Source organism: Canis lupus, chromosome 32, assembly GCF_003254725.2.
Source record: "Canis lupus dingo isolate Sandy chromosome 32, ASM325472v2, whole genome shotgun sequence".
Taxonomy (NCBI): domain Eukaryota; kingdom Metazoa; phylum Chordata; class Mammalia; order Carnivora; family Canidae; genus Canis; species Canis lupus.
In genome coordinates, this window is record NC_064274.1 from 37,871,662 (window position 1) to 38,115,091 (window position 243,430).

The following is a 243,430-nucleotide window of genomic DNA, read 5'->3' on the forward strand; positions in this document are numbered from 1 at the left end:
TGGTCTCATGACCCCGAGATCATGAACCTAAACCAAAATCGAGTCCCACATTCAACTACCTGAGCCACCCAGGCACCCCACTTTTGGTATGTTTAAATGGATATTTTAAAAAATTTGTTTGACTTTTCTAATAGTCTCCGTGGCCATTTTGTTCTGCTGAAAGATATCACCTAATATTTAGAAACACAAGTCCAAGGAACTATCTTTTAATGTTATTATTTTGCTAGTTGATTATATTATTTTTCCTTTATTCTAACCACTGATCAACAAGTTTCAGCTCAGAGGCCAAATCTGCTCTTGCCTGTTCTGGAAGTAAAATTTTATTACAGCACAGTTACACCGTCATTTACAGATTATCTGTGGTTGCACTAAGACTGCTGAGTGGTTACCACAGAAAGCTAAGGCCTTGACTTCACAGTTTGCCAAACCCTGCTCTAGATCTTGAAAACCTTGGAAGGCAAGAACCAAGAGTTTGTATCTCTAGTGTTTAATATATTGTAGACAAATGACTGCATATTAAAATTTTCTTAAATGCATCCAAAAATATACATTGAACACACTTTCTTTTATTTATTCATATATCTTTAAAAATATTTATTTATTTATGATAGACATAGAAAGAGAGAGAGAGGCAGAGACACAGGAGGAAGGAGAAGCAGGCTCCATGCCAGGAGCCCCATGTGGGACACGCTCCCTGGGCCAAAGGCAGGCGCTAAACCGCTGAGCCACCCAGGGATCCCCAATCACTTTCTTTTAAATGCCTAAAGGCAATGAAAGATGTTAGTATATTTGCTACATTATTATGTATTATTTAGGTAAAATGGCATGGTTAGTTAAAGAATAATGCCAAAAGGTTTATTTATTTTGGCTGGGAGGAGCAGAGAGCAAGGGAGAAAGAATCTTAAGCAGACTCCACATCCAGTGCAGAGCCTGAGGCTGGCTCCATCTCACAACCATGAGATCATGACCTGAGCTGAAATTAAGAGTCCACTGCTTAACCAGCTGAGCCACCCACATGCACCACCAAAAGGTTTAAGAGTAGAGAGAAGATTCCTAATTGTACCTATTGTTTTATTTTTTTCAGTGATAGACTGTCCGTTTCACTACCTGTGTTGCAAAAAAAAAAAAATTGTATTATTTGTTACAAAGGGAATAAGACAAAGTAAATGCTTCAGTATAAATCAGTCATCCCTACAGATTTTCTTCAAGGTTTATTTATTTATTTTTTAGAAGGAGACAAAGCAGGAGTAAGTGGGCAAGAGGCAGAGGGAGAGAGAGAAATCCTCAAAGGGACTCCACACTGAGCACAGATCCTGACCAGAGGCTCTATCCCAGGACCCTGAGATCATGACCTGAGCCAAAACCAAGAGTCCATCTCTTAACCAACTGAGCCACCAGGCAATGCTACAGATCTTTTAAAAATAGTGTATTTACTGTTTTACTGGACATTTACTTTATCTTTCTGTTGATAGATCCACATGGATCTGTAAATAATTCATGGTACATGCTTTCCTTGAAATTCATCTGAAGACTATCATAATTTATATTTCATATATTTTATAATGTATTATTCAATAAAAATGCCTTCTATGTAGTTTCCCTCAGGAGCAAATAGCCTTTGAAACAGTTACCTTTTTCTCTTCTGTCACAGACAAAAAGTAGCAGTAAGTAGCTCACAGACTCATAAGCCAAAGAAAGGAAATTATTTACCAGCTCACCATTGTTATTAGTTGTCATTGGACCAAAATAATATTAGTGTTGTTATATAGACAGTTGTTACCTGTAGGCTTACACTTTATTATTTTTATATAAAGATTTTTAAAATTTATATATTCATAAAAGACAGAAAGAGAGGCAGAGACATTGACAGAGGGAGAAGCAGGCTCCCAGTGGGGTGCCTGATGCGGAACTGGATCCCAGGATCACAGGATCACTACCTGAACCAAAGGCAGATGCTCAACCACTGAGCCACCCAGGCACCCCCTAGGCTTCCACTTTAAAATCTTATAATACTTATTATTTGTTCCACTAATTTTTAATGATGAATACTGTTAGTCGGTTGTTATCCTGAATTCATTTAGCATCTTGAATATTAAAATCTAGATATCTGTCATTCCGTTAATTCTATGACAAAAGCGTATTTACCATACAATAAGCCAGTCTTGAACAAAAGTGACTTAAAGGGGATCCCTGGGTGGCGCAGCGGTTTGGTGCCTGCCTTTGGCCCAGGGCGCGATCCTGGAGACTCGGGATCGAATCCCACGTCGGGCTCCCGGTGCATGGAGCCTGCTTCTCCCTCTGCCTGTGTCTCTGTCTCTCTCTCTCTCTGTAACTATCATAAATAAATACAAATTAAAAAAAAAGTGACTTAAAACTATGAGACATAGTTATTTTATGACTTTGGGTTGTACCTGGGTAGTATCTATGACTTTTTTACTCATCTCTTGAGGGCTATCGGTAACCCTTAATGATTTATATCCCGGAGTTTCCTCAGCCAAACAATTTTGTAAAGAAACTAAAGGGTTTGTTTTTGAAATGAATGGTTATACTAACTAGAAAGCATGCCTCTTTAACAGGGCTGCAAACAAAGTATCTTGCGTCATTCCAACATCTGGATTTCATTTATTGCTAAAGCAGGATAAGATGGATTTGGAAAGAATGAAGTGAAATCAGTTTTAGTGATCATTATCTTAATTTTAGACTGAAAATTTCCCTGCAAGTCAGGCTCTTCCATGTCTAACTTTGAATGTGCACTTCACAGGAATAAAAGTTGTGGTGACCTAATCCACTCCTATTCTCTCTCTGACTTTAAAAAACTTCTTAATGAAAAATTTTGGAATAAGAGATAACCTTACCTGAAATTTCTGTGCAATGACTCTGTTAATGTTCACATATATATATTTATTTTAATAGCCTGCAGTTGTTAAAAAGCTTTATTCCTCTAAAAGTACAATATACTTACTCTGTATTTTACAGCTTTTCAAATTAATTATCTAAATTTGGGTTAGATTTTTGGATTTTCAAAATTCATTCATAAAAGAGATACATCAGAAAGAATGTTTGAACTATCTAATGTGCACATTAAATTTTCATATAATGATAACATAAGTTTAATTGTCAATCTATGCACATGTTCATGCATGTTTGTGTCTTTCAAAAATCTTTCCTTACATTTTCTTGAAATTCTATAAATATTTGGCAGATGACTTTCTCAAACATGACTAAAGTTTTAATTTTAAGTTCTTTCTCAGTTGCTCTTATATTGAAGATATTAAGCTTAGATTTTAAGGTCTTCAACACATTTAAAGATTTATTTATTTATTTGAGGAGAGAGAGAGAGAGAGAGAGAGAGAGAGAGAGAGAATGCACTAGAGCACACACACATACAAATCTGGGGAAGAGCAGAGGGAGAGAATCTTCAAGCAGACTCTCCACTGAGTATAGAGTCTGACATGGGGCTTGATCTCACGGCCCATAAGATCATGACCTGAGCTGAAACCAAGAGTCAGATGCTTAACTGACTGAGCCACTCTGGTGTCCCTAAAAACTATTTTTAATTAAAGATGGAAAGAAAGATTCATGAAAGAAATTTAAAATTATTGCAGAGAAAGAATTTTTCATGTATGATGGTCCTATTCCAAGTAATCCTAATCATTACTAGTATTAGCACTAAAAGGGAAGAAAAAGATAGTAATAGGAAGAATAGAACTAGAAATATTTTAAAAAGACCTGGAAGTCATATTTCAAATGACAGAAAAACTCCTCCTGGAAGTCAGAGCTCTTGGATGCTGGCCTAATTATCCAGGTTGAAAAAACGGAAAATGGAAGGAAATACTATCCTTAAAATATTTAAGGCCAGATCTGGTCAAGTGCTAAAATACAAAATTCAGGAAAATCCCCAGAATATGTTGTCAGGGCAATGGCCTAAGTGATATCCATGTAACTCTTTCTGTGTTCCATTGATGTGGGAAGAGGGCTCTGGAGCTTGGTTTGCACTCTTACTGATTCCAGGATGACCTTAGGCAATTTACTTGATATGACTGCCAGTGTTCCCTCTCTCCAGAGAGTTTAGAAAATGACACTTACTAGGTGGGGCTTAATGTTTGTATCCACTTCAAAATTCCAAACAGAATATTTTCATGATAGGAAAAGTATCATTGATGAAGGATAGTTGGAAGAAAGGCAGGCAGACACAAGTCCCCCACCCTCACCCCCAGAAGAAACCACCATTACAAGGATTTTACACCACCCTTTCCCACGTGATAGATGACAAAAACCTGACTGGATGATGGGTGCAGGGAGGGTTAATCAGATCAAGACAGCCCATCAAAGCCCCATAAAAACTCCTAGACTTAGAAACTCTGGTGGCAACCCTCTTGGGTCCCCTCCCTTTTCGGGAGCTGTGTATTATCATTTTGCTATCGATCAATGCACTTTGCTTTGCTGCCCACCATTCTTCATCTGGTCTACCTCCCAAGGCTCTATCTGGTTTGCAATGTCATTAGATCTGGATTTGATGCACAGTGGAAGATAGCATAGTCAACCCATCAGCAAATATATACTATTTGAGATTGCTAGGGAATTAGGAGAACAGCAAAGGAATCCCAGTCATGGATGAAACGAGTTGCTCTCTCAGGGGCTCATTTCATAATTCTGTTGAAGGGAGTAATGATATTTCTACTACTTCAGGGTTTTCTGAGAAACATGAAAGACAGTGAATTGGCAAAGTGTCCTGAGTCAAAAAATTAATAAATCACTACTAATTACAATAATAACAAAAAAAAAAACCAAGTGCCTCCTCCTATATTTTAGCACAGTGCAGAATACCAATTTACCTCATCAATTCTTTACAATAGCCTTTTTCCTCACATGAAGAAACTGAGGCATAGGAGCTACAGTAACCCGCTAGTGAAGTGGGAGAGGGGGTGTGCGAGGGTAGAGCCAGGACACAAACCCAGGCCTGTCTAATTCGAAAGAGGTATGAAGAGTAACGAATTCCAGTCAGCTACATATGCTCCTCAGACGCAGTAGTGGCCAACTTTATTTTCTGTTTGCTCGGTTATTGCTGGCTGCCTTGCAAGTGATTAGCAATTTTCCAGGAAATTCCTCACTTTTGTGGGAAGCCTGTTGCACTGATCTGCAATGAAAAGTATTTCCTTCCAAAAACTCTCAGTTAATGCCTCTGTGTTCCCATCCAGAAAGATCCGTCTTAGATAGCAAAGGGAGAAGTTAAAGGGAAGATTCTGAAACAGTTACTATATACCAGGCACTTGTTTAAAAAATAGGTGTTTAAAAACACTTCACTTATTGCTTAGAGCAACTTTGAAAGAGAATACCAGGGTTCAGAAAAGACGAATGATGCACCCAAGGCTGTGCAGAAAATAGCAAAGTGAGAGGTTTGAATTCACATCAAGCCCCTGCTTCTTCCCGCAACCTGTGCTGCCTCTGAAAAGGATACGCTTGCAGTGTATCTTGTTTGGTTAAAATATTTTTATGATTTTATGATGTAAAACAACAGTGGCAACTACCAGCACTGCAACTACATGGAAAAGGGCTCTGTTCAAATATCACCTCCTCCTGAGGAGAAGCTTTCCTCTGAAGTAGTCAGCCTACCTCTATCCACTCCCGCATTTCATTGCTCATCATAGCACTTGCCACCATCTGACAAAACATAGGGTTATTTGTCTTCATTATCTGCCCTGCCTACTGGAATATGAGCTTCTAGAAAGCATAGGCCTTGTCTTGTTAATTTCCATGTCCTTCATGCCTAAAACAGTGACTGAAATAAATAATAAACATTTGTTACATGAATGGATTCTGCCATGTTTTTAAAGCCAGGGTGGACAGCAAGCACATGGCAAGTTGATAACAGAGTATGTTTTAGTCTGGAAAACATTACTTTGATACAAGAAAATGCAGCAATTTGAATCATATTTTTGCTTAATAGGTTAAAAGTGATTCCTAACTTAAACGCACTACCCGTATCTAGAATTTGGCTCCGATATAAAGTTTCACTCAGGGACCCCATGAGCATTATTTATTTTATTTATTAAGCATTTTTAACACTACCATTGCAACTTTTAGGCATTCTGACATTCTAGGTATAAATGTATCTATTTTTAATATTATTAACTTCCAGAAGCCTGAGGGCACAGACATTTTAATTCACTTTACGAAGCTTTGAAGTAAAAGAGGTGGAAAGACCAATGAAGAATGAAAAGATCAAAAGAGGGACAACTAAGCTATGAAAATCTAGAAAGTGTTAGTTTTATCGATTAAAAAAGCCCCAGATAGATTAGTCAACTCCCACAAATATTTCAAAATTCAGATAAGTAGCAATATTTTTATTAATTAACTGACACCCTTCTTTTTTCCCTACATTTCCTGCTTGAATGCTCTTTCATTTCTTCTTTACATGACAGAAATCTCATGATCTCATTTTTTCCATTAACATCTATCATAGTTAATCAATAGTTGTTTTTATGTTCCAAATGTGATGGGTTTATTTTATTTTACTCTGATGCAAAACCAAAGATTTCCACTACAGCACAGAGACCAATATATTATTAAAAGGTCATGAAAAAGTGGTGTGGGACATGCAGGACATGATGTACAAACTGGAGGGTTGGGTCATTTCCTTTGTAATGTGACACTACATTTAAACGTGAGGAACACGTTTAAAATAACACTGCGGAACTCAACTGAAATGTGGCACAAACATGACAACTTCCAGGCCTGCCTTCAAGTACCTCCCGCAGGATGGACTTGCGATCTCTAGACTTCAGTGTGGGGAGGATTACAATTCTTTGGAAGAATAAAAAGTTCACACTTTTGAAATTTCACAGAAGAATTTTAAGGCCAAAACATAGTGGCTTCTCTTCACTTCCAGGGACAAATAGGATGCTTTTCTCAAAACCACATTAAGCTTCTAGTTCAAATCCCAACCCAACTTTGTGACCTCCTGCACTGAAGTTTTTTCTGTTGATTAAAGCTGATAGGGTCAGTTTGATTCCTGGTTGAAGGGTCTGAGTATAACCCAGTCCAATTAGGCTGGCATTATTGACTTTAGCAGTTAGAGAAGTTCTATAATCTAGCTTGTATTTAGCAGCCATGCCAAAACGGGTATTGTTACTGCTGGCTGTCCAAGCAAGGTTTATTGATGTTTCAATCTTCCCATTAACCTTCTGGTAGATAGACCCTCCAAATTCAGCGCCATCATTCACATTAGTGTGCAGCTGGAAGTCTGCAACCTTGTAACCCAGGGCGAAATTATCCTGTGACAGTTTGGATTTGGTTGTGTCAAAATTCATCTGATAGCCAACAAGCCAACCTTCAAAGGATAACACAGCCCAACCATAGATGGTTGGTCCAGAAAAATCTATATCAACATTACTGTCAATATGAAACAACCTCGTTTATAGGAGGCCTTCAATTTTCCACTCTTCTTTCCTGTGTTCGGTACAAATATGGTATCAAGAGTCAGTTTCAACCCTTCAGCCAACTTATTCTCCAAAGAGATTTCTGTTCCAAGAGTATTGTCTGTGTTCCATTTCTGGGTGAAAGTAAGTCCATAGTTACAGACCTTATATTTGGTCTCTAGGTTGCCTGATGCTTTCCCTGTATCAGTGTAAGCATGACCAGAAGTAGAAAATTCTACTCCTACTACAAGACTTGGTTCTCAGATCTATTTTGACCATGCTGAATCCATGTCCTTTATTGAAGAAATCCTTGGCGGCCTTTCCTAGGTCTCAGTAAGTCGGTGTGTTATACATCTCTCCAACCAGAGGGCCTATCTCCACTCCGCCAGGGCAATGCTCAATAGTAGTTTTTATAAGTTATAATAGTATTACATACAACATGAGATTTCAGTGTCATGTGGCTACAGGTATGTGCCCATAAACATACTAATTCTAATAAATTTTATTTTTTATAATAACCATAAAGAATGTACAGTGCATTTGTAATTGTATGTAATGCATTATCTGGCATATTTCCGAAAGGAGGCACCTTTGCATTTGACTAGACACCAATAAGAAAACTAATTCTTCACTAGCAATTTTTATATTTAGCTTTTAGAAGAGTATTCCACAGACTAGTTTGTGATACTGTACACTTCAGCCTATGTTTTCCCCTACTACACAAATATGCACTGTGTCAGCATCTTAGAATGGGATGATACTATGAAAGGACCTCTGGCCTGCCCTTTAATGTTCTCACACCAGGCAAATGGATACAACACATGGTAAGAGTATGCCTGGAAGCTCTTCATTCCTATGCTGGGCAGCTGGCAATAACTTTTCGTGAATGTGATTGTGAACCACGTAAACAGATTTCATGAAACCCAAGCTGAACACATCCTCACCTCATCTTCCCCTTTGCTGGATTCCAAAAAGGCTCATTGGTACTCCACCATCACTTGCAGGGGAAGTTGGAGTGAAAAAGACAATAATCTTAACCAAATTCGGTTGAGGTATTTTACTTTGGCAAATTTTACAATGGCATATGAATGTGTAAACACATTGTTGGTGTTCCTTCCAGAGCCTTGGAAGGGATCCCAGAAGGGAGGGTCCTGAACCTTAGTTTCACTAACTTCATATTAGATTCTCCAATGATGGGTACACATCTCCCACACTTCAGCTCCGCTAACTTTCATCTCTTGTTCGTATTGACAAAGCATATTTTTGCTGTTCTTCTTGCCTTTCAAATCAAATCCTTATCATTTGTGGTGCAGCTCAGAGGGTTTTTTCTGATCTCCTGTGTGTATCGCTCCCATTACTCTCTGCCATACACCCCTGTTCCTCTCTCTCTCTTTTTTTTTAATTTTTTTGATATTTTATTTATTTATGACAGATACAGAGAGAGAGAGAGAGAGGCAGAGACACAGGCAGAGGGAGAAGCAGGCTCCATGCACCGGGAGCCCGATGTGGGATTCGATCCCGGGTCTCCAGGATCACGCCCTGGGCCAAAGGCAGGCGCCAAACCGCTGCACCACCCAGGGATCCCCTGTTCCTCTCTCTTTTTAGCCCCCGTCTCTCTCTCTCTATTTTATGTGCATATTATTGTCTGCCTTTTCTGGTAAAATGTGGGCTCTATGAGAGCAAGAATATTGCTTAGATGCTCACAAAAAATCATTTGAATGAATGAATCAATTAATCAATTAATCAATGAACTATAAGCTTAAATGTATCTTTTTAATTAGCTCAAGAGTATTATTTTACAGTTTTAATAAATTTATTCCAACTCTAACCCCCCATCTCCCTGGATTGACAGAAAAACCAATCTCAAGTATTGTTAAAGCCACTTCCTCCCCAGGGCTTGCAAAGTTGTTGGGATTCAGCAGAGCAGTAGGTCATCACTCATTTGCCTTCACTGGTCACTGAGCCGCCACAGTCTTGGCCAGCAGTCAGGTACCTAACTGCAGCTTCTGTGATATGTGTGTGGCTGGAGAGTGCTGGCAAAGGCTGAGAGCCATGACCCTGTAGCTGTTTCCAACTTGCCCTTATTTCTCTGGCGGCAGCATGGTGGTCAGCATTACTTGAGAGACCCCCAGACTGCCAGACACTCCTAGTTTGGACTAAATCCCTCCCTTGCTTTTCTCAAGGGCACTTTCCTTGCTTTTCTTTTTTTTTTTTAAATTATTTTTTTAATTTTTATTTATTTATGATAGTCACACAGAGAGAAAGAGAGAGAGGCAGAGACACAGGCAGAGGGAGAAGCAGGCTCCACGCACTAGGAGCCCGATGTGGGATTCGATCCCGGGTCTCCAGAATTGCGCCCTGGGCCAAAGGCAGGCGCCAAACCGCTGCGCCACCCAGGGATCCCACTTTGCTTGCTTTTCTCTCCCCTGGGGGCACCTTGCAAAATCATTTCACGGAGTTTAGGCCTTACAAAACTGGGAATTGCTGGTACTATCTTCTGTTCCTGCGCAGCAAAAACCCGAGTTCAGAAAGTTGTAAGGATCTGACTACTTCCTTGGAAGAAGAGGAAGGGGGAAATTTGAAGAATGAACAAAATTATCAAAGTCTCAAAAATGATCTTGTCACATACCTTTTATTTTTTTATTATTTTTTTTAAATTTCAAATTCCTTTTTTTTTTTATTTTTTTATTTTTTTTTTTTATGATAGTCACAGAGAGAGAGAGAGGCAGAGACATAGGCAGAGACATAGGCAGAGGGAGAAGCAGGCTCCATGCACCAGGAGCCTGATGTGGGATTCGATCCCGGGTCTCCAGGATCGCGCCCTGGGCCAAAGGCAGGCGCCAAACCGCTGCGCCACCCAGGGATCCCTTGTCACATACCTTTTAAATATTTTTGTGAAAAATAAATAAATAAATAAATAAATAATATTTTTGCATATTGAGAAGGAAACCAACTGGTACTCTGGCTGTCTGTATGCTTTGCCTCCCTGTTATGGGTTGAAATTTACCCCCCAAATTTATATGTTGACGTCCTACTCTGCAATATCTTGGAATGTGATGGTTTCTGGAGATAAGGTCTTTAAAGGCAGTTAAGTTAGAGTGAGGTCATTAGAGTGGGCCTTAATCCATTATCACTGGTGTCCTTCTAAAAAGGAGGTTAGGAAAGACAGGATAGAGAAAAAATGATGTGAAGGCACTCGGAGAAGACAGGCCAAAAAAATAGGCCTCAAAAAATTCTGCTGACCCTTTGACCTCAGACCTGTAGCCTTCAGAATTGTGAGACAATAAATTTCTCTCTGTCTCTTTTTTAAAGATTTTATTTATTTATGCATGAGAGACACACAGATAGAGGCAGAGACACAGGCAGAGGGAGAAGCAGGCTCCATGCAGGGAGCCCCACACGGGACTTGCTCCCAGGTCTCCAGGATCAGGCCCTGGGCTCAAGGCGGTGCTAAACCGCTAAGCAACCTGGACTGCCCTAAATTTCTCTTTTTAAAGATGCCCTGTCTGTGATACTTTGTAACAGACACCTAGCAAACTAATATACTCCCTCAGGAGGTGAGGCCCTGAGGTTGGGCAAGGCAGGGCCTCTGGGCTTTGTGTAGAAGTAAGCATTGCTGGTGTGGGTCTCCTTAGCTCTGCAAGCCTGGATGATGGGACTTAAAGCCAGCAGCAGCAGCAGTGATAGTTTCTCACCAAACCACATTCAGCCTCAGAGCAAGAGAGAGCACGTTGATGAGCAGGGAAAATCCTGTTAGGACGCTTTGCGAGTGTCTTCTTTCACACTGCCCCTTCTTTCTTGCCCTGGAATGCTGCAGTGCACCATCACCACCTGCTCAGATGGCATTTCACGCACGTGCATTCCAGGAAACAGCACAAATACTCGAGTCATGACAGGCCTAGGTGGGGTCAGCTGACAATGAATTAGTGATTCTCCAATAGTCAGAGAGTTGTGTAACTGGTTAATAAGACTTCACAGATTTTATCCATCATGTTGATTATCTGTATATGTATTTTTTACCACTTAGGATAAAGTTCTGTTATCTGTAATTGATTCCAACCAGCATGTTTGCTCCAAATGTTAAGAATGATCATTTGAAAATATCTTGTTGCCTTTGTCTGGGATATTAATTTCTTTCCACATGCACAATTTTTTTGTCTAATTGTTGTCAGTCCCTTTCTGCAGAAGGAAAAACTAAAACAAAACAATAATGAAATATATTGTCTCAAAGCTCTAAATTTTTACCCTGATTTTGGTAGGTACAATTTAATGATGGTACCAAATAATGATTATAATCCATGGGAAAAAAATGGTTTTGTTTGTTTAAAAATATACATGCTATCATTTAAATCTTATCTTCAATAATTCATTGACATTACCTTACATTTTTCCTTAAAATCATCTTTACTCTTTCTGATGTTTTTTTTTTTTTTAAACTTTTTAAAAATTTATTTATGATAGGCACACAGTGAGAGAGAGAGAGAGACAGAGACACAGGCAGAGGGAGAAGCAGGCTCCATGCACCGGGAGCCTGACGTGGGATTCGATCCTGGATATCCAGGACCGTGCCCTGGGCCAAAGGCAGGCGCCAAACGCTGCGCCACCCAGGGATCCCTGGTGATTCATTTAAATTTAACTCTCATAAATATATTAGCTAACATTTAAGATGCCTGCTAGGTTTCTGGGTTTTTCGTTGTTGTTGTTGTTGTTGTTGTTTTTAAAGGCCTTTGATAAGCACTAAGTTTTGGTGACCCAAAAGGAAGGAAGAGTTAGGTCTCGTATAGATATTGAAATCATAAGGTATTTTTTTAAGATTTCATTTATTTATTTAAGAGAGAGAGGGCAAGAGAGAGGATGAGCAGGGGTTAGGAAGAGGGAGAAGCAGTGTCTTTGCTGAACAGGAAGCCCAATGCTGGGTTTGATCCTAGGACCCTGAGATCATGACCTGAGCTGAAGGCAGATGCTTAACCCACTGAGTTACCCAGGTGCCCCCAAATCATGGTATATTATTACAGTTTTGGTTTTTCTAAATTTCAGATAACTTTACAATAATGTTGTGAGATAATAGAAAGTATATATTAGTCTCTGCCCCTAGTTCCTGGCATACTAGGAGCATCTCTTGTAATGTTTGTCTTTGACCTTTGTTCCTGATATATAACTCCTGAAGTCCTTGTAATTTCCTGGGTGGTGGGATTGTCTTTTGCTCTTATGAGGGGATTTTGGGTGGGCTTCTGGATGACGGCTGCCCATTGGAAAGACCAAGCCATGATTAGAAGCTAAGAATTTTTAGCTCAGTCATCCATTTTCTTGAGAAGAGCTAATGAGCCATCATACTTACATGATGAAGCCTCTATAAAGCTTCCAAGTACAGGGCTTGGAGAGCTTCATTGGTGAACACTTGGAGGTGCTGGGAAAGTGGTATGTCTGGAGAGGGCATGAAACTCTTCATTCTTTCCCATATACCTTGCCTTACCTTCCATCTGGTTGTTCATCTATATCTTTTAATAAACATTAAAATTACAGTTAAATGTATTTCCTTAAGTTCTGTGAGACACTCTAGCATATTAATCAAATTTAAGAAGGGGATCTTTGGAACCTCTGATCTATAGCCGTTTGATCAGAAGCATAGGTGATAACCTGGACTTGCCACTGGTTTCTGAAATGTATTGTGTGTGTTGTTGGGGGGTGGGGAGGGAGACAAGTCTTGTGGGACTAAGCCCTTACCTATAGGATCTGATACTATCTCCAGGTAGATAGTATCAAAATCGCGTTGAATTCTTGGATACTGCCAGTGTTCTGAGAATTCCTGTTGGTGGTGTGAGTGAGGTACACTCTCCACTCTCACTCCCACCTCCACATATTTTTTAGTAAAAGATTGAGTTAGAAAAATAACAAAGGGACACGAGCCAGCATAGGTGGCCAATGTGAAATTACTATAAAATAAGTCATTCCTACAGGAATATTTTTGTTTTATAATGTGGTTTCTCAATTCATGTTAGGCTCAGAAATCTTACTGTGCTGTCAGAATTGGGAAGGATAGTATGGATATTATTTGTGCAATGAATAATCAAGGGAATGAATGGATGGTAGTATAAAACAGAACATCTAATACATTGCTAAATCCTTTAAATGGCATAGAAGTAGAGTTAGTCTAAGAAGATAATTTTTTATTGAAGTATAGTTGGCACACGATATTACATTAGTTGCAGGTGTACAACATAATGATTTGACAAGTATGTATGTTATGCTATGCTCACCACAAATGTAACACCATCAAAGTTCTTCTCTTTTTAAAAAAATTTTTATAAAAATATCTTCATTTATTCATCTGAGAGACAGAGAGAGAAATAGTGAGCAGGAGCTGGGGAGGGGCAGAGAGAGAAGCAGACTTCCAGTTGAGCAGCGACGTGGTAGTGGGGCTCCATCCAGGACCCCAGGATCATGACCTGAGCTGAAGGCAGACATTAAACCAATAAGCCACCCAGGCACCCCTAAAGAAAGTCAATTTCAAAACCACTATAGTTACTTTTTTTTTTCCCTTAAGAAAGTGAATTTTTACTCTTGCCTTAATTCTTAAATCCCTAATAAAATAAAGAGCAGGCTGTGTGCTATTTGACCAGAGCTCTGCTTCCGTTTCACCACTTGTGTCTCAGTTTCACTTTGTTGGGTCTGGGACTTGAATTCACCTTCCTTGCAAGCTACTAAGTTTCATGGATGCTGGAAGAAGATATGGGATTCTTTGGTCAATGACAAAGAACTTTCTTACACAAGGTACGGTAAGCAGCATGAATATCAGCATATTTACAAGTTTATCTTGCCTCAAACTCCATAGGGTTTACAAAATATTACCCAGATGGATGCTACTTACATAGTGGATTTCCGTAACAGCTAAGGTACACTAAGCCTAGTGAACCCATTGCTTTTATTTTATTTTTTTGCAATCAGCTAGCAAACTTGCTTTTTGTCTCACATGGAGATATTACCATATCCATCAAGGTTGCTTGCTACAAACACAACACTGAGAAAATAGCTCGGGAAAAGAAGCATTAGGACCTTGAATTCTGACACATTCGGAAAGACATCTAGGAGCACTAAAGCCCCATGGAAGACTCTCCCAATATACCTTGTGGTGGTTTCACCTTCACATTGGCTTTCCCCATTGGCCGTTATCATTATACACTGAGGGGAACAGTATTGTCCCTGACAGCTACCTGGAAAAGCCTTAAGCTTCCCTGTGGTTGGACCATATATGACTTAATCACTGGGGCTGGGGTAATGTTCTTGATTTAGGCCTAGCTTTTGTATCCATTCCTGAACAAATCTCTGTGTTAAGGGGGAAAGATTACTCTGATTGCCTTAGATCAAGGTAACCATGTTGCTGGGGTGGGAACATCAATTTTACTTAACCTAGTAGTTACTGCCCAATGGGGGGAGGGGGAAAATGTTAGGGAGGCAGTCACTAAATAGTCTACATAGACCTTAAGTGGTATGATTCAAGAATCTTGCTGTATTTCAGATTTTTCCAAGTCAAATGAGGTGAGAAAAAGAAAATAAATGAGAATTCTTTGGCTCTCTTTTTTATACCTTTACTCCGAGAAAACTTATCTAGTTTTTTATTCTACTCATATTAATTGAGCACCAATTAGCAGTCAAGAATTGTATTAGACCTGGGGGTACAATTTTGAATAAATTGGAAACATCTGCTAACCTCACAGGGTTAATCATCTGGTGTGGATTCAGACAATTTAAGAGACCATTCGAATGAGAGAAAGTGCAGGGTGATGGCAGCATATGGAAGGAACACCTGACCTGGACATGGGGGCAGAGGAGGATGGTTAGGAAAGGCTTTCTGGAGAATGTGATATGTAATCTGAGGCCAGAAGGATGGTAGGAATTATCAGGTGATCTGTGTGTGGAAAGGACGGGATTGGTCAGAAGCATGACCTAGGCGATGGAACAGCAAAGCAGGTTAAAGAATCTAAAAGTAGTTCCATGTGTCTGAATCATAAAATTCAAGGTGAGAGATGAGGTCAGAGAAGAAGTGAGGAGTAGGGGCAGAACATATTCTCTATATTAAAGAGTTTTGACTATCCTGAAAGCCCTTGAAGGCTTTAAACAAAGGGGAGAAATAAATATTTCATTTTAGAAATTTCACCTTGGCTGTGAAGTCAAAAATGAATTGAGGGTGGAAACAAAGCTGAGACAGATGAATTAGAAGACCGTTGAAATCAAGGCCAGAGATAGAAGGAATTATACTAGTGGGAATGGAATGAAAGGGGCAGATCTACAGTCTATTTAAAAGTTGGAGCCATACTTCTTAATGAGTAACTGGACACAGGAGATGTGCATTAGGAAGTCTATCAGTCCTGGAAACAGGATAGCAATGATAGGAACCAGCATATTGAATTCAGGCAGGCAAAAGTTCAGATCTCTACAGCTTAGAATCTAAGGCTGAATTAATTACCAGTAAAAGGGAGACACTATGACTAAGTACATAGCATGGTTACTTGTGGATGAATAAAATACTAGGGATCCCTGGGTGGTGGAGCGGTTTGGCGCCTGCCTTTGGCCCAGGGCGCGATCCTGGAGACCCGGGATCGAATCCCACGTCGGGCTCCCGGTGCATGGAGCCTGCTTCTCCCTCTGCCTATGTCTCTGCCTCTCTCTCTCTCTGTGACTATCATAAATAAAAAAATAAATAAAAAAGAAAAAAAATACTATATGTCAAGTTCCTGACACAGAGTAAATCTTCAGTAAATTGAGCAATATTTGAGTCCTTGGTTCTCTGGAGGAGCTGGTTGGAGCAGCTGTTCCTGAAGTACAGCAGATGGGAGTGTGCTGCTGTAAGAAACAATAAACTGGACCTACAATAGTTTAATCAATATGGTTTTTTTTTTTTTTCACAATATGGAGACTGGAGGTGGACAGCTATTGCATTAATTCAACCAGAACTGGAGTCTTTGCAGCTATCTTCAGCTTTATCTCATGGTCACAATATGGCTGCCTTGCCCAGTTCTAGCCTCCAGATTATATTCACATTTAAGTCAGGATTGAGGGGGACCAGGCATAAAATAAAGGGGGGATAAGTTTGTCAATTATCCTGAGATGGGAAACACAGGAAAAGAAGCAGAATTCAGAGGAAAAATAATGAACTTGATTTTGAATATACAGAGTGTTAGGTTTCTGTAATATAGCTACCTAAAAACAGGTATAGTGGGCAGTTGAATATATTGGCCTAGAGTGACATCTGAGCTTGAGGGGGCAGGTTAAATTCTGTGGGGTGAATATGAGAACCCGTTTAAAGGATGTAAGGTGAGAAAAGTAGAGCAGGGCATACCCCTGGAAGAGAACACACACATTTAATGAATGTGTAGAAGCTGAGGGCTGCCAAAGGTGACCGAAGAGTGGCTAGAGAGGCAAGAGGAGATGTCATGTTTGGTATCCTAGAATAGAAGCCTAAGAGAGCAGACAATCTAAGGAGGACACGGTCAATAATCTCAAGTGCTCATAAAGGCAAGGAGGTAGTAAGTGACCTTGCTTAGAGCTTTTCCTATTGTGAGGATAAAAGCTAGAGTGGACTGGGTTGAGAAATACAAAGACAAGTGGAAGGAGAAAGAACACATGTCAATAGTTCTTTTTCTTCTATTCTCAGAGTTCATATTTTAGGATGTTACTTGTAATTTTTTTTTTTTTTTCAAAAAAAGATTTGGGTATTGTCAATTCACCTTTTTGGAGAGAATTAAGCTAGAGATGTGTGTCTCGTCTCATGCCTTTCAAAGAGTCCCTTTGAGCGCCGACTACTCTCATTATGTCATCTTCCTTACTCCAGGGAGAAGGCACAAACAAAACCACTCGACACATTTGACTTCTGGGGAGCAAGATTGTATAAAGGTTTGCTGCAGAGCACGTCCTAGTACTGAAACTGTCTGGAAGACAGTTTTGTCTGGTACCACATGTAACACAAGCTAACTTTCCCAAGCTTTTCTTTATTTAGTATGTTTTAATGTGGATGAATGTCTTGGAAAATAAAAATATGGGAAAATACAAATGTTCCATTTGTACAATTTTTGGTAGATTGCATTCAGATTTAAAACATTAAAATGCTTTGGACCACATGTAAAAGCAACTTGTATTTTGGACCACCCAGACTTGGAACACTGTGATGAAGGACTACAAAAATAAGAAACGTGTAGGTGATATTGTATGTAGTTGGCTATTTTGGTTTAAGAAGTGTTTTTCCTGCTGAGGGAGGAAGAAAATGAAACACTTGTTTAAATTTAAAATACTCCAAATCAGGATCTCTGGGTGGCTCAGTGGTTTAGCACCTGCCTTTTGCCCAGGGTGTGATCTTGGAGTTCCAGGATCGAGTCTCACATCAGGTTCCCTGCATGGAGCCTGCTTCTCTCTCTCTCTCTCTCTCTCTCTCTCTCTCTCGAATAAATAAATAAAATCTTTAAAGAAAATAAAATAAATACTTCAAACCATGCAAGAGACATAGTTAAAAGAATGCAGTTTCCAGGGGGAAATTCTTTTCTTCTCCCCTTCCTCCTCCCTCCCTCCAACTCTAAAATATATAGACCTATCTCATAGTTCAAAAAAGTACTTTTCAGAGTAGGAGGTTTTCTAAAAACAAAAACAAATGTTTTGCTTTCTTTTATTTCCTCTTCTTATGGGATTAGACAGTAAAGGCGGAGAAAAATAATTTCGCCCTCTTGGACTTTTGTCTATTTCAATCACCAATGGGGTCACTCTCAAAATATTTATTTGAGAAAATCAAATTGTCTGGTAGTGGAGTTGTCAGAGCTCATATTCTAGGATGTCACTCACTCTCGCAGCCTAGAGATTAAAACCTTCTCGTGGTCTCTACTATTCATAGGATTTTTTAAAAGATTTTATTTATTTATTTACGAGAGACACGGAGAGAGAGGCAGATGGATAGAGGCAGAGACGCAGGCAGAGGGAGAAGCAGGCTCCATGCAGGGAGCTTGACGTGGGACTCGATCCCCGGTCTCCAGGATCACGCCCCGGGCTGAAGGCGGCGCTAAACCGCTGAGCCACCAGGGCTGCCCTATTCATAGGATTTTTTAAAAATGATTTTATTTATTTATTCACGAGAGACACGAGAGAGAGAGAGAGAGAGAGAGAGAGAGAGAGAGAGAGAGAGGCAGAGACATAGGCAGAGGGAGAGGGAGAGGGAGAAGCAGGCTCCATGCAGGGAGCCCGAGGCGGGTCTCCATCCCTGGTCTCTATCCTGGAGCTCTGTCCCGGGTCTCGATCCCAAGTCTCCAGGATCCCGGGTCTCCAGGATCCCGGGTCTCCAGGATCACACCCCGGGCCAAAGGCAGGCGCTAAACCGCTGAGCCACCCAGGGATCCCCTATTCATAGGATTATTAAACGGAAGTTTTCCGATCGTTCTTTCCCTTAAGAGCGGGCAGGAAATGAGTGAGCGCCGGAGAGCTCTGCTTTCCCCGCCCCCCCTCGCCCCCAGAGAGGACCTTCCCGCGGCGAGGCTCCCTCCCTTGCCTGCCGTGGGCCGAGCGAAGGCCCGTGACGCGCCAGTGGGCTGTGCCCGCGGTGCTCGCAGCGCCCCTGCCTCCCGGGGCCCGGCCAGCGGCGGCCGCAGCGGCGGCTCGGGCTCCCTGCGCCCAGTGCTGCTCCTGGCCAGGCGCCTGCAGCTCAGGACACATCTCAGCTGCGCCCCGGGCCAAGCCTCGTCTGTCTTTTCAAGCTCTGCATGCCACCCAACTGAGAGAGAGAATGGGCACGGGGGATTTTATCTGCATTTCCATGACCGGAGGGGCGCCCTGGGGGTTCAGACTGCAAGGTGGCAAGGAGCAGCAGCAGCCCTTACAAGTGGCCAAGGTAGGACCACCGAAGAGGTGCTGTCGCCGCTGCGTGCTGCGAAGGAGTGAGAGCAACCTGTTGATGGTTTTTTTCAAGTTCTGATTCAGGAGTTTAAATATTAGTTTGAGTTTGGCGCTGATGTTAAATTTTCCTAGGATGCGGGTTTGTTCGTGTTTCGAAAAAACTTTGGAGTAGCATATAGCATCTATGTAATTAACCAGTAATTGAAAGTGGGGGGGGGGGGGGGGAAGAGTGCCGTATTTATCAGCTGAAGAAAAAAAACAAAAAAACAAAAAAAAGCCTAGTTAATTCAGCTCCTCTGACACCCAGCAAGACACTTGGGAAGTTTCTTCTAGGCAGTTTTAGAATTTGCAGTTGAGTTATTGTTTCGTGTTACTTTACTTGGTTCTGGGAGAAGATAAATGCCTAACCTATTGACTTGGCTTTTGGGGACTTGTAGAAAGCGTTGGTAGTGATATTTACAGTGCAACATTTATTGAAAGGCCAGTTTTGGACGATACTTTTAAATACTCTATGAAAAGGTCAGAAAATCTATTTGAAAGAATATTCTTTCAAGGATTTGACAAATAAATGCAAAAATCTATTCCATTCCATCATGCTTACTCATCTAGCTAAGTGCTCAAAATAAAATTCAAAGACACTAGAAATATAATGTAAGTAACTTATAGGAAACTTTGAAATGCATCTAATAACAATTTTAAATGTTTTAGATGTTCCCATCCTATTGCTTGTTTCTTGCTACCAGTTTTCTGGAGGGGATATGATATTGTCTAAATTGGAAGTCAGCTAAAATAAATGTTAAAATGCATGAAATTTAAGAAGCATTTTACCTGATTTAAGTACTAAATTGTAGTATTGTATAAAAGAACATGTTTGATTAATTTCCACTATATATATATAAAATTGATCTAGATTCTTAGGAAATATGTGGACTACTGGCCTTTGTAGTTATTCTTTCTCTTGGCCTTTTTTTTTTTTTTTTTAATGTTCACTGTGAGGAAAGGAATTTCTATGAAATTTTCTGCTCCTGGGCTTCCATCGCAAAATCCTTTCACAATGCAATGGTGGAATCCTGCCACCTAGTGAAAATTTCAAACATCAAGAATGAAGCATAAAACAGAAGGTGAAAAGCAGAATTTTTAGAACTGGAAAGTTTCTCAGAGACCTCCAGTTCAACTTGCGGATTTTAGATAAGGAAAGAGCCCAGAGAGTTTAAGTAACTTTCCTCTGCTTCCAACTAGCAGTAATTGAAGAATCTGGAAAGATGGTTTCATTGTGTTGCTGTGGGAGTCGATGGCAGGAAACATCAGATGAAACAGGGATACCTAATTTGGAGTGTGCAGAATTCATGAGACTGAACTGGATTTGTTCTGGGTCTGGAATAGCAGTTGGCTGGCTCCAGTTACTGAGATTTGGGTTCTAATTCCAGCTCTGATCTAACTTGTAGCCCGGCCGGAGACAAATCTCTCACCCTTCCTGAGTCATCTGTTGTGAGGTGGTGTGTGTGTGTGTGTGTGTGTGTGTAGAGGGAGAAAGGAAAATTTTTTGAGTGAGGTAGGAAAAGAGGAAGTAAAGAGGAAGTTGTACTCTTCCCTCAGTGAGATTCTCTATTGCTCTAGTATTTTACTGTTCTAATAGCACAACTTAGAATCTCTTGCCTACCAGTTAAATTGTAGAGACAAAGGTGGCTGGGTGCTGTTTTTCTCTATTAGTTCTTCTGTGGCCAGATCTTAAGAATAGGGTGGGTATTGGGTTTCTCCAACGTCCTCAATGTGTTTATTGCAAAGCAGAACTATTATACGGTGATTCTTTTTGAAGAACTAAGGCAAATTGCTAGTGAAGGGTGCTTGGGACCATTTCTCTGCTGATGACATCTCTATCAACAGGATTCAGAGAGGTTTATGATGTGTGTGTGTCAAAAATTCAATCTTGCTCTTCCGCCAAGTCAACTTTCCTAAAATGCCCTGGAAACATATTTGTGATTTTTTAAAAAAATTATTAAAGTATTTGGATGTTTGTTTTAATTTTCTAGTTTGTGATAGTATGAGTAATTGTTTATTCTAAAATATCATTATGAAAGCATCTGGATGTTTGCCTTAATCCTTGTGTGTGTGTGTGTGTGTGTGTGTGAGAGAGAGAGAGCGAGAGAGAGAGAGAGAGAGAGAGAGAGAGAGGAGACTGCAGTGTGCAGTCTAGTTTTTTCCTTTGTGTTAAAGGTGACTAGAGAGCCTTCTAAAGAAAATAAAATTTCTGAGTTAGCATGGCAATGCCTACTTTTGCTGGTCTATTTTTTCTCCTTAATTCAAACTTATACTTAATTTCTTAGACTAGCATTATTTGTTCTAGAAAATCCTTGGAACAAAGTGCTTGTCACTTTCTATGTTATCAAGGTCATGTCCTCAGTGGGATCACTGTTTTTTATTTAAAACTTCAAGTCAACTTGATTCTAGTAATGGTCGCTCAGCTCAATGAAGTGAACGTTGCATGGCATAGATTTCCTCCTTTTCCATGGTGATACTTATGAGGGCTAAGTTGCCTCCAAGAAGCAGGATGGGAGAGGAACAGGGCAGGAAGGCTGGGCAAAGATGGTTGCTAGCAAACACAGTGCTCGCAGTTTTGAAGACCATGCAGACGATAAATTTGGGAATTAAAGAAAAAATATATTAGCAAAGAAAAGGAAATATCAGACAGTGCTTGACAGGCCTCTTAAAATGGGAAGGGTACAAAGCAGTTCTATAGATAACAACAGTTTGACTTGTTATAAAGTATCTGATGTTCAGATTTTTCATGGTTCTGTATCGAATGAAAATTGATCAAGCTGAATTAGTGAAAAAAAAAAACCCTAGTCTAATGTTATTAACAATGATTAGAAGTTGAGTAGCTTTATAATTCCCGGTAAATAGCCTTCTAGTGACACATTTATCAATTTTGAGAGATGTTCACACATTTTTAGTATTTGGCTGGCTGATTGAACTGTAGGCAAACTCAAACTTTTAAGGATCACTAATAGAAGCATTAGTAATCAAGCTTTTCATTGACATTGATGCTCAAGGACATAAAATTCAGCTTTGTTTTCAAGATTAAATTGAATTTTTAAGAGGCTCAAATAATAACAGTTGCCTGGTTTTTAAGTGTTTGTATATCTTTTAATTTATGCTCTAAATACATGTGATAGAAAGCAAGCATTCTAATACAGTTATAGGACAATATTCTGTAAAGTATATTTTCAGGAGATCATTCATAGAAACATTTACTGAGACATTTTCAACATGAAACTTCATTGTTGTATACAGATATTCTTAGAAAAACTATTAGCATTTTACTTTACAAAACTCTTTTTTTTAAAAAAAAGTTTTTATTTATTCATGAGAGATAGAGAGAGGCAGAGACATAGGCAGAGGGAGAAGCAGACCCCACGCAGGGAGCCCGATGTGGGACTCGATCCCAGGACTCTAGGATCACGCCCTGGGCGAAAGGCAGGCGCTAAACTGCTGAGCCACCCAGGGATTTCCAACAAAACTCTTTTTTGGAACATATACTTACATGGCCATGTCTCTGGACATGCTCTTGACAGATCACTTTGGAAAATCTTCATATAAAGAAGTGAGGAGAAATTTTTGTTTTACAAACAAATATTATGAACAATTCAGAAATAACTCACATTTTGAAAATAATGAACAGAGAAATATTTCCATTGTATCCTTTATATGTTTGAATGTTTAGAACTTTAAGCTTTCTTCAAAACATATAGTTATTATTCTCTTATTAAACTTCTCTTCTTTTTTCTTTTTTAGAGAGGGAAAGAGGAAGAGGTAGGGTGGAGAAGGGGCAGAGGGAGAGAGAATCTCAAGCAGGCTCCATGCCCAGTGTGGAACCCAATGCAGGGCTCGATCTCACTACTCTGAGATCATAACCTGAGCCTAAATGAAGAGTTGGTCGTTTAACCTATTGAGCTACCCAGGTGCCCCTAAATTTCGATTCAAAGTTTCAAAGAATTTTTATTAAAATTGAGGTGACAAATTGTAATCATCTATTTTATGAGGCAGAAGAGGATTTAATGATTCTGTATGCCCTCTGTTTAAAACTTTAAATAAAGGTATGTTATTTAGGTAAAGTACAATCAAATAACATAATCTTATCCATTAGTGCCATCAGTGAGGTCTCTGAAATGTTTCAAATAAAATAATTCTGGAAACATAGCTATTTCTAAAGGGAAAAGAAATACTTTAATGCGTTTGGATATGTGTATTTGAGGATAAGTGCTCCTTACTACATATGGAAAGTTAGTAACATCTTTGTTAGACAACATGACTGATAATTTTTTATTGAGTTTTTGAGTGCTTTCTAGAAATTCTAAAATCAAATATGCTTATACAAGTCCAGTGCACACTGTGTAAATCTATTAAGCATATGTTGTTTAAAATCTTTGTTTTGAAATTGTGTGTTTTAAGACAGATCACTGTTTGTTGAAAGACAATCAGCTGAGATAATGACTATGCCATAAACTTCACCATTATTGGAACATGACATGTATGTAGTGGACATTTATCAAGCTCTTTTCAGGAAAATTTTTTTTTGCAGTATTTTCTTTGCAGGTATTTTTCTCTCCAAATGACCCCCAAAACTTAAGAAGTAGTTTGAAAAATATCTTCATTTTAGAGATGAAGAAATTCAGGCCCAGAAAGGCTAAGTTACTTGCCAAATGTTACGCTGTAAGAAATGGTGGGATTTGATTGCAAATTTGACTTCTACTTCTGAATTGGTAGAAACAGGTGCCTGAGAGAATAAAGGTAGGCTTATAAAAAACAAACCTTATAAAAAAAATAGTGTGCTCTTCATCCAAATGTGATTTATTTAGCCAAGGCATCCCCCCGGTATCAAGATTTATAAACACTCTGAAGGCAATTTTAATGTGTGGTGAGGATTCAGAACCAGTGCTATAGAAAGTTGAGGCCAGATATGTCACCACAGGGATTCCTAAAGGGTGACATGGTATGGTCTAACACTTCCTCACTGTCCTTTTCCCAGCTGATATAAGAGGAGGACCAGAGAGACACATAAACTGTCTGAGTCTTTAGCATTGTGATAAAGTTATCATTAGTAATGGGAGAGTTTTCCCTTTCTGAAGCCATGGTCTATGGAATGCCAGGAGGCAAAGAGGTGCTGGGAAGCTTAAAAATGATCATTGTAAAGATTGAAGGTGCCTGAAAGAGGGGCATCTGGCAATATATTCCCTAGCAGGATGTCTTCTTTGTCAGTAGAATTCTGGCCTACCAGGCAGCCTGGGTGGCTCAGTGGTTTAGCACCGCCTACAGCCCAGGGCGTGATCCTGGAGACTCGGGATTGAGTCCCACATCAGGCTCTCTGCATGGAGCCTGTTTCTCCCTCTGCCTGTGTCTCTGCTTCTCTTTCTGTGTCCCTTGTGAATAATAAATAAATAAAATTTAAAAAAAATTGTGGCCTACCTAGTACCTATGTGAATGGTGGGATGAGAGTAAGGAAGGGTGGGTGTGGGGAATAAAATTGAACAAAGGTACAAGAGGAGGGAGAGAAAAAGACAGAGATGAGATGGATAGAAAGAATGAGAGAGAACGAGTAGGAACTTAACTGTTTGGTAAGGCAAGGATCCTTGCATCTCCCAGGGGTGAATGACTGTCACAGAAAGTGGTAGGATTTGAACTACCTTGCCAGTACCTGACCCAGATAGGCAACTCTTAGCTAGGGACCAGAAGGTGCCAGCTGGCCTCCTAAGGAACTATTGGGGAGCTTGGAAGGGAGCTGGGCAGGAGCCCTGTTTCCCACGGTAGAGAACTGTGCTGTGGTAAAGCTCTCTAGGGCTCCTTGAAGAAACCACACAAGCACCCTAGCATCTGGACGCTAGCCCCAGAGAGGACAGAGATGACCACTCAGTGTTAACCAAAGAAGTGGGACAACCAGAAAGAGAGAAATGTCACTTCATTCAGTTATGACTATATCTACCAGCCCACTCCTTCTTCAGTCTTCCTGCCTTCCACCTGAGAGAAGCTAGAGGGAGGTAGGGAAAGACCAGACAACACCCACCTCTCGGTGCCAAGCCCTGGAGCCTCTCGGGCTGCTTAGGGAGAGAGCCCAGAGATAGACATTAGATTGAAGCCGTAATTGGACTAGACTATTTTAATACCCAAAAGCCAATGGAAATGCATGGGATCTGACCAAAGTATTATTAAGGGAGGGATTAGGGTTTATCATACTTGAAAGCAGTTGCTGGAAGAAATGAAAAATTCATGTTTATAACTGAATGAGTTATAAAAAACACCTAAAAAACACCAGTTCCATCAGGTTCATGTTATCAAGCACACGTATTTGATATATGTTAGCTTGAAAACTTGCCACCAACTCCTATAACTTCCAGAGATGATCACGTCAAAGCTATTTTATCTAGGTTGAATGAATGCAAATCTGACTTTGGGCAAAAGAAGAAATGTAAGCTACTTCTTTTTTCTTTTCTTTCTCTTTTGTGGAGTGTGAATCAGCACTTTAATAACCTGGTGTGCGTTTTGCTATTAGGTAGGTACATACTTTCAGTTAGTCTAAAAAAGTGTTTCTTGGGATCCCTGGGTGGCACAGCGGTTTAGCGCCTGCCTTTGGCCCAGGGCGCGATCCTGGAGACCCGGGATCGAATCCCACGTCGGGCTTCCGGTGCATGGAGCCTGCTTCTCCCTCTGCCTATGTCTCTGCTTCTCTCTCTCTCTGTGTGACTATCATAAACAAATAAATTTAAAAAATAAAAAATAAATAAAATAAAAAATAAAAAAGTGTTTCTTGAACATTACTGTCAGGGTCCAGAGCTCTCAATTTAAATATAAGTATTCTGAACTTTTACTGGATATTAATCTAGGGTAACTGTTGTTTTTTAAAGAAAGTCCTATTGCAAATTCCAAAAGGTATGTAATATCATTGTGACCTACATATTATACCTAATTGAATAATATTTGTATATTTCTAATAGTAGTGGTTTCCAAAATAATTTAATCTCCCTCCATCAGTTAATAAGTTTCCAAGAATATAAGCTAAGTTATATATTTAGCTAAAAATACTTTACATGTGTATATCTTATAATCGTAGTATATTAACATATGTTATCTCATTTAATACCAGTTGAGTAGACAGTTTAATTAATTACTCTCAGTTTATTGATGAAAAAAAAACTGATTCTGAAAAAAAATTATTTGCAAAAATTTATATAAGGGAATCCAAAATCAAATATAATTCTTTCTCCTGTGGCAGGGGCATCATACTACTCTCTGCTTCAGTTTGGATAAAGAGAACAGGCTATCATATAGTAATGCTGAAAACTGCCATAACTGTGATTTAGAGTTTGTATGAAATAGCATGTTACCATCTAAGATTTAACTCTTAAAAACATTTATTTTTTATTTTTTTTAAGATTTTATTTATTTATTCATGAGAGACACAGAGAGAGAGAGCGAGGCAGAGACACAGGCAGAGGGAGAAGCAGACTCCATGCAGGGAGCCTGACGTGGGACTTGATACCCTGACTCCAGGATCACGCCCTGGGCTGGAGGCAGGCGCTAAACCGCTGAACCACCCAAGGATCCCCTCTTAAAAACATTTGTAACAATTTCTTCTTTTAAATGTGTGGGAAATATCAGAAAGGGAGACAGAACGTAAAGACTGCTAACTCTGGGAAACGAACTAGGGGTGGTAGAAGGGGAGGAGGGCGGGGGGTGGGAGTGAATGGGTGACGGGCACTGGGTGTTATTCTGTATGTTAGTAAATTGAACACCAATAAAAAATAAATTTAAAAAAAAACAAAAAAAAACACAATTTCTTCTTTTAATGGGCTTGAGGAAAAGGATTATGGGAAATGCATCTCCAAGGTCATGTGCAAAGAGAGACAAGATTGGAAAGTGAACCAATTTACTTGTAGCTAAACTTAAAAAATACATGGATTCCAAGATTTGTGTTGTCTCTATTCTACTAGATGCATGATGAAAGACATGAGACTTTTATAAAAGGAAATGGAGAATGCCTACATAGCTTCATTAAACAATCCTTAAGAGTGGGGCACCTAGGTGGCTCTGTTGTGTGGGCCTCTGACTCTTGGTTTCTGTTGAGGTCATGAGCTCATGGGTCGTGGGGTGGAGCCCTGCATCTGGCTCTGCACCCAGTGGGGAATCTGCTTGAAGATTCTCTCCCTCTGCCCCTCCCCACCATTCTTTTGCATGCTTGTGTGCTCACAAACACACTCTTTCTTTGTCTTTTGAGTAAATAAATAAATAAATCTTAAAAAACAAACAAAAACCAGGGATGCCTGGGTGGCTCAGTGGTTGACCATCTGCCTTTGGCTCAGGACGTGGTCCTGGGGTCCCGGGATCGAGTCCCACATCGGGCTCCCCACAGGGAGCCTGCTTCTCCCTCTGCCTGTGTCTCTGCCTCTCTCTGTGTGTCTCTCATGAATAAATAAATAAAACCTTTAAAAAAAATTTAAAAAGCCAGTCCTTAAGAGTGAAGAACATCATGATGTTAAAAGCCTTATATGAGAACAAAGTATTAGTTATTTCATTGTTTGACCACCTCAATGAGAACATATTTATAGTATTGAATGACCTTAGGCATTTTATTTTTTTAAATTCTTTTTTATTATTAAAAAGTAGAGTTGGCCAGGTTCTCAGCAAATTGTCTTCAATGTCTTTGTGAAATCCATTGGTATGTGACAGATCACTGGCAATAGTAGGTCCACTTTGGTGTTATGATGGTCTGTTTGTAGTTTTCTTAACTTGCTTTTAAATGTGGTGTGTTTCAGATAAATATATTGAAAAACACTCTGGATTTGGCATTTGAAACATTGTGCAAAAGTGCTTGTCTCTTGATTATCCAACAAATAGTATTCTTAACCTTGATTTTGGGTTTTTATAATCCTGCTCATCCATGTTTGGCTTTTCTGCTTTTATTTGGAAGCAGTTTGGGTCTTGGATTGGTAAAACGATTGAGTGGATGAGCTTTCCTGAAAAGAATTACAGGTTTATTCTCTAATTATGCCTATGCAATACTCCTTCCTTTACTACTCTTCCTTCGTTCTCTTTACCAAAATTTTCCTGGCTTGAATTTCACCATTTTAGGATACAGATGATTTTTTTCCCTAAGAAATTTTTAAAAAGATTTATTTATTCATGAGAGACACAGAGAGGCAGAAACAGAAGTAGGGAGAGAAGCAGGCCCCCTGTGGGGAGCCTAATGTGGGACTCCATCCCAGGACCCCGAGATCATGCCCTGAGCCTGATGCTCAACCACTGAGCCACCCAGGTGCCCCCTAAGAAAAGTATAATAACAGCCGATGAGTGTTATTTTCCCCAAACATCTTACTGATGAAATAGTATTTTCTGGAGATAATTTTCTTTTCTTTTTTTTTTTTTTTTAAAGATTTTTATTTTATTATTCATGAGAGACACAGAAAGAGAGAGAGAGAGAGGCAGAGACACAGGCAGAGGGAGAAGCAGGCTCCATGGAAGGAGCCCGATGTGAGACTCGATCCTGGGTCTCCAGGATCATGCCCTGGGCCGAAGGCAGGCGCTAAACTGCTGAGCCACCCAGGGATCTCCCTGGAGATAATTTTCTTTAAGAAATTCCTATATAATGTTTCCTGAATGTAAGCACTTCTTTAACAACTTTTTAAATATGATGTGAAAATTCTGTGAGGTTATCATTGTTTGAGATCCCCATTACAGTCAGAAAGAGGTTAAATGACTTCCCCAGGTCACAGAGGTAGTTAGGGTTAGACCTGGATTTGGCTCCAGGATTTGTACTCTACACACACAACTCTTGTGGGTCTGGTGTATTTTATTCATTTTCACAAAGGGGTATAAAGTCAGTGAATTTAGATGGTAACTGGGTACTGACTTTCTACCTCCTGCATGGCTCTTGGTCTGTTTCCTGTTCTGTATGCCTTCACTTAGGACTTCAGCCCAGGCCCTTTCTCTTTGTCTTTCAGATAACTATAAGCCTTTTAACTGTCTCCCTGCTTTGGGTTTCACATTCCTCAGATTTGTGCTACAGAGAGCTGCCAGAGAGATTTTTCTAAATCACCTGTTATATCACTGCTTAAAATACTTCAAAGTCTCCCCCATCATAGTCATCAAAAGAGCCATTAACATTGAAGAAATCTTATTATGTACAGACAATTGAGCACTTTATGAATTATATTGTACACAGTAGCTTTACCTCCTTTTTTTTTTTTTCTGCAAATAAGGGAACTGAGAGTTAGAGAAGTTAACTAACTAACTAACTAAATAAATAAAAAGAACACACAGCTGGTAAATGGTAGTAGGTCCAGGACCAAGGCCAGTTTGATGCCAAAGCCCATGCTCTGAGCTGCTCCCCGCAACCAGGGCTTGTTCACTGGCTTATGACTCCACTGTGGCACCCATAACCCTCCATGATCTGGTCCCTGCCATACTGTCCAGCCCCATCACCTGGAACTCTCTTAAATGAGCACTTAGCCATTTGAAAATAGGACAGTTGGGATCCCCGGGTGGCGCAGTGGTTTGGCGCCCGCCTTTGGCCCGGGGCGTGATCCTGGAGACCCTGGATCGACTCCCACGTCGGGCTCCCGGTGCATGGAGCCTGCTTCTCCCTCTGCCTGTGTCTCTGCCTCTCTCTCTCTCTCTCTCTGTGTGACTATCATAAAAAAAAAAAAAAAAAAAAAAAAGAAAATAGGACAGTTTTCTCAAAACACTCTGCCTTTCTAGCTATTAAGATTCATTCCTGCTGTGTGCCCCCCTTCCTCTGGCACCTACCCTAACACACTTGGGAGAAATTTTACTCACTCTGGACAACTGTGTTCAAAGTCCGTTCTCTGGGAGATCTGAGTCAATTTTCTGGTCAGAGGGAAGTAACCATTTGCTCAGCTGTGTTCCCTTTATCACACACAGGTTTCACTGCATGCCCTTGTACACTTTGCTACCTCTGGCTATAATTTTTGTACACATGTTTATTTCTTCCATTACACCAGTCATATCCAAAATGTTTTGATTGGGCCTCCTTAAGTAAAACAGTTTTAAGTGTAGTCCATTTATATATACATCATATACATTTGAATGGTGTGTGTGTGTGTGTGTGTATATATATATATAGGATATAGAAATGAGATACATATACATATATGTAATACTGCGCTAATATTTTGTGTACTAAATACAATATATCAAAAAAATTTTAAGAATAAAAAATATTGCTGATTTTATCTTTGTTTTAAACTAATACTTTTTTTTTTTACTTTGACAGCACAAAAAAGCTTCTCATTCTCACTGACCAGAAGTTTCTTTTTTCAGTGAGACTTACGTGATTAATAGACCCTATGATTCCAAAAATCCGAGTTTGACCCCATGTGGTATATATAATTCAGAGGTCTAGTGAAATTTTAATTCATTTCAATACTTGAATCTAAAGACTGTCATGGATGAAAAAGAGAACCTCTTAACATAGGTAGATCCATATTGAGGAAATAAAACACAAACTAGAAATTATTTTTCATTTTCAACTGATAATGCAAATGTTTTGTTGTAATTTGAGGAGTAGATTTCTATCTTCCTTAATAACCACATTTTGTCCTTACAAACTAATAAAAATAGGCTACATTTTCATATTTTAGTGTTAAAATCTCACTGATACTTTTTACTTGAAAGATTGAAAACCTGTTAGAAATTCTTTTTTTCAGGGCACCTCAGTGGCTCAGTCCAGTTAAGAATCTGTCATGATCCCCGGGTCCCAGGATTAAACCAGCTTCTCTCTCTCCCTCTGCCTGCCATTCCCCTGCTTGGGCTTGCACATACATGTACTCTGTCAAATAAATAAAATCTTTAAAAAAAAAGGAAATTCTTTTTTTTTTCTAGTTAGGTGTGTAGATAAGACATTTAATTAATTTATTTATTTTTAAAGATTTATTTATTTACTTATGATAGACAGAGAGAGAGAGAGAGAGGCAGAGACACAGGAGGAGGGAGAAGCAGGCTCCACGCCAGGAGCCCAATGCCGGACTCGATCCCGGGACTCTAGGATCGCGCCCTGGGCCAAAGGCAGGTGCTAAACCGCTGAGCCACTCAGGGATCCCCTAGATAAGACATTTTAAAGAATAACACACAAATAGTTCTCAACTAGAAAAATTACATCATTATAGAAACATCTTCAGTAACTCTTCAAAATCTTTGTTTCATCAATTTCTTCTTTTGAAAAGTTGCTTTCAAAGCAATTTATTGTAGGGGACGTATTGTATTTATTATTCTAAAACATAGGCCAGGTAACCGATGACTAAGAGCTACTTATTCCAAAAAAAGTCAATAAATTTGGAATATTAATTTATCTGCTAAATAAAACTGTGAAACATTCTTAGATTCTACAACTCTTATAAAGATTTGCAAGAGATACCATTGAACCTCAGAGATAGAAATTTCTATGATATAAAAATTTTCCTGGTCACTTCCTATATAACTGCAACATGTTTTAAAGATCCTAGTATATTTTAAATATGAGCTTTTATAAAATTAATCATACTGATGACATCTGTAGCACTTTTGCACTGTCTTCAATTTATTTTGTTATACAAATTTGCCTTCAAATTATGCACTGAATGATTTTTATGGAAGGCACCTCCATAACCATACCCTAGAATCTTTTCTTGGGTAAGATTATGTTAAAGCAGCTGCTTTCTCAATAGTGTTATGTACATTTTTCTCCATAAATGCTGACTTTTAAAAAATTAAATAACTCATTTACCTTTGAGAACTTATCTCTATGATCTTCCTATTAGTTCTCCAAAGGAATAGTTCTTCATCTATGAAAATATCAAAGTAGAATCTTGAAAATACTGTAGGTTGGGACATACCAACAACATGTTCTTTTATTAAATTTTACAACAAACTTCCCCCAGCATGTAGTTTGTTCTAATATTGTTTCTACCAATTTCTTGGGGGGTTTTTTGCATCTTAAATAATATTTTCAACGATATTTGCTAACAAAAAATACATTTTAGTTTGTTGCCAAGTGTACTATTTTAGCCATTTTTTTTATTGCATCCATGAAGAATTTTCTGAACATTATCATTTGCTTTAAATTGTGTAGTTTTAAACTGAGTTGCCTGACTTTAACCATTGTTGGGAAAACAACTCTAGAATTTTTTTGTGTTCTGGATGTGTTATTAAATATCTTAACTGACCACTACTTCACTCTAACACTGGCTAACATTGATACTGGAGAGCTTGGTTCTTGTCTCATGGAGTCGAAGAGTGAATCCCCGCAGACAACAGGGAGTGAGCAAAGTGATAGAAATTTATTAACCAGACATCCAGAGAAAACCCTCAAAAGTGAGAAAGGTCAGGACAGGGTTGTCACTGAGGGCTTTTATGGTTTGTCTTTTACAGGAAACTGACCAGGGAACTTGGTAAATTTCTTGTCAATATCAGGGTGGATATTTAGAACAAACATGGTGGACTTGTAACTATCATAATAACAAACAAGATGTTTTTGTAGATATCATGAGCCCAAACAAGGTGTTCCCTTCTCTCCGGTTAATACCTCCTCCATAACATTTCTCCACATCTGAGATTTCTGTGAGCCTAGTCAAGTGGTCCATGGCCTTGAGATTCTTGTGCCTTCTTGGTTTGAGCAGGGACTATTCATCACACCTTAATGACATATTTCTTTGTGGTCTGGTGAGTTCCTGCGATTACTTAGTAGCCATTAAAGAAGGATACACCTAACATTTTGGAGCTAGGGAACCAGGTTTATTTTTTCTGTTTTCTTGGGATGGGTAGGAGCCTGACTCTGGGGCCTTTCCCTTATCTTTCCCTGCCTAGCCCTGCCTGCCCCTAACTCGTTCCTACCTCAATATGATCTGCACAATATAGTAAAGCTCCTTTCTAACAACAGTGAATATAAATTAATATTCCAAATAGTCTTCTTGGTAATTTGGGATATTTTATCTACCTGTCATATGATTAGGCAATAATGATTTTTAATCTCACAAAATGGCTGATGAAGAGTTTCTGTAGGATTATAGAGAAGGGTTAACTCTGCCATATTCTTGTTCTCTTGTACTTGAAATGTAAATCTTACCTTTATTTAATAGCTTCCTTTCAGGAATATTTTAAAACTTGTGTCATTTTGTGGGAGTTAAAATTGGGTAATATCAAGGAAATTAATCAAGCACTGTAAAACATTATATATTATAATATGCTGAGAGAGAACGAACATGTAAGGAACCATCGTTCCTTTCTGCCATGTTGGGAGGTCCCCCGTTCAGTGGGGTCACCTCAAATATTATATGAAACTCATAACTGCTTGGACTAGACGACCAGGGCACCTATGTTAGCTGTTATGCTAATGTAGATTAAACATTAGTTGGTACTCATTTCCTTCTCATTTCTGAGATGAAAATAAATGTCCATAGATGTTTCAGCTGCCTTGGCAGCTACGTGCAGTTATGTCCAGGCACTGTGCCCTACAAGTATGAAAAAGGGCCCTGGAACAGAAGCATCCTTGGCAAGTTCATGGAACCTTAAAGATGCCAGTATAGCTGGCACATATTTCCATTAGAAATTGCTATAGAAGGCCTCCTGTCTTAACAGTGATAAAAGTGAAAAACCCTCTCTCCTGGGAACCCGGAGCATGTGGTTATTTTCCCATCATTAAATGATTAACATACTGGTCCTACTAGGACAACTTTGAACTGTCCTCTTCATATGTCCTCCTTATCCATTTCAGCTTTTCATAATGCAACAGCCTACTGACCAGTGTCTAGAACACTTTATTTAAATGAATAAATTGCCACTGCCTCTCATGTGGAAGTTTAGTTAGAAATTATATGAAACGAATCTTTCTCTTCCTCTGAAATTGATCCTCCCAGGGAGAGAAGAATAATTTAAGGAGTGTTAAGGAGAATTTGATACATGGAGCCTGTTTATTTTGACCTCGATGTCAAACCTAGGATAAAGAAAAGTTTTGTATTTTCTAGTGTGTCTTAATTTCATTTCTCCTTCAAAAAAGAGATATTCTTTTTTTTTTAAATCTTTTTTTTAAATTTTTATTTATTTATGATAGTCACAGAGAGAGAGAGAGAGAGAGAGAGGGGCAGAGACAGAAGCAGGCTCCATGCACCGGGAGCCTGATGTGGGATTCGATCCCGGGTCTCCAGGATCGCGCCCTGGGCCAAAGGCAGGCGCTAAACCGCTGCGCCACCCAGGGATCCCAAAAAAGAGATATCCTTATTTAGATATTGTTTGGGAACTGACCTTTGAACGGACAAAAGCATTTTAATGCTGCCATTTCTGTGTAACTTTAAACACATTTTTCTGAGCCTCATTTTCCTTATTTGTAAAATGGGGTGCTATGTAATGAAATTTCTGTTTTTGTAGATAAAAGGTGTCACCAGTTTGACAGGTGAATCTGAGACCCAAAGAACTGGTTAATAATGTATCTTACCAAACTGTAGATATTGTGTATTCAGATATCACATAGTAATCATGCAGTAAAGGAGTCTCTCCTCATCATCATTGTTCTAACTAGAGGAAGAAGTAATTGTCTTCTACGCAAGTTTACTTTTTCTTCAGAAGTTAAGAAAGCACTAAACCAAACCTTTGGTTTATACAAATGGAAGTGAAGAGCATGAAAGGCAAATAGAACAAGATGTGATACTTCTTTCACCCAGTGTCAATATTTATTTTTGATAAAATGCAACAGTTTGCAAAATGTTTGCAGTATCAATGATTAACCACAATTTCTTTGTTATGCAGTTTAATTAGTTTAAGGCAAATGGATCCTAAAATTATACATTATACAAGGCCAAATAAAATGATTGTCTTGCTTAAATATAGTACAGATTTTTAAAAAAGATTTTATTTATTTATTTTAGATAAATAACATGAGTGGGGGAAGGAGCAGAGTTAGTCTTCAAGCAGACTGCCTGCTGAACACAGAGCCTAAGGCAGGACTCGAACTCACAACCTTTATTAATCAAGCACTATAATTAAAATCATCATCATCATTATTATTCATTATTATTATCATGACCTGAGCCTAAACCAAGAGTTGGTCACCCAAATGACTGAGCCACCCAGATGTGCCCAGATTTTTTTTTAAGGAAAGTACCTGAAGCTATAAAGAATTAATAGCATATAATTGTGTTGAGCTCTGTTTAGAGTGAGTGGACTCTGACTCTTTCAGGCATATTAATCTCTGTGCTTCAGTTTCCCCATTTGTGAAGTGAGGATAGTGTTAGGACCGATCTCTAAGGATTATTTTCAGGGTTAGAAATTATAAATATAAGTCACTTAACACAGAGGAAACATGAAGTGGTTTTAAAAAAAATTACTAGTATCACCTCTTGTGGTTATTTAATTTATTTAACCAACTTTTGTGAAATTGAAGGAATATTTGCTGTCTTCTACACAATACCTTTTAAAATCTGGATCTCAATGTCATTGGAAGGGCCCCTGCAGTCCTTGGGATCCCTCCCTGTGGGATGGCATTTAATGGTTTCAGAATGTGGCCTCACACTCCCTGAGTAAGAAGCCATGCCCCTTTCCTTGGAAACAGCATATGGAAATCATCACAAAGAAAAGGAATCATTTCAAGTGCTTTGAAAATATAAAAGAAAATAAATTGTCCCTGGTAAGTAAATATAGGACACTGATCTCTGAGTAGTTAGGAGAACTCAGTGCCAGGGCCTTTGGCGAAGGCTAATGAGTACTTCATTCCCTCCCCCAACGACACCCCCGCACTCTTCTCTTCCAAATTAGAAGTTATTACTATATAAGGCTGCTTTTTCTAAGTAAATGATAATACATTAAGCTCTTGGTGTTTTTAGCTTTCCAAACAGTGATGAGTTATTTTCATCAGTCAAGATCAAATGAAAATGAAAAACAAAATTTGTGAAAGGCTCAGGCCTTGGGAGTCAGATATTACCCTGGAACTCACCTTCATTTTATTTCTTTTGTGAGAAACACAACATTTTCCATTGGATGGCGCTTAGCATGACTGATATTAGGTTGAATTGTGTAAATATTATATTACGTTTATTGGCTGCTGCAGGGAGTCCAAATGCAGTGACCCATTTTGGGTCTCCAGTCTCCTGGCTGCTTGCCTGCCAGATGGGGAAATGTTGATCAGAAGAGATTTCATCCTGAGGCAGAGCTGCTATCAGGAATGGAAGCGCATCATTGTGTGCTTCCTCTATGCCCAGATCACCCTGGAGCTTCATGCTGAGTTACCAGGGTTCCTTCAGGGCTGAGGGGAGACACAAATTCAATTAAAGATCCCATTATGATATTTATTCCATTTTGTTCTTTATTACCTTCACTAGTCTGAGCCTCTGCTTCTTTCTTATTTGAGAAAGTAAATTCCTTCTTCTCTATCTTCACTGCCTCCATTCTCCTAATTCTCACTCTTTATCTAGTTCTTTTTATGCGTCTCTTACCCCACAGAGTTTTCTAAGCAAATTAAGACATCAAATCTGATGTTGCTTTATCTGCAGAAGAAAGAGGAGAGATACCGTGTGTGTGTGTGTGTGTGTGTGTGTGTGTGTGTGTATGAGAGAGAGAAAGAGAGAGAGAGAAAATACAAGAAATTCTGCTAAGTCTCTCTTAACTGATTTTCATGGAAGGTAATAACATACTGGATTTTTTGATTCAGGCATGAGATGAACAGCAATGGAGGATTATTTTGTCTTTATAAGCATTTTCCGGGAGTGTGTTTTCAGTGGTTCAGCACTTCACTCCTAGAAACACCTTTTTAAGTTTTTTAAAGGCTTTTCACCTCCTTTCACTATTTCTGTTCTAAGCTGCTTGCTTCTTCCTGTGAGGCTGTTCTCATTTTCTCCCAACATGACATGTTTGTTCTTCCCTCGGTCCTCTGTAATTTTGCCCATGACCTTTCCTGAAATAGAATGTTCTTCTATTTGTTTCTCCCAGGCACCTAGTAGGTATACAATAAAGACTGTTACTTTTTAGCTGGTTAATACTGACTCCTCTTTGTAATTGACCAAGTGACAACATTGCATTCAGTCAAAAATAAATACATACTTGTTTGGAGAATTTTATAACTTCATCAGAACCTTTAAGGATGAAAACATGAGTTGAAGTTCACATCTGCATCAAAGCCAAGTGGGAACCTGAAGACAGTTATGCTTCGGGATTGAAGATAAGGTTGGAGGGCTGGGACAGAGATGGGGACAGAGGACAGCAGGGACTGGGGTGGCAGGGATTAGGGTCTGTAGCACAGCATGAAACAAGGAGATATTTGCTTTAGGTATTTACAATACTTCTAGACTGGAACTCTTACTCAGGCCCTAGGTGTCCCGGAGCCAAGGTGGCAAAGAGTGTTGTCAGTGTGTGATATACCTTCATATTTTGCACTTAAACAAGAAAATATTATTTTTGGTATGGACATTTCTAATTAGCATTTCTAGTTAAAAAGTTTGCATTTTTCCATACTTCTATTGGCACCTTGCTCTTTGAAAGCAAGACCATAGCTATTGGGATCTTCTAAAATAGTGCTCTTTGAGCATCTGCCTTTGGCTCAGGGTGTGATCCTGGGGTCCTGGGATGGAGTCCCACATTGGGCTCCTGGCGGGGAGCCTGCTTCTCCCTCTTCCTATGTCTCTGCCTGTCTCTCATGAATAAATAAAATCTTTAAAAAATAAATAAAATAGTGCTCTTCAAGGTGGATGATATACATGTATATTATACATATGTGTCATTAGATACTTAGGGCACACTTATATACTTATTGAAGTGTTGTTGAATAAATAAATGAATGACTCGATGTACATCTGTTATTCTTTAGTGGGAGAATGCAAACCACTATAAAGCCTGATCTCACCGAAACTTTACCTGATGCTTTTTTAAATGTGCAATTTATTTAAAGGGTAATTAGAATAATAATATATGTTTTATATGTGTGCGATCATATTTTTATTTGATATTATGTAGTAACAAGGCACCAATCCAAAGGGTGCAGTGAAAAGCCTGAACTGAACTGAGAACTGGGAAGCCTGAATTCTATGCATGGTTCTGATGTGACTTTGCTCTGTGACCTTTAAGTGTGGTGTCATTAAAATTATCTGACTCTCAATTTCTCTATTTATAAAAGGAAAGATTTAGGATAGATGATTTTAAGGTCTCTTTCAGCTAGGGTCTATTTTATTTTATTTTTATTATTATTTTTTAAGATTTTTTTTATTTGACAGAGTGAGTGCATAAGCAGGGGGAACCAGGACAGGGAGAAGCAGATTCCCTACTAGATGGGGAGCCTGAGGTAGGGGCTTGATCTCAGGGGCATGATCTCTGGGATCATGACCTGAGCCAAAGGCAGACATCTAACTGACTGAGCCACCCAGGCACCCATTAGCGAGCATCTATTTTAAATCAAGAAGATAATAGGTGCAAGAAAATGTCCATAAATAGTCGCATTTTCTCTGTTAGCTTGAAAAATAAAGTAGTAATTTTTGGGAAGAGCAATTCTTTCTTTTTTTAAAGATTTATTTATTTATTTGAGAGAGAGAGTGGGGGGAGGGGCTGCAAAAGAGGAAGAGAGAATCTCCAGCAGGCTTCCCAGTGAGCAAGGAGCCCGATGCAGGACTTGATCCCAGGACCCTGAGATCATAACCTGAGCCAAAGTCAAGAGTCTGATGCTTAACCTACTGAGCCAGCCAGGCTCTCTGAAAGGGAAAATCTTTATACAGCATTTTATGTTAATTTGATTTGCCTTTCTCCAACTTATAATTTAAACATATTTGTTTTAAAAAAAACACAAAAATTATCAAAAAGGTATCAATTTAATGTATTCTTTCACAAGATTTTCTTTTTCTATGCTTAAAATTGTATTGAGTGAATTACCACTGCATTTTCTTATGCTTCTTTTTTCAGTAGACACTCAATTCTTTTTCTTTATATTTTTCTAAATAATGAGAGAGTTCCCTAGCATATGCTAATGTAACCAGTATATTTTAAAAATACCATTAAGAATTTGTGGATTTAAACACAGTTGATGTTTTTAAAAATCTAACTTCTCTACTCAGACCCTGGATGTGACATAATTCATAACTTTTAAGTTTTGTTCTCCTTACCTTACTAGAAATTCCAAAGAGACAATGGGTGTGGACCATCTCATCCAGTAAAACCACTCGTTCTGATCTAGCTGTTCACTTCTGTGAGGTATTCTAGTTAGATGGAGAAGAGGGAATGTATTTGATATTCCTCATCTATTCCTTAAACCTCTCTCACTAGGAAAAAATGTCTCAAAAAAGAAAAGGAGAGTTTTTAACATATTGGCCTTGATTAGTTTAGTTCCCCATCTTAAAGTGCTAGATTCTTTTTTTTTTTAAGATTTTATTTATTCATTCATGATACACATAGAGAGAGAGAGAAAGAGAGAGAGAGAGGCAGAAACACAGGCAGGGGGAGAAGCGGGCTCCATGCAGGGAGCCCGATGCGGGATTCGATCCTGAAACTCCAGGATCGTGCCCTGGGCCAAAGGTAGGCGCCAAACCGCTGAGCCACCCAGGGATCCCCCTAAAGTGCTAGATTCTTAATCAGATCGTGTCTCTATCCCACAAGTGGATTGCTCAGAGTTTATGGCTTTTTTTAAAAAAAGGAAAATAGCTAGAATTGAAAACGGTTTTTATTTTTGGATTATGAAAGATGACACATTGTTCTTATAAGAACGATTCAAACATTACAGAAAAGGATAAAAATAAAGTAAAAATCATACAGCCCAGAAATGATACATTATTAACATTTCTTTTTTTTAAACATTTTGTTTATTTATTTGAAAGAGAGAGGACAAGCAGTGGGAGCAGAAGGCAGAGGGAGAGAAAAGGCAGACACTTAATTGACTAAGCCACCCAGGCACCCCACAATATTAACATTTCAGTGAAGAATTATTTAGACCCCTCTTCCAGCACATGTGCTAACTTACAGTCACACTTACATTCAATTCTATGTGAAATGAATGGTACTAAATGAAGTCCTTATCAAGTAACGCTGCACAAATACCATGTTGTGTCAATGAATACTGATGTATATCATAATTTTTAATGGCTGCATGCTGTTGCATTGTATGGACTCACCACTGTTTATATAACCCATCCCCTCTTGAACATGTAAGTTTTTTCTAAATTTTCAACATTAAAATTAGTACTGAGATGAATACTTTTGTCTTTATAAAATATATTTGTGTACTGGTCTGATCATTTCTGCAGAATAAATCCCTAAAAGTAAAATCACATGTCTGAGGGCATGCTATATTCTTTGGTGAAAATGAAGACTATCTGAATAAAGATATAAAGAGAAGTTTTCTTATGCGTATGTTATGCATTATTAACACTGGCAAGTATAATTGTTTTTAGCTGATAAAATAAGTAAATATAAAAAGTCAAATAATCTATGTAACATACTTTGATCTCTAAACATTTAAAAATATTGGTTCTGATTTGTAACTTTATTTATCTAAAGATTTTAATTTATTTATTCATGAGACACACACACACAGAGAGAGAGAGAGGCAGAGACAGAAGCAGAGGGAGAAGCAGACTCCACGCAGGGAGCCCGATGTGGGACTGGATCCCCAGTCTCCAGGATCAGGCACTGGGCTGAAGGCAGTGCTAAACCGCTGAGCCACCCGGGCTGCCCTATTTGTAACTTTAAAAAAATGTCTTGGAAGAAGAATTCTTGAGAGGAAAAAAAATTCCAACTTTTTTCAGTTCTATTAAATTTCCAGATTGTTTCAGGATGAAAAATTTAGGGATCCCTGGGTGGCGCAGCGGTTTGGTTGCCTGCCTTTGGCCCAGGGCGCGATCCTGGAGACCCAGGATCGAATCCCATGTCAGGCTCCCGGTGCATGGAGCCTGCTTCTCCCTCTGCCTATGTCTCTGCCTCTCTCTCTCTCTGTGTGTGTGTGACTATCATAAATAAATAAAAATTAAAAAAAAAAATAAAAAAAAAAAAGGATGAAAAATTTGCAGAAAGTTTAGTGTCTTAAAAGTAATGGGCAAAAGGTATTAATTCCTGTATCAATGATACCTCAGTAAGGCTATTTAAAAGATACACATAAAAAAGAAGAAGAATAAGAACAAGGGGCACCTGGGTGGCTCAGTGGTTGAGCGTAGGCCTTTGGCTCAGATTGTGGGATTCAGTATTACATCAGGCTCCGGCAGGGATCCCTCTTCTCCCTCTGCCTAGGTCTCTGCCTCTCTCTCTCTGTGTCTCTCATGATAAATAAATAACATATGTAAAGAAGGGGGGGGGGAGAAGGGATTGAAAACAAAAGAACTTATTGGAAACACATACCACTATACCAGTAGCCACCACCCCCACTCACCATTCTCATTGAAGGGCACTTAGTAATACAGTATTCTTCTAAGCAAAGCCCAAGGTGGCTTTTCTCTAAAGACACTGAAATAATATGTGGAGAACATGAAGGAATTTTGTGTGGATAATAGTACCCCAGAATGAAGCCCTTCTCATTCTGGCACAGGGAGAAATGGGTTGTGGTCTGAAGTCGGATACCATACTCTTCCCCACACCACACAGAGCTCCTAGTAAAAAAAACGTACAAATGAGAGGCCACCCAAGGATCACCAAGAATATGGAGAGCATCGGCAAGATGGAAGGGAAAGACCAAAATATACAAATGGAAAATATGACTCTAGAGGAAACAGACAATTTAAGGAATAGAAACTTAAAAAAAAAAAAAAAGGCAAGATGCCTAATATAATCAACAAGATTCAACAAGATTTATGACCATAAAACAAGAAGGATGATTTAAATGGGTAAATTAAATACAAATAACATGAAGGAATAGAAAATATGGAAAGCAAAGTTGAGAAAGTTTCCAGAATACAGTTAAAAAGACAAAAACATATATAGAAACCATCCAGAAGATGCAGTATCTAATAGAAGCCCCAAAAGAAGAGAACAGAGAAACTAGACGGGAGAAATTATCAAGTAAATACCGGAAGACACTTTCTTAGAGCTGGAGGGCTTGAGTTTCAGATCGAAATTGTCTACCTGCAGGCACACCAAGATCCCATGCCTGTACAGTCTCTTGAAAATAAAGAGAATATTCTACATGCTTCCATGCTTCCAGAAGGACAAAAGTAAATTCATCCATGAAGTATGGGAATGAGAAAGAAAGGATATTTCTCATAATTGACCAGAAAACACAAAACAAAGCAAACCAGCATACATTTTGAAAGAATGTATAGAAATAAAGTAGTTATACACTTAAAAAACCCACAATATTAACGCCTAGGGAATCAGGGTTTACAGCTTTTCATAGTATTATCAAGAGAAGATAATCAGATAAATCAGATTGAAAAAAAACACAACTATTCTAGGGGCACCTGGGTGGCTCAGTGGGTTAAGCATCTCACTGTTGATCTCAGTTCAGGTCATGATCTCAGGGTCATAAGTTTGAGCCCATTGTTGGCTCTGCACGGGGCATGGAGCCCATTTAAGATTCTCTCTCCCCGTCTTTCTCTCCCTCTGCCCCGCCTCTCCCCTCTCTCCCAACCTGTCCTAAAGAAATAACTAAACTCCATTGCTCCTTATTAAAGCACAGGGACCGGACCTGTGGACAGAAAGAGCTGTGGCCATTGCTGCCTGCTACTTCTGCTGCTCTGGGATTATGAGGAGCAAGTGATTATGTACCTTGGAGTTGGGAGAATTAAAGATAAGAGAAGTTCCAAAAGGATGATATTTCTCTTTTGAGAGATGAAAATAAGTTGTATTCATGATAAGGCCACATATAAAAAAAGTATTGCAAAAAATGTCATTGTATTGTTTTCCTAAAGTTACAGTGTCAGTTTCAAGAGAAAGATTTCCTTACGGGAAACACCATCATCGAAATTTAGATCTTACAATTATTTTTTTTTTTACAATTATTTTTTTAACAAAAGATTTTCTCTATTTATTTTGAGAGAGGGAGGGAGAGCACAGAGAATGTGTGGGAAAAGCAGGCTCCCCAGTGAGCAGGGAGCCCAATGGAGGGCTCCATCCCAGGACTCTGGGATCGTGACCTGAGCTGAGGCAGATGCTTAACTGACTGAGCCATTCAGGTGCCCCTAGAATTATTTTTTTTTGTTTTAATTTACAAAAGTATTGCAAAACCTCTGTTTGGTTTTTAATATAGCTTATATAATTTCATCTTAATACAATTTAAAGGTTTCTAATATGGGTGGTTCTTAGAAAAAGCTGATTTATTTAGTAGAAGATCAAGCCTGTGTAGTATAAAGTGTGGAGCAATGACCATCTCTGGTCCTCTGTTAAATTTTCTGGCTCAGCAGAGGATCCCCTAGGCAGGCCCAGCAACCTGGCTAGGAGTACAGGTCCAAATGACTGGGTGCTGAGAGATGAGAGTGTGGCTCCTGTGTACTCTCAAACATCCTTTAGATCTTAACAAAAAAGTACCAATGATTGTAAATTCACTCTGGGGAAACATAATATGGAAGATAAATCTCCTTTCATGGAAACATTGAAAGAACAGGAACTTATATACATGTGGACCATCTATTCCTTCTACATGTTTAGTTTAATTACTTTCTTTCTTTCTTTTTTGGCCCTTAGCTTAATTTTGTGGTGGTAGCAGAGTGGTTCTGAGGCAGCCCAAGCTAAAAATATGCTGGTGGGGGGCTTGACTTATAGGAATTGACGTGTTTGGGTGTGTGGGAAGGGAGGAGAGTTTGTGGGAAATGGCGAAGCTTGTTCCTCAGCCTTGCTGGAGGACAACCTTTCATTCCAGTAGAGAGAGATTAGATGCAAGCGATAGAAACTGAATTCTGTGAAACTGAGGGCCAGAGTCTGCCAGAGTCCAGATGATGATGTGTGACACAGCCCTGTGGAGGGGGATGTTCTGGCATTTTTTCTCATGTGTGGTGAGGTTTGGGTAGAAGGAGGGAATGACAAGGGCTGAAGACATTGTAGTTTATTTCCTTGAGAGCTTTGCAGCTTTGTGCACAGGAACCACAACTCTTCTAGCAGAAAGGCAGCCTTGTCATGGAGGCTTCCGGAAAGAGTGGTTGATAGGGGTGGCCATGGATGGATTGAGGGCCATACCCATCTGTGGGAAGGCGGGAGCAGAAGGATGTGAGTGAACTCTACGTAAGCATGGAGCTGAAGCTAGCAAACTTCCGATTATTAGTGTCCCCAGGGGCATTGTGATTACACTTACGGACAGAATATGGACAGCCTGGATTCACAGCTCTGACTCTTTCCAGAAGTTAGCATCCACATACCAAAAGCTATCTGTAAACTAAAATAATTACAAATGAGATGACACAGCAATTGCACAATGGCATTTATAGATCACTCACAGTGTGTTCTTGGTCTCTTCCATGTGTTGAAAACAGATGAACTGAACATGATCCCCCCCTTTTTTTTTTCCATTTTCAGAGTCTGTGTTCTGCAGTGACCCCCAAATCATTAATCTAGCTAAAGGATTGAAGGTTCACCAGTCCCTTCTGTGTTGCTGCTTTTAATCTTAGATTCTGTCTTTGCAGCAACACATGTTGCTGTTTCTCACTCTTGTTTTAGCTCTGAAGGTGGCTCCAGGTACAGAGAGAAACCCTGACATTGTAACCTCAACCACTTGGCTTCCTTTGAACCCGTTCCTCCTTGGGATGGGATGGCGCTATGAAAAAGGATGTCAGTGAAGAAGGCAGACTGGATCACTCAACTTTTCCTTTTCTGTGCTAGGACTTTGTTTTGCCCTCTGTCCCTTCATTTGCTCTTGACCTTGCAGAACATGCCTATACTGGTATCTAAAAGAGGAGCATTGCACTGGGGATTTCCAGTCTCACAGCATTCAAAATCAATCTTCATGAACACAGACGCTTAGAAATGACTTGTTGAATTTGGTGTATGTTCATGGGATTATGGGAAATATGGTGTTTTTATGAATTGCCAGGTTCAACTAATCAATAAGATAGAGAGGAAAACTGAGGCACCAGTCTCCAAAAAAGGGCAGAGTGCCTTCAGGGACTAAGTGGCTTTAGGGGACTTTAACCAACTACCTGTAAACATTTCATAAAACAGCTACATTCTTTAAAGCTTAGTGTGTGGGTGGATGCTTGGGGTTGGGGGAGACTCCCGTCTAATAGTTTAAGATGAACACAGCACCAGAACAAATCTTTCTAATTTTATGCAGCCATTTCCCCCCTAATAATCTTTTAAAGTTTAGTTCAGTCCAGTTGTTTTAGTGCATCCTTCCAAATAAAATATGAGTACTTTGTTTTCTAAGACTGTGGGTACCTTATATTGTCAATGTCTGTACATTTGGTGTTTGAATATGTACCGTTAATTTATTTGATTTTTCACAAGTATGTGATTTCCACCAGCCTCCTCCCCCTGCCCCCTGCAAATGCTAAGTCTCTTAAAGGCAGAAAGTGTATTTTACATTTCTTTTCTCTCGTAGTTCCTTACATATAAAAAACCCTCAATAAATATACAAAATGTTTAGTCTGGATTTTTCTATCCATCTTCTGTCCCTTCATTCCTTTATTGCTGGGTAGCACTTTTACTGTCATATGAATAAAGTAAAGATAAGAAAATATTTTGATTTAAGAAACCAATGGTTAAGGCAGCCCCGGTGGCTCCGCGGTTTAGTGCCACCTTCAGCCCGGGGCGTGATCCTGGAGACCTGGGATTCAGTCCCATGTTGGACTCCCTGCATGGAGCCTGCTTCTCCCTGTGCCTGTGTCCATACCTCTCTCTCTCTCTCTCTGTATTTCTCATAAATTAATAAAATCTTAGAAAAAAGAAACTAATGGTTATGTGGGTGAGATTTTTAAGCAAATTTATCTTTGAATTATTGAGATTCAAATCATTTTATGCTATCCTGGGTTCCAGCATCATGGATAATTGGTAATTGCATGTGTTATACCGGCATGAACTTTCTTGGATATCCATTAATATGGATCAGTCACATAGACTTCTCTTCTCCTCTCTTATAGACTCCAGATGTATGTCTGAGATTAATTCAATCTTTGTTTTTCCCCCTTCACCATTTGTTTTTCTATTGAATGTAGTCACCTTTCAAGCAGCTGGAGTGGAAATATCAACATGTTCTCGGATGCTTAATCCCCTTTGTTCTTTCTTTTATTGTTTTATTTTCTTCATGCATGCATAAAAGTTTTTTGGCATGCTCCTCTGATAACATTAAAAACTCTACACTCTTTATAGTTTGCATGAAATTTCTGTGTCAAAGCCAAAAGAGAACTTTTTGCATGAGAGGTCATAACAAAGGTCTTGCCATTTCACTATCATGAGAAGAGTTAAGAAATACTAACATTTAGAAGCTCTTTAGATCGTTAATTCTGAGAGTTGAGATGAGACATATACTAAAAATCATTTTGTTTACAAGTCTCATTTTTATCCAGAGATCTTTTATCTCCCTTTATAATAGATGTATATACAATGAGAACACAGACTTATTTTATAAAGAGAAATTTCCTTTGAGGCACAGACATGAATTAACAGGTTACCAATTGATGAGTTTACGCTTATGTGCAAAATAAGATTGATTGCAGAATGACAACAACTGAAAAATATGGAAAGTATTAATGGGATCATAAAACCTTAGAGTTGAAAGAGACCCCTCTTTTGGTACAACTTGCCTCTAGATGGAGGACTTCTTTTTACAACACCACTGGTATATGAAAACCAGCCTTTTAGGGGATCCCTGGATGGCTCAGCGGTTTAGCGCCTGCCTTTGGCCCAGGGCACGATCCTGGAGTCCCAGGATCGAGTTCCACATCAGGCTCCCAGCATGGAGCCTGCTTCTCCCTCCTCCTGTGTCTCTGCCTCTCTCTCTCATAAATAAATAAATCTTAAAAAAAGCCAGCCTTTTATAAAATAGTTCTGATAATGGGACCCAGTGAAATCTAAATTATTGTTGGTCACCATTACTCAAAGAAAATTTTTCTTTATATTTAGATGAAATCTTCTTCCTTATAACTCTTGTTCATTGATTCAAACTCTGTCTTACATGCAATATAAAATGAGCCGACTACTTCCTATGACAGCTGTTCAAATAAAGTCTTCCAGAAATGTCAATTATTCCTTCCCTGTAATTTATCCTTGCAATGGAAGACATCCACCTCAAAGCTTTAGCTGTACCACGGTTTTATTTAGTTGGCTGCCCACTATTAATTAACACCAACATTCAGCAGTTATAAAATAATCTCAGACATCATTACTAAAGAAAATGTTGAGCTAAGTGCATGGTTATTATTTATGTTGATAGCTTCAACTTCATAGTAAGGATTTTTTTCATGTAATTTTATTTATTATTGCATGCATAATCATTATTAGGGTTGGCTATTTCAGGGTAAAATCAACCATACTTCCCAGATTTATGGATTCCATCTAATTTTTAGCTTCTGCTATTCATTTTAATTTAACAAGCATTTTCACCACTGGCTTTATTAAAAGTTCTATTCTGATGTGTTTATCCAATACCAAGAAGCATTTCTCCATATCTCAGCAGACACTGGATTGTCCTACGGATTTGAGTCAATTCTGATTCTATCTAGCTGGGGATGGCATTAGATCCCACGGGCTGGGGGTTAATTCCTACAAGACTGCCACCTCTTCAGGCTCCAGTCACATATCCAGATTCTTTTCTTTTTTCTTTTTTTAATAAAGTTTTCTTTCTGTCTTTCTTTTTTTTTAAGATTTTATTTATTCATGAGAGACACAGAGAGAGAGAGGCAGAGACATAGGCAGAGGGAGAAGCAGGCTCCATGCAGGGAACCCGATGTGGGACTTGATCCCAGGACTCCAGGATCATGCCCTGGGCTGAAGGCAGATGCTCAACTACTGAGCCACCCAGGTGTCCCTCCAGATTATTTTCTGTGCTTCTGACCAACTGGCTGTAAATTGGAGCCTCCCAAGACCCCCTCCTTGGGTTGGATTAATTTGCAGGGAAGCTTACAGAACTCAGAGAAACATTTACCTTATACTTGACAGTTTGTTATAAAAGATATTATAAAGGATAGAGATGAACAGCGAGATGAAGAGGTACATAAGATGAAGTCAAGAAGGGTCCTCAGTGCAGGAGCTTCTGTCCCCATGCACCAAACTGGGGTGCACCACTTGGCAAGTGGATGCATTCACCAACCTGGAAGCTTATCAGATCTTGTTGTTCATGTGTTTTTGTAAAGCTTAATCTGCAGTGCCCTCTTCTTATTCCCAGAAGTTGATGGATGAGGTTGAAAGCTGCAGCTCTCAAATCACTTGGTCTTTCTGGTGACCACCCCATCCTGAGGCTATCCAGGGATGCCACCCTAAGTCACTTCATTAAATAAACTCAGGTGTGCTCACAAAGGCTCCTTATGAGTAACTAAAAACATTCCTATCACTCAGGAAATTCCAAGTGTTTAGGAGCTGCATGCCAGGTAGCAAGGACAAAGACTAACTATATTTCTGATTGTACCACAACTATGCTCGATTCTGAGGTGAATAAGACATTGTCCTTGCTCTCAAGAAACTTAAACTTCCACGGGAGAGGCAGATTTACAATTATTATACAACATGACAAGGCTTTCAAGAGAAATATATAAAATAAAAATCATGAATAACCTAATTCTGTATGGTAGCATCAGGGAGCACTACAGAGGAGTCACAGTTCAAACTGGACCCTGTATTGGACAAAGCCATTCCAGGCCTAGGGAGCCTGGCGTTGGTTCAACCAGGACACAAGAGCCATTAAGAGCAAGGCATGTTCAGTGAACCAAGGAGCTGCGACACCAGAACTGAGATATTGTTCAGTTTTGGTACTGCAGTGATCTTTTTTATGAGTAGGATAAATCTTCGTGAATTGTATAATACACAATGCAATCAGATAGGATTTGAAATGTTCCTCTTTGATGCCCAAGCCTTTTTTTATTACTTTGTTTTCTTTGCCCATGTGTAAAGGCTCTTCCTCTGATAACAGAGGAACAGGAATGGCACGTTCCTCTGATAACATTCGAAAAGTCTATACCCATTTAACATAGTATGCCTGAAGTCCTTGGTCACCATCAACAGAAAACTCTTCGTGAGGAAGCCTGTAATGAAAATCTTGCCACCTCACCATCATGGAAAGAGTTAAAAGATACTAAATTTAGAATCTCTTAGGTTTGTTATCTCAGAAGTTGAGAAGACCCAGGGATTAAATCACTGTCTTCCTTTCAACTCATGATCTTATTTCTCACAAACACTCAAATTCTCATTAAATATTTTTAAACAGGGGCATGGTAAGCTCTGGTGTGTGCTCAGCAAGATGACCCAATGGCAGTGTGGAGGTGATTATTGACAGAGGAGCTGGAAGGAGGGAGAACAGTGAGGCGGGATTACAATACTCCAGTAATGGATAATGAGACTAGATTGGGCTAAAGCACTGGGATGGAAAAGAAGCAGCAAATTAGAAAGATTCAGATGTCGATGGCAAGAATAGGGGAAGAGTGGACAACAGTTTGGAGGATGGATGAGATATTTATTGAAATGTGTAGGGATGAGATCCCTGGGTGGCGCAGCGGTTTGGCGCCTGCCTTTGGCCCAGGGCGCGATCCTGGAGACCCGGGATCGAATCCCACATCGGGCTCCCGGTGCATGGAGCCTGCTTCTCCCTCTGCCTGTGTCTCTGCCTCTCTCTCTCTCTCTCTGTGACTATCATGAATAAATAAATAAAATCTTTAAAAAAAAAATGAAATGTGTAGGAGGAACAGTTATGGGGAAAAAAACGAATTGAATTTTAAATAAATTGAATTGAGTTCTCTATGGGACACACAGAAGGATCTGTATAATGAAGAGCTAAGAGAATCGGTCTGGGCTCAGGAGAGTGGCCAATGCTAGAGGAAATCTGGGGTTAATTGTTGAACCAGATGAAGCAAGAAGCAGAGGAAAGAAACATGGAAAAACTAATATATAAAGTGTGGACAAAGAAAGAGGAGACAATAAGAGAAGTTAAAAGAGGTCTCTGGAGAGATAGAGATAAGAAGGGAGGATATTTCAAGGAATGGGTTATCAGTGACAAGTATTTCAGAGCTCAAGGAAGAGGACTGTAAGACCATACATACCTTTGACCCTGTGAGGTTTTGGTGATAGCCTCTCACTAGAATGGTGGGGATGGAAGCCACACTGAGGTTGGCCTGGGGTGCGAATGGGAATTAGAGCACATGCAGATAGGAGCATAGACAATGTAAAGTTTGGCAGTGAAGGAAAGATGGCAAATAGGATGTGAGTGGTGAGAAAATAGGAGGAGTGAAGATGCCATCTCTTCCAGGGAAAAGATGGTTCAGAAAAGTGTTTTTCAGAACACTGGAAGGAGAAAAGGAGAAAAAGAGTGCAAGTAAGACAAAGTAGTTACTCTTATAGCAAAATCAGAGGGGCTGGGAAGGAGTAAATCCATTGAACTTAGTGCCAAATATGTTGATGTTTTATATATTTCATTTTGACAGTTGGAAGTGTTTTTTTATGTAATGAGAAATATTAAATGTTTTTTTAAAGATTATTTATCTATTTATTCATGAGAGAGAGAGAGAGAGAGAGGCAGAGACACGGGCAGAGGGAGAAGCAGGCTCCATGCAGGGAGCCGGACAGACGTGGGACTCGATCCGGAGTCTCCAGGATCAGGTCCTGGGCTGAAGGCAGCGCTAAACCGCTGAGCCACCCGGGCTGCCCAGAAATATTAAATGCTAAAAAGTACTATTAAAAAAAGAAAAACAAACTTTTTTTTCACAACGGGTTTGCCGCCAGAACACAGGTGTCTTGAAAACCACACTAAACCTAAACCAAAATGGGAATGGAAAAGACTCACTTCAACATCGTCAACGTTGGACACGTAGATTCGGGCAAGGATACCACTACTGGCCATCTGATCTACAAATGTGGTGGAATCAACAAAAGAACTATCAAAAAATTTGAGAAGGAGGCTGCTGAGATGGGAAAAGGCTCCTTCAAGTATGCCTGGGTCTTGGATAAACTGAAAGCTGAATGTGAACGTGGTATCACCGTTGATAATCTCCCTGTGGAAATTCGAGACCAGCAAGTATTATGTGACCATCACTGATGCCCCAGGACAAAGACACTTTATCAAAAACATGATTACAGGCACATCTCAGGCTGACTGTGCTGTCCTGACTGTTGCTGCTGGTGTTGGTGAATTTGAAGCAGGTTATCTCCAAGAACGAGCAGACCCGTGAGCATGCCCTTCTGGCTTACACACTGGGTGTAAAACAACTAAATGATGGTGTTAACAAAATGGATTTCACTGAGCCACCCTACAGCCAGAAGAGATACGAGGGAATCATTAAGGAAGTCAGCACCTACATTAAGAAGATTAGCTACAACCCCGACACAGTAGCATTTGTGCCAATTTCTGGTTGAAATGGTGACAACATGCTGGAGCCAAGAGCTAACATGCCTTGGTTCAAGGGATGGGAAGTCACCTGTAAAGATGGGAAAGCCAGTGGAACCACACTGCTTGGAGCTCTGGATTGCAGTCTGCCACCAACTCGTCCAGCTGATAAGCCCTGTGTCTGCCTCTCCAGGACGCCTACAAAATTGGTGGTATTGGTACTGTCCCAGTGGGCCAAGGGGAGACTGGAGCTTGTAAGCCTGGCATGGGGGTCACCTTTGCTCCAGTCAGTGTTACAACTGAAGTAAAGTCTGTTGAAATGCACCATGAAGCTTTGAGTGAGGCTCTTCCTGGGGACAGTGTGGGCTTCAATGTCAAGAACCTACCTGTCAAAGATGTTCGTTGTGGCAATGTGGCTGGTGACAGCAAAAATGATCCACCAATAGAAGCAGCTGGCTTCATGGCTCAGGTGATTATCCTGAACCATCCAGGCCAAATCAGTGCTGGATATGTACCTAGGCTGTATTGTCACACAGCTCACATGGCTTGCAAGTTTGCTGAGCTGAAGGAGAAGACAGATCGTCGTTCTGGAAAAAAGCTGGAAGATGGTCCCAAGTCCTTGAAATCTGGGGATGCTGCCGTTGTTGATATGGTTCCTGGCAAACCTATGTGTGTTGAGAGCTTCTCTGACTGTCCTCCTCTGGGCCATTTGCTGTTTGTGACATGAGATAGACGGTTGCTGTGGGTATCATCAAAGCAGTGGACAAGAAGGCCTCTGGAGCTGGCAAAGTCACCAAGTATACCCAGAAAGCTCAGAAGGCTAAATGAACATTATCCCCAATACCTGCCACCCAGTCTTTTTTTTTTTTTTTAAGATTTTATTTATTCATGAGAGATACACACAGAGAGAGAGAGAGAGAGAGAGAGGCAGAGACACAGGCAGAGGGAGAAGGAGGCTCCATGCAGGGAGCCTGATATGGGACTCGATCCCGGGACTCCAGGATCACGCTCTGGGCCAAAAGCAGGCGCTAAACCCATGAGCCACCCGGGCTGCCCTACCACCCCCTATCTTAATCAGTGGTGGAAGAATGGTCTGTTTGTGTCAATTGGCCTTTGAAGTTTAATAGTAAAAGACTGGTTAATGATAACAATGCGTCGTAAAACCTTCAGAAGGAAAGGGGAAGGTTTTTTTTTTTTATTTCTTCTTTATTTTTTTATAAATTTATTTTTATTGGTGTTCAATTTGCCAACATACAGGATAACACCCAGTGCTCATCCCGTCAAGTGCCCCCCTCAGTGTCCGTCACCCAGTCACCCCCACCCCCCGCCCACCTCCCCTTCCACCATCCCTAGTTCATTCCCCAAAGTTAGGAGTCTCTCATGTTCTTTCTCCCTTTCTGATATTTCCCACTCATATTTTCGGAAAGGAGAAGGCTTTGTGGACCATTTGTTTTTTTGTGCGTGTGTGGCAGTTTTAAGTTATTAGTTTTTAAAATCAGTACTTTTTAATGGAAACAACTTTGACCAAAAATCTGTCAGAATTTTGAGACCCATTAAAACAAAAGTTTAATGAGAAAAAAAAAATAAAAACAAGCAAGGTCATTATCTGAAAGCTTTCCAAAGCATTCGAGTCATGGACTGTGAATTAATTAATTAATTAATTAATTAATTAATTAAAATTAAACTTCTTTTTATACTTTGGACAACATGAACCCATAATTGTAATCATTATGCCCCTTGGTTCATAGCATACTTCTTTTTTTAAAAAAAGATTTTATTTATTTATTCATGAGAACACACAGAGAGGATTGAGAGAGAGAGGGGCAGAGACACAGGCAGAGGGAGAAGCAGGCTCTATGCAGGGAGCCTGACGTGGGACTCGATTCCGGGTCTCCAGGATCACGACCTGGGCTGAAGGCGGCGCTAAACCGCTGAGCCACCCAGGCTGCCCATTAAGTTATTTTTAATAATATCATAAGCACATGTAATCCCCCTCACTCTCTAAACAAAAACTAAAACAATACCTTAACAGCTAACATTATGTTCCCCCACAAATCACTCTGCCTCTCCCTGCTTCAAGTTACTGTCATCCTGAATCCCATATTCATCATTACATATCTTTCTTTTTATATGGTTTTACTGAATATTTATGCGTACTTAAGAAGTAAGTATTTTTACTTTAATTGTTTTAACTCTAATAAAAGGATATCATGTTTTATGTAGTCTTTGGAGACTTTTTTTCACTTAAGACTCTGTCGCTAGGATATACTCATATAGCTACAATTCTGGCTCATTTGTTTTGTCTGATGTATAATTTCATTGTGTGACTAACCCCATAGTTCACTCACCATTTTTTTGTCCATGGGCATGTAGATTGCCCCAAGGTTTTGCTATTGTGAGTATTGCTAATAGAACACATCTCCTGTTGCATATGGGCAAGGCCTTTCTTTTGTTATCCATCCAGGAGGGGAATTGCTGGGTTGTATTTATGAATGATCAGGTTTAGGAAATGCCAAACTCTTTTTCAAATGATGCATGATTTTACAATTTCATCAGCAATGTATAAGGCATCCTGTGGCTACACATCTTCTCCAACCTTTGATATGATCAGAGTTTCTAACTTCGTTGTTCTGGTTGTAAAATGGTATCTTATTGTGGTCTAGATTTGTATTGCTTTGATCATCGGGCAAATTGAGTTTATGTTTATTGTCTATATGTGTTTTCTCTTATGCAAATTGCCTGTTCATATCTTTAGAATATTTTTATTAGGTTATTTGTGTTCTTCATATTGACTAGTACAGGTACTTTACGCTTTCTACATATCAAACCTTGTCAGTTGTATGTATAGTGAGTGACCTCCAATTGGATAACCTGTCTTTTCATGTTATTTAAGGTTTCTTCTGATGAATAAAAATTTTAATGTAATCAAACATATTTTTTTTCTTTTATACTTCATGTTTTTTGGGTCTTGTTAGAGAAACCTTTTACCTATGCCATAGTCTAAGAAATATACACTCATTTTCTATAAGATCTTAGGTTTTTATTTTATTTATTTATTTATTTAAAGATTTTTATTTATTTATTCATGAGAGATAGAGAGAGAGAGGCAGAGACATCGGCAGATGGAGAAGCAGGCTCCCTACAGGGAGCCTGATGTGGAACTCTATCCCAGGACCCCAGGATCACCACCTGAGCCAAGGCAGATGCTAAACCACTGAGCCACCCAAGTGCCCCAGACCTTAGGTTTTTAAACTATTATTTTAAATATTTTTTCAAGGTGTTTTACTTGATATTTTAATTAATCAATTAATTAATTAAAATTATTAAATAATTAATAATTTCATCAAGTAATTGTTTAATTATTTAATTAATTTGAGAGAGAGCACAAGCACAGGGGTGGGGGGGCATGGGGAGGGGCAGAGGGAGAGGGCAAAAGAGAATCTTAAGCCGGCTCCATGCCCAGCTTGGAGCCTGATATGGGGCTTGATCACCTGACCCTGCAATCATGACTTGAGCCGAAGTCAAGAGTCAGATGCCTCACCTTAATCAACTGAACCACCCCGCCAAGTATGTTTTTTAAATAAACTTTTTCTTAGATAATGCTGTCCTTTACATTACAGATCAATTTTGTTGATTTTACAAATTTGATTTTAATCATTTTGGAGATTAAAAGTAATTTGGTTAAAAACAAACAAAAAAACTCCCTTAGATTCAGAGAATTCAACCATTATAATTCCCCAACTGAATAATGGTATCAGGATTTTGTGACTTAGTAGATGGGAATCAAGGGTTTTAATTTTTGAATTCTTTTCAGCTGTAACTATGTTGATCAGCTAAGGGTAGAAAGAATTTAGTAAAAAAAAATCCCAGTTTTATACTATGTAGATATGTGTATCTACATGTAGATGTTATAAGTCCCTTATTATGTATGACTTCCAGGTGGCAACACTAATAAAATATTTCAATCTGTAGGAATAATTTTGTGCTACTGGATAAACATTAATTACTTGTGCTTTTATTTTTTTTTATTTAAAAAAAAATTTTTTTTTTAAATTTTTATTTATTTATGATAGTCACACAGAGAGAAAGAGAGAGAGGCAGAGACACAGGCAGAGGGAGAAGCAGGCTCCACGCACCAGGAGCCCGATGTGGGATTCGATCCCGGGTCTCCAGGATCGCGCCCTGGGCCAAAGGCAGGCGCCAAACCACGGCGCCACCCAGGGATCCCTACTTGTGCTTTTAAAAGAAGAATTTCATTATGCCGGGAGTTATTTCTAGTCCATTCTAAGACACAGACAAAAAAAGATTAGTGTTAGAAATATTTTGGTATAATGTAAGGAGGATAAAGCAATTGCAAAATTTTGGAAAAATAGCTAAATACCCAGCCACCATATACTAAAGTTTAAATTCTCTCACTTCAAATTCAGAGTGAGAAGAGTTACAGAGAAGTCCAAACTGAAGCGACAGTTTTCCCCTCAAATTGTTGAGTTTGTTAAAGAGGAAATTAGTTGAATGATGCCTGCTACATGAAGCCTTTTTTTAAAAAAAAATTATTCATTTATTTGAGAGAGAGAGCATGAGTGGTGGTGTTGAGGGGGCAGAGACAGAGGGAGAGGGAGAAGCAGATTCCCCGCTCAGCAGGAAGCCCTATATGGGGCTGGCTCCCAGGACCCCGCATCATGGCTTGAGCCAAAGGCAGACCCTTAACTGACTGAGCCACCCATGTGCCCTTATAAACCTTCTTTAAACATCTTTCCCGTTTAGCTTTCTATGCAAACTCCTCACAATACAAATTCCCTTGTAAATTTCCTAGAAACTGCAGGTTCTCTTTTTTCACTCTTAAAAACAAATTTCTTTAACAAAATAGCCAAAATATAATTCCAAACTGTGACCAGGTGTCTTAATGTTTGCAGAAACAAAACTGTCCTTTTATTTTACCATTTCATGTATGTCCAGGTGCATATGTTTATATAATGTGTTTATATAATACATTATGGTATAGGAAAAGCATTAAACAAACCTACAGATGTATTTGGCTGGGTGGCTCCTCCAATAGGTAATGTATTTTATAGTATTCTCATTTTCAGTTGTTGAGACTATGTTCAAATAGAAACAGAAAGAGGTTTATCTCTAGAAACAGGTTTGATTTCCTTAAAAGGCAGTTGTTTCTTTTTTCCTTTGCTTCTCTGGAGAATTGGCCACAAACTGGGAATAGTTACCCTATGACTCATTTGCAGAGCAGTGCTACAGCATATAGAGTTCAGATAAAATTATAATGAAACAGACCCTAATTAGACTGTGCGGAACAAGAGAGTAATTTTCAAAAGGAAATCTTAGGAATTGCATTTTCTTAAATCTACTTTGTAGATAATATATGGTGTTCCTTTTTTTTTTTTTCAGTTACTTAATCTAAACATTGGAATAAAATTTTCATTTGCCTTTTTAACTCAGTATATCTAGTTTTTGTGTTTGACAAAAGACATGACACATATTAGGTAGTAATAATTCTTAAGTATTTCAGAGATAATGCAATGACTATTTTAGATTTCCAAACCCATCAAATTACATAAAAAAAAATAATTGTACCAACCAGACTGCCCAGGCCAAGATTATGGCTGTTATAAAATTAAATATACATTTAAGAATTCTATAGCAGTATCAAACAGCAGCAACCAGTTTTAGTAGTGTTTCCAATGTAATATACTCTTAAAATGCAGAGATACTACCTTACTAATTGCACAAAGTGAGATCTTTAAAAATACTCAATATTTATGAAAAAAAGATATGTTATTGAACCCTTGCACTAAATGAAGGAGAGCAAATATAAGGCACAAACATTACAGGAAGAGCTATCATTATACTCATTTTTCAGGGCCTCAACTGGATCTCCCTGTCCCTCAAGCTTGTGCCTTACCAGCCATTTGCAGTTGATTAGAGTTGGACTGTGAGCCAAAACCTCTTTGCAATAACCATACTTGGCCCTTTCCCCCTCTTATTTTGGCTATTTTTATGTACCAAAGTTGACTCAATTAAAAGAGAAGAATGTGGGGCACTTGTGTAGCATAGTCAGTTAAGCACCTGAATCTGGATCTCAGCTCAGGTCTTGATCTCAGGGTCATGAGTTCAGATCTCATGCTGGGCTCTATGCTGGGTGTGGAGACTACTTAAAAAAAAAAAGAGGGGGATCCCTGGGTGGCGCAGCGGTTTGGCGCCTGCCTTTGGCCCAGGGCGCGATCCTGGAGACCCGGGATCGAGTCCCACGTCGGGCTCCCGGTGCGTGGAGCCTGCTTCTCCCTCTGCCTGTGTCTCTGCCTCTCTCTCTCTCTGTGTGACTATCATAAATAAATAAAAATTTAAAAAAAAAAAAAAAAAGAGGGAGGAGGACAGGAAAATGTATTAATCTAAATGCCAGTTTTTAAAGCTGTTTTGATACGTTTATCCATGTCAGTAAACATCAATTAAGGGCTTACCATCAATCAGACTAGGTCCTAGGAACACAAAGATGAATATTTTAAGGTTCATTTCTTCAGAAGGCTTGCACTATAGTAGTGACAGTCAAATATGTGATGCAATCAGTGATAAGATTTGTAAGCATTGTTGAAGGCGGTATAGGGAACAGTGGAAGCTGTCCTCAAGGAAGGGGGATAGAGATGATCAAAACATTAGAAGATGGAATATACACGCTTCGGCTTGAAATATAAGATGGGATGTACCAGGATGGAGCTGAGGGTCACACAAAGTGTTCTAAGAACAGCCTTGAGTCATAAACCAGCATGTCCTGTTAAGAGCCTCTGAGTGCAGGAGCCGATTACAACCAGGGCTTTGGGATGTAACCAATTCTGTGGGGCAGGCTGAGGGCAGAGATCAGCAGACAAAAGATATAGTTGGGAAATTAGGCAGGAGGCACAACATGGAGGGGCTTGTGGCCCAGAAAGGCAATTGGAATCCCATTAAAAACATCTTCTGCATTTAAGAAATAATATGATCAACCCATGGAGAGAGGTTGGATGAGAGACTGAAGGCCGGTGGAGCAGTTAGAAGATTATTGTCCTAGTAAGGGGCAAGATGGAAGATGAGGGAGAGAGAAAAGTGGGGATGCATATCACAGATCAAAATAATTTGATTCCGTCAGATAAGGTGATTGAAGGGATGTGGAAAACAGTGAAGAAGAAAGGAATTTGAGATGACTTGGGTGATTGAGCAAATGTTAGCAGAATCCTTGGAGACAGTAACTGTAGGAGAAGGAACAGGTATACAAGAAAGATAATGAGTTTACTTTTATGCATTTGAAATGTGAGGTTCCTGGAAGCCGTCCACCGTGCCTTGTCAGCAATTGTCTATAAGGATCCGGAGCTCAGGAGAAGGAGAAGGATTTGGAATTCATCTGTGTACAGTTGATGGTTGAAGTCATTGGAGTGGGTGAGATCACCCATGTCATGAAAAACAACTTTTATCTAAGTGATCCAGCTTCGCACATATTAAAGTAGGTGCAGCAATACTTGGCACCTACAGTGGGCACATCACCAGGTACTTGTTCTGTCTTGGACCATGGGCCCTAAAAAACAAAATAATCCACCATGGAACAAAGCAATCACTTCCTTAGGCATTCTCTCTCAAAACTGGGAAGTAATTTAAGTATCAAAAAAAAAGAAAAAACGTCCTTGTAGTATTAGTGTCATATAGTAAGAAATATGTATTTCATATTCCAACTTCATTCAGATTGCATACTGGAACAATTTTGCTGAGGGTGAAATAAATCTTAAATGAGCATTTTCATAATACACATATGAAACCATTTCTTTTTTGGACACCAATCTAATCATGAAATAACCAGGCAGAGTGTGGGCAAATTGGCCTGATCAAGAATAACCTCTTCTAGCCAGGGAAGATTGTTATTAAGAACCACCTCAGTTCCTTACTTCAACTTTAAATGTTGGGTTTTTGTAAGGCTTCATGGTCAGCCCCCTGCTTCCCACTCTGTGCACTAGCCCTTGCATATTATGCCATTCCGGGGGTTCTGCTTTTGTCGTCATGTTTCTGATGCCCACATCTTTGTCTCTAGCCCAGATCTTACCTTCATATCTGTCCTCTACACAGCTGCCAGGCTGATGTATTAAACACATATGGCCCATGTCACTTTTTTCAGATGGAAACTCTTCCCTTCCAGGCTAAAGCCAAAGCTCTTCAATTTGGGAAGATAGATTCTTTGTTAATGATGCTCTAATGCTCTAGCCTTATCTTTTTTTTTTTTTAACTACTTGAGCTTTAAACTCTAGATTGCTAGAGTTGCTTATAGTTATTTTTCATATGATTGATTTATTGATTGATTTATAATATACTTCTTTTGCCATCTTGTCTTCATTCTTTTTTTTTTTTTAAGATTTTGTTTATTTATTCATGAGAGACACACACAGAGAGAGAGGCAGAGACATAGGTAGAGGGAGAAGTAGGCTCCATGCAGGAAGCCCAATGTGGGACTTGATCCCAGGACTCCAGGATCATGCCCTGAGCCAAAGGCAGATACTCAACTGCTGAGCCACCCAGGCATCCCTTGTCTTCATTCTTGCTTCTCTCTCAATATGCATTTCTCTGCCCTCCTCCTGGCTAACTTCTGTCACCTTCCCAGCATAGCCTGTCTTGGCCCTGAACTAATTACCTCATCTCAGTGTTTTCATAATACTCTATCCATATATCTTTGACACTTAACATAGTGTTTCAAAACTATCTGTTTCTACGGCTTTTTCCCTTACTACCCTGAGAGCACCTAGAGGGTAGGGACTGTATCCTACTCATCTCATATGCTTGGTCTTTACCATATGCTTATGGAATGGTTAGATAAATGAGGAAGGAGTGAAGGTCAAAGTCAAATTCACATGGAAGATGTATCTTTGTATTTCAGTGTAATTTCTTAGCCACTAACTAATTCCAGTTAACTATGTATAGATGTGTTTACTGTCAAATGGTTTTTGTCCCCAGTTCTAATAATTGGATCCTAATTCGATATTGCCTAAAGTACACATACCTCTGTCTTATGGGCAAGGTTGTTTCATTCTCTCACGAAATCTTTTAGTTTTAGAGAAGAAAGATTGGCTTCCTGTTCCAAGGCCTATACGTACATGACACCTTCTGGAAGTAAAAACATGCTATATTTGTGGTGCTCCTTACTTTACCTTCTAAAGAATTCCCTGAAGAAACTCCAAACCTTACTGACAGGATGGTCAGTAGATTTTGCTCTTAACTCTTTTTGATGTACAGATTCATGGGACACACATATTTTCTAACTGGATTTTCTCTTGGAACCTACATGTTCATACATAGAGACACATACTGTATTTATCCATTTATGAAACCAAAGACGGTTAACAGCCATTTCCCTGTACATTAACTCCTGGAATTTAAAAATTTCTGTCAGTTGTGAATATAAGACTATTATAATAGGATAGAAACCCATAAAAAAAAAAAGGATAGAAACCCATATTGCTGTCTTACATTTTAAATTTCAGGGAAAGGTGTCCTGTAGGAGTCACAGTATATTTAGGGATCTCAGACAGCTAGAATTTTTTTTTTTTTTTTTTTTTTTTTTACCAGAGCTATCATCCATTTAGTGTAGTTTAGCCATAGTTGGACTGGCTGGTTTTATCCATGGATATATCTTTAGTTATACACCTGTGCTAATAATAGCACAAAGTTAATCTTTTAAATAAAACAAGAAATTCCCTGGATATATAATAAAGGAACTGTGATGTCCAGGTTCCTTGTATATATTTTGGGGAAAATTTTTTCTCTGCCATACTTGCAGTGTGGTGGCTGTTTTAGAATATTGGTGTTTTAGCTAAATTTAACATGTCATAGTTTGAGAACCCAAATATTGACCTTGGAGGTTGCTTCCTAGCTCTAAGTACAGACAGGATGGCTAGCTGAACTATATCGCCTCTTCCAGAACACAGGTGCAGACTGTTGTGTGCTCCCCAGGAAATGCCTGCAAATGGCATCCTGTTGGAGAGAATGCTGCCTCTTAACATCACTGTCAATTTTGTGCTCCTCTGTAACACAGTTGCTTCTTCTTAGCTTCTTGAACATCTCCTAATGGAAAAATCCTTGCATGAAGAAGGGTAGACTCCTCAACAGGCTGCCTAAAATAACAATGACAACAAAACTGAGTTCCTGTGGCAACAAGTTTTTCCAGAAAGTCTTAAGGGGATTTTTATACTAAGTTTCAATTAATGCTGATCTCAGCTGGAATAATCTGCACTTTTATGTTGTTTATGTTTGAATACACATGTAGTTGACAGAAGCTGTCTAGATACATCAGATTTTACACATCTGTCAGTAAATCAGCAAGTTAAATGTGAGAGGTAGTACCCAGGGGCTTTGTGTGGGTGTGTAGCATTCCCCAGTGGATTAAGGACCAACGGATCATGCAAAGCTAGAGACATAATCAAAACCATCCCTTTTGGTACGGGTATACCTGTACTCCAGGATGATGCAGGGCTGCAGGAAATCTTTGCCCATTCTTCTTCTTCTTCTCCTCCTCCTCCTCCTCCCCCCTCGTCCTCCTCCTTTTCTTCTTCCTTCTCCTCCTCCTTTTTTGGCCCATTCTTCTTGACTGAGAATTGGCAGAGGAGGATCTTGTGGCATGACTAATGAGAAATATAAAATCTTTTAATTTGGCACTGCTTTTTGGTGCTATCATTTAGGATGGAACAAAGCCATGAACATTCTGAATTGATCATTAAGAGAGGAAAAATAGGGTTGCGATGTGTGATTATATTCCTCTGCCCAGGTAGGGGCATAGGGAACTGGTCCCCTGAAAGCTCATGTGACAATTTTCCAACTTTGATGTTACAAAATTCCAAGACATTTAAAAAAAATGTCTAAGAAGTGCCAAGCTTTTTGCTAGGTACTGGGAAAAGAAAGATAAATTAGGCACAGATCCTGCCTCCAAAATGTAGACAGTCCAGCAGGGGAGAAGCCAGTAGATTTTTACCAGGCAGGTGAGGAAAAATGCAATTGGAGCAGATGGAACAATATTTTCAGTGGCAAGGAGGCATGGCACGGTGTGCTGTGTTTCCAACCATGTGAATGGAAAACAGAGCTGGGGATTATAGGAGGTGAACTGGAGAGGTAGGCAGGGGCCAGATTAGGAAAGCTTTTGTAAACTGTTATATGGATCTCGGGTTTTGTCCTGTGAATGTGTTAACAGGGAGCTATTAGCAAGAGTGACATTTACTCACGTAATTCTTGGATTCTCAGGAAGAGGGAAAAGTCTTTTCCTTTTTGATACATGTCTGGAGCTGCCGGGATGCTATTGCAGCTATGGAATATGTTGAGGACGTGAGCTGTGTCAGCTGCGGTGCGTTAAGGAGAATGGGACCTGGTTAAGAAATGTTTAGGTAATGCAGGGGAAAGGTTTTGATGATCAGTTGGAAGAAGGAGGAAAGAATAATAAGGGTGATTAAAGGAATATTTCTTTCTACCTTGATTAAATGGTGCTGCCAAGCCTGTGCAACGACGTAGGCAATCCTTACGGCCAGCCTGCGGTTTGGTCTCCAAAGTCTCTAGCAGTCAAAGCAAAGAGACACAGTCAAAGAGCCACATTAGCAAAAGGTGTAATAAGACAAAAACAGTAGAGTGCTTTAAGGTCTAAAGTGTAATAAATGTAAATTATTACTATTGTAAGTAAATATGCTTTTGGCTGTGGAGGAGTTAGGATTCTCTCTCAGCTCTCCTAAGTCTGGCAGAGATCCCTGTGACTCCACAGAGTGAGGTGCTCCCTGCTTCCCCAGGTCCTGGCTCAGCTAGCAGATGCTGAACAGCACTGGGCTCTCTTTCCACCCCCGCCGGGGACTATCCCTGTTCATGGGTGGAGGCATCCTTGGGGGTACACTATCAGTCCTCCATCACATTTGCTTTCTCTGGAGTCTTTTCGCTTCAGCAAAAACCAAAACCTGTGTTCTCACATGCAAATGAACTCCTCTTGGTTCTGTCTCATTAGTTTGCCTGACATTCCTAATCTTACCTGGACCTTAGCACCTGCTGGGTGCAGAAGCTAGATGAAATTCTGCCATGGACATTTTCTGCTTTAAAAAAAAAAAACTGAAATTGGACATTATTCAGATATTTGCTCTCATTTTCCTAACTCATAGTGACTAAGAGATTCTCTTGATTTTATATAATTAACAAGACATAAAATGTTGTGAGGCACCTGGGTGGCTCAGTCGGTTAAGTGTCTGCCTTCGGCTCAGGTCATGATCCCCAGGGTCCTGGGAAGGAGCCCTGCATTGGGATCCCTGCTCAAAGATGAGCCTGCTTCTCCCTCTCCTTCTGCCTATCTCTCCCCCTGCTCATGCTCTCTCTCCCTCTCTCTGTCAAATAAATAAAATCTTTTAAAAAAAAAGGGACATAAAACGTTGGAATGAAGAAGGTCCATGAAGAGTACCCTGACCAGCGCTATCCTTTTGCAGATGAAGAAAATGAGGCACATGAAAGGAAAGTGAATTGTGAGTTATACTTAGCTGTACAACCAGGTAGTGTCTGGACCAAGTCTAGACTCAAGCACACTCCTCTCAGACATTACCACGCTGTTTCCAAGAACTTTTTTGAAATTGCATTGGGTGAGAAAGAGAGGGAGAGGGAGAGTGAAAGAGGGGGAGAGGAAAGAACAAGTGAGATGGAAGAAGGGAAGGAAAAGATGTGTGTCTCTTAGGTTTAAAACATTGGCCATCTCTGCTAGGCTGGAAAAGTAGAATTTTCAAATTCTGCTTTGAAAAGTAGAATTTTAATTGTATACTCTGGTAGTGTAGCTTTAAGATAGTATTATATTATGCCTCTTGTGAATGTAGGAACTTGTACCTGCTTTATGATATGTTCTGGTGACCCTGTTGAACCAGAATTGCTTTTAATAATGCTATTCTAGAGCTAGCTCTCTTCCTAAAAATGATTGAGGAATTACAACTGTAACAAAACTTTTGGAAATGATGGATGTTTATTGTCCTGTAGCTGAATGCAGAGTTTGTGAAGGCTGTTGCTGCTCTTGGTACTTAGTAGTTATTATTGGCTTTATGTGTATATTCTATTGGTATAATTTGAATTTTTGGAAACTAGCTGTGCTATCATTCTTGGGGGAAAAAAAGCATTCTGCTTGTATATGCTGTACTGGTATTGCATATAAATTGGTCAAGAGACTGTGTCAATCTAGAAATATTAAACTTCTCCCACACTTTCACCTTTATAACATTCTGTATTAAATATGTACATGGGTTGATTGCAGACATGAATAAAGTATTCTCTTTAAAAAAGCATTTGTGAATACTTCTTGCACTACATCCTGGGAGGAGGGTGTCTGCAGGATGCTTGAGATCTGAGAGGCCTCCCATGACGGGAGGTTTGCTAGGCAACCAGAGAGAGCTTTCAAATCAGCTTAAATATTCCTGCCTGGCCCACTGCCACCCTCTAGAAAGGCAAGTAGGCGCCATAAATTAGAACTGACCATAATGGCTGACATGTTACCCTTTAAGAAGTGTTGGTATTTTATGGCAAGAGGTTTGTTTGTACAAAACTAATCAGTCCATGTAGGGGTTTATTAGCTAATTGTCAGGATCAAAACTTATAAAAAGCATTTGGAAAACAGTCCTCTGTGATTACACTGTAGGAAAAAACCCTTATGATGAAGTCAGAAGTGTTGATCTTTGAGAAGGCTTGCCAACCTGCATATAAATTTGTGTGGGAAGAAATACATTTAAAATATGTCCTTCTATAGTAAACTTAAAAAAGCTTCTCCAAGCAAGAAAAAAACAGATGGCATAGGTCTTATTAGGTCATAACTGATACTCTGAGACTTGAAAATCCAGACCAGTTCCAACAACATCCAAATGTTTGCAGTGACATTTCTTTAGAAAGATCAGACATTACTCAAAAAGTCTCTGATCATCACAAAGATAGGTTTTCTAAAAAATCTCCTTTATTTGTTCCTTTATATTAATAAATGTCTGTTGGAGGGGATTAACCCATTTATTAGGGCGAAACGAAATGCTTAAACTTAATTACCCTGGAATACCGTAAGACAAAGTTTGACATGTTGTATTTTTATATTTATATACTTACATATAAATACATGGTAAGATGTAAAGCAACTTTTAAAATGCTGGGTAATGAATTGTTTCTTGTTCGTGAACTAAGCCGCATTCCACAGAAATGTGCTCTTCTCCTACACTGTACCTGAGGCCCTTACCTGATAATAGCCTTTAACATGTTGTCGTAAACACACCTGGGTAATTAACAGTTTTCATAGAAGATTGTAAGCTCTGTGAGGGAAGAACCATGTCTGTTTTATTCATTGTCTCTTTGCCAGAACTTTGGGAAGGAAGGAAGGAAGAAAGGAAGCAAAGAAGGAAGAGAGAAAGAAAGAGTGAAGGATGGAAGGAGAAGAAGAAGGAGAAAGGAAAAGAAGAGGAAGGGAGAGCAGAAACAAAGTTAACTGAGGGGCTCCTGGGTGGTTCAGTTGATTAAGTAACTGATTCTTGAATTTGGCTCAGGTCATGATCTCAGAGTCCTGGGATGGAGCGTCAAGTCTGTTTATCCCTCTCCCTCTGCTCCTCTGCCCTTACCAAATCAATCAATCAATCAATCAGTCAATCAATCTTAAAAAAATAAAGCTAGCTGAGTGGCTATTTACTATTCACAATAAAAACAAGGAACCGGCTAGTTCTTTGGACCTTTAAAAAATTCAGATGAATGTTTTCAGGTTTGCAACGGAAACTGAGTAGTTTATATCTCTAATTTATATCAACATAAAGAATTCAGTACGTCCTTTGAGAAAATCAGGTACCCTCTAAAAGTTTTAAAAATCAAGGGATTTCTAATCTTGTTTTTGCTAGTTATACAGAAAAAAAAAAGAAATACATTGGTTGTGTTTTCCCAAGTAGTGGAGAGCTGGCTTTTAATTTTTAATTAAATAATTTGTACTTTGTTTCTTCTTCAGTTAAATCCTACCCCTTACTTTAGCCAAATCTAATATCTTCTAATCCTCATTTTTTGTTGTTGTTGTTTACACAGAGTCCTTCAGTGATCTCCCAAGAACCTACAATATTGAAATAACTTTCACTAGGTTAACTATGATGGAAAGGTCCTAAAAGTACATGTATACTTTGTATAATAAAAATAATGTAGTGATTATTGTAACTGGTAGCTAGATTGATAGGGAGTAAGTCAAATTCCATTAATTGGAACCCTCAACCAAATGATTTATCATGGATACATATATTTTGTTTCTGATTTATTTATTTTCTACATTCTGCATTTAAAATAAAAGGCAAAGAACTAAGAAAAACAAGTGGATAGTATTAATTTAGTAAAGAAAAACTACATCTTCAATATTATATTGTTGGAATAGATATTTATGATGATAATCCTTTAGATTAGCATTCATAGTCACCCTATCAGATTGTAACTAAGAACTTACAGAGAACCTGTTATATGTATAACATTTCAGTAGGTACTCAACCAGAAGTATACATGTGTGAACAACTTAACATTTGTTAAGCATGTGTTATGTACCAGGTACAATGCTAAAGCTTTGTCTCTATTGATTCATTTAATCCACACACGTGTCCTATGAGGAAAATAATATTCTTTTATTTTTTTTTCCCAATTTTACACATTCAGAAAGTAATAAATCAAGTAACTTGGAAAAGATTGCACAGCTAGAATTTTAACACAGATTTAATCCTGGATTTTTCATCTGCTCTGGTTATCTTATTTTAGAACCTTCTTACCAACTTCCCCATTACTTCCTTTCCACCCCCAGTCTTAAGCTATGTTGTGCATACTTCTGTTATCACATTTATTTATTTGTTTTTTTAAAGATAGATTTATTTATTTATTTATTTATTTATTTATTTATTTATTTGAGAGAGAGAGCACATGAAGCGGAAGAGCAGAGGGGGAGAGAGAATTCCAAGCAGACTCCCCACTGAGCCCAGGGCCTGACACAGGGCTAGATCCCAGGACTCCAAGATCACAACCTGAGCCAAAAATCAAGAGTTGGAGGCTCAACCAACTGAGCCATTCAGGTGCCCTGTTACCACATTTATTATGTATTGTGTAGGCACAGTTTGCAGCTTTAAATCTTTGTCTTTCTCATTGGACACAAATTACTTGAAGTCATGGTATAGGACTTTTGCATATTGATAGCAAAGGGCCTAGTATAGTGCCTGCCATCAAATAAGAATTTAATAAATATTTGCCAAGAAATGAGTGGTTGTATTTGGGTTTATCACCTTCATTAGATTATGACTACCTCAAGGATAAAGAAGTAGCTGACTTATAAATTCCTTGCCCATGGTGATGACTCAAATGAATATTTACTGAGTTAAATTAAGGGTTAAAATGAGTGCAAAATAATTTGTATTAACTAAGATATGAGAATACTATCACATCTTTTGCAGATTTTCATAAGGGTAGATATAACACTTTATAGGGCCTTCCAATATAGAAAGAAGGTTGTTGTATTCTTGGAATAAACTTGAGAAATTAGAAACTCATAAGTGAGGAAAATTGACCATCAAAGAGTTTGTCTTTCTGCATTTACAGAGCTGTAAATGGCAGAGCTGGGATAAAAATATAGGTCTTCTGAGCACTAATTTGACTCCTTGCCATGATATTAAAATATTTCACAGCTGACATTTCAATTTATGAGCACACTTAATACCCCCCATATCCAGGGTCATTAGGCTAATCTTATTTTTTACTATTTATTGAACACTACAAAATGGTAGCCTCCATTGTGAAAATTTTATACATCCATCTTATACTCTGAAGAAGTTTGACTCCCCGTAAAAGGAGAAAAGAAAAAAAGCAATTCTATATGAAGTGAATCCATACCACCTCTTTTCTCTGTGATCTAAACTGGACAAAGATCTGTGCTCTGCTGCACAGATCCAGAAATAGCCCAGAGTAAGCGAGGCACAGAAAATTATGTAAGCAAATTAGTGGGATGGCAGATTCTCCAGAACTAGCTCTATGCTGAATCTATTACTGCCTACTGGTATACAGTGAATCTCTTTCCATTCCTGTGGCTTAGTGAATCTTTGGTTGAGATTGCCAGTGTATGCATGCCTCGGGCTTTTATGGAATGCCTAATATAGGGCCAGTCTTACACATCATTTAAAAACTCAGCAAATCTTTGTTTATTTTTTGGGTGAGAACTCCTTACTACATCAGTCATTAATTTGAATTTATTGGGTTACAGGGACGTTTTCCCCCCCTTGAATTCAGCACATCACTGCTCCACACGTCTACAGGTTTGAAAACCATTCTGTTTCTATTACGCATTTTGGAAGGTCAATCTAGCACAGTGAAGCAGAAGTATGTGCCAGGGGCTATAAATCATTTGATTTTGTGGTTATCCACAGCCTTGTAATCTTTTCCCCCTGCAGGTTATCTTTTTTTCTGACCAAAATGGTTTCTAAGCGGACATCTAATAATATGCTTACAACTACTTATAAGAGTTTTCACTTCAAAGATCTCAGGATGTTCAAAAATAGATGAGAATGTTTTCTTTGTCATACCTGTATTTTCAGATAGAGGCAGCATGACCCCACAGGGGATAAGGGAGCATTTAGAGTGGAATTCAAAGAAGGTCCTGGTTTCAGAGAAGAAATGCTCTGAAAAGCTTCTCATTCTTGCTGTCAAAAATATAGAGCCAAGAGTTTTGAGCTTGTAAATATACTTGTTTATATGTGATGGGTTATTGTTAATAAAATAAAATATTTTTTCCTATGACAGTGAGCATTTTTGAGTAATTTATCTCTTACTGATTGTAAAATTTAAATTCTTTTGGATGATTCTTGCTTACTATAGCCAACAATACCTAGATTTCAAGCACTATAGATAATCAATTATTTTATCCTGGTTAAATAAGAAACCTTCGTGGGAACTGGGCACAGAACCTATTTAAGGTTATTATTTGTCACAAAATAGTGTTTTCTGTGTGAATATTAGGTTGAGAGGTAAGAACTTCTTTTCTGCAATTTAGAACCAGAAATGTTAAATGACCCTTGTTAATAGACAAGTGCTTGACAGTTCATAGGGATCATCATATCAGAACAAGAACCCATCTTTCTGGAGTGTTTCTTACAAATTTTCCAAGAATTCTGTTGGGTGGTCTCTGCAACATTTCACATTTCATCTGGCTGTAGGAGTCTTGTCCATGAACAGCAATAATGTGAAGAAATGTACTGTAACATGTTCCATCCTGAAAATCCACAATTTTATTTTTAAGCCAGAACTTGCTAAAATCCCTTTTTCTAAGAGGAACTTGCTAAAATCCTTTTTCTAAGAGGAGAACTGAGTAAAAGGACATAAAAATAATTTTTAGGGAAAAGAAACCGGATAAAATGTTTTATCTCGGCACTGGAAAAAAAAAAGTTTTGAATTTTCTTGAGTTCTTTGAATTTAACTGAAAAGAAAGTCTTACTTGCCTTTAGTAATATGCTGGCAAAGCAATGTTTCAGAGGTTCCCAAAGCTGGAATCTGTGAGATTCAATAAAAGAAGAACAAGGTAGAACCTTCAAATAGTGTTACTCAGGGTAGCACATCCTAGAATTTTTGTTGCAATGCTTCACAGAAGAAATGAAAATATTTTGATTGGATTTTGGGTGAACAGATAAGCTGTTCCTGGCCAGAAACTACTGATGTGTGATCTTGGTCTACCCGGAGCCTTACCTAACTCTCCTGAGGACTGGAAAAAAAATCAATATCTCAACACACTAATAGGCCATAAGCCAGCAGGCAAAATTGATGCTAGTATTTGGCTTCAGTGGAAGTCTGTGATTTTCACTTTTTATTTTGAAATTTACATCCAGGCATAGATAAGCAAAGACTGGGGGTTTGAACCTAGTTGGAGATAATCTGCTGATGTGGGTCAAAAGTCATTCTATAGAATCAAAATAAGAAATACGGAGAAACAGCATGCACAATAGTTGATGGTTTTCACAGTTTTAGGGTTGAGAAGTTAACAAAACTTTAAGCAAATTAAGAAATCATTTAAGCATTTAATATAGTCAACTCACAAAATCATTAACACTGTAAGATTTATAAATTGATTGTAACTGCTTTTTTTTTTTTCATTGCCCTGCATGGGGGAAGAAGAATTAAGTTTACACACGTGGAGTGAGAAGTTTTCTTAAAACTGCTTAAACCTGTTTTATTTTATTTTTTTAAAAGATTTTACCCATTTATTCATGAGACAGAGAGAGAGAGAGAGAGAGAGAGAGAGGCAGAGACACAGGCAGAGGGAGAAGCAGGCTTCATGCAGGGAGCCTGACGTGGGACTTGATCCCAGGTTTCCAGGATCAGGCCCTGTGCTGAAGGCAGGCGCTAAACCGCTGAGCCACCCTGGCTGCCCAAACCTGTTTTAAATGCTTAGTAATTTTGTAGTTGAAATCTTAATATGCTTTGTTCTGAAGGAGTTACTGAGACCCAAATGGAGATTTTTATGATTCTCAGGGATCAGTTTAGAGAAACCTCTTGGTTGCTAAGTGGATCTCTGGATGTAAAATGTAGCTGGGTTCTTTTTCACTTTCTTTCTGAGAACAAGTTACTTTAGGCATATTTGGATAAGAATGAGAAGTTAGGAATCCTCTGTTTACATGTGTGGAAAACACTCTCAAACTGCTTAGGGGACTTCTTTGGTTCACGTAATTGAAAAGTCCTTTGGGAGAACTGGCTTTAGGCATGGCTTGATAGGCTGGTGTCCATGACATGACAGGTCCAGGTCTTTGCTTGGTGTCTTTGTTCACCTCATTCCTGTGTGATCCTGAGGTATCTACCAGTTATTATAGGCTTCCCTATCTCTATTCCCTATAGTGGTAATAAAGCATATCTGTCCCAGCATTCCTGGATGGATGAAGAAATCAGATTGGATGAAGTCACATGGTCACCCCTTACCCAATCATTATGGTCAGAGAAATGGAATGTACTAATTACTTAGTCTAGTTTCAAACCCTCCTCCCCTACAATTTCCAACATGATGCCAGTGAACTGCACAAATCATCATATGGAGATGTATGACTGTTAGAATTATCTTTAAGAAGAATGGATGCTAGGGGCAATCATTACATGGTGAATTTTGGAACTAGAAGGAGACTTTAGAATCTTCAGCCAAGTGCCTTTTTGACTGATCAAACCTTACAAAACATTAATATAAAATGGTCACTTAGTCTCTGTGGGTACCACTTATGACAGTGAGCCACCATAGCCTGTTTGATTTTTGAACAGTTGTATTGGGAAAGACTTTCTTTACATTGAGCAAAAAGTTGCTTCCCCTTGTCCTTCTTTCTGTGGACCCTTGTTTTGCCATCTGTGGCCACAAAAAGTAAATTCTTCTTCCACAATGCAAGCTTTCTAGTATGTATTAAAAAGTTAAGATAGTCATCCTTATTCTTTCTGCCCCAGGCTCAACATCCCCATTCTCTCATCTGTTATTGATATTGAAAGCCTTAAAGCACTCTCACTCTTTTGGCCTCTCTTCTTTGTTTGAGTTCTGGCCGATTAATTCAAAACTCAGACACGCAGTTCCACGTACTGACATAAAGACTCCCAGTGTGGCCGTTGGAAAGTGTTTCATTACTGAAAAGGAGACTAAGTCTCTTTAAACGATTTTTTAAAAAATGATTTTATTTATTTTATTTATTTATGAGAGAAAGAGAGAGAGAGAAAGAGAGAGAGTGAGCATGGGAAGGGCAGAGGGAGTAGCAGACTCCACGCTGAGCAGGACACCTGATACCATACTGGGCTTGATCCCAGGACCCTGGGAACATGACTTGAGTCAAACGCTGACACTTAACTGACTGAGCCACCCAGGTGCCCTAAGGAGGCTAAATCTCATAAAGAATTACTTTAACAGCAGTCTATAGAAGAAGCCAGTCTCAGACTGATTAGCTAAAATAAATTATCTGCAGCTAGAATATGTGTAGAATATATGTTTGGGAACATGATTTCTCAAATCTCTAACCATTAAAACGTTGGGCTTAATTACTGATTTTTTTTGGTTGGAGGCTTGGTATTTAATTTGTAAAATATTATGAATTATTAGTATTTTAATAAGTGTCTAATATATTTAGTATATAATATCTACAATATAATACATACACTATTTTGTTTTTTAAAAATCTTTTTATTTTGTCTTATAAAAATTAACGAGAAAGTATTATATCAAGATGCTTGGTCAGATTCTGTTTGTCATGAGACAACTCTCAGTTCTCTTCTTAATGTATATGTTCTCCAGCAGAGTGACAACCTCCCGGGATCCACAACATGAAGCACTTGAGTATTATGAAAAATATACACTGATATTAACTCTGAAAAGGACTAGTCTCCATCAGACCCAGGAGAAGTGGGAGGGGGTTAAGCATTGATTAAGGAAAGCCTCTGATGAAGTGTTGTCATGCCTCCCCCTTCATCTAGTCTGCCACCAGCTCCTAATCTACTTGTATAGTACACGGTAGGCACATTCTCTCTCTTCCAGCCTCCCTGCCACCGCTAGTCCAAGCATCTTTCCAGCCACTTGGGACTCCTGCAATGGCCTCCAGTCTGGTCTCTTCCCATCCTCCAGTCTGTTGTCCACACTGTAGCCAGAGAAATTTAAAATGCAGATAGGATCATGCCTCTCTTTATTCATAGAAAAGTCTTCAGTTGCTTTTCATTGTACTTAGGATGATAGAAAATCCGTCTCAGGCCTGTGAGGCTCTGCCAACTTGTCCAAGCCCATTTCTCTTTATTCTCTTGAGTGTTCAATACAGTCCAGATATACTTATTTTCTTTTAGTTCCATTACTAAAATAAACTCGTTTCTGCCTCAGGGCCTTTGCATATGCCCTCAGTGCTGCTTGAAACACTCCCCATTGCATTGCCTGTCTACCTCCTACTAATCATTGACTCTCACCCTGGTTTTCCTTAACTCTCCATTTTTTTCCTGACAGCCCAAAGTCAGATCCTGTGTTTTATTTTCTAACTGTATCCTCTGCCTTTCCTTCAGAGCACTTATGTGTGTACTGTTGAGTTTTTGAAGTCCACCTCAGTCAGTAGACCACTCCTTGCAGGAGGAGTGGGTTGGCTCACCACTGGATCTCCAGAGTGTCATTGAGGTACATAAATTTGAATCCTTGTGCCCTCACTTGGCAGCTATATCTTAAATACTCTGCATCAGTTTCTTCACCTGTATGATAGAAAATATAGTAATATTTTTTACAGGATTACTGCAAGAATCAAATTACAAATTCCATGTAAAATGCTGTATGGAGTGCCTGGCATATAATAGGAGTTCAAACTATATTGGTTATTAGTATGATATTGCTTTGAGGATATGTTTACTTATTGTAGACAAAAGCCATGGGGAAATTATTTCAGTTCCTTGAATAATTCTAAAAAGTCTCTAGAAAAGCTATTGTTATACCAGTTAGAATAGCACTAAAAATGTCTTTAACCAGTAGCTTCACTGTTCTGCTTTTTATAATTGTCAAATATTTCAACTTAGCAAAGCTAATACATAATGTGACTTGTTTCAGAGGTTGTCTTAAAATATGTTGAGTTTTTTAATGTGCAGATTATAATATAAATACTTATTTTCAGATGCTTTGAAAAAGTAATCCACTGTTATGTTTTATTTTTCCATTGAGATTTCTTAGTTTAGCAGATTTTTTTAAAAGAATTTATTTATTTATTTATTTATTTATTTATTTATTTATTTATTTGGCAAAATGTCAACCAGACTCTGTGCTGAGCTCAGAGCCCAGTGCAGGGCTCAGTGTCACGACCCTGAGATCATGACCTGAGATCATGACCTGAGCCAAAATTAAGAGTTAGACACTTAACCACCTGAGAGACCCAGGCACCCCAGTTTAGCAGGTTTCAAACACATGGCAAACTGGTTGGGCTTCTTGACATAGATGCTTTGTTTTTATAAACTTCAACTTTTGGATAATAATGGTAGTTATTTCTTTGTTCTTTCTTTCTCTTCATAATGGGATTTTCATGGAGGAGCCTTTTATACCTTTGGTACGATCTGTAGAGTAAAAATACTGCTTTGTGTAAAAGGATTATGACAGTGTATAGATTTTCACTGTCAGACACCTTCCTTTGGGTAAATATTTATATGAAATGAGGCACAGAATTTAAAATAGCTCTAAAGAAGCTGCATACTCTCCTTGACAACAACAACAACAAAAAAGTTTGTGTATTAGCAGTGGTTTAACAGTGTCTGGCATAGAGAAATAAAGACAAAAATATACTTTGGTCCTGTAATATTTATAGCATTGCCAGTTTAACCATTGTGCCCTATTTAGGAATATTTTTTGAGTGAGCTTTATTTTAATGTCCAAGAATACAGTCATAGTTGGTGGTGGGGTAGCTCAGCCTTGCAAAAGGCAACAGAATACACTTCTGTGTTCTTCCATGAAGAACAGAGAGAGAACTCATGTTATAGAAATCTTAAATTCTTGTATATCCTGACATAGAAGACATTGGTAACAATGGGACAGCCACTTGGAAATGTTGTATTATGCTTAATATGCTTTTGTAATAAACATTGTCTTCATGAGTTTATAAATGAGAAAGACAAGAAATTCCATTCTGTAATTCTGAGTAATGCATACCCACATATGGCAGCAACTTGTTTATAGGGCAGTCCCATTGTTAGAGAATGAGCTGCTCCACATAATGTGCATATTCCAGATAACTGGAAGCTCAGCTAAAATGCGTAATCGCTTTACTTCTTGACTCTTTCTAACATTTATATAACCTTTGCCTTAAAAGCAAAAAACTAAAAATAATTTCCATTGTATTATGAATCTGTCAAAAATGTACACCTATGTTCTTGACTTACTCAGTTTTACCTGTCATAATTCAACCTCCTTGGAGACTCAATGTTCGCACACGAGCATCACTTTCTGATTTATATTGTGTTAAAATTTGTGAACGTGTTGGCACTTATACCGAAGGGCACTAGACTGCCACATACAAAACTTTTTAGCTTCTTTTCTCTCACTTTTAAGCTGTCACTTTTATTTTTTTACTTTTATTTTTTAAAGATTTTATTTATTTATTTATTTATTTATTTATTTATTTATTTATTTGAGAAAGAGAGCACAAGCAGTGGAGAGGAGGAAGCAGGCTACCCCTGGAGTGTGACACAACCTGAGCTGAAGGGCTGACACTTAACCCACCGGAGTCACACAGGTGCTCCACTCTGCCACTTTTTTAAAAAATATTTTATTTCTTTATTCATGAGAGACACACAGAGAGAGGCAGAAACATAGGAAGAAGGAGAAGCAGGCTCCCTGTGGGGAGCCTAGTGTGGAACTTGATCCCAGGACCCTGGGATCACACCCTGAGCCAAAGGCAGATGCTCAACCACTGAGCCACCCGAACACCCTGCCAGTCTGCCACTTTGAAGTGCTCTGTCAGTGTATGTGAGTATGTAGGCTTCTAGTTCCATCTCCTCTCCGTTTTTAATCACCTATAGGTTAGAAAATGTATTAGAATTATTTCCAAAATAAGAGTAAATTGGCTTCAAGTGATTACCTAAGGACGATCCCATGCATCAAGCATGAGAACTTAGTTTTCTTCTTTTATTCAACAAAGACAAATTGAATGCCTACTCTGTGTCATTATTGGCCTGGGGACATGATGGTGAGAACGGTCTCTGCCATCAGGGAGACGTGCATCTGCCGAGACCTACACTGTAACTGAGGAGGGACCCTTATGCCTACCTGGGTTGAGTCAGAGGAAGCACCACAAAAGAGGCAATGCTTGAAGGTGAGTTTTCAATGAAGAATCTTGACAGAATAGTTTTTCAGATGAATAAGTTAGTGATGATGGGGTGAAGATGGAAGATTGAGAATTCCAGGCAAAAGTTTGCTCTCCTGCTTCTCCGATCATTCTATCTCAGTCTCCCCTGATGGTTCTTCTTCTTCCTGTTGGTTAATGTGGATATTTTTCTGGCTTCCAACTGAACTCTTCTTTCTTTCAGCTCACGCTTCCTGCATCATTCATAGCTGCCACTTCTATTTCTTAGAGATGACTTTCAGTTGTTCAGATATGAATTTTAAATGTTCTATCTCTAGAGCATCATCTCTCCTATCTTTCCAGACCTCCCCCAAATCTGATTCTCCCCTTGGGTTCTTTATCTCAGTGAAACAGAGTAGGCATTCAATTTGTCTTTGTTGAATAAAAGAAGAAAACTAAGTTCTCATGCTTGATGCATGGGATCGTCCTTAGGTAATCACTTGAAGCCAATTTACTCTTATTTTGGAAATAATTCTAATACATTTTCTTTTTTTTTTCCTAATACATTTTCTAACCTATAGGTGATTAAAAACGGAGAGGAGATGGAACTAGAAGCATACATACTCACATACACTGACAGAGCACTTCAAAGTGGCAGACTGGCAGGGTGTCCGGGTGGCTCAGTGGTTGAGCATCTGCCTTAGCCAGAAACCTTGACTTCCTCCTCTTCCTTTCTTTCAGTTCAGCAGCGCTGCTCAGTTCTTCATCTTGAACATCTTTTTATAAACTCTTGTTCATTCCCAGTCACCAATTTCATTGAGGACACTATCAATATTTTCCTACATTGCTTTAAAAACCTACTAACTTTCCCCACTAAGACCTGTTCCCCCACAATGCAGCCAAATGGATCTCCCTAATAAAACAGATAAAATCCTGTTATTCATGTGATTTAAGTATTTATTGATTTCTAGCGCCTTCAGGATGAACCACTGAGTGGATCTGCCTTTCTACTCTCCTGCTATACGTTGTCACTCATGGCCCTTTATACATTCTTTTCTCTTCTCATGAAATGTATTCCCCGTGTATTCACCTAAGTCTAATCCTTCCTCAGGGAAGCTTTTCTGGTCCCCTTGACTGAAGTAGGATACCCTTTCTCTGTGCTGTCTCAGTTATTGTTCCTGTGGGGTTTTAATTTTTAGAGGTGACTGGGTGGCACCATGGAGAGGCTAATGCCATTAAAAGAAGATTCTTATTTCTTACATTTCCAGGGAGGAAGGGACATGCCACAACATGCATAGCCACATGGGGAAGCACTCTTATTGGTCAGGATGCAAAAAACACTGAGGAGCAGGCATAGGTCACAGCCTTCTTTGTGTTTTGCTTGGAAAAAAACATGCAAAAGGTTTAGGATTGCAAGATAGCAAGATTAGGCCAGCAGACCAAACAGTTTAGGATTGGTTAGTTTGAATTATTCCAGTGGGTTTTGGGGCATAAGGGTTGTCCTCATTTTCTGATTGATTTAGGGTGGGAGAAATCTTGGCTTGTAGGGTGAGGGTTAGTTACAGGAGGTCGTTTCCAACTCAGGGTAGGTTGGCTTGCATATGAAAGGAATGCTGTCAGGCATGCTGTTGGTCATTTTAGGATTTAACTAGCTCTTGGAGGGGCAGTCTTGTCTCCAGCCAGCAAACCCCTTCCCCCACCAAAATATCAGAACATTATAAAATATAGAAAATAAAAACATGGCTAATACACTACCCTATCACCTGTTGTGGCATAGTGTGTATTTCACAATGTTATTTACATCTCCCTTACTCGCTCATTGTAGCTTTCTTGAGAGCAGGTGTCCTGTCTGACTTGTTCACCCGTGTAACAACCCTAGTGCCCAGTGTGGTGTCTCACTTGGTAGATGTTCAGTAAATATTAGTGAAATGAAAAAATGAATGGACACCTTTCTGCCTGGTGTATGTGGTTAGTGTTTCACTGGGAAAGCACAGCATTTGTTTTTCTAAGTATAGATGTTGTCATATTAATTAATTGAGTAAAATACATTTTCATTGGGTTTAAACGTGAAGGTCTTTTTCCTTACAAACTAAGTAAGGTTTAATCTGGCTCAGCATAAAGTGTATTACTTAAAATTCCATAGAAACAATAATACATCAGGCGCCTTGGGATCAAGTCTTACATCAGGCTCCCCACAGGGAGTCTGCTTGTCCCTCTGCCTATGTCTCTGTCTCTGCCTCTCTCTCTGTGTATCTCATGAATAAATAAATAAATTCTTAAAAAAAGGAAACAATATATCTTTATGTTCCTTGTGGAGCATAAAGCTGATGGCTCCCTACTAGGGGTGATTTTGCCCTAGAGGGGGACATTTGACAATGTGTGGAGATTTTTTTTTAAGATTATTTATTTATTTATTCACGGGAGGCGGAGACACAGGCAGAGGGAAAAGCAGGCTCCATGCAGGGAGCCCAATGTGGGACTCGATCCCTGCACTCCAGGATCACGCCCTGAGCCAAAGGCAGACAATCAACCACTGACCCACCCAGGCGTCCCGAGTGGAGATGTTTTTGGTTGTCACAACTAGCATCTAGTCTATAGAGGCCACAGATACTGCTAAACCTACTACGATAAACAGGATGGCCCCCACCACAAACAATGATCCAATCTAAAACGTCAGTAGTGCTAATGTTGAAAAACCTCCTTCTGTTAGAGGATGATGCGTTTGACAAGTCTACCTAAAGGGACTTCACACAACCAATCCTGTCCCCTGATTCTCCCATGAAGCAACTGCAAGTTAGTTGCCCTATATCTTAGAGGTAAATACAGCAGCCCTGAGGGGAAGAGTAATTTTTAGAGGAGGACACATAGCAAGATTCCAGTGAGGGGCTCATTTTTTGAGCGGATACCATGAAAGGAAACCTACCTAGATCGAGATGTAACACGACAACATTGAGGTCTGGGCTAAAGATGAGCGCTAAAGTCACAGGCTTTTTAGCTGATGTGACTTTAAGTTAACCCGAGTGACTTGGTGGAGAAGGAACAATCACATAGAGCTTATAACTCCAAAATTGCTCTCTTTTAAAATTGGAGTCGTCTTCTCAACACAACGTGCTGCCATTGATTGAAGCAATGCTGTCAGAGCTCATGTCAACATCAGGAGTTGAATACATTGCCCTCTAAGGCAGGAGTTTGGTTTTAGGGGAAAAAATGAAGTTATTCGGAACTGTATATGGCAAATAAGGGAAATAATCCATGTTCCTAATGCCATGTTCATAAAAATTGAGGATGGGCAGTAAATTAAATAAATCTGACTCTAAAGGCAATTTTGAAAGGAGTTTAGAAATGTCTTGAGCCAAGTCAACATTGCCGGAGTTACGTTTGCAGGAGAAATGCTCAACATTGAGATGTGAGTGTTAGCAAAGCATTACTTGGGAGTCATGTAGTTGGCAATGCCATAAACATGTGGAAGTAGCACCAAGTTTGTGTACAACCTAATTTCTGATGGAGTAATAATGCTTAGGACAGATCTTATTGTATTTTTTAATATGTTAAAGTGTAAACTGTGACACCACATTTCAATATTGGAATTCCTACTACAGGCAAGGAAGTATTTATCTTTAAGCTTTTTCCCTCCGATGTTCGCTTTACTTTGACCATCTAGGCCTGATTTAGAAAGCTTTTCTGTGTCAAATCAAGGGCATGTTTAGGGTACTTGAGGATAGATTGGTGCTGTCATGGAAGAACTATTGAAATTACAAGTCATCTCCTAGTACTGATGTGTTCCAGTTGCCTCAGACTATCCCAATTTTAAACCAAAGGTCCTGCTTCCTAGGAAACCCATAAGTCCTGGGCAAATCAAGACAGTTACCCACTCCCAGCTTTTTAGCTAACGCCTCCATTCTTTTTGGGCTATTTACAGTGAAAAAGAAACATTGACCCTTCATCGTAAACAAAGGACAGGACAGGACACATACTCTTGGGAGTAGCATAGCAACTTGACTCAAACAGCAACATATCTTAGCTGAAAGTAGGTTGGGCTAGTCACTAACTTTTATGCTGATTCAAACTTGACAATAGTTAAGTCCTACTTTATAGTGATAGCTAAGGCCATGTTTTACCAACCATAATAATAACAATGACAAGGATAGTAATACAAGTGTATAAGTTTTATCCATCCTGCTTACCATATTATTATTCTTGAGTAGAGAAATTTTGACAACTTATGTCCTTGGACAAGGAAATAATTGGCTTATTTAGGCCTTTGAAGCCTTTGTAAGTAGACCAAATAGTTATTTATGATGCCTGAAAAATAAATTATGAGGGAGTTTGAGTTAACATCAAAAACTGTACATCATCGAGGAGGGATTTAGGGCACTACAGATAAGAGAGAGAGCACTGAAGTCAGGAGGAACTGTGTTTGAGTCCTGCCTTACCATTTACTGGTGTATAAATTTGATTAATTGCTTTAAATCTCAGCTTCTTCTTTATTTTTAAGATTTTATTTATTTAACAGAGAGAGAGAGAGTGAGAGAGAGAGAGAGAGAGAGAGAGAGCACAAGCAAAGGGAGCAGGAAAGGGAGAAGCAGACTCCTTGCTGAGCAAGGAGCCCAATGTGGGGCTTGATCCCAGGACCCCGAGATCATGACCCAAGCAGAAGGTAGATGCCCAGCCCAGGCACCCCTAAACCTCAGCTTCTTCATAAAACAAGCAATAGACACAATTTAGGTACCAGTCTCCTGGAATTGCTATTTATTAAATGATAATGAATATATAATACTTAATGCTCTGTCCAGCACAGAGTAAGGATTCAAGAAATATAAGCCATTATTATTTGCCCCTACCAGAATTTTTGATAGTAGTGTATTCTGACTATATTTTAAAGCCATATTGTCCTTTAATTTCGTATTTCCTCTCCATTTCTCTTTTGCAGAAGGATCATGTTTTTAAAATATACAAAGAGCACAGAGAATTCTGACACAAGATGTTTTAGTATGTATCAATCTAGGTTCCAAAATCAGTGTAGTGTTACCAAAGGAGAATATTGATAGAAACAAATCATCCACCATAAAAGTCTTTGCAATTGTCCCCAAAACAAGATGGGTTAAAGAAAAAAAAGAAATTCTAAAACTAAAACTGCACAATTAAAAAAAAAAAGACTTGAATTAATAACATTGGAAACAGATTTGAACTACTCTCAAATATACCTTGCAATGACTTTATATATATATATCTTTAGCTTCTCTTGCAAAGTAGTTAGTATACATCGAAACATATGTTACTTGGGACAAGAAAGTAAGATGTGTTATTCATATCTATTAGCTAAAGATACTAGAAACTAAGACATGATATTCCAAGGTAGTTGCTACACAGGTTTGTTTTTGTTTGTTTTTGTTTTTGTTTTGTTTTGAGAGAGGGAGAGGGAGAGCAAGAGAGAGAGAGCGAAAGAGAGAGAGGACAGAGGGAAGGGGCAGAGGGAGAGAGATAAGCAGACTCCCCACCGAGCAGGGAGCCCCAACTCTGGGCTAGATTCCAGGACCCTGGGATCATCACCTGAGCTGAAGGCAGGCATTTAACTGACTGAGCCACCCAGGCACCCCACTACACAGGTTTTAAAAAGCAAGATGATATGCCTCAAATTCTCCTATTTAGCTATCTTCCAAAATGCCATGATAGACTGAATTGAGAATTAGAGTGTTACATAAAATGGAATCAAAATAGTCAACAATTTCTCTCTCCCAAGTTTCTTATAGCTGGTTTGAAAGCAGCTATTTGACTGAAGAGCATAACACTTTCTTAAAAAACACTGATCAGAAGATATCTGGAGAAAGCAAGATGTGTCTGTTGTCGGTCATTGTAGATAAAGGCAGTTTGAGATCATGTGGTCATCTACCAAGATAATCAGAGGCAGAGACTGAAAGAAAAGGAAAAGGGAAGGCTAGGCACACAAAGCAGCTTCCATGCAGAAAGTTCCCCACATAAAATACTGTAAGTAGATCCAGATGTATAACCCTAAAAATATGTGTTCTGCTGTTGTGTATATGGGTTTTATTTTCTGTGTGAGATCTGACATTAGAAAGAAAGATAATACATCAGGCAAAGATAACACTTTCTTGCCAAATGAGGATACAAGATGTGCTGTTCGGTAAACTCCAATGCTATTTGGAAAACAGCTGACAGATGATTAGGAGAGGTCACTGAGTTTCTCATTCTTTTTGTGATCCAGTGTTAGAAAATTGCCAGCCAAAAAAGAAGAGAATAGCTGTCAAAGGATGTTACAGTCTGGCAATCAGATCCTGACTTAGGCTCTGCCTTCCTAATGAACCCTATATATCATTGCTCACTCTCCGTTGCATTCTAACTACAAAATTAAAGTATAATCGGTTATTCCTTTTATGTTCTTTAAATTTTATTAAAAATTTCTACAATACATTTTATGCCTTCATTTATGTTGTTGAAGATTGTAAAATTCTAGAAAGTTATACTAAAGTGTGTTGGTGTCATAATTTCTCTCTAATGTTGCAAATCCATTATGAAATAATTTAGCACGTTCTCTTTTCTAAATCACTTATATAAAGTATAAAGAAAATTCTATTAGTATTTCAAGAATAAAATCAATAAAATGCTTTTATCTTTCTGTAAAAATCAGAAATCCACTTAGGCTAGGACTTTTGGGTCAAGTACTTTGAGTTGATCGATTTTGTACTGAGTTGATTGTCTAGCTCTTGCATAGCTAAAAATCCTGAACAAATAGCCTTCTTCATCTCTCTGTTCTATGAGGATGAAATTTTTTTTTTTTTTTTTTTTTTTTTGCTATCTAAAACCTGGGGTTTCAGGTTTTTAAAAAAATCACATTCTTACTAGGCTTCCAGTTGGTTTAATTAATCTTTAAGCAGACTGACTTAATTCTACTAACTTCAGAGTCTCTGGCGATAAACTTCTCCATCATCTCTGTATTATCTCTTTTACAGCCAGAGGGGGAAATGGTTTACATCAGGCACTCAGGCACAACGTATATTTGAACAATAAGGTCACAAGCCGAGTTATATTACCTTTTATGGGCAATGAGACATGTAATGTGTTGCAGCCTTCTCTTTTAAGCTACATAGCAAATCTGACACAGCACTTTGTTTTTATGCCTGGATTCCCATACGATCTTCGTTTCTAAGCACGTTCACGTCAACAACCTGAGCCTTATTTAAAGCAGCATTTCCTCTTGAAGTATAGAGGAGGAAGATGGCTTTCCATTCCTCAGTCCTCCTCCGTTTGATTAAAGCCACCTGAAATAAGTTTATTGTCTCACATTCTGCTTTTTATCCTCTGTGGCCTTCTGCTCTCTCTGCCCTGTGAGAACGGAATCTGTGTTCTTTTAAGTCCCAGCCCCGAAGAAATAATCATCACACTTTTGCTTTAGGATTTATTCTTGTGTTACAGGGCAGTTTTGAACTATGTATAAAATTAAAACAACAATGAAAACAACTTAAGGGGATGGAACAGTTTAATTCTAGCATGTGGGATGTTTTAAGTTCTAGTAGGAAGTACTTCCATATTATTGTATTTATATAACTTTAGAAGGACAGTGTAGGTGGTGGAATTGGCATGATTTAAATAATACCAAGAGATGGGATACCATTATCATCGTAGTCTAAACTGCTTTTTGTTTAATGTCACTCTAGCTTTAGGGATCTGACTAATGTTTGGTATTTTCAGCAAAACATAAGGAATTTTACATATCTGTAATGGTCCAAAAGGAAAGTTGTTTGACTAGTTAACCCTATAAGCAAAAAAAAAAACAAAAACAAAAAAACACCTCAATTTCTCCCCTCCCTCTCTGTAGAGTTTGTTTAAAGAGAGGTTCAGAGTGGTCAGTTTAGACCTCTGTCTGGTTTAATGTAACCAATTGTGGTTTATGAAAATAGAACTTTTAAAGTCAGCTGATTGCACTAATCTATCCAGGTTGTTAAGATTCTTATTTATAAGAATTAATAACAAATTAATTAAGTATAGAATAAAAATTAGTAATAGGAATGAAAAGTAAATTCTCTTGAGAAGAAAAGAAGTGGTTAGGGCGGTCCCTGGGTGGCACAGTTGGTTAAGCATCCAACTCTTGATTTAGGCCGTGGTCATGATCTCAGGGTCCAGAAGTCCAGCCTCAAGTCTGGCTCTGTACTCAGTGGGAAGTCTGCTTGTCCCTCTCCCTCTGTGCCTCCTCTCCCACCCCCCAGCTTGCTGTCTCTCTCTCTCAAATAAGTAAATAAATCTTAAAAAAAAAAAAAAAGAAAAAGAAATGATTGGGTCATAAAGTACTTGATTGCCAGGTTTTACCACAGTGATTCTCAAACTCCAGAGTGTGTTGCAGTGACCTGGAAGGCTTGTTAAACCACACTGTCCCCACACCCCCCAAATTTCTAACTCAGGAGGTATGGGGTAAGGTCTGATAATTGGCATTTCTAATGAATTCTAAGGTCTACACTTTGAAAACTACTGTTCTACCAAAATAGGCCCTCCTGGGATCAGAGGGCAAACAGTGCTCTCCTGCCAGTATTCTTAGGCCCAGGTAACATCCCTGTGCTGACCCCAAAATGAAAAAGGGGGGTTTTCTTCTTTCAATGCCATGTTCATGGAATTGTGACCATTGCTCACTTTCTCTTCTTATTCTAGAAGTATTTTCTCCACTACATCCATCTTCTGACTGTACATGGGGAATCCATACAAATATACAAGTTTTCTTTTTATTACAGCGTGAAGGACTTGATACATGGAAATTTATTTATTTATTTATTTATAAAGATTTTATTTATTTATTCATGAGAGACAGAGAAAGAGAGAGTCAGAGACACAGGCAGAAGGAGAAGCAGGCTCCATGCAGGGAGCCCAATGTCATCGGACTCAATCCTAGGACTCCAGGATCATGCCCTGGGCTGAAGGCACACTCTGAACTGCTGAGCCACCAGGCATTCTCATATGGAAATTTATAATCAAGTTAAATTGTAAACATACTATGTCATTTGGTTTGTCATTACTCCAGTTCAACGCATGGAGTAAGCACTTAGACTTGTCCTCTTTTTGAGGATCTTTTTTTATCCAACCCCCTGGAAAGTTTTAAATAACAACGCCTGGGTCCCATCTCAGACAAATGACATAAAAATCGCTCAGTGGGGACTTGGTAACTAAAAGCCTTTGGGATGGTTCTCATGTGCCGCCAGGGTTCAGAACCAGTGGCAACCCTGAACATATATCCTCACTGGTTATCAGTGGGGTGATACCCCCTCACAGGGGAGAAAATTAGTTCTTGGAGTGGGGCTAAAATATACCTTAGGTATTATAATGATTTATGGACCCCCAAAGGGTCATAGTACAACACAGGTATATAGTAGATCTGTAATACTAGCATTTCATGGGAATGGGGGCAAAATAGGAAAAAAAGATTCTTTAGGAAGTGACTATGAGAAAAGGTTGAGAAATACTGCCCTAACCCTGAAAGACTGCTGTAAGTTTTTGGTAAGGTGTCTTCCTTCTAAAATGCAACACGAGGGACGCCTGAGGGGCTCAGTGGTTGAACTAAGGGACTCAGTGGTTGAACATCTGCCTTCGGCTCAGGTCATGGTCTCAGGTCCTGGGATGGAGTCCCTCATCGGGCTCCCCATGGGAGCCTGCCTCTCCCTCTGCAGATGTCTCTGCCTTTCTGTGTCTCTCAGGAATAAATAAATTTAAGAAAAGCAACACGAAGGGTGCCTGGGTAGCTCAGTCAGTTAAGTGGCTGCTTTTGTCTCAGGTCATGATCCCAAGGTTCTGCTTCTCCATCTCTCTGCTTGTTCTCTCTCAAATAAATAAATACAAATCTTAAAAAAAACAAACAGTAAAATGCAACATGAGTCTAGTTGAGTGCTCTTGCAGACACAGTGGTAGGGAAAAAATTTATTTTAAATACTATTACATGTTGGCCATCTAGTGAGATACTTTTACATGTATTATTGAGTTAATCCTCATTACCTTGTATTTTTCCTTTAGAATATACATCAAAATTATATTAAGTTTGCTTGATTCTGGCTTCATTCCATTTTCAAAATATTTTATAATGAAAATAATTACTGCCTTCATGTGAGGCTTACTGAAAAGTTCCATCTGAAGCTGTGAGGCAACCAGGCGGCTTCAGATTGTTTTCACTCTAAACCGTTATCAAATGCATTTAATCAATTTTGGGAAACATAGCATTCCATTAAAAGAAATTGCAAAAGCAAACAACCTTCAAACCCTTGTTTCAATAGTATTATTTTTCTAAAGAAGTCTAGAAAATTATCATTTCATTAATTTGTAATACTACAGTTTTCAGAGTATAACTTGCTATAAAATAGGCAAATGTATTAAAATTATGGTTGCAATGCTCTTTTGCTATTTGCAAGGGTACAAGATTGTTTTAAAAGGTACCCAGGATTTCCTTATACAAGATTATTTTTTTTTTAAAAGGTACCCAGGATTAGTGTGGCCAACTAATCAGGAGACAATCACCATTAAAAAGATAGTTTGTGGGATCCCTGGGTGGCGCAGCGGTTTGGCGCCTGCCTTTGGCCCAGGGCGCGATCCTGGAGACCCGGAATCGAATCCCACGTCGGGCTCCCGGTGCATGGAGCCTGCTTCTCCCTCTGCTTGTGTCTCTGCCTCTCTCTCTCTCTCTGTGTGTGACTATCATAAATAAATAAATAAAAAAAATTAAAAAAAAAAAAGATAGTTTGTTACAGTTCCTAAGAGGAGGGGCCACACCAAGCCATGAAGGGCCACAGTGGAAGAACCAGGGTTGGTTAGGAGGCAGAAGGAGAGAGGGGAGGGTGTGGGCAAAAGCCTTTAGTGTGGTTTTCCAGGTAGGGAATGGGCATGGGAAGGTGAACAGTTTTAGGGTTGGATAGTTTGAATAATATGTGTGCTGTGGGCTATGGTGATGGGGGAAGGAGGAATAGTCCCTATTGTCTGGTGCTTGGCCTTGAGATAATTAGAGCAAAGGAATATTTCTTCCTGGAGTGCCAGACAGAGGAGGAAAAGGGGTTTTGAACTCTAGATTGGTTGGTTTGGACATCAAAGGTGTGCTCAAAGGCAAAGCAAGTTGTTTACTATCTCTGGGAATTAGCTAACCTGGGGAAAGCAGCCTCTGCTAGTGGTAAAACCTCAGATGTCAGAGCATCAAGAATACAGAAAATTTAAAAATATAGTTAATGTAGTTAAGTATAGTTAATACAAAGTTGTGTCCCCAAAAGTCAGGGCTGTAAACTAGCTTGGTTGTGAAAAAGGAGGAAGATACTTGAATATTGTAAAAGGAATATAACCAGACACTATTAAGTCTTCTGGTCTATTTCTGTACAGGAGAAAGTTTTAAGCAAGTATAAAGACATTCGAAGCTTTTCTGATATTGTATACATAAATAAAGAACCACTTGTCCTGACCAATGAGACTGTTGGCCGGAGGAGTTGATTGACATTATGGCCTGGATAATCCTGTGGCCCATTTTATTCTCTGTGTGTTTAGCTCGTGCAGACACAGTGTGTACTGAGGGAGGTTCAGAGCAGATACTCTCTGTGACGTAGGAATACGTAAAGAGACAGCAAGTTTGCTGGGACCCAACTGTGAAAATCTGTGGCTTCAGAATAGGGCCAGGACTTTCATTATTGCCGTAATGATTACCTTTATTGCTCAACAGAAAGAAAGCAGCATTATGACCTGAAAAGAAACTCTGCTATGTGATAAAGTAGACGAGGGCTGAAATTCTAAGTCAGCTCTTCACTAGCTGCATAACCTTGAGCTACAGATGTTACTTCTAGGACTTAGGGTTTTTTCCTTACAAAATGCAAATTGTATCTATTCTTGAGATTGGAAACAACCGAGAAACAAAAAATAGGAAACAGATGAAGATTCAAATATAAACTTAAAAAAACAAACTAAACTAAAGTGAATTTGAGGATGTATGGCCATAACGAGCTCCTTTAATATTTCACCCCAGGATTCAACTTCCTTGCCCAGTCTCAGGCAAAGCTGGAGAGAGCCCATTTTTTTCAAACTTCTCACAAGGATTAGCTGAGAATGCATCCTGAGTAAGGGATCTTGAGAGTAGGAAGAACCAGAGGGGGCTGACTTCATCTAGACTAGCTCGGTACCTCTTCCCAGTCTCAACAAATAGGAAGGGCGCTCATCCCCCTGATCCAAGAGCCAGTGAAGAGGGATGAAAGAGGAAATCGTAGGTCCCCACCTCCCTGCCCTGGAAAAAGTACAAGTAGGAACTGGAAATCCCCCTTCAGTATTTCAAGGATTATTAAGATAGATAACAGATTAAATATACAAGATGCCTAGCCAGAAAGTAAACATTTTAAATGGAAAGAGGTAGATAAATTCATCAAGACTTCACTTACCACACGTATGTATGATTCCTTCTCCTGATAGTGAAATTCAGTGAAATGGCTGTCCTTTGTGTCTTTATTTTTTTACTTATACAATTTCCAAGAGTAAATATTTTAATTTATGAAAAAAGGGGATGTACTGTCTGAATCCACTTTACCTGTAATTATGTATTCTGAATTACCTGATTGATTTTATATATGAATTCCATTCCAGTAAGACTGCAGATTGGTGAAAATGTTAGAAAAAATGTAATAGCAATCTGTAAACATGAGTTTTAAATCATACCATTCAGTTGTTCTTGTTGGTATTTTAATTAATCACATTGGATGATAGATATTTAATTCATCTTTCCACATTAGCACATTCTTCATGAATATATATATATATACCAGTCATCAGCAAATGAGAACTTGGTATTTTTCAACGATGCTACTAAAATATACTATTAGTGCTTTATCTATCAGGCCTTGTGCCAGGTGCTTTATAAAGCTTTATTCCTAATTGTTTACCAACTGTAGCAGGAATTATTATTATCCCAATTCGATAATGGAGAAAACTGAAGTTCAGAGAGATTGAATAATCTTCCCAAAATTATACAGATTGAAGGTTGTAAAGTCAGAATTCTAACTCAGAATTCAGCAAAGCCCACATTCTTCTCTTTAAATATGTCCCCTGGGAAGAATCTCATGTGAAAAGAAAGAAAACAATGTTGTGGTTCCATTAGCATTACCAGCAGAAGTGACCTTCGAACTTTACTTAGTGGAAGTGTAATGAGAGATAGGAAGACAGCCTTTTTTAACCCTCACATATTATTTTAAACAGATTATTCAAAAAAAATAATAAATCAATAAAAAATAAACAGATTATTAATTTTCCGCTAAAATGTTTGGTTTATTATCCAAACTGTGTTGAGAGTTTAGGGTAATATGAAGCAGGTTTTTTTTTTTTTTTTTCATTCTAATTTGAAGCTTTAAATGGGCACACCGTTGGTTTAAGGCTCTGTAATATCTTGTACTTCCCTCTTACGGCTTCATCACACTTGGACAGGATAGGTGCTCATTAAACATTCACAGGCCATTTCAATGTGCTAACAATTAAAGGCAGAAGGTTCTTCGAAATGATTGGTGGAAGTATGAACTTCAGGTAGGAAAAAGGAGAGACACTGCAGGACCCAGCCTTTCTCTAACTACAGCATTCTTCTTGAAAATTAAAAATTGGTCGTAAATGTACACATCATGAGGCTTTAACACTTTGTACCATATAGAATATGTTGTTATAGTTTCATAATTTGTATGTGTAACTGCAAAACCACTGTACTTATTATAGATTCCTAGGAATTAATATATACTACCAAGGATCACCAAAGTGAAGATCATAAGCAAGCATGAGACTGAGTGCTGATGAGGTCCATAGAGGATCAGGGAAGGTTATCTCCTTTGGTCCTCTCCAGTGAATCTTCCTCTAACAAAGCTGGACCCCTCTGGACTTGGTGAGGAATGGATCAGAGTGTAAAAAGATAGAGCAGAATCCCTGTCACTGGCCTCCTTTCCCCCTCTGTCTTCCCAGAATGCAGGATTCCTACCAGGTGCTCATCCCTCCTGAAATGTAGCCCACATCTGTCTACACAGTGACTGCTCATCTCTCTTCAGATCCTGTACCTACCTTCTCTTTAGCGTTACCTACCAACTACATATGCTCTTTTCACACAGGTTTCACTTGCTAATAAAATCACAGTTTTATTTCCATTTTTAAAAATATGTAAATATATGGATTTCCACATAATTGTATCTTATAGTCTATACATATCTTTAAAAGAAAAAAAAGATGTTTTAAAAACTGATACTTTGCCTACAGATGCCTTAAATGTCTTCATTATTCAACAGTGAAGCCTTTTCCCCAGTTTTTTTTTCCTCTATTTTTTTTTAACTTTAGACTTTAAACTTAAACATTATTCATGAGGAAAGTCCTAGGCCTTATTTCCAAACTAAACACAAATTATAATACAATTTGTATTATAATTTTATATAGACTCATCATTGCCATGTGGGGAATGTGTATGTCTTAAATGTGAAAGTATATTCAACTAAAAATGGGCATTACTATGCTAATGAAAGTCTTGTCTGAAACTAAGTGTGTAGCCCATCTCTCTGTCCTAGAAGAAAACTTACGTGTAGTCAGGAAGAGAAGAATGAGCACCTGAAGCAAACCTAGGCATAAATCTGAGCTAGAGGGGAACATATCTATATTCTTGAAATAGAATATATCTATATTTCTATATTCCCCAGATTAATTGGTTAGTTGATCAACTGTCCTTTTATATATATATATATTATATGTGAGATATATGTATATATATATATCAATATTGTGTATGGATATATCTTTATCTATGTATATCTCTCTATATATCTATTTCTATATACCGGGACATATGCAAGGAGAAATAACAATTCCAAAGTACATACTATGTGCCAGGCATTGTCTAAGCACCTTACATATATTAATATGTAAAATATATTACATATATTTAACCCTCACAATAAGTCTATGAAAGAAGTATGATATTGTTCTCAGTTTTACAGATGAGGAAACTGATGCATAGGCAAATACGTTGCCCAAGATCACACAGGTAGGAAGTGATGACTTGAACCCAAACAGTCTGGCTCTAGTCCTCATGTTCTTATCATCAGGCCAAACTGCTTCCATCTTCAGAGAAGGTATAGCATAATGGGAAGTTTAGATATTCACATATGAAATGTTAAATGCCTCAATTCCACCATACAGAGCGTCCCACAACCATGTGCATTTAGATGATGCATGAGTCCTGAGGCAGTGGTAGCTGCAGATTGACAGTGTCTGTTTCCCATCTATCTTACTGTGAACTGAGATAACCAGGGAAGCTTCTTAGGAAGGCAAGAATTGAATTGGGCCTTCTTCAGTGGAGGAATTGGATGAGAGAAGCAGAGAACATGAAAGCATTCTAAGGGGGGAGAAAGGACTTGAGCCGAGTTCAGAGATAAAAATCTACAAAGCGTTATATATAGAGGAGCAGTAGGAAGACCAGTCTGCCCAACAGGGTCAAGTAGACAAAGATAGGAGATGTATTTAGAAAGTCTGCTTAAATCCAGATGTTACAAAGATGTGACTATCATGCAAAGCATTTGAGCTTCATTTCATAGATAGAGTTACCTTAAGAGGTCAAGATCAAGAATGGAAAAAAGAAAAAAAAAACGGTTTGAGAAATATTAATCTGGCAACCATGTGGAAGAGGAATAGATGGGATAACAAAAGGGAAGCAGGGCCTTACTTGGAAATTTGTATATTTTTTAAAGGTGAGGATCTGTAATTCAATAGATTTTGTTGTTGTTCTTAAGCTTTTATTTATATACTCATGAAAGACACAGAGAGGCAGAGACATAAACAGAGGGAGAAGCAGGCTCCCTGCAGGAGCCCGACGCCAGACTTGATCCCCAGGATCCCCAGGACCCCGAGCCAAAGGCAGACACTCAACCACTGAGCCACCAAGGCACCCAGGATGTTTCTGATTTAAAGTTGTTTTTTTTTTTTTAATTTTTATTTATTTATGATAGTCACAGAGAGAGAGAGAGAGAGAAGCAGGCAGAGACACAGGCAGAGGGAGAAGCAGGCTCCATGCACCGGGAGCCCAACGTGGGACTCGATCCCGGGTCTCCAGGATCACACCCTGGGCCAAAGGCAGGCGCCAAACCACTGCGCCACCCAGGGATACCAGATGCTTCTGATTTAAAAGGCTCTTGAGAGTTAGTGAAGAGAAGGAGAAAGTAGGCTGGTGTCCATCAACACACCCCTCCCATGAAATCGGGCCAGGTTTCATATCTCTCTGGCCTTTGGTCTGTATGACCAAGTATGTAAGAGTGTGTGCTTGGGGATCAGATCTGCATTCAAACCCCAGCTCCTCCATCTATCAGAATTATGATTTGGAAAGCCATTTAATCCCTTTCATCATCTGTAGAGACTGAAGTAATAACCCTATATCAAAGATGGTTGTTAAATGCTCTGTTCATGTGACACACTATTTATTTTATTTTATTTTATTTTATTTTATTTTATTTTATTATTTTATTTTATTTTATTATTTTATTTTATTTTATTTTATTTATTTTATTTTATTTATTTATTTATTTTATTTTATTTTTTATTTTATTTTATTTTATTTTATTTTATTTATTTTATTTTATTTTATTTTATTTTTTTATTTTATTTTATTTTATTTTATTTTTTATTTTATTTTATTTTATTTTATTTTATTTTATTTATTTTATTTTATTTTATTTTATTTTATTTTATTTTATTTTATTTTATTTATTATTTTATTATTTGAGAGAGCACGAAGGGGAGGAGCAGAGGGAGAGAGGCAGAAAGAATCCTAATCAGGCTCTACACTCAGCTTGATCTCACCAGCCTGCGATCATGACCTGAGCCGAAATCAAGACTAGGATGCTTAACCGACTCAGCCACACAGGCGCCCCCATGTGACACACTAAATACATGATAGCTATTCTATTAATTAAGGACGTCTAATGGAAAGAATGGTGCTTATCATAGTTGATGATGAGGCCTAAGGAGTGTCAGAAAGTCTCAATCCAGATTCTTTTACTACGTAATAAAATGGCTTACATCTTTGAATCTTTTTAAAGCCCTTCCATACCCATTAACCCATGTTATTTTCACAACAGACCTGTGAATGAGTCAGTGAGTTTGTTATTGCTCCTATTTTGCAGATGGGAAGGACCGCCAGAAATGGGCAAAGACTTGTTTCAATCACAAACGAGGTCACAGAGCCTGAACTGGAACCCAGGGCTGTTCACTCCTGTCAGAGCCTGATGGGAAAAAGCCTGCTGCCTCTTTTCTTGTGGAAAAACACTTCCACTTATGTAGTGAACACAATGCAGAAATGAGCTAATTCTCTAGTCACATCAAAGAGCTGCTTGTTGAACTTTGGACTTTTGGCAAGTCGTGCATCCTTTCTCAGCCTCTGCAGTTCTTTGACATTCATTCTGCTTTAACTTTTAGTTTTGAAGGCACTTTGAAATTTACTCTTAGCATTCTTGAATAGTAGGCATTGTTTTTTATTTTTTTCATGTCTCAGAAAAGTGTGTGGTATATTCCCATTAGTCCACATTACCCATCCAAATAGTCAAATCAGAATGTTGGTTTGAAAACATGTGGTGTGTGTAAGGGGTGGGGGGTGCATGTTAGTTAACATGAGGAAAGTGCAAGCGAAATTCATCTCCAGGATTTTGAGATATGTCATATTACTTTGAATCCTCTGATTTTAAATAGAAAATATGCCTTTCTTTGACTTTGTACACCAAGTTAATTAATTGATGGGTCCGTTATTTAATAAAATTTTATACTTGCTTGGGAGGCATAAGGTCCTACACAATAAGTTGCAATCTTAGGTAACTTTGTTTACCTCTTAGGACCTTGTGGCAGGTAGGAGAGGGGGTGGGGAATGGAGGAGAGAGGGTCAAAAAGTATAAGACTGTGAGATCAGGATCCCAAACAGCTCTGCTCTGCAACTTGCCCACAGTTGCACAAGTGGAGGGAAACTATAGAAAATTCTTCACACCTAGTCTGGCAATCTTCAACCATCTCAGATAGACTGCTTCAGTCATCATTTCTCTTCTACAAGCAAGACGACTGTGTTAGAAGAAAAGTTGAAATTCTCCCTCAAATTGCTCCCCCTTGAATTTTTGAGGGTTAAATCCTAGAATGCTCTACCAGCCGCCAAGGGTTTTCCATACGGGGGAAAAATGACCAGTGTTTCTGCATTCCAAGGTCAGATTACATTCAATTTTGATTTAAAAGACATGTTTCCCCAAGGCACCAATTTTTATGTTACAGGACAGATGACATTTTGATCCTACACAATATATATCTATTCAAAGGATTTTAGGATATGTTTGTTCATCAGTAAGTAATGCTGAGATGTATTGACTATAAGGTTATTGGTAATACAGAATCTCTTGTTTTTATGAAAAGACAAGGAGTATATTTTCCCTGGAATGAGGAATTAATTGCAGCATCGAGTTGTATATCCCATCCCCACCCACATCAAAGCATCAAAGGAAAGCAGCTCCCTCAAATCATCACTCTCCATCCTTTTCACTTCATGGACCAATCATGGAGATTTGAATCCTAAATTTAACCTTGGAAGTTTGTTGCAAATTCCAAAGAATTTCCTAAATAGGTTTCAATATTAGTGCTTTGTGGGCTTGGGAATGAAGAATTAAAGGAAGAATGATAATTATAGTTACAATAAAAATTTGTCACACAATGAAACAGGTTTTATCTCTCTCTCTCTCTCTCTCTCTGTCTCTCTCTCTGCCTGTCTCTCTGTCTCTCTTTATCTCTCTCTCCATATGCTCATCTAAAGCAATAAAAGTGTGGATGATTACTCCTGAGTTTTTCCAATAATCTCAAGGCAGTTTAATGGCATGGACAATGGGCTTTTTGAGAAGATCACTATAAACATTCATTTCAATTCAAGGAGCATCTTTTAAACTTACTCTGGGACAAATCTGGTACAAAGAAAGAAATGAGGTGTAGAAGAAACATGACCCACAGGCCCTCTCTGGTTTGACTGCTCTGCTGCCCTAGCCATTCTTTCCTAGCTTCTCCTCCTCTACCAACTTCTCATATGTGGGGGTCTCTAAGGCTTTATACTTGGGAGTGTCCTCCTTGAAGAAATCTTTTGTCTTCTTTCTCTCCACTCTTACCCTCTATGTAGTGGGCTGAATGGTGGTCCCCGAAGAGATATGTTCACTCTCTAATTTCCAGAACTTAGTGAATGTTACCTTATTTGGGAAAAGAGGTCTTTGCAGATGTAATTATGGTAAGGAATTTGAAATGAAGAGATCATGCTGAATCATTCAAGTAGAACTTAAATCTAATGATAACTGTCCCTGTAAGAGACACACAGGGGATGGGTGTCTGGGTGGCTCAGCCTGTTAAACATCTACCTTCAGCTCGGGTCATGATCTCAGGGTCCTGGGATCGAGCCCCATGTCATATTTCCTGCTCAGGAGGGAGTCTGCTTCTCTGGCCTTCTCCACTGCTTGGCTCTCTCTCTCTCTCTCTTTCTCTCCCTCAAATAAATAAATAAAATCTTTAAATAAATTAAAAAAAAAAAGACAGGGGAGATTTGACAGACAAAAAGAGGAGGAGGCAATTGTGACCAAAGAGGTAGAGCTTGGACTGATATGTTCACACAAGGTCACAAGTCAAGGATTGCTGCCAGCTGCCAGAAGCTAGAAGAGCAAAAAATGCATTCTCTCCTAGAGTCTCCAGAGGGAGTGCAGCCTCTACAGACACCTTGATTTTGAGCTTCTGGTCTCCAGACTGTGAGAGAATAAATTTCTATTGTATTAAGGCACCAGTTTGTAGTCTTTTGTTACAGCAGCCACAGGAAACTAATACACTAGGTGATCCCATCTATTCTCTCATCTTCATATTCCATCTATAGATTTAAATTTTCAAACCTGACTTCTCCTCAGAGTGCCACACCCAACATACCTCTGCCTACTTACTGGATGTCTGCGCTGGGTATATCAAGAGATATCTCAAACTTAACATAGCTAAGGGAAATTATTGATTTCTAACCTTTTCACTCCAAATCTACTTCCAAGTTTTCCCCTCAATAATTGGCACTGCTGTCAGGTTTAGGGCTAGTTCCAACTACTTCATGGCTCTAGCAAAGAACCTAAGCATCATGCTTGATTCTTTTCTTCTTCTCAATACTTGCCACTTAATTCCTAGATGAATTATTCTTGGCCACTACCTTAGTCCATAATCTCTGACTCAAATTTCTGTTATAGCCTTCCAATTCTCTCTGCCTCTACCCTTGTCTCTTCCATTAAGGCCGGCATAAACTTCCTGCAGTGTAACTCAGGTCTTATTACTCTCTACCTACGATGTTTTAATAGCTTTCTGTTACAGTTAAAGTAATATCCAGATTTCTTCCCTTGGTCCACAACAATGGTTCTCAACTGGAGGCTTTTTTGCTTCCAATTTGGTAATTTCCAGAGATATTTTTGGTTGTTACTAGGAAGAGCCTACTGGCACTTAGTGGGTAGAGCCCAGGAATGCTGCTAAACATCCTGTACTACACAGAACAGTTCCCCATAGTAAAGAATTTTCTGGCCCTAAATGTCAATGCTGCCCAGGTTGAGAAATCTTAGCCTACAGGGCCACATGAGCTGATTGATACGTGCCTTCTGTTGTCTCATTTCCTTCAACTCTTCCACAAACATGCCAAGCTTGTCCACATTTCAGAGCCTTTGCATATACTTTGGGTTGGAACATGTTTTCCTAGTTCTTTGCATCTCTGTATCTTCATTATTCAGATATGAACTCAAATATTACCTCCTCAGAGAAGCATTCCCCATCTCAAGTGGCCTCCATCATCCTACCCCCAGTTGCTCTGTCACATTAACCTATTTTTACCTTCTGTATTGCTCTTATTGGTACTTTAACTTTTTTTTTTTTTTTTTTTTATTGGTGTTCAATTTACTAACATACAGAATAACCCCCAGTGCCCGTCACCCATTCACTCCCACCCGGTACTTTAACTTAATTACATTGGTGTTGGTCTCCTGTTGGCTTCTTTGCACTAAGATTTAAGGTCCTTTAAAGGTCTTCCAAGCTCTTTGCTATCTGCACCTACAGTAGTACATGGCACAGAATAAGAGCTCAGTGCATAATTGTCAAATCATACAAATTATGTAATTGAGGATAATTAAATAACTCATACGATGTTTGGTGCCAAAAGTGATGCAGTGAATCACCAGGAAGGCGGATTTATTTCTAGCCCTAGTTAGTTTCTAGTATATGGCTCTGGGTGTTACCTCCATCAAAGATTTAACTCCGATGACAGGCTGAGTGGTTGGGATGTTAAGCCTACCTTGTTTGTAGAAAAGATGTAATTTTACCTTTGACTCTGTTGTTCTGAAGATGAAAACAGGCTGTCAGGTAGTAGATGACTGATAACCACTTGTTAATATAGTTGTGGATTTTGAAGCATCTGCGTAGAGGTAACAGATGAATCCCTGTGAGCAGAGAAGTCCCCTGAGGGATTGCTTTTGGAGAGAAGAAACAAGAATTTGCTCTGAAAGAATCTACTGTTAGGAACAGAGAAGAAAGAAGAGCTGTCAAAGGAAATAGAGAAAACTTGTTAGAAAAGTAATAGGAAAGTAAGACAACACAAAGTCTCTGAAGCCCCAAGTCATGGAGTGATAGAGGACAGTCAGTTTAGAAAAGAAGCATTGCTAACCTACCTAGAAGCAGATTCTCAGCTCCTTCTTGGACCTCTCTCAGCTTCAGCCTGTTTCCAGCTTTCACCATCAGTTTCAGCCCAGAGGTCCTACAGGTTATTCTCCTCCGGCCCCCAGGGCATTCAGCAGTGGTCCTACATAAGCACACCTGGTGCCCACATCAGTTCCTCCACTTCCTTTCAGGTGGGCAGCCGCACCAGTCTGGTACATGTACCAGATCAAGAACGGGGAGCTGCAGATATTGGCTAGGAAGCTCAGGGAGGACTTCCATTGCATGAAGAGAGATTTCTGAGATGAACCGGAACCTCAGCCCACTCCAGGCTGAGATCGGGGGGTGGGTGGGTGGGGGCTCAAAGGCCAGAGGGCTTCCTTGGAGGCTGCCATAGCTGATGCTGAGCAGGGTGGGGAGCTGGCAGTTAAGGATGCCAATGCAAACTGGCCAAGCTGGAGACCACCCTGCAGTGAGCCAAGCAAGGTATGGCGCAGCAGCTGTACAAGTACCAGGAGCTTAGGGCAGCCCAGGTGGCTCAGCGGTTTAGCGCCGCCCTCAGCCCAGGGTGTGATTCTGGGGACCCTGGATTGAGTCCCACATCGGGCTCCCTGCATGGAGCCTGCTTCTCCCTCTGTGTCTCTGCCTCTCTCTCTCTCCCTCTCTGTGTCTCTCATGAATAAATTAAAAAAAAAATGTAAAAAAAAAAAAAAGTACCAGGAGCTTATGAACGTCAAGCTGGCTGTGGACATTGAGATTGCCACCTACTGAAAGCTGTTGGAGGGTGAGAAGAGCCTGCTAGAGTCTGGGATGCAGAACATGAGGACCATATTAAGACCAGTGGCTACTCAGGGGGGCTGAGCTGGGCCTAATGAAGCCTCACCAGTCCTGGCCTCAGCTATGGCCTGAGCTCCTTCCAGACCAGTTTTAGCTGGCCAGGGGCTCCAGTTCCTTCATCTGTGTCAACTCTAACAAGGCTGTGGTTGTGAAGAACATCGAGACCGTGATGGGAAGCTGGTGTCTGAGTGGTCTGATGGTCCAAGTGAACAACCGCTGTGGTCCCTCGCAGCCTCCCCCATCCTGTCGCTACCATAGAGCCTTGGGGGAAGGAGCTGTGCCAGGGAGCATCGGGAACAGGAGACCCACCTAAAGTTTGGTCCAGGTCCTCAGCCTACCTTCTGGGGAGTCTACTGCCCTTGATACCCCCTCTTGCTGATGCCCCCAACTAAAAGCCAATTCAAGTGTCTTTTCCCAAATAAAGCTTTAGATGGCTCAGCCAATTTCTCCCACCCACACACTAATAAAAAAATAAATGAAAGAAGCATTGCTAATGCGTTTTTGGACTTTGTGCCTTTGTGCTGGGGGTACATGTTCCTTCCACTAATCAGCTAATAGCTAAAAAAATTTTGGCAAAGCAAAAATAAATTTAGCTATAAAGAAGTGCCTACAAACAGAAAAGGTAATGAAAATATTCAGTTCTTACTTTGCAAAAATGTTAACCCTGCAATGAATTTCCTGTAATCCCAAAGGGTTTAGGGGTAGTCCTGAGACCACTAATTTTTCTGTTATCTATTTTACTTATTAGGGAAAAGCCTGATAATTTCTAATAGCTTCAAAGTGTTGGGAAATGGAATTTATTCTGTTCCCTTTCACCCTGTGTTGAGTGGTTGAGAAATCATAGAGGGAGATTGGCAAAATTAAGAATTGGCAAAAGCTCCCATCTGCCCCAAACTAATCCAGTCCTGTTTCCATGTTTGGAAATGGTTTTTTGAGCCACGCTTTGTTGGCAGGTCATATCTTTGCAGGATGACAGGCACTTTTCTTTCTACCACCCACTAGCCATGATCCTGGCCTTGGGGAATGCAAACCATCTCTCATGTCCAGAATCTGAGGGCAAATAAACCGAGGACCAACTGAAATTGTGGGTGCAGCCATCGTGTAAGAACTAACTGCATTGCAGCCACACATCAAAGAGTGCCTTATAGAGGTGTATTTTGTCCTATCACATGAGAGAAGTGAAGGAGAGGACATATTTGAAACACGGGTGGAAAATGAGAGGTAAACATATCTGAGAATGAACTCAATTACTACATTTTATTCTAAGAAAGAAAAACTTGTCTGATACTTGCAGGAGGCATCCTGGGCAGATATCTATCCCATTCGATCATTACAATGAGTTTGCAGATAGTACTTTCTATCCTACTTCAGCATGTTTTCATCTAGGAAAAACTAAACTCTAATCCTGTCTTCAATTTCAGAGGAGGATTAGTTCAGTTTGAGGGCATATTGATCCAGGCCAACAGACTCAGAAGTCATTTTGCCTGACTTGCTGATCTATATTATCGTAACTGCTATTTAAACATTTAACATATCTTTAACAATAAGAGAAACTTGAGACATTGAGATTTTCATGTATTTAGACCTGGTCCCAACAATTATTTTTAAGTTTTTTATCTTTAACTTTTTAAAAGAACATTAGATTTTACTTCTGTCGATTAATCAAAAACAGGGAAATGAGGATCAACTGGCTTTTAAAAATTAGTATTATTAAATGTTAAGATTCATTCCATTGTCTGTAAAACCTTCATTGTAAGGGTGTCTCTCCTAATCTTCTGACCTCACGACTTGAATTAAGTTTTTTGCATAAAGTCCTGGGAAACCTGTTATCATCAGTTCAGTATTGGCTGTAGGCAAATCCGGGAGCTCAGAGGCCAGAGCTGTCCTAGGTACATCCTGTCCTTACAATGTGAATATTTCTAATCAAGTACTGGCCAGACAATACTTGGCTTTCACTGAGATGGGATTGCAGCCTAGTAGAAGGTGCATGGCCTTTGCAAAAGAGGAGGATTATCTTATGAAGACCAGCCACCAGGCTTTTGGCGCCACTCAGCCTAATTCTAGAACATGGAGCAGATGCCAAGGGAGTTTTTAGAGGGTAAGAGATAATCAGAGATAAAGGAAAAAAAAAAAACATGGCCTAAGGAACACTTCAAGTTTTATATATTAGGGTTGTATTCTCTGTCTCTTCTATTCCTGTCTACCCTCCTTCTTCTTTCCCATTGGATTCTTTCATCAATCGTAGGTAGTTCTTAATGAAGATCTGTGGTAAAGCCATTCATCTATTCATTCAACAAATGGCATCACAGAAAAGAAAAATAACCTTTATGGCATGATGTATAATGTGTCCCAGGTATTAGCTGGGCCCTCTTGGCCACTTGAGACTTGGCAATGATGAGCCACACAAAGCTCTCATTTCATGTCTCTTTGAAGGCCAAAGCATGTCCCTAAGATTCCTGTTGCATTTGCAGTCAGCTTTGCTCTGATTTCCTGCTTTCTGATGTTCTCTGCATCTTGCAGCTGTTCTTTTATTTCCCTTCTGACATTAACCCAAGGTTGGGACTCAACTCCCTTCTCTTCTGTTCCCTCCCACGCCCGGGTGGGCCTCTCCTCCTCCCACACAAAGCAATCATGAAAACAAGGTTACTATACTGACACTATGTTTCAGAACTTGAACTGAGAGTTTTGGGGTCATGAGACAGCACAGCAATAAACTTCAAACCACATAGAGCACATTCCCGTTATGGGTCTATCTGGTACCCGTCACCAGGGCTTTCTCAGGGTCTGCTTCAGTTCACAGAGCACTCAGCTGTTCTCCTGTCTTCTCTTCTGCCTCCTGATTTCATCATGCCATCCCTCCTGCATTGTAGTCTGCCTCTCTCCCAAACTCCATGTCTGGGATGTTTTTGCTCTCCATTGTCCAGAGTAAGCCTTTCCTTGTCATGCACTCCAAAACTCAAGTGCGGACTCATCTTACTCATACCAAAATCCTTCTTGGTAATGCTCAGGCAATGAGCCTTTCATGTTCTAGAATCTACTTTCTATTCTCCACATAGAAGGCAGTTGTGGCTGCATACTGTTTTCACCTCTCCTTTATCTGTATCAAATCATTTATACGTGCATTCAGCCATATTCGCTGGAGGGATCCCTGGGTGGCGCAGCAGTTTGGCGCCTGCCTTTGGCCCAGGGCGCGATCCTGGAGACCCAGGATCGAGTCCCACGTCGGGCTCCCGGTGCATGGAGCCTGCTTCTCCCTCTGCCTGTGTCTCTGCCTCTGTGTGTGTGTGTGTGACTATCATAAATAAATAAAAATTTAAAAAGAAAAAAAAAACAATATTTGCTGGATAGCCACTGTGTATCGGGTACCACTCTGGGTGCCGAGAATAAGACTGTGTACGAGTTGGACACAGATCCTGTCCTCATGGATTTACATTCCAGGAAGAATGTACAGGGTGCTAGGAAGAAATAACAAGGCCCCATCCTCATTCTGGGATGGGATTGCACATCATGGAGAGCTGAGTCTGCCAGGACAAGCAGGATTGGTCTAGGTCACTCAGAGGATAGCATTTCAGACAGAGGGACTCAATGACAAAAGTTGGCTATGAAGTTCTCCATTGTTCATTCAAGCTACTGGAATGAAAAGGGAAGCAGAATTTGTGGTTTATTTCCATCATCTCTCCCTCCAGCTCCCACACCTCAATACTCAAGCAGTAGTTTTTGGGCAGAGTTGAGATATGAGCTCTCTAGAGAGGAAGACAAGGCACAGTCTCCCACCCTTTTCAGTTTAGAGTCAAAGGTATGAGGGTCTAATATGAATTGTTTTTTTCTTTCCCAGAGTCTGAGCCCTGGAGCACAACTCTCTCCTCCCTCAGGTCGATCCCAGGGAAGCAGCTTCTCAGCAATCTTGTCCTGGAGAATGGGAGTCAGGGTATGGCTGGAGGGTGTGGTCATGCTCATAGAGAGCCTCAGGATTTGGGATTGGGTCCCTGGGCTGTTGTCAGTTCTTATGGAGCATTCATACAAAACTAAAGAACAAAGGAAAACAAAAGGACTGTGCCACTTCTCATGGGAGGATGACACCCACAGCCAGGTGCAGGCCTAGAGAAGGGGAGGGTCCCCTCCACCAGTTTCCCTTGTTGAGGGTACAGCCTGAACAAAGGGTGATCCGCTTTGTCCCGGGATGTACAGATTGTATAAATGTAGTTTGAATAGATGGATGAGGTTCTCATAGTACCTGAATCTACTGATGGCCGCAGGTTGCAGGTCTTTCCTCACAAGGCTCTGAGTGATTGGCTACTTAAATGGCAGTGTTTAAGGAACTGTATGTACATCACAATAGGTACATTTTTTTCCCTTCTTCTTATCCAAGTATTTAAAAATAATGGTAATAATGGTTAACCTTTGTTTTTAATTAAAAGAAAAAATTTTTAAGGACTTTATTTATTCATGAGAGACAGGGAGCGAGGCAGAGACAAAGGCAGAGAGAGAAGCAGGTAGGGAGCTCAATATGGGACCTCAGTCCAGGACCCCGGGATCACGACCTGAGCCAAAAGCAGATGCTCAATCACTGAGCCACCCAGGTGCCCTATAATGGTTAACCTTTATTGAGTGTACTTGACGTGTTCCAGGCACTGCACTAAGTAGTTTATAGAAGATAACTCAGTGAGTTCTTACAACAACTCTATAATTTACATATCATTATTCCCACTTAATATTTGAGAACACAGAGGCTTAGGTGGTTGAACTCAGCTAGTATGTGGGTTTTAACTTAGAGCCCATTTTAACTCTCACTCTATACTACCTGTTATCTTTTCCCCCTCTGCTCTCCTCTTTTCTCTCTCCTCCCTCTCTCTCTCTTGCCCAATGGGAAAGAAACCTTGCAGAGGAGCCATGTAAATAAGGTATTCATTGAGCTTCCTGATATTTCTACAACTGATCTCTTAGTTCCGACAGTCCCTGAGACAGGGCTTTCCTTTGTTGTTTGGGGTATGCCTAAGAGCCCTGGAATCTGAAAATTCTGGCTTCAGGTTTTCAAACTAGCAGGTCAAGCCTAGAGCCTAATCCTTGCTGGCTGGTAACACGTGTCAGTACACAAGAAAACAAGCTCCACTTGGCCCTTGACAAGACGATCTGTGGCTTTTCTAGCCAGCCCAGCTGAAGGCACAATGGAGAAGCCCCTATCCATGGTCATTTCTAGATTATGCCATCTGGGGAAAAGAGATACAGAAGAGTACCTGATAGTTTCTCTACAAAGAGGCTTCATGTTTTCCTTGTTTGTGGCACACCTTGGGATAATTCCCTTAGGTATTGGCCATCTCCTCAAAAATATCAGAAGATACACAACCATTTTAACCATGGTGTAACCGTGAAGATACACAACCATTTTAATGGTTTGTAGTTAAAAATCGGAGCCACAATAGTGATACTCCCCTTGACTTGGTTTTGAAAAACCTTTATCATCTAAAAAAATGTTGCATCTACTTGAAATATAGACCTAATCATGTACCTTTAAGCTTTGTTAAAAATTGTGACAATAATGAGTGCTAATCCAGAAAATGTCTAATTTTGGTGAAAACTGGACAATATCCAATATATAAACTTCCAAATAAGATAACCTAGTGTTCTTGGTTAATGGTTTCCAAAGATTTTTCAAACATTTCCTTGTTTGGCTTTGGAGGAATTTGCTCTGGGATTTCAGCTTGGCCCTTGACTTGCTGAAGGACTACAGACTTAGAGCAAGCAGGCTGAGAAGCCAAGTAGCTTGAAAATGAAAGTAAGAGGTCCTGGGCCAGAGGCTTAGTGTGTGTTCTTTAAAGAAGGAAGAACTCTTGCAGGGTCAGAGGAATGTCACTGGCAGCCCTGGAACTTGCTAACGCCAATCAGACATCATGTGCTCCAGACAGATCAGCAAAATCCGGAGGCAAAATGTTTCACTGTGACTGTTACAGCAGCGTCCTGGCTTCGCTGAGATGTCTTCTCTCCCAGAGTTGTTATTTTACCATTAGCCATTTAACCATTTCCCCTGATGTTGACATACCCAACTCAGCAGGGAAAGCAAGTGGCAGATCTTCCAGACTGACGCCCAGGCTTTGGAAGGTTACAGCTAAGAAAGCATCCATAGCTAATTCCAGTCACATTGAGTAGAATTTCGAACCATGATACGGTGCTGGGGCATGCCAAGTAGGGGGACAGATATGCATGCACTGGCTGAGGTTCAAAGAATAGTGTCTTCTCAGTTGGGGCTGGGCTCAGGGAGTAACAGGGTCTTATTTTTGAAAATCATGAAATACATTTTAATTTAAATGGGTAACTGACTGGGTTCATTTTCTCCTCACCTCTTGAGAACTTTTGCAGAAACAAGAACTTTTGCAGAGACAAGAGTGATGGTGAACACTTGAGTTTTTCGAGTGAGGTTTCCAAAGACCTTTGAACCCTGAGAAATGCCTCAGACGTCCTAAGTCAAACTATACAATATAATGAAATACATGTGGCAAAATAAATAAACTTTAAAGTGAGAGGAGCAAGAAGACCTCTCTTCTGATACCTTAGCCTCATCCAGTTGAGAGACTCTGATAACGTTTCCATGATCGTCAGTTGACTTTCAGGGCCCCTTGAAGCTCTTAAAGTCTCTGCTAATATAAGCACAGCACTCTGTCTGATAGGTTACTGCAGTTTTATTGCCTCCTAAATCCATGTAGGCAGATTTTAGATCAAGGTCACAATGTTGTATTATCCTCTAAAACATTTTTCTGTTATATTCAAGTGAACTCTGAGTCCCTGAAATGCTAGGTAGGTATTTCATTGTACATGTAAATGTTTTCTATGGCTTCAGTAACACATCTGAGGCTAAAAATGTATTGTCTTTCAAACGACTTACATGTAGGGTGTTTAAAATGGAAAATGCAGTTATAAGGAAATACAATATTTCTCTCCAGATTGTAATAAAAGGTTTATATGATCAATTAGCAGTGCTTTCACTGCCCTCTGCTGCCTTTAAAGAGAACAGAGGATTTGGAAAGCTTAGTCCTACATTTGATTGGGGAAGGCCAACTTTTCGTTTTATGGTCATTGTTATTAAAGCTCACTAGTATATTCCAAGTCTAACACTATCTGACTTGGAAAAACTCAACAATGAAGTGACCAATGACCCAAAACCATATAAGCTCCGTGTTCTTGTGAGTCAGGATTTTCTGTGGTTTTAAGTTATGAGTGTTTTTTCTACAATATCACATATATATATATATGGAAATAGCTATTTATTTAAAAGTTGATTACAAAGGTTTTCTTTAATACATGTTATTTGTTTAAGATATTTATTTTTAAGTAATCTCTACATCCAATGTAAGTGTCGAACCCACAACCTGGAGATGAAGCATCACATGCTCCACCGACTGAGCCAGCCAGGCACCACAGTACCTATTATTTTTTAAAACATGAAAAATTAATAGAAATAGCAACAACACTGATCTGAGATGAGAACCTTGCTTCTTTAAAAAGTGGAATGAAGGGACGCCTGGGTGGCTCAGTGGTTGAGTGTCTGCCTTTGGCTCAGGTCGTGATCCCAAAGTCCTAGGATCAAGTTCCACATTGGGCTCCCTGCAGGGAGCCTGCTTTTCCCTCTACCCTGTCTCTGCATCTCTCTCTGGATCTCTCATGCATAAATAAAAATCTTTAAAAAAAAAAAAAGTGAAATGAAGCTTAATAGAATTGCTTTGTGAGAATAGTCTAATGTTTGCATTTCAATACTGGTTGCTTAGCATAAGGAAAAGATTTAATGCTTTCATAGTTTGAATTATAGCTTCATCTACTTGTAATTAACATTAAGTGCCATGTCTGTCTATGCTCTAGGGCTTCTGTTTAATAATAATAGTGAAAAGTAATAACATACTCATGAGCATTCCAGGAGATATGCTTGTTATTTCTATTCATTATTGACCTAGCAAAATCTTTACCTGAAATCTATTTTAGTCCTGAAGTATAAGCTAGAAACAGATTTTATTCTCTTTAACCATGTGTCAAATGCCTATTATGTATCAGGCACAAACTTATAGATGGATGTAAACTGCATTTCTGATCTAAGATGCTCATAATTGAGTGGGTACAAAATATAAATAAACGGGTCTTATGGAGAAATTTCCAGAGGTGAGGGGGAGGGGAAAAAACAGAAATTTCCAAAGGTCATCTTCCCATTTGTGCCAATCAAGAGCCCCAGAAGTCTGATTGTTTTTGATCAGGATCTAAGACACAGTCACTAGTGACTAATTCTACTTGTAATACTCAGTACTCACTAAGAAAAACCGAAATGGGTTTTACAAATCTTTCTCTCTCTTTTTCTCTCTCTCTCTTTCTCACTTTTTTTTTTTTTTTACTATATACCTTTTAATAACTTGATACCTTCCTTGGACAAAATGTATCTACCCTAAACATCCCATTTCCTCTCCAATCACAAATGTGTTTGTAAACAACAGAAAGATAAATACGCTTCCAAGTTCAGATAACCTTTATTTTATCTTGATAACTCTGAAAGGATTGTAATAGAAACCTGGTTCTGCTATATCCAATTACTGCCAAAACGGAGAGCTATTGACCCAACACTCCAGAACCAAAGTGGGTTTTTTTTTTTTTTTTTTTTTTTTTTGTGGATAATTCTGACTTTTAACTGGCTAGGAGTTAATAATCCTCTTTAGCAAGTTAGTTTATTTGGTTCCCAAGAGTATGTTTTGAAAACATAAAGAATACACAAAGGGCTTTGCTTAAGTCCTCAAATACCACATAAGGAATGCATGGGAAATGACTGCTCAAAGTTAAATGCTTTGATAAAGCTTTTCATTTTGCTATGGTTAAGGTAGGCATTTAGTTATACTTGCTTCAAAATTTTTCTAGGATTAAATTGTTGAAATCATACTGTATGTGTGCCACTGGGACTTTTATCATCTTTCCACATATACGAGACTTGAATGGAAGCCTTAAGCTTCTTGAGAACCTTAGCCAAGCCCAACCTGTCTTCTGTGGTCACCTCCATGAGGAAGCAGAATAGCCTTCTTTTGGGACAACTTCTTTTAATCTCCTCCATCCTATGGTCAATATGGTTCTTCAACTAGTTGTATCACAATAACACAGGGAGTGTAATGTCCAATTACTGTCCTTCAATATTTACCAAAAACGTGGTTGATGAGAACCTGTCCACACCAAGAAATATTTTAAGAAAAAGTTCCACATAAATTGTTTATTATTTAATAAGCATGTTGTGAAACTTTAGTAGGCAACAATCATCCTCCTCTTCCTCTTTTAACTGCAGAACCAATTAAAAACTAAACCAGAGTGAGAAACATGGAGCTAAAAAAATCAGCTTTATTATTGGTAGGCTTGACTTGGAGAGGATGGTGTGACCTGTGACCACATCTGTCTTCCTACATGTTCCCTTCTTCGTGGAAGCATTTGCATGTGCAGAGAACACCTTTACCTAGAATTGTAGGTGCTTTGTAACTCCTTGTTAATACATGAATGAATAAACCAATCAATCACAAAGGTTACTTCTGCTTTTTTCTCAGAGGAATATCAATATAAATCCTAGAGTACAGGAAATCTTTTCATTTGTTTGACCCCCGTGACCATTTGCCTCTTTGGACCTGCCCAGCTGCTCTCAGAGGTGACCAAAAGTGGGAGTGGCTTTCGGACTGAGCACTTTCTGTTGCCAGTGAAAGGTCCCATCAGCACTTTTTCCTCTTTCTCTTCCCCCTTCATCTTAAAATACAACATGTTGTTCTCTGACGTGAGGATGAATATGTTTGATTTCAGAGATTTGCTCAGTGCCTTAGGCCAGCTGTTGGGGCTCAAGTAGGATTAACTTAAAGACCAGTTGCTGTTTAACAACTTATTCTAGTCAATCAACAGATCTTTATTATGTGCCTTTTATGCAGAAAGCAAAGAAAAAAGTAGAACAAACCCATGACTCTTAAGAATGGGGAGCCAGATCCTGCTGATGGTTATGCGATGCCAATGTTTTTAAGACAGCAGAGGAGTGATATGCCTACGTCAAAGGCCCCAAATGTGCTAGGCTCAGAGTAACAGTCACACATCCCACCTTCCTCAGGTTTTAACTTCAAATTATTAATTTTACTCACGGTAAAGGTGGACTGGACAATGTGGCTTGGACTTGAGGCTAGCACTTCCTTTTAGGGAATTAACATTTATTAAGGTTGTTTGGCTTCTGGTGACAAGCCAACCTGACTCACCCATTCACAGACAAGAAAGCTGGCAAGAACAGGCCCTCACTGGGCCTACCTGGGTAAAGTTTAACTGTTTCCTAGATTTAGAAGCACAAGTGAGCCCACTGCCCATGAGTACAGCCAGTGTAAGACAGTAAGAGAAAGGATTGGTTGTCACGAACTTTTCCATTCAACAACCATAGTATTTGGAAGAATCATGGCTCAATGGTGTTCAGCTCTCCACTACTCAAATTAGTTATTTCTCCCATGGGAGAAGTGACAGGAGACCTCTAGAAGTTATATTGTCCCATCTGTGAGAGGAATGGAATTTCCCCTTTGTGGAGACAGTACGAAAAGGGAAATGATGGTCTCCACCAACACTGAATTACTCTACAGGTATACCCTCACAGTGCAGTCCTGGTGATCTTCATAGTGCTCTGCAAATTATCCTAAACACCACTTCAGGTTACATGTAGAACTCTATTTCATCTCTGTAGAAACTCTGAGCAGGAGTTATCCTGGCTTCTTCTGATGGAGACCCTCATCCAAACCTGAAAGAAAGAAGATAGAATAATATTTACCATACATACAAAAAGAAATCTGAGCCTGTAAGCAAAATCTGTACCCTTATGGTTCCCATTTGGGAAAATAGAATATTTCATATATTTTTTTCTTTCTACCTCCCCCGCCTTCCAAAATGTAGGAGCTTATTTGCCCAAAGTAACCCACAAGGAAGCCTAGCAAATCTGTTGCGTATGAGCTGACTCCAATTTCTTTCTGTAATTTCTAACAGTCTTCTCCTACGATTGTTGTTAGTTTGAAAGGGTGTCATAAGTGAAAACATTTTGCCTATTACCTAACAGTTAAAGTTACATGTCTCTGGGTTTGAATCCTGGCTCTCCCCTGAACTAGCTCTGTGACCTTGGGCAAGCCACTACAATCTGTCTGAAGCTGAGTTGATTTTTCATCACAGGGTGAGTGCTTGCTAATTTTAGTGCCTTTCCTTTGAGTATTAGCAAAGAATTAGAGACAGAATCAGAATATATATTTTATAAGCTGTCCATACCCACCGGCCTCCTGCTCTGTCTCCGAACTCACACCATTTCTTTGCAGGCAGCAAATGTGGAAAAATCTGAACGTTGGAATGAAACAGCCATGGGCTTGGATTTCTGTTATATCATTTATTAGCTGTGTGACTGTGGATAAATCAACTAAAGGTTCTCATTTTCTTACTGTGCTAAAAATGTTAATCATGATGAGGAAAGAGACCTATATTCAGACTCCCATCTTAAAGCAGAGAATGATAGTACACACATCAAATACCAGCTTTTATTCCTGTACTCTAGAAAGTGGTTTATATATTATATGGGGTCTTTATCTCTTCAGTGACTGGTTCACTTGTAAGGCATACCTGTGCACTAAATTTGTACACAAGCACACACACACATAAGCTCACACAGAAGTCATCTTCCCTTCAGAGTGGTGTCGATTTCTTTGAGAAAGCCACAGCCCAGTGCTGGTGATAACTGGCAATTTCTATTATGGTGATGAGTGAGGATGGGTTAATCCCTGTGCCTGTCAGGTTTGGCCAACTACTCCCCAAATTTCCCTTCATCAAATGTAAATATGTGTCCTGCCAAGTACTTTCCATTTATTTTGTAAGCCTCATGTTTTTCATTGGAAATTCAACCCATGTGTGCTGAGTTATTTACTGAACTCAGAATACAATTGGGCAAATGCCAGTTCATATCCAAAAGTTCCCTCCCCACAAAAAAAAACCACCATAAAGATTCACATTTTTTTTCTTCCTTTTACTTTTTGTTTTAATCTGGATCATAACTAAAAGAAGCCTAGTTTGGTTTGAAGTTACATAAAAGCTATATGGGCTATACCAGTCAGCAGTCTCTGAACGCACATGCTAAAAAGAACCACATCGAAATGAGCAATCTGCAGTGCCTCAGAACATCTTGTTAAAAGTGTAAATTCCGTATTGACTTGTTTTAGGATTCCTTTCTTCACCAAAGAGGAAACTGGTTCTTAATGTTTCCATTTTATAGGTGAGGACACTAACAGGCAATGACTTGCTTATCATGGTCAGATGATAGAAATTTGGAAAGGAGAGTTAAGAATAAGAAACACAACTGAGGGTTAAATTATTGCATTTGATTTAAGAAAAGAGGCATGTGGGCACCTCTCATGGGAGAGTACATTTTAACACCCAGAGGGAATCAGTGCTTGAGTGGCAGGTGCAGTTTTTCTCAGTGGGAAGAGATAAGAAGTGCTCGCACAGGCATAATATCATGAGTTCTCATGCACTAGAAATACCATGTGTAGGTAGAGAGGTGGATTTTTTTTTTTTAGAGATAAGTTATACAACAGATTTTCTTATTTATGCATATTTAGTCCATCTGTAACTCCCTTGCCTGTTCTTGGCCACCAGCCTAGAAGAGGCCCAGACCCAGAATATTGTGTAAAACTGTGGGATTTTTGACAAATTAGGTTTTAATTCCCTTACGGTTCCCTCATCCACATTTATGACTTCCACTCCTAAATTGATGTGCTTAGCCCTAATCTCTCATTTACCTTCTAGTTTCATTTTATTTTTTTAATGATTATTTATTTATTTATTTATTTATTTATTTATTTATTTATAGAGACACAGAGACAGAGAGAGGCAGAGACACAGGCTGAGGGAGAAGCAGGCTCCATGCAGGGAGCCCGACGTGGGACTCGATCCTGGGTCTCCAGAATCACACCCCAGGCTGCAGGCGGTGCTAAACCGCTGCGCCACCGGGGCTGCCCTCTAGTTTCATTTTAATGATTCAACTGATTTTAGCACATCCCTCTGCTTGGAAACTTGCTAGCAATACTCTCATATATCATCAGTGTTATTAATGAAATGTCTTGGAAAGAGAGCTTGGGCTTTATTTTTATTTCCCAATATTTGATGCCCCCTCCTAGATTCCCTTGCTTCTACCAATAACATCACCATAATTACCAATTTGCAGTCATTCTTAATCTTCACTTCCCTGTAAATCTGGTCTCTTTCCTAGTTTATAGTTTTTGCTTCCAGTTGTGTCTCTTATCTCTTTCCTGTGGGCTGTGACAGATAAAGTCTAATCCAGGCTCTCATCACTTCCTGTTTGCATGACTTTAATGGTTTCCTTTTCTATCTTCAGTCTTCTCCTCTCTAGTCCATCCTGCACATGGACTAATCTCTCTGAGAAGGCTTGAGAATCAATAATAATGTCTCATCGCTACTGGATCATATCCAGTGTCTCATCCTGGCATGTAAACTGTTTTTAACATGGCTCCACCCTACTAATCCCTCTTTACTGTCAATGACCTGTCACACACACCTTCCTATCCTAGTTAGGTCAGCTCTGCACCTCACCAGAACACATTGCTTTTTCCCACCCCTTCTCTGCTGTGCTTACGTTATGGCTCACACACAGCCCATTTACGTGGCTAATGGAGCTGGACAAAGACTTGCACATGGAATGATAAACCATTTCGGAGTCAGATTACCAAATCTGGCTAGTACTAGCACTAGAGGGAGGACAAGTCTAACAAATAGAATAGGGACAAGTATAGGAACAGAAAATTTGGGGCAGTCTGGGCGAGTAGTTCCTCTGAGAAAAAGCCAAACTTCAAGAGTGGGAATAGGCTAGTATATGGATGACAGAGATGAAGGATCCAGCACAGCCATTCTGAGAAATCTAGACATACAAACAGCATCTGGAATATCCCCTCACAAGTGGCAGTGGAGTCCAATAATTCTTGATGAAACTCAGGAGTATGACTTCCATCCCTGGGAGGACGAGGAGATATGACAAGAACAAGAAAAGACTCCCATCCTAGAAGAGCTGGGTTATCATGCAATTTATCAAGGGTAAGATTAAATCACAAAGAGTAAGACAAGCAGAAATGCAGTGACAGGGTTTGTTCCCTAGAATAATATAGAAGCTTGTGAAAACTGGGTCACCCAATCAGCGCCAGTCATCATCACGTGACCCAGTCCCATACCCCAAAAAACACAGGGCTAAAAGTTTGCATTCCAGAGGCTGGGAAATTACCATACTAAAAGCCTTTGGACTTGAATTGTATCCTCCTGACACTGTATGCTTATGTCCAAGGTCTTTAATTTTTGTGAACCTTGATTTCTTCATGTATAATAATGAGGAAACTCATAAATATTTTATAGATATGCTGTGATGATTAAATAAAGTGCCGGCTATGGCAGTGCCATTTAATAATAGCCTCGGTGCTCTCTGCCAGACTTCTGAAACCTCTCCTGCCTGAGAAAAAGATTGACCTCGTGGCTGAGGTGGTGCTAAGCCTGTGGGTGGGAACCAGCCATTCCACTGATGGCAGAGGAGAGTCCAGAGGCAAGAAATCACGCATGGCCTGACTCCTCTCTGGGATACCTTCTTTCATCCCTCTTCTTTCTTCCCTCCTCATGCCTCCATCCTCTTAATCTCTACCAATCCTGAACATGAGTCACTCTCAAAAAAACTGCACCTCTTCTGTGAAGCACCAAGTCTGTTCTAGGAATCTCTCCATTCTTTTGACCCCTTTTGAACTGGAATTTTGCTAATTACTTGACCATGTATAATATTAGCAATCCAAGTTTTGACTTCTTTCAAGTAATCCCTAAAGTTCATAGCATTGTCATTTGTAATGTTGCAAAGATATAACTTCCACAGAAGTTCTGCAAAACCAGCCGAGTGAGTGAACCCCACAAATTGGCCTCCATCATAGTCCAACATAATTTTGATGATACCAATTTGTTATTGCATGAATGTTTTGTGAGGGAATTATATCCTATTTTGGAACTTGAGGATTGAGAATCTTCTAAGTTCTCTGGATGAATCCCTTGATAATATCAATGGCCTACAATATTATGATTTATTGATTTAATTGCCTCTTGTTCTTTAGCCAGATTTCTTTAACCAAATTTCAAGCCTCTCTGTGATTGAGGCAAGTCTCTTCTTTCTCTTGGTTATCCCTAAATGTAGCCTAAAGTTGCTTTCATAGTGAGCACTCAACCTGCAGTTGGTGATTAATTCAATGACTACATCTTGTTATCATTCTGTGTAATTTTTGGAATAATATAATCATTTACTTCAATTGTCTAGTTTCATCTAAGATAAAATATAACATTTTCACTTGCATAATAGAAAGAGAAGTAGAACACAAAGTAGTTGAGTCTAATACTCAAGTTTTTGGTAAGAAAAGCATGACAAGCCATTTGCAGGGAGATTTTGGCTACCCATATTTCTTATCACCAGGAATCAGGGTAATTTATATTATCTTTTTCTGTCTGTGTACTAGATATCTGTCTTCCAGTGGATTTTCCATTTGGAAAATGAAATGGAAAAATACTCCGCTTCATTTACATAGTAATGATTAGTAGTATCCAATCACATCTCCCTGCTTCCAGATTTTTATTATTACTTCTTTTTTTGTTTTCATTTTTTTAAATTTTTATTTATTTATGATAGCCACAGAGAGAGAGAGAGAGAGGCAGAGACACAGGCAGAGGGAGAAGCAGGCTCCATGCACCGGGAGCCCAACATGGGATTCAATCTCGGGTCTCCAGGATTGCGCCCTGGGCCAAAGGCAGGCGCCAAACTGCTGCACCACCCAGGGATCCCCTGTTTTCATTTTTTTTTTAATGTTCTTTACTTTGGAATACCATGCCAGGACTTTCTGGCCAATTGTAGGTACAAATATACCTGCGTGTGTCACACAAATTACTTCTAACATCACACACACATGTATTTGTTGGAAAGTGGCTATAACCTTTTTATGTGTAGGACTCTAACCTTTTCCCTTTTGTCCAATATATTTTATTTAACCTCTGTAGTGGCCTTGAATTGAATTCCATTTTTCAATTACCCCACACCCCCGCCGCCCCACTGACCCACCATTTATAATGCCATCACTCTGGCTCATACCTTTATCATTTTACAGCTAGACTAAACTGATAGTCTTCTAGAGGCATTCTTGGATTGTCACTTTCCCTTTTCAATCATTCTGTACAGGGCACCTGGGTGGTTCAGTGTGTGATTTTCTGCCTTTGACTCAGGTCATGATCTCAGGGTCCTGGGATCAAATTCCACATCAGACTCCCTGCAAGGAGCCTGCTTCTCCCTCTATGTCTTTGCTTCTCTCTCTGTGTCTCTCATGAATAAATAAATAAAATCTTCAAAAATAATAATAAATTAAAAAAACATTCTGTACATTGTTTCCATGCTTACAACCCAATAACATCTCTCATCCCCTTAGCACAAGATACAAATACCTCTATAATATAATCCCGACCTTCCTGTCTAGACTTGCTTTCTATTTCTCCCCTTCCCTCCCACTCTATCTGCACCCTTCCATGCTCCCAGTATACCTTGAACATTGGCTAGGCTTTCCTACTGATCTTTGCTCATGCCCTTCCTGCCTGCCATGTTCTTTTCCCATCTCTACCTACAAATTTTATTTTAAAGATTTTATCTATTTATTCATGAAAGTCAGAGAGAGAGAGAGAGGCAGAGACACAGGCAGAGGAAGAAGCAGGCTTCCATGCAGGAAGCCCAATGTGGGACTCGATCCCAGAACCCAGGGATCATGCCCTGAGCCAAAGGCAGACACTTAACCGTTGAGCCACCCAGGCGTCCCACTACCTACAAAATATTATGTGTGCTTCCAGGCTCAGATCAAATGCAATCTACTTCATAAACCCTTTCCCGAGCACATTACCTAAAATCCTACCCTCAGCTTTGTATCAGAAGCATATATTACTACCCTATATTCCTAGTAGTGACTATATACTGCCTTATTTTGTAGTTGCACACACACAACTTTTTACTAGGCTATATGCAAGGACTATGCCTGGTCCATCTTTGTATTTCCATATTATTTAGTTCAATGCCTTTCCTATAATATTTGTTCACTGGATGAATATTCTTTCACTATATCAATACCACGTTTGTAGCACAACAATGAGGTGTCAACAGAGGCATCAATGGAGGGGATTACAAATCAGACCTCCGAAATTCATACAACTACAAACTATAGTTTCGGCAGTTACTTTCATAAATTACAATCTCTTGATAAATATACCAAGAAATATGAAACCATCAACAGGAAAGACTTTTTCTTCTGCAGTCATTCAGCATACTTGAACTACAACATTGTATATCCCATGATTCTAATTCCTTGTCTGTATCCCATGTTATGGAGAGAAGGGACTAGAGCCCGGTTCTCACTCATCTGCACTTGTATCATCCTGACTTAAACACTATAGAGGAAAAAACGCTCTTTGTGTTTGAGAAATAAAGTTGTACACGTTTTATATTGTATCTTGTTTTTAAGTGACTTAAGAAGAGAATTTCCTAGATGGAAGTGAATTATATTAATTTTATTAACGATGGCTGCTACTAATAATGATACATATCCTCTTGTACAATGTAGTTGAAACTTTTCCTCTATTTTCTAGAAATCTTGATTTCTCAACTTTTTATTATTATATATTTTTCTTTGTAATATATATTCTTGAGGCACACATTCTACTTTTCCCAGACCATTCCTGAGCCATGACCATTTTCTGGCTGGCCTCCCTGGCAGGGTCTAACCCTAATTACACAGACCCCCACTCCTAGAACTGTCTGGTGTTTGCTTGGTAACTTCTACCTAGTTCCTTCCTTGGCGAGCATCCTCCAAGGAGCTGTGGGACCACAGTGGTTCACACTCCTTCCTTCTCTCCTCTTCCAACATATACACGTGAATCATTTCAGAGTCAGATTGGACTCATTTTATCGGAAAGTGTTTGGATTCAGAGCCGTATGTGATTTCACTTAAGATTAAAAAAAAGACACAAGAAATAACAAGTGTTGGTGAGGATGTGGAGAAAAAGGAACTGTTGTGAGCTGTTGGCAGAATGTGGATGGGTGCAACCACTGTGGAAAACAGTATGGAGTTTCCTCAAAAAATTAAAAATAGAATTACTATGTGATCCAGTAATTCCACTGCTGGGTATTTACCCAGAGAAAATAAAACACTAACTTGGAAAGATATAAGCACCCTTGCGTCTATTGCAGCATTATTTACAATAGACAAGACATGGTGGTGACCCAGGTGTCCGTTGATAGATGAATAAAGAAGATGTAGAGATACAAGGGAAAATTACTCAGCCGTAGAAAGAATAAAATCTTGCCATCTGCAAAAAAAGAGATGGACTGGAGGGTATAATGCTAAGTGAAATAAGTCAGTTCGAGGGACACCTGAGTGGTTCAGTTGAGCACCTGCCTGTGGCTCAGGGCGTGATCCCAGATTCGCGGACTTGAGTCCCATATCAGGCTCCTTGCAGGGAGCCTGCTTCTCCTCCTTCTGCCTATGTCTCTGCCTCTCTTTCTGTGTCTCTCATGAATAAATAAATAAAATCTTAAAAAAAGAAAAAGTCAGAAGGACAAATACCATATGATTTCACTCATATGCGAAATTTAGGAAACATAACAAATACAAAAAATAAAAAAACAGACTCTTAAATATAGAGAACAAACTGGTGGTTGCCAGAGGTGAGGTGAGGAGATGAGTGAAATAGATAAGCGGGATTAAGAGTACTTACCTTGGGGCATCTGACTGGCCCAGTCAGAAGAACATGGGACTCGATCTTAGGGTCATGAATTCCAACCCTACAGTGGTTGTAGAGATTACTAAAAAAATTAATTAATTAAAAAAAGAGTACACATACCATGATGAGCACTGAGAAATGTATAGAAGTGTTGAATCATGGGGTATCTGGTTGGCTCAGTCAGTTAAGTGTCTGCCTTTGGCTCAGGTCATGATCCCAGTGTTGTAGGATGGAGCCCCATGTGAGGATCCCTGCTCAGCAGGGAGTCTGCTTCTGCTTCTCCCTCTGACCCTCCTCCCCTCCTTGTGCTCTATCACTCTCTCTCTCTCAAATAAATAAATAAAAGCTTTTGTTTTTTCAAAATTTTATTTATTTATTCATGAGAGGCACAGAGAGAGAGGCAGAGACACAGGCAGAGGGAGAAGCAGGCTCCCCACAAGGAGCCCGATATGGGACTCAATCCCAGATCCCGGTATCTATCATACCCTGAGCCAAAGGCAGATGCTCAACCACTGAGCCACCCAGGTGTCCCAAATAAAAGCTTTCAAAAAAATAAAGAAATGTTGAATCTTTATATTACACCTGAAGCTAATACAACACTATGTAAATTATATTTCAATATTTTTTTTAAAAGATTCACTAAGGAAGAAAAAGAACTTTATCAGCAAGTGTCACCATGACCATTTTGAGTATCTTTCCCCATCACAATATAGTTTAGCTGGAACGGAAAGATGTATAGACCACCTAATCCATTGGTTTTCAAAGTCTGATTTATAAAATGGATCATAGTGAGCCTTGTTGGGTAAAGAGGGAGGGAAGAAGGGGCCCTGTGCCTGGTGATAGCCCGTGAGGCATACATTCTCCACATACCAGTCTGTAAACCACTAATTTGAACTAAATGTCACAGCTTGCAGATGAAGAAACTGAGCCCAGAAAGGTTAAGTGACTCGGTCAAGGTCATGTAACGAGTTTGTTGCAGAGTTGATTCTAGATCCCAACTTACTGAGCACAAAGTCCTTTCCAGGGCTTTTCCCACAGATAACTGCTAAATAAAGAGTTCATTTCTGCTCAGTGGACTAGCACAGTTCATCTCTATGCCCAAGAGCAGCGTATGAGAACTAGTGTTTTCCTTGTTACAAATCCTTTCTTATTGAAAGAGATTCACTATTCACTGAAATCACCCAAAGTACCAGAAACAGTGTGACAAACCCGAAGGGACAGCACATTGTACATTTTTAGCTGGCCCATCTGTTCCATGATGGGCTTTCTAGCTGAGTAGCCTAAAGCCCTGCAACCGACCTGCTTCATAAGCTCAGCTCAGAACAGCCCAGCAAACCCTGAGTCAACTGGTCACATCGATGGGTGGTCTCCTTTCTCCATCAGCAATCTGGGAAGCTAACCCTATGCATTAGAGGGCCTCGATGGTGGCTAATTAGGGCAGGGCCCCCTCGGAGCTATCATTATAGGCCATCCACATCAAGACCATCCTCCACAGCCTTCCTTGTGATTAATGTAATCACAGTAATTACTGGTCTCCCTTTTGAGGTCTTGGCCACAAGAGCAAGAGTTTTCTCTGAGTACATTGTTTCCAAACAACTGTAAGTCCTTAGTTGTGGAAGATGATGTCAGGAGTTCTGATGAGGGGGTTTCTCTAGAGCAGCTGAGGATTGGCCCCAAAGGCGTAAAGGAGTCAATTCAGTTTATATCCCACAGCCACGTCTCCACGGCCACATGCATGCAACCAGTTACTCTATGATTAACAAAAACAAGCTTGTGGCTGTTGTATTGTACTTTCTACTCCTATAACATTTAGAGGACTAGGGAGACACAAAACCTTCCTTTTCTTTCATGTCTCCCAGACTTGGCGCATAATTGTCATTTTTTTCTTTTCTCTTCTTTCTTTGTCAGGAGTTAATGCTTTAGTCAAAACAGGTCAGATTGGAATTTCCATCCAGAAAAAAAATTGTTGATTATTCTCTAGCTAGACCACTTGAGGGCAGCATAGCCTTAGGAGCACATTTTTTGACCAACTACTATGTAAAGAGGAAATAGGTATTGTGACTTTCATATACACATTACTGTCATTCAGGGATTAAACCATAAATAATGAGAAAATACTTCTTGAAAGTCATACTAAATTTAAGGATGAAGGAATACATGTCTAATTTTAAACGTACTTATATTGTTTTCTTATACAACATAATTGCTTGAGGCAGACACTATATAAACCATTCATGTGAAAAAGAGATTTGAAACAGTGTTCTCCTGTTGGTGGGAATGCAAACTGTTGCAGCCACTGTGGAAAACAGCATGGAGGTTCCTCAAAAAGTTAAAATTGAATTACTTTCAGATCCAGCAAATGCATTACTGGGTATTTACCCCAAGAATACAAGAACACTAATTCAAGGGGATACATTCACCCCTATGCTGATAGAAGCAATATTTACAATAGCCAAGATACGGAAGCACCCCAAATGTCCATCAATTGTTGAATGGCTAAAGAAGAAGTGGTGTCTATATATATTGGAATATTATCCAGCCGTAAAAAAGAATGAAATCTTGCCATTTGCAGCTACATGGATAGAGCTACAAAGTATAATGCTAAGTGAAATAAATGAGTCAGAGAAAGACAAATACAATATGGTTTCACGCATATGTGGAATTTAAGAAACAGACAAGCAAAGGTGAAAAAATAAGAGAGAGAAGCAAATCAGGAAACAGACTCTTAATTATAGAAAACAGATTGATGGTTACCAGAGGGGAGGTGGGCGGCGGGATGTGTTAAATAAGTGATGGGGATTAAGGAATGCCCTTGTGAAGAGCATGGGTGATCTACACCTGAAACTAATATAACACTGCATGTTAACCACATTTAAGATAAACTTTAAAATATATAATTAAAAAATAAAATGAAATGAAACTGAGTGCTCTCAAAAAAGGGTCCCAAACAGTTAAAAAAAAAAAAAAAAAAAAAAAGGCTAAGCTAAAATATACTGCACAGTTGACCTGGGAACAAAATCCTGGATATGTTTACAGGTCCTTATGTTCCTCTTGGAGACATGGTTTTTCACAACTAACATGTTCCTATTACTACTTCTTTTAACCTAAACAGGAGAGCTACCTCTCTGTCTTTATTCTGTATTTTGGGAGTCAGTCCAGGATGGCAAGAGAAGATAAACAGAGGAGGTTTAGGGGAAAAGAGAAGTAGGCATTGCACTCTGTCCTTGGAGAATCACGGGTAGTGATCTGTAGGGAAAAGCCTACATTAACCCAAATCACAGGGAGGTGTGCCACTTATCTCTGACCCCTGTCCAATATGTTGTTTGTAAATACCTTTTGGTAGTTTTCACATGATGTTAATTAACAACTTGCACTTGATCAGCCTGAGATATTTTTGTTTTCTTTCCAGGTATCACTACATAAGCAACCTAAATAACAGAGACAGATAACTGACTCCCAGAAACCTATCTGGAAGTCACTCTGCATCCCTCCCTCTGCTTCTCTTTATGAGTCGTAGAAAGAACATGACAGTTCTTGAATACATTTCCCAGATTATCGGAGGAAGCCAAATTCTTCACATGGTGTATGGGTTTGTTCATTTTTTAAGATCATGATTGTGGTGAAGAACTAGAGGAAAGCTCTGGAAGATAATGGAAGCGACTCATGAGAGGCATCTTTAGCCCAATGTCAGTTGGACCTTCAGTGCCCTTGAAAATCCTTTCTTTCATCGTAAGTCCATATACTATCATATTTCTGTCTGTATTTTTTTGGCAAACATCCAAAACCAAACTCATTCTCCCTCAAGTATGGAGGTGGCCTCAGCTACTTTGCTGAGATGGCCAAGGTGATTAGGTGTAAACTCGCTTGTTTCCCTCCCTTCACTTCAGTTTTTCTCTTTCAAGCTCTTCCAGGATCTTGTTCAATTGGGTATCTCCCTAATTCCACTTTTTTTCTCCCACACTTGAGGAAAAAGTTCTTTCTCCATCTCATTCACCTTTCCAGCTCCCATCCGTCCTCCCTCCATCTGAGGCAGGTTTCTTGAAAGAAAGGTCTAGACAGGGCCACCACATTCTCACCTCCCTTTACATTCTCCCTTGCATTATTCCACCCTGCTCCCACTCTTCACAAACCACCCTTTAAAGCTCACTAGTAATCTTCTCATTGCCACGTGGTCAGTGATTTCTCCTCAGCTCTTCTCTTTACGACATCACAGGTGTAGCACCGTGGTGGTGGCATTGACAAATTCTACCCTCGCTTCTCTCCTTGAAATTCTTTCTTCCCTTGGATTCAGGAACACCCATACTAATTATCTGGCTACTTCTCTTCAATCCCTGTTGGCCCCACTTCTCCTTTCCCCTTACAGGTAGGGATTTTCAGTACTCATCCCCTCAATTTTCTGTGCCCTCTTTTTTTTTTTTTAAGATTTTATTTATTTATTCATGAGAGACACAGAGAAAAAGAGAGGCAGAGACACAGGCAGAGGGAGAAGCAGGCTCCATACAGGGAGCCTGACGTGGGACTCGATCCTGGGTCTCCAGGATCACGCCCTGGGCTGAAGGCAGCACTAAACTGCTGAGCCACCCGGGCTGCCCTCTTCTGTGCCCTCTTCCTGAGCTCATCTACTCCTACAGCTCTAACTACCCCTTCTTTGCCCTTGACTTCCCAGCAGGCATTTCTCTTCTAAGCTATATGCCTCACCTTCCAAAAGAATATTTGCTATGTCCACTTTTATGTCCTGTATCTCACTTTGCTCACAGCCTCCCCATCTGTCTGTCCCAAACTAATTCTCCCACCTTACTGTCCAATCATGTCTCAAGACAAAATTTTGGTCATCCTCCACTTCTGTGCCATTTGTAAATTGATTAGACATGGGACATAAAAGATTGTGAAATGCTTTTTTCAGACTCTCCCTTGTATTCACCATGAGAGTGCTCCATTTCAAGACTTCATGACCTGGGCTTCAGAAACGATCACCAAGTTGGTGTCTCTGTCATTAATCTCTCTCATCCTTATTCCAGCCCAATCAATATTTGGCCATTAGCTAGTTTCCAAGTCTCCCCAATACAAAAGAAACTAGTAATATTAGTTGCTTCCAAAACAAACGGCTGGGAGACAAGTGTGGAAGGGATGGGAAATTCACACTTACATACCATCTTGTTCCTTTAAAATTCTGTGCTCTGAATATATTAGCTATTAAAAATAATGTTTAGGGGCACCTGGGTGGCTCAGTCGGTTAGGCCACCGACTTTTGGTCTCAGTTTAGGTCTTGATCTCAGGGTTGTGAATTAAACTCTGAGTTGGGATCTATGCCAAGCATGGAGCTTACGTAAAAAAAAATAAAGCAAAAATAAGTTAAACATTAAGTATTGCCAATTAAGTTTAGAAAAATAAACAAAACGTTTTGTTTCAGTTACTCTTCTGTTCAAAATCCTACATGGGTTGACTTCAAAACAAAGTCAAATTTCAGGCCATCGTTGAAAGCTTCCTTAGATTTGACCACACCCATCCTTCTAATCTGCTCTTCCTCTTTGCTGTCTCTACTGCACAGGCCAGCCATGTGCCATTACTCTGGATTTTGAGGCTTCCGTTCTCTTGTTTAAGCCATCCCCTCTGCCTGAGGTGCCCGGCTTCATACCAGGTGCAGTCCTACCTTCCTTCCAGCTTCACCTCATATGTCACCAATTCCGAAGTGTTTTTCCAGACTCTTGCATTTAAAACCATTCCTTCTCTTCTGTAGATTTCCCGGAGCAATTGGTCCTATCCGAGTCACCCTATGCCTGTGACTGTTGGTATCTTTGTCTGTTTTTACACCCCTAGTTGAAGGCTGTTCACATGATGAGTTCTCAGTAAATGGCTTCTGAATGTCATTGGCCCCAGGACACTGAGAAATCCAAAATTAGAACTGTTTGGATAGGGGGCTCTTTGTATCTCCACTGATGTTTGGCATTGCCATCAGGAAGTACAGAGGTAGATGATTCCCTCTCAGGTTGGTGCTTCTGCAGTTCTGGTCCTAGACCACCTGCCACGGGAGCACCTGGAGTGCTCACCAAAATATAAATTCCCAGGCTCCAACTGAGGCCTGCTGGTTCTGAGTCTCTGGGAGTAGGGCTTAGCAATCTGTAATCGAAGCAAGCCTCTCAGGTGATCCTCACATACTCCCGGTTTTGAGAGCGTTTGTTGTCATTGGATAGAGCAGGATTTAGGGGGAAGGTTTGAGCAGAGAGAACCGCTGAGGTTTCTTCAGCACCATTCTGCTTGAATGCTCAGTTTCCTCGGTCTCTGCCAGCCCTTCAAACTGTGGCCCAGCCTGCTCCGCATACCTGGCTGTGCCTCTTGCTCCTGGATCGAGGCTTGCCCTCTGTATCTCCTTTCAAGAGGCTGACAGCTGAGCTGTCAAGCTCTGATTCCTTGCAGAAGCTGGTGCTGGCACCTCACGATTGAGTGCCTCAGACTTCAACAATAATCTCGTCTTTTTTCACTCTTCTCTTTTTTCCTGTAACTGCTGTGGGCAAGTGATTATCTCTGTGTTGTAGACATGGGGATTCTGAGGCAGGAAAATGTTGAGACTTGCCTAAGCCTCTGACATATTAATAGAGTTAATGTCAAAAGCCCTGTCATCCAATTTGGCATTCCCAGTGGCCATTTTGTCAATCAGTAAGTCAATCAGTTAATCAACAAGTATTTGCTAAATGCCAAATAGACATCCAGAAGTGTCTTGTTTAACAACTGCTGGCTGGCACAGAACCTGGTTCAGTGACCTTATATTATCCCTGTGTACCGTGCTGTCCACGGTTTGCTGCCTTTATGATCATGCCAGGTTGCTGAGCTATATTTCACATCAGTACCACCATTTATTACATAATTCTGTAGTCCTTAATGAAGTTAAGAAGAGTAAGGTAGGCCAGCTCCTCCAACGTGACCAACTACTTGGCAATCTCAGCTTGATGTTATACCTCTGACAATATTTGGTTTTCCTTGGATTTCCATTGAATTAAAAGTAGAAATTCTGCAGACAAGCATGTGACTCTGTGAAAGAAATCTTTTTCCTTTCTCCTTCTAATCCACATACACTCAAAAACCTCCATCCTCAGCATCGATGGCCTTCATTTTCACAATCTGAAATCCTTTTATATGTGAAAATTATCCACCCCCATGGCCCCCAATTCTATATCCCTTCCTAAAACCAATATGCAGAAAGAATACGTTATGCTACAGGCTACATTTACTAACACTTACAAGTATTTTCATTAATTTTCTAACAGTCACAATAGAAACCATAACTGTGTGTGTACAAACCCACTTTGCTCTTTTTGGCCAGCTTACTGTTTTTTACAAACCGAAGATAGCAAAGTAAGTTCTGCTATGTGTTTGAAAATGCCAACTCAAAGTAGGATATCTATGCCCAGGGTCCCCTAGGTTAGCACACATTCTGCTAGGTCATTCTGGGTGCTGCAAATCAAAATTCAGCTATCACAGACTACTTGGAGGGAACCAGTATCTGAAACAAACTCCCATGGACAAGATCTGAACATTTTTGGCGTTCTTTCTTTCTTAGATTTCATGGTTTTAAAGGTAGCCCCAAAACTTGACCCTGATTTCAGTTAGCATTGATAGCACCAAAGGTATCTATGGGGAGCATTGCTGGCCCATCCCAGGTTTGAGAGGTGATAATGGGCACCTGTGGCTCTTTCTGCTATCTCTAGTTTGTAAGTGGGCTGGATTTAGAACTAATCCAAATCACCTTGGGTGGCAGGGAGCATGGTCCTTTGCTGAGAGGGATTCGGGCCAGTAATTTTACCTCCACATTGTTTGACATTCTATTTCAGGCTTAATGTTGTAACATGTTCTTCCTTTTTCCATCTCATGTAGCCATTAAATAAATGCCCTGGCTGGATCAGAGGAACCAGGAAATAGAATGTTACGCAGTGAGCTATTGATATTGCCCCCTAAAGCTTCCAACAACTTCCCCTATCAACATCTCTGACAGGGCCAGAAAATTCCAGTGGATTTCTTTTGTCCATTCATGTGTATTACAAATGTGTTATATGTCTCACTCAATAAAGTTACTACAGTTTTGCTGAATTATATATACCAAGACAAAGTCTTCTTTAGGTATCTTGTTATCCTTATCATTGTTCTAGGTGAAATTACAAATAAATAATACCTATAATGAGTTGATCATAGATATCCAAATGGACACGGGGGGAAAAGTCGATTGGATGGATCAAGTTCACAGAACAAGTTAATAAAGGTAGGACAGACCAAGAACGAAGGCCTAATAATTTTCTTCTAGGCCCTTAATAAAATATATTTTCTCTTGTAACATAGACTGCCTCACACAAATAATATCAAAGAAAAATTGAATAATTTTCATCCTTTGGGATTTCACTTTGATTTAAAGTCAATGTGGCTTTAATTATTTTTAATTTTACTTCCTTCACTTATTAAAATATCTAATATGCACCAGACTTGCTGCTTCTTTTACTTAATCCTGATGCACCTAAGAGTAGAAAAGAATTATATTGTGGTTTAAATATCCCAGCATTGCTATCACTGTGTTTAATTTTTATTTTTAAAATACCCATTTTAAGTCTCTCACTCCACATCTGGGTGTTTTACATGATTTTTCTATATTCTTCACAATGATGTATTAAGTACATATTATCATTGTGACTCTACAGAAAAGGAAAATGATTGCACAAAAGTTATGTAATTTGAATTAATGAGCTCAGTGCCTGACTTGTAACCATTTCTCAGTCAATATTAGTATTTTTCCTAAGGTCACACAGCTACTACGTGGAAGAATGTGAATTCAAAATCAAATATAACAGAATGCTTTTGACACTATCCACACACTGTCTCAATTTTCATAGTTGATTTTATGAAAAAAGTGACTTTACTCTTATATATTTGACCAGCTAGAGCAAATATTGCATAAACTATATTTATCCGTCAACATCTCTACCTTTAATTTATGTGCATGTACACCTGAATGTCTTCTTGTCTTATTCTGTTTTGGTTTTGTGTTTAGGTTTTTATGCTGTATTGTACACTGTCATGCATTTAAAGAAACTTTTAGACTTAAGAGTGAAGCTTCCCCCCAACCCCCCGGGAATGGGAAGAAGGTATTAATCAAGAGGCATATAAATGTGAAATGAAACAGTCCTGCTCCAAGGGAGAGCATGGAACTTCCCTAAAAGCAGAGGTTCCTAGCACAGCCTTATACAGCAGGTTGAGTGACACCTCATTCTAAAAATAGGGCTTGCTTGGACACTATGAGGTGGGACACTTGGATTCTGTTTTATTTCGAACTGACATTTTAGAAAGGACATCCCACATTTCTTTTAGAAGAACTCCAGTGATAGTTATTCTATGAGTTATTCTGAAGAAAGTCTATAAGAATTTGGACTTGTATTTATAAATTAATAAGTGGCCATAGCTTTCATTTTGAGAGAAGAAAAGGATTTCGGTTTACATTATAATGAAGAGTTCCAGATCAGACCTCCAGCCTCTATCCCTGCAAGCACAGATATTAGAGCTACAGGAACCTCACATCTGGCTCTGCCTGGGCTCTGGTCAGGCTTCTCTGCAAAAGTCAATAGCTAAGGAGCCTCAATAGGCAACATATACCCCTTCTCTCTCTTTCTTTCTCCCCCCCTTACTTTCCCCTTTCTCTTCTATTTTTTAAAGATCTTTCTTTCTCAAAGTCTGATCTCTTTGGTCCTAAGTCTCCGAACTTTGACAGAAGGCTCAACTTGGATTAAAAATTCTCTAGAAGAGCACGCAAGTGGTGTTGCTGATGAGCAGCAGGTCTTGCAGTTAGTTCCCTTTCTTGATTAAAAAAAAAGTGGGGGGAGGTTGGGATCCCTGGGTGGCTCAGTAGCTAAGCGTCTGCCTTCGGCTCAGGGTATGATCCTGCAGTCCCAGGATCGAGTCCCACATCGGGTTCCCTACATGGAGGCTGCTTCTCCCTCTGCCTATGTCTCTGCCTCTCTCTCTCTGTGTCTCTCATGAATAAACGAATCTTAAAAAAGAGAGAGAGAAAAAAAGGGGGGGGAGGTGCATGGGTGGCGCAATAAGCTAGGTGGCCAACTTTTGGTTTTGGCTCAGGTCTGATCTCAGGGTCGTGAAATGGAGCCCAATGTCTAGCTCTGTGCTCAGTACTGAGTCTGCTTCAGAATCTCTCCCTCTGTTGCTCCTACTTGTGCTCTCTCTCTCATAAATAAATAAATAAATAAATAAATAAATAAATAAAAAAAATAAGAATAAGATGGTCCCACAAAAAGGCAGTCATTGAATTAGCCAGAACTAGACTTTGGAAATGCCTGTGAAGTCCCAGAACCAGTGATCTTACCTGCATAATTTTATGTTTACACACAGAGGAGTGGATTAGGAAAGGCATTTCAGCCTGGTCTCAGCTGAATCACTGGCTGTGTTAGCTTGGTGTTCTCACCAGAAGCCTCTGAAAATACTTGAGAACATCAGATCCTGGGTCATGATTATGCCTCTGAGACTCTGTGCCCGTGGCTGGGGAGGAGATTGTCAGCCTCTAGGGGAGTGAACAGCATTGTAGAGATTTCTGGAGTGCAACTGAGAGTAGCTAAGACTTTGGCAAGCTTAAGACCGAGAGCCAGGTCCTCAAACTGTGACTTAAATTGGCATATGACTCTAAACTTGTTTGTATCATTCTCTAATTGTTTTATGGGTGCTCATATGTCCCTCACAAGCCTGAAAGCATCAGAAGACAGAGACATTGCTATTTTTGATTTCCCACAAGATTCTTCCAGAGTCATGGGCTCACCTTGTTGATTGACAGTCACTGGTAGCAGTGACTTCAGCTGCAAATAAAGAAAAACAGTTATGTTCCAAGTGATAGAAGAATGTGTCATGTAGTCATGCCTCTGTGGTAGTGGGTTGATCACCAAGATGGAAATACCCTATGAGGCAGAAATAGGTGAATGGTACTAAGTATCTGGGAATCTTGTGGCAGAGACAGAAGAAGCAGGTGGTTGGGTTAAGGGTTACGTATTTGGAGGTCACCTGACTTGTTTTCAGGCAGGGACCTGAGCACCCTAGCCGAAGCTCTCCAGGGAGTGCATGGTCATTACCAACAGTCCTCGAGAGCAAGCCTTGAGGCCTTGAGGCTCCAAAGTCACTGTCCATCAATGGACAGGCCCACATCATTCATTCATATATTCTTTAATTCTGATGTTAAATATTGTGTGGCAGGCATCATGCTCAGTGCTAGGAACACAAAGATCAATGAATGTATGTGGTCCCTGTGTCCAGAGGTGAGACTAACTATAAACTGATACATTATGATCTAAGCTTAATACCATATGATAGTTTGATTTAATGAAAACGAGTTTTATAGAATAAGGAAATGGAGCTAGCTTGGGATACAGGCTTTGCCACCTATTATTCACTGTATGACTTGGATATTTTGAGCCTATTTCCTCATCTATAATTTGGAAAGTACTATCTCTTAGGATTGTTCAAAGAATAAAATGAGAAACACATAAATAACAGCAGCACAACGCATATGGCAGACCATCAGAAAACATTTGATTCCATGCTATGTAACAGCAGAACATGCAGTATGATGGAGGCTCAGAGGCAGGAGCCAATGGCTGCTTGAAAAAGGGTGTGGAGACTCCATCTAGGAAATAACACTTTTTGTTTGATCCTGAAGAGTAACTAATCCCTAGTTCAATCATTTAATCAGCACATGTTTATAGAGCATTATTATGTGCCAAATATTATGCCAGATGTTGGGAGCACAGTGGTGTACAAAACAGACGTGATGCTGGACCTCGTATTGCTTACCTGGTGGAGGAGGAGACAGAACAAAACCAAACAAATGGATATGCCAAGAATAAACATGGCAGTGGAGATTGGGAACTGTGACTCTCAAATGTATTCGGTCTTCTGGCAAGAGCACCAAGCTATCATAGACTACAATTCAGCCCAGACCAGGCTGAGATGCCTTTCTTAATAAACTCTTGTGTATTAAACGTGAAATCATGCAGGTAAGATCACTGGTTCCAGGGCTTTAAATTTCATATCCAACATCCACATCTGGCTGATTCAGTGACTCCTTTTTTGGGTGAAAACCTTATTATTATTATTTTTTAATCAAAGATGGAGACTGCATGACCTGCTGTTCATCATCAATGCCACTAAGTGTTCTTCTAGAGAAGTCTTAAACTTGAGCCTTCTGTCAGAGCTTGGAGACCCTTAAGACTGATGTGCTTAGACTTTAGGAGAGAGACAAAAAATAGAAAAGAAAGGGAGTAGAGGGACGCCTGGGTGGCTCAAGGGTTGAGCATCTGCCTTTGGCTCAGGGCGTGATCCCGGGGTCTGGGATCGAGTCCCAGGTCGGGCTCCCTGCGAGGAGCCTGCTTCTCTCTCTGCCTATGTCTCTACCTCTTTCTCTGTGTTTCTCATAAATAAATAAATAAAATCTTAAAAAAAAAAGAAAGGGAGTAGAGAGAGAGAGAGAAAAAGAGAGAGAGAAATGCATGTTGCGTATTGAGACTTCTTAGCCACGGACATTTGCGTTGACCAGATGGTGCTTGGGCAGAGCCACATGTGAAGCTCATGGAGCTTTAACATCTGTGCTTATTAGGAAAAGGGATGGTAGGACATCTGGCCTGATATCAGCCAAGAACCAAAGGATGAGAAGGACCAAACCATGTAAAGAGTGAAAGGAAGAACATTCTAAGCAGAAATAGCATGTTTCATTGCTCTAAAGCAGGGAAGGGCTGGGATGAGCAAGTGAAAGAAGAATAGAATGAAAAAGGGAAAAGATAGCATTCAGGAGATTTCACGAAAGATTCAGGAGAGCTCACACGTAAAAAGACATAGAGTCATGAAAGAGTCTGGCATGTTGTAACAATCTGGTGAACTTGTTGTGGCTGTGCTCCAGGCTGGAGAAAGGAAGGGAGGGAGAGAAAAAGGTGGCAGGGGGTAGAGTAGGAAGGTAGATGGGAGCAATTGTACAGGATCTTGCTTGTGTGATATAAAGATACTCAGATCTAGTTCTGCTCATAAGCAAGACTACACATATTTTTATGAGGGATTGTGGATGCAGGACTTGATTGTGGAGAAGGGATTCAAAGCAAAGAGATTGGAAAGGCAGCAGTCAGATGGCAGGCTGCTAAAACAGTCTGAGGCCGGACTAAAGTTAGGTAGTGGTGGGGAGGACAGATTTAAGAGACCATACTGAGGTAGAAGCAACAGCATATGATGAGATACGGAGTGAGGGCACGGAAGAGTTGGGATAACCATGAGGTTTCCAGTTTGGGAGCCACACATTCTATTAGCCATCTGAGTGACAGTGTCACACATACCATGTAGCTTCTGGAAAACTCCCTTGTATGTTCGTGAGAATGAAAAGGGCAAAAAATGCCTTATCACTATGAGATAGTCTTGACTCACAGAACCTCTGAAAGGGTATCAGGGACCCCTCAGGGTCCTTGAACCATATTTTGAGACCTGCTATTTTATGCAGTTCCTTGGGATTCCTTACCCCATCCCTGAGCTCTCTTCATGACCTTCCCATCACCAACAACCTCATAAATGCATGTGATCTGCAGTTATTTGCACTTGGGGTTGCTCTGACCTTTTCAGTTTGGAACTCTGGGCCTCGGGAAACAACCCTTGCCTAAACTTCCAAGCCTGTCTTGAAGCCCTCCCACTCATGGTGCCTTCTTGACTATCTTCCAAGTTTTGGATCCCTACTTCTCTACATGGGATGACCTTAGCTTTTCTTGTTGCTCAGATATGAGGCATCATCTGTTTGAGAAGGAGCTCTCATTCTGACAATAGAAAGAGCATTTTCTGCTCTGGACCCTGGGCAGGTGGTCAGACAAGGCTAGGTTCATCTTCTTAAGAACGCAACTGAAAGCAGAGGAGAGCTGAGAGTTAATGGGAAGCCCATGTTAGACCTTGAATAGGAAAGCAACAAAAGAGAAATATTTATTAACCCATTTGACACTGATTTGAAGAATTCATTAAAAGAGGAAGAGAGGGATCCCTGGGTGGCGCAGTGGTTTGGCGCCTGCCTTTGGCCCAGGGCGCGATCCTGGAGACCCGGGATCGAATCCCACATCGGGCTCCCGGTGCATGGAGCCTGCTTCTCCCTCTGCCTGTGTCTCTGCCTCTCTCTCTCTCTCTCTGTGACTATCATAAATAAAAAAAAAAAAAAAAGAGGAAGAGACTAAAACGGCCAAATGTGGTGTGTGTGTGTGTGTGTGTGTGTGTGTGCTCTTTTTTTAAAGGAAAAAGTACTTTATAATGTGGAATTGAAATAGCAAACCTGATAGTGTGTGGGATTTGCCATGGTAGAGAAATGCAATTTTAGTGGATTGACATTTATTTGGAAATCTTTTCCTTTAGACAAAATTACCTTGTTTTATGACCCTTCCTTGATTTTGTCTGGTTTAAAATTCAGAGAAAAAAACCTATTCCATTGGATCAAATTGTCAAATGCAGCTTGTTAACATGTCTGCATGAATTTCTAAGTTCTTTTAACAACTCACCATCCATCCTCTTGCTGAATACTTGTGCATGAGCCAGCAAACTCCCTCCCTCCTCCATTTTGCTCTACAAGCACAATTCTCTTAGCATACAAAACTCTTAGCTTATAGACTCTCATGACACAGGTTTTTCCTTGCATAACCTACAGCTTAGTAAGGTGTCTCTAGAAGTGTATTTGAGAATCTGTTTAACTATTCTGAGATTCTTTTCTCTCTTCCCACACTTTTCCTCCATTATGTATATATTTTTGCACTTGAAATATTATTCTGGATTTTCCAATGTAAGAGTCTCAAATGAATGTTTGATTATATTCAGATGGGTTGAAAATGTATTCCATTAACTAATTTAATCCCTGGAGTTACAGTGTTGGAAGCATAGAGTGATTTAATGCTTTGCTTAGTCTTAGAACCCATCAAGTTGGGAGAGACTTGGGCCATAGCCTGACTGGCTGATCTGTAGATCTGTGCATTGTCCTTGGACTAATTAATGGTCTTTGTTATTCTTGTTGAACATTTGGTTCTTCTAGGAGGCCTCTGGCTCAGTCACTGCCATTATATTAGGCAACATTCTGACAAGTAGTCTTATTCCTACAGAGAATCTACTCTTTCTCTGGAGCTGGGTGTCCTCAGACCACTGTGCCCTGCTGGTGATGTTTGAACTGCCCAGGGGATGAGGCATATAGCAAAAAATACACCAATTTTAGCAGAAAACACTGACATCAGTGACAGCTGGAGCACCACAAAATCTATAAACATACTTGTTACTCATCTGCTGTGCCTGTTGGGCAAGCCAGGTATGTGGCCCACTTGAACATCTTGTAGAGGAGAGCTTTCCTAGGCAGTCCTCATGATGGAATCTGAGATGAGAAGAATCAAATGAGCTTGGCATTCAGAGCATTAAGTGGGTCATTAGTTTAGCCCTGATTTGAAAGAGAAGACCTACCACCTAAATGGAATTTAAAGCATTGAGGGAAGGAATGACAATTGGGATTAGATGGTTCAATGTTGATTCAAGATATGGACTGGGGGATTAGAAGAGTTTGCGTGTTAGCTGGTTTCCGAGGGCTTCTTGAAGGCTATTTAAGAGGTTCTGCATCCAGCATCTTCTCATCTAGAAAAAAGGCAGTGTTTTATGAAAGGCAAAGCTAATTACAATGCAAATTTAGATCACATGACCATAAGCTTGGCAGGAAATGGCATGTAATTAACATTAACATGTTGGAAATCTAAAGTTACAGATGCCAGGGATTGCAGAGCAAGATGTCCTCTGTTTATGGTTTTTGGTAATTTATCTTATTTAATTTGTCTTTTGTTTTTGTATCCAAAAGCCTGCCCGTACAAGAATGAGATTATCTGGTGGGGAAATGTGATAAACCTAGACCTTATGATTAAATTTTCTTGGACTTTAACCAAATAACTGTAGATCTCTGTTTGCTAAATATTTTTTATTTGCCATTTTTTATCATTAATTAATAAAAGTGCACACAAATGAATGTGTCCTCATGATGTATTCAGTCTCTTCTTTTAGTCTCCTTAAAGGTAAGAGCAAGATTTACTTCCAGTGCAATTGTTTCCAGTGTCTCAGTGCCATGAACACTCATCTCTGCTAGCTCATTATCCAAATGCCCATGATTGTTTTAGCTTTTGATGCAGGATGGCCCCAGCCGATAGCTCTCATCTGTGGAGTTCTTAACTATATGTCTTAGTAATGAGCCAAAGCCATTTCTTCAAAAGATAAAACTCAGACCAGTTAGTGTGTTAGGTATTTGAAGAAAAATATATATCCCAATTTGGAATTCTACATTGAGCTCCAAACCCAACATATGTAATAATCCCAGCAGCTACTATTGACTGTTTGTTGTATACCTAGTACTGTGATGAACATTTTATATATATTATGTATGTCAGTCATCTCTCTCAACAATCATGGCTACGACAGGCATATTATTCCCATTTTAAGGGTGAGAAAACTGAAGTTCAATAATTAAATAACTTGCTCAAAGTCACTTGCAATTAGTAAGTGAAGGAGGAGTTACTTGAACCCACGTTTGGGTGCTTCCATAGGCCCTGCTTTTGAGTGACAGTAGAATGTGTGACCAGAACCTCTGACTCTGAAGCCAGACTAGGTTTCAGTCTTTGCTCTGCCACTTGGTAACTGCTGACTCTGAGTCCTGAGCCAAATAACTGATTCTCCCTGAACCTCAGTTTTCTCATTTGTAAAGTGAGGATGATAGTAATACCCATCTCACAGTGTTGTTTTGAGGGTTAAATGTGTTCATATACCAAAAACAGAACAGAACTTGAAACACAGAAGTATTATATAGTGTACGCTGTTCACATCTAGTGTACGCATTACTGTACCTGTAGTCATGATGGCCTCCACACACCTCAAATTCAATAAGACCCAAACACACTCATCATATCATTTCCCTTAAACTTGCTTCCCTGGTTTGGCTGAGCAACTGTCATCCTCAGGTTTCCAAGCTAGAAAACTTTATAGTCAACTAGTATTTCATTACTGATATAAATCAGTTCCTAATTTCTATCAAATCCATCTTGTGGGGCAGCCTGGGTGGCTTGGCAGTTTAGCGTGGCCTTCAGCCCAGGGCCTGATCCTGGAGACCCAGGATCAAGTCCCAGGTCAGGCTTCCTGCATGGAGCCTGCTTCTCCCTCCCCCTCTCCCTCTGTCTCTCTCTGTCTCTGCCTCTCTCTCTCTCTCTCTCTCTCTCTCTGTGTCTCTCATGAATAAATAAATAAAATCTTAAAAAAAATTCATCTTGTGAATACATTGTAAGTATATCCCATCCTTCCCATTTCTGTATGAGTCACTGCCTCATCATTTATTGTCTAGACCTTTGCTGTCCAATATGGTAGCCCCCAGCTACACGTGACTATTTAACACTTGCATCATGGCTAATTTGACTTGTGATGCCCTACAAGTATAAAATACACAAGAGATTTCAAAGACTTAGAATGAAAAAATAATGTAAACTATCTCATTAACGACTTTTTATATTGCTTACATATTGAAAGAAAAATATTTTGGATGTATTGGAATAAGTATTTTGGATATATAGATTTTGTTTATTTGAGAGAGAGAGCTCCAGTGAGTGAGCCCAAGTGGAAGTGGGAGAGTAGGGGCAGAGGGAGAGGAAGAAGCAACTCCCTGCTCTGCTGGGCTTGATCCCAGAACCCTAGGATCACGACCAAAGCCAAAGACAGATGTTTAACCAACTGAGCCACCAGGCACCCTAAATATATATATTTAAATTAATTTTGCGTGTTTCTTTTTATGTTTTTAATATGGCTACTAGAAAATTTAAAATTATACATATAGCTTACATTTGTTGTTCACATTATGTTTGTACTGACTAGTGCTAGTCTGGATGTTTCCAAATTCCTTCATTTATCTGTCTTTCTATCTATCTAGTCATCTATATATCTAATCCTACATTTTTTGTCTTACCTCTCTCTATTCCCTTGTCCATAGTAGTATTAAATATATCTTCCTGAACACAGATCTGATCCAGTCTCTTTTTGTAATTAAAAGCCTTTGCTAGCTTTGGTGATCACCTCCAGTGGAAAATCCAAACTCATCTGGGGCATACACCAACTTTTTATCCTCTCTCCACCTGGTCAGCCACACATCTTATATAACTCTCTTCTTTGCACTTCACATTTTGGCAATGCTAAACTGTGTTTTGGTTCCCAGGTCATTTCATAATTTTTTGCCTTTGCATATGTTTTCCCCTTGGTTTTTCTTTCTGGTTTTCTTGGTGAAGTTTTATTTATTTTCCAAAATCTATCTCAGACAACACCTTCTCTGGGGGGCCACCCAACAATACTCTTTTCCAATACTCTTGTTCTTTATAAATATTTTTATTATCACCTTTCCACATATATAACTTGTTTTTATATCTGTCATTCCCTACCAACCTGAGTATAGAGGACATGACAGTATTTTACTCATTTCTGTTTTGTCATTAAAAAAACAGTGACTGAATTAAATAAATAAATAAATACATAAATAAAATAAAACAACGTACTATCAAAAGGAGAGATACACTTTTTAAAAAGATTTTACTTATTTATTTGAGAAAGAGACAGAGATAGCAACAAAGAGCATGAGCCAGGGAGGAGAGGGAGAGGGAGAAGCAGGCTCCCTGCTGGGAAGCAGGGAGCCCAATGTGGGGCTTGATCCCAGGGCCCCAAGATCATGACCTGAGTCCAAGGCAGATGCTTAACCAACTGAGCCACCCCGGTGCCCCAACATACACTTTTGTAAGATAAACATAACACAAGGCATAAACTGTGCCCTAAGACAGAGATCAATAAATATCTATTTGTGAGATGAGGAGAAGTCCATTCATTGTGACTGAAATTGGAAAGAAGCTATGATGAGGTAGGGCAGTTTGATTGACTGGCTGAGGAAAAATCTCTGCAAGGTGGCCCAGTCCAGGACCTGATCCTCAGTTAGACAGATTCTATAGCAATCTCTTCATTGTTGAGGCAGTAACCCAATGTGGGGTACTAATTCATGCTACCTAAGACAAAGGAGACTCAGGATAAGCTGGGATTCTGATTTCTTCCTTTAAAGAGAGGGAAAAAACATAATGACCAGAAGACTGAATATTTGCATCTTCTGGCCAGTGCCTGTCTTCCCTTAGAAACCAAATGATTGTGTAAATCTGGAATTTGTGAGTGTGGAATGAGAACAAAGTGTGTAAGTTGAACGATTAGATGGTGGGTGCCTGCTGTCTCCATGGTTGGAAAGCACCTGGTATTGCACACAGCAAGCCGGTGTCTGGATACTTTCTCTTCTGGGCAGTACTTTTATGGGCACTGCTTTGTCCCTACCCATTCTCATTTCTATTTCTGGACAACTCATTCAGAAAGACACATTCTTTCCTTTGATATGGTAATACCTTCCATTAGGCTGCTCTGGACTATGCTAAGTCCATTTATCTAAAGTTACTTTGAAAATTCCTGTTCTCATCTGTTACTGTTGACCTCAGCATTAACTTTCATATACAACCAGCCCCCTTTCCTTATTTCCAAGATCTTAGACCTCCCTGATTCCTGCCACAGTGCATTTGCTGGGGATTGCGGGTGGGGGTGGGGGTGGGTGGCACTGAGGAAGAATAGGAAAGAAAGCTTCCTGGAGGAGATGGTATTAGGATTCTGGAGACCAGTGGGGGTGGGGGATTGGCATGGAGCTAGGAAAGCCCAGAGTTCTGGATTGAGAGTCATGTAGGACTTGGTTAATAATTGTCCTTGCTTGCTAATCACATTTTTCTAATGTATATAGCAGTTAATTGGGGAAAATTACAAGCCCTTGAACTTGGCCCTGAATATACATATTTGCTTCACTGGCTTGGTCATATTCTAAACTCTGCTGCCTTCATGCTGTCCAAAAGTATGGAGGAGGTAGGTTGCTGACACATGAAGCATTAACTGTACTGTAATGACTACTAAGTAGCAAAGCACCTTTTAAAGGCAAAATAGTTCCTTTCTTGTGAACCAACAAAGGAGAATGATGTTATCTTGTATATTTAGACATTATCCTATGTATTTGCAAATGAGAAAACTGTTCAAGAAGATTTTTAGAAATTGTAATTCTTCCTTCTTAGTCTCCAGAAGACTTCTAACCTCTCTGGTCTTCATTGTTCTCTGTGTAGGAAGCAGAGGCCAGGTTGTGTTAATTTCTTCAATCTCTCACAACTCTACAACTCTGAGAGTTTGTGAAGTATTATTCCAACAAGTGAGTGAAAGCCGGAGATTTTAAACTTTTTCTTTCCTCCATCCATCCTTCCCGCCTTTTCTTTCTGTCTTATAGCAGGGTATGAAGAGGACAGATCCTGGTTGAAATGACCTGGTTCTTGAAATACCAGCCATTCCCTGAAGGTGTGATCTTAGGCAAGCCACTTCACATTTCAGGGACTTCGTTTTCTCTTCTGCAAAATGGAATTAATTAATACTCCTTGCCTCTCAGGGTTGTCGTGAGGATTAGAGATGGTGTGTGCATAGCAAACAGTTTAGCTGTGCTTCTTGTTATTACTAATTGACCATGTCAAATGATAGGAGGTTAAAACAAGGTTCCTGTTTTCATGAAGATGTAATTTAGGAGTGCAGATGCTATGTTTTCTGATAATTAAAATATAAGTTACAAACTGCCACAAGAGAAATTCAAAGTGGTTTCTAATGAGTTCATAGACTGCAAATATTTCTGTCTGGAGGGCAAAGAGGAGAATCAAGGGAAGAACTTTCAGGTAGAGCAGCTATTTGATCTGGACTCTGAAGGGGAAATCAGATTTCAAGACAGGATGGACATGCTGGGAAATACAGGGTGGATTCCAAACACAGAGAAGACTTTTCTTTTAATCTACTATTCTCTGAAAGGTTTGCACTGTTGCCTGACATTTGTAAAAGGTTTTGAAGTAAAGATGTTAAATACCAACATGTTCTGGCCCAAGAAGTTATTTTTCCTCTGGAGGATTTGGCAAAGGAAAAGTTAAAGAGCTTTGGAGAATGGCAAGTTAAATAGGAATTTCAGAATATGGGTCTGTTTGGGGAAAAGCAAGACTCCTTTAATAAGCAAATGGAAATGCACTGGCTGCAGGTCACAAGAGAGCTGCCAGTTATCACTCCATCAATCTTTCCTTCCAGGTAGCAATGTTTGGTGACTTAATGAGGTGATAAGGAGAAAGAAACTGACACATGCAGAGGCGGAGTCTAGAAAGGGATGTCAGAGAAGGTCATTCTCATTTGAACCTTTCTTTGCTTTTGATGTCAAAGACATCCCTGGGGAGAACCCCAGAGTTAGGGTTAATACTGAGTAATCTCCATTCTGCCTCTGCCATGTTCAAGAAGAGGAAGACTTCTTGATGACTGCTGTATAAAATAGGAGACTGCAGAAGACACACACACATACACACACGCACACACACAGGTAATGCAACACCCAGGGATCACCACCCTGGATTAATAAAATAGCACGAGCTCATAGTTGTTCACATTACACAAGGTTCCTTTCTCGGCACTGTGGTGTGCTGCTGAAATGCTGTTTAAAAATTTGTGCTGCTGCCTTCATACCATGGCCATATTTTGGAGCCTATGACTTCATCACCATCAGAGTTGCCAGGGCTGGATTCCAGGAGAAAGGGGAAGGGAGGTAGACAGGAGGGACAGGAAGCAAAGATAGGCAGGTTGAAGGAATTAAAACATTTAATTCCACTTTTTGGAATTCAGTTCTACCATTTGCACAGAGGGTCTGTGTGTTGTTCTTTCTCCTTCCATCCTTCTCTCCTTCCTTCCTTCTTTTTCAACTTCTGCTCAGACATAAGTCAAGAAAATTTCAGTGCCAAATTTCTTCAATCATTTACTGGGGACAAGTCTTTTAGGTCTAGGGTTTCATATGAGTGGAGCGAAGTGGAATGTTATTTGAGCTCTCCATTATAGAATTTGTATCACACACTGGTTTTCTTTCTACCCTCACACTTTCCTCTCAAGAGGTCAAAAATCAATCCAATTCTGCATCTACTATTTGTTTTCTCCTTGACCCTGTGCCCAACAGGGGGTGTCACTAACATGTATCCTATGGCATCCCTTGAAGTTGTAAAGCATCCTGGGCCTCCAGGCCTTCAACACACAGCTAAAGGAAGAATGAATCAATTGACCAGAAAAAAAGGAAAGCTGTTTTTCACTTCAATATCTTATATAGAGCATAGTCTTTTATATAACACACACACATTTATACATTTACATATACACTCCTATTTTAATACTGGCTTATAGGTTAAGAACAGATATTGGAGGAAGGCACAAGATGAGGTGAGCACTGGGTATTATACTATATGTTCGCAAATTGAAATTAAATTAAAAAAATATATTGGGATAAAAACAGCACTTTAATATTTTCCTTAACTACATATGCGGTGTTCACTGACGAATTAGACAAGAATTAGGCTAATTTTCATGGTTTAAAAACCCAAATTATTTAATATTCTATTGTAGAATCTTGAATAAATCAAAACAACTTTTATATATACAAAGTTAGATTCCCAGGTACTCAAATCCAGTATACCTGGTAACCAGAATACTAAAAATTCAAAACTTTGGGGAAGAAAATAATGATGTTTTTTAAATTTAGTTTTTATTCTTTATCAGAGTTGCATGCACCTGAAGAACAAAATAGCTCTAGAAAAGAAAACTTGTGATAGAAAACCACACAGCTCTGGATTTCCCAAAAGCGACTTTTTTACCTTTGGCCGTTTTTCTTCTTATTTGAAACTACACACTTATTTGTGTTCTTTCCTTCTCTCTCTTTCTCTCTTCCTTCCTTTCTTCCTTCTTCCTTCCTTCTTTCTTTCCTCTGTCCCTTCTCCTTCCCTCCCTCCCTTCTCCTTTCTTTCTTCCTCTCTCCTTTCTTTCTTCCTCTCTCTCCTTTCTTTCTTCCTCTCTTCCTCTCTTCCTTTCTTTCTTTTCTTTTTTTTCTTTTCTTTTTTTTCTTTTCCTTTTTTCTTTTCTTTTCTTTTCTTTTCTTTTCTTTTCTTTTCTTTTCTTTTCTTTTCTTTTCTTTTCTTTCTTTCCTCTTTTTCTTTCTGTTGTAAACATTACCCATTGGTTTATCAAGATGGAAGGTGAAGATCTATATAGTGCTGCCACCCCTCCCTATTCCTGGCCTCAAGCTCACATAATTCCCCTTTGCTCCTAGTCTACCCTTCCATTATAATCATATCATATTTTGTTTGAATCAATATTCAATGCTTAGATTATAAAGCTAAGCCTTATAATATGCTATGAGTACTTTTTCCTTTCTTGCCCCAATTTTTTCTTGTTAGAATTAACAGCTGTCTTTCTTTTTTAGTATTCTAAGTATTTGTCATTAATTTGTCCCCAAACTCTGCCCATCTGTTTAAATAATCCTTCTACTCTTTTAAATCACATCAGGAACTCTATCAATATCATCTATTTTGTATGCTAGAGTCTTCTGACCTGCTCTAATTTGGACCAGTAACTCTCTTTGCGAGGTGCATGTCTGTTTCCTGGAATCTTTCTTTGTGATCATCTTAGGGGGTCCTCTTTTTTTTTTTAATTTTTTAAATTTAAATTCAATTTGCCAACATATAATGTAGCACCCAGTGCTCAATCCATCAAGCACCCTTCTTAATGCCCATCACCCAGTTACTCCATCCCCCCACCCATCTCTCCTTCCGCAACCCTTTGATTGGAGTTAGGAGTCTCTCATGGTTTGTCTCCCTCTCTGATTTTTCCTAAGGAGTCCTCTTTCTCTCTCTTGAGCTGATCACTACTTCCTAGATCCCACGTCTCCTTTGTTGGTTTTCTTCCTCATTTATATGGCACCCTTCTCCAATTGCTTCTAAAAAAGGGTGATAAGAGCTAAATTTTGTGAGATCTAGAATATTTGATAGCATTTTTATTCTGTTCTTATACTTAATTCATAATTTCTCTAGGAATAAACATTCTAAGCTGGAAAGACCTTCTCAGAATTCTCAAGGTACTATAGTCTGTGCTTGAGCCTCAGTATTGCTAGTAAGAAGTCCAAAGCAATTCTAAAACCAAACCAAACCAAACCAAACCAAACCAACAAAACCAAAGCAGTTCTGATTTTTGATCCTTTACGTATATAACTTTTTCTCCTGGAAACTTATAAGATTTTTTTTTTGCAAAATTCATGGTGATGTGCCTTGGTTTGTGTGTATTTTATTCTAGTGTATGGGTCCTTTAATTTGGGGAAGTTTTCTTGAATTATTTATTTGATAATTTTTGTTTGTTTCCTCACCCTGAAATTTCTATTATTCAGACACTAGCCTATTTGCATCCATTCTCGAATTTTTTAAGCTTTTTCCTTTTATTCTCATCTCTTTGTCTTGATATTTAAACCTATTAGGTTCTAGGAGATTCTAAAAAAATTCTTCAACATTATCTTCCAAATTCTCTGTTGAGCTATTCACTCCTGCTGAGATATTTTTAATCTCTGAGAGTCTTTCTCATTCTTTTCTATATCCTTCCATTTCTGTTTCATGAATTTCATATCACTCTGAAGATATTAGTGATTATTTGTGTGTGTGTGTGTGTTTTCCTTTCCTGGCAGTCTTTATGTTTGCTCTTTGCTTATTTTGGTCTGACTTTTATAATAGAAGCTTTCCTTTATATTAAAAGAGATTTCCTTGGGTATCTGCTTACTGTAGAGTGATCAAACTGGAACATTTCTTGGTAATGTCCTAATATGTCTATTTTATTGATTAGCTAATCAGAATCTTTCAATCTCCTTCCCAAAAGGTATAAAGTCCAGATGCCAGAGTTCTGGGAGCCCAGACAGAAGAGGGCTTGTGGCAGGGTTGGGGGGCCTTCTCACTATCCAGTAGTTACTCTTTCACTTAAGTCCTTTTCCATATGGCACCTTCAACTGTGCCTGTTGTCCTGTAGGATTAATAAAGGACATTTGCGTGGATGGGGGGGAATTAAGAAATAGTATGGGGGAGGGGTGTTCTAATGTCTTCTTCATCTTCCTGTTTTCATCCTACCCTCATCCTTACTTCAAGAAGGAGCTATTATTCCCACAAATTCCTGAGTCTTTCGGGAATTCTACAGAGTAAATTGTGTTGCTTCTTAGCTTTCTCCCTTCCTGACCTAAGAGTCAGCATTCTCAGGTCTGCTTGTTTGTAGAAACTGCTAAAAATTACCTGTTTTTTTTTTTTTTTTTTTGATAACTGAGGAAAGTTTTAAAATGGCAAATAAATATCTACCTTTAGAAAACTATTGGGCAAAAAGCATTGCTGAGAACAACTAAATAATTGCTTCAAAAGAGCATTAATGGGCAGCCCAGGTGGCTCAACGGTTTAGCGCCGCCTTCAGCCCAGGGTGTGATCCTGGAGACCCGGGATCGAGTCCCACGTCAGGCTCTCTGCATGGAGCCTGTTTCTCCCTCTGCCTGTGTCTCTCATGAATAAATAAATAAAATCTTAAAAAAAAAAAAAAAAGATCATTAACACCAAGAGTCTTAGGAGCACATATCTAAATTGGAGCATTCAGCAACTATGACTACTATATTCTGCAAAGAAAATAAATGGTTTGATAGTAAAAAGAAAATGCATTGGCTCAAGGTATGTCCATGGAGAGAAGTTAGGGTGTCCTCTGAGTTTTAGCCAGAGGCACTGGGGTACCAAAAAGGCAAAGATGTCTTAGCAAGAAGAAGCCGTGAGCAAGAGAAAGGGGTAGCAACAACCCACCCAGGCCACACTCACTCTCACATCATCAGCAATAAACAATACAAAACTTCCCAAAGAGGATTTACCCCAAAGATATAGATGCAATGAAATGCCGGGACACCTGCGCCCCGATGTTTCTAGCAGCAATGTCCACAATAGCCAAACTGTGGAAGGAGCCTCGGTGTCCATCGAAAGATGAATGGATAAAGAAGATGTGGTTTATGTATACAATGGAATATTACTCAGACATTAGAAAAGACAAATACCCACCATTTGCTTCAACGTGGATGGACCTGGAGGGTATTATGCTGAGTGAAGTAAGTCAATCGGAGAAGGACAAACAGTGTATGTTCTCATTCATTTGGGGAATATAAATAATAGTGAAAGGGAATATAAGGGAAGGGAGAAGAAATGTGTGGGAAATATCAGAAAGGGAGACAGAACATAAAGACTTCTAATTCTGGGAAACGAACTAGGGGTGGTGGAAGGGGAGGAGGGCGGGGGCTGGGGGTGAGTGGGTGACGGGCACTGAGGGGGACACTTGACGGGATGAGCACTGGGTGTTATTCTGTATGTTGGTAAATTGAACACCAATAAAAAATTATTGTATTAAAAAAAAAAACTTCCCAAAGATAAGCCTGACACCTTTCTTATACTTTACAATATATGAAGGCAAAAGGAGATTTTGATGAAGAACTTATTCAAGATAGAGTGTTCATCGAAATGGAAGCACAGCTAACACTCTTAGGAACAGAAGATCTGGGGATCCCTGGGTGGCTCAGCGGTTTAGAGCCTGCCTTCGGCCCAGGGTGTGATCCTGGAGACCTGGGATCGATTCCCACGTCAGGCTCCCTGCATGGAGCCTGCTTCTCCCTCTGCCTATGTCTCTGCCTCTCTCTCTCTCTATCTCTGTGTGTGTATCTCTCATGAATAAATAAAATCTTAAAGAAAAAAAAAGAAGATCTTATGCTAGAATACAAATTATCCAGTAAATTTGCAGTAATTTGCAATAATTAATTCAAACATCAAAGAAACTTCTCAATGTAGGAGTGTCAATCTATATTTCTCCTAATCATACTCTTTCCCATTTTGATATGGATTTCAAATTTTTTAACACTGATATTGGGAAACAGAACACCTGGTTGATACACTTAAATGCTAACATCAGCTCATACATGTCAAATATAAGTGTGCTAATAAAGGAATCTGTGAGATATAGAACCAGATACAAGAAACCATTCTTTACATCCTTGAAAATGACAAGTGAAATGAGTCCATCAACTATAATTATAGTCCATAAAGAATTTGTAAGACATCATTATTAGAGAGAGAGACGACAGGGAAGGACAAGCAAATAAATAAAACAAAGTACATAGAGATGCTTAACACATATTTGTTGTTGGATTACATCAGTTCTTATGGGGTTAGGTGCCCCTCTCACTGTGAATCCTGGTAATTTTCTGTGGTTATCGGGAATGTCATAAAACCAGCCTTTTATGATGGAAGTACAATCATCAAGTTTTTCCTGATCTCCGGGGCTAGCCTGGAAAGCAATCCTGGAACATACATGCTGCTGGAGACACTCAGTAGTTGGTAGATGAATGAATGCCTTCGGGAGTGACGTGAAGTGAGCTGTGGAAACTTGTAAGCATATTGGTCTAATTTTCACCGATTTTTTAATTTCTCTGTAAAACAGCAAACTATAAATGAAAGAAACTATGTCTTAGCAAATATAAATGAGATTAAACACTGACAGAGATTATGTTGTGGTATTGTGAATGATAGGTACCAAACCATTCATTTGGAAAAAAATTGAAAAGATTTGATATTTTCCTGGAAATCTAAATTGATTCATAGGAAGAGGAGAAAACTCAGTATTTCATAAATGTTGTTTTGCAATTTGTAAATTAAAGTCTTTGTCTCAAAAAATTAGTATGGTTTATTTTTTCCTTTAAATTGTAATTCATATAGGCTGTGATACAGCTTGCTTAAATCGTCTCAAATGTTTCTATACCAAACTTTAATTCATTAAATTACTTTAATATATTTATCTGCCATTTGACTATTCCATTTCCTCCAAATATCATGCACAACTAATTTAATTAATGTGGAGACAATTTTTCCTATAAAACAAGCACTTGGTAATTGCATTTCTTTGCTTCAGATTGATGTAATAATAGAGAGGAAATTGAAATTTTATCATATTTAGTTTCAAATGAAAATCAACAATAAATGGAAATTCATTGTCTTTAGCATGTTAGATTTTGTGACCAGCTAAAAAACAAACATTATAGGTAAGGTAAATAAGAATTTGAACGTGTCGTCATATTTGCATTGTACCTTTAGCCCAAGTATTGTCAAACAGTACTTGGGCCTTTATTTTTGTATGGCTGGAGGCTACACAGGTTTTTTGAAGAACTAGTTATTTGCCTGCATGATCTCCGTAGAGATAAAATTTAGGTAACAGTGCTTCCATATAAGCAGTCTTTAGCAGTGCTCTGGCTCACATTATATTTACCACTTCTAAACCAGACAATCTTGTTTTGGAACATCTTTGTTTTCAGAGTAATAAAAGTTGTATAATTAAAATAAAAGAATATGCCAAAAATATCTGAAAATAAGTGATCATAAACTCATCTTCTAGTCTTCTTGAAAAGTATGGTTATTTGAAGCTTAATAGAGTCAATGAGATAGTCCTTGAAAGAAAGTTACTCAATATAGAACTATTTGTCACACACACACACACACACACACACACATAAACACACGCACACCCACACAGAGAAATGATTGGCCCAAAAATATCTCTCTACAGCATTTTATAGAAAATAACACCAGGGACGCCTGGGTGGCTCAGGGGTTGAGCGTCTGCCTTCGGCTCAGGGTGTGATCTCGGGATCCGGGATCGAGTCCCACATCGGGCTCCCTGCGAGGAGCTTGCTTCTCCCTCTGCCTGTGTCTCTGCTTCTCTCTCTCTCTCTGTGTCTTTCATGAATAAATGAATAAATCTTTTTTAAAAAAAAAAAGAAAGAAAGAAAGAAAATAACACCAGCTTCAGGGGCCCCTGGGAAGCTTGTTAAAAATGTAGGTACACATCCCAACCTCTGAGATTTGGTTTCCTTGGAGGATAGGGAATAAAAACTGGGTTTTTGCATTTTGAAAGTCCTGCCCAGAGATCTGATGTTCACCAAAGGTTATAAACCACTATCCTAGAAGGCCATCACTGGTTGATGAGCCTTTAGCATGTCACAAACCCTAATGAATATATGAATCATGGAGGATCTTGTTAAATGCAGTTGATCCATCTGGGGTGGGGGCAGGGATTCTATGGTTCTTACAAGTTCTAGGGTGATTCCAAGGCTTTGAATAGCAAAGATGGAATCTTTATGGCCCTTTTGTAGGCTGGAGCTAACAGGCATTTGATTTGAAGTACTCTGCAAGATACTGTAGTATTAATTAGAGGCTGTATCATACTGCGGAAGGATAGTCCTACAACAGCACTCACCAAGCACTCACTGTGTACTAGGTTCTGTGTCTGTGCATCTCAGGCCTTCCTTGCAGCCTCCTCAAGAGGCTAACATTTATTTGTCCTTTAGGAAACCCTACCTCCTCCAAGAATCCTTGCTGGTGCTGCCCTGCTATGTGCTCCCGTTGCATACTGTGTGGACTTGAATGATAGCAGTTACACTTATCTACTAATTTATTTATCTTAGCACATAAAGATTTTTTTTAAATATGTACTTCCTTTAGAGAAGGAGTGTGAAGAGAGGGCTGAGAGGCAGAGGGAGAGAATCTTCAGGCAGACTCCCCACCAAGCGCAGAGCTGAAGCAGGGCCCCATCCCATTACCCATGAGTTCCTAACCTGAGCTGAAACCAACAGTCAGACACTTAACCCACTGAGCCACCCAGGCGCCCATAGAACATAAAGCTGTCGAGGGCAGTACTCATTACTGTGCTTCAGAACCCAGGACACTGTCAGCCACATAAAAGACAATCAGTAAATATGTAGCAAAATTACCTACTTAACTAATTAATCAAATGAGATAACAGAAGCAAAACTTCAAGTTCTAACTCCATTTTCTTACAGAAACTCAAGAAAGACCTCTGACTAGGTGAAGAGAGGATAGCTGAGGGCTCTTGCCTTTCCCTGCAAGGCTCTCCTTGGCTGGCTCTGGCCCAAGAGTTTTTGGCAAGATGATGACATTCATGTGGGCTCTCCTCAATCAGAAATAAATAGGAGAGGTATTAGTCAATCACAGCAGGGGGCATGACTGGTATTAAAATGCACCAACAGAACCTTAGGTGGACCCACAGGGCACTTGGCATGACCCTAATTTCCCTTCTTGAAGTACGCGATTTGGAAGGCACTGCCCCAGCCCCGCTGCGCTCCCGCGGACCTGCCAGGGCTGACGCAGCGGATCTGAACTGCCCGGGCACCTGCCACCTGCAGCATTGCCTCAGCTCGGGCACCTCGTGCCGCCTCCGCTCAGGTGCTTATCTCCACAAATTGCAACCAAGCCCAGACTTTGGAAAGGTTTAGGTTTTACTGATTGCCTTGTGACTTTACCTCTTCTGGGGCCAGAGGGATGATGGTGAAATGGAGTGATTGGCAGGAGCAGCTGCAGAACTGCTTTGGGGAGTCGTGGTGTGACCATTGCCTCTGCTGCAGAAAACTTCGCTCTCTCTGATGTGCAGTGTTCAATGGGATCAATTCATTCCACAAACACACCGAGAATTCCCTACTCATCCCATGAGACCCTTGTTGTAATCTCTTATCTGAAAGAGACTGTAAAGAAAATAAATACAAAGTAGGTTTGGGAGTGGCTATTGGCCCTAGAACTGAAGGGAAATGAGACAGACTTTGGAAATTCAGTTTTCTCCCGTTGTCACTTATTCTGCATCCTTACTGTGTGCAAGACGTATTTTGGGTGGTAAACAACGCAGAGATCTTTGTATTGCAATCACAGTGCTCACTGAATTTGAACCAGCCACTAGTTTGGAAACTGGATGGGGGCTGTTTGCATTGCAATCTTGACATTCCAGCCCAGTGAAGATTTTCTCCTTCTCATTGTCTACTCCCAGGCTGTAGACTTTTAATCTCCAGAACTGGGCGGAACAATGAGCTTCTTTATTTCCCTAGGTCATCGGAGTTGCCTTTAGTGGGAATTGATGGTTTCAGGTGTGCTCTCTCAGTGCAAGGTTTTCAAAAGGCATCCCTCCCTAGTTTATGTCAACCTTTTCTTCCCTGGGCTGTTTGCCCATGCATTACCTTTGATGGAGTTTCCTTCTGTCCAGCTCAGATATCCAGAATGCTTATCACATACGTCTGTCCCTTTGGATCAGTAGTTCTCAAAGTGTGGTCCACAGACCTCCAGGGCCTGTCTCTGAGATGCTTTCAGGGGATCCATGAGTTCAAATGATTTGCATAATAATACCAAGATTGTTGCTTGTCTTTTTCAGTGTGTTGACATTTGCACAGATGACAAAAGCAAGGCTGGATGAAGTCACATGCACCTTAGCATTTGGGGCAATGACTCCTACCTGTACTAGGCATCATTGTATTCCTCACTGTCACCATGTGATTTAAGAAACAAGATTCTGGCTTCATACGAGGATATTCTTGATAAGGCAGTAAAAGCTTGCATTTAAAAAAAAAACAGGGGGGCAGCCTGGGTGGCTCGGCGGTTTAGCGCCGCCTTCAGCCCAGGGCATGATCCTAGAGACCCAGGATGGAGTCCCACGTCAGGCTCTCTGCATGGAGCCTGCTTCTTCCTCTGCCTGTGTCTCTGTCTCTGTCTCTGTCTCTCCTCTCTGTGTTTCTCATGAATAAATAAATAAAATCTTTAAAAAAATTAAAATAAAATATTTTATTTATTATTTTTTTTATTTTTATTTTTTAGAGTGAGTTGGGGGAGAGGAAGAGGGAGAGGTAGAGAGAACCCCAGCAGACTCCATACTGAGAGCAGAGCCGGACATGGGGCTGAATCTCAAGACCCTGAGATCATGACCCGAGCTGAAATCAGGAGTTGGACTCTTCATGGAATTAGCCACCCAGATCCCCCAAAGCTTGCATTTTATTAAATCTGGAGCTCACATTTTTAAAAAATAAAAAAATATTCTGTGAGACAAAATGAAAATACACATAAAGTACTTTGAATACTGAAGAACATTTGTCTTAAGGAGGCATTTTGGCAGTCCTTTCCACTGCATGCTCTTCTAGCCATTTTTTTTCACGGAATACCATTTTTACTTTAAAGAATGACTGATAGACACACTGTGGTTAATCAGACTGAGTATTCAGTAGACACCTTCCAAAAAATGAGCAATATGAACCTGTCACTTCAAGGAAAACACTGCCAGTATTTTAACTTTCAAGAGAAAATTAAGTTTCACCTGCCACTGTGAATTTCACAGCTTCTCAGTACTTAAAAACTTCCAAATGATTGCAGAAGCATATATGAGAATCCAGCTGTCTTCTATTAAGCTCAGAGAATAAAAAGATTTACAGAAATGGAAAACAATGTCACTATTCTCATTAAATTATCCTACCATCAAAAAAATGCTTATTTTTCGTAAAAACATATGATGTATGTTTACATACCAGTTACTGTATTTTATGATCAATGAACAAAATTTATAAATGTCTCACTCTTTATTTCTAATATGGCAAGTATCAATAGAACCCCTAAGGACAAAGTATTTTTAAAGTTTGCCATCATTTATAAGATTGTAAATGGGTCCTAAGACCACAGGTTTGAGAATTGTTGCTCTAGGCCACACACTTTTAAACACTGATAATGGGCTAAATGAAACTCCAGTTAACCAAAGCTCTGGAGGTGATCATTTAAGCTGGCCGTTCCTTTGAAAGGGCACAGTCCTCCGTTAACTTCACCAGGCCTCAGCATCAGTTAGTTTGCTCCTTTTTGCAACCAGACGGCTCAGCATCTCCTGTGGCTGGGGTGGTGACAAGTATTCCACTTATGTGAAGACAGTATTGGCATTGTCTTTTACCCATTTTCTTACTAAAGGAAATGTTCGGTGCAATGAATTCAACTTTCCTGGATTAAAACTATACAAAACATTTATAAATTTGTGCTATTGACAGCTCTTTAGTTAAAATCTCTTCAAAAATTTTGCATGATTCTTTCCAAAGCGGAAGCACCATGATGTATCTTATATGTATGCATGTGTATATGCACGTATGTGTGTACTGCAGTTCAACAGAGCCTCAAATTAGCAATATGCAGGGGATTTCCTCAATCTCATGTAAGGAAAATGATTTCCTGACATCCTAAATGCTTTGTCACATGATTTAGTTGCTTAATTAAGGTATGATCTCCAGTTTGCTACTAGAGCAAAATAATAGAATTTATATATTTAAAAAAATCTGTACCCTTATTGTGTAGAGGACATTTTTCATGTTACGTCTACCTTCTTTATAGTTTTATGTGTGAGCAACCTGAAGAAAAAGCTGTTTTGTCTAGTTTAGTCAAATATAGTAAAACTTCAGATGGCTATAGAGCTGTGCAAAAACAACATTCCAGACAGGTGGATTATCTGGATATGTGAGACATAGTCAGTGTCTAAAGCTAAACCATTTCAGTAAACACATCAGTACAAGAAAAGTTTTTAGGACCTCCAATTATGAACTCTAAGCCAGTACCTAATGTGGCAATGAATTAGAGCCAATTATACCTTTAAATAGCAAACTTTTTGTTTTACCTATTTGGGATGGTACTGTCTAAAAGGTATTACATGTTTTTCTGCATCTAATCAATCTAATAAATAAGATTTAAACATTTTAAATGACTTGAGATCATTATTATTAATGCGCATTCTTCTACTCAAACACAAGAGAGGCATCAAGTCCCATTGAGCATGTGAGATTTTTTTACCCCTTCATTAAATGATTCCATATTCTGAGTCTTTTTCTTTTTTTAGACTTTCATGTGTTTTTAAATTGTGGCTTTTACCTTCTGGCTTTTGCACTATATTAACTATAATGTCTTTATACAGGATGCATGTTCATCTCTCCATTTCTAATTTTCTGTAGACCCCAATTAAAAAAAACTTACTAGAATTGTATAAAATTGAGCAAATAGGATGAGAAACGACCAGACACTTACAGTGATGCACATAGGTCTTAGTGAGCTTTATTTAAACTGTATTTGACCACTCAAAAGACTATTGAGCTTACTTATAGGTTCTTTAGATGACTGACTAAATTTGTATTGTGTGAGGTATTGCAACATAATAATTTGTTAATAGTTGTGTGTACAGTTTAAAAGATAATAAACATAAAAAGATATTTGAAAATAGTAAATTCTAGTTCGGCTGTCTTTTCTGAGTAATTCTGATTCTACTGATTGCATATTTATTTAGTCTTAGATTTCACATATGCTTTTTTAATGAGTGCTTTAAAAACTATTTTTAAAAAATATTCTGTATAAAGGCTTATAGGAAGAATGTTCCTTATAGGTCAAAGGTCTTTATGCAGTCTTTCACATTTAATCCAATAAAAAAGTGGACAGGGACATGTCCACTTAGGCTCTGGTCCATCAGTGTTTTCCTGAAAGAGCTAGGATGTTTACATTCTTAGGAAGAAAAGAAGAGCAGAGAATACCATTCCATATTTGTACTTGTTGGTTTTCTAGCATCATGGTGGCTGTTTAATAACAGCCCAAAGCAGTTATATTGCAGCATCATTTCTGCCTGTGAAATCACATTGGTATGCAGATTCTGAAGTATGCAGCCCCATGGATTAGGGCTCTCATTCCTGTCAAAGACATTTATTTACTCCGGGAATCTTTCCAAGGTTGCTACCAGGAATGCTTTTTACTTTTATGGAGACTTGGTCCCTAAGGGTAAAGACAGTAGTCCAAAAGGAAAACTTTTTACCCAGTATCTGTACATATATTCATGACCAGATTAGCAAAGTTCATAGCCTTCAAACCCAAACTCAACATAAGAAAAGGCTATTGAACTTGAATTGAGGTAGTGAATATAGAATAACTGAAAAATCCTAGAGTCTGTTTGTATTTGCACTCTTGACCTGATCAGAATATACAGTTTGAAATTTTCGCTATTTAGACATTTTGTAACTTGAATGCCTTATACCATTCTTTTGCCAATTCTTTAATGGAGAAAAGCCTCCTATCTTTTTAGGAATCAACTACTGTCCTTTTGGAACATTTGTCTAAGATAACTGTGCATGGTAATAATCATCTCCCTTTTTTCCTTACAAATTCTTCACAAAACTCTTATTTCTCTTATACTGATTTCCTAGGATGTACTCTATAATGGCTTTTCTGAGCCTCCTTCATTGTCCTCAAGTTTTCATGCCCCCTGCCTGTTCTTCCTCCTTTATTCTTAGCAGATGGTGACCTCATACAATTTATCTAGTACATGTTTCTGCATTGTCTTTCCTGTCCTATCGGACTCTGTATCCATCTTTTTTTCTTCGTATCTGTATTTGACTAGTCACCCCTCCCCTCTTACCTTCTTCTGTGTTTGCCCTTAATTTTATCATTCTGTATCAGTTCTGGGTTCATTTGCAGAAAATAGAAACCTCTCTAGTTATTTTACTTAGAAAGGAATTCAGTGAGTACTTGTAGAATTGTCGAAAGGTCTGGAAAGGCAGGCTTTTGGCAAGGCCTCCAGGAATGACTTTGAACAACTCTGCAGAACTGACTTCCCAAGGGATTGGCAACATTTGCCACAATAGGGAAGCAGGGGAGTCGGGAGCCATGGGGCCCAGCACTGGGTCTGTTTACACACCTTAGCTATGATCTGGGATTAAGAAGCAGCCAGCTGAACTGTTGTATCCAGAGTAAAATCATTTCCCATATCTACACCAGGAAAATGGATGCCTCAGTCAGGCATCTCTCTCCTCTGAACTCAAATGCAAGTGTTCTTGCAGCTACACTTGTTGGGTTAGAACTACATCACCCCCAGAGCCCTGGCTGAAGGAGAGTCTGGGAAATATAGTTACCTTCTCAGCCTCTGTGACGTTCAAGGCACACACAAATGAGCTTGGGACACAGGTTGAGCCATCCATCCAATGCTACCACTACTGTCTTCTCCAACGACTTTTGATTTACTCAGTTATTAGTTATATTTCTTATTTATTTACCATATTCTAGGTACTTTCCTTAAGTTTTTTTTTTTTTTTCATTTAACTGTTTGAATTTTTGCACTAATTTCCAGGATGCCTTTCGCTTCCCACAATAAAGATTTTCCTGGGGGTTCTTATTACTTTTATTCCATTGTATTCTGGTCCTTGTTTTCTTTTCTTTTCTTTTCTTTTTTTTTTTTTTTAGATTTTATTTATTTATGAGAGACACAAAGAGGCAGAAACATAGGCAGAGGGAGAAGCAGGAGCCCCATGGAGAGTCTGATGTGGAACTTGATCCCAGGAGCTTGGGATCATCACTTGAGCCAAAGACAGACACTCAACCACTGAGCCACCCAGGTACCCCTGGTTCTTGTTTTCTTTTGCCCCGTTATCCTGAAACTATATTGCTATTTACTATTGATTTCCAGAAATATTGTACCACTGCAAACATGAATTACCAACAACTTGTGAACTCATCTTTGGTACTAGGACACTCACCACCAAAGATGGAGGTTGGAGTTCAGAATCTGGATTCTTTTAAAGAATCCCTTTGATGGGCAGCCCTGGTGGCGCAGCGGTTTAGCGCTGCATGCAGCCCGGGGTGTGATCCTGGAGATCCGGGATCGAGTCCTGCATGGGGCTCCCTGCATTGAGCCTGCTTGTCCCTCTGCCTGTATCTCTGCCTCTCTCTCTCTCTCTCTCAATAAATAAATAAATAAAATCTTAAAAAAAAAAGAATCCCTTTGAAAGTAGGATGATTTCCTTATTTCTAAAACTTCATCTATCATCATCACTCCTCTTGCTGTGTCTCCTAATGACCATGCTGACCATTTCTCTGGTCAAGTGAGGAATACAGACCCACCTACGGCTTCAGTGTGAGAGCCAGCTGGGATGAGGGGATGCTTAGTAAGTCTAGTCTTAGAGGTTTGAGGGAAGTTTCGTTGAAGGCCTGTGGTGGAAAACTGAGGAAAGGCTGGAGCTTCAGAAAGAGCTGCTAGATCATAGACTACTTTCCAATTTCCGTAAAAATGTTTGAATTTTGTTTAAAAATTTTTTAGAAAGATTTAATCTATTTATTCACAAGAGACACAGAGAAAGAGGCAGAAACACAAGCAGAGGGAGAAAAGCAGGCTTCCTGCGAGAAGCCTGATGTGGTGCTCCATCCCAGGACCCCGGGATCATGCCCTGAGCCAAAGGCAGATGCTCAACCACTGAGCCACCCAGGTGGCCCAAAATGTTCTAATTTCTAAAATTTTACTTATCTGAGATCATGTCGCTCATCCTCTTAGTTCTCTCCAGGTCCCTGAGACTTCATGGTTATGGACTGAGAATAGCCCACATGTGATACGTTAGATTTATGCTAATTTTCTCTTTCTGTTCCATATATTTTAATACATAGAGTAGTGGAATCTAAGGAAGAGATGGTCTTGGTTCTGCCACTTACGGTGACATGTTCCAAGAGGGATTGTCAATGAGTTATACATGAAAATGCAACCCATGAGGTAAGATTTAGTCTCATGGACAGCAAGCTGACCATTTACACAACACAAAATAGTTTAACTACAAGGTTCTATGAGAATTCATATCTGATACCTACTGTCTAGTCAGTTCTGGAAGACTTGGAAATGAAGTGATAATAAAAGAATAGAAAAGGAGCTTTTTGTATCTTGCCGGGGAATTATTAACTCCTAAAACCAAATTAGCAGAGCTGAAACTCTTCTCAGATTTATTCTTTGAAATGAAAATAATGTTGTTGAATTTCCCAGAGAAGCTCTAACTTGCTATGTTCACTTGATTGTAGTAAAATAAATCTTTCCTGACATGGATCAAGAAGCAGTAAGCAAAAAATACAGTATTTGGTAAATATTTACATTATCAGTATCTTTTAGTTCTGTGGTTTGATTAAACTGAGAGACACTAATGGGAAATGCAGTATTTTATGGATAGAAACTCCTTATCTGTCTAATGTATTAGATGTAGAATGAAGTCTCTAGGGGAATGTTCTTGAGAAAAAAAGCATACATTGCATGCTGATATAGGTAGGTATGTTGGGTCAAATCACAGTTTGCAAAAGATAATTATAGTCAAGTGTGAATTTTTGACATATTGGGTCATAATATTGATTATTTTCCAATCTTTAAAGAACACCTTATATATAGCTCTTAAAATAAAAAGATGAAAAAAAGAAAACCAAATGAAAGCCTTTCCCAGCTCATGGACTGGCTGGGCAGGTTTTTATTTCCTCCCTGACTTTCTTTATGGCCTATGCTAATTGTTGCTACACTCCTCTCTCTCCTTAAGATTCATGGTAGAGGTGCCTGGGTAGCACAGTCAATGAAGCATCCAACTCTTGTTTTCAGCTCAGGTCTGATCTCAGGGTTGTGGGATTAAGCCCTGTGTGGGGCTCTGCACTCACCTCGGAGTCTGCTTGGGTTTCTCTCTCCCTCTCCCTCTGCCCCTTCCCTGTCTCAAATAAATAAAATCTTTTTTTAAAAAAAAGATTTATGGTAGAGAATTCAAACTATTAACTACAGAGGCAATGTGTATAATGGTTAAAAACACATGCTCTGAAGTCAGATTCCTTGAGTTCAAATTCTTTTTCTCGCTGTGTGATTTTAGGCAAAATACCTAATTTCCTGAGTCACTGTTTTCTTATCCATAAAATGAAAGTAATGGCAGTCCTTCTGAACATTCACAAGTGGAAGTGTGTTTGTACTTTTCACTGAGATTTTGTAGGGATAAATGGTGTAAGCATGTAGAGGGCTTAGCATGGAAGTGTTCAAGGAAGATAAGCCACCAGTATTTAAATATTTGGGTTGTTATTTCTGCTAGAAAACAACAAATAGGCTTGATTTCTTCTTCCACCTTTCATTTATGAAATGTGTACTTAGGAAAAGACAGATACAACATTTAGCTTTAGATGATAACGGGTTAATGCCAAATATAGGCATAAAAACTGAAAATAAATTTAGATGTTTTCAAACATCTTATAGACAAAGTACCATTTTATAGCTTTTCTTTTTATTTGGCATATTCATTTCGTGGGTGTAGATGTATGGGAAGCCAACTCATTTTTATCTATTTGCCCCTTCTTGCGCACCTCTAGGAGCTATATGTGCGACATGGAACCTAATACATGTTACTTCTAATTTCTTTAACAATCTAGAGAAATAAAATTCATTAGCTCTATTTTACACTTTAGAAAACTAAAGCCCAAAAGTGCAATATGATTTATCTAAGTTCAGTCATTTAGTAACCATTGGAGCCACAAAATTGAAACCCTTCTTCCTTTAGAGTTGGTGCTCTCTCCCACAATGTATTTTATGATTCTAGGACTAATGGCGTAAGAAGACTGCTTGATAAATTCACTGATATTCAGCATTGTCAGTGCTAATGATCTGCATATCCAGACTTACTACTGGCAGTGTATTTCATGTTCACAAATAAGAATATTTTCAGGAGTTAGAAGTTTTGCTCACATACATAATAATAGACAAATATATGCATTCCAAAATACCTGATTACACACAATGTAAGGTAAGGATCTTTTGTACACTAATAAATGGTGTAATGGTGTAATATTGGTGAAATTGGTGATTGCAAAGGATATGTTTGGGCATAATAGACATTGTCATACCATCTTTGTTTGGGTAGTCCTATTAAAAATGGAGAATGAGTAGTCCTTGCCACAAAAACATTTGTGGCAAGGAAAGTATCACCATATTTAACATGGTTCTTCAGGAAAATATTTCTTGCTGTTCAGACAAATGTAATAGGTCAGTGAAACACAATCGCAGGAGTTGATTCTGAATGTTGACCTCAGGATGCATGCTCCGAAGGAATGCCAACTACTCCTCCAATAATGCTTTGCTTATTTGGATACCATTAAAAGCTCCACTTGACAAGCATAATGATGGACTGCACTTTTCCTGTCAAGCAATACATGTTTGCGTGATAGACAGCTCTGATTTATTTTTCTTCCAAGGTCCAATTTTTCATCTTGCTCTGCAAATCCATGAAGTTGCTTAAAATTCACACAACTTATTGCTGATAAAGGGAAACCCTCTCTTTCCATCCCTGAGATTGAGCCTTGAGTGGTTCAGGTATAATGATACATCTATCTTACAAACATATCTCTTTGGTCCTCCAAAGGATGAATTTCCTATCTATGTTTCAGTACATCTGACTCAATTGAATGAATGGGCCTATGCTTCAAAAAATACTCTATTATCCACCTCATCTTATTTTATAAAAAATAAATAAATAAATTGAAATGATTGAAGTGTGAACAAACAGGTTTTTGTTGGATATTGTTTTATCCTTGATTTATTAGCAATTCTCTTGAGATTTTTTAAATTTTAACTATTTCATGCAAGACAAAACAAAATAAATACATTTGGCAGTTAAATAGATATGTCTCAAAATTGGGGGCATATTCTCTTTCTTGTTGCTTTTGTTGCTTCCTTATAGCCTTGGAAATATTTTGCAATAAACTAGTGTGTTCTTCCAAAACAAATAAAAGTGAGATGGTTCTGTCAGAAAAGGGTAAACCACTGTAGATTATAATTTATGACAAAGGACAGACCCTCCCAGAACAAAACTAACTGAATCACTTCAAACTTCAATAGTGTGTCATCCTTTTGGCACTTAAACGTATTCTTTTACTTTCAAGAGTGCCACTTAAAATGTAAATGCACCTGGAGGTACAAACTTAAACCTGTATTAGTCAACATGTCAGTCATTGATTAGGGGGCACCTATTGACGATAAGCTGACTTAGGTTTCATGCCCAATCAGAAATGAGCTTGGCTATGAAAACATTCTTCAGGAAGTATTGCTTACCAGGCTTTGATCTCTCTGGAATCAGAATCTTGATTTTAATAGTCAGAAAGGGGTCATCTTGGTGGAAAATATCTAGAATAGTATTTAAAGTGTTGTTAAGGGGATCCTTGGGTGGCTCAGTGGTTTGGCATCTGCCTTCGGCCCAGGGCGCAATCCTGGAGTCCTGGGATCAGTCCTGTGCTGGGCTCCTGGCATGGAGCCTGCTTCTCCCTCTGCCTGTGTCTCTGCCTCTCTCTCTCTCTTTCTCTCTATGTCTATCATGAATAAATAAATAAATAAATAAATAAATAATCTTTAAAAAAAAAGTGTTAAGTTCAGGTTGTATGACATGTTACATGTTCGTTGAGAACTATTAAACTGACATTGTAAAATGAAATCTAAACACAACAGTATCACTTGGGTTCCCAGCAGGAAATAGGTGGCATGCTCAAAGGAGTAATTAAAGATAATGTAATGCAGGGATTGAAGTCAGGTTTAAGTGAACCGACAAATGATAATGAAGCACCCGGAGATAAAAAGCAGGAAACTATTATTACCGTTTGGCCTGAAGATGCAAGAAGATGGTACATGTTATTGAAATAGAACAAAAGCTAAGGCGGGGGAGAGGGGCCGACAGACAGGAGCTGTGATTCTCTAGATGGAGAAACAGAGCCATTGCCACACTGGGACCCAGCACATTCGGTAAGGAGAACATCTATGTACCCTATCCCTCATTGCTCTTGCTCTTTGATCTCTAGTTGAGGCTTTCTGTTGACCTGATCCAATCAGGGGCAGCCTACAGGGGAGCTCAGCCAGTAGTCTCTAGAGGCCAGTCCCCCATTGGCACAGCGCAGCACAGAGGAAGGTGGAGAATGAACCTGGAAGGACAGAGGGAGAATAATTAGCATGACATTTTATCATAATCAGAATCATATGGGATATAAACCTCCAATTATTCCTCACTAAGGAGCTGGTGGGAGCTCTCTACCATTATTCTACTTCTTTGAATTTCTCTTTTCTGGGTTCTGAAAGTTCTCTTTGAGTTTTTTTGTTTTGTTTTGTTTTTAAGATTTTATTTATTTAATCATGAAAGACACAGAGGTGGGGGGGCGGGTGGGGAAGCAGGCTCCATGCAGGGAGCCTGACATGGGACTCGATCCGGGGTCTCCAGGATCACGCCCTGGGCCGAGGGCAACACTAAACCGCTGAGCCATCAGGGGTGCCCTCTTTGAGGTTTTTATTCAGTTTTTTTGCTGGTGTCATTCTGTACAAGAATACAATGCAATCGATATAGCAAGGATTTTTTATTATTTGCAAAATCATCTTTTTTTTCTTTCTTTTTTGCTAAACATTGCTTAGTACTAAGACTTGAATAGTTGATTTCAATAAAGGGTTTTTCTCTTTGACATAATTCTTAATATCCTGGCTGCCTAATTTCCCCATTATGCAGGGATGGCTTTCATTAGTTGATTTAGCTGTACAGCTCTCTCCTTAACCGTCCTGCCCTCCACCTCCTGCTTATAGTCAGTATTCCACTCAGCTCAGCAATGGGAAAGGCTTTTAAAATTTTTTTGAATGTGAGAGGTCACTCTGACTGGGGTCAGATCTTGAAATGTGAGTTATTTTTAATGTAACCTCAATTATTTTAACATGTCTGCCTTCATTCTTCTCTATTCTTTATTTCTTTTATTCCAGTTCCTTTACTATAGATTTTCTTTCCTTTTACATTTACATGCAGCACTATGAATTAAATGTTGAGGGATCCCTGGGTGGCGCAGCGGTTTGGCGCCTGCCTTTGGCCCAGGGCGCGATCCTGGAGACCCGGGATCGAATCCCACGTCGGGCTCCCGGTGCATGGAGCCTGCTTCTCCCTCTGCCTGTGTCTCTGCCTCTCTCTCTCCCTCTGTGACTATCATACATAAATAAAAATTAAAAAAAAATTTAAAAAATAAATGTTGACATGATGGTACATAATACATTGTGTTTGAGGTGGTCTTCTAGGTCAACAGATGGATTAAAAACCAGAACTGATTTTATAGTTTGCAGATCTATGTACCTCCCAAATAAATGTTTTCAGAGATGGTGGCAAGAGTTTTGTTTTGTTTTGTTTTTGTTTTCTTTACAAGTTATATGATTCTAACTATAGCTTTCTTTTTCACTCTATTCAGATCCGAAGCCAGAGCAAAGCTTCTGGGTCTGGCCTCTGTGAGGGGGATGAAGTGGTTTCTATCAATGGCAACCCTTGTGCGGACCTCACCTACCCCCAAGTCATCAAGCTCATGGAAAGCATAACAGACTCTCTCCAAATGCTTATCAAAAGGTACAAAAGATTTGTTGGAATATATATTTTCTCTTAAAGTTAGATGGGAATGACTATAGCTTTTATTAAATATATAATTTGTCATTTTTGGGGAAATTGGGGTGCTTTGTAGTAGATAAGTATAGTTAAACAGAAAAACCACCATGTTTGAAAATAGGCAATTAATTTTCTGGTTAATTGGGAATTAACTTGAAAATCTTTGTGTCATGAACTTTGTCGAAAATCTTAGGTATTTTAGAGTAGTATTTTCCTTAGAAAGCTTGTATGTTGTACATAATTTAATACTTCTAGGTCAAGATTTTGTGGTGGGTCAGGACCATTAAATTATAATTCCAGATTCACTGATGAATTAAAAATGTTTAACTTAGCTTTAGAGAACAAACTGATGGTTACCAGAAGGGTGGTGGTGGTAAGAAAGGGGGAGATAGGTGATAGAGATTAAGGAATGTACTTGTCATGATGAGCACCAGGTATTGTATGGAAATGTCGAATCACTATTTTGTACACCTGAAACTAATATTACACTGTATGTGAACTCTACTGGAATTAAAATAAAAAAAATAACAGCAGTCAATTCCATAAAAAAATGTTTAGGTCTTAAACTGTTACACTGTACAATAATTTTTTATAGAAAGAGAATGCCGAGGAGAAGGAAAAGAACAACAAAACCCAGAAACAGCTCAATTTCTGCTTCTCAGTACCTCCAGTAAAACCATTTGGGAGTGGACAAGAGCAGATGGTTAGAAAAAAGTTTTGGACTAGTAATGGAAATCACTTGTTAATTTGCTCTCCCCAAATACCACCTCTCCACCTAATTGCTTAAAAATGGAGTGGTAAACTTTAAACATCCAAACAAACAAAAAAACAATAAGGGCAATCACAAAAAAAAAAACAAAAAAACTACAGCATCAACATTTTCATGGTGTGCAAATCACAGTACTGTACACAGATCCATACTGACTTTGCAAGTGAGGCTCTGACCATGACATTGTAATGAATCCAGAAAGGAAAGTTTTGGCTTCCTGGAGAGTAGCCTTCAGGCAGATGCCAGAGGACAATCTCACACAGGATTGAAAGCCCTCCAATTTTGTCTTAACTCTGCAAAAACCCGACGTGCAGCATCACCCCTCTGATAATCATTCACTATTGGTTCCGTTTCTATACACATATAACATACTGTGGTATGGACATAATCTTATGAAAATAAAAGAAATGTAGCACTATTCCTAGAATCTCCCATCTAAATATTTACCCATCAAGCCAATGCTTAAGCCTTTAGGATCCTATTTAATTATAAAGCTGCCATTTGCTTTTAAAAGAAAACTAACAGGGGTCTTGCCAAGTGTGGACACAGTGTTTGCCATTATCAGGCATAAATCTCTGAGGTATTTGAGGACCTCCATCTTTGTAAAGGCTTAAACACATCCCAAATAGGGGAAAACTTTTTTTCTAATTTATTCCCTTTTTAGTGTCTTCACTCTTTTAATGAGGCCAATTTCTTTGGAACATATTTGTGGTCTGGGACATTCCCTGCTAGTTCTTGTTTTGATTACAATGACTATCACTGGGAAAATCCTTAGTGATTTAAAGCAGAGCCTTAGGTACATATTTACTTTCAGAAATAAATGAACTAGTTCTCTGCTACTTTTAATAACTGGAATTTTGATTAATATTATTTTCTCTTAAGTATTTTGACTTCTGCAAAATAAGTAATTAATTGATGAGATTCAAATGCAATCTCAAATTAAAATCAGCCCAAAGGCAATCATCATCATCATCATCATGACCATTCTGAGTATCTGAACATTGTACCTATGTAGACTGAGAGAAAATGAGCATTGTAAGGTACAAATCTTTAACCTTTAGTGCTTTTATGGTTTTTATTCGTGTATATTCATTCTACTTCTACTACTAGTAAATGTTAACATTTTTCTGACCCAATTATCTGTATTATACTCTCTAAGACTGGAATAAATTCAAATGACTCTCTTCTCAGCTTCATAATTGATTGCTAACATAATTCAAAGTGATTTAATCTACTTCCATCCGAGGCCTTCTTAAATTAAAACTCTCTGACCTTTTGGTACCATCAAATTTAGTTGCATAGAGTATATTAATCATTTCCTATATAAGAAAGATTTAATTTGCTATCATCGTGTTTTTAAAATGCTTTATTATCATTTTTTAATTACCAGGAAGCTTTACAGATCATTTCCTTAGAGAAAGTTACATTTCATTTGACTATTAATTTTTTATTGTTTTGCTTAGTTTTGCTTTATTAAATGCCATCAAAAGCAAAGTTAGCAATGATTTTGAACGTTAGTCAGAAATTATGTCAGATAGATTCTAAAGTATATTCCTTTGGGTAGCCCCTTGAGTAGGAGTTCTCTTCCTTCAAATGATGATCTGGCATTAATCGGGGTGTGTGGGATCCCTGGGTGGCGCAGCGGTTTGGCGCCTGCCTTTGGCCCAGGGCGCGATCCTGAAGACCCGGGATCGAATCCCACATCGGGCTCCCTGCGTGGAGCCTGCTTCTCCCTCTGCCTATGTCTCTGCCTCTCTCTCTGTGTGACTATCATGAATAAATAAATAAAATCTTAAAAAAAAAAAAAAATCGGGGTGTGTGGGCAGCCCCAGTGGCTCAGTGGTTTAGCGCCGCCTTCAGCCCAGGGTGTGATCCTGGAGACCCGGAACCGAGTCCCACCTTCGGCTCCCTGCAAGGAGCCTGCTTCTCCCTCTGCCTGTGTCTCTGCCTCTTTCTCTCTCTGTGTCTGTCATGAATAAATAAATAAAATCTTAAAAAAAAAATCAGGTGCGTTTTGAGGAAGGAGGAAAGGGGCAGAGATAGACACTGCTGCTTTTTTAAAAAAACTTACAAATGTGAGACATGATGGCATCTCCTACAGCTGTTCTGTGAGTGATGCCTCTCTTCGAAAAGCAGTTCGAGTTTAAATTAGAGTTTTAGCAAGAAGTCGTTTGACTCTTAAACTGACATTGCTTCTTGCAAACCCAGATTTGCAAAACCAGCTGGGAATGGTTAAGGTCAAAAGCAAAGGATGGTGGTGGTGAGCAGAGCTGGGCTTCTTAGCTGAAAGAAAAAGAACAGTTTGACTTCAGAGATCCTGTAAGGAAGTGCTCTGACAGACAGGTTCAAATAGGAGAAGGGGAGACATCCCTGATTATAAATACTCCATGACTCAATGATTCATTGCAGCATGGAAAGGATTTCTCTTTACACAAGAGTACTGGGCTGGGGTCCACTTATTACAAAACACATGCTCACTGGAGCTTGAAAAACAGCTTCTATTTCGTTCCTTTCAAGAAAGCACAGCTTCTAAAAGGATTACTTGAATTATCTGTATATTAATATTTCTCTGAAGCTGCTGAATATGTTTACGTGACATTATAATGTTCAGACATAAACTTAGTAAGACATTGAAATGCTTTGTCATATTAGAACAAACATGGTTATTTGAAAGCACCCAAGTAATTTCAGATAAAGGACATCTGTGTAGCTCTAACCTGTGCTTTTGAAAAATAAAAGCTGAATTTAGGATGGATGTAGGTTCCACAATCTTTTGTTAAGGATTTTTGCTTTGATTTAAAGAAAAGTTTATTTGGAAGATATTTAAATAATAATATAAACATGTTGCCAACTTCTGCTTTCAAATATGTTGCAGTTGGCATTTAAGGAGGAAATATTTTGACTGTATCATGTATCATAAAAGTGTCAGGAAGTTCTTTGGCAGGTGTAATGCTCTGATTTAACCATCTGGACTGATTCTTCTGTGTGCAGACCATCCAGTGGAGTAAGTGAGACTTCCGTCTCTGAAACTGAAAACAAAACCCCTGAGCATCTCACCCATGAAGGGCATGTGGAAAGTACCACCCTGCAGATTCGGCCGGCGGCAAAGAGCCAGCACAGAGAAGTCTACGTTGCCTCGGTCAGGAGTGGGGCTCCTCGAGCTGAGGACCAAGGGAGTGGTCCTGGTTTTTCTGGGAGCATAAAAGAAGCAACAGGCCTGAGCTACCATGTGGCCCCCCAAATGCCTGACTCCCAAAGAGGACGCTTAGCAGAGGAGATTATCTTAAGGGAGAAAGCAGAAGTTAGGCAGCCAGGCCCTGTGGTTGAGCTACAACTCTCCCTTTCACAAGAGAGACACAAGGTCACGAATGTCCCCGTGGTGGCTCTCCTGGGGTCTGAAAAATCCAAGTCTCCTGAGCCAGATCCTCATGTACAACACGACGGGATTGTCCACATAAATTCAGTCCCCACTGCTGAGAAAGGGGAGCCTTCTCTGAGGTCCAGCAAGATAATCCAGATCTCCAGTGGCAAAGAGTTAAAAGTGATCCAGGGAAGTGAAGCGGGAGACACTGGGCTGCCCCGAGTGGAAGTGATACTCGACTGCTTGGAGAGGCAGCCGACGGGAGGGTGCAGGCTTCAGGCAGGAAAGGGGTGTGTGGATTCCCGGGTGGAAGGAGGGCAGTCCGAAGCACCTCCTTCTCTGGTATCCTTTGCAGTCTCATCAGAAGGCACAGAGCAGGGAGAGGATCCACGCTCAGAAAGGGATCACAGCAGACCTCACAAGCACAGAGCGCGCCACGCACGTAAGTCCTGCCTGGGCCGCTACCGGGCTATTGGAAGGGGCCTGGGATCTCAGGGCGTTTTGCTGCTGCTGCACTCACACGGACTTTTTTTTTTTTTTTTCTTTTCTTTTTAAAGATTTCTTTGGTGTCTGTCTCCCTGTGGTTTAAAAAAATTTTTTTTTTTAATTAATGGACAGAATAACAAATGTGAAATCGTGGAGAACACCCATTTCTGAAATGAAGGCAGTAAGTTTGCAGCTTGTTGTAGATGTAAATATATTTAAGGCATTTTCTTGTATCCCCAAAGGCACAGGAGCTGTTAAAGAAAAATCATATTATTAATGTGTCTCTTTGACTTGTCTCAGAATGTTGTAATATTGCAGGTAAAATAGCAGAGGGGAGTATTTGAAGTCATGTGGACTCTGCGTCTAAATGTCAAAAACTGTTGAGTCTGCTGCGAGAGGTGTCTTGAAAATACAGGCTCCACCGCTAATATTAAAAGCAGATCCTCATTTTGAAAAAATATCATTGTGCAGCTTGATGATGCTTGCAGAAGTGAGTTTGACAGACAAGGACATGTGGAATACTGAGCAGTTACATGATCCTCTCCGTTTTAGATGTCTTCACTCGACTGCAAAGCATTTCTTCTACCTTCTAGACACAGAAGTCAGTCTCCTGGGCCCTGTGGAGGCATTTAAATGTCCCCAAACGTAAAATATATTTAAATTCAAGGCCGTTTGCGGTGTTTTGTTTTACCCAGGGGAGTGATTACAGAAAGGAGAATGAAGATAAGAATATCAGTTAGGTTTATGATTTTTCTTTTCTTTTCTCTCTGTCTTTTTTTTCCTTTTTTTAAAACAAATTTTAGAATTTCATTCGAGGAGATAAAGGCTGATTGGCAAAGGCACTTGAATGTATGAATGATACACAACGGTGATGAAGTCAGTTATTCAGAGTGCTGTACTAAATCTTCTATCCTCTCATTATTCCCTTCAAAGCATATTTTTAGCATAACCATTTGTAGCTTTATTGGCAAGTGCTGTTAATCATCCTTATACTTGAAGCATCTGTATGCATCTTCACATTTATAGCATATTAAACAAGTGTATTAAGGCAGCATTCACATACTTTACATATTGGCAGTGAAGTTAGCAACAACTGTGACCGTCAATTTAATACTAAGTTGTATAACCCTGGTCAAAAAAAAGGAGTTACACTTAGTAATGATCACACTTTTTACTATTTTCTTGAAATAAAATTTGATTGCCAGGGAATATCTGTTACTTTGTTATAAAACTAATTCACTCTGATTCTGTTTTATTTTTTTTTTAAATCATGAAGTCTGACTTTGTTCCAGTGACAAAAAAACTAATTTTCAATCATGAAATATTCAGAAAGTTTTTCTGAAATTTCCATTTAACTATTTTGAAGAATTCAAAACTTGCTGGTGAATCATGCTCAGAGTCATTAAATACATGGTGACAATTAAATGATGCTATAAACCAGTTTGCCACCAATTCGTTGTTTATACCAATCATGATAAAATTAGGAATCTAAATATAAATGTGTGTTACTTTGAAACTGTCAAACTCTCATTTTAAATGACTTAATTTCTGCATCAGCTTTTACCCACAGTTAAGAGGGTCACTAGTCACATAATTTTTAAATTTCCCCCAAGACTGACACATTCTTGCTGCAACTAAAATGTCGTCATATTTCCAAAGAGCAATACATTTCAAACAAATTTATCGTGACAACTTTGTAGCTTAAATTTCTTGCATGTATTGACAATGATCCCATGTTCTGAATTATTAGCAATTATTGATTCAGTGCCTTCAATTGTTATTCATTCAGTTTTTTAAATTTATATTAACCCAGTCACCATGAATGCAAGGACTTTAGGGAGACGTGAAATAAAAAAGAAAGAAGGAGAAGAAAGTTTAAATATTTAAATTCATTACATTGAAACACTTAAGTAAATAAGTTTCTTGCTCCCCTGCCCCCCCACCTCCACTGTTTAAAAATGCTTGGAAACAGTTTTATATTGCCATTTTATTTTTTAGATATGGAAGTACAAGGTATTTCTTAAGTAGTTTTTCAGAAAATACTATGTCCTTAAATTGTTTCCTTTTTAGTTTTGATTACATCCTATCGACTGACATTTAGTAGCCAGTGTTTACTGTTAAAATATAAAGATCCATATGCTACCTACATCCTAATCACGATAGGTAAGATGTATAGCAAGCGAAACAGACCATTGGGTAGAGTTATATATGTCCCTGTCTATCATCACGGAAGTATACATTTTAAAAGAAATAAGAAAGAGAAAGGAGATAGATTGCTTTAAAATTCAGTGGCCACGTGTAAGCGTGTTGTTTTCCATATTCACTTTCCTCCGGGAAGGTTGATTTCTGGGTTGCTAGGAGGTCTTCTCGGAATTCATCAACTCAGTGTAATTTTTGTGCTTTCCCTAGGGCTCAGGAGGAGTGAAAGCCTATCAGAAAAGCAGGTGAAAGAAGCAAAGTCTAAATGCAAAAGCATTGCCCTCCTTCTGACGGACGCCCCCAACCCCAACTCCAAGGGGGTGTTGATGTTTAAGAAGCGCCGCAGGCGGGCCAAGAAGTACACCCTGGTCAGCTACGGCACCGGTGAGCTTGAGCGCCAGGCCCACGAGGAGGAGGAGGAGGAGGAGGAGGAGGGTGACAAAGAGGAGCCTTGCGACACAGCACTTCTGGGCACGAGTGAATCGGAGGTGGAGGAAGAGTTACCGTCCGACGTCGACGACGGAGCGCAGGTTGTGAGCTTTGACTGGGATTCGGGGCTGGTGGACATCGAAAAGAAGCAGAACAGAGGGGACGCGATGGAGATGCTGCCGGACACCACGGGCAAGGGCGCCCTCATGTTTGCCAAGAGGAGGGAGCGAATGGATCAGATCGCGGCCCAGAAGGAGGAGGAGAGGGTGGGGGCGATGCCGGGCAGGGAGCCGGGTGCTGCGCAGACCCACGGCCTGGGGGCCGCGGCTTCTTACCAGAGGAAGGAGGCAGAGTCTGCAGGAACGCAGAGCTCGGTGAGCAGGAGCTACGTCGAGGTGAGCCGCGGCCTGGGCCAGCTGCCCCAGCAGAACGGCTTCAGGCCGGGGCCCGAGGCAGCGGAGGCCCAGAGGACGGGCCCGCGGAACAGAACGGCGCAGCCCTTCCCGGGGCCGGGGAGCCAGCCTGCAACGCCCCTGTCCCCGCCGCGGAGCGCGGGCAGCCCGCCGGCCGACCTCCCGGCGCCGCCGCCCTACTCCGCAGTCACGCCGCCGCCCGAAGGCTTCTGCGCGCCCCAGCCGCCCCCGTGGCCCCAGCCCGCCGCGTGGCCCCAGGCGGCCTTCTACGACTGCTCGGAGCGCATCGCGTCCCGGGACGAGAGGATCGCCGTGCCGGCCAAAAGGACCGGGATCCTGCAGGAGGCCAAAAGGCGAAGCACGACGAAACCCATGTTCACCTTCAAAGAGCCCAAGGTGAGCCCCAACCCCGAACTCTTGTCACTTCTTCAGAATTCGGAGGGCAAGAAGGGAACTGGGGCTGGGGGCGATTCGGGGCCCGAGGAAGACTACCTCAGTTTAGGGGCAGAGGCTTGCAATTTCCTGCAGGGCTCCTCCGCCAAGCAAAAGACCCCACCGCCCGTGGCTCCCAAGCCTGCCGTCAGGTCCTCGCCCTCCGCCCAGCCGGTAACTCCGGCGTCTCCAGTCTGGTCCCCAGGAGTGGCCCCGACCCTCCCTCCTGCCTTCCCCGCGTCCGGCCCCGCCCAGGGCACCGTCGTCTCCTCCATCAAAATAGCCCAGCCTTCGTCGGCCCCCGGCCGGCCCGCGAGCGCGCTCACCCCGGCTGGTCCCTTCAGGGGGCCGCACGCCGCAGTGGCCGCGCCCGGCTGCACACCTAAGGCCCCGGCCCCGGCCCCGGCCCCGGCCCCGGCCCCCGCGCCCACAGTGAACGCTGCGCACGCTGCGGCGGGAGCGGCCCGTGAGCTTCCAGCAATGAGCGGGAAAGGAGCCCAGCTCTTCGCTAAAAGGCAGTCCAGGATGGAGAAGTACGTGGTGGATTCAGACACGGTGCAGGCCCACGCCGCTCGGGCCCAGTCTCCCACCCCGTCCTTGCCGGCCGGTTGGAAGTACTCCTCCAACGTCCGAGCGCCTCCTCCCGTGGCCTACAATCCTATCCACTCCCCCTCCTATCCTCTGGCGGCCCTCAAGTCTCAGCCATCAGCCCCACAGGCCTCCAAGACAAGCAAGAAGAAGGGCAAGAAACCCCTCAATGCTCTGGACGTCATGAAACACCAGCCGTATCAGCTCAACGCATCCTTGTTCACTTTCCAACCCCCAGATGCAAAGGACGGCCTCCTGCAAAAGTCATCCGCCAGGGTCGGTTCGGTGCCAGCCACGAAGCAAGCGCTCCCTCCCCGGCCCGTGAATGCTGGCTCGCCCACTACCGCGCAGGCCTCCTCTGTGTACTCGGTACCAGCCTATAGCTCCCAGCCTTCCTACTTTGCAGAGGCCGCCTCACCAGTCAGGGCATCCCCAGTGCCCGTGGGCATTCCCACCTCTCCAAAGCAAGAGTCAGCCTCTACATCGTATTTTGTGGCACCGAGGCCGAAGTTCTCAGCCAAGAAAAGTGGTGTCCCAGTTCAGGTGTGGAAACCATCTATTGCGGAAGAGTAATCTTGTAGCCGAAGCTGAGAGTCTGCTTTGCTTGAAACAGATTGTTTGCAGTGTTACTTGAGTCCCCGAGAATGCCTAGCAAAGTCCTCAATTCACTTAATTTCAAATGTCACTTCCCAATCTGGGTCCAAGGAGCGTAGTATTTTTAACGAGTCAAACATCTATAGAACTCAGATTGACTTAAAACATATTTATCTTCTTTGCACACTTAAGAAATATGGGAGCACCCCAAAATAGACATGTGCCACTATGTTAAGTAAGCAGGATACTTAGGATTTATGCTTTAGTCACGAGAAAGACAGTGATCAGTGTTATCAAACATTGCACACAGCCTTGATGCAGCGTAATAGCTGTGTTCCTCTGGCGAAAAGGTTCAAATGTAGTGAAAATATAACCTGTATTGACTGAGATTTCCTTTTTAGGTAGTGCTTTATCTCTATTCCTAGTGTTAAGGGATAAGAACTTTATTGAGGACAGGGATCAGCTCTGGTCTGTCAACCTCAGCCACCTGTTTGATATTGCAGACAAGGTACTCTGAGGATTGTTGAAATGTTCATAGTTTAGTAAGAAGGGTAAGGAAGAGGGTGTCAGTAATTACTGAGCACTTATTATGTGTCAGGTTCTTCGCCAGATATTTCCTATGTATTAACTCATTTCGGAAGACTTCTCTCAAGTAAATGAGAGAGGGCAAGAAGGATAATTATAGAGAACGATTTCCATCTTCTCTTCCCAGTTACTTAAGAAACTAAGGGAGTGTATCTCCAGTTGCCCATGAAAGTGTAAGCTTCTGTTCCTCAGCTGAGACAAGTGGTAGAGGGCGGATAAAGGAATAACACAAAGAAGGGTGAGCAGGCTGCAGATAAAGGTACACATGACTGTTCTGTTCCCTTGGGAAAGCACGCGGTTGAGGCATGAAGGGTTGCTGGCTACAGGGGCTGATTGTGAAGCACGAGGAACCCCATGTGTGTGGAGGCCGTAGGGTGAGAACACACAATTCTTAGCATCATTTCCGAGTGACCTCACAGATTTTTTTTTCCTTGTGTTTGTTTTGCTTTCTGACTACTGCTTCTCCCACTGTTCCTTGCAATTCTATTCTCGCATCTTCACTTTGTAATTTATATTTGATGGACCAGGAGGATTCAGGCAAGGTTACCTTTTAAATTTGGATTGGTCACACACCATGCCGTCATCCAGCTGGCTATGAAGTTAATAATGTTACTGACAGTAAACCTGAAGACCTTTCTCAAATCTATTTTAAGTCCAAGTCTGACCAACCACGGAAAATATTCAACACGAATTAACGTAGAGAACCACAGAGCATTTTTGACAGCTCCAAGGAAAACCACCTACTCAATATAGGAGATATGTTTAGAGACCTCTTACAAAAACTTGCCTGCTCTGAGGGTACATGGTACCATTTTTATCCTCTGAAAATGTCTGTATTCCTGTTCTTTTACTGCTGTCACTGTCAACCTGCTATATTTTTCATTATCCTATTAAAATATCACTTTCTTCTTTATCTGTTTAATGTACATATGTTTAAAAATAATCTTCTCTGTATGGGCTACTCTGACCTAAGCCAATACTCTGGATTTCTCTTCTATTGCCCCCGAAATATCTGAGTTTCCTCTTGTGAGAGTATTCATTTCTCTGTATATAGTAAAAATTCAAGCTCTACGTTGTAAAACTCCAAGACAGAACACACAAAAATAATTAAGTCAGCTACAGGACAATGGGGTGGTTCTTCTGCCTTTTTTTTTTTTTTTTTAATGGAAAATCTTCCACTGCCTCTGGTGGCAGTTTACCTAGAGGTTATAACCACAGGATGTAGCTCAGTCTTCCATTTGCCTTTTTTGGGAAATCAATTAGGAAGATTAATACAGGGTGAATGAAAAAGCAATCTATCCATTATTTAACACCATTGTTTGTATTACTTGTTCCCTTGCAAAGGAAGTCCGTTAAATGCTGTGCATTGCGCATTCTTTTCTAATAGGACAACCAAAAAAGGCTTCTTAAGGTGAAGCAGGAAAGGAGATCATTTTTATAACTTTGCATTCTTGACATAGCATTTAAAGAATAGTATGAAGTAGAGGAAAGATAATGGAACACAAAACAGTTAATTTGAGATCACCAGTTCAGATGTAGCCTGGGATGGTAATGACCCACAAGTATTCCCAGTTGTCCACTGGTTTGTGGTATGTAGGAATGAGAAGTGTTTTCAGTCCATTTCCTGTAGGACAGGTGGCAATCTTAGCAGAGCCACTATTTGGAGTTGATGACTAAACACCCCACTAGCATAACTGGGAGTGTCATAGGGTTCCCAAAAAGCTTCTAAGAAACATGCTAGGCATGCAATCAAAGTTTCCACAACTTTGACTGGGAACTGGAAGCATAGGTCTCATCTTGAATTATACGGTTCTACGTTATGGAGGAGGGGTGGGAATCCTCCCAAACTATTATCTGTGACAGAGTGTGACCACTTATGAGGATAGGGGAGTGGGAGGAAAAAGAACTGAGCTGGCCCCCTGGAGTAAGAGGGATTCCCTTTGCCTCTTCTCCTCAACCAGAGAGCCTCCTGGGAACTTGCATGCAGAATAAGCTATATGTACCATGTTTCAGGTTGGAGTTACGGGAATGATGTCAGTGTGGGAGGTGCGAGCCTTAGAACCCATGAGCTCAGCTTCCTGCCCACTGGGCACCCTTTGCAATCTGGGTGTGTTTGGCTTTGTTGTGGTAGCAGATGTTTGGTTGGTTGTGGGGTAGGAGGAGGCAGATTTTGTTTAGTTTTTAGCACCTTGCCATTTCCTCTGTCCTTTGTGAGCTTAATTTCTAGGCAGAGCACCTGTGAAGTCAGGTTTTCGTCATCAACACCATAGCAATGACCATTTACTGAGTGCCTATGTTCTGTTTGGTGCCTTATGGACCTTATCCCAAGGAATCCACTGCACGGTTCATGGGCACTGGACTATAAAATAAAATAGTCACAGTCATCACTGACTTGCTGGGGGATCTCATGCAATTTTCTCCCATGAATTTCCCCTTCACAGTGTCTCAAACCTCTCTTCCTGGACCGTTGTGCTGTAATGAGTACGCACAACACTAGATATCCTAGAAAGGGAGGCATATGTAAATCTATATACAGCATATTCCTCTCAGTCTTGTAGGAGAGTAGATTGACTCACAGAACTGGCAAGATTGGGAATCTGAGCATTGCCACTTGAGTCTTAAAACGTTTACGATTTTATTTCTAGTATTTCAATAAGAAACACATTCTGTTTAGAGAGAGAGGAAGAATCACACTGCTTCTGCATTTTGACTATTCCTTGGCAGTACAAAGCATAAGCTTTTAGGAATGTGTTTTTATAAGACACATTTGGGTTGTCATTCGGGAGCATGTAAATGTTTGTACTTCAAAATATATGTAGCACGATTGTTAATGATAACATGTATCTCACTTAATCTGCACCAGAAGCAACTCATTTAACTACAGGAACCCCAATCCGAGTTTCAAAGAGTTCTTTCAAGAAAGCTGGGGTTCTTTAATTCTAGATGGAAATGGACTTTAATTCTTTCAAGAAATGGGTTTCTTCATAGGGCAGCTGCATATCATCACACAGCCTAAATTCTAGCCTGGCAGCAAAAGTCACATCTGAGGTGTCAAAAACAAATGATCTACATTTAAAGGGTGTGGACTGGCAAACATGGGACCATTGTCCTATTTACAGGTCCTAGGTTAAAGAACTTTGAAGGTCGTTTTGCTGCTGACAGGCATATCAAACCCTGGAACTCCGTGGCACTGTCACAGGCAAGCCTCTTAAGAGCCGAGGAAGACATGGCTAGTAGCGTCCGAGTGTGGAATTAACCTTTCAGACAAAAGCCCTCGCCATGTATCCTTTCATCCAGTTATAAAGTTGAGAAGCTGCAAGCACCCGTATCCTAAGGGTGAGTTCCTGAAATCCGCTGCTGTTTTATGAGTCACAACCGGCCTGGCAGGAAGGGTATTTGAAGTCATAGTTATCAAAAAGAAGTGATTGTTTTCTGAAAAGCTAAATGCTTAAAATGCTTCCAGAGGGAAGCAGGGGGCAGCACGCTCCTTCCCTCCTAAAATCAGTGTTGTTGAGTTTGTTTTAAAGATTGCCTAAAGCTCATGAGAAAAATATATAAATTCTAAGAACCAACATTATATTCCCAGGCACACTGACCCTCACTGGTCTCATGTCCCCTTATCACTGGACTCTGGGGGACACAAAGATTCATGTAACACTTCAGTGCTACCAAGTTCGTCAACAAGTATTCTGGGAAAAAGCAGAATTGAATTCTTCTCTAGACTTCCCACCAGGGTTGGCCAAAGGCCATAAAGCAAACTAGCAAATTCCCACAGGACCCAGACACCAGACAAAATCACGAAAGAGGCCAGTCTCCGTTTCTCCCTCTATGGTTTAAGAAGAAAAAAAAAAGTACGAAAATTGTAGTCTATCCCATAGGATAGAGCAACAGGCCAATAAAAATTAGTCTTCTGGAAGAGCCCCCAAACTAGACCTATTCTTTCCTTAACATTATCAGGTACGGTCAGTTTCTTAGATTTTTAAAAAGTTAATGGATTTCTATGGTATGTGTGTTTGTACACTAAATTACCATTTGGCACTTGGAAATCACAGAGCTCACTACTCAGAGACAATTGGATGAAGAAAAAATTTAATTTGAAAACTTCAAATCCTGTCAGACATTTCTCAGATTCCTGATTTTATACCAAGTTTGATAGCTAATTAAGTGTATCTCAAGTATAAAGGAAGCTAGGTTTATACAGGGTCCTATAGTCTAAACAATTTTTTGTTATTGATACATAGAATTTATTTTACCTATTTACCTCATTCTTGACATGTTTATCTAAATTATGTATGCTTTATGACTCGTGAAATATACATTCAGGGTCCCTAATAAAAATAGTCCTAAGGACCTACTTTCCAGCCTACCTTTCTTCCTCTACCTGATAATGATAATAATACTCAAAATACTAATAACATTTATATGTGCCACAGAGGAATCCTGCTTTCACAGCCTCTACTTCTTGAGCAACTTGATAACTGTTAATAGTCTGTTTATGGAACAACAAAACAAAACAAAAAATAAGGGACTCCCACTAGCTCTAAGTTGAAAAGAAGGGTACAATCAAGGAATAAACCGAGAAAGTTTTTCTTCTTGGGAGGAAATATCAAACAGCAGAGTGTTTTGTTCTTCAGAAGACATTTTAGAAGTCAGGGAATCTTTGGTATCTTTCCTTGGTGGATTAATCTGTTTTTAAGACCACCCAAAGGCCCTGAGTCAAGTATTACAGCCCCAAATAGGATTACATGGATGGGATGGAAGCTGTGGCAGCTTTTCAAACAACCTTGTGAGACCCGGGGAAAAGACAGGAGGTGGGCGGGGGGTTCATGTATCACATTTCTACCGTGTGCCAAGAACTGTGTTAAAATCCTTCCGTAAGTTATAACAATAGCTAATATTAACTGAGCACAAATTTTGGGCCCTGATTTATGCCAAGTATCTCTCATAGAGTATCTTTTTTTCTTTTATTGAGAGGTAATCGACACATAACATTATGTTAGTTTCAGGTGTACAACATAAGGATTTGATACTTGTATTTATTGTGAAATGATAACCACGATAAGCGTAGTTCACATCTATCACTGCACAGTTACACATTTTTTTCTTGTGATGAGAATTTTTAAGATCCACTCCTAGAAACTTTCAAATATACAGTATATCATTATTAACTATAGTCACCATGCTGACCATCATAGTCTCAAGACTCTTAAAACTGGAAGTTTGTACCTTTTGACTACCTTCACCCATTTCAACCACACCCCCTCCATTCCCACTGGTGATCACCACTGATTATCTCTTTAATCGGTAGTCCTTAGGAAATAGCTACTATCATTATCCCCAATTTATAGATGATAGTTTGGATTCAGAGGCACAAAGAGCGAAAAAAACTTGCCCAAGATCACACAGTGTTAATTAGTGGACTCTGGATTCAACGTGGACTTGGACTCCTAACCAATTATACTATCATTTCATTTACTTCTCAGAATGATGCTGAAAGGAAGATATTATTCCCAATTTACAGCTGAGGTGTCTGAGGCTCAAGAGAGGCTAAACAACTTGTTGGGCAATCAGGAAGCTTATAAGTAGTTGACTAGGTTTAGAACTGGACATTTGTCTGACATCCAAGCCTGGACCCTCTCTTCAGTACCACATGGTTTCCACAGTCTCATGTGGCACCAGAATACCACTCCCGAGACCTGTTAATTGTGTGTTCCCCAAACTATTTAGCAAGAGCCTACTCTGTATAGGCTTTGTAGGTGACTTTGACCATGCTGAATGACATTAGAAAGGACCCCCTTGGGCAGCCCCTGTGGCTTAGTGGTTAAGTGCCGCCTTCAGCCCGGGGTGTGATCCTGGAGCCGGGATCGAGTCCCACGTCCGGCTCCCTGCATGGAGCCTGCTTCTCCCTCTGCCTGTGTCTCTGCCTCTCTCTCTCTGTCTCCTTGTCTCTCATGAATAAATAAAATCTTAAAAAAAAAAAGGACCCCCTTACTTTCATAAGATTGGTCATAAAATCAGATGCTTAACATGCTTTGTTAGTATGTTGGAAGTGAAAAACAGTCTCTGAGAAAGAAGCATCTGTTTGATAAGTAAAAAAAGGTGGATTTGACAGTGTTTTTGTACTAGTTACCCAGATTCTCTTATTTTCTTATTTCAGGATGAATGGGTGATATCTGTGGGCTGAGACTAGGGAGGAATGTAACTTAAAATAAAGCAAAATTAAAGTCTCTACATAAAAGGAAGTGTCACCCTAGGCTTTGTGCCATTCTGACTAAATGTAATTCAGGGAACGTTCTTATTAAATAGTGAAACAGCACCCAGCTTGGCTTGCTACTAAACCAATAATAGCTTGAGACATTTCAACAAGAAAAATTTTAAATAGAATAATGATGAGAGAGTCACAAGCTTTCTGTGTTTCAAACGAGAATCTAAAAAATAGTTGTCGGGGATCCCTGGGTGGCGCAGCGGTTTGGCGCCTGCCTTTGGCCCAGGGCGCGATCCTGGAGACCCGGGATCGAATCCCACGTCGGGCTCCCGGTGCATGGAGCCTGCTTCTCCCTCTGCCTGTGTCTCTGCCTCTCTCTCTCTCACTGTGTGCCTATCATAAATAAAATTTAAAAAAATTAAAAAATATATAAAAAAATAAAAATAAAAAATAGTTGTCACTGGAATCTTAGAATTCCATGAAGTCCTCTTGGCATGTCTCTCCTGGACATGCATGGGGCAGCAAAACTTTCCTGCCACAGTGTCCTCAGTGGAGGATTTCTCAACAGTTATTTCCGCAAAGTCTTCCCAGCAAAGACATTTTCTACACCTTTGTTTTTTCCAGTTTTTTTTCTTCAGCTATGTCTCATTGTTATTTTGAAAACATCTCCCAAGGAACTAGTGTGATGGATTCTAAACATGGGTTCGAACATTCCCATCACTAATTTCAAGGAGAGAAGATGTGAACTTCTAAGTTAATTGCAAAAACCCCCTCATTATATTTGCAGGGCTTCGCTGCCTTAATTTTAAAAATCATAGAGCCACTAATGTGATAATTATGAGGGCTTACTATGTGCTAGATGCCACTCTAGATACTTAACGAATGTTGACTCTTTTAGTCATCACAATAAAGTAGATATTATGATCAACCCATTTTATAGATGAGAAACTGAGGTGAGGAAAAGTTAAGGAACTTGTCTAAGGAGGGGGGGATAAAGCTCAAGTTCTGACAGTCAAGCACCAGAGCGATTCACTGATCACAAGGCTATATTAGCCCTCTTGATCACAAGACAAAGATCACAGATGAAAGGAAGTGTCCATCAGAGGGATAAGCTTTACCTGTCTCAGAAATAACTCAAAAGTTACTTTAAGTCTTCTAAATCAAAGTAAGAAATATTTAAAAATCTTAAGAGTTTGATAGCCCCAAATGATAGACACTTTTAAGCAGGTACAAGGGGAGAAGAAAAGCTGTAGTTGTATTTCTGTCAGCATATTTGCTTATAACTCAATACATGGAAGGGGGGAGCCCAACATTTTGCTAGTTACCATTGAACAGATTTGCACTAGACCAAACTCCTCAAGCACCCCCTTCGAGCCAACTAGGATCACATATTATTGCTAGAGCTGTGCTAATTTACAGGTAAATTAAGAGGAAAAAAAAGAATAGTAATGAGAAATTTCTCAAAATTTAAAAACAATAATGCAGAAAAAGATGCCCCCCACTTTTTTTAAGATTTATTTATTCATTTATGATAGACATAGAGAGGGAGAGAGAGAGAGAGGCAGAGGGAGAAGCAGGCTCCATGCCGGGAGCCTGACGTGGGACTCGATCCCGGGACTCCAGGATCGCGCCCTGGGCCAAAGGCAGGCGCTAAACCGCTGAGCCACCCAGGGATCCCCCCCTGCCTAGTTTTTAAATTTAAAAAGTCGTGGTTTGATTTAGGCGTTGCAAAAGGTAACCATTTCTTAAATGAAATTCACCTATGATTGGGTGAGACAAGGCACGACGGCCCCAGGCGTACAAAGGCACATTTTGAAGTGGGTAAGTGTGGATACAGGACCAGTTGCCTACAGCTGCATCTCGGGCCCGCCTCTGACTCCTTGGGAGATTCTAGGCAGATGCTTCTGCCTTTTTGAGCCTCAGTGCCCCTCCCTCTGACATGAAGACAATAATGGGTGTATATCATAGGTTGTGCAGATTAAATGAATCCATAGTGTTAGGCGTATAGACCGGCACCTGGCACAGTGAAAGCATTCAACATGTGTTAGCTACTCGTGTTAGTGCAAAGGCCACTTAACAAACAACAGCTACTATTTCAAAATCTTCCAAGGAGGAAAACACGCACACACACACACAACCATTAGAGTGGTTCTTTTGGTTTTTGTTTTTTGTGTTAATGTGAATCCCAGTTTTAGGGATCTAACACAACTAAAATTAAAAAAGCAGAAGCAGTGTCTGTATAAATCTCCCATTGACAAAAGCAATCTTTTCTCAAGAGGCTTATCCTGAAAAGTCATTTTTCTCTTCTATTTTCTTCTTACTGAGCTTTTATATGTCAGTGTTCCTCTCTATTCAGCCTGTTGGAAATTTTTTTTCTTCTTTGTCTTCATCTATTGTCCTAGCATTGTTAAAATGGTATATAAAATGAGACCAGGATTCAACAAGATGGGACAATTTTTTTTTTTTTTTTTAAAGAAACCGTAACATCAGCTTTGAGACTCCACTATAAGGGACTTCATTCTATTCAAAGTATCCATGTTGGATAAAAAGCCAGTGTGGTGCACTTAGCAATATAAAGAGAATTCTTAAGGGGGAGGATGCTTGTAAATATATATTCTCAAATTTGGGTCTCTGGTCTCCTGAGAAAGGTTCTGGTAGGATCGTTGAAGCTTAAGTAGGCCTGTCTTACGGAAAGTGGAACAGCTGGCCAGCCGATTCCCGAGGCCACCCCAATTCAGGCCTGCAACATTTGGGGCTCTGACATAACCTGGCTGACCTTGGAAGGCGCTGCAGACAGCTGTTCTTATCCCTCCTCCCCAACACTGTCCCAGGACAAAGGGTCAGCAACCTGGCCTTTTTAGAGTAATTGATCCCCTTGCCTGAGAAGCATGAGCAGTTTCCAAAAACAGAGTGAACCCTTTCTCTGAACAGAGCAAACTCCCAGTTCACAGAGCAAGTGATGAAAAACAATTCTCAGAAGTTGAGTGACAGCTGGAGGGAGGAACCTAGAATTCCAGCTGCCTTTCAAACCCAGGGAATATTCGTGGGTTTTCTGGTGTGCCTCTAGAATCTGAGTCAGAAGTGGAAGTCAGAACTAAGCTTGAAGGGGGGAAGAAATCAAAACAAGCTGGGATGCTGAAAATTTTATCTGAATCCCAAATCACTTTTGTTTCATACCCATTTAAATTGATTTAGTTCTGTTTTCCTTTTATGCCATTTAATTACATTTTTTTTCTTGTAAAGTAAAAAATGACTTTCTTGAATTACATACCCCTTACTTCTGTTTTCTCCTAACATATCCCAGATGGGTAAAGAAATATTCACAAAACCATCCTCTAGAGCCAAAGATCACCAAAGAATAGGCTGGATTAATATAAATAAACTGCTAAGTGTCATGCCAATCCTTCCATAATTAGGTTTTGTTTTTCCTTATATCACACTCAAGAGTATATTGATAGTCTGGCCCACTGGGCACCTTGTTAATGTTTATCAGATGGTGCCAATTATAATTCTTCATAAAAGGCAAATAAGCTAACTGGATTTTGAATTCTACATTATGAGACACCTAGTGAAATGTTACAGCTCAGAGTGGGCACTATCATTGAAATAAAAAACAAAGCAAAACACATCACTTAGAATTTTTTATTTTAATTTTACACTTCAGTTTACCAACTAATAAGATTTATTTTATATACAGCACTTTAGTTTTAGCCAATCATTGCCTTCAGAGTGTTCTAACACACAGTTTTCCAACTTTTGCTCCCAGACAGAAATTAAGACCTCCCCACCTTCTCTCTCCACCCCCCACCTCTCCTCACCCCAACCCCACTGTGGAAATTCTGATTTAGTAGGTCTGGGTGGGGCCCAGAAATTTGTTCTTGTAACATACACTCCAGGTTTTCTGAAGCTAATGGTTGTGAACCACACTTTGAAAAACACTTTTCTAACACACAAAGCACTTAGGTCAACCTTATTCTTTAAAACCTGTAAAGTTTTCCAGTGTACCCAGTCAGACACGGCCAGACTTGTAAACTGCGCCTGCTTTCAACTGTCGGTGCTTTGTCTCAAGCGAGGAGGTATTGAAGCGAGGATCCTGCGGGCTTCATCTCAAAGGTCCAGCAGGTGGCAGCAAACCCTCTTCCCGCTGGGCAGGTGCGCTTTGCAGCCAGCCCTTGGAAAACTTGCGAATAATTTGCTCTAAACATGCTTTTTATTTTTTTAAATAGAAGAATAAAGAGGGCTTTCAGATGAGATTTTATCTGACTCCCTGCTTCTAATCAAGGCTGAGAGTAAATATTTCTAGGAATAGAATGATACAATTTTATCATCTAGAGAAAGGACTGTACAAAGTTCCTTGGCTATTTTTTTTTATCTCTGGGGAAAGGGATTGATTGTGTGACATCCCTTGGCTGTAGGGCAGTAGAGTCTGTTATCTCCCATCAAAAATGTTCTTACTAATAACTAACTTAAATCTCTCTGGCAGTAATGAAAACATTTTTTTTTTTTTTTTTTTTTTTTTTTTTTATTTTTTTATTTTTTTTTTTTATTGGTGTTCAATTTACTAACATACAGAATAACACCCAGTGCCCGTCACCCATTCACTCCCACCCCCCGCCCTCCTCCCCTTCCACCACCCCTAGTTCGTTTCCCAGAGTTAGCAGTCTTTATGTTCTGTCTCCCTTTCTGATATTTCCCACACATTTCTTCTCCCTTCCCTTATTTTCCCTTTCACTATTATTTATATTCCCCAAATGAATGAGAACATATAATGTTTGTCCTTCTCCGACTGACTTACTTCACTCAGCATAATACCCTCCAGTTCCATCCACGTTGAAGCAAATGGTGGGTATTTGTCATTTCTAATAGCTGAGTAATATTCCATTGTATACATAAACCACATCTTCTTTATCCATTCATCTTTCGTTGGACACCGAGGCTCCTTCCACAGTTTGGCTATCGTGGCCATTGCTGCTAGAAACATCGGGGTGCAGGTGTCCCAGCGTTTCATTGCATTTGTATCTTTGGGGTAAATCCCCAACAGTGCAATTGCTGGGTCGTAGGGTGAAAACATTTTTATTTTGGGATCTAGGCTAAAGGAGATTTTTGGAGCACTTTGAATGCTAATTAGTCTTTAAAAAATAAAACAAATATGATTGTAAAATTTTCAAAACCAAAACAATATATATATCCATGTACTTTAAAGACCACAGGGGAAGATCCCAATGTTTTTGCTAAGCCTCTCCGTTTTGATGATCAGATGGTGTGGTTGATTGACAAAATGCAAAATCAATCAGAGGCTGCTTAACTACTAGGAGATTGTACAGAACAAAGGGACTAGTAGACCCACTGAGTAGCAGCTTTGATCCCAACAAGACTATTGTTTTCAGATCTTTGATGCACTACAGTTTATTTCTAAAACGAAAAAGGATGGTGACCTCTGGAAGTTCCGTAATATGAGATGGATGTTTGTATATTTACCAGTGGGAGCAGAAGAGACCAACAAGATGTAGGAGAGCTGAATAGTTGAGGAATTTATGGTGTGGAAAGAGTAAATGTGTCTATTGATGAAACAGAAAAGTTACAGTAATGGACACAATACAAGAAAGTAAGTTTCAGTTTAACTTAAAACTTCAAAATCTTGTGGGGGAAGAGATGGGGAAGGAATTCATATTTGTATTGGACATATAAAATGTGTTAAGAGCTTTAATACACATACTTAATTTAGTTCTCAAAACAACCTTATTTGGAGGAAAATTATAATTTTTTAATTGATAAGAAAACTGGAGCTCAGAGAGGTTAAGAAAATCGCCCAAAGGCGCACAGCCAGTCTTAAGGCAGCAGACCCACCAGCTGATTCCAAGTTTATCTGTTTACATAACCTGTGCTTGTCCCACTACAATGCCTATCAGGTGTGTGTTGTAAAAGGAACTCCTGAATCACACTGAAGCTTGATTGTAGATCTCAAATCCCTTCCACCTCTGAGATTTTATAATTTACTATATAAATATCTTCTAAAATAGCGTGTTTTTAGGTTTTGTGAGTATTTTGACGTCATTCAATACTTTTTAAAAAGCAAGGTCAGTTTAATACCTGACAAGACAAAATTCGTTTTCCTTATCCCTTTAATTCTGAGATAACACATCTTAAAATTAAATACATCATTTTTCTGAGAAAAAGCAAGCTTAGTCGAGAATAATTTTTTTTTCTTCGAGCCATGACTAGAATGATTTGCTTCGGTTCTAGTGTCTGTAATGTGTAATTATAATTCCTCCTGACTGTTCTTGAAATATACATAGATCCTTCCTGAGAAGGGGGAGCACTGCGAAGCGCAGAGGGACCACCTCTGAGGTCCATGAGGCACCCTGAAGTAATGTGAGAAACAGCTGGCAATGCTGGCAAGCAGAATTTCCAGTACCCTTTGCTTATCGTTTCACCTGCATCATGAGATCTCTGTCCTTTGCTGTTAAAATACACATGTTCCATTGTACAAAATTATGTCAATTGTACTGTACATTCATACAGAAAGCAATCTTTTATAAAAAAGAACCAGTTAGTATTTATCTTCTTTGCTTTCACTGTTCAACCTCTGTTTTGTTATCCTCTTGCTTTGTTTTCTTAACTTTCTATAACATTCTACCTAGCGCTGCCAACCATGGTCAAACTCAAAACCCTGTCTTATGAATGGTGCATAAATGTTTAATCATTACTGTATCATGTTGGGGATGCACTGCATTGTCAGAATTCATCTGGTCTCATGTAGACTTCATTTTTTGCAAAAAGAAAAAAGTACTGATCTAGACTGAACTTTATTTAGCAACTCATAACATCAAAGTCACATTTCACCTGGGAATAACTGACCTACAGTGATAAATTGTAGGCAATCGCCCCCCCCTCCTTTGTCCCTACCTCCTTCAGGCTCTCTCAATGAAAGAATTTGGAAATAACTTTTCTCCCAGCTAAAGCATACACAAAAGCCCTACCCTAGGTCATACCCATGTATGATTCCAGATGGTCAATGACTGCTGATCTACTATATATATATTTTAAGATTTTATTTATTTATTCATGAGAGACATAGAGAGGCAGAGACATAGGCAGAGGGAGAAGCAGGTTAGGATCCTTCGGGATCATGCCCTGAGCCAAATGCAGACACTCAACCACTGAGCCACCTGGACATCACTCTACTAATTTTATATATATATTAAATATATAGATTTAATTTGTTTATTCATGAGAGACACAGGCAGAGGGAGAAACAGGCTCCATGCAGGGAGCCTGATGCCAGGACCCCAGGATCATGCCCTGAGTCAAAGGCAGATGTTCAACCGCTGAGCCACCCAGGCATCCCTAATTATACTTTAAAAGGAACTTACCTGTTTAAGTCCTATCTCAGACTTACCAATTCGGAGATGGGCAAGGTTAAAAACAAGGATGGAACTGAAAAGTCTGCACACCACTATCAGAAAGTGTCTCAAAATATTTAAGAAATCAATCAAAACAAATTTGAGAGGAACTTTTTGATGGGTGTAACTTAGGAATCTTTTTACAAATAGATAAACTCTAGACATTCCTTTATCCATCCCTTCCCCAGCATTTTTTTATTTTTTGTTTGTTTTAATGGCTAGTTGCTGTAGTTGCTTAAGAACTTCAGACATACATATTACTGGAGGGTCCCTTCTCTCAATCTCAAATGTGTATTTATTAGGGCCTAGATATTTTAGTACCACCAGAAGAATTTATTTTTTATCTCAGGCTAAGCCTATACATCCAATGTGGCTTAGAGGGCTGATGAAGTGTTTGTAGCTAGTCCATGAGGCTTTGTTTATTCACCTATGTATCTGCATGAATCAATACTGAAAGAGGAAAAAGTTGTTTGGTAATTGATAGTCAAAACTCCCTAACATTAAATCAATATGAAGGTGAACCTTGGAATGAAGAGTAGTCAGGGGTATGATAAAGAATGAGGTCCTTTGAATAAATGTGTGGCCTACATAGCAAAATTTGCTATAGTATTTTCAATATTATGTCTAATTACATAATACAGTTTTGTGAGAACATTAAGAAAGCTACAGCAGGGGCACCTGGGTGCCTCAAACAGTTAGGTGGCTGACTTCAGCTCAGGTCCTGAGATCCAGGCCCGTGTTGGGCTCCCTGCTCAGCCGGGAAGCCTGCTTCTCCCTCTGCCCCCTCTCTCCACTCAAGCACTCTCTCACACCCTCTCTCATTTTTTTTTTTTTTTACCCTCTCTCATTTAAAGAAAAAAAAGAAAGAAAGCTATAGCAATAGGAAAAGCTCTAATAACAGCTAATAAGTGGCCTTTTACCTATTCCAGAAAAACAATCATTCATTTGAAAACCCCGCTTACTTTATGGCATTCCTGTGTCTATAAAATGAAATGACATACACGAAATTGCTATATAAATCCCTCAGACAAGAAAGATATCATGAAATAAAACTTAACCACTTGCACCAGAGAGATGTGGTAAGGCAACGAAGCAAAATTTTTCCTATTCTGTGCTTACGAAAATAAGTTGTTGGTTATTTCCTGGATGAAGAGTTGTATTTTTTAATTCCTAATTTTAAACATCACTTTGGAGCCATGTTTTTGATGAAGGAAACATAAATATGATTTGGCAGTAAATCTTAAATTTCCCGGGAACAGTAGGTTAAACATTTTCCCCAGGGACCAGGAAATGAATCAAAGGATCTATTTCATAAGCTTAGAAATGTAATGGACAGAAAAACAGTTACAAAGATCAAGTAAGTAATTTTTCTCACACTGAATTTTCCACATCCTTGTGAAATAATATTGTCACGGGTTGTATAGTTGTTGCTATGTCTTTGTCATTATCGTTAACCAGCTTTGGTTTGTCAGTTTTTTAATGTAATTAGGAGTTGTGGTAGGATAATGGCTTAAAACCATGCCCTAGAGAAACTTGGAGAATGTCACCATGTAAAGGGCCTGATCAAGGTTGTTACAAGCTATGCACACATTTCTTAAGAATTTTTCTTAAACTATTAACGTAAAATTTTCCTCTGAGAAAGTCAAAGCCATTCTACTTGGGAAATGAGTTTGCTTAAGGGATATCAGCTCTATCAAATAGCAAGCACATAATCTCTAAAATATATTTAAAAAATCATCTCTTAACCCCACTTTTTTTCCCAGGGAAAAGTACACATTCATGGTGAGTGACTTCCTTTTTGTGGATAAGGGAGGGAGAGGATGGTTACCTGGATTTGTTTTAGGAAAAGTATCCAGGGTATAGTGGACAGCTAAAGCTGTATTCAGATAATTAAACACATTTTAAGTAGGCTTTATAGCGTATTAATTTTATACTAATAATGATGATGACTGTCTTTTATTAAGTGCTTACTATATGACAGACACTGACAGTTTTCTTTAGAAAAATCTTCCACAAAATCAACAATTCATTTATTTCAGACAGGATCATCAGCCTTTGTTTATTGTGAAAATTCCGTTGTTTTTTTCTCTATAGGAACCGATGAAACTTGAACGTTTGATATATTATTCATTTTTTTTCTATGGTGGGAATGCATATTACTTTTACTGTTTAAATCTTCTGGGAAGAGAGAACTTCTCTTCAGAAAATATTTTGAAATGTGTTTAAAAGCTTTTATGTTCAAGCCTTAAAATTAGGCTTTATAAAAACATATTTAAGACTTTTCCCCGGGATCCCTGGGTGGCTCAGCGGTTTGGCACCTGCCTTCAGCCCAGGGCCTGATCCTGGAGACCCGGGATCGAGTCTCACATCGGGGGAGCCTGCTTCTCCCTCTGCCTGTGTCTCTGCCTCTCTCTCTCTCTCATTCTCTGTCTCTTATGAATAAATACATAAAATCTTAAAAAAAAAAAAAGACTTTTCCTCAACAAAAAATTAAAGTGGCAATTCTAACTTTTTAAATAGAACACAGTATACTAATAGGAGTATTTTCACTCTAATTTTTAGAATGGTATACTTCTTTTTTGAGGATAAAGGAAGATGAGAGGGTAAAACATTGCTTTGCAGTTTCTTTTCACTAATAGATTCATTACCTTAGGGATGCCTGGGTGGCTCAGCGGGTTAGCGCCTGCCTTCAGCCTAGGGTGTGATCCTGGAGACCTGAGATCAAGTCCCGCATTGGGCTCCGTGCAAGGAGCCTGCTTCTCCCTCTGCCTGTGTCTCTGCCTCTCTCTCTCTCTCTCCGTGTCTCTCATGAATAAATGGATGAAATCTTAAAAAAAAAAGATTCAATGCCTTAGAATTATTTAGATACAGGCAGCCCGGTGGCTCAGTGGCTTAGCACCACCTTCAGTCCCTGGTGTGGTCCTGGAGACCCGGAATCGAGTCCCACATCAGGCTCCCTGCATGGAATGGAGCCTGCTTCTCTCTCTGCCTGTGTCTCTGCCTCTCTCTCTCTCTCTGTGTATGTCTCTCATGAATAAATAACAAAGTTTAAAAAAAAGAATTATTTAGATACAGTTTTATTATCTATAACTTTATTTTTTAAATCTCCCTATGCAGATGGATACCAGCTATGCAACCTAGGGTAAATTACCTAATTTTTATGTCTCAGCTGCCTTATTTGCAAGATTGGGATTATCGGGTTGTTGAGAGGATTAGATGAGTAAATAGAAAGCCTTACTTGGCCCTGTGATTCGTACATAGTAAAAATTCTATACATTTTAGTTCTTGCTATCATTGCTCTAAGATGAAAGGGTCCACAGCAGCATAAGCACAGAATCCTCTTCAACATGAGTCTTCATGACCTTAGATTGAACGTGGTCATCTTTATCTATTTATTTGTTTTATAACAGAGGGTCGTGAAAGATCAAGAAGTCTGTATTTTGGCCCACCCAGAGTTAGCGGAGAGGTGAGGTCAGTGCACGCTTGTGGCCCGCTCTGCTGCCCGGGAGACGCAGTGGCTGGCACGGCGGTATCTGAGGCTGTGGTGCTAATGCCACTTCAAAAGCAAGGCTCCTGGCTATTTTTACCCCGAGTGGGCAGCCTGCCCATGCAGTTGCCTCTTGAACAAAAGGTTCTGCCAGGACTCCAACACCTTCTAAGACCTCACAGTCTCTTCTCACAAAAACAAGAATCACCACCATCTGTTGTGCTGTGCGGCACTCGATATCTAAACAAGATCTCTCCTATACCCCTAATCTTGAAACTCTAGCCAGATTATTGCCATGTTACAACCAAGGAAAGGATGGTTGGCGAGATCGAAGCATAACAGGAGGCAACCACAGGGCTCCCAGGTCAGTGTGACACCCAAGTATCCAACTTTCCATTCTTCCCAATATCATGCTTGCTTCCGTTGTCATTTGTGACCCTTACCCTTTCTCATAAAAGAATTTCCTTCAGACAAAACTTTCAAAACATGCATTGTTTTAGAACCCAAATTTAATCTAAAAGTTCATCTAAAGTGAATAAAGATGAATAGTCAGTGGCAGAGCCAAGTTGAGAAGCACTTGTTCTAACTTTTTAAATAGCCACAAGTTGGTACCTCTTTTTCCGATGTCTAAGTATATTTAATTCATTTATGGAACTATCTGAGCAATGTATTATTACTTGGCTACTTTTCTGTTCAATAATATGACTTATTGTTAGTCCTTATCCCCTGCACTATTCTTGATGAGCAGCATAATGCTGCAGATTTCCATCTAAAGAAATGGACCTTCTCCTCCATTTTGTAGATAAGAAAGGGCTACAGTGGAATTTCCGAAAACTCCACTGGTGAAGAAAATATAAGATTCACTTTAGGAAAGCAGACTCCAGGAAATATGAGATAGAGACTGTTTTATTAAGAGACTACAACAAAATGACCTTAAAACATTCCCTATTTCTTGACGTCAAGCTTGATGGTATGTTGATCACCCCAAAGGAGCATTTATCCTGCATTTAAAGATCTCTAGATAGAGGAATTCTACATCCCCAGGAGAAATATCTTTCCTGTTAATCTGCTTCCCTATAGGGAAAATTAATCCGAGACACATGAAAATGGGAGTTCCCTTAAGAGATTGATGGTAGAAAATGTCATTTCCTATACCTGCTAGCAGTCTCATGATAAATGGTAAATCAACTTTCAGCTTTTCCTTCTGTAATTGCCTTTTTTTTTTAAGTTTTATTTATTTATTTGAGAGAGAGAGAGAGTGAGCAGTGACGAAGGGCAGAGGAAGAGGGAGAAAGAATCCCAAGCAGATCCCACACTGAGTGTGGAGCCCAGTGTGGTGCTCCGACTCAGGACCCTGAGATCAGACCTGAGCCAAAACCAGAGTCAGACTCTTTTTTTTTTTTTAATTTTTTATTTATGATAGTCACAGAGAGAGAGAGAATGAGAGAGAGAGAGAGAGAGAGAGAGAGAGAGGCAGAGACACAGGCAGAGGGAGAAGCAGGCTCCATGCACCGGGAGCCCGACGTGGGATTCGATCCCGGGTCTCCAGGATCGCGCCCTGGGCCAAAGGCAGGCGCCAAACCGCTGCGCCACCCAGGGATCCCACAGAGTCAGACTATTAATGGACTGCACCCAGGCACCCTTTCCTTCCATGATTCTAACTAATCCCAATGTCTATTATCTTTTACTTGTTAGGTCTTTCTTATTTTTTTTTTAACTGTTACAAGTATATTTTAGGCTCTCTTTAGGATTCATGTATGAAATTCTAGGACTTCTCTCATCTGGGGAGTCAAAACAGCTTAAAACCCTCACACTTGCCCTGACCTAAATACAAATGATTTTACTTGCATGTTAAAATCTTCTACCTGTTTAGAAAAACTTGTTTGTGAATATTGATTCATCCTCTTTGTTTTGACAAACATGGCTTGCTGTGCATATTGGGTGGTGGGGATGAGTCTATTTGCATGAGTCCCTCACCACATGTAACTGTTGTGAGAAGGGCTATATCTTGAGGCATGACCAAACATTTTGGTGAAGCTAACCAAGTTTTCTGGTTTTAGCAGTCTGATATAGATATCACTAATTCATCCAACAAACATTTATTAAGCATTTAGTAAATTGTTTTAGGTCTAGGTATGTCTTAGTAAATAAAACAGGATGAAACAGTAACGCTTAACTCTTACATGAGCTACATTCTAGTGGTAAGAAGTACATAAACAAAATAATTAAATATAACATTTATTGTGTAAGTAGACATAAGCCTAAAGGGAAAAATAAAACAGGGAAGGGGATAGGGAATTTTGAAAAAGAAAGAGAGACAGAGAGACAGACAGACAATAGACAAACAGTGATCATATGCTATTTGAGTAAGGCCTGAAGGAAACAAAACAGGAGTCATGCTGGTATCTGGAGTACTGTGTTCCATGCAGAATGATTAGCAAGTGTGAAGGTCCTGAGGCATAAGTGTATCTGTGTTTTCAAAAAACATCAGAGGCCAGTGTGGCTACATCCAAGTGAGAGGGAGAGAGCAGGAAGAGATGAAATCAGAGATTAAGGAGAGGTGGGGTGGGCAGATTTTATATGGCCCTGTGGGTGTAGGAGTTTAGGAAAGGACTTTGATTTTCCTTTTTTGAAATGAGAAGCCATGACAAAATTTTAAACAGAGGACTAAGTGACATAATCTGACTTAAGTTTTAACAGGGTAATTTTGGCTGCCATTTGATAATAGACTAGAGAAGCAAGAGTGGAACCAGGGAAACCAATTAGGGGACCATAGCAATAATCCAGGTAAAATTATGATGCTGTAGTTTAGGATGGTACCAACAGAGGCATGAGAAATGGTTGCAGACTGGATGTATTTTAAAATCAGTGCTGACAGATCAGATGTAGAGTTTAAGAGACAAAGTACCATCAACAATGACTCTCAGGATTTTGGCCTGAGCAGATGGGAAGCTGGCAACCCCCTGGTGCTATCTTCCACTATGTGTCTCTTCACAGCTCCTTGCTTTTCAGAAATTCTTATGAATGACTTAAAAGGCAAATGAAATGTCATTTATTTCTGTTTGCCTCTGTTGGGAATCTGCTTATGATAAAGTATATGTTTGTGATGAATATTTACTGATCGTGTGTTTAAGAGAGAAAGTTGAAGGCGTTGAAATAACATTTGTCAGTTATTTCAGATACTTCCTCTACTATGGCATAGTTAAGTAGGAATTCAGGTAAGAGAAGGTTTTTAGCTTACAAGCTTTATGGAATGAAATAGTTCAAACTGGGCAGCCCTGATGGCCTAGCGGGTTAGCGCCACCTGCAGCTGGGGTATGATCCTGGAGACCTGGGATAGAGTCCCACGTCGGGCTCCCTGCATGGAGCCTGCTTAGGGCTCCCTCTGCCTGTGTCTCTGCCTCTCTCTCTCTCTCTTTCTCTCTCTCTCTGTCATGAATAAATAAATAAAATCTTAAAAAAAAAAAAGAAAGAAATAGTTCAAACATCAAAATATGTCCTATTAAACGTCTTTGGCCTCTAGAGCTATTTGCATTGCTTTAGAATTCACTTCATTGTTTGTAAGCCTCAGACAACACTTCCTTTTTTAAAGGTCAAGTGTTTCCTACCAGTTAAATTGATTATCAGACGGCTTAATAAGGAAGCTAAACTAAGCTGCTTCATTAACTGTTTTATGTGGATAAATCAGCATTGAACTGACATGAAAAGTTGGTCATGGTAAACTGAGAAAGGCCTTCAGCTCCTCCAAGCTTTTCAGCTGACCGGTGTGTGTCTCACCTTCATATAAAGGGAGCGCATTTAATGTGAGGTATTCCCTAGATGCCAGCTACCTATTCTTGTGACAAATGGTAAGATGGCTACAGTAATTAATCCAAACTTGATTGACATTTAAGTGATTCTTTCCAAAATTTCTAAGATCTCATTTCATTTAGCTTGCTTGGATTTGAATCTTTTTAATTTTTTTAATTTTTATTTATTTTTATTTTTTAAGATTTTATTTATTCTTGAGAGACACACACAGAGAGAGAGAGAGAGAGAGAGAGAGGCAGAGACATAGGCAGAGGCAGAAGCAGGCTCCATGTAGGGAGCCCGACGCGGGACTCGATCCCAGGACTCCAGGATCAGGCCCTGGGCCAAAGGCAGGCGCTAAACTGCTAAGCCACCCAGGGATCCCCTAAATCTTTTTTAAAGAGACGTTTTCTCAAAATTATTTCATTGCAAGTACAGTATAATATTTGACTAAGAACTCTGGTTTGAAACTGCGTGGGTCTAGTTTCCCCACTCCAGCACTTTCTAGCTTTCTACCCTTGGGGAAGTTAGTTAGTTATCATTACTTACCTTCCTTAAGTCTCCTCATCCTTGTCCATGTCCTTGTCCTTGATAATAGAGATAATAATAAGGCCTACTTCATGGGTTTGTTCTGAGGATTATATGAAATACTCTATGTAAGGCAATTAGGCCACCTTTTGGCACACAGTATGAGCTGTTAGTGTTGGCTATAATTAAAGGTAGAGGTAGGAAAATGCCTCCTCTGTGTTTAGCCTTTAGTGGGAATATTTCACACCAGGTGATTTGTGAGTTCAGTGGGAATCTTTGCAGCCTTTGCTGTAGGCATTGTATTTGACTGACTAAAGAGTAGCATGCACTTTCCTGTATTGAGCACTTAAGGGACACATACTCTAAATACACACAGACTGAATGTTCTACATGCAACATTAGCTATGCCATCTGCCAGATGACAAGACCTCTCAGTCAGTTTGAATGATGTTTTCGTTGGTTTGCTTTTGGTGTTTATATTTATGTATATACATCTACTTAAGAAGATCAAGATAGGGGTACGCGGGTGGCTCAGTCAGTTGAGTGTCTGCCTTTGGCTCAGATCATGATCTTGGGATCCTGGGATTTATTGGGCCCCCTGCTCAGCGGGAGTCTGCTTTTCCCTCTCTTTCTGCCTGCCACTCTGCCTGCTTGTGCACTCGCTCTCTCACAAAGTTAAAGATACTATATCTGCATTTGCCTTACCTAACAAACTGGAAGAAGAGGATGCAGAAACCTTGAAAAAAATGACCACCATAGATGTTATTTCTCCTTAGTTTGAAAATGAAGGATAGAAACAGCATGGTGAAGATTTCCAAAGAGGGTGGAAGCAGTTGGGAATATGTGAAGAAAAGGCTGTATGGAAGTGGAAGCAGATGATTTTATGTTACTAGGATCACTGGGGTAAAAGTTATGAGAGGCAACATTTGGTTCGATGTAAAGAGGAAGTTCTCAACCATTAAAGCCCAAGGATTGGCCAAGGTGCCCTGAAAACAAGTGAACCCCTTTCTCTAGAATGGGGCTCTTCTAGAGAGCAAGGCCTGAATGAGGTGTAAGGTTTCAACTCTTAAGACGATTCCAATTTCTTGAAATTAATCAATAGAACTTTTTTTTCATTTTATTTTTAGCCTATATTTCATTTTTAAAAGAAAAATAAGAAAAAGACTCTAGTGTTCTACTGAAAATGGTAATGTTATATGACAGGATATTAAAGTGAAAGTTCCCCTGAGGCCCTCAGATAGCAGAGATATTAAATGCGAAAGTCTGATTTCAGAGGGAAACTACAGCCTCGGCAAAGAACACAGCAGGGAGCCATTCCTGTTGGAACCCCTCAGTCAGGTCCAGATTATTAAAAGGGATCAGAGTACAACAAGGAGAGAGGATTTCTTTCTTTCTTTCTTTCTTTTTTTAAGATTTTATTTATTTATTCATGAGAGACACACACACAGAGAGAGAGAGAGGCAGAGACACAGGCAGAGAGAGAAGCAGGCTCCGTGCAGGGAGCCCAATGTGGGACTTGATCCCAGGACCCTAGGATCACGCCCTGGGCCGAAGGCAGGCGCTAAACCACTGAGCAACCCAGGGATCCCCAGGAGAGAGGATTTCTTGAGGAAGAATTCTGGTAGCCATAGATCATGGGGAGTGGGCTTGAAGTAGGTGGATTAGAGGGAGTCCTACCGCCTCACCTCCACTCCTGTTAGAGAAGAGTTTCAAAGTAGCTTTTTAGAGAGGCACCTGGCTGGCTCAGTAGGTTAAGCATCCAACTCTTGATACTGGCTCAGGCTGTGATCTCAAGGTTGTGAGACTGAGCCTCGCGTCAGGCTCTGTGCTAGGCATAGAATCTGCTTAACTCTCCCTCTCCTTCTGCCCCTCCCCCCATTTGTTCTCTCTAAAAAATAAAAAAAATTCTTTTTAAAAAGTCACTTCTTAGAGAGCCTGATATGAGATATCTGCATGAGGATGGACAGGAGGGCATTGAGGATTGGGGACTGACACTCCCAAGAGATCTGGAAGGTGAGACATGGACTGACACATTGTTTGGACAAAAAAAAAACAGGAAATCTGTTTCTGTACTCCCAAAGGCAAATGATGTGTGTTCCCCATGGACCACAGCAGGCCAGGAGCAAAGGAGGGCTGGAGGTCTCAAGGCCTCTTCAAAAGGACCCATAGCTTCAGCTTCCCAGGGGTGCAGAACGAGTCACAAGTTACCTGTTAGAATAGGGATGGCTTGGCATGAATTGAGGACTATAAGCAAAATGTCCCCTGTGCCAGGAATCTTTAAAGATCCCATGAAAGTTTCTTTATCTGGGCCTACTTGGCTCTTGAGAGTGAAAAGCCAGAATACAATGTTACCACAGCAAGTAAAAATTCCCTTCAGCTCTTTGTCTCTTCTCCATCCTTATACTCTGAGTCCAGGGAACAAGAAATCCCAGTTAGCAAGCTGAGGGAGGAGAGAAAAGAAAACATGAAGAGGCCAATCACAATGCCTTCTGTGAAGGAAGAGGATCTTCCTGAAACAGGTCCCAGGGAGAAGAGATTTAACTCTAAATTGAGATTAGAGTTTTGTTACTGCAAGGGATGGGATATTCTATTTTGGAATAAACTAGTTTGGGTAACTTAGAGTGGCCACAGGACTATTCCGAAAGAAAGCAGAGTACCACAGGACCTGTTAAGTTTTCATCCAGTGACAGTGGAAAACTTCTTTCATTAAAAAAAGTTAAAGCGTGACAGGAGACAAGAAGAAAGAAGCAATTTGATGATGCGTCATATATAATGCTAATTTAACATACTGGCTACAGTTAAGTGCTCACATATCAAAAATTAAAATTCCTCAGATAATAATAACAACCCACGGTGGAAACAAAAACCAAGGATCTAACCTATGTTATGCTAGGGTTCTTCCATCAGACGTTCAAGCTCCAAAATAGAAGAAACAACTGTTATTTCCAGGTCCCTTTTGTCATTTCCGGCTTGGGGTATATCACATGGCTTCTGTTAGCCCACCAGGCAGAGAACAGCATGAGCCTTGGGACAGAGACTAACAGAAGGAAACACACCAAAGAACAAGATGAGAAAATTGCTTTGGGGAAATACGTTAAAATTAGGGGTTTGGGAGGAGGCAGGGACTAGAAACCTGCAATATTTTGGGCATAAACAGAAACAACAACGTACCTAAGAACTCTTTAGTTAGACCACAGTTGCAGCTCTCATCTATGGCAGTTTGTAAGTTTATGTTCTATTGTTAGCTCTCAAAGGAATATGAAGACATGGTTGGCTATCTCAGGACAGCAACAGTCATTTTGTTCATTCAGGTGATTGCTCTCTTCCTCCAACAACCAGTCCTGCTGCTATATTTGGTATATTTGTATTCTCCAGGAGATGCTTTTTAACTTTGATGCTATTTAAAATTGTTCCTCAGAGAGCCTTCACTCACTCTTGCAATATCATACTTCAAAGTTCTACTTTTTTGCTCACATATTCAACTGATTAACATTGATGCCTTGGTGGAAAAAAAATCACTGATCTCTTTGTAATTAGAATATCATTCGACAGTGCTTTTAGGCTAACTTCTGTTAAGTTTCTGTTCTTCTGAAGATTTTCAAGCTAAGAAGTGGGGGAGGAAAAAATTGGAAAATAAAATTTCCACTTTCATCCAGTGTTTTGGAAGCCCTATCACTGAAGTGGATGTGTCCACATTCTACTTAATTCTTCCAAATATATTGCTAATTATTTCTTTTTCCAGTTATGAGCCAGTGATGTTAATCACCTGTGTGTGTATTCTGGATCACTTCCTGTATTTCTGTAGAATCTTAGATGCCTTTATTAACATCTCTTCAAGTCTCTGATGTTTTAAAGCCCTGACTAAAAGAGGCCCTTGAGGTGCTATAACTGATCAAAGAGATATCATAAAGCAGATATTATTGGAATTTGAAAACTGTCCAAAGATTCTATAGGCCAATGTGTCCTCTCTCTTCCATTAGTAAGGACAAAAGGGAGACATAGACATATACTATGGGAGACAAGAGCTGAATATTTCTTTATCATATTGTATGTTAATACTTCTCACAGTTTAGAAAATCCCCTATTGATCCTGTCAAAATACGTAAAGAGTCTCTAAAGTGATCTTCCATGATTGAATAACTTGCCACTGCAAAGCCAACAACAGTACTCTTATATGTTTCTGGAGGGCAAGGACTTCATTTAAATCATCTTTGCATTTCCAGACTCATAGATAATCCTGGGAAATATTAGGTGTTCAATAAAATTCTTGTTGAATGAATGAAACCAATGCATGAGTCATGTGAAATGGAAATCAAGTCCAAAATGGTAACTCAAATTAGGCTTTTCTCCCCTCCCTGATTATATAGTCCAGAGAACTTATTATTAGATATAGATTAGGATAAAGAGATTAATGAAAACAAGATTTGTTAGGATCCAACCATTATTAGTGAAATTTTAATGATAAAAAAGAGAGAGGCAAGATTCAGTATATTGACCCCTTTATTCTTGATATGCAAACCCAGAATGAACCATCTACCTTTTTTGTAGGTCTAATGGAAAAAACAAACAAACCATACCATTTGAATGTAAGATAGTTTTGTCAAATCCAGGTATTGGTATTCACTTTAAATTTAAGGACTGGGCCGCCCCGGTGGCTCAGCGGTTTAGCGCCTGCCTTCAGTCCAGGGTGTGATCCTGGAGTCCCAGGATCGAGTCCCATGTTGGGCTCCCTGCATGGAGCCTACTTCTCTCTCTGCCTGTGTCTCTGCCTCTCTCTCTCTCTCTCTCTCTGTGTCTCTCATGAATAAATAAATAAAATCTTAAAAAAAAAAATTTAAGGACTGAGTTAAGAAAGAAAAGCTGTGGAAACAGTTTATGAAATTTAGATGCATTTTTAAGCATGAGGATGCTTTCTATTCCAGAAACACACAATGTTACAATACTTTCAAAGTTGACTCATTTCCCTTAGGTGTACATTTGCTACTTTCTGCCAGAAGCTTGTCCATGAGAGTTCATGCAGATGGGACTGTGTGAGGACTTAACGTAGATAACTAGTCTTTAGGGTTCCTAGAAACACAGGGGGGCAAAAAAAAGAGAGAATACAAGAGCTTTCAATAAATTATATTTCTGCACACTGACAAACCAAACATTCAACATACACAGGGGAATGTTGCAGGGACACAAACTCTCAAGCAAGGAATGTTACCCACATAGAAAGAAGCAAAACACAAATGAAACAAGTAGCAGCAGTATTTCTCTGAGACATAGGCAATATCCCATGCTTAGGAAATGGAAATCCACAGGATCTTCAGCAACGTATAAATAGATTTTGAGAAGAAAAAAATCATCCACTCCATCAGATCAGTAACATTAAATACATCATCTAAGTAGCTCTTGTTTTTGTGTGTGTATGTGGGGGGTGGGGGGTTGATTTATTTGGTGGACCAAAATAAGATAACAGATTGGAAGTCTCTTGGGAAAGGTAAAGAGTCCAGTAGCTCATGGTCTGTTTCTGGGGGTAGTCAAATATGTTTTGTTTATTTTGTACCAGGAAAACAGGACCTGAATGAGCACAGGCTGTGTATATAGATATGATTATGTGGAGGGCAGATAAGTAAGGGTGGCTCCCCGTCATAACAGAGTCCCTGCAGTGGTGGTTGTGCTTAAGAGAGATGGTAGCGATTAGAACTATGGGTTCAGAGATGGAGAGCAATAAGAAACCAAGTCCCAGGCCAGAGCTAATAATACACAAGGCAGAGGCAGCCTGTCTTGGCTTTAGGGCTAAGTATTTTGGGGGTCTGATTTTGTGTTCAGTAATGTTGCAAAGATTACTTTGGAATAACAGTTAATCAGCACAAACCAAAATGAATGAGTTATACTAACATTTTCATTGTTTCTAGCAGATTGGACACTCCCTTTCTCTTCCTGGAAGACCAGTCCCACCCACCATCTCCACAGCATCTCCTTGGGTATACCAGCCTGCTTATAACCACTCCAGCAAATCAACTGATGAGCTAGAGAAAGCAAACAAGAGACTAACTCCTTGGGAAGCAGCAGCAAAGTCTCCTCTTGGTCTAGTGGATGATGCCTTTAAGCCCAGAAACATCCAGGAGTCCATTGTGGCAAATGTGGTCTCAGCAGCCAAGAGGAAGGTACTTCCAGGACGCTCAGAGGATTGGAATGAGAGACTGTCCTATGTTCCTCAAGCCCAAAAGGCCAATGTGAGCTCATTTGCAAGGCAAGAGTATAATGTTGCATCCTCATTTAATAATAATATGTCTACCAACTACCAGTACGGTTCACAGTTGCCATATGTATATTATAGGCAGCCTTCCAGAAATGATTCTGAAATAATGTCCATGGAAACTAGATCTGATTATTGTCTTTCAATAGCTGATTGCAACTACAACCCACACCCAAGGGGATGGAGACGCCAGACATGAATATTAGAAAAACTGATCATGTGCCATGTATAATAGTAATTTTTGAAATGTTCCTTTGTAGAATGCTTCACTTTTCCAGTAGATTTTGATTCACTTTTGGTCTTGGCTTGTTCTCAGAAGTCATTTATTTGAGTTTCTGTGTGTGTGTGTGTGTGTGTGTGTGTGTATGCATGTGAGAGTGATCTCTTCCTTGTCTGCTCATGACAGAGAATTTCTTTGAGGAACAAATTCATTTTCTACATTGATGTGCTGGCACTTATATCTAATTCATAATCTTAATTCCATTTATTCCATTAATATGTGGTAGTCTAGGCAACTAAACACTGCTCATTTAAAGTGATATTAAGTATTTTCTTCTAAGTGTCTTAGTCCAGGAAGGAATTAATGAAACATGATGTACTAATTGTCATTAGCAGTAACGGCAAGGAATATAACGTTGGAGAATTTTTCAGTGGAGCAAGCCATTGAATGATAATTATATAAAAAAGGATTTCCTTGGTGTTATTTTAAGCATTTCTCTGAAACAGTATCAAAAAACCAATGAAATTCAGTCTTTTAGAACTGAAATATTGGTGTTCTCAGAATGAAAGAAATATTTGACAGAAGATAATTATACAGTTCAGAAGGATTTTTGAGGCAAATTGTGTCATGTATGGGGAATAGAAAGATTTAGGTATAGAATTTATTTTTAATCCATTTAAAGCCAGCAGCCTGAGACAGAAATAGATTCTGGGTTCAGGTATTCTCATTTGTCAATTGAGAAGATCAGATTATTTAATCTCTTACATCCTTAATAACCCTGATATTCTGAGATTCTCTCATTGGTAGAATGGCCTTTGGTGTATTATTCATTTTTTGTTGCTCATCATATAAACATAGGATTAATTTAGGAGTGGGTTAGATCATCAGTGTCACTACCTATGTAATTAAAGGTCCAAAAGGAATTGTTGGGGGACAGGTTTTGTGCTATGTGTTATGTGGAGTGAGGGTTGATGGGAAGGAAAAAAAAACTGTTCATGGATTTAAGGAAGTGGTAGATGGATGTGTCTGTTATTATGCAACCGTAGGTCATGACCATTTATTTAGTTACAGAAAACAAAGCCATCATTAGGATGTTCAAAGGAAGCTGAACAGCTGCTTGGTCAATTTCATGACCCATGCCTTGTTAGCAGGACCATGAGACAATCAAACACCTGCTCCTTGCTGCCATACCCACAAAGTATTCAGTACAAGGAAATTCAAAGCATCTAACGTCATAGAATTGACAGCATTTTAAAATAAAAAAAAAATTTTAGGTACTGAAAACTTTCTTAGATTTTTAAATGTGATTGTTTTGCCTTGTTTTGCTCTTTAACTCCTGAATTTATCATTATAATGGTGTCTTTCACAGGATAAAGTTTAAAAAGAAAAAAATTCCAGGGTCAAAGTGATCCCTTATCTTGGAAGTAGAATATAAAAAATCTGAAGAGGTGATAGTAAGTTCTATTATTGATGGACCCAATCAGATACTGGTTTAGTTAAAAAGAAAAGAAAAAATGCATACTGCTAAAGCTATATTGTTAAGTTCCCTTAAACTTATATGCTGTCAGTTCTCTCAAATTATAAAACATAATTATTGATGACTCCTAAGACTTTCTATGAAATCTTCAAAAATAATGCCTGGTATATTTATCAGTATGTCAGCAAATTCTCAACAATCCCCTACATAAAAGTCTTATTTGCTTCAAACTTGATGATATTGGCTGAATCATTCTAGATGTCTGCATCTTAAAATAAGGATCATCTGGCAGAGAAGACTGCCTGACAGGATCAGATCCTATTTTGTTGCTTTCTTTTATAAATGCTAGAAGTGATTTCCATTACTCCGAGGATTTAATATACTCCAACTCCAGAAATTGACATTTATTGTATTAGTCACTAAAACTTTCACTGGACCCAAAATGAAAACGCAGACATTTTAAACTTAAACATTATTGTAATAAAATAGCCATCCCCATCTTCGGATGTACTAGATCAAAATTATCTTTGTGTGAAGCTATCTGAGTTTATTCTAGATGTCAAGGGAAAGACAATACATGGCAGGAAAGTTGTACGTGTTTCACTCACAAAGAAATGAACATCTGATATTTTTATTAGAAACTGATATTTTAAGGAGTCATATATTGAAGATAGAATTCTGAAGAAGCAGAAATGCCAATGTCAAATCATCACAGAATGTATTGTGGAAATTGAATCGCCAGTTTATTTAAAAACGAGTAAAGTTAGATTGCTTGGATTCAAGCTAGTGTTTGAGACAGGAGACCTGCCACGCTGATATCCAATTCCTATGGGTAAGAATACCTTATATCTATAAGATAAAAACAGCATTTTTAAAAGAGCTGTTGCTTGTAAATATATATACCACATTTGTTTTTTTTTTTTTATACCACATTTGTTAAGACATTTTTCTACCGTAGCAATCACGTAGGTAGACAGAGGTCCTTTTTTTTTTAACCACAGATTAAAAAGCATGCCCTAAAATGTTACAGTATGCCAATTATAGAGACACTAATTTGTCACCTTTCCTACATCTGGAGTTTAAATATCACATCATTGCATGTGTATGAACTGTCTGCTATTAAATGATTTAAATTTTGTTTAGTATTTTTAGTTTTATAGATGCACAGATTTGAGTCCATTTATTTCTGAGTATGTCTCTTATGTTTTGGCACCATCATTCACATTGCAAAGGGTCACCCTATTAGGGCTCAAGCATATATACGTATTAATGAATTGAAACTTTGGATGAAAAATTGTAGCAGATAGGCTCAGTTATTATAATTAGAGATGCATTACAGAAATGTTTATTTTTTTCAGAGAAAGTAGATTTTCACATTTGATTTCTATTCAAAGTAGAAGTATCTACACTGTCCACACTTTTCTATTAAAAATGACTATGTTCCCCTGCCAGTTAGATTGACATTTCCAACTGTGTTTATCCCAAAAGACTGTATTTGAAATGCATACTGAATATCAAAACTACATTAGTAATAAAAAAGACTTGAAAATAAACTTAAAGAGTGTTTTAATTTTTCCTTATAAAACATGATTTTGAATTAATTTTCACTCCAAAAAACTGGGATTTGACATAATCTAAATCTGAAAGTTGATATATATCATGATATACATTATATTCTTACTTATATACAGTGCATTGTTAATCTTATCTACTGCATATTTTTGAATTTTAGTTTCTATATTAGCTTCGAGATACATCAAAAGAATTTGATGCTGATTGCAAAATTTTAACTGTAACACTTAAAAACTTTAGAAAACCTTACCTAAAAATATGGGTCAATTTGACATGTAAGTTAAAAGTTTGGGGTTCAAACATAATATTATTCTTTATTAATTCTTTCCTTCATAGTATGTTGAAAATTACTCTTAAGTATAAGAATAGCCAATGGTATATGACTTGATAACATGTTGGTTGGGTTTCTGAAGCTGCTCTGGACTCACTCAGAGAATCTATCATGTTTGTTTGTCATTCCAGAAATGACTTTGGCTCTTCCTAGATGAGATTAAAACTATCAACTGGAACATGAGCTCCCTGGTCAATTGGTATCATACCAATATCATACCACAGCTTTCTGACTTTTTTTCTTTTTTTTTTTTTTTTTGTAAATTCTGAATAGAATGGCTGTTTTTGGCATTCTGATAAATATATTTTAGGGACACCGGGTGGTTGAGCGTCTGCCTTCCGCTCAGGTCGTGATCCCAGAGTCCTGGGATCAGAGCTCTGCCTATGTCTCTGCCTCTCTCTCTGTGTCTCATGAATAAATTAATAAAGTCTTAAAAAAAATTTTTTTAAAGGGCCAGCACTGGAAACATACTTCAAAAATGAAGACTCTTTTAAAGATTAAAATGACCTAAGACTAGTAACACTATATTGTCTTAAGATGCTAATACCATAGAAAAATCCCCTTTTCTCTGAAGAATGCCTAATGCTTAGTAGATCATGAATTTCAAAACATACTTAGGAAGTAGGTAATGTCATTTCCACGTAGAGCCAAGAGACAGCCTGAGGCAAGGCCAGTTCAGTTCCCTGGCTCTTTATTGAGCTGCTTCAAAACTAGCCAGTTTCCCCAGTCTATTTACTACCAAAAGTATTTAGTACCAACTACTCCCTTTTCCTCAGTGGTTCTGGAAAACAACACAATTTGTGACTTCTCAAATGTAATAGGACAGTATTTTCCACGAAGGGGCATTTCATTATTTACAGCCTAATAAATTGTGACAGTTTATATTTCTAGGAAGGATCTGGCAATCTCTCTACAAAAATCAAGTAATTACAAAAGGGCATTTAAAGAGGAAATGCCTCCAGTAAATCTTGCTGTGGTATTTTTTCTCTCTGAAGTTGTGAAGATTTGCTATATTATAACTTCTTTCTCCTTGACTTTTCTATCTCCAGTCTTCATGAATTCTGTCCTCTGCTCCCATCTTGCCCAAGAGGAAAAAGCTTCATTTAACTCTTCAAGGATTTCAAAATTTATATATATATATATATTTTTTTTTTGGTCAAGTTTTTATTTAAATTCTAGTTAGCTAATATGTGGTTTCAGAGGTAGACTTTAGTGATTCGTCACTTGCATATAACATCCAATGCTCATCACATCAACATTTATATTTCTTTTTTTATTTTATTTTATTATTTTATTATTTTTTAAAGATTTATTTATTTATTCATTCAGAGAGAGCGAAGAGAGAGGCAGAGACACAGGCAGAGGGAGAAGCAGGCTCCATGCAGGAAGCCCGACGTGGGACTGGATCCTGGATCTCCAGGATCACACCCCGAGCTGCAGGCGGCGCTAAACCGCTGCGCCACCGGGGCTGCCCTATATTTCTTTTTTTAAAAAAATATTTTTTTTCTTTTTTCTTTGAGAGAAAGAGACTGAGCAGGACAGAGAGGAGGGGGGCACAGAGGGAGAGAAAGAAGCAGGCTCCCCACTGAGCAGGGAGCTTGAAGCAGGGTTCCATCCCAGAACCCTGCCATCAGACCTGAGCCAAATGCAGATACTTAACCGACTGAGCCATCCATCCAGCCCAAGATTTGCATTTCTTACTTGAGAGTCTGGAAAAACTTTATAAAGAATGACTATCTTACCAAGATGATTTGAGTATGTGTGAGGTTTGCCCCCAAATTACCAAATAAATTATAATAGAGTATACTGTAGGGACCAAGGGCAGGCCACCCCCCATGATGGGCCACTTTGGCATGAAGATTATTTTGAGTTAAACGTAATCAAACCCCAGCAGATTCAGAAAAAAGCTATTTACCTTCCCTCTCGATTGCCTACAAAGAATTCAGATGGATGACCCACTCCAGGAAGAGATTAATCACCACAGGTAACTACATTATAATATGAACTAGGGGTGGTAAACAAGGAGGAATTTAGCAAAATCTGTTTGTTAAAACTCCTCTCTATGTCCCATTGTTTCTTTGTGGCCCAGTGAACATTTATTTACCAAACATTTACTCTTTTTCATCTTCCTGTGAATTTCATTCCTTCCTTTCAAAATCCCCAACCCCTGGGGCTATATGAGAAGGACAGAAGGACATAATCCTTCATTTAACCTGTCTTTAGAATTTCAGGCCTGTGTGGATATTTCATATGAATGGAATTAAATTTGATTTTCTCCTGCAAATATGTCTCATGTCATTTTGAGTCTTAGCACAACTAGAAGGACTTTGAAAGGCAGAGAAAATTTCTTCCCTCCTGATAATGTAGATAAAGGCAAAATCGTTTTTAAACCCACATTGCCCTTGAAGAACTCTGTCTCCATTACTATGAACATTCAGATGTATAGATAGGATTCTCCTTAGCCTTTCTTCAACACTACCTTTTCTAGAAAAAATCATTTATTTAGACAATTGAGCTACAGATGTATTCTGCAGGGATATTTTTTCACAAAATACAGTGCATGTGTTAGAAAGTAAAAAGCCATCCTTAAACTAAGGAAAGGACACTGCACTGCCCCTATTCCCACTTCTATGGAGCAACCATTTTCAGAGCAGTCTAGAAAACCAAACCAGAAGTCAGCAGAAACTTTGCAGCTCCTGGGATTAATCCTTGACCTATCAGGACTAAGCTCATTTCAAAAGATTGCCTTGGTTGTTTTTCCTGTTGATCTATATGTTATTCATACCACAGCTATCTGCTAGACTAGTACACAGGACAGAGAAGGATACTATTTTAAAAATAAATAAATAAAGGGGAGAGGGTTGCATATATTCCCATAACTTATTTGGGCTTTTATGCGAGGTTAAATGCCTCTTTGTCCTTGAATTTAGATGATCTCAAAAAAAAAAAAAAAAAAAAAAGAATTTAGATGATCTCTCTCTGGTTCCTGTCTACAATAACTACAGCCCTGATCATTAGCAATATAAAATGCCTATTATTTATTGAAGTTGATAATTACTAGAGAGCTGAGAAGAGTAAAAAAGAACATTGATTTTGTGATAGAACAGCTAAACTTCAATGTTCAGCTAAGCCCTAGCATGAACTTGAAAAAGAAAATAACCAAAAAAGAGGGTAGATGTTTCATGTCTTGTAGTGTTCTCCAGTGGTGTTATCTGAAAATCATTTCTCATGGAGACTCAACTGGTTCTTCTATAATATGTTTGAATAAGCAAAGTATCTGGGTTTCTCATATTGCATAAAAAGGAAGACATTACAAAGGAAATAAGAATTTACTGTTCAAGGTCTAAAATGCTATCATGGGACAGCCCGGGTGGCTCTGGGGTTTAGTGCCACCTTCAGCCCAGGGCATGATCTTGGAGACCCAGGATCGAGTCCCATGTTGGGCTCCCTGCCTGGAGCCTGCTTCTCCCTCTGCCTGTGTCTCTGCCTCTCTCTCTCTCTCTCTCTCTCTCTCTCTGTGTGTGTGTGTGTGTGTCTATCATGAAAAAATAAATAAAATCTTAAAAAAATAAAATAAAATGCTATCATGTAGAAAAAAATCAGAAATAGGAACAAATTCTATATATATTTTGCCTGAGGAACTTTCAAAAGAATTTGTTACACATTTTTATTTCTCTAGTACCCTGCTATAAAATTATTCTTTTTTATTTTTATTTTTAAAAAAAATTTTTTTTTAATTTTTATTTATTTATGATAGTCACAGAGACAGAGAGAGAGAGAGAGGCAGAGACACAGGCAGAGGGAGAAGCAGTCTCCATGCACCGGGAGCCCGACGTGGGACTCGATCCCGGGTCTCCAGGATCGCGCCCTGGGCCAAAGGCAGGCGCCAAACCGCTGCGCCACCCAGGGATCCCAAAATTATTCTTTTTTAAATAAAATTATTCTTAAAACAAAGCACATTAGAAGAGGTCCATTCCAAAATCAAAAAAAGGATATATGTGTGAATTTTAGCTGTGAGTATGAAACAAATATTTTTACTACCATGAAGACACTGATATTTAAAACATGTACATTGCATTCATTTTAAGAAATGTCCCTTTAGGGGGCGCCGGCTGGCTCAGTCAGCTAAGTATCATCTGACTCTGGCTCAGGTCATGGTCTTTGGGTCCTGGAATTGAGCACTGCATCTGGCTCCCCACTCAGCCTGGAGTCGGCTTGTCCATCTCCCCCTGCCCCTCCCCCTGTTCATGCTCTCGCACTCTCTCTCAAATAAATAAAATCTTTTTTTTTTTTAAGAGAAACCTCCCTTCAGGCATTAAATTACCCATTTTCCCTTAGTTATTATTATTTGAAGTTATCAATGACAACATTGGGGCCTTCATGAAGACATCAGAATTAGCAGGTAATACTTGTTCTTTTTTTTTTTTTTAAGATTTTATTTATTCATGAGAGACACAGAGAAGGAGGCAGAGACATAGACGAGGGAGAAGCAGGCTCCCTGAGGGGAGCACGATGTAGGACTTGATCCCAGAACTCTGGTATCAAGACCTGAGCCAAAGGCGTAGACACTCAACCACTGAGCTACCCTGGCATCCCATGTAATACTTGTTCTGATTTTTAATTTCTCTGACAAAGGGAAACATTAAATTTTATCAGCATGAGCAGCCAGTAGGTTTAATTAACATGAAATGGTATTTCTGTTCCTGCCCTGGACTTTTTTTCTTGGCACAATGAATATATTTAGAATTAGATTTAAAGTGACAGCAAACTCAAATCCTCTCCCCAAGTAGAAAGCTAATATAAATAGGGTCACCACAGTCTATAGTTATAGACTCTCTACAGTTTAAGAATAAAGCCCGAGAATGGAGATTGATATGTCTCAATCAGCAGACCTTTAGTAATTCTTCTAGAATGTACTACTTTTGACAGGGGCTCACAAGGCCCTTCTACTGGCAGCTCCAGAAACTACTGTCAAGAGGAGATGGATTCTTTCATTTATCGAATGATCAGCAGTCCTTTACCTTTTATCACTGTGCCATACCCAATGTTTGCTGCAGGATATATTAATGAATAAAATGTGGCCTCTGTTGCCGGGGAACAAAAATAATTCAACCTTAAGTGTGGAGGGTCCTCACAAAAGGCTTTCTGGAAGAATTTATGGCAGAGTTGAATCTTAAGGCTGAGTAGGGGTAACTGGTAGAGATGAGTACAGCCAAGAGCGAGGCCATTACAGACAGAGGAGTGTACTCCAGGCAGTTCTGTGTTATTCCTGGATAATAAGGTGAGAATCAGAAAGCAGTGGGTTTTATCCTACAGGGAAGGTTCAACTTTTTTTGGTAAAAAGCCATTTAGTAAATACCTTAGGCTTGCAGAACCATGTGATTTCAACTCTGCTCTGCAAAAGCAGCCATGGCCAGTATGAAACAAATGAACATGGCTTAATAAAATGTTATTTATGGACATTGTAACTGGACTTTCATATAATTTTCACAAGTCATGAAATCTTCTTAAAATATTTTTTTCGAGTAGTTAAAAATGGACAAGCTATTTGTAAATTCACTGTCTGTACAAAAATAAGTGTTAGGCCAAATTTAGCTCCTTGGCTGTAGTTTGCTGATTCCTTCTGTAGGGCAACAATGGGGCACTATTAAAGGATTTTAAACAAGGAACTGGCATGATCTAGCCTTATTGTAGGAAGTTTATTCTGGCAGCACTGTCGAAGATAGATTTGAGAGGGTGGCACAAGGGGAAAGGAGGACACAGAGCTGTCCATTCTTCCTGTGTGAAAAGGCAGGCACCGTTTGCCTTCTAGAACACTGTGTAATAAATCATCAACCCTAAATCACCCCAAAGTGTCCCTTCCTTCCCTCATTACTACCTGTTTCTCTCTTTGTCACTGTGCCTCCTCCTATCCCCAACCCAAGCACACATTGTGATTGCCAGCTGGCTTCCTCTTTTAAATTGTCCCAACAGAGCAGAGAACAGGGAACTGTATCAAAAGAATCACTCCCAGCAATCCATTTCCCTAACTTCTGGGAAGATGGTGATGGCCGAGCGAGTGCTAGAATGACCCAACCTTCCTGCAAGCCATCAATATGTGTTACAGATGTGGTCACAATCTTTGCAACAGTTGTTTTCTTATTGACAGAAATAAGTTTTTTTCTTTTCTTTTCTTTTTTTTTTTTTTTTTTGCATCTGACAGATGTAGGGATGCCATATCATAAAACTAAACCAATTAGCTTCTTTTCCTGTATCATGATTGAAGACTTTGTCTTTTGCTAAATAGTCTGTATTTCAAAGCATTTCAAATTAAACATGCCACAAAAATGCTTTGAAGCAAAAGATTATTTTCAAGAGATTAAGAACTAAAATGGGAATATTTTAGGGAGTTTTTCAAAATTCACTGTTCTGTGAAAGAGAGGTATATGCAGAACAACCTCCAAAGGTCAAAAGAGTCACAGGACTGAAGAAAAAGACTGGCAAATCCAACTTGACAGGAAATGGTTTATGAAGGGCATTTATGGAGGAAGTATGCCTTGGGTGGCTGGCTGCAAGACCAGTAGATCTCCATAATCCTGGTAGAGCTCAGCAAACCCAGCTCCCATCAAATCTGCTTTTAGAGCCCCAGAGGCTGGGGAGTCTGTGCTGGTGGACCATGTGGGAGGAGTTATCTGAGGAGAACTGTGTGTCATAATCACATCTCCAGAGCACACTGAAGACGTTATGCCTCAAGGATATACTTAAGGGTGTGGTTAAACAAAAATGTGTGTGTGTGTGTGTGTGTGTGTGTGTGTTGGTAGGAGAGGAGGACTGTGCTCAAGGCTTCAGGTCATCAGGTAGTCATCATGGCAGATTTGTCCAACATGGCATCAGTCATTCACAGACTATTAAAATTAGAAGAGGACCTAGTGATTGTGTAATAAAATACAGGAAGGATTTTAAAAAAACAAAATAAGCTCCAGGTTCTCTTTCCTTCAATGTCGTGTTCTTTCTTCAAAGAACTGATTACAGAGCTTTTTTAACCCAACATCGGCTAGATTTAAGATGGCACTGTTATCCTACTTTTGGTATAATGCCATTTCCAAACATTAATGTTGCTCTATTATTAATTTCATTTTAAGCTCTTAAGGCACTTAATGTTTATAGACCTGAGCAAATGTTATGTAGTTCTAGACATGGGCCATGTCAACATCCCCCCTCCTTCCTGTTTTACAGACAGAGATGATGTCATTGGCAATTGATGGAACAGCTTTATGTAGCACTATGTCATTATCTCCATTCTGAAATCCTTCCAAAATGTAGAAACATAGAGTGAAGAAGAACACAGTAGTGGAAGATGTATAATAATGTGTACTTCTAAAAGAGTAAAACAGAAAAAGCCAGAGTTGTCTACAATAATAACCCATTCTAACTAAAGCAGCTATGTAATCTGGAAATTGCCAAGCTATTATATACCCACACAAATAGTTCAAGCTCAAGCAAGATGTGAAAATCTTTCAACAGAATGATATGTGAAAAGTTACGACACACAGAAATTTGTAAGAATTTCATGATTGTTGATTTTCAAAATCAGAAAATATCTTAGAGTGTCATAAAAACCAGACAATTCTAAAAAAATAAAAATTAAACACCAGACAATTCTGCTACATTATCTTCTGACCTACTGTGACTTCATCATATATGTCACTCTAAATGAAGCTTCCTAAATATGGCAAGCTGAATATCTGCATGGGAGACCTAATGGTTGCTAATCTACTTTCATAGAATCATCACAAATCTTATTTACATAAGCAAGGAAAAATTTAAGTAGTGATTTATTTGAAATAATTTACTTGAATTGTTATTCTCATTTACTGCACTTATCCAACCACTCATCAGGAATGTATCATGTACTTTTTAGGTATTAAGCATTCTACTAGTCATAAGAATGATGCTGATGATGATGACGACAAAGATGATAGTGATGATGGTGATGACAGCCACTTTTCATAGGCACTCACGATGTACCAAAACCTATACTAAATACTTCGACTTTATTGTCTCATTTAATCTTATCTTTTGGCAGTTGGTATTGTTATTATCCCCATTTTACAGATGAAGAGACAGAGACACAGAATGCATAAATAACTGACAGTCACACCACTAGAAAGTAGTAGATCAGTGATGTGAATTGAATTATTCCAGGGATGCCTGCGTGGCTCAGCGGTTGAGCATCTGCCTTTGGCTCAGGGCGTGATCCTGGGATCAGGGATCATGTCCCACATCTGGCTCCCTGTGAGGAGCCTGCTTCTTCCTCTGCTTGTGTCTCTGCCTCTCTCTATCTCTCGTGAATAAATAAATAAATCTTTAAAAAAAAGAATTGGGGCAGCCCTGGTGGCCCAGTGGTTTAGCGCCGCCTTCAGCCTGGGGTGTGATCCTGGACACCCTGGATCAAGTCCCATGTCAGGCTTCCTGCACGGAACCTGCTTCTCCCTCTGCCTGTGTCTCTGCCTCTCTCTGTGTGTGTGTCTGTCATGAATAAATAAAGTTTAAAAAAAATAAAAAAAAATAAAAAAAATAAAAAAAGAATTGTTGTATAGTCCATTCTTTTTTTTTTTAAGATTTATTTATTTATTTATGAAAGAGATACAGAGAGAGAGAGAGAGAGAGAGAGAGAGAGAGAGGCAGAGACACAGGCAGAGGGAGAAGCAGGCTCCGTGCAGGGAGCCGGACGTGGGACTCGATCCCGGGTCTCCAGGATCAGGCCCTGGGCTGAAGGCGGCGCCAAATTGCTGAGCCACCAGGGCAGCCCTCCTCAGTCCATTCTATATGCTTGTCTATATGCACATGATAAAAAGATGTAGATGGCATGGTATCTCCATGTTTGGGAAACTAGGCAGATAAACCTATGACAAAAGAAACATTCTAAGGCATATATGGGATCATAATGCTGAAAGTGATTGTAGAGATTATCTAGTCAAAACTCTCAGTTTATAGAAAGGAAACTGAGACCTACCCAGAACAAAATGGCCAAGGTCACCCAGTGGAGTACAGAAGTACTTGGCTCCTGTGCCACTCACCAAGTTCAGGTCCTCATCACCTGTCACCTGAACTATTAAAATAGCATCAGACCATGTCTCTCTGTCTCCAGTTCCATCTTTTTTTCTATCCCAATCATATTTCTAAAAATCACATCTGTTAATGTTGAATTACTTAAACTCTTCAAAAAATGCTTTTCTTGGGGCATGTGGGTGGCTCAGCAGTTGAGCACCTGCCTTCAGCTTGGGGCATAATCCCAGGTCTGGGGGTCGAGTCCCGCAGGAGCCTGCTTCTCCCTCTGCCTATGTCTCCGCTTCTTTCTCCATGTCTCTCATGAATAAATAAAATCTTTTTAAAAAATGTTTTTCTCTTCCTTTTTCCTGAAGGCCTGCCCCCTGTCTTATCAAGCACCAATCTATCCTTCCATTCCACTTCCCACCACTGTTCCAGCTGCTCTACAGACAATTCATTCCCACAATCCTGCTGTTCATATTCTTTTCCTTATGTATCTGAGCATGCTCTTCCCTTTGTCTAAAATACCCTTCTTTCCTAGCCTATCGACTTGTTCATTCTTTAAGAATTAGCTCAGATATCACTCACTTAAGCATTTAATTCTCCAAATTACCACTCACTCCCTCTCCCTTGCATTTCCATAATACTTCCCTTATACTCAAAGTTAGAGATGATGACTTTTTCACCTTTTCATCTAATACCTAGTGCATTTAAAAATGAGGGACAGGGATTGAAGAAGGTCAAGGATAAAAGCAGGAAGACCAGCTAGCTAGCAAGCTCTTACAAAGTGCAGGCAAACTGTGGTTAAAGTGGAGTCACTAGAGATGGGAAAAAAACACAGACAGAATATAATTCTATTTGGAAGATAGACTCACCAGATCTTGGAAACTTCTTGAATGTGGGCAGTAAAAAAAAGGGAGGTGTTACAGTTTATTTTTAGATTTTATGGTTTGAACCATTACATGGATGGCATTATGTTTTACTGAGATGAAGAAGACTCAAGTGAGAAATTTAGGAGGGAAAATTAAAAATATGTCCATATTTGGACTTACTGAATTAAGTATGGACATTTTAAGCTTTACTGTGGAAAACTGTTCATAAAGTAAAAGAGCCACCAGATAACAATAATAATAGCTACAAATCATTGGGATTGCTCAACATGTGCCAGATTTGGTTTACATATGAAGTCATATAGTCTCCACAATCACCCTATAAGGAAGTTACTACTGTGACTTCCATTTTATAGACAAGGAAAGTAAGGTATGGAATGGTCAAGTTACCTCCCCGAGATCTCACGTTTGTCAGTGGAAGATTAGGATTCAAATGCAGGCAGTCTGACTCCAGATCCTGGCCTTTTTATTCTTGGCATCCAAAAAACTAATGACCCAGTGCCAGGATTCCTGAATAAATTATTTCTGGATAAAACCAACTTATTTCTGAATAAAACCAACAGGAAGCAAACACAACTCTCCACATACTACATGGCAAGATTTACTAAACACTGATTTTAAGAAATGACAGTCCTGTTGCTGGCGCCAAATAACTTTTATCGTGGACACCCTTATAGAAATGGCATCATGTAGAAGGACCAAGTAGGGATCAACAATGACTTCTCCCAGGGGGATTAACTGGATTCGCCATCTAGCTCTCTTGCCTGGAGGCAATTGCGGGCAGACACCCACTTACATCCACAGTTATTGCTTGAGAAACTGTTTACTGACCATCTGTAATGAGTCAGACCAACTGAAACTATTTACTGACCATCTATAACGTAACTGACATGGAATAAGCATGTGCTAGACTATACACACTCACTTCACAGAGCTTCTGACTAGAGAGGGAGACAAAAAATTCATCGGTCAGTCCATCTACCCATTGAAATAGCTGTGATATGGGCAGGAGGACCCAATACTCTGGAGAAATTATATTTGAGCATAGACCTGAAAAGGGAGGGAGGATTAAACCGAAAGCAGCTCAAAATTTCTTAGCCAGAGAAGAGAAGAAGCTAGCAGAGCACTTTGGAAATTACATAGGAGCATTTGTGCCATTCGACACAGGGAGGAGTTTTCCAGAACTTCCAAACACAGCAAATACAGGAATGGCCTTTGCCTGCTGTAAACATCAGTGCTCCGTCCCAGGCCACCTGCTCTTCTCTCTCTAGGGTCCTCGCCTGGTAATACAGTTGACAACCACCTGAATCATTCCCACATACACTGTGGCGATGGATGATCCATATTCAAGTCTAACTTGAATGATCTCATTGGCTCCATCCTTGAGTCTATTTACTCATTAGATTTCACCACTTGAGTGATTCCAGAACACCACTGATGGAATGCTTGCAGAAGAGACTTCACCCTCTTCCCACTCAGTGCCCACTTCCTCTCCACACTCCCTGGTGCCACCAGCCACCCATCCGACTGCTAAGGACAGGACTGGACACATTGTCCTGGTTTTTCTCCTCACCTGAACCCTCATTCAACATATAGATCATCAAACTGTGAGTCCCCTCTTCATAGTGTTTCTCATTATCTGCCTCGCCCTCCTGCAGGCCTGTCGCTGTGCCTGCTCAGAGGGTTATACTTGCACCTTATGACCTTATACTAAGATGACTGCAGTGAGGTCCTAAGGTCTTGCTGCCTACATCCTCAATCTGTTTTTCATTCAAGTGCCAAAATAATAGTACAAAAACGTACATGGAGTTATTGCCTTTCAAGCCATTAATGGCCCCTGTGGTTTACAGGCTAAAGTCCAAACTCCTGTGCATCCCTCTGGTATTTCCCATTTTCTTGCCTTTAAAGCTTCCGTCTTGCTAACAGCCCTTCTTGCCCTCTCTCCTCCGCCTGTACCAAAGCATTCACAGTTCCTTCGACTCCTTATGTGGTTTCAAACCTCCACGCTCTGGCTCACACTGCTTTCCGCTTGAAATGCCTTTCAACACCATCCCCACACCTTTATTCATCTTTCTAGTCTCCATTCACAGACTGACCTGTCTCTGAAGCTTTTTGTGATAGCTGTGCCTCTGCCCCAGATAGAACTGACTTTCTCCTTCTTTAAGTTCTCACTGCTTCCAGGGCAGACCATTTCAACAACACTTTTGTCGTGGTGATCCCATTGGTGCGGCACAAGGTCTGCCGGATGGTTTCCTAGGCACAAACACGATTCTTTGACCAATACTTACTATCCACCCTAAGTAGTGCTGTGGCCAAATGCTAGAGAAGTGGAAAAAGCAAATAAAACAATCTTTTGCCTTCACGATCTATTTGTGGTCATAAAATGAAACCTTTCAGAATTGAAAGCTCTCCCAGAATTTAGCCTGAAGCTAACAGAATTTTAGCTAGTTTAATGTAGTATAAGGGACCTGATTTAGAGAGGCCTCTTTTAAAGTCCTGCGCTAATTTTATTTTTTTAAATTTCAGGTCATTTGTTCTTCAAGGGGGTCTTCACATCGTATGCATTGCAGGCCCCACACAATCTGCGGCCATCCCTGGCTCCAGGACTTGGACCATTATCTGTGGTCAGGAATTTTTGTAAACAAAGCTTAAAGAAAAATCAATAGTGATTGGGGAGGGTTGACGGGCGGTGGCACAGGTTTGTTTCCTCTTGGGCTGGCTCTGAGTGTTGAGTGGGAGTGACTCAAAGCCTCCTCTTGCGAGTCCCTTGGAGTAAAGCAGGAGGGTGATCAGCCTCTGAAAGAGTCTCCTATAGTCTCCCTCCTCTCCTGTCACCCAGAACCCTAAAAGAGGAGTGACTTAGAAAACAAGGAAAGAAAAAGGTAACACTTCAAGAATAGCAGAATACTGGGGCACCTGGGTTGCTCACTGGTTGAGCGTCTCCCTTTGGTTCAGGTTGTGATCCTGGGATTCTGTGATCAATCGAGTCCCACATTGGGCTCCCTGCAGGGAGCCTGCTTCTCCCTCTGCCTGTGTCTCTGCCTTTCTCTCTGTGTCTCTCATGAATAAATAAATAAATAAATAAATAATAAAAGAATAGCAGAATATCATGGTTCTGAGCTACCAACTGAAAATGTATCACTGCAGCTTACTCAATGACACCAGGTTCATAGGGATCCTGTGCCATGGCTGCAGTTTCACAGTAAAACATGTTTGTTGTGGTTGGGAAGTGAGGAGAAGAGGGAGTTAGAGGCAAGAGAAAAAGAGAAGAACATGTGACAAAGGCAAGGAACATGACTAATGCGTTCCATTCTTCCTTGTGTCACGTGTGGCTTCCCTGAGCATGGAGAAAGGAATAATGGGTGGGGACCCGTCATACACATTCCTTCTCCCAACCCCACCCCTCCTTCAGCATTTCCTTCAGAAGCAAGTCAGGCCCTGGCACAATAGCTCCATGTGACAATAGGGAGAAAAAGTAATACATGGACTGGTAGTTGGGGGTGGGGGATCTGAGTCCTGTTCCTGGTGTAGCTTGAGCAGGATTCAAATTCCGAGGCCCAAGCACAGAGAAGAGTATCCTGTCACCACTGCTCTCATTCTGTAATTCATATAACATTTAAGTGTTTTTAAATGACACATAGCTTATGCTGAAATTATGATAACTGTTTTTCTATATTTTGTCATCTTTACATACTGGACATGCTGAGTCCAGCCAGACTTTCTCCCTCCCCCACCCCCATATGTGTTGGTTTTGCCTATTCTAACTCCATTCTGGTCCCTACCGATGGTGGGACTTTGGGAGAGTCCCTTACCACTCTGGGTCTGGTTACCCATCTGTAAGGTTGGTATGTCATGTTCCTTTAATTCCAGAATCTATTAGAATTCTCTTTAATCTTTCAAAACAAAACAATTTAAAATACTTCTGGTCTGGCTTGTGTGTTCTAATGACTTGTACAGGGTAGAGAATTCTGGTCTGGATGAAAGAGGACATCCTGTATATGCAGTGATACATCTGATTTTACTCATTCTACGAATATTTACTGGATACCTACCATTTAATAGCTGCTGAGTGTACAGTGATGAGCAAAGTAGATAATTCCTTGCATTGTCTAGTTGACTTCCATAGCAGTGGAGCCTGGGATCAGCACAGGTGTCTGGTTTCCAGAACCCACCTCCTAATTACAGTCTAGAACGGTGGTGAGGAACATGACTGCAGTCACATGTCCTGGGCTCAAATCCCAGTTCTGTCACTTTCTTGCTTGGTGACCTTGAGCAAGTTTCTTAACCTCTCTGTCCTGCTATCTCCTATCTTTAAAACCAGGTTCACAATAGCAAGTCCACATGCCCACAATGTATCTCCTGAAATATCTAGGTCATTGGCATGCCTCTCATGACAGACCTTGTGCAGCTGCTCAGGAGCAGAGATGGTGGGCTCAGAGAGACTGCTGCAAGCCTGCTCTACAGCCCATGCCTAGACTTTGGCCAAAGTGGGAAGGAGATTCTCTCCCCAGTTTGTGTCTTACTCTGGCATCTGGGTTAAGCCACATTACCCTAATGTCATTTGGAGTTTTTAGAGGAAAAGCCTTTTTAATTTTTATTCAAGGCTTATTCTATCTTCCCCACCCTCTCCGCTCTGGTTGAAAAACTATCCTTGGGGGCTTAAATTAGGAGATCATGTGTAATGTAACCTGGATTTCATCTGTTCCCTCATCCTTCTCTTTGAGTTCCCCAACCTCCGCCTCCACCAAAAAAAGTAATGAATCTACTTCATAAAAATTATTGCTGAGAACTGTGGACTTTTTATAAGATTTTATGGAAAATAAAAAAAAAAAGGAAGAGGTCATTAATAGCACATACTCTACAGTTGACCACTTGAAAATTCCTCATAGGAATTTTCTATTTTTCTTCTCCAGAGTCCCCTTTCCTGCCAGGTTACTAGCAAAGGTGTCCCTTCCAACAGGGACCGGCCTCGTTGCACCACACTTCAATTACCAGTACCCTCCCTCCTTAGAAGGTGGGGGGTAAGGGTGGGGGTTAAAAACACCAACAAGCTATAACTCTGATGGAGATAAAATGCTGGATAACAGGTTATATTTTCTTCTCATCTTATCCTCCAAGCAACCGTACTGTTTGCAACTCAAAGTTGTGCCAAGTGCACTTAATTTTCACCATTGTCCTTCAAGTTTCAAACTTTTGGGATCATTCTTTCTTACCTCCCTGCAACCCCAACAACCCTGCAACTCCACAGCCCAAACAACTCTGCTGCCTACATTCCTACAATAGCACCCCAACTTGACTTTACTTATCACTCAGCATAATTCATTTAAATTTCTTATTTTGCATGTCCTCTAGTAGAATATAAGTTCTGTGAAAGCAGGGATCAGGGCTGCTGCATCCCCAGTACCCCACACAGTTCTTGACCCAAACTAGGAGCTCAATTTGTATTTGTCGAATTATGGAATGAATGAACAACATAGACTTTAGTATTAGTGATCCTCGTTATAAAGTAATACATGTCATGGCCTTCGTGATCAATCTCAAATGTTGGAAAACTGTGCTTTTATAATGTTCATTTAGGTCATGGTTAACTTCAGAACTCTCTTCTTCCCAGTAACTCTGACAGGGATCCATAAAAAATGCCAATATGAATTTATTTCCTTTTTCACTGACTCTTTTCTTTCTCTTGTCCCTTCTAGCCATAAAGCAAAACTCCCCTATCTACATGCTCTGGAGGCAAATGGACATGGGTTTGAAACCTCCTTTGACCACTTACTAGCTTTATGGTCTTGAAAAATTAATGTCTTTCAGTTTCATTTTTCTTACTATATGATGAAGATATCTATATCCACATCGTCAGACTGTCAGAGAATTAAGGCATACAACTAAGGTCTCCTGATTCATGACAGAGCTTTGGTAAATATGAAACCTATTAAACCTCTCTATTCACTGCTTTCGGTAACTCCATTATTACTCTACCCCGGAAACTCAAAAGCCTCAAAATGCTCATCGCTTGATTTTTCTGTGCCTTTTGCAATTTGCAATTTGTGATTCTCTGCTGCCCCATCTCTCACTCCAACATCCCCCGTCCCCAGAGCTGCGTGTAAGACTTTTTTTAAACTTAGCATTTCACTGTGATACATTTAGGTATAGGTATCATTTTATATATCTTACTTGGGCTTCTTTAGTTTTCCTGATATCTCTTATTAGGTCTCAATCATTATATTTTCAGAAAACACTGCTGTTGGGACAGTTGGACATTCTCCGTCTTCTCCTTCTGGGATGGTGACTAGATTTATTTTGGATTAAGGCTGCTTTTCTTTTATCCTCTGCTTTTTAACCTTCCTTCTCATTTACTCACTGAACTGGTATCTTCAGGTCTAGAGTATTAACTCTCTTGTGAACTGGTCTAAAACCACTATTGAGGGGATCCCTGGGTGGCTCAGCGGTTTAGCACCTGCCTTTGGCCCGGGGCGTGATCCTGGGGCCCGGGAATCGAGTCCTGTGTCAGGCTCCCAGCATGGAATCTGCTTCTCCTTCGGCCTGTGTCTCTGCCCCCCCCCCCCTCTCTTTCTATGTCTATCATAAATGAATAAATAAAATCTTAAAAAAATAAAAAAATAAACCCACTATTGAACCCATACATTTAGTTCTTCATTTCACTATGTTTTATTTCTGTAGGCTCTGTTTTAATTGTGCTTGCTCTTTACTCATAATTTAAACTCTTCTTTTTTTGTTTCTTAAAATCTGTAATTCATACTTCTTTTAACATATGTGTCTATTAACTCCAAAATGTTTGCAGACCTCTCTGTCTCTTGTCTGTTGGCTCTCACTCTTGGTATTTTGTTTCCTTATGTGTTTTGTTTTTAATGAGTTGTTCCTATTCCTTGGGCTTTTATTGATGGGGACCCTTAGTCTGAAAGAGACTCCCACTTGTTTCTGTCAAGTGCCTTAGCATTACCAGTCTAGGATCACTTGAAAGTAACTTGGCTTAAGATTTTTCAGGCCACCTCTAGTAGTAGGAGTTATATATTCAAGCATATATGAGGGTTAGTTGATCGTTAGAAATGCTCAGGAGATTTTTAAAAATTCAGCTTATCATCAAGGTTGAACACAGGCAGTTTTTCTTGAAATACCTAGGGAGGGGCAGTGTGTGTGGTACATGCAGGTTTATTTCTGGTTCACCCTTTTAATTAGAGTATAGTCCTTTGGTGTGTCCCAGTTTTATGGAGGGGGTGTGTCTCTTACTAAGCTTCCCATGTTAGGCAAACCCTGGGCTTCCTTTCCCATCCCTATAAAACTGCAAAGATACAAAATTAACCCTCAAGTTCATCCAGGTCAGGAAAAACTCTCAAATGATGCCCTTTGCTTACCTCTCTGGATTCATTCCCTCTTTCATATAATTCACAGCCTGAGTATTCCAGCTTGTGAATACAATTGAGATTTTTAGCAACCAACGTTATAAATTGTTTTTAGCAACAGGCTCAGTCTGGGCACCTAAAACACCAGGTGGCCCTTCACAGTTTGTGCAGTCTAATATGAGGCAGATTGCCTGATCATCCTGCTTGGTGATCAGCCTAATACAGAGTCACCGTGTTTAAATCTTTATGCTGAGATTATACTTCAGTGAGTCAGTTGTATTGTCTTTTTCTACTCTTTTTGCCTTAAGCAATAAAATATTATTGTAGAAGAAACAGAGATGAAGAAGATATGGTTAACAACGAATCTGAATTTTGGACCCCTTAAAGGAGTCCAAGCCAGGGCTTAGACTGTTTTCATTGCCTTGCCCTGTTTAAGATTCCGCTGAGTTGGCCTTCACATTAGGAAAGTTGATTGTTTACAAATGTTTGAACATTTTCTTACTGACCCTGTGGTTGGGTGTGCCTTTGGAATAACAAAAGATGAATAAGCTAAATAAATTAAATTTTTATCCTCATTTTCAAGGAAATCTTGAAATAAGTAATAAAAAATGGAAATAGGAATGTATACCTGGATTCCAGCTTGTGAATTTTTTTTTCCACAACACAAAGCCTTTCCAGAGGCCCTAAAATAGAGTGTGATACTACTAATCTGGAAGGGAAGAGAGGATCACCTAATTCAACCCTCTTTCATTACTGATGAGGAAACCAAATCCCAGAGAAGTTATGTGACCTGTTTAACATCACACAATAGAAGCCATTCCGGGACTGGGTCTCCTGATTCCTAGGAACTGATTCAGCTCTGCCATGCTGTCATATACTATGTAGTTTCTGGTTCACCAGAAAATGATAAACGTGTGCAATAAACTTAGTAGATTTTATTACTTTAGATTGAGTACCTAATAACAGAGATTTGTGAAAAATAAGCAAAAACAATCCATTGGAACTCAAAAACAAAATGAAAAACAACAGCTTAAAAAACCTTTCCATTGCATGGCATAGGCTAATCTTTTTATTTTCTTTTTTTTTTTTATTATTATTTTTTTTATTTTTTAGATTTTATTTATTTATTCATGATAGTCACACAGAGAGAGACAGAGAGGCAGAGACACAGGCAGAGGGAGAAGCAGGCTCCATGCAGGGAGCCCGACGTGGGATTCGATCCCGGGTCTCCAGGATCGTGCCCCAGGCCAAAGGCAGGTGCCAAACCGCTGCGCCACCCAGGGATCCCTAATCTTTTTATTTTCTGATATCTTAGTTGTCCTTGCCAGCTTGGTAATTAGAAAACTAGAATATATCAAAGTTACTTAGAGATGTTATTATTATTAAAAATCAAACTTTTATTACTTACATATGTTAAATTTTGAAATAAACTTAGAAATGTATTTAGATATTTAGAAGTAAATATCTTTCATCAGGCTTCTCTGCCATTATCACAATTTATAAGACACATATAAATTATAATTAAGAAACTAGGGGAGATTGAATGTGATCTGGAGACCTGCCAGGAGTAAACCTCAGAACTCAATTAAATAAATGAGGTCAGAGGTTGACACAGAGAGAAGGATCAAGTAATCTCATCACCACTCATGATAAGACAGCAGCAAATCACCTTGACTGATGAATCATGAAAGTCTCTTGGGTATTAGAACCAAATCACAGAAATGATCATGTCAGGACAGCTCTGATGGATCAGATTTGATGCATTCACTCACAACATGTGAATAATTGTATAATGAGAGTCACATTTTTACCTTTATAAGATGTTATGCAATTGTGAACTTCCCTCTATGGGAGCAATAATAATTTACACTTGAGATTATTTTTGGACACATTAACGATTTAACTTCCTATTTCAAAAACACAATCTAAGATTCCAATAGATAACCCAGGCTCTTTGCTGCCAGTACATTCCAGTATCCACAGGTTCACAGAATTTTTAGTCACCTAGGAGTAATCAGATCCAGCATAAATTTTTGTTTGTTTTCTTTTGTTTTAAGAATAGGCATAGAAAGTTCATTTATTTAGTACTGGTTTTATTCCACATCTGCAAGAAATCAAAGTTAGTATGGAAAGTATCTCCGGCATGGATAAGTTGTGAAATCAAAAGAACTGCATGTGTCAGGAGTGTTTACTTTTTGGATAAAGTCTCATGAGCAAAAACTGAAGATAGGGTAAGCATTAAACACATTAATAATAACAAGTAAAATGCTCAGTCAACAAAATATAAAGAGAATTTACTCCACAAAATATGGAGTAAATAAAATGGTAAAGAATGACAACATTGTTAGCAAACATTACCAAAAGCATTGAGCAATATGCTAGGTAACTATTTGTGAAGAATAACTATTAAAACAAATACTATTTCTTCCTGACAGAGTTTCTGCTCCAGAATGAACACAATGATACAGATGCTAGCAAGGAAACAGTGGACACATTTTTGATATTATTGCCAAAGAAAAAAATTCCTTTAAGCTAACCTTTATTCCAAATTTTGTTGAGCTATTTTTAGGACTTTTCCTCCAAATGGAAAAGCTGATGAATACGAAGAAAAAGGTTAATGGAAGAAACAAATCAGAGGCCAGAGTTTATGGAAAATGGAGGAAGGATAATAAAAACAGAAGACTGAATCAGAGAGGGTAAAGGATAAGATGGTGCCATAGAGGACCTGTCCATTCATTCTCTCTTCAACAAATATTTATTGAGCCTCTGTTAAGTGCCAGCTATTCTTCTAGGCACTGGGCTTAAGGGAGGGAACAAAACAAAATACTTTCCTTTGTGGAGTTTATATTCTCAAGCAGAGGTTGGCCAACATTTTCTATAAAGTTCCAGATAATAAATATTTTAGGCTTTGTGGGCCTCATAGTCTCTGTCACAACTACTTAACTCTGTCATTGTATGTGGGAAAGCTGTCATTGAAGGACATGCAAGTGGCCATGGCTGTGTTCCAATGAAATTTTGTTAAAATAGATGGCAGCCTGATTTGGCCCTCCAGCCATAGTTTGCCAACCTCTGTTCTAAGTAGAAGGAGACAGATAAATGTACAATATCATTTCAGGTCATTATAAATGCCTTGAGGAAAAGTAAAACAGGCTGAGAGGATAGAAGGTAATGGTGCAGAGGAGCTGCTATTTTAGGCTGTTAGAGAAAATCTTTCTAATGATAACAGGCAAAGAACCTGAATTAAGTGAGGCTGTCAAGATGGGATCCCATGCACAGGTGGAGGGCTTGACTCTACATAAGAGTGTGGACAAAGAATCTTTTATAATAGGATAGAAGATAAAATATAACATTGCAGAAGCAGTAAGTTGGTATATATGGTTAGGGGAATATTCGTGTTTTTTCTGATCACTGATGGAAAGTGGTGAGTAGCGCCACACAGTAAGCACATTTACCCTCTTATTTCTGTGCTCAACTTGTTGAAGACAAGTTCAGTAAGTATTGTGGGCAAATAATAAATCTACTGAAGGACATTTTACAGCATTTTTAAAGGAGCAGAAATTAGCGGGGGGGGCATACACTTTAAGAATGACTGGTGTGGATGGTGCAATGGCGAAAGAAACACCATATGACGTGGACACAGGGCTCAAAGGGGACATGTATTCTGGTGTGCAGTGAATGTTATTGCCTATATAAGTTAGGAAGCAATCAGATGAGTTTTAGAAACATTATTCAAAGTTTTAATTTTATTTAATCAACAATATTGTCATTCCATGGGGACCCCACAGGATTCTATGAAAGTGGAAGTAAGAAGTGATATTTAAGGAAAGTGAAACTGTCTATCAATGTCTGGTGTACTCAGAGAAACCAACAAAGAGGCCTGTCCTTCCAGTTCAGTTGGTGTCATCTCTGGCTTGCCCCGTAAAAGATATAAAGTCTAAGTCAACAAAACAAATTTTATATAATTAAAGCTCATGAGAAAACTGCTATACAGGATAAATGACATGATATTATAGAATTGGCAACAGACAGAAATAAAATTAAGAATGATCAGAACATATGCAGAATTAATTTCTAAGCTCTAAAGAACTCTGAATTAAATCTTATTTCACGATAAATGAATTATAGAAATCATTCATGCCCAGACAACAGTGATACCTGTGTGAGTCAGAGCTAAAAGTGCCCTGCCTGATATATTACGTCATACCAGGTAGATACCTAGTGGGTGCAAACTATGTTTTGAAATAAGAGGGCAATGGGTCACACTGTCTTATTCCTTAGGCTTACTTATGGCTTGACTCAAGACTGCCTGAAGTTCAAAACCTTTGCCAGGAACAATCAACTCTTAAGGCTAGGTTTGTCCAAAGAAATTAGCAACTGACAAGGAATCTTCACTTCTAGATTTGATATCTCATAATAAAACAATGAGGTTTATATGCCAACCATAAGAAATAAACTTTGATTCAAGTTGATGTCATTTCAGAGAGCAGCAGTGGTGGTCATACTCAAGAACAAGCCCATTTACCCCATATGAAAAAGCCCATGGGCTTGAAGGGAAAGCAATGGCAAGAAGGCAAATTGAGCTGCCAGCATCTGACACAAGCAGGAAGTTTCTTGTTCTCTTTTGACAGACTTTGTTGTAATCTTGAGTAAGTCACTTAAGTTCCAAACATTCAACTTCCTTCCATCTAGAAACAATGATCTAATGCTAAGAAATCCTAAAAATATGAGACAATTTCTTATTTATAATTACCAGCAGCTAACAGTAATAGGTAACTAAGAAAAAAGGAAAATATCTGTAAAGAAAAAGTAATTCACTCTTTATCAGAGTATCTCTACCACTACATTACAAATATGTTCTCCAGAAATGTTCTTTTTTGAACTATTCCAACACAGGCACTGGGATAGTTAATTCAAGAGATGGAGTTCAATGATGTCCACACAAACAGGATTTCAAACTGTGACTCTGTCTAGGTGGAAATAAGTGTGTCTGTGTCTGTTTTTGAACCGTTACAGTATATTTATGAATTCACGTCCTAATCTGCTAGTATAATTAAAGAATTCTCACCAAATATAACAGTTTGGAGCTATAGTTTAGGAAGAATGCCCTCACTTACTAGGATGCAGATTAGTGATGAGGAAGAAATAGAGCTCCAGGCGGGTCTCCTTCCCACAATACTGCGGAATGTCAAATTTTAAATTTGTTTTATTGCTATTTTTAATAAGCCCCCCTAAAGGAAAGAGTATAACATAGGGGTTAGGTGTGTAGTCCTGGTTGTTTATTAGCTGCGAGTAAGGGAAAAATACTTAATTGCATAGTCCCAGCCTTCTCATTTGCAAAAGAGGGGTAGTTATGCCTAATCCGTGCACATTGCTGTGAAGTTTAAGCAAAGGAAATATATGTATAAAAATTACATATATAGGGACTCCTGGGTGGCTCAGCAGTTGAGCGTCTTCCTTTGACTCAGGGCGTGATCCTGGGGTCTGGGATTGAGTACCGCATTGGGCTCTGTGCCTGGAGCCTGCTTCTCCCTCTACCTATGTCTCTGCCTCTCTCTGTGTATCTCTCATGAATAAATACATAAAATCTTTAATAAAATAAACTAAAAATTATGTATATATAAAAAATAAATGTATATATAGCAAATAGTGCAGTATCTGATGTGTAATTAAATTTGGTTTTTATAAGTGAGGAAAGTGTGGACGTGTGTAATATTGAGAGTAATTTTGTTGTTGACTTTTCAGCTACTCAGAGCCTTTAACAAATTCTTTAGGAAGAAGTGATTTCTTAAATTCTTCTAAATCATCCACTAAATTTAGATGAATACCAGCATTTTGTCTCTCTTGGGGGAAAAAACAAATTCTACACCAAATTCTATAGCTTACCTCTATGGATTATTTCAGATCCCCAAAATATTAAAATTTCCAGTTATTCTGGAGAGATCATTTGTGCATCGGATATCAAAATGTCAATCATTGTCCTGGCAAATGATACCTTGGAATGTAAGAGGTTAGCAAAGCAGAACTGTTCTAGGAGAAATGGGAATTAAAAAAATAGACTAATCCTTACCTTTGTTAACCTCAGAATATAAATAATCAAGCTTTGTAATTACATGGCACATTAAAGTTAGTTCAGTAAAAATAAAACAAATGGCACTTGTAACACAGTTTTCTGTGAGCCAATGGCATGCCTCCCTACTCATCACATTTCCTAAGCCAGGACTTGAGAAATCAGGTGACTTGGCAAAGAAAAAGAAATCACATACATATTCACAGAAAGTACATAAACCAGGATGAAGAGAAACTCGAAAACTCAAGCAAGAGTCTGCTTCCCTTTAATTGTTTTTGCCTCTGACTTGTATTGCCTTTTATTGCCTCTACTTATGGCAGTAGAAGCTGCGAGCATGGTAAGGAAAAAAGAGACAGCTAAAACTGACTTGGCACTGAATCCTGTCACACAGCATTGCAGGTCAGTGAGAACACAAGCAGAATTTGATTTGACCTTCTAAAAATCTTCACTGTAATCTTGGTCACTCTCTTAATTGAATTATGGAACTCAGGTTGGTTTTGTCTTTAGTATTCTTCATTAAATATTTATATTGAATCAGTATTTGTTGCTGTTACTGTTGTCGTTGCTATTATGCAATTAGTTCAATGACAATGGCCCTACCCAATGGTCAAGAACTAAGCAGAGATGTTTTCTTGTCATAAATGATATATCCTATGAATATATTAATTTGTGACTATAGAGAGCATGATGTAGTCCTTATAAATGAATTTATTTTCCTCTAAGTTGAAATGAATTTAAAAAGATTTATCAATCACAAAGTTATTTGAAGAATATAATAAGAACTATAAGGCTTGAAAAAATTATTTAATTGAGTGTCCTACTTTTATGCCAAAAAATCTTGTAATTTATTAAAGATAAAGTCTAGATTAATTATATGTATATAATGCATGCATTATATGTCTATAAATGCACATGCTTTTTTAGTGTAAATCTATATGTTATTTGAGAATAAGAATCTGGGTCAAGGATTCCATGACATCTGAATAACCAAGATTTTTCTTAAAACAAGTGGAATGGATTAGAGATAAGATTTTAAAAGATGTTGGAGGGACACCTGGATGGCTCAGCAGTTGAGCGTCTGCCTTTGGCTAGGGTCGTTATCCTGGGGTCCTGGAATCGAGTCCCACATCGGGCTCCCTGCAGGGAGCCTGCTTCTCCCTCTGCTTGTGTCTTTGCCTTTGTCTGTATGTCTCTCATGAATAAATAAATAAAATCTTTAAAAAAATAAATAAAAGGTGTTGGAATATGCAGTGGTAACATACATAATGAATTCAGAAGAGTGAAGAACTGCCTCCTGTCATTCAGGAAGAATCAGTCATTTGACTCTAGTGAATACAATGAGCAAGGGGTATAATTACATCAAATGATCTGGTATAGTTCTTTTTTTAAAGATTATTTATTTATTTGTTCATGACAGAGAGAGAGGCAGAGAGAGACACAGACAAAAACCTTCATGTTCCCACTTTTTTGGCTTTTCTCACTGAAAGGGGGAAAATGGGATCAGATACCTAACAACAAAGAGTTCCAGGCAGCTCTAAATGTGCAAAATCTGACCAACTTCCTTCAGCCCAGAACTTAGCTTATCCTGAGTCCACCTGGCTGTTTAACTTTTCTTACCAGAAATACCACTTTGGAATTTTCAGGAAGCATAAATCATGACAGCCAAGACAGAAAGCCAGAAACTTGCACCTGGCACAACTCATCTACTATGCCCAGTGTAAATGAACATTAATTCCAGAAGGACTTAAGAACCCCAGAACAGAGGCATGATGGATATTGTAGTTTGGTGGAAACAGCATGGAAATGGGGGAAAGAGAATCCATTTGAATTCTGGTTCTGCCTCTTCATAGTTGTGTGTCAGGACCTTGTGGGAAGTTGCAAAAACCCAGCTAGAACTAGCTTAGTCAGAAGGAAGAGGAGGTATTTATTGGTTCAGGAAACCAGACAGGCAGCAGGTTAAAAACACTGTTGTCATGAAGGAAAACTGGATCAGGGAGATGAGTGCTGCCAGGTGCCTCTCTGTCTGTCAGCTTCTTTCTCCTGGACCAGCACTCGCGATGAGCCTACTGGGTCAACTTCCAGTGGCTTCTTCTGGCTCCCAGAGGACAGCATCCGAGACAGAGAAGAGAAACCTCTCTCCACATCACCTCCCTCACCTACCTCCATGTCTCTCTTTGTCCAGGTTGAAAAAAAAAAAAAAAAGTGAGGGAAGGTTCTAATTGTCTAGGCTCCCTTCATGTATTCATGAGCTGGCCAGCAGAGTTATTATTAGTCCAGTTTAGGTCAAGTGGCCACTCCAAGGTCAGTTAGTGTTGTCCAGGGAATTGAGGTCACAAGATGAGGCAGCTCCTAGTCAGAACATACATGGGAGGTGAAGGTAGAGAAGCAGTTTTCCACAAGAAGGAGGCTAGCTAGCACAGACTTGATCCTTGTGAGTGAGGCAACCCATGTAACTTGATTGTACCCCAGTAACTCCTGGGTCTTTGGCCAAGCTCTTTAACCCCCTTACTTTCTTAAAGTATAAAAATGGGTAAAATTATAATACTTAACTCAGAATGATTATGAGGAATGATTAAATTAATATATGATTAAAAAGTGTCTTGAAAAATATAAAATAACTTACAAATAAATACTTTTTTAGCTTTTTCCTCAGAACTAGTAGATTTCTGGAATCTGATACAAACAAAGGACTGTCTTTCCCTCAGCCTCATTTTATGAATCAGATTCCCTGGGAAATATTCTAATAACTATCAGGTTATTTATAGCATGTATACCACATCTAACATAAAAAAGACACATTAGCAAGAATTAAGTCCAACAATTTAAAACATAAGCCTGAAGGAGAAAAATTTTTTTATTTCATTAGAAAAATACAGCTATTTTTGCTCTATAATCTAATATCTAAATTATGGGTTAGTACAGAGAAATGTGTTTTCCAGTAAATGTACCTGAACATGTATCTTGAATAAGAAAATGAATTTTCTTAGTACTCCTTGCTCCAAGCATTCTGAGTCCTTTTTTTGGTACTGATTAATATCACATGAGAGACAATACAAATTTCATGCTGCCTAAAAGGGAACTGAAGTAGGAATATTCAACAGCTCCCCTGCTATGGTTAGTAACATTACTCAAGTGATGATACTTAACATAAAATCCTTGTCTCCCACCCCAAATTCAGGACTTTCATCTCATCTTCAATCAATTGTCCTTAATTTAGTGCAATTTAACTTTGGAATTTCTACATATGGTACTTGCTAAAGTATTTAAGATAGGGAGGTGGCTCACAATTAATGTGTGTAAAGCTTACCCAGACTAGAAGCTTCTGTTGGATTTTCCAGACCTGAACAACTTTTCTCTGGTGAGGAAGGTAAAGGAATTCAGGGAAGGGGGTGAATTTCTGCCTACCTTAGCCCACATGGACCCATCCTTACAAGAATAAAGTGATACTGCCCCATCTTTGACGTACTGTACAAATCTCACTTCCTCTGGGAATATGTCTCTGAACTCTTGAGATTGGATCAAATGGCCCTCCTTTGGTTAGAGAACACTGTGCTTCTTGCTTATATCATGTATTTCTCTTTCAGTCTCAAAAGGCCAAAAATATGAATCAAACCAGCTTATACAAGAAAAGACTGTTTTCTTTAGCAATGTATATATCTTCAGTGCCCAGTACAGTATGTGGCATTTATTCATTTCAACAAATATTTATTGAGCATCCACAACAACAACAACACGCTACACTTTATTCTAGTAAGTGTGGAGCTAATGCTTGAAACATGAGTAAGACCTCCCTTCCCATCTGCAGCTGGGACTAAGAATCAATCTTGCACCATAAACCTGGGACCTCCCGTGTCAATCAAGGTACAATTGTTTCGGGATCCCTGGGTGGCGCAGCGGTTTGGCGCCTGCCTTTGGCCCAGGGCGCGATCCTGGAGACCCGGGATCGAATCCCACATCAGGCTCCCGGTGCATGGAGCCTGCTTCTCCCTCTGCCTGTGTCTCTGCCTCTCTCTCTCTGTGTGTGACTATCATAAATAAAAATTAAAAAAAAAAGATACAATTGTTTCCCTTAACTATCATTGTTTTTGTCCAGTTGTGCTTCTCCTTAGTTTTCTATTGGTTTCCCAAGTGCCTTGCTATAGCTAGAACACTGCCTTGCATTCTAGTCTACTCAGCAAGAAATGAGCCCTTGTTTATTTCCAGCACAAAGTTTATGAGCTCTCTGAATCAAGATGCACCTGTCCCTTTAGTTTCAAACCCAGCCACTGCCCATTCTCTACAGAAGCTATTTCAACTTCTATTCTTCTTCTTTTTTTTTTTTTTTTTTTTTTTTTTAATGATAGTCACACACACACACACAGAGAGGCAGAGACACAGGCAGAGGGAGAAGCAGGCTCCATGCACCGGGAGCCCGACGTTGGATTTGATCCCGGGTCTCCAGGATCGCGCCCTGGGCCAAAGGCAGGCGCTAAACCGCTGCGCCACCCAGGGATCCCCTCAACTTCTATTATTCTTTTTTTTTTTTTAATTTTTATTTATTTATGATAGTCACAGAGAGAGAGAGAGAGGCAGAGACACAGGCAGAGGGAGAAGCAGGCTCCATGCACCAGGAGCCCGATGTGGGATTCGATCCCGGGTCTCCAGGATCACGCCCTGAGCCAAAGGCAGGCGCCAAACCGCTGCGCCACCCAGGGATCCCCTCAACTTCTATTATTCTTAAACCTAGTTTACCACTGCTACCTTTCAGTCTCCCAACAGATAATCTAACCTCCTATCCCAAGAGTGAACAGAAGACATTTGATACAAATATCTGGAAATTTATATCTGCACATCTTCAACATTATCTGCACCTTCACCCATTGTTTCCTTCTTTCCTGCTTTCATTATGGAAAAACTTCCTTCTCCTGGGAAAAAACCAAGCTCCTCAAGCTAGGGTCTAGTTTTCATTCTGTCTTCTGTCTCTTTGACTTTTTTTTTTTTTAAGATTTATTTATTTATTTATGATAGACATAGAGAGAGAGAGAGAGAGAGAGGCAGAGACACAGGAGGAGGGAGAAGCAGGCTCCATGCCAGGAGCCTGACATGGGACTCGATCCCGGGTCTCCAGGATCACACCCTGGGCCAAAGGCAGGTGCCAAACCGCTGAGCCACCCAGGGATCCCCTGTCTCTTTGACTTTGAAGCATGACTTTCGTTTGAATGTAAAAATTCCCTCACAAATCAGACCTATTAACTTTTCTGTACAATGTCTAAAAATCCTTCAGAGTAGCTGAAAAGGTAGCAAAGCAATGTTCTCAATAAGGGTGTGAATAAATCAAGATTTTTATCTTCAACACTCTTGATATTTTGGATGGGATAACTGGGGGAGTTGGGTGGGGGGGGTTCCTGTGGAGTAAAGGATGATTAGCTGCATCTCTGGCCTCTACTCACTAAATGCCAGTAATACCCCAAGTCCTGACAGCTAAATATCTGCAGACATTGTCAAATGACCGACCCCAGGGGGCAAAATTACCCATTTGAAAATTAGCATTATACACAATCAGAAAACAAAATGCAGGATTCGAAAGCAAGATTAAAAGTTTTATACTTCTGGATTCAGAATCAATCTGAGTCATGTTTCAGTTTGAACACCATTAATGCTTTCAGGGTTAAAATATATTGTACAGCTGACCCTTGAACAACAAAGGTTTGGACTGCATTGGTCTACTTATATGCAGATTTTTTTATAGTACAGTGGTATAAATGTATTTTCTTTTCCTTATAAGTTTCTTTTTTAAAAAAAAAAAAGATTTTATTTATTTATACATGAGAGACACAGAGAGAGAGGGAGGCAGAGACACAGGCAGAGGGAGATGCAGGCTCCATGCAGGGAGCCCAATGTGAGACTCAATCCCGGGACTCCAGGACCATGCCCTGGGCCAAAGGCAGGCACTAAACCACTGAGCCACCCAGGGATCCCCTCCTTATGATTTTCTAATAACTCCTTTCTCTAGCTTACTTTAAGAATACAAGCATCTAATGCATGTAACATAAAAAATATGTATTGGCTATTTATGTTATTGGTAAGGCTTCTGGTCAACAATAGGCTATTAACGATTTAGTTCCAGGGGAGACAAAAATTATACAGAAATTTTCAACAGCCTGGGTATTGGTACCCCTAACTCCCATGTTATTCGAAGATCAACTGTATAGTGAAATTGTGGTAAAGAATTAAATAGTTAAAAATTCAGCTAAGATAAAGTTATGAATGACAATGAAATAAGTCAAGGATAGAAAGATCTAAAAAAGTAATAAAAGAAGAATAGATCTTCATTTTGAAACATGTATAAAATATAATAATTAAAAATTTGATCTTCTCTATTTGTTCTTTCTATGGGAAGCTTTGTTGAATGAAAAGAAAAACTGCAAAAATCTATGAAGTGGCCCAGTATTCACAATATCCTCCGTGAGAATGTCTATAAATATCCCACCAGAGAAGGCTTTCTGAATTACATAGTTATAGTAAAAACTATTACTTCCTCTTCTGCTTTGTAGAAAATAAGGCACAGATTAAGAAGAACCCTTCCAAACAGTATAATGAAATAGTGTACATTTATTATAATTTAAGATGTTTCATTACTTAGTTGCCCTAATTCACATACACATATTGGTACATGTCATGCACTCAATAGGTTAAATATGTTCAATAGGTTAAATATATTCATAGTCACTTTTATTAAAAATTAGGTAAAGGGGGACGCCTGAGTGGCTCAGCAGTTGAGCGTCTGCCTTTGGCCCAGGGCGTGATCTTGGAGTCTCAGGATGGAATCCCACATCGGGCTCCCTGCATGGAACCTGCTTCTCTCTCTGCCTGTCTCTGCCTGTCTCTCTGTGTCTCTCATGAATAAATCAATAAAATCTTTTAAAAAATATTAGGAAAAGGACCATTAAACATACCTAGCAAATAACGCTCCATACTAATTTTATTTCCATGAGAAAATTCAATTTGCCTTTTATCATTTCAATTCATTCTTTCTCCAGAAAGGGAAACTTGACAGGAACAGAATATGTTGTGGTTAAGTGTAAGGGCTAGAAGCAAACTATGTGGGTTTGGATGCCAGGCTCCTTCACGTGCTAATGTGTGATACTGGGATAATCACTTACATTCTTTGTGCCTACCACATAGGATTAAATGAAATAATGCATGTGGAAAGTACAGTGCCTAGTATGTCCATTGCTACCACTAACCATCCCTTTTCTCTAGCCACAGCATTAAGGCTAATCAACATGCCAGTCAAGAACAGGGCTTGCAGGACCTTACAAGAACAGGACTAGGACAAATTTTGCACAGAAAGTGATAATCAACTAATGATGACTTTTCTTTCTGACATATATCTAGACTCATTGATATCTGCTTCTGGTATCTGTTTCAGGTATGGTTCTAAAAATCTCTTGGGGGCTTCCTGTTGGTGGACTGTTATACTAATCATCAAGAAAGGAATGATCTAGGATTTAGCACATTCTTCATATAACAAAATCTAATTTTGTTTCTTAAAAAGGAAAATAGAAGAAAATATGCTTCACAAAAAAATAGAGGTAAAGAAAATATAGGGAAGTAGTGTTCTCATGGATTAATCTCACAATTATTAAATGTCTACTATGCACAAGGAGTAATTTTGCTGGGTGTAAGAGAACAATATGAAGATGAATATAATATGATGGCTATTATCAAGCAGTAGAGACAAATATAAAGCATATATATTAGGTAACAGATTCCATAGCAGAAGCATGAGTTAAATGCTGTAAGAACATAGAGGAGAAAGAGAAAATTAAATAAAATATAGGCAAACAGAGAATTTATTTGATTTTTAGGAAGACACATATAAGACTGTCTATAGGAGGACATGGACAAGGAAGGGTGGATACTCCATTACCCTCAGCTACACTACTTCACCTTCACCACAATTTTGGTATGGGAGATATGGTAAATTTAAAAAATATCCGTCAGAATAAGAAAGATTGTATGCTGAGAAGTATATGTAAAAAAGAGGATTGTCTCATGCATAATACAGAGTGAGGGAATTTACGGAGTGATTATATACATGGACACTACACACCAACTTAAAAATCAACTGTCACAGGGCACCTGGGTGGCTCAGTTGGTTAAACGTCCGACTCTTAATTTAGGTTCAGGTCCTGATCTCAGGGTCTTGAGATGGGGCCCTCATAGGATTCAGCTTAAGTCTGCTTGTCCCTTTCCCTCCCTCCCCCTCTGTCCTCCACTCCCTCAAAAACTAGGCTAGTGTGTGTGCACATGTACATTCTTTCTCAAATAAATAAATAAAATCTTAAAAAAAAAAAGCCACTGTCACCTTTTATTTCTATGTGGTGCAATGCTTATCATTGCATCAGTCTACTTGATCAGGGCCTAAGGCTTTATTTTCTGTAAGACCATTCGGATTCTCAATAAACTTGGAATAACTTTGACATTCTTAAAATAAAAAATAAAAATTAAAAAAAACACAACCAAATAAAGAAAAAACCAAACAAAAAATAAATAGATCAACTTTATGTGACTTCATTAGCTAGCCTTTCCTTCATTATCTGGTCTGCTTCACTGTAGACAAAATTTAACTCAAGGATGAAGCTGCTAGCCAGAAGGCATGTTCTTAAGTCCTTTGAGAGCATAGACTGATTAGACTTTTGATTAGACTTTTTCTTCAGGAAGAGTAAACTAGCAAGAAAAAAGTTGTCCTAATTTTTTAGCTACTGCTACCACTTCCCTCTCCACCCTCATCCATTTCCTTAATTTATTTGCCTTTCTATATCTCATTTATCAATTTTCTCCAATAGTTATGTCTCAGATTTGTAACAAACTCAGGGCATATCTATTGTTCTTGCTTTCAGAGTAGGTTCCAGAAAATCACTATGACTGGAAGGAAACCTGGTTTACTGAATTGAAGTAGCAACTTGGAAAAGATAGCTCTAGAATGTTCTAAACACTATTATTTTATTAATGCACAATGTGTAGCAGAGCAACATGATTAACCTCCCAAGAGTATCGTGAATTTTAAAAACAAACGAACAAAAAGGGATAAATTGTACTAATCTATGATACAATCATAAGTAATTATTTCAAAACTACTCTCAGTGAATAATAACATGGAGAGATTGGTTTTTAGAATGGCTTTAAATGAGATCAAATATAATTTTTGATTCTTCTTAGAAACACTTTAAATTTATTTAAGAAAAAATATTTAAAAGAGCAACAGGCAATGAAGATAGTCTAATTTCCAAAATGTTCCTTTTGAAAAACTGTCATTTCTAAAACTGAATTGATAAGATTGGATCTTATAGTTCCAATAGATAGATAGATGATAGATATATACGTAAATGAATAAAATGATTTAGCTACTCTTCACTTGAAATTTAGATTTGGCATTAAATTCAGTACCAATAGTAAATGTTTACCTTACTTTGTACTTACCTGTGGTTCAGCAAAACATCTATTTCAAAAAATGTCACATTTTGCCCTATGATTTCTCTACTCTGCAAAGGTGCCATGGGATTACTGTTTATGAAAGTAGGAAGATGGCCTGATGGGTAAGACACCGGACAAATCTATATTCTTGTCCCAACTCTACCATATGCCATGCAAGCTTGTTGAATCTCATTTTCTTATTTGAAAATGGGGACAAAAGTATTGTTTTCTGCTTTACCCATAGAGTTGTTGTGAATACCAAAAGACATGTAAAATACTTTTAAAAATTGTAATGATTTTGTACAACCTTTACTAAAGATATGTAATGAGGCTCCTAATATATTTATATATTTTTTTCAAACTCTTTAAAAATACATCTATAACTCAAAACACATATCTATAACCCTCATCATGATTTTTCATCAATTCTTTTAAAATAATATACATTAGAGTATGAGGATTAAGCTCATAAACTTTTGAGTCAAACTGCCGCTTACTAGGGCAAATTAATTTCTTGATCTCTAAAATTGTATGTAACAATAGCTCCTACCTCACCCTCAGAGCTGTTGTGCACATTAAATTCATTAAAATATGCAGAGTACCTAGAACAATGATGCAATAGACACAAGTATTAGTTCTTCTAAGAATAAAGATCTGAAGAGATATGTGAATCGGCTGGTAATTTTATTATCACCAGAGGTAGATATTTAAATAATCAGACCATATGATTCATTTATTCTTTCAGAAAAAAAAAAAAAACTTCAAAATTTATCCACCTCTCTTAAAATCCACTTATTTTTTGCATTTAAGAAGATAAGATCAAGAAAACCTTGAAAGCCTAAATACTCATTTCTTTGCAGTTTCTTCTTTTTTTTTATTTTTTTAATTTTTTTTATTTATTTGTGATAGTCACAGAGAGAGAGAGAGAGAGAGAGAGAGAGAGAGGCAGAGACACAGGCAGAGGGAGAAGCAGGCTCCATGCACCGGGAGCCCGACGTGGGATTCGATGCCGGGTCTCCAGGATCGCGCCCTGGGCCAAAGGCAGGCGCCAAACTGCTGCACCACCCAGGGATCCCTTTGCAGTTTCTTCTAAGAAACAAAAAGATATAACAACATGACTCAGTAATTCAGAGGATATGACTAAACAACATCATATTCCAGGCTTTCTCTTCCCTTTGGTGGCTCACTTCTGGATCTGCAATACTTACTCGTAAGAAAAAGGAAATGATGATTAAGGACATTAAATGAAAAAGGTGTCTTCCAACTACCCTACCTGGAGATCAAAATAATCTACCATGCCTGGAAAACAGCAAGAGAGCCTCATGGTCATGATGGATACAACAAAGTCCTGTCTTGAGAAACAATCACAAATTTGTTTTCTTATCATCTATTTCTGAACAACTGCAAACTGAATTTCAAAAACTTGACTGCATGTCAGTTATTCTTTCTATTGAAAACTACTTGTTTTGCACCATTTTGATACATGGACCAAAATAAAGATAGAGAGGTTATCTTCTCTATGGTAACTACACAACAAAGAACGTTTTCTTCGTACAAGAAGAGTTTCACATAGCTACATTTTTCACCATTTAAGACCCAAGTTCTTTCATTTTTCCAAGTAATCCAAATAATAACTAACGCTTATTATGCTCCAGATATTACTTCTCGTGCCTTCCACAAGCTATCTCATTTAATTCTTGCAATTATTCTATGGGTTAAGACTAATATTAATTCTATTATATAGATGAGGAAACTGAGCCTCATGGAAGTTATATAATTTGCTCATGGGGAGATGCTCAACATGTGCTAGAGCTGGGATTTGAACCCAGACAGTCTGGAGCATCATGAGAGTTTACATTTTAATAATCACAATAATTTATAACATGTCCAAGGTCAAACTCAGTATTTCACTCCTCTTTTAAACTTTTCCTCATTCTTGGGGGTGGGGGGTAGAAAGAAACTTTTCCTCATTCTTTATCTTGTATTTGAGTATCTCACAACCATCCCCTCCAATTGCATATAAGCAATCATCGAATCTTACAGACTTTTTAACTCTTTATCTCTTTCATGAGGTCTATATTCATATACACATCTGCCTACTAAAATTTTCCATTTGGAGATCCCACATGTACCTTAAATTCACCATAATTTCTCATCAGTCTCTTAATCATGTATTTCCTATTATGGTGAATAACACCATTATCCTCTCATTTAAGGGAAAAAAAAGTAATTTCTGCTCCTTTGGCCATCTACCCATCAAACACATGTGTCATATGTGCACATGTGTGCAGACACATACTACCCAACCAATCAAATCACTGTTACCTGTTAATTATCACCTAAACTATCACAAGTGTCTCTTTACTGATTTTCCTGTCTGCCTCTAATTTCATCCCATGGTCCACATCACTTCAACCTAACATCTGTACTGCTAATGTGTAACTTCATTTATGGCATGAACATCTGCTTATCTTTCTCCTGCTTGCATTTTCAAAATGGAGTATATAAAATAAATTCTGAACACTTCTGCAAAAAATACAAGACTCTTCAGAATCTGATGTCTGCTTATTTACTTATATTAATCTTCCAATGCTATTGCCCTTTTCTGGAGTATTTATTTTCTGGGACTCCAACAAATCTTACAAGCTTCACTTGAAATGCTGCCTCCTTCATGAAGATTCCCTGTCTCTTGATGGCACACTTCGATGCTAGGGCTCTCATACTTTCAGCAATTTGTCAATATTTCTCTATTATAACAATTGCCTTATAACTATATAGCTGTTTGTTCATACATCTATCTTCTCACTACTGTTCTGAGAGGCAAACCAATATATACATTTTAAAATTATAACATTTTATTTTATTTTATTTTTTTTATTTTATTTTTTTTTTAATTATAACATTTTAAAAATGTGACACATTCTTATTGTAGACACCTTAGAAAATTCAATAATGGGGGGGGGAGGAGCAAGATGGCGGAAGAGTAGGGTCCCCAAATCACCTGTCTCCACCAAATTACCTAGAAAACCTTCAAATCATCCTGAAAATCTATGAATTCGGCCTGAGAATTAAAGAGAGAACACCTGGAACGCTACAGTGAGAAGAGTTCGCGCTTCTATCAAGGTAGGAAGACGGGGAAAAAGAAATAAAGAAACAAAGGCCTCCAAGGGGGAGGGGCCCCGCGAGGAGCCGGGCTGAGGCCGGGGCGAGTGTCCCCAGGACAGGAGAGCCCCGTCCCGGAGACGCAGGAGCTGCACCGACCTTCCCGGGCGGAAAGGGGCTCGCGGGGAGGTGGAGCAGGACCCAGGAGGGCGAGGATGCCCTCGGGCTCCCGGGGACACTAACAGACACCTGCGCCCCGGGAGATGCGCCGAGCTCCCTAAGGGCTGCAGCGCGCACGGCGGGACCCGGAGCAGCTCGGGGGGGCTCGGGGGCGGCTCCGCGGAGGGGGCTGCAGGGCGGGAGCAGCTCGGGGGGCTCGGGGGCGGCTCCGCGGAGGGGGCTGCGCGGCCCCGGGAGCAGCTCGGAGGGGCTCGGGCGGAGGAAGAGGCTCCGTGCGGAGGGGGCTGCGCGGTTCCAGGAGCAGCTCGGAGGGGCTTGGGCGGCAGCTCCGCGGAGGGGGCTGCGCGGCCCGGGAGCGCGAATCCACCAGCGCAGGCTCCGGAGCACAGGGCGCCGGGACACAGCCCAGGATCCGGCCTCCCCCCGGGACAGGCAGAGGCCGGGAGGGCCCAGGACAGCGAGGACGCTCCTGCCCCAGCTGAGCAGATCAGCGGCCCCGCCCGGAGCCTCCAGGCCCTGCAGACCGAGAGCTCCGGAGCGACTGCGGGAGCTAACTCCAGGGCTCCAGAGCTGGCCCCGCCACTGGGGCTGTTCCTCCTGCGGCCTCACGGGGTAAACAACCCCCACCGAGCCCTGCACCAGGCAGGGGCACAGCAGCTCCCCCAACTGCTAACACCTGAAAATCAGCACAACAGGCCCCTCCCCCAGAAGACCAGCTAGACGGACAACTTCCAGGAGAAGCCAAGGCACTTAAAGTACACAGAATCAGAAGATACTCCCCGGTGGTTCTTTTTTTTTTTTTGTTTGTTTTGTTTTGTTTTGTTTTGCTTTTGGATTTGTTTCCTTCCCCCACCCCCTTTTTTTTCTCCTTTCTTTTTCTTTCTTTTTCTTCTTTTTTTTTTCCGTTTTTTTTTCTTCCCTTTTTTTTCTCTTTCTCTTTTCTTTCCTTCTTTCTCTCCTCTCTTTTTCTCTTTTTCCCAATACAACTTGCTTTTGGCCACTCTGCACTGAGCAAAATGACTAGAAGGAAAACCTCACCTCAAAAGAAAGAATCAGAAACAGGCCTCTCTCCCACAGAGTTACAAAATCTGGATTACAATTCAATGTCAGAAAGCCAATTCAGAAGCACTATTATACAGCTACTGGTGGCTCTAGAAAAAAGCATAAAGGACTCAAGAGACTTCATGACTGCAGAATTTAGAGCTAATCAGGCAGAAATTAAAAATCAATTGAATGAGATTCAATCCAAACTAGAAGTCCTAACGACGAGGGTTAACGAGGTGGAAGAACGAGTGAGTGACATAGAAGACAAGTTGATAGCAAAGAGGGAAACTGAGGAAAAAAGAGACAAACAATTAAAAGACCATGAAGATAGATTAAGGGAAATAAACGACAGCCTGAGAAAGAAAAACCTACGTTTAATTGGGGTTCCCGAGGGCACCGAAAGGGACAGAGGGCCAGAATATGTATTTGAACAAATTCTAGCTGAAAACTTTCCGAATCTGGGAAGGGAAACAGGCATTCAGATCCAGGAAATAGAGAGATCCCCCCCTAAAATCAATAAAAACCGTTCAACACCTCGACATTTAATAGTGAAGCTTGCAAATTCCAAAGATAAAGAGAAGATCCTTAAAACAGCAAGAGACAAGAAATCCCTGACTCTTATGGGGAGGAGTATTAGGGTAACAGCAGACCTCTCCACAGAGACCTGGCAGGCCAGAAAGGGCTGGCAGGATATATTCAGGGTCCTAAAGGAGAAGAACATGCAACCAAGAATACTATATCCAGCAAGGCTCTCATTCAAAATGGAAGGAGAGATAAAGAGCTTCCAAGACAGGCAGCAACTAAAAGAATATGTGACCTCCAAACCAGCTCTGCAAGAAATTTTAAGGGGGACTCTTAAAATTCCCCTTTAAGAAGAAGTTCAGTGGAACAGTCCACAAAAACAAGGACTGAATAGATATCATGATGACAGTAAACTCATATCTCTCAATAGTAACTCTGAATGTGAACGGGCTTAATGACCCCATCAAAAGGCGCAGGGTTTCAGACTGGATAAAAAAGCAGGACCCATCTATTTGCTGTCTACAAGAGACTCATTTTAGACAGAAGGACACCTACAGCCTGAAAATAAAAGGTTGGAGAACCATTTACCATTCAAATGGTCCTCAAAAGAAAGCAGGGGTAGCCATTCTTATACCAGATAAACTAAAATTTACCCCAAAGACTGTAGTGAGAGATGAAGAGGGACACTATATCATACTTAAAGGATCTATTCAACAAGAGGACTTAACAATCCTCAATATATATGCCCCGAATGTGGGAGCTGCCAAATATATCAATCAATTATTAACCAAAGTGAAGAAATACTTAGATAATAATACACTTATACTTGGTGACTTCAATCTAGCTCTTTCTATACTCGATAGGTCTTCTAAGCACAACATCTCCAAAGAAACGAGAGCTTTAAATGATACACTGGACCAGATGGATTTCACAGATATCTACAGAACTTTACATCCAAACTCAACTGAATACACATTCTTCTCAAGCGCACATGGAACTTTCTCCAGAATAGACCACATATTGGGTCACAAATCGGGTCTGAACCGATACCAAAAGATTGGGATTGTCCCCTGCATATTCTCAGACCATAATGCCTTGAAATTAGAACTAAATCACAACAAGAAGTTTGGAAGGACCTCAAACACGTGGAGGTTAAGGACCATCCTGCAAAAGATAAAAGGGTCAACCAGGAAATTAAGGAAGAATTAAAAAGATTCATGGAAACTAATGAGAATGAAGATACAACCGTTCAAAATCTTTGGGATGCTGCAAAAGCAGTCCTAAGGGGGAAATACATCGCAATACAAGCATCCATTCAAAAACTGGAAAGAACTCAAATACAGAAGCTAACCTTACACATAAAGGAGCTAGAGAAAAAACAGCAAATAGATCCTACACCCAAGAGATGAAGGGAGTTAATAAAGATTCGAGCAGAACTCAACGAAATCGAGACCAGAAGAACTGTGGAACAGATCAACAAAACCAGGAGTTGGTTCTTTGAAAGAATTAATAAGATAGATAAACCATTAGCCAGCCTTATTAAAAAGAAGAGAGAGAAGACTCAAATTAATAAAATCATGAATGAGAAAGGAGAGATCACTACCAGCACCAAGGAAATACAAACGATTTTAAAAACATATTATGAACAGCTATACGCCAATAAATTAGGCAATCTAGAAGAAATGGACGCATTCCTGGAAAGCCACAAACTACCAAAACTGGAACAGGAAGAAATAGAAAAACTGAACAGGCCAATAACCAGGGAGGAAATTGAAGCAGTCATCAAAAACCTCCCAAGACACAAGAGTCCAGGGCCAGATGGCTTCCCAGGGGAATTTTATCAAACGTTTAAAGAAGAAACCATACCTATTCTCCTAAAGCTGTTTGGAAAGATAGAAAGAGATGGAGTACTTCCAAATTCGTTCTATGAGGCCAGCATCACCTTAATTCCAAAACCAGACAAAGACCCCACCAAAAAGGAGAATTACAGACCAATATCCCTGATGAACATGGATGCAAAAATTCTCAACAAGATACTGGCCAATAGGATCCAACAGTACATTAAAAAAATTATTCACCATGACCAAGTAGGATTTATCCCTGGGACACAAGGCTGGTTCAACACCCGTAAAACAATCAATGTGATTCATCATATCAGCAAGAGAAAAACCAAGAACCATATGATCCTCTCATTGGATGCAGAGAAAGCATTTGACAAAATACAGCATCCATTCCTGATCAAAACTCTTCAGAGTGTAGGGATAGAGGGAACATTCCTCGACATCTTAAAAGCCATCTATGAAAAGCCCACAGCAAATATCATTCTCAATGGGGAAGCACTGGGAGCCTTTCCCCTAAGATCAGGAACAAGACAGGGATGTCCACTCTCACCACTGCTGTTCAACATAGTAGTGGAAGTCCTAGCCTCAGCAATCAGACAACAAAAAGACATTAAAGGCATTCAAATTGGCAAAGAAGAAGTCAAACTCTCCCTCTTCGCCGATGACATGATACTCTACATAGAAAACCCAAAAGTCTCCACCCCAAGATTGCTAGAACTCATACAGCAATTCGGTAGCGTGGCAGGATACAAAATCAATGCCCAGAAGTCAGTGGCATTTCTATACACTAACAGTGAGACTGAAGAAAGAGAAATTAAGGAGTCAATCCCATTTACAATTGCACCCAAAAGCATAAGATACCTAGGAATAAACCTAACCAAAGATGTAAAGGATCTATACCCTCAAAACTATAGAACACTTCTGAAAGAAATTGAGGAAGACACAAAGAGATGGAAAAATATTCCATGCTCATGGATTGGCAGAATTAATATTGTGAAAATGTCAATGTTACCCAGGGCAATATACACGTTTAATGCAATCCCTATCAAAATACCATGGACTTTCTTCAGAGAGTTAGAACAAATTATTTTAAGATTTGTGTGAAATCAAAAAAGACCCCGAATAGCCAGGGGAATTTTAAAAAAGAAAACCATATCTGGGGGCATCACAATGCCAGATTTCAGGTTGTACTACAAAGCTGTGGTCATCAAGACAGTGTGGTACTGGCACAAAAACAGACATATAGATCAGTGGAACAGAATAGAGAATCCAGAAGTGGACCCTGACTTTATGGGCAACTAATATTCGATAAAGGAGGAAAGACTATCCATTGGAAGAAAGACAGTCTTTTCAATAAATGGTGCTGGGAAAATTGGACATCCACATGCAGAAGAATGAAACTAGACCACTCTCTTGCACCATACACAAAGATAAACTCAAACTGGATGAAAGATCTAAATGTGAGACAAGATTCCATCAAAATCCTAGAGAAGAACACAGGCAACACCCTTTTTGAACTCGGCCATAGTAACTTCTTGCAAGATACATCCACGAAGGCAAAAGAAACAAAAGCAAAAATGAACTATTGGGACTTCATCAAGATAAGAAGCTTTTGCACAGCAAAGGATACAGTCAACAAAACTAAAAGACAACCTACAGAATGGGAGAAGATATTTGCAAATGACATATCAGATAAAGGGCTAGTTTCCAAGATCTATAAAGAACTTCTCAAACTCAACACCAAAGAAACAAACAATCCAATCATGAAATGGGCAAAAGACATGAACAGAAATCTCACAGAGGAAGACATAGACATGGCCAACATGCATATGAGAAAATGCTCTGCATCACTTGCCATCAGGGAAATACAAATCAAAACCACAATGAGATACCACCTCACACCAGTGAGAATGGGGAACATTAACAAGGCAGGAAACAACAAATGTTGGAGAGGAT

At 39.5% G+C, this 243,430-nt stretch overlaps 1 protein-coding gene, 1 long non-coding RNA gene and 1 pseudogene across 7 annotated transcripts; 2 read left to right on the forward strand and 1 right to left on the reverse strand.

Annotated features, from left to right (window-relative positions):
• Positions 1-6,829: 6,829 nt before the first annotated feature.
• LOC112671758 (voltage-dependent anion-selective channel protein 3-like) lies at positions 6,830-7,772 on the reverse strand (annotated as a pseudogene).
• Positions 7,773-18,999: 11,227 nt separating this feature from the next.
• SYNPO2 (synaptopodin 2) lies at positions 19,000-201,631 on the forward strand. Of its 6 annotated transcripts, none has more exons than XM_025466007.3 (5): positions 19,000-19,281; positions 160,682-160,833; positions 164,630-165,441; positions 167,895-170,089; positions 198,038-201,631. In XM_025466007.3, exons 1-5 carry the CDS (start codon positions 19,177-19,179, stop codon positions 198,578-198,580), a joined length of 3,807 nt encoding a protein of 1,268 aa, XP_025321792.1. In that variant the 5' UTR covers positions 19,000-19,176; the 3' UTR covers positions 198,581-201,631. The 6 variants fall into 6 exon arrangements, with proteins under 6 accessions (XP_025321792.1, XP_025321793.1, XP_035565639.1 ...); XM_025466008.3 differs by having other exon boundaries at positions 198,041-201,631; XM_035709746.2 differs by lacking the exon at positions 19,000-19,281 and adding an exon at positions 76,384-76,481.
• A 23,885-nt stretch (positions 201,632-225,516) lies between these two features.
• Positions 225,517-237,328, forward strand: LOC125754180 (uncharacterized). The gene is made up of 2 exons (XR_007407733.1): positions 225,517-225,725; positions 235,695-237,328. It is a non-coding gene; the product is annotated as an uncharacterized LOC125754180 (long non-coding RNA).
• Positions 237,329-243,430: the final 6,102 nt, after the last annotated feature.

What these genes read in the sequence shown, in the direction of transcription:
- SYNPO2 (XM_025466007.3), top strand. Translation starts at nt 19,177, where the DNA reads ATGGGCACGGGGGATTTTATCTGCATTTCCATGACCGGAGGGGCGCCC. An exon ending in GCACAGAGCGCGCCACGCAC is followed by an intron (nt 165,442 to 167,894) that starts GTAAGTCCTGCC and finishes TGCTTTCCCTAG; the next exon opens with GGCTCAGGAGGAGTGAAAGC. An exon ending in AAAGTGGTGTCCCAGTTCAG is followed by an intron (nt 170,090 to 198,037) that starts GTGTGGAAACCA and finishes CATTGTTTCTAG; the next exon opens with CAGATTGGACACTCCCTTTC.